The sequence below is a fragment of the Euleptes europaea genome, chromosome 7 (genome assembly GCF_029931775.1).
Source record: "Euleptes europaea isolate rEulEur1 chromosome 7, rEulEur1.hap1, whole genome shotgun sequence".
NCBI lineage: Eukaryota > Metazoa > Chordata > Lepidosauria > Squamata > Sphaerodactylidae > Euleptes > Euleptes europaea.
Window position 1 is genome coordinate 55,999,492 of NC_079318.1, and position 288,358 is coordinate 56,287,849.

A 288,358-nucleotide genomic window follows, 5' to 3' on the forward strand; every position below is an offset into this window, starting at 1 on the left:
TTCTATAAAAACTCTTGTAAAATACAATGTATGCAGTTACAATGTATGCAGTAAAAGCAAGCAAGTCTTACATACTATTCAGTTTCAAAATCCAACTTCTAAAATATAACAATCATATTATTCTGATTCAGTTCAAAGTATCTAATTCACAAAGTCTAGAGTAAAGTATTTAAACCATACATACCATTCAGCTTTTTCTGAGAGCCTTTTGGAAGGTTCTAAATCTCTGGGCTAACTGTAGCTGTATTTATACTGTTTCTAGACTCATTAAGAGTGAAGAGAAATCTTTTATCCCCACTTTCTTATCCATCAAGAGGGATACCTTTTATTCCCTCTGTCAGATATCAGGAGCAGTGCAGAAATGGCTTAGTAGCAGCTGCTCATGTCCTTATGTCCATATATGGACTTCCTTTCCTTTCAGTCCACTTAGCTTAAAGTATAAACACTCATTTCTGAGTTACATGATCACATTATATACATAATTTTTATACCATCCTCTTCGTTAGGACAATATGCATTAAATGAGACTACTTAGAAATCTGTAGCACAATGTTTAACTATATAACTCATAAAACACAATTATAGCTTACATTGTCACCTGCAAAGTGACATTGTTTACTTTGGTCAGTTACATAGCCTTGAGCGAGATTACAGAAGAGCAAGAAAGCATATTACTCATATCTTTGAGAGAACTTTAATGCCTTTAAGCTATAAAAAGCACAGTTTAAGCTATTAATGCACTCTTAGTACATTAAGATATCTTGAGACCTTGAGAAGGGCAAAAGTGTTCTGCTTTTGAGATTCTGACATCTGGCAGCTGAGTCAGAAAGGTGATTTTGGTCACATCTTATTGATAGATAAGGAAAGGTGCACCACGCTGGCCTCTCACTTCTCCTTTTCCCTAGGCTACTGTTGGCCTTCAGATGTCCCTTGGCAACTGGGGCCATAAGAATACTAACTACAAAATAGGTACGGCAGCTCTTTTCCCTCCTGCACTGTTAATAGAACAGCTTGTGTGTGGATATACGACCATTCCCTAACTAATTAAAAAATATAACCGCTAGACACAATTAAAATGAAAAACCAGTTGCACTCTCTGTGGAGCATGTTGTACATTAGCATAAGTTGGGTTCTGGTAATATAAAATATAAATATAAATAATTGCTGCTAGCATAAGAGGATTTCCTACATAATTATCCATCTGCATTTCTCCATCATTGCAAAGGCTTGTTATAAGCCAGTGGGGGATATGGTTTTCCTCTAATTTATTTTACTTGTGCAAATGGTGGGATGTAGACACCAGTGAGAAGCATAAACTGTGTGCAGGAAGACCTGCTAATTGTGTGAAAACTGGAGGGGGGAAAACACTCTTCACAAACAACTAACTGCTAAGTCTAGAGTTATGATAAAGGGTTTGAGATCAAGCACTGGCAAATGGTGGGCTGAAGTCCATAGCAACTAATTTGCATTGCCCATATCACTCCATCGGAAGATACAAAGTAAGAAAAATTAAATCTTGCAAAAGGCTGGCGCAGTTTGATGTTTGATACGGGTGGCCAAACTGCAAGACAGACATCAGAGCTGGCACCAGCTTGGGCATTCAAGGTAGTCCTGGATTGAAGTATCAGGGCTGATAGGCCTGGTGGTGGCATAGGGTTGCCAGGACCCTCTTGGCAACTGGTGGGAGGTTTTTGGGGAGGGAGCTTGAGGAGGGTGGGGTTTGGGGAGGGGAGGGACTTCAATGCCATAGAGTCCAATTGCCAAAGCAGCCATTTTCTCCAGGTGAACTGATCTCTGTCGGCTGGAGATCATTTGTAATAGCAGGAGCTCTCCAGCTACTACCTGGTGGTTGGCAACCTTATGGTAGCATAACATCTGACACACATTTCTTCTTGTTCCCTTAGTGCTACACTACTGCTTTCATTCTAGCTCAGTAGACTTGAGGCAAAACCACCCCGAGGCATGGTGTTTGTAGCCCTTTTCAGCCATTATGGCTTTGGCACTCCTGCCTCACGCACTAGAACAGTGCCATATGTGTGATACTGTTAGTATGACTCATCATCTTCTGTGAACATGGCAACAAGTATATTTTCTTTTTTCCAGTATGCCTGAACTTGTACCCTCAAGAATTGAGTTTCCAGCCCTGAGTACTGATAAGGGCATGACCCTAGTCACACAAAACAACAAACTTGTAGAACAAGTCAATCACATATAAGGCTTTCTCCTGGTCCATGATGTAGGAGTGCCAAAATCATAATGGCTGAAAATGGCTTGCATGCATGTATGTACATACTACGGTGTGCAGTCCAGTGGCACTGATATTTTCTTTACTTTGGATGTAACCCACTTGCCCCAAAGATCAACCAATCTTTATTGTTACAGTCAAAACCCCACAGTATATATACTAATTACAGCCCCAAAGATCAACCACTTCTGGTATACAAGAATATAACGTTTCAGGCTCCATAAAGCAGAAAATTGGATTAATAATGTTTTCCTCATGTCTATTCCATAATGTTTGAACAATCTGTTCAGCTGCTTTTAGTACCATGTACTACTGAAATGAATGGGTGGTTGCTACTGAATTGCGAAGTGCAACTCCTTATCAGTTAGGGCCAGCATCCAAACAGCATAATAAGGAACTATGCATGCAGTCAGAGGGTGAAAACTCATGGTCGCTTTATCCTCCTTTAATCCCTGTTTTAGCCAGGATCAAATGCACATTAGGTGAAACGCATGCATTCGATCCTGGCTGAATCCTGGCTGAAACAGGGATTAAAGGAGGATAAAGCGACCATGTGTTTTCGCCCAGAGTTTGTTTTGCTTCCAGTGCTAAAGAGTTAAGCTACCAGTCAATTTAAGTGTCTTGTCTTGTCAAAGAACTACTGCAGTAAAAACAGCAAACAAAACAGAGATGGTACGAGCAGTTTCCTTCCAAAGACACATATCATTTTGTAACAATCATACCTTTACAAATCTATGTTTACCTCTCCTTCTTTAATGTCGATATCTTTGTGTTTTCCATTTTCTATTATCTTCAGGCACATATCTCCTTCCAGCTGGTAAAACAACTATGGTGTAGAACAAAACAGATAACAGATCAATATGCCTCATACACCATGACTTGGGTTCAAATCTTTATCCCCATACAATCCCCGAGCGGAACACATAGCACCTCCAGAAATTTTGTTGAGGATGCAGCAAATTCTCAGTCAGCCATCCCCTGCAGATCTGGAGGTATTTAGGGAGGATAAATGTGTATCTATTTATTTGTTTGTAAAATTGATCTCCTGCTCTTCTAGATAAAAAGTACTGGAGACTGGGGGATGCAGCCTGGGGAAGGGAGGGACCTCAGAGGGTTACAATGCCATACAGTTCACCTTCCAATGCATCCATTTTCTCCAGGGGAACTGATCTGTGCAGTGTGGAGATGAGCTGTAATTCTGGGAGATCCCCAGGTCCCACCTGGAGGCTGGCATCCCTACACTGAGCAGTTTAAACCTTAAATGCAGATGTGGCCCTCATTTCTAAAGATGACAGTAGAAGTTTTAAAGAGCTCAGTACATTTCCAAATTGAAAACTGAGCTAGCATATACAGTGTTTTCATGTCAAAATATCATACATATGTTCATCTGCAGAGCAAATCCATTTGGGATGAAAAAGCAGCACCTGGGAGCAATCCAAGTTTTCCTGATATTCATGAGACAGTGTTTTCTCTTAGTTTTTATTAAGGAGCACCTAATCATACATTTAAGAGCCCCATGGCGCAGAGTGGTAAGCTGCAGTACTGCAGTCCAAGCTCTGCTCACAACCTGAATTCGATCCCAGGGGAAGTTGGTTTCAGGTAGCCGGCTCAAGGTTGAATCAGCCTTCCATCCTTCCGAGGTTGGTAAAATGAGTACCCAGCTTGCTGGAGGTAAAGGGAAGATGACTGGGAAAGCCACTGGCAAACCACCCCGTAAAAAAAGTCTGCCTAGTAAATGTCAGGATGTGTCAGGAATGACCCGGTGCTTGCACAGGGGACCTTTACCTTTACTTAATCATACATTTAATATAACAAAGATATATTTTGCTGATTGGACAGTTGCATTACAAGTTGCAATACTGGCAAAGGATAACCAAATAATTATCTAATGCCTCTGTATTTTAGCCAACTTTTCATGAACCCATGAATCTGCCTTATATTGAATCAGACCCTAAGTCCATCAAGGTCAGCACTGTCCCCTCAGACTGGCAGAAGAAGACTCACATGGCTCCCCTACAGCAGCATAAGTGCCCCTGTGTTACCCAAAATGCTCTTTGAATGGAGAACTAGCTGAGCAGATCGGTAACCTTAATATTTATATAGCGAGATTCAGCCAACTATACCAGAACTGTGACCTTTAGAATAAAGACAGACAAGGGATTCCAAATTAAGAGAGTTTATGTTTTTCTTTCATTCAATGGTGCAACACAAACATACAGAGAATTCTAAGAACTAAAAGGTAGTAGAGTAAGGATGGATGCCAACGTGGCAGGAGGTCGTTGGTTGGGAAATACTGCACCTTTTCCAGATGAGGAGTTGTCCAAGTTCCAGTAGACTGAGATAGTAGAAAATAAGAGCAGAGGCAGAGGCAAGGGGTTCCCGTAGACTCGGCCAGCGAGGCGGGAGGGAGTGTGGTCAAGCTGCGCAAAACCAGACCAACAGAGTAACGGCGAGTATGCCAGGAAAGACCTAAGGTAATATTATGGGCTATGGGCACCCCAGATATGCTGTTTTTCTGGGGGCGGAGTAATTGGATTACCCCTCCTAGGTTCCCAGGTGAAAAAAGGTGAAAAAAGACTTAATATTCAGCTGCCGGGGTGGGTGAGTGAGAATTTAGAAATCTATTCTAATTCCAGTTGCTTATGCAACCCGGGAGGAACCGGGAGATCCTTGCTGAAGTGCTTAACGTTCTTAAACAATAGGCACGATCTCTGCTAACGTCTGGGGATCGCTGCTGCATAGATGAGGAACGACTCATTGCTGATATCAGGATCGCTGCTGATTGCCCATTACGCTGCTGATGTTGCAATGGGAGGGGGGGTATTGGCACTGACTACATGGCTGTCTGCTTTCCATGAAATGGCGACGGCTGGAACAGGGATGAACAGGAACATGGAGTCTCTCAGGTTCACTGGAGGTTGCCCTGGCCTCTGCTTCCTAGCTGCCGGCTGTTCAGTACACACAGGAGTGGCTGTGTCAGTTTCAACGGTGCGGGCTGCGGCCATCCCAGTAGCGTTTGGGGCGGGCGTGTGGCTGGAACAGTAGTCGTGTGCCTACATATCGAGGTTGCCATGACCAGTCTGGGAGTTAGGCGGCCTGTATGCTTACACCTGTGCCAGCATCCATGCCATTTTGGATGGCGCAAGTGGCACTTATGTTGCCAAATGGGTGACACCACCTCCTCACTCGTTTCAGCCCCCCCTTCAGGATTACACCATCAGTAGAAGGCAACTTCATGTGTTTGTGTCTCCTGTAGTGAGGTAATATGAGGCAGCGGCCTGAAGCAATATATTTTGAGGGTCTTCAGCCTACACACTTGCCGCCACCACTGCCTCCCCCCACTCCCCATAGTTGGAGAGGATAATTTTCCTCCCCTCCTCAATTCTCCAGGCATCTTTAAGCACAGTATGGCAAAATATGTTATATTTTAGCAAAAGTACACCATTGAGGAAGACAGTGTGGTCAAAAAACATGATTGGCAAGTAAACTAACCCTATAGCTAACAATGACTGATTTTATCTTTGTCAGTATTGTCAATATCTGTCTGTGTCAATATCTTTGGTAATATGTTATTGCCTACACCTTAATTTGAATAATAATTTGGACATATTTTATATACCTTTTTCTACATGTATGTATATTTCACGATTGCATTTTTTAAATACAAGGAAATACATTGACATCTACTGGACACCTGGTAAAATTACAGTCTATTCACATATTAGAAATCTCAGATGCCTGTAATGTTTGTTGTTTAAAAACAGCTTTATGTCTGGCTAACAGGATAACATATGAAACTGAGGTATTTGCATGAGAACTGTGCCAATCTTAATGGATCAAAACACATACACATACAGATGGTCAACATTGCAAGTTATATTGATAGCAATATATATTTACTTTATATATATTTACTTACCCACCCCCTCTTTCCTTTTTTTCTTTAATGTATTATTACTACTTTATTCGTTTATTTGAAAAAAAACTTTCATATATTCATTTTTCTTTTTATTATTTTAGCAGAATATATTGCTTTTGATGAAAATGGTGCACTGAATACAGTAGACAATTTATCCTGTTTCATCTGGATCCTTGTTAAAAAGGTAAAGGTCACCTGTGCAAGCATTGGGTCATTCCTGACCCATGGGGTGACATCACATCCCGATGTTTACTAGGCAGACTTTGTTTACGGGGTGGTTTGCCAGTGCCTTCCCCAGTCATCTTCCCTTTACCCCCAGCAAGCTGGGTATTCATTTTACCGACCTCGGAAGGATGGAAGGCTGAGTCAACCTTGAGCCGGCTACCTGAAACCAACTTCCGTCGGGATCGAACTCAGGTTGTGAGCAGAGCTTTTGACTATAATGATGTTATTCTTGTTATATTTTTGAAAACAAACACATTTTTTTTAAAAAAGACTATATTCTATTAAGAAGTTCTGCTTTGTGTTTGTCCATGCATTTGTAACTTTCAAAAAAAATGTTTGATACTTCTTTGGCCTGATTGCCAAAAGTGCTAAGTGTATAAAATCATGGCAATTTTGTTTAGAATGTTTTACCCTTTGCATGTTCATGGTATGTACAAGGATATACCCAATTGCCTGAGATGCAAATCAGTGTCTTCATCCTCTTCAAAAGGAACCCTAAGTTCATGGAAATTCTTTTCCACTTATTGATCACTTTTTATCCCTTCCCCTCCTCTTGCTGTCTCCTCCATTTTTGGACCTCCCAACAAAGTTAGGTATAAAAGCAATGCTGTTGTAGTGGTTTCAGTAGACCATAATCTCAACAAACCTTGTACGTAGGGTTGCCAGATCCCTCTTTGTCACCAGTGGGAGGTTTTTGGGGTGGAACCTGAGGAGGGTGGGGTTTGGGGGGGATTTCAATGCCATAGAGTCCAATTGCCGAAGTGGCCATTTTCTCCAGGTGAACTGATCTCTATTGGCTGGAGATCAGTTGTAATAGCAGGAGATCTCCAGCTAGTACCTGGAGATCCTACTTGTACGTAGAGCTCAAATTTCAGGGTTGCCAGCTCTGGGTTGGGAAACACCTGGAGACCGGGGGGGAGGACCTGGGGAAGGTGGGGTTTAGGGAAGGGAGGGACATCAGCATGGTATAACGCCATACAGTCTTCCCTCCAAAGCTGCAGTTTTCTCCAAGGGAACTGATCTCTGTCATCTAGAGATCAGTTGTAATTCTGGGAGATGTCCAGGCCCCACCTAGAGGCTGGCAACCCTAGCAACTCATCAGGGTAAAAACCTGTCTTTTTGCTGATATGTTGTACAATTCTATATGCATTAATGGGACTATAAATAATCATTTGTTTACTGAATGGTAAATTGGGCATGTTCAGCTAGTCAGAAGACTGGTATAACCAGGCCATCCACAAACAAGATAAGGATATCTGCACACTGGGGTTTCCTCAGACATGGAGAAAAGTGTGACTTTGTAAATTAACCAAAAGAAATAAAGGAGGGGGATGTGTCCTAATGATTACTGAGCATTCTCTAGAAGGCAGGGAATATTTAGAGCCCCTGCATTTCTGTTAAAGAGGCTGGAGACTGAGTGAGATAGGAAAACTGGTCTGCACAAGCCATTGAAAATTTATAGAATACTGGAGTGAAAGACTTGGGTACTTGCAGGGAAATTTCTAAATTATTTCTACTCTTCAGGTACCATCTACAGTTTTGCAAGCCAGGAGCTTATTCTCTTCAACTGTAAATGCCATTTATTATTGGGTCATTTGTGTTGGAATAGGCAATGTCTGGTGTACAAAGATGAAGAGAAGAAGACTCTTCAGGCGGCAGCAAGAGGACAATTAGATAGGACAGTAAGGTCAGAACCTTCTCTCCTGTTAAGTGTCATTCCTTGTCAGTCTCCAGATTGCTACTCTTAGGGCAATACCCTGCTGCTTCTTGGAAGTTACACTTGTCACTCTCACTGTCACTGATGTAGCTAGGAAACCTCTCTCTGTCTTTTCTCTTTACTATTAAGTATGTCAGTTTCTGAATAAAGCATAGATCAATTTGTGCCACTCTGTAATTTCTCTGCCAACAATTTGCCTGTCACAGAAGTGGCCAAACCAGAGAGAAAAAGACGGGGTTTCTGCATATTTGGGAACTCCCTTGATATGCACGAAAACATCATATATTTAAAAAGAAGACTACCCCCAACATGGCCTGATGAAGACGGAAAAAGCTCGCTGGCCTTGGAATGTTGACAGCAGGAACAAATCAGTTAAGGATGAAAACCTGAAGGGGGGGAAGCTCCATTCAATCTGTGATAAAAGGCATTTATGCCATCACGAGTGGCATCCAAGGTGGCCCTGGGATGCCACGCCTCTGCATGGGGCTCAGGCGCCAGCATTCTCCAAGCATAGTTTCCTGCATCGGCTTCCTGGGAGGCATTCCCGGGGCATTCGGTGGGGCAGAGCAGCCTTTAGGCAGCTTCCTAACCCCTTTTGGGCCAGGAATGCCCCCTTTGCCCTAACTGCAAGTTACACCACCTTTTTAGGTGGCGTAGCTCCGTGGAATGCTAAGAAGTGGTTCCATGGGGGTCACAAGTAAGGGCAGCTTTTTGGATTCAACAGAGGGGTGTGTGGCTGGATCTTGCTTAGGATCTTGCTTTGGATCTGGCCACTGCCTAACCACCACTATCCCTTAGGAATGGGCTGTCCATTGGGCATCTGATGAAGATGGCCTCCTCAACTTCCTCAACTCATGAAGGGGGAATTCAGGTCAGAAGGAAAACTTCCCCAGTTATTTATTCCCCTCCTCCCCCCCATGATTCCTTCCATGTTCCCAGGTCTAATTGTAATAATAAGAGTCCTGAGGAAGAGCAGCAGCAGCAGCAGCAACCTTAAGTATTTTTCTTTTAAGATAAAATAACTTCATTGGACAAAGAACTTCCCCATGTGTTACCTCCTCTCCTTCTTCAATATGATAATCTTTCCTTTGGTTTGGTCCACCAACAAACATTACATTCAGTTGACATCTGTGCCTATAGAAGAAAAAAAATGTTATAACATTTTATGCTGCTTTTTTGTTCCGCAAATACACAAAATGGTATACAATAGCTCAGTTGTAAAAAAGTTAACAATGTAATGACTGAAATGCATAACAGCAACCAACAGCATATTCTTATTCTTTTGCTGATAATTTTACCTGGTCTCTCACCACTTTCCCAATATGAGTGGTGCAAACAAGTTAAAGCATATTCTGCTTTCACGGATACTATATCAGTTAGTTTATATTTAATCTTTTGCAGTTCCCGATAAAGATCTGGTGTGGGAGATATAGCAAACTGGCTTGAAAGATATTTCAGTCTATCTTCCCAAGTCATTTCTTTAATTTCTCTAAGCTTCTTCTTAAGAGAATAAAAGTTTTACAATCCTCAGAAGTCAGGAATGGGCTGTATCAATCAATCACTCATCACCTTTATTGGCATAAAAAGGAATAATCAGAACAGTCTAAATACATCCAGCATCAAGTTTAAAATTTTCACAGTTAAGATACAAGCTCCCTTATGCTTATGGCATGTTGTAAGAATTCTGCTACTCGATTGGTTAAGTCTGGGTTCTGGTTATTCAATAAAAACAATAATTTATATTTATCAGATGACGCCTTCTTTTTACTTAGCAAGGGTAATAAGAACTTGACCCGGATTTCTGCATACAAAGGGCAGTATAACCAAGCACGAGTAACAGTTTCAACATGAGCATACTCACAAGGGCAGAGACTGTTCATATATGGAACTTTACGATATCTCCCCTCTCTCATCGCTGAGGGCAAAACGTTAAACCTGGCCAGCATAAAAGCTCTTCGTTGATGCGGATTAGTTAAATGATAAAAATATGAAGCAACTTTGTTCAAGCAAAAGGGAATTTCCATACTCAGCGGGGAGCAGGTTCTCCTAGCCACACTCATAAGTTCTTGTCTTTCCATAAAATGGGCTGCAAGTGACTGGGGAATTCTTAAAGTGACCTTTGAAGGCTTTGTTGGAGTCATACATCTGCATATGAAATAGTGGTTGTTGTTTTTTTAATTTATTTTTAGCTTGGGTTTCTTTATTTATATACTTCTGGATCCTGTTTGCTTAACCCCTTTGGTTACCTAATGTGCTTCTTTGGGTTGGGTTTTGTGGTTATCCCCCACCCCTTTTTGTTTTTGAACTAAACATGGAGGAGGCACATATCTCTGCAGCACCCCGAAGCTATGAGCATTCTCCTTCAAGAGGAATGCAACCCCCTCCAGTCCATGACCAATTTTGACCCATTGTTTCAACATGAACATTTATGCAATGGAGATAAGATTAAAGATTTCAACCAGTTTGGGCTTAAGGGCTGACTCTAAGGAAGATAGGAACCCAGCCAAGAAAAATAAATAGTGACTGAAGAGTAGCTATTTTGCTGATGGTTGGTTGCTCTTCTTGAAGTATTTTCTTCTGACTCTCACCTTTGACCAAAAAGTCATTAGACTCTCAGGATAAATTTGGACTTAGGGAGTGAAGGCACATTCACACAATAAGAAATAATGGCTGAGTAGGGTAGAAAACGGGAAACTGCAAAAACTTTAAGTCATTCACAATGGATCTGATTTTTGAGCTTGACTCACATTTACGGATTGATCCATTTTGATTTGGAAAAGTCTCCAAACGCATTAATCTACCAAGAAATAATTGTTAGGTATAATCACAATTAGTGTGCAGCCTACCCCCCATAACTTGTCAATGTATGTGTAAAGTTCCGTCAAGTTTCATCTAACTTATGGCGCCACCAGGAAGGAGTTTTCAAGGCAAGTGAGAAGCAGAGGTGGTAGTTTGCCATTTCCTTCCTCTGCAGAGCCTTCCGTGGTGGTTTCCTTTCCAAGTACTGACCTTCCTTGGCCTCTGAGATCTGATGAGATAGGGCTATTTCATCCTTCCTTCTCTCCCTAGCTTTTCAATAGTTCTACTGAAATTAACAGGGCAACTCAAAAGTAGACGAGTAATTCTGTGGTTTATCAATATATTTCTGTCTTTACATTCCAACATTGTACTTATTTATCCAACTATAGTCCACCTTTCTCAATGACATTCAGGTCCAAAATAAATAAGACAGCATCCTCATGGTAACCATGAAGATGCCGCCACCATTTTAAAGACATTTCACCATGCCGCGGCACTTGAAAGAGCTCAGGAGGAGAAACAAAAGATTGCACTGCAGGTCTTGCAGTATTTTAAAGTGTCTTTGAAATGGCAGCAGCATCCTTGTGGCTGCCATGTGATGCCATCACATTTAGTTTGGCTCTCAACGGCAACTAAAAACAAGGCATTAAGAACAGTAAAGACACTCACAAAATTGAGAAATGCCACACTATAATACGGATTTTTTTGGCGGTCAAGTCACAGCTGATTTATGGCAACCCTGCAGGGTTTTCTAGACAAGAGACTTTCAGAGGTGGTTTGCCATTGCCCACCTCTGTGTCACACCCATATTCCTTGGAGGTCTTCCATCCAAATACTCGCCAGAGTAGAGGTTGAGTGTGTATGACTGGCCCAAGGTCACCCAGCAAGTTTCCATGGAACCTGGGTTTCCCAGATCCTAGTCTGACACTTTAACCAATATACCACACAGAATTATGAGTTTGGAGGACAATGCAGTGAAACTTTATAATACATACCAAGAACAATGTAATAAAAATGGATTACAAATCTATCTAATCTTGCAAGTGTTACCAAAACAAACTTTCCCACAGTTGTTTCTGAGAATAAGATAATCCCTTAAAGAATGGGACTAATTGGTTTTTTGTTATAGTGAAAGCTGGTTGCACAAGAGGGGAAAGCCATCAGGGTTCAAGGAGATAGGCACTGCTGTGTTCTTGCTAGGTAACATTATTGACAGTTATCTGCATTCCTAAAATGAAAAGATTTGGAAGACATGGCAGCTGATAAACACAAATTCTCCAACAAAGTACAGTAATTAATTTCCAGGTACCCTTATTGCTGGTTGGATTTCCATTTCTCTGACATCTATGGCTCAAGAGATTGCATCCCCTTCCTTACAAATGCCTGCCAAGAAACTAGATGGATGAGAATAACCTTAATTACGAGAATCTTAGCAATCCTCGTTCAAATTGCATTTCCCAGTTTTTTATCCCATAGATTCTGTGAGGTGCTGAGATTTTTCCTTTCTATTACGAGATTTGATTTCTACCACTTTATGACCAGAAAAATTGCTGGACTGTTATGACCTGCTGGTTGTAAACTTGGAGACAGTGGAGCAAGAAATAATGAGTATTCATGGCCTGAAGCTGCTATTCATTAGATACCTGCCCTTGGGATCAACTTATACTTATGGCTTCGATCTTCAATAGTAAAAAATCACAATGCTATCAGGAATTTTCATTAAGGTCTAGAATGACCACATGACCAACTTTGCTTCAAACAGTTCTGTGGTATTGTTAAAGATCTCCATGGATCTTTGAGACACACATATTCCACACAGAATCACTTGCACACAAAAGTTCATTTTAATAATAGGGTTTAATTACTTACATAAGCTTATTGCACACAGGAGGCAAGAAAGCAGCTCTGTTTTCTTCAATCCATTTTTTTACATTCACAAGCATTTCTACCATGACACTTTTAACCAAAGAGTATTGAAGGGGGGAAAATGAGCTTGTAAAATGCGAACAAAGTATTCTGAAGAAGTGAATGAGTTTACACAACACTAGTGCAGCCTGTAGAAGGTTGTTACTCCTTCCATGCAATGTGATTGGCTGGTAGAATGCCAAAAGATCCTGCTGTGTTGGACCTTCCAAAGGTTGCTTTGTTCAGGTTAGTCCATTAACATAGTGACTGATTTACTAGTTTAAAAGTATATACACCTATGCGTCCTCCTGCAGAAGCCTGCATCATTCAGTAAAGGGCACATGGTAGCCCAATGCACTCATTAATACTGCCTTTTGTCCACCCTCAGGACCTCCCTTTTTCCTCCATATAGAATACCCCATAATAAGCCTCTGCCTTATGAACAACATACAAATGCCATAATATATTTGCTACTTTTCAGAGTGCCATGGTACACTCACCACAAAAAGGGAAGGAGGGCAGACGTAGAGTTTTCAGCGGAAAGGTAATTTTTTTAAAAAAATTGTCATTCACTGAAAGAGAAGAAAATGAAAGGAATGCAGATGTTTTTTTTTAATGCTTGTGGCTGGCACTACTCTCTTCCCCCTCCAACAGGAATCAGTGGAAGGAAGTGCTAAGAGGCACTTAATTGTGGGGGGGGGGAGGGGATCTGTAAAACCGAATCCCTTTGTTCAAACTGCTTGAAACTTGGGGGCGGGGATCTTTACATCAGAGGGAGGACTGTGTTCTGTGCAAGTTTGGTGCCATTATCTTTAAAAAGAGCGGCCCCAAACCATCAAAATGTTTTCCCATTGAAAAAAATGGTCCCCAAACAAACAAAATCCCATATGGATTTGAATCCCAAACCAGTAATGTCCTACCCAGAAATCAGAAATCATGGTAAACCTCCCGAATCCCATTTCTGAAATTAGAATGAAATGAATTACAATGAAATTAAATTCCAAGTTTTTTTCTCCCAAAATATGAGCCTCTTCTGTTTCTGCATAGTGCTCACTTTCTGGAAAGGAGAATGTTTCTAAACTTCAAATACTTAAAAACTTCTTTTACTATAATATTAATGGCTTCTTCCCCCCACAGAAAGTGATGGGGGAAGTAAGGAAGCCACTTTTACTTTGGGAAAGGAAATAAACAGGCCACACCAAGGAAGGATGGCAAATACAGAGTTTTCAGTGAAAAGGTAAAAAAAAAAGTTTAATGTCAGTCGGTAAGTGTAAGTGGGGGAAAAAATGCAGACAGTGTTTTTAAATGCTGTGACTAGCCAGAATTTCCTACTAGGCTACTTTGAGCCCATTCCTGAAGGGGTGGGGCAAAACTCCTTAGGAGCTTGTGTGACCCCGCACTGGCGTAAGTGCTACCTTATCATGGAATAAAGTGGCACCTAAAGTGGCACAGGGACAAATATGCTGGCATTTGGGAGCCGCTGGTCCAAGCCGCTAGCGCAGCCATGGTGGCAGGGCTTTTCCAGAAGGGAAAGCCCTGCCCAGTGGGGGGGGGGGCATTTCCGGGGCATTCCCAGGGGTGGAGCTGCTTTTAGGCAGCTTCCAGAGCCCTTTCGCCCCAGGAACGCCCTTACGAGCACTCTCGCTGTTTGCTATGGGGCATTTCCCCCTTTAAAAATTTTGAATCTGTCATTAAAGGCTTTTTTTGCCTCCATGGTGGCTGGGAAGCCTCAAAGTAGGTGGCGCAGCTGCTACGCTCCTGGCTGCCACAGATCCACCCCCTTTTAGGAATGGTCTGTTTGACTTCCATTTTAGGAATTAGTGGAGACAGTTGAGTCTCTGTTGAGAGGCACCTAATTTAGGGGTCTATAAATGTATTTATTTGTTTGTTTATTTTATTTAATTTATCCCCTGCCCTTTCCCAGATGGGTTGGGCTCAGGGTAGCTTATCACAAAGTTAATAATAATATGCATATATAAAGTTTAAAAAACATAAATTTTAAAACCATCCTTCCTGATCTAATAGCACAAGATGGTGCCTTAGCCTGTGTATCCACCTCATATAGGTAGAGCTGCCATTTCATTTATAGGGTGAAGCTGGTCCAGAAGATGGTACAGGAAACCAGCAACCACCATTGAAGGTAAGTCTGAAAACAATGGCTGTAGTCCAAGAGACTCCAAGAGCTGGTGCCTTTACCAACTGGTAAAGAGATGACCACAAGTCAGAGGGCCAGTCCATAAGTCAACAGGTCTCAGTACCATTCTGCTTCCTTGCCAGTGGCCGCTGCTTCAGCAGTGGGTATGTCTTTCCCCACACTTTGCCATGAATCAGCAGGCATGTTAAACCTGACTGCAAACAATCCAAGGTTTGTCCTGGTTACACCAGAAATTCTGGGATCCAAGAGGATGAAAGCCATGTGAGGTGGGGACTATAGGTAGGAGGGGAATCAGAAGAGATGGACTGGGAAAGCTAGTAGGATCCAACCTGCTGGCTTTCTGAAGAGGCATCGAGCATTTGCTAAACTGGCTGTTCCGTTTCTTTTGAGGGGTCAAGTGGAAGAGCCAAGGGAGAGAAGTGAGGTAGTTGAGTGGACTGGCTGGGTTCCTAGACACCCAGAGAAACCTAGGCCCGGGGAATTTTGTACCCCAATCCCACCCTCAATGGCCCACCCAAGAGGTTCCACTGTAGTTTGACTGTTTGAGAGCCAGTGTGGTGTAGTGGTTAAGAGCAGTGGTTTGGAGTGTTGGACTCTGATCTGGAGAACCAGGTTTGATTCCCCACTTCTCCACATGACACTAATCTGGTGAACTGGATTTGTTTCCTCACTCCTACACATGAAGCCAGCTGGGTGACCTTGGGCCAGTCACACTCTCTCAGCCCCATCTACCTCACAGGGTGTCAGTTGTGGGGAGGGGAAGGGAAGGTGATTGTAAGGCAGTTTGATTCTTCCTTAAGTGGTAGAGAAAGTCGGCATATAAAAACCAACTCTTCTTCTTTCCAGTTTCCAACCATTCCCACCCGGATAGGTCTGCCCCCTATAAAGTTTCTGTGCATCGCTGTAGTGTTGTTCTTCAATTAATGCCCAGAGCTCCCTCAAAGCTGCCTTTTCTGGTCTGGAAACACATCCAATTCACTTGAAACTTGGAGATAGGGGCCTTTAGATTAGAGGGAGGAGTAGGTTTTGTGAAAATTTGGTGGCATTATCTTTATAAAAAGCTGCTTTAGAGCCTCATATACATTTCCCATTGAAAAGAATGGTCCTGAACTCCGAAACCACATGGATTTGAATCCTAAGCTGGTAATGACTTGCCCGAAAGTAAGTAGTCACAATACACATCCCTCCCCTCTCGAAGCCTGGATCTGAAGTTATAATAAAAAAATTCTCAGTGCACACCACTATGTGTAGGGTTGTCAGGTCCCTCTTCACCACCAATGGGAGGTTTTGGGGGCGGAGCCTGAGGAGGGCAGGGTTTGGGGAGGGACTTCAATGCCAAAAAGTCCAATTGTCAAAGCAGCCATTTTCTCCAGGTGAACTGATCTCTGTCAGCTGGAGAGCAGTTGTAATAGTGGGAGATCTCCTGCTCCTACCTGGTTGGCAATCCTAACTATGTGTAATAACTACCTCAAGCAACTATGTGTCCTCAGTACTGATGCATAGCTGCTTGTTTGGGTTCCATAAGCAGCATAACTTTGTGATCCTTTGCTGTGAGACACACGTTGCAGGATCACACAGGGACAGGTTTTGAAATTGGTGGTTCCTTGGAATCACTTGCCTTCCGAAGTTCGGGCAACAGATGGCACTGTGGCCGCATGGATCTGTGGGAAGCTCACCCAGCAACACAAGGAGAGAGATGTTCCAGACTTTCTAAAAATAACAGAGGCTTCTTGCCAAGCACTCACAATGTTTGTTCCTCAGTGCTGGAAACAATAGGCCTACATTCCAGTGGTCAGCAAGAAGACCAGGGTAATAAATGCAGGGGCAGTGTGGGTTTTGTGTGTGTGATATCTTCTGAGACCAAGCTTTTAAAAGGGAACTGATCATTTGGTACGATGCGAAGTGACAGAGACAGATGGAATCTATGTAATTGTGTATTCATTTCTATGGGAATGTAGTGTTTTTTGGCTGGCACGCATGGAAACGGAATCCTTTTCTCCACAGTTCAGGCTTCAAACAGCTGGATGTATATTGAAACTTTCCTGCATTTTATAATCAAAAAGACCTGCTGATGTTGCCTGTATTCTTTGGCTTCAGTAAAAAAAAAAAAGGTTTCAAGAGAAGATGGTGTAATTTTCAAAGCCATGAGCAACAAGGAAAAGAAAGTGTGCCTTTTACCTTATAAACAGTTTGACTACTCAGTCTGGGCTCATATCCAGTATGGCTTCTTATCCATCAATCATGCTTTCCTTTTACACTTTATACAGGAAATATCATCCACATGTAAAAACGGTGTCCCTCACATGCTAGCTGATTTATTGGAAAATACTGGGGTGTGGGAAGAGACTACTAGCACTCTCCTAAGCAGAATTATACCTTCTGGGTCCATTGGAGGGATGTGGAATGGTATGGTATAGCCCAATCTCGTCATATCTTGGAACTTAATCAGGGTCAGTACTTGAATGAGAGACCACCAAGGAAGACTGTGCAGGGGAAGGCTATGGCAAACCCCCTCTGCTTCTCACGTGCTTTGAAAGCCCCTTGCAGGGTTGCCATGAATGGCACTTACATACATACATAAGTCCACTGGAAGTCAATAGGCTTAGAGATAGGGATGCCAACCTCCAGGTACTAGCTGGAGATCTCTTGCTATTACAACTAATCTCCAGCCAATAGAGGTCAGTTCACCTGGAGAAAATGGCAGCTTTGGCAATTGGACTCTATGGCATTGAAGTCCCTCCCCTCCCTAAACCCGGCCCTCATCAGGCTCTGCCCCAAAAATCTCCAGGTATTTTCCAACCCAGAGTGCGCAGCCCTACTTAGAGGGGTGTAACTCTGCTAAGGATGACACTACATTTGGCATCACAATGAACACATGCATAATCACATGCATTAATTTGTGCTTATACACCATGCATTGTACTACTGTACTGATACAGTCTTATGTTGCTCCTTCTGTTCTTAGGATAAAAGCATTAGTGTATAGCTATCTACCTATATATCTAGCTATTTAAACTATTTATGTCCTAGCCTTTTTCCTCCAAAAGAGAGCAGTTTTCAACATGTATGTACCAACATAAAACATGAAATTATTTTAAATAGTTACAGCTATAATAAGAATTGAACACTGTGATCCACAATTGCTTTCCGTCAAAAACTACCAGAAATAAATCAGTAACATGTTACATAACGCAAACAGAAAGTTCTTTGGAATGAGACTTTCTTACAACCCCTTGTAAAAGCCACCAAAGTAGCCACCTTTACTTTTTCTGGAACACCATTCCAGAAGGTCAAAACTACAACAGAACTTTTTCTCCTGGCTGGAACCATGACTGGGCCGCTCTCACAATTCTATGTGACCGAGGAGCAAATGAGCTGCTGGGAGGAATGAATTTAGTGCGCAGATATGTAGGTCATTTTGGGATATACCACTGTGGGATATACAGGATCCATTGCTGCTCATGGATGCCCAGGTGGTAATAGTGACCAGGAGTATCTTTTACCAGCTTCAGCTATATGTTTGCTGCATCCTTTCCTAGATTAAAGAGACTCTGTCACAATTACTCATGTCTTAGTAACATCCAAAATAAGACTTCAGTCTTTGAAGGGCTGCCTTTGAATAATGTTTAGAAAACACAACTGGTGACAAATGTCCCTGTCAAGATCTGGGCTGGTTCAGGTCTACGAAACTAATTTTGGTAGGTCCCAGGCTAAGACCTTTAGGACCCTGAATGGTTTAGATTGAGATTATCTAAAGGCCCACCTTCTCCCATTTATGACATATTGAGGTCATCATCAGATGTCTACCTCCTGAAGTATGGTGGATAGGTACAAAAGAGAGGACCTTTTCAATACTGATCCTAAGGGTCCCTTGTAACAGAAGTCTACTTTGCACCATTTTTAACCAATGTTTTGTTAATGATTCAAATGATTCTGTTTAGGCATTTGGAGTTTAGATTTCTGGTTCTAACGTATTCAGTGCTGGCTCTCATTTTATTTGATATATCTGTTTTCTATGCCACTGATCTGTGTCATTGTTGCTTTGAATATCATGATGTATTCTTTATAAATATGATTGCAATCCAACCTTACAGGATGGAAGGGTGGGGTAGAAATGTTTTCATAAAGGAAAGAGAAACAAAACATAAAGAACGGAAAGGGTAAAAAATAAGATACTGTGTGAGGTCTTCTGGATTCATCTTTCTCTTTGAAGAATGCTCCTTCTTTGTAAGGAGTTAATCACTAAAAAGAGTTGGGGATTGAGCCTGTTGTAAAGAACCACACCCAGTGGATAAAACTTAAATTGAACCTAGATTAAGTGTAGCTCAGCACCCCAATGCCCCACAATCTCTTTTTAATACTAAGGTTCAGTTGTACACAATGCAAAGCAATCATGAAGAGTGGCGTTTCTGAACTTGTGCAGAGTGCTCTCCCCTCACCAAGAACAACCATGATCATCAGCAAGTGGTTCTCAAATGGTTCTTTAGCACTGGCCACAGGAACAGTGGTCTAGAAGCAGTGAAAGTTGCCCAAAGGTGGTCTCTGTAAGTCATCCACCTTTATGCTGAATACAGTTTCATGTGAGCACTTGATGGTAGTGTCATATTCTGACATGCTGAGTGTTTGAGACATCTTTTCATATCAGATAAAAGCATGAAGGAAAAAGCCTGCCGGATCAAACCTCTAAACTAGCACCCTGTTTCAAACAGCTGCCAATCAGATGCCTCTGAGAAGCCTAGAAACAGGCAATGAAGGCAAGAGCCTTGTTTTGCTGTCCCATTCCCAGAATGCAGCTGGTATTCAGAGGAGCACTTTCATCTAGCCATTATGACTAATAATTAGGGTTGCCAGCTCCAGGTTGGGAAATTCCTGGAGATTTTGGGGCGGAGCCTGAGGAGGGCGGGGTTTGGGAAGGGGAGGGACCTCAATGCCCTAGAGTCCAATTGCCAAAGTAGCCATTTTCTCCAGGTGAACTGGCAACCCTACTAACAATCATAGTCCTTCATAATAACAGCACATTATATAACTATGGAACTTCAGTGACCAAAGCACTTTACATATATTTCCTCCAGAAATCTTACAGCCACCCTATAGCGTAGGCTACTGTTATTCACACATTGCATTGTGTGTCCATGGGGGGGGGGTGAGTGGACAAAAGAATGGTGACTTACGTCAGGTCATCTGCAGTGCAATCCTTTGCAGATTTGTGCCAGTCTAACCCTGGGCACTAGACTGGAGTCCTCTGCATCAGATTGCACTCTGACAGAGTTTGAGACAGCAATGAGATTTCAACTGAGGACTTCTTTCTCTAAGCCCAACCTATCTACTCCTCCCCCAGCCCTTGAACTGGTGCTTTTGCTTGGCTCAGGGCCACTGGATAGCTTTTCCTTCCTTGTAGGTAAACACGAAAGAGCAACCTGCATGATCTTGGGCAGTTCCTTGTATCATCCCCACCCCTGAAACTCTTCCCAGTTCTGATGAGGCATTCACGCCGCCTTGTTGATCTTGGAACAGGTCTTTTTCTTTCGCTGTTATATATATTTTTAAAAAACACTGATTTTTTTCTGCTTTCCAGAAGATAGATAAATACAGAACACTGATTGCAGGTCATATTGTCAGCTTTGTCCCTGACTAAGGGAAATAAAAAACTCCTTTGGCTCTAAAACCAGTCAATCCCCCCTCCCCCAGCTCCCAAACTCTGCCTTTTGTCTTTGCATCCAAGTGAGTTATATTCTCACTTACCTTTTCAAGTAGTAGTCATTGATTCCCATATTAACTGCAGCAGTAAAGTACATCTTTTTTGTAAGATCCTCCCTTCCCCTTCCCATGTTGAAATGTAACATGTAACCCTGATCCTATGCATGTGTACTCTGAAGTACACCTCACTGTAAGGATGCCACCTTCCAGGTGGGACCTGGGGATCCCCCGGGATTACAGCTCATCTCCAGACTACAGAGATCTGTTCCTTTGGAGAACATGGATGCATTGGAGGGTAGACTCTGTGGCATTCAATGCCATAGAGTCCAATTGCCAAAGCAGCCATTTTCTCCAAGTGAATTGATCTCTATCGGCTGGAGATTAGTTGTAATAGCAGGAGATCTCCAGCTAGTACCTGGAGGTTGGCAACCCTAATGCCTCTTCAGGGGTACTAGGCCTTGGCATTTCTCTCATGGCTGCCTGCCCACAGTCCTTAAACCTTTATCCTTTGCCCTTGCCCCTCAGGACCTCCTTGGCTTCCTCCTCAAGCATAACGGCTCAGCTGTCTTTTTAGACTGTCCTGAGTTTTGGCCACTCACACAAGTCCCAGTGTCCATCCACAGCTGGTGGCTGTTCCTGATTTGTACAAGAACAGAGGATGATATTGTGTAGAAAGAGAACAATAAGGTTAATGGCTAGAGCTGCCGAGATGGAGAAAAATCTCTCTGTGGAATTGGCCTGAGTGAGAAGCAGGGTGAGAAACACAGTACAACCATGTTTACATCCAGTCATGGTGCCCTGAAGCATGAAGAAAAAGAAGACGACGAAGAAGACGATGAAGAAGAAGAATTGGTTTTACATGCCGACTTTCTCTACCACTTAAGCCGGCATCAAACCGGCTTACGATCACCTTCCCTCCCCACAACAGACACCCTGTGAGGTAGGTGAGGCTGAGAGAGCTCTAAGAGAGCTGTGACTAGCCCAAGGTCACCCAGCTGGCTTTGTGTGGAGGAGTGGGGAAACAAATCCAGTTCACCAGATTATCGTGCACCGCTCATGTGGAGGAGTGGGGACTCGAACCCGGTTCTCCAGATCAGAGTGCACAACTCCAAACCACCACTCTTAACCATATTCCAAGCTGGCTCTCCTCCATAAAGTCCATAAAGTCATAGACATCATCTCTACCTGAATACCGGGCAGTTATACGGAGAAAGCTGCATGGGTTTAAAGTGTAGTTCACATGGGATTTCCAGGAGGTCACTCATCCAGTTGCTGACTAGACCCAGACCTGTGCAGCTTCACACAGGGAACAATGCAAAGAGCAGGTCTACTCAGAAACAAGTCCTGTGTTATTCAGTGGGGCGTATTCCCAGGAGAGGGTCCCTAGGATTGCAGCCAAAGATTTCTACACCTTGTGCCTTCCAAACAAACCCTGAGCTCACTTGACCATATGGGGAAGGGGGAATCACAGAATACCTCTGAATCAATCACCACCACCTCTCTGCTCAGAGTGCTTTGGAGCACAAACTGGGCAGAAACGCATTGTCCAGCCATCAAGTGAAGCAATAAAGAGCGTTTTTTGACCTAGAAACCGTGAAACAAACAACTCCCTCGAAAAGGGAGGGGGAAAAAAAGCTCTGCCCAAGAGCATTTAAACAGCCTAATCCAGAAATCTTTAATAGTTTATTTTCCACGTTTGGCAGCCCTGACCTCTGCAAGAGGCCAAATGCAGTACCAAAGCTGGGCTGGAATGTGCACAAGCCAAACTTAAAGCTCATTCAGTATAGATGATCTAACGGTGCTGTACCTCCAGCATTTACGATTTCCGAAAATGCAGGCGGCCGGGAATACGCATAAAAAGAGTTCTGCGTTACCGATGGCAAAATGCTCGGCTAGGGCCAAAGAGAGAGTTATGAATCCTTGCCTCTATTTTTTCAAAGGCATGAGAAACAACAGTGAACCCCACTGGCTATGAACCTCACCTTCACAGCATTGTGGGTTTTGAAACTGGTGAGACATGGATTGGAATTTGTAAATTAAAACCTAAGTAGTAAAGTCACTATGGATCAGTGTCAGGAGCCACTGTGGGCTGCCCAGAGGTGCTGCCTTCGGATTAGCCTGGCTGGGATAGTTGCCTGGCCAGCCTGGAAGCAAAGTTTCATACCTGCTACCCAGTGAAGCCCATCTTCAAATTGTCTGTGAAATGGCTGTGAAATGTCTTGAACATTCAAGGACAGTGTAGTGTCAATGGTAATGATTAGGGTTGCCAACCTCCAGGTAATAGTTGGAGATTTCCTGCTATTACAACTGATCTCTAGGCAATAGAGACCAGGTCCTCTGGAGAAAATGGCTGCTTTGGCAATTGGGCTGTATGGCATTGAAGTCCCTCCCCTCCCCAAATCCCGTCCTCCTCAGGCCCTGCCCTAAAAACCTCCCGCTGGTGGCGAAGAGGGACCTGGCAACCCTAGTAATGATGGATCACATCTTGCAGCAGAGCATGTTTTCTCCCACTGTCCTTCCCAAACCGAGCCTTCAGACATGTTTAGCTAATACTGCTTCCACTGTTGTTTGCAGAATAGCCAATGGGTAAGCTTGCCACTTTTGGGGGGTGGAGGTGAGGCAACATGATCGCTTCACTTCCGGTTTACACCCAGATGTGCTGCATCACAAGGGGCCTTTACCACTCAAACTGGGAGTTTGAGTGGTAAAAGGCCCGTAGCGATTCAGCACTTGCGGGTGTAAACGCATCACAAGGGGCCATTACAAAGCTGAATTTGGTCCACCCTCGACCTCTCTCAGCCAAAGGGCCAAACTGCACGGTACCTCTGCCCATGAGTTGGCACTGAATATTGCACATGCAGCCCTGCGACAGGGCAAAACCCCTCCCACCTGGGTCGCTTTGGCTTGGGAAAATGGCAGCTGTAGGGAAGAGATTTGGTTCATCATGGCAACATGCATTGCGTAGTTTGGCCATAATCTACACCACAGGAGTGTTGTGAAGAGGGAGACCATGTGAAGAAGAAAAAGAAGAATTGGTTTTTATAAGCCAACTTTCTCTACCACTTAAGGAAGACTCAAACCGGCTTACAATCACCTTCCCTTCCCCTCTCCACAACAGACACCCTGTGAGGTAGGTGGGGCCGAGAGAACTCTAAGAGAGCTGTGAGTAGCCCAAGGTCACCCAGTTGGCTTCATGTGTAGGAGTGCGGAAACCAACCCGGTTCACTAGATTAGCGTCCACTGCTCATATGGAGGAGTGGGGAATCAAACCCAGTTCTCCAAATTAGAGTCCACTAGGCTCCAAACCACTGCTCTTAACCACTACACCACGCCGGCTCTTACAAGCAGGATGAGATAAAAATCAGATACATAAGTATTTTCTCCCACTAAAATCGAATCACAAAACAACTGATCTAAGAGGGTCACTCAGTGTTGGCAACTGTTAGCCATTATTTTCCTAGTAACATCGAGTAAAACAAAAAAGAAGTATGCCGTGGTATGCTTGTGGTCATTGCATTTGCGAGCAATAGTGTATTGGCTACCGCCTAAAGAGGATTGTGTCATATGCCCCCAACCAAGACATTACCAGGGAGATGAGTGCGGGCTCTTTGGATCAGCATCAGGCACATTTCCCATAGCGTCTAATTAGGCCAAATCGACACATGCCAAATAAAGCTCTTTTCAGCCTTTCTCCTGCTGTCAGTGTACACGTCTGAAAAACAGAGAAGCAGTTTTAAATGTACTAGGTTTCTGATGCGGGAAGGCTGATTTGCAACTGCGTTTCAACCTTCTTGCGCTTCAAAAGGCATGTGTGATTTAGGTCTTCGATCCGAACCTAAAGGAAACAGAAAACAAAATCTGGAAATTCAATTGTGACTAGAAAAAAGGCAGCAGCGGACCAGATGATGGCAGTATTGCACTCTGTATTCTCTGAGGTGTCTCCCTCTTCCTTTTTCCACTCTTTCGTTCGCTTGCCAATTGCAACAGGCAGTCAAAAAATAACAATCAAAACACTCTTGGAAAACGTTCTCTAAAACAGATTTTTCGCAAATTATGCTAATTATGTCTCTTTGGGGAGTCGTGGCATCCATGTTGGAGATTCACAGTTTGGAGCATTAAAAATGTCTGCCAGTCGACACCATGCAACTAAATTGAAAACAAAATTGTGTGCATGAGATTTCGGGGCGGGGGGGGTGGGAATGCTCTGAGCACAGGAAACAATAGTAGATAGCTGATTTAGATAGAGGCCTCTCATCTGCAAAGTGTTAAATTACTCCCCCACACACACACACACATACACACTTAAAGATGTGACGATGCAAAATCAAAATCACATGTGAAACACTGCAAGTCACTTCCTGCATTTGGCTTTACTGGGGTTCTCAGTGAGAATCAGAGACGTTTCAATCCTCTATTTATTCACTCTAAAGTATCCTGCTAAACTTAGTTGAAATAAGGATGGCCATGGCAACTCAAAGGTGCTTAGACCTGTTGCCTCTAACGTATATAAATAAAGACAATATTACAGACAGTGAAAGTAAGTATTCAGACTTTTCTTTTTTATATATATATATAGTTTTATTATTTTTCAATAATTGCTATACATCTCATTTGACAATACATCCGATATACCAATCTTTGACTCGATAAAAAATTAAAGAATTATTAGGTGTATGTCTTCAGTATTAAATATAATTAATTATAATTGACTTCCCCACCGACTTCCTCCCTCCCTACAAATATCTGGTGTCTCCTTTGTATTAATATTTTCTAATCCTTATAAGTCATTATTTTAATGTTATACTTTCCCCTTATTTAATATATTTTGATAAGCAATAATATAATATTAATAATAAAGAGAGGAAAAAAAGGAAAAATCATTTAAAAAATAAAAACAGAGACATAACAAAACACATTAACATAATTTTCTCCAGTCAAGTATTCAGACTTTTCTGACAGGTTGTACTGTCTCGGACTGTAGGGGCTGCATATTTGAGTGTTTCTCCCATTGAAGACATTCCCTGCATATAGAAAGACAGTATGTCAACAAGAAAGCTCAAGCGTTGTCTTCTTCCTGCCATGTTTCTTTCTACATGAAGTTGGGTATGTTTCCTCCCTCACCCATGTTTCCAGTGTATGTGTATGAGGGAGGTACAGTTTTCAAATCTTTGACCTTCCATTTACTGTCCAAAGTGGTATATTCTAGGAGGACGTTTGGCCAACGGATCCTGTTACTTTAAAAATATCTCACTTTTCTCCAAGAAGCCAGGGCAGGACTCCTTTTTATCTTTCCTTCCTCCATTTTATCCTCAAAAGAATCCTGTAAAGTAGGTTAGGCTGAGAAAGTGTACACTATGCAAGATTTACCAGTGAGCAGAGATTTTTAAAAAGCTGCTCTCCTAAGCACTAATCTGACTTTCTAACCACTGCACCGCATTGCCTTTCATTCTGCAGACTTATAAACTGCTTCCACCCACTCACAGACACACTCAGAGTGCCACTGAGGAAGAATCTGGGAAGCATTGCACAGCTCTTCTTTGTATTCCAGATCCCATGCAATTGATTCTACCTCTGGAGCCAAGTTCTGGCCAACATACAGAGAAACTATTGTTTTGAGCACTTTAAATGGGTCTGTATATTTAGCAGGTATGGCAAAGGTGCAAATTTCTCAGCTTTCAAAAATAAGGTGACACTGTGACCTGTTTTGATAAGATTGCTACAGTTTTGAGTAGGGTTGCCAACCTCCAGTTGGGGCCTGGCATTCTCCTGGAATTACCACAGAGCTCCAGACAACAGAGATCAGTTCCCCAAGAGGAAATGGCAGCTTCAGAGGGTGGGGTCCTATATAGGGTTGCTAGGTCCCTCTTCGACACTGGAGGTTGGCAACTCTAGTTCTATAGCACCCAATCCCCACTGAGCTCTCTTCCCCAAACTCTGCTCTACCTAAACACCACTCCCGAGTGTCCAGGAATTTCTTGTGCTGGAGATGGCAACCCTAGTTTTGAGGTATAAAATAACCACAAGTAGGGTTGCCAGCTCCGGGTTGGGATATCCCTGGAGATTTTGGGGGTGGAGTCAGAGGAGGGCAGGGTTTGGAGAGGGGAGGGACTTCAATGCCATAGAGTCCAATTGCCAAAGTGGCCATTTTCTCCAGGGGAACTGATTTATATCGCCTGGAGATCAGTTGTAATAGCGGGAGATCTCCAGCCACCACCTGGAGGTTGGCAACCCTAACCACAAGATACAGACTTTAAAATACAGCTTTTGGGGGAATTAGCTTTCACATATGTTCAAGAGCAGGCTCTTGGGTTGCCAACTGCCCGGTTGTGGCAGGCAATTTCCCGCCAATCAACTGGGTTGCCCGCTGGCGGCGGGAGGAACAGAAAGGGGGGGAATGATCCCCTGCGCGCTCCCAAGAAGGCTCCAGCCTCCTGTTCCACGCTGCAAGCCCGTTCAGGCTTGTAACGTTGAGAGGGAGGCTGCAGCCTTCCTCCCCGTCCCAGCCCCGCTGTGCGCGTGCTTCAAGTGCTCGCACAGCGGGCTTGGAAGGCTCCAGCCTCCCCCCAGACCCCGCCCTTCTCAGGCCCCGCCCCTCAGGGCCCGCTCCCAAAACCTCCCGCCGGTGGCGAAGAGGGACCTGGCAACCCTACTTTGCATCTTAATGGGAATCCCCCCCAAGTTCCTTAATGCCCCCTCCCTCCTGAAATCTTTGTGGTTAGCTACCCTGAGCCCATTGCAAGGAGAAGAAATAGTTTAAATCAGGTGCTGGGGGGGGGGGGCACACAGGAAGCTGGCTACACTGGAAAGCAGTTTCCCCCATGTTAATTTGCAGTACTGCAGCAGTTTGGTAAACCTGCTGGAAAGCACACTGCTGGATAGTGTTGCCAGGTACCTTTTCACCACCAGCGGAAGGTTTTTGGGGCAGAGCTTGAAGAGGGCGGGGCTTGGGGAGGGGAGAGGAACTTCAATGCCATAGAGTCCAATTGCTGAAGTGGCCATTTACTCTAGGTAAACTGATCTCAGGCTGGAGATCAGTTCCCAGGGTGGAGATCGGTTGTAATAGCAGGAGATCTCCAGCTAGTACCAGGAGGCTGGCAACCCTATTGCTGGAAAATGCAGCAAGTCACAAAGGAATTAAAGGAAGGTTCAGTTTAGGGTTGCCTCCTCGCCTGGAGAAAAATTGTCCTGTCCCTTTATTAGTGTCTACATGGGATGTTATTTCCCAGGCGATGTTATTTTCCTCTGGCCCATGAAAAGTTTCAAATGCCCATTTTCACACAGTAAGCCTCTATTAAAGGGGCAGGGCATTTTTCTCCAGGCCAGTTAGCAACCCTACTTCACTTAAGAAAGGCAGCATATCCATGTTTTAAAACTTAAATGGCCACCCAGATAAATATGGCTCTGAAGATGCTGGAGAGGCACCGTCTGCTCTGCGTAATGATGCCATCTGTGTATCTTGGGTTCTTTCCGCAAGTGAGGCTCAACGGCCACTCTCCCCCACCCCTGTTACAGAATTTCCTTCCAGTACAAATGTTGGATAACAGAGCAGGGCAATTCATTAAAATAAATTTGTCCAAGATCACCCCAGGCAGCTCTGAAAAGCATGTGCAGGCTTCCAGCCACAGCCACCAAAACAATTTTGAAAAAAGCACCCTGCAATGAAGCCTACTTTCCCACTCTTTTTGCAGACTTCCCTCTTCCTCTGCATTTACTTCTTAAAGGGCCAGTGACATCATCCCAATCCTCACTCCCCTCCCCCCACACACCAATTCTTAACTGGTGTCAACAGGCTCACCAAAGTCTACGCCTTTGCAAAGCATTAAGACATGCCTCTTTGGCCCTCTTAGCTAAGTCATGGATAAGTGAGAGCGTTTCACTGAAAGAGATGAATTTAATTCTCTTTTGCTGATGTTTTGTTTCTTTTGACCACCCAAGACCTTCAGGATGGACATATAAATACCTAAGTAAATAAATACAGCTAGCAAGCCAGCAAGAGGGACAGATGTTGAGGATATGGCAAGGAAGGAAGAAGGGCAGGCAGGAGGGTGAAGGGCAGAGCACAGCTGCTAAAAGCTGTGCTGTGGCCGAGAGCCAGGCCATTGTTGCTGCAAGGCCGATGGCTGGATCTCATGCGAATTACACAGAGCTGGTACTCAAAAGCTTCAGGAGATGACAGTGAAGCAGGAAGAGACAGGTGAGGCTTGCAGGAGCAATGATGGTTTGGAATCCCCAGGCCATTCAGGGCAAAGATGCCAAGCTGGCTGCAAGAGATGAGCAGTGATTCCGCCACAAGGGGCATCCAGTGGCTCTCCAAAGTCTGTTTAGCAGTCAGCCATTCCACCAAAGGCTGGTGTGGTATTCGGGTTACCAACATGGTGTGGTGGTTAAGAGCAGTGGTTTGGAGTGAAGGGCTCTAATCTGGTGAACTGGGTTGGTTTCCCCACTCCTCCTCATGAAGCCAGCTGGATGACCTTAGGCTAGTCACAGTTCTCTGAGAGCTCTCTCAGCCCCACCTACCTCACAGGGTGTCTGTTGTGGGGAGGGGAAGGGCAGGTGATTGTAAGCCTGTTTGAGTCTTCCTTAAGTGGTAGAGAAAGTCGGCATATAAAAACCAACTCTTCTTCTTCTCCTCCTCCTCCAGGTGGGGCATGGAGTTCTTCCTGAATTTCAACTGATCTCCAGAGACAATTCCCTTGGAGGGAATGGCAGCTTCAAGTTCAGAGGGTGGGCTCTATGGCATTCCATCCCTATTAAGCGTTCTTCCCTCTCCATACTTTGCGCTCTCTGAGCACCAGTCTTAAATCTCCAAGAATTTCCTGAGTAGGGTTGCCAACTTCCAGTTGGTGGCTTGAGATCTCCTGGATTACGGCTCATCTCCAGGCAACAGAGATCCGTTCCCCTGGAGAAAACAGCTGCTTTGGAGGGTGGGCTCTATGGCATTATATCTTGCTGAAGTCTCTCCCCTCTCCAAACCCCACCCTCCCTGGATTCCACCCCCAACCCAGAACTGGCAACCCTATTCCTAAACCAAAGTTGGAACCCTATGCAGTAGTGTTTTCAATCCTGAGTTGTGTTTGTCCATTTTGTAATTTTTTTTAAAAAAGTAGAAAACTGGTAATTAAATGTATAAAATAAATAGATGTAAAAGCATCATATGTAAACAGTCACAATCATAGAAATTAGGGTAAATACCTTTCCTACAGTGCAATGTCTGGTTTGTAGTTGCAGGTTGGTAGGTTTACCAACAGCCTGGAGGAAAAAAAAAACCCTGCTCCTTTAATAGAGGTGTAATTGTCAAAATGAGCATTTGAAGCCTTTAATACCATGGAGATGAAATAATATCACCTGGCAAAAAACATCCCATCAAGCTTCTGTTAAGGGGACAGGACATGTTTTTCCCAGGTTGTTGGCAGCCCTACAAGTTGGGGGTCAGACTGCTTCTAAGTCCTCCTGAGGCAGTGAAGGCTAAGATGTGCCAGTCATGGAGAGAATCTAGTAGAACATTGCTGATGTAAGGGGAAAACTTGGGAGAACTAAGGATGTTGTGGGAGATGAGCAGAAGTTTAATGGAATCCTGGGGTTGTGTCTGGTGCTCTATGTGTTATTTGTGTTGAAATACTGGCATCAGGATCACTTGATAAGGCTGATCATCGGGCCAGAGGAGATATCTGCTATTAAAGGTGCTATGCTTCTGGGAGCATGCTTCCTCAATCACTGCATATGTGCATTGGGTAGGGTGATGGTATCATGGTGGCTCTCACTCTCACCGTGGATTGGATTGGAATCTTCCATGTATTACTACTGTGGATGGGTCATTACTCCACAAGGTTTGAAATGAAAACAACCAATATTATAATGCCTTTATATGAAGCTGAGAGCTAGCATGATGTAGTGGTTAAGGTGTCAGACTAGGACCTGGGAAGCCAAGGTTCAAGGTCCCACTCACGCCATGGAAGCTTGCTGGGTGACATTGGACCAGTCACACAATGTCAGCCCTGATCCTGGCTTGTAGTTGGATGAGAGACCGGGTTGTGATGCCCCGGCAGGCAATGGCAAACCACCTCCCAATGTCTCTTGCCTTGAAAACTCTACGGGGGAAACATAAGCTAGCTGTGACTTGATGACAAACAATAAAAATAAAGCTATGGTGCAGCCTCATTTGGAATACTATGTACAGTTCTGGTCACTACATCTCAAAAAGGATATTACACAGCTGGAAAAAGTGCAGAATAGAAAAACCAAGATGATCAAGGGATTTGGAGTACCTTTCCTATAAGGAAAGGGTGGAGAGTTTGGGACTTTTCCATCTAGAAAAAAGATGGCTAAGAGGAAACATAACAGAGGTATATAAAATTATGCATGGGGTGGAGAAAGTGGATAGAGGGAACTTTTTCTCCCTAACCCCTAATATTAGAACTCAGGGGAACCCAATGAAGTTGCTGGGAAATAGTTTCAGAACAGACAAACAGAAATACTACTTTATTCACTGAGTAATTAAACTGTGGAATTATCTGACAGGGGAGATAGTGATGGCCATGAGCATAGGTAGCTTAGACAGATTCGTGGAGGAGAGGTCCATTACTAGCCATGATTACAGAAAGAACCTCCATCATGAATAGAGGCAGAAAACCTCTGAATACCAGTGCTGGGAAGCAACACTGGGAGAGGAGCTCAGCCTCTATGCCCTGTTGGTTTGGCCCTCCAGGGCTACTGGTTGGCCACTGTGTGAACAGTATGCTGGGCTTAGGGTTGCCAACTCCAGCTTTAGAAATTTCTGGAAATTTGGGGATGGACCCTAAGCAGGGCAGGGTTTGGGAAGGGGAGGGACCTCAGCAGAGTATGATGCCATAAAGTCCACTCTCCAAAGCAGCAATTTTCTCCAGGGGAACTAAAGATCAGTTGTAAGTCCAGGAGACCTGCAGGCCCCATCTGGATTCTGGCAGTCCTAGCTGGACTAGCTGGACCTTTGGTCTGATCCAGCAGGCTCTCTACTTATGATCTACTTATATGATTGGTGTGTAGTGGCAAACTTTTCAGAGACACTGTGGAATGTTCAGCAGTGTCGTTACCGATTCCTCCCATCCCAATAAATATTATGCCGCTGAGCATGAACATTTGACTGTTATATGGGTGTTAGTCCTGATGTAGCAGTCACCATCATAGGACACCCATCGGATTGTCCTGTTATGCCCAGAATACCAGGTTAAACTCTAACGCTGCTTCCAGAAAAAGCTCATGCTTCAGAGAGAAAGCAAGAAAAGGAATTCCACTTCAGCTTAGTGCGACTGAAGCCAATGGGCCCTCTCCAGTATACGCTATTTGAGGACTTCAGTGTCAATGTTGGCTTCAATTCAAGGAATGTTAAGTACCTAAATGGGATTTAGGTGTGCTTAACTTTTCTGAATTATACCTGGTCACAATTTTTTAAAAATAAGCACAATATTAAATATACAAATGCTAAGCTGCATGAGATGGAACACCTATGCAAAAGTGCATAAAATGTTGGAAAAGCTACTTTAGTGACCCAAGGAGGATGCTAAAGAGAGGGGGGGGGATTATATTGGGTAATTCACAGGCAGCCCAGATGGACATGAACTGAATTGTCATCAAACATCCAAACATGGTCTCTTTTGTAAACCCTTTTAAGGCAAGAGTGGTAAACCTCTAAAAAAGAGGCACGATTTTCTAGTGTTTTTTAAATATATTTTCCATAAAAAGTAACCCCCTTATGAATCGCCAGCTCCCTAATAAAACTGGTATTACCTTGCAGCAAATACTTCACATATAGATACTTATAGAATTAAGTATATGTTTCTGGGCAAGACATTACATCATTACATCAAAGAGATGGTGCTAATACTGATAATCAATATTAAAGTGCAATACTTTTGAAATCATGTTACTTTTTCTTTTGCTGCAGGCAAATTTTTATTAACCTAGTTTAGTACTCAACTCTTAGACAAGCCATAGTTTCTTATGGTTATAATTCATGTCGCACTTTTCACTTATGGAAATATGGTTAGATGTTCCCACTACAGGTAAGGGGTGCAAGTATAATCTGGCAGGAAGTGACTGATCTACTCTGATGTCACAGTGGGGGTTGACAGGAAGGATTAACATGAGCTCTGTGGATATCATTAACTGATTTGCTCAGAGCTTCGGTAACCTTATACTAAGTAGATGCATATTAAAAGAGAGGGCGTGCGCCCTGACCTTCAAATTCCATAATCAACTAATATATTAAATTATAAGTAATCTATATTATCTGCTTTAGAATGACTGATTAGTGGTGAAAATTGACTAAGTAGTCACAGGAACCCATTTCAGATGTTATGATAACAAACACCAGAAGTCTGCCAACTACAGGATGGGACAGGGACATGGTGGGGTGGCCATCAGAGTTTCTGGTGATTCCTAGAAAGGCAGAAGTCATGTCATGTCACACCATCACCAATGGCCACTTTTTAAATTGTTTTCTTTCTCCTGCCAGCTGCTGGAGTGACCCCAGTGGGCACACGGCAGCCCAATTATACATAAGGTTGTCATGTTATTTAGAAGGGGGAATTGTGGATTTTCAGTTTTGATACACATGAATCAGAACCTTGGAAAATCAGGGTCTTCTGTAACGTTCAAAGTTTGTACATACATGCAAAATCCACACACTGCCCCTTTCAGGCAACAGGGCAACCATGTGCACTGGTTGGATCACAGGTAGTGGAAGTAAACACTCCCAATACAGGTTGAGTATCCATTATCCGAAATGCTTAGGACCAGAAGTGTTTCAGATTTTGGATTATTTCAGATTTTGGAATATTTGCATATGCATAATGAGATATCTTAGGGACCCAAGTATAAACACAAGATTCATTTATGTTTTATATATACTTTATACACATAGTCTGAAGGTAATTTTGCACAATATTTTATACAATATTTTAAATAATTTTGTGCATGAAACAAAGTTTGTGTACATTGAACTACCAGAAAGCAAAGGTGTCACCATCTCACCATAAGTTTTGGATTTTGGAGCATATCGGATTTTCTGATAAGGGATACTCAACCTGTACGTGCAGTTGGCAGGCTCACAGTAGGCACAACAGTAATGTCTGAAAAGGGCTAGAATCTTCTAATGAAAACTTTTAGACTCACCTGTGTGTATGATTATTTATTTTAAAATACTTTCTGTTAACATCTTACTGTATGTGTTCCCTAAAAATGAATATAGTAGTATTTACTACTATTTAGTCAGTAGTACTTTAATAAACACAGCTTGTATATTCCATATGGGTAGCTATGTTAGTCTGTTGCAGCAGAATGAATCAGGTATCCAATGGCACCTTAAGGACAACAACATTTATTCCATCATAAGCTTTTGTGAGTCTGTGTAGTGTAATGTGAGAGCCAGCATGGTGTAGTGGTTAGGAGCGGTGGTTTGGAGCGGTGGACTCTGATCGCGGAGAAGCGGGCCTGATTTCCTACTCCTCCAAATGAGCAGTGGAGGCTAATCTGGTGAACTGGATTGGTTTCCCCACTCCTACACATGAAGCCAGCTGGGTGACCTTGGGCTAGTCACACTCTCTCAGCCCCAACCACATCACAGGGTGTCTGTTGTGGGGAGGGGAAGGGGAAGGGGATTGTAAGCCGGTTTGATTCACCCTTAAGTGGTAGAGAAAGTCGGCATATAAAAACCAACTTTTCTTCTTCTTCTTCATCATCATCATCACCATCATCACCATCTTCATCATCATCATCATCATCATCAGATGAATTAGAGGATGAATCCATCCATTATCAAAACAATAAAAAGGGTGGGGTTACAAACAGAGGCCAGTTCAAGACAAGACCCAGTCAATCCCCGGCATCTCCAGCTCAAGGGATTAGGCAAGTAGCTTATGTGAAAGACCTCAGCCTGAGACCCTGGAGAGCCGCTGCCAGCCTGAGTAGACAATACTGACTTTGATGGACCAGGGGTCTGATTCAGTATAAGGCAGCTTCATGTGTTCATGTGAGTATGAGTCTGCATATCGGGAGGGCATAGCCATTTTATATGCCGTAGAACACTGTGGCTGTTAACGCATGGGTGCTTTCTCACTCTTTTCTCCTGGGAATGCAGCGAATTGGCAAGGTCCCCACGCACGTGTTTTCCACAAGCGCGCGTTGACCCCTCTGCCTTTCGCTACATTCCCAGGAGAACCAATTCCTCTGTTATTGTGACTTAAATGAAAGTCACGTAACAGAGGAAGGAGCTCGCCCGTGTGTGCCGGGCGCCCGGATCGACTCCCTACCGGGAGACTTCTGGGCCCTGGCAGCAGCGGTGGCGGCTCCTTTCCCTGCCGGGAGGAAGACACTACCCGGCCCCGGCGGGGAGAGCAGCAGCGGCGGCACCTGTTCCTCCCCTAACCCCCCACTCCCGCCTCTCTCTCCCCCTCTCCCCGCACCGCCCCCCCCACTGGTGTTTTAAGCTCACCTCCGAGCAGCCTGCCCGGTGAAGGTTTGTGGCGGTGGGAAGTGCGCAGACCTGATGTTTATTTTCACATGCAGGAGAATAATGGGGGCAGAATGTAGTGGTAGGAGAATGGACTGTACCACTCCAGACTATGGATGGATTTTGGAATGTTCCCAATATGGTAAAAATCCCTGCAAATAGAAAATAGGACAACAGGCAAAGGGGGAGGATTCTGAACTTTACTCCTGTTGTGTTACTTTCATATCTGAATGGAACTTTTTTTCTGCAAAGGTGCATCTGAAGTTGAAATTCACCACCTGTAGTCTGAAGTGGCATAGCCTACAATACCACCCCATCATTTTACCACTTCATTCTTCTTATGGTAGCCAGGTTCCTCTTCACCACTGGTGGGATGTTTTTGGGGTGGAGCCTGAGGAAGGTGGGGTTTGGGGAGGGACTTCAATGCCATAGAGTCCAGTTGCCAAAGCAGCCATTTTCTCCAGGTGAACTGAACTCTATTGGCTGGAGATCAGTTGTAATAGCAGGAGATCTCCAGCTAGTACCTGGAGGTTGGCAACCCTAATTCTTCTGCATATGTGAACCAGGCCTAAGTGGCTATGTATGTGGTCATACATAGTCTTGTATGCTTTGGAATAGTTTGTCTTGTAGTAAAAAAGCAGGATTGTTTTTTTTAATTCCATGTCATGAAGATGTGGGAAGATTCCTCTGTGCGTGTTTGAAGACAGTCAAGCTGAGGCCATTTTAATGAAGAATACTAGCAACATCCTGCCCAAGCATGTGGAATTTCAAATACATTCTTAGCTGGGATTAAAAAATTTCATCTGAAATTTCTCAAAAGAGTTGCATTTACATCAATGTATGACTCATGGGATATAGCAGGCATTTGTGAATGTCTTTGTCCTCTGATACCCTGTTTTGTGGTTTCTGACTCCTCCAAGCCAGGGTTGCCAGTAGGGTTGCCAGGTCCCTCTTCGCCACTGGGGGGAGGTTTTTGGGATGCAGCCTGAGGAGGGTGAGGTTTGGGGAGGGGAGCGGCCATTTTCTCCAGGTGAATTCTCTATCGTCTGGAGATCAGTTGTAATAGCAGGAGATCTTTAGCTGGTACCTGGGGGTTGACAACCTTAAAAGTCTCTCCTTCACAGGCACCACCCCAAATCTCCAGGAATTTCACTGGCAGAGTCACCAGCCCGGGGGCGGGGAGGATAAATAATCATATCTCTAAATATGATTAACTGAACTGTAAAAGAGCAACCATTGAAGGAGATGAAATTGACCAGAGCTCTGGTGCTGGGAAGGTAGGGTTGCCAGATACCTCTTCACCACTGGTGGGAGATTTTTGGGGTGGAGCCTAAGGAGGGCGGGGTTTGGGGAGGGGAGAGACTTCAATGCCATAGAGTTCAGTTGCCAAAGCAGCCATTTTTCTCCAGGTGGTCTGATCTCTATCAGCTGGAGATCAGTTGAATTAGCAGGACATCCCTGCTATTACCTGGCAGTTGGCAACCCTATGGGAAGGAGATGTGCTCTTTTTAGCTGGAAATGTTTCCCTTCCCTCAAAACATGAGTTTATGTGGGCACTGAATCCAGGAACTTGGTTCAAAGCAAGGACCATGTCCATAGCCAAACACATTCGCCTCTGATATATTTATATCAATACTAATATAGTTCTCTCAAATCAAATTTATTAATACGGTCAACTGACCAATCACAGTCCAACATGTCAAATTTTCCAGACTAAATAGTTTTCCACTGCAGAATCACAAACTACCCATACAAATAAAGGTGTAAGATCAGTAAAAACAACCTATGGTTAAAATTATCATCTTAAAATTGATAAAATTGTAAAATATTCTAACAATCATAAATAAAGTTCTGCGTATTTCAATAGCAACAGCGCAGAACTTGGCAGTTTGGAGCAATATAGTTCTATCAATAAATAAAAAACAGAAACAAAATGGCCCAGGAACCATTATCTGAGTGTTCCCTTCGGGACTGCTAATCTCCCACTCTGCCCTATCACATTCTGACTGGTGTGATCATGAGAGTGTTGAAAAGCCCAGTGCAAATCAGCTCCAGTTGTAGCTGGGAGAAAGTCTGAAATGCTCTCTGGTGGCATTTTGGAACTTTTCTGCCGTGATTTAGGAGAAAAAAAATGTTCCAGTGGTTAAAAACTTGCAAAATAACAGGAAATCTTTTAAATCGTACTTTCCATTCCTTTAGGGGAAAAAAAAAAAAAAAGCATTCCAAACCCTGGCTAAGGCAAAGAACTAAGTGATCATAAAGGGCCATATTTAGCTTTGATGAAACAGCATTCTGAAATTGGCAATGTTTGGAACTTTCTTTGAACATTGGCTTCCAAAGCTGAAAAATGGGCATTATTTTAATGAAGACAAATGTAATGTTCCCTTTTGTCCAGCATTAAAATGGAGTAGCCTTCCATAATTTTTGCTATTGTTCATGTTTTAGAAGCTTCAGGTTCTGTCTATATCATTACAGCCATTCAGAATATGAAGATTCTTTTTTCCTCTAAGCTTTTCTGTAGTATATTTAAATTATTATTTTATTGCTGTTTAAAGTACTTCCATCCTGCCATATAACAAATGTTCTTGAGGTTGCTTGCAATCTTTTTTTTTAAAAGAAAGCAATACAATTGATACAAGAATTAAAATAAGAATCTAAAAAGGTAAAGGTAAAGGTCCCCTGTGCAAGCACCGTGTCATTCCTGACCCATGGGGTGACATCACATCCTGACGTTTACTAGGCAGACTTTGTTTACAGGGTGGTTTGCCAGTGCCTTCCCCAGTCATCTTCCCTTTACCCCTAGCAAACTGGGTACTCATTTTACCAACCTCGGAAGGATGGAAGGCTGAGTCAACCTTGAGATGGCTACCTGAAACTCAGGTAGTGAGCAGAGCTTGGATTGCAGTACTGCAGCTTACCACTCTGCGCCACGGGGCTCCTAAAATAAGAATCTACAGCACTAAAATTTCAGCATCCGATATTAACCATAGAGCATCAGTTGTAGCATCAGTAATTAAAAAAAGGTGACAGTATAAGCAAAGTAATTAACAGTCATCAAAAGCTTTGGAAGAGAAAAAAACTTCACTGAGTGTTGAAACTCAAAATGAGTAGGTACCAATCAGACAGATGTAGGGAGGAAATCCCACAAGTGAGGCCCCATGGCAGGAAAAAGCCCTTTTGTTTTTAGCCACCTATCTCTCCTCCCAAAAATGGAGGGGCAGAGAACACGGTTTCTAATTAAATATGTTTCCTAAGTGGACACTCATGCTAGATGATGCTTACTTGACAGTCCATGATGGCAGATAGCTGTTAGTTATTGGACAGATCTATTGTGTCTTACTGCATTTCTGCAATTGCTTTATGGCAGTTTGGCAAAAAAAAATGCAACACTAGGTGCCATTGTTTAATTTTTGTAGCACTTTGAGACAGGATAGACTGTGTTCAGGATGTTTATTCCCTTTTATTTAATTCAATTTTTTGGTTTTCATGAAATAAAGCAAACATGGGTTCCCTGTTGTATCTCAGGAATCAACAAATATAAAGCAGACAGATCAACAACTGGGGAATAGACCGTAATACGCCTTGAGTCTCAGTGAGAAAGGTCAACTACAAAAATATAATTAAAAAATAAATAAAATAAAGACGTACTCAATGATTTGAGGGGGGGGGAACAATGTCCTGGAGTTCTAGACACATTGATTTGGGACTGCTTTCAGTTTCAACTAGTTTGCAACAATCCCAGGCTGTACACAGAAGTGTGCCAGACCCCAATGCAAGCTGGACAAGTATTCGCTTGTTGTTACGCATTCTAAACTTTGTTTGGATCATCTAGATATTTTCTTTGGTTAGTAAAGATTTTATCATTAAGCAAAGAAATGGCCACTGTGATGCTGCTCTTGCAACTTTACTTTAATGATACTGCTCATGTAGCCAATTCAGCCTTGAACAGTGTCACACTGAGATGGAAACTAAAGAAAAAGGAACTATTGTGAGGGTTCCCAACCTCCCTGTGCAGTTTCCATAAAATCACTTGCTCAGACGGTCGTGCAGAAACAAGGTACTTTATTGAAAGCTTCAGGTTAGACTAGGCCCTACAGTTCCAAAGTTGCAAGTGCTAGCAATTGTACAAAGTCAGAATTATAACCCCTACAGGAAAGCAGATGTCAAGAACATGTTATGGGAACTACAAGATAATTGTGCATGGTACAGGAACATCAAAGATCTCAGGAAGCTCGTTACTGCTATCTACACGCCAAGGCCATAGCTGGTGGGAGGGAGTCAGGGAGAGCAAGGGAGGAGGATGGCGGGTAGAGACATTCCAACCTGGGGCCTGCTGGAAGCAGCGCCTGAACCAAAGAAAGTCAAAAGGCCTGGACTGCTTTTACGAGCCCAGGCGAGAGCACACAGAGCAAAGGTCCTCACAACTATATATTTTATATTTGCATATAAATAGATATCTAGATAACCAATAAAAGAATTTTTTTAAAATTTTAATTGACTGGGAAAGAAACTTAGCAACTGCCACTGTAGTATTAAAATCCACCCCTGCTGCAAGGACCCTCAAACTATCCATTTTTCACACAGGGTCCCGGATAAAAGGTTTTATGTTTTATCCATGTGTTTCTAGCCTCATTGAACAGGCACAACTAAACAAAGAATGCTGAAGAGTATCTATTTGGCCAGAACCGCACTGACATACTCATTCAGAGTATGGAACCCTATTTAAATGACCCATTAGCTCCCCTGATAGATTGGCATTTAACCTAGCCAACATGAATAGTCATCTGTATAGTGGGACTGTCAGGAAGTCTAAATATGTTGGAAGAGACTGCGGCAGATTTAGATCTAGGTAAAAAGGGAAACAACTGCTCTTGCAACATGATCCCCATCTTCTTGGGGTGAGAGCAAGAGAAACACTTTGGGACACTTTCAAATTTACTTAGCAATTCATTGGGAGGGGGCAGGGAAAGGTCAAAGGATGTGTCAAAAGAAATGATCAGTTGCCGGGTCTTGCCTTTAGATTTTAAAAAATGCCTGTTTGAAGAGAAAGGCTTCTGGAGGTGGCAAAGAGCAACAATAAACACAAGGGGTCTTCCCACTTGTGCTAGGGGGCCTCATATGAGCCCATCTTCTCTATCTGCAAGAAGAAGAAGAAGAAGAAGAAGAAGAAGAAGAAGAAGAAGAAGAAGAAGACGACGAAGAAGAAGAAAAGTTGGTTTTTATACACCGACCTTCTCTACCACTCAAGGAAGAATCAAACTGTCTTACAATCACCTTCCCTTCCCCTCCCCACAACAGACACCTTATGAGGCAAGTGAGGCGGAGAAAGCTCTACGAGAGCTGTGACTAGCCCAAGGTCACCCAGCTGACTTCATGTGTAGGAGTGGGGAAACCAACCCAGTTCACCAGATTAGCATCCGCCGCTCATGTGGAGGAGTGGGGAATCAAACCTGGTTTTCCAGATTAGAGTCTAACGTTCCAGACCACCGCTCTTAATCAGTACACCAGCTGGCTCTCAAAGTGTAATGCTGAATTTCTGTACTGATGTTTGAAATTCTGGGTTTTTTTCTTTAGTTCTTTGGGGAGGATAACCATAAATACAGGAATATTTGTATATAAAAATGTTCAATGGTGCAATTCTATAAACACAAGCTACCTTTGCTAGTCACACTGACTAGGGGACCCCAAATCATAGTTGCATGAGATATGCGAGGGATTCTCTACACTCTCCATACCAGGAACTCCAAAACGCAACATAGAGGAGGTTTAAAGGGTGACTTGTAATGATGAAATTGGGATTTAACTTCTAAAGATCAACATTTCATCTAACTTGGAGACTTGTACAAGCAAGAATGCTTCATCGTCATGTCGAGAGAACAATAAATGGGTCCCCTTCTCAGCCTGTCTCTTATGTGATCCTAGTAAGGCTTCAATGGAACATCAAAGCACCTGGTATTAAGGCTGAACTTTTGTCTTCACCAGAAGCTCAAGAGTTATGGATTCCAGAGTGTACGAATTTTCTTTCAAAACAGCCATGGCTCTTGACCTCTCAGGGTTCGCATGTGCGAATGAGTTGATGTTTGTTATTACCATCCTTATGGAATGCTGCTAATCCCTTGGCCTCTAAGGGAGGCTTAGAGAGAGCAAGAGCTTAATAGAAACATGCTGGCCTGACAGGACCAAATCAGTTTTTTCTTGGTGAGGACTATCCTTCTCCTTAGGCTGATTTCTTGCTCTCTTTCCATTTTGTCTTATAAGGGAGCCAGAATGGTGTCGAAAAGGGGCTGAAGGAAAGCGAGAAGAGGCTTTCAATCAGGATATCCTAGGGTCAGTTCTTTCCAGTTCTGGTGAAGGGGATCTGAAGGGTTCAAGATTTTTTTCCAGCTTCAGCTGGTTCAGTCAGATCTAGCCACAGTGATCCACTGGACTAGTTAAGGGTGGACTACTGAATGTGCTCTACTTGGGGCTACGCTAAGGTTGCCAGGTCCCTCTTTGCCACCAGCAGAAGGTTTATGGAGGAGGGAGGGGTTTGGGGAGGAGAGGGACTTCAATGCCATAGAGTAGAATTGCCAAACCAGCCATTTTCTCCAGGCGAACTGATCTCTATCGGCTGGAGATCAGTTGTAATAACAGGAGATCTCCAGCTAGTACCTGGAAGTTGGCAACCCTAGGCTACGCTTGAAGAACGCTTGCAGCTGGTGCAGAATTTTGCAACTAGACTGCTGGTTGGGGCCCGTTACTGGGACCATGTGACCCCAACATTACACTGGTTACCAATCCGATTTCAAGCCCGATTCAAGGTGCTAGTTTTATCCTTTAAAGCCCTACATGGCTTGGGACCAGGGTATCTGAAGGACTGTCTTCTCCCATACGTTCCTGATTGGGAATTAAGATTATAGGGAATGACTCTCTTAACCATCCCATTGACCAAACAAGCTTTCTGGAAGGCACATGAGAGAGGGCCTTTTTGATGGCAGCCCCACAATTATGGCACCACCTACCTTGGAAGATGTACTTGGCCCCCTCACTCTAAGTCTTTAGGAAGCCGTTGAAGATGGTTTTATTCAGGATGGCATTGATTAGTTTAGTTTTTTCATTTAGGATTCTAATGTTTTTTTGTTCTGTTTACATTGGAAGACACCTTGAAATAAGGGAGAAAGATGGCTAATAAATCCTTTAAATAAATATATATTTTGAAAGGGTTATGCCTTGTGAAGCTGCTGCCCATAGTAGCAGACTGTACTAAGCTTGACAGTCTGACTCTACAAGCATGAGTAGCAAGAAAAGTGTTGCAACACCACAGAGTACCTGGCAAGTGTTATCAGGCACTGTGTTATCAAATGCATAAAGCTAATCATTGCAAGATGACTTTTCCTTCTAATGCTCCCTTGCTGAAGCTTTCTTAGGAATAGAACTCCAAAGGGTCAAGAAGGTCCAGTTCAAATAATCCTGCAGCTACTACCAATAATCAGTTCCGTGCAATCAGGGCTCCCACATGGTTGTGGGAATATTTGAAATGGCTTCTCACAGAAGTTGGCTGAACTGCCTAGGAGTACCCTGCCTTTACAAATTCCTCCAGCCAGTTTGCACAATGCATCATTTAGAAACCATATAAAGACCATGTTAAAAAGTACAATATTAATTGCCAGAAAAAGATTGCCCCCAAACCCACGCTTCCCAGCAAGCTTATAAATATATAAAGCATTTGGATCACCGCTCCTGCTGCTGATCTGCACTTTGTCCCCAACACTGTTCTTTAGTCCCACTAACCCAGGAAGGGTGGCGTGATTTTAGGTAGCCACAGCAGAATGCTTTGGGAGGAGGGACATAGGGTTGCCAGGTCCCTCTTCACCATCGGCAGGAGGTTTTGGGGGCAGAGCCTGAGAAGGGCAGGGTTTCAGGAGAAGAGGGACTTCAATGCCATAGAGTCCAATTGCAAAAGTGGCCATTTTCTCCAGGTGAACTGATCTCTATCGGCTGGAGATCAGTTGTAATAGCAGGAGATCTTTTGCTATTACCTGGAGGTTGGAAACCCTAGAGGGACATCAGAGAGTTTCCTTCTACAACGGCTGCTCTACTTGCACTAAATACCATCCAAATCCTAACATTTGACATTTGTATGATGGCTTTGGCGCTAATTTTGTGCAAGCATAACTCTTGTAGAAATAAATACATGAACAAAATCTGGAACCTGTCTTTCAAGAACAAACCAAGACATCATCCTAGGAACAGCCCTGTGGGGACAGTGTGGGGACTGAGAGCTAACCTCAAAGAAAACAGGCATGGATGTGTCAAAACAGCTATCACTTCCTTTTGTTGTACTCAGAAAGCAAATCTATATTTTTATTATGACAAATTTCAGGGAAAGTAGGGACTAGGGGTGTGCATTCGAATATGCCAAACCAAAAAAAGAGGCACCATTTTAATGGAGCCAAAAAGGCAAAGCCAAATTATTTGGGGGGGGGGGCTTTTTCAGGTCTATTATCTTTGCGGGGCTCTGTGTTGTTGTTTTGTAGGTAAAGCCACCAAATTTAACTCTCCTGACAAGAACCCCCAAGTTTTGTGAAGATTGGGTCGGGGGGTCCAATTTTATGGGCCCCATTCATCCTCAACTCCATTCATCCTCTATCTGTCTTCCATTGGAAACAATGGAGGAAAATGTGGGGCTCCCAAAAAATGGAACCCCCCCCCCCCAAGCCCTGCAACTTTTAAAGGAAACGGCTCCATGTTACTCTTTGGAAGTCTCCTTTTGAAGTCTTTTTGTTGAACTGTGATAAAAATTTGAGCAGTAAATATCCTGGGAGAGTTAAATGGCCTCCTACTCATTTCTGAATATTGCTATTATTGATGTTGGATTTGCGTCCATTTATTCTGTCTTATTTAGAGACCAACTTGTTTTTCTGACATGCTGTTTCTTCTCTGCTTAATAATGGCTAGACAGGAGCTTTTATTTGGTATCATAAATGTTCTGGGGGAATGTGCCTGCAGGACTTCCAGTAATGGATGACTTCATTGCATGGATTTAGAAGGGGATTGAACTTCATGTCTTTTATTTTAACTTTACATTGTTTAAACTGATCTCCTACTGCCACTTTAAAATGAATTGTTTGGTTAGCTCCCTCATTCTGCCATTCCCAAGTCAGCCATTTCTATAAAAACTACACCTTCTTTAGTCTCTACTATTGTTTATGAAAGCCAAGGTTATATGACACTGTGTAAAGACGGGCATTAGGAGAGGCAGATGTTGAATCAGTTTCCCTAGATGCGTTCTTGTTTGCCAAAATAGCACCTTTAAACTGCATATAGTATTTATATATTTAGGCATTTATATTCCACTTTTCTTCCCAATGGGGACTCAAACCAGCTTACAGAAAATTCCAAAAAAAATTCATTTAGACAAAGAAAGCAGGAGCCCTCCAGGACTTGCAAGAAGTAACTCATTTCTTCCTCTCTCACTATTTCTCTTTCCCTTTCTTGAAAGCCCCCATAACGTCCCCTTTTCCTGCTTCCTTCTTTTCTTCCCACCCAACAGCTAACCTACATTTGTCTGTCTTCAGCTTTTCCCCTCCCTCCTTCAGCAGCCTCTACCTAGGAAAACTATGGCCCAGTTGTGTAGTAGTGGGCACTGGGCCAGGTCCACTTGCATGACCTCAAGAACTTATTCGCCAACCTACCTTTTATCAGCCTCCCATCTTCAGCTATATTTATTGTCTATTTACTTCATTTATACCCCACCTTTCTCCACAGTGGGGACCAAAGCAGCTTACATTATTCTATTCTCAACCTTTTTATCCTCACAACAACCAGGTGAGGTAGGTTATTGTGAAAGGATGTGTCTGGCCCAATATCATCCAGTGAGCTTCAACATCCAGATGAGGATTTGAACCTGGGTCCCCCAAACATTACTCGGACATTCTAACCACTGCACCACACTGGCTTTCATAGGCTGCCTGTTGTTGAACAGTACCAAGCAGCTAGGCCTAGTTGAGTCTTGCAAATTGACAGTTATCATGTCACCTGGTGGTTACTGCCAGGCCTGGGTTCTCCAGCCTCCAGGTGGGACCTGGAGATCTCCCAGAATTACAACTGATCTCCAGATGACAAAGATAAGTTCCTCTAGCTAAAAAAGCTGCTTTGGAATTAATGGCATTATATCTGTCTGAGGCACCTCACCTCCCTAAATTCTGTCCTCCCTAGACTCCACCCCCAAATCTCCAGGAATTTCCCAACCTGGAACTGGCAAGCCTAGCCCCAGGCAGGCTCCAATGAGTCCTCCCTCAAATGCCAAAACAGTCCTAGAAAGGGTCTTGCCCCTCCCCCTGCCTTTTACTCACAGAAACCAAGCCTTGGAATGATGTGGTTGCCTAGCAACAGCAGCTGAGGGAATCTGTTGCTTGAAGCTATAGGTGCTCCTTTTATCATTTTGGTTTAAAAAAAAAACAAGATTTTTTTTTATTATTTTATTTTTAGATTTCAGAATTTTCTGCAAACTTTGAGCATTGTTCAGGTATGTAGAAAGATCTATCTTGCCCATTCACAGCTCCAGTCACCAACTTTAAATATCTTCAGATTTGGACAACTTTACTATTAGTTTATAGACAAATGGGGTCCTGCAAGAAACTTGCAGGAGTGGCCATGCCATCCCCCCACCTTTGACTCCGCCCTTGAATTTACTAAGGAAGAATTCAAAAATGTATACCAACAGTGCAGTAACATCCCCAAATCCACCCTTACCCTTATCCTGAGCACCCTCTACAACCAGTAGTCATTAATTCTGCATAAATGTTATGTTGATGGAATGTTAAGAAAGACAAGTCAAGAAACTGACAGGTATTTGGCACATTTTGTAGAGAACTTAGATTCACTCTGAACAGCTTTATGAGGCTGGCATTATGAAAGTGCTGAAAAGATAAAACAAAAGACAAACCTACATAAAAAATTAACATAAAAAATTAACAGACTTGCATGGCTGCTGATCATTTTGACTATTGTCTCCTTTTACTCAAGGAAAGAGATTTAACTTCATTATAAAGGCAAACTGAGTAGAGATTTGGACAAGTGTGATCTCTCTCAGAAATTTGCACCCAGAGAGTTGAAATATGGCTGTAGCTTCTAGATTGATTTTTAAAGAATTTCTAAGGAACACTGCAGCAGCTGAATCTTCTTTGACTTATCCCAGCACTCAGTCCACATATGGCTGGATATCCCACTGTTGTAATCATCCACTTCTTGAATTTTTCATCTGGAAAGGAAAATCAAGGAGGACAATTATTACAATAGTAAAAGCCAATGTTGTGTGGATTCTACCCAGGTTTCTACTTGCTGTTAAGCAGAGAGAGCGAGAGAAAGAGCCTTATGCAGCCATCCAGATTTCTCCTGTGATGCCACAGGCTTCCTATTAATGGCAGATGAATGTACTTTGGACCATCATTTTGTGCATGCATTCAAACAACAGCACCTTCTGATGTGGTATATAGACACCTGAAGCCTTCATCCTACATTCATTTATATCTGTGCAAATAGTTTTGGTTCTCAGCTTAGAACATAAGAAAGGCCCTGCTGGATCAGACCAAGGCCCATCAAGTCTGTTCACACAGTGGCCAACCAGGTGCCTCTAGGAAGCCACAAACAAGACAACTGCAGCAGCACCATCCTGCCTGTGCTCCACCGCACCCAAAATAATAGGCATGCTCCTCTGATACTAGAGAGAATAGGTATGCAGCATGACTAGTATCCATTCTAACTAATAGCCATGAATACCCCTCTCCTCCATGAATATGTCCACTCCCCTCTTAAAGCCCTCCAAGATGGCAGCCATCACCACATCCTGGGGCAGGGAGTTCCACAATTTAACTATGCGTTATGTGAAAAAATACTTTCTTTCTAAGGAGCTTCTCAATGTTGTTTCTGTAGATTTGTTTATACAGTTTATGTATGTTGTATGGTTTTTAGTATGGAATGTATAAACGTTTGGATCCCTTCTACTCGCAGGGCTCTGTTACTTTCAACAAATTCTGCCCTCGCTCTGCAGACCCTATGATGTTCCTGAGGTCCATTGACCCAAGCGGCAACAATTTCAGGGAGAACAGAAGATCACATGGGAGCAGGGAGGCAGGATCCAAGCCACAGTGATTATAAGCACAGTCTGTATATAATGATTAATGCTGATTTATTGAAGCAGGGACAATGTTGAACAATGAATGTATTTTATGAAACTAAAGAATCACATGTTCCATTTGCACAAGGAAGATGAGAAATTGAAACAGCCATTTCAGGGTGAGCTGATGGAAAGCTGGTGGAAAGATGCTTATACCCTAAAGTTAGATAAATGCAAAAACAACCTCTCTGGTTACAACATTGCTTTCTGAGTTTCCTATTTTGGAAACCGTCCCTTATAATTTTATGAATGAGCTACAAAATGGCAAAACACACGCATACATCCTCAAAAAAACAAAAACAAAAACAAAAAAACTACTGAAACATCACACACCCTAAATAAATTTGTCATCAGTGTTCTTTTAGTAATGTCAGTGGTGAGTCTTGAGAATGGTGTTTCCACCTCAGCATATTAGTGCTCTGAATTTAGGGATGTCTTCTTTCATTGATGCATGGGAAAGGATGCTTTTCGCCTAACCTCTGTTAACACTAGGGGGTGTCACATGGGAACTGGGACCTCCCTGGCACAAAGATGCATTTTATCTGGTTTCCCTCCATTTGGATTTTTTTTTCTCTATGGTTGGTAGACATTTAAAGAGCTGTTTCTAAGCGCCAAACCCAGAGGTTTGCTGTCACAGAAATAGCCTTCCCAGTGGTGTTTTGAGGTAGAAAGTTTGTGAAACTCCGAACACATTTGGAAGCCATTTAGACAGCCATGGGAACATTCCACTATCTTCCTTGCATCATCTTTCCATTTAGTCAAATAACAGGGGAACAGAGCTGCATAGAGACAGCCACAAACCCAGAATGACACAACTCGGGCCCATCCCATAACATTCCCATTTATAGGGATAACAACTACACACCTATGTTTGTAACAAATCTGCCAGTGTGGATTTGTTGGTCTGCTCTCCACCAGGATGTGGGACGGGATCTTAGTGGAAAATGTCTCTTGCTGCAGATAGTTCTCTAGAAGTTGCCAAAATAGCTCTTCTAATAACTTCAGAAAATATGCCTTAAAAATGGGAACCAAGGAAGTGAAAATCAATAGAAGTTTGAGTAACAACACCTGTTTATACAAGACTCACAGATGGGGTTGCCAACCTCCAGATACTAGCTGGAGATCTCCTGCTATTACAGCTGATCTCCAGCCGATAGAGATTAGTTCACCTGGAGAAAATGGCCGCCTTTGGCATTGGACTCTATGGTATTGAAGTCCCTCTCCTCCCCAAACCCTGCCTTCCTCAGGCTCCACCCCAAAAACCTCCCACTGGTGGCGAAGAAGGACCTAGCAACCCTACTCACAGAGGGTGCGAGACTACAAGCCTGCAAACTGTCTCTGGCCTTGATTTACTTCTATGGATTTGACATCAATATATCTAATTGTCATCATGGCAAAATCTGGGGATACTTAAATCCAGAGGCTGAAGTTATGAACAGACAAGACAGATATTTCATACAACGACACCTGCAGCTTTAAGAAATAAATGTCTTCAGTGGCTGTGGCAAGGCAACCACAACAGTATTGGCAGCCTTCAAGCCTTGATTTCTGCCAGTAAAAAGCAGGAAGAGGGGGCAGGGATCATTCAGGGATGTTTTTGGCCTTTGAAGGAGGACTCATCGGGCTGGGCCAGGAAACAATTACCAGGCAACTTGGTACCATGTGACCTGCACGATTCACCCAGGGTCAGCTGCTTGCTATTGTTCATGATAGCCAATGGTGTGTAGTGGTTATAGCTTCAGAGCAGGATCTTGGTGACCCTGGTTTGAATCCCCCCTCTGCCATGAAAGCTCATTGGCTGATTTTGGGCCAGTCACACACCCTCAGGCTAACTTACCATACAGGGCTGTTGTGAGGATAAAATGGAGGAGAGGAGAATTATGTTAGCTGATTTTGGTCTCCATTGCGGAGAAAGGCAGGTTATAAATGAGGAAAATAAAAAATAAATGTAGTTGAAGATAAAAGGGGGGTCAGATAAAAAGTAAGTTGGTGGGTGGGTAGCAGAGAAGGAAGCCGGAAAAGTTGGGAATGTGGGGGCTACCAAGAGGAGGGAAACAGGAACTAGTGTAAGGGGGAATGAAGTGGAAAGTGAGGTGCCCCCTGCAAGTCCTTGCAGGTTTGCCACCATGCAACTGGGCCCAACCTGGCTGTCATCACACAACAGGACACAGCCTGCTGACTGGCATTTTGCAACTTGCCAGTGCACAGTGCTGCCAGATCCAGGTTGGAAAACTCCTGGAGATTTGGGGATGGAGCCTGTGGAAGACAGAGACCTCAATGGGGTACAATGCCATAGAGTCCACCTTTCAAAACATGCATTTTCTCCAGGGGGACTGATCTTTGTAGTCTAGAAACGAGGTGTAATTCCGGGGGATCCCCAGGTCCCACCTGGAGGCTGGCACCCCTAAGTGGGTGGGAAGGAGGGAAGGAAGGAAGCATGAAAAGGGAAAATGTTATGAGGGCTTTCAGGGAAGGGAAAGAGAAAGCAATTTTCCTCCAGGCTAGATTGGCCAGAGATCCTGGAAGGTTTTGTTGTTGTTGTTTTTGGCCATCTTCTGGGCATGGAGTAGAAGAAGAAGAGGAGGAGGAGGTGGTTTTTATATGCCAACTTTCTCTACCACTTAAGGAAGAATCAAGCTGGCATACAATCACCTTTCCTTCCCCTCCTCACAACAGACACTCTGTGAGGTAGGTGGGGATAAGAGAGCCCTAAGAGCTGTGATTAGCCCAAGTCACCCAGCTGGCTTCACGTGTAGGAGTGGGGGACACACATCCAGTTCACCAGATTAGCATCCGCTGCTCATGTGGAGGAGTGGGGAATCAATCCCAGTTCTCCAGATCAGAATCCACTGTTCCAAACTACCACTCTTAACCACTATACCATGCTGGCTCCCCAGCATGGTGTAGGAGTCACTGGGGTGTGGGGGGAGGTAGTTGTGAATTTCCTGTATTGTGCAGGGGGTTGGACTAGATTACCCTGGTGTTCCCTTCCAACTCTATGATTCTATGAAATCGCAAGAGAGGGGAAAATGAGATTTCCCTTGTAAATCTTTGCACTTCCCAAGCTTGTGATACCTAAATTGGACACACATGGATTCTGTCCCATGCATGCATGCCCAGTCTGCATGGTCTTTTCTTCTGTCCCAGTCTAGAGATATTAGGCATATGTGGTGAGGTATATATATATGAATGTAGGCTCCATTTTGTTGCTACATCAAATACTAGGAGACAGTGGCAAAGGACAGGTTGGCAATGATTCCACAGCTCTTTAGCTCACTTGGCATGCCAAGGGCTGAAGAGATTGCAGTTTGTCTACAGATAGGTTTGCCAACCTCCGGCTGGTGGCTAGAGATCTCCCACTGTTACAACTGATCTCCTGATCTCCAGGTGACAGACATCAGTTCCCCTGGAGAAAATGGCTGATAACACAGCAAACCAAAACTGATAACAATGGCAACACATGGCATTCAGTGGACATTGTTCTAAGTGATGTATTTTTTTTTTAATTGTGCTCACAGTTTGAAGGCAGTAGGAAAAGAGGAAGACCCAACATGAGATGGATTGACTCAATCAAGGAAGCAACGGCCCTCGGTTTGCAAACCTGAGCAAGGCTTTTAACGATAGGACATTTTGGAGGTAATTCATTTATAGGGTCACATGACACACACACAACACACATACACACACATACTTTTGAGTTATCTATAAGAATTTGCTTTACCCCTTTTGGAAGTTGTGATTTCTGTTGTTGTTGTTTTAAATCTGCCAGTGCTTTTGAATTCTGCATCAAAATGTGCTCTATCAACAAAATGTTCTTCTTTTCTTTAGTGGAATCACAGGCTGGTTATGCAGAAAATAATTCTTGCCACTGTTTTGCATTGATGTGAGGGTAATACTGAACATTGAAAACAGTGGGCCAAAATGGACATGAGGATTTTGTGCAAGGTATATTTAACAAAAGGAAAATGTTTTTTTTTTAAAAGCTTAACTAAAACTTCTTGAAATCCTTATGCAGTAAATTACACATGTACCACATTTCTTCATACATAGTAAACCCAAAGTGGTTTTAAAGTTAAAATGAAACACAGGCTGTGAGTGGTTTCAGGTCAGTCCTCCTCCTGTTTAAAACAAATTTGCTGTCCCTGAAATCCAGATTTTCCTTGTACTTCACATTCTCAGTTGCTAGTCTGCTTTGAGTTGTGTGTTTAAGACTAGGAAAAAATATATATAATAAGAGTTGGGGAAGTGGTCATATAATGCAACATTTTAATGTTCTGGTGGATTTCACGTAAAGCAATGTTAGCAGTTGTAAAACTATTACTATTAGAAACTGCAGGAACAGCACTAACAGTAATAATACACATACAGACACACAAACCCCCTTGAATGGCTTTTGTTCAGATTTGTAGGCAGATCTGTTTGCTTAGCTGTGGATGTACTTTTGCAATAACCCAAATTGTAGGGTTTTTGCTGTTGCTTCCTTTTGCTATTTCCATAAAACCTAAGCTTGCATGAAATCAATTTGCATTCCTTCTGGATGAAGTCATAAGTCTCTTAGCAAGGTTAGTTTCAAAATAAGTTCTAAGGTGACTCAAAGAACTGCTGGATGCTTTCCCTAAACTGAAGGAGGAGGACATTCTGGGGTATTCTTCTGTTTGGGTTATTGGGGGTTGTTTTACATACCGAGAGTGAGAGGCTGAGAAAGTTGTAAGACCCGTTTTCTTTCAGTGTGCAATGGATAAACCTGTGCTCAATTCTTCCATTAAATATTAACAAAACTTCAAAGTTTTTAACTTTGGCTTCATGGTGTCCTTATTTCTCAGCAAAGACATAGATTTTTGGTAAGAAGATGTATACATGTATGTATACAATAGCTCAGTTTGTGTATTTTCATATGCTTTTCCAGTGCAGAACTTTTCCCTGACTAGATCAGATGCTGGGACATGTTGAAGTTGACAATTTCAGTGTCACAGAGTATACAGACTAGGTCTGTGGTCCTCACCCTGTGTAACAGTCAGAGGCGAATGGTGGGTTTTCCTCAGTTCCCATATGCACTGGGCCCAATTTGGACAAGGACAATGGGTGACATGGATAAGAAGCTTCCACCTGCCCCATGCTATACCTGAATTTCTGGGGAAGTGCTATTTTGTCCATTGGTAGAGTTGCAAGCTCTGGGCTGGGAAATACCTGGAGATTTTTGGGGCAGAGCTTGAGGAGGGCGGGGTTTGGGAAAGGGGGGACTTCAATGCCATAGAGTCCAATTGCAAAAGTGGCCATTTTCTCCAGGTGAACTCATCTCTATTGGCTGGAGATCAGTTGTCATAGTGGGAGATCTCCAGCTACTACCTAGAGGTTTATTTTTCACAGTATGTGGCAACACAACCACCCTTAACAATTCTATATACTACAATAAGAGATGTACAATTTTACATAATGAAATGTCAAAGCAAGTAACACATTAATTCCTCCAGCAGGTAAGTAATGAAGTACAGTTTGCAAGAAATGTTCTTATAGGATGCTCTATCCTTATAGCAGCAAGATGTGCATTGAAGGAGAGACACGAAGTATTCTCTTAAGATGCTCTTTGTTCACACAACAGCAAGTTATGCATAGAAGGAGAAAACGATCGTTTCAGGGCATAAAGCCCATTTCTTCATCAGTTCTTCCTATGTAATACAATAAATAAATAAAAAATACTTTTCAATTGTCTCCAATTCTTCTGAATTACTGGTCTCATTTATCAATAAGTTACTAAAATTCTATCACAGTTAGTCATTTAAATATGTACAAAAATACTTACAAAAATATAATGCTTGCAGTTATATTTCATCATCCACAATATCTGGTTTCAAACGAATAACCATTTCATAAATAGAATACATTATGCTTCCCCATAGGAGTAAGGTGCTGAGTTCCTTCCACTCTAGGTAAGGACTCAAGTGGCGTTATTCACGTAATCATCTGAGTAACTTAAATAACCATAAATGACCATCCGGTGTGTGCTTCGTGCCCCGGCTGATGCACTTCTGTCAGAAAGCAAATCTTAAAGTGACAGTACCTATTTACAAGAAGCAAGACAAGTCATTCTCTAAATTCAAACCATGAGGTGCCATGGTGTTCAGGATATGTATAAAGTAAGCCTCCTTACGTCTAAGGATTCTTTCATTGTCGCTCTTATTAAATCTATTAGGTTGTAAGCGCCGAATGACAAAAAAATCTCAGATCATTTTCATTATGTTTATACTGCAGAAAATGATCAACAACCGGGGCTGTAGTTATGCCCGCCCTAATCCTGGATCTGTGCTCCAGAATGCGTGCTTTGATGGGTCGTATGCTAGATCCAACGTAAATTCGTTGGCAGGGACAGATTAAACAATAAATACAATATTTGGTATTACAGTTAGAGAAGGAATGTATTTTGAAAGTGAAGTCAGAGTCCGTTCTTTTAAATTCTTTCACTTCCAAGGCATAATTACACGCCAAACATTGATGACATTTGAAGTGTCCCACGGTAGGATGTCTCTTAGTCTCTTTATATATGTCTGAATGTACCAGCCTATCTTTTAATGGATTAGTCCTTTTATACCCTATTTTGGGGACTGCTGCACATCCTGGTATATCAGACAACAAGTGCCAATCTGTATATCTCTGGGGGTTTTATATAATAAGGTGTTCCGATCTATGCTATCAGCTCTCCATCTAGCCTTTTGAACAACTTTTGAGGGATAACCCCTAAAGCCCAGTGAGTTCTCTAATGCTGCTGCATGTAATTGATAGTCAGGCAAACGGGTGTTGTTCCGTTTGATTCTCAAGAATTGCCCATATGGCAAATTCTCCCTCATATGCCTTGGATGAAAAGATTGAAAATGCAACAAAGCATTCTTATCTGTGTTCTTTTTATACAGAGATATACAGATTGAACGACCCCTAACATTTGCCTTACAGCACAGCCACTTATCGGCACATATTTCCAGGATTATAAAACAACATTGGCACTTGTTGTCTGATATACCAGGATGTGCAGCAGTCCCCAAAATAGGGTATAAAAGGACTAATTCATTAAAAGATAGGCTGGTACATTCAGACATATATAAAGAGACTAAGAGACATCTTACCGTGGGACACTTCAAATGTCATCAATGTTTGGCGTGTAATTATGCCTTGGAAGTGAAAGAATTTAAAAGAACGGACTCTGACTTCACTTTCAAAATACATTCCTTCTCTAACTGTAATACCAAATATTGTATTTATTGTTTAATCTGTCCCTGCCAACGAATTTACGTTGGATCTAGCATACGACCCATCAAAGCACGCATTCTGGAGCACAGATCCAGGATTAGGGCGGGCATAACTACAGCCCCGGTTGTTGATCATTTTCTGCAGTATAAACATAATGAAAATGATCTGAGATTTTTTGTCATTTGGCGCTTACAACCTAATAGATTTAATAAGAGCGACAATGAAAGAATCCTTAGACGTAAGGAGGCTTACTTTATACATATCCTGAATACCATGGCACCTCATGGTTTGAATTTAGAGAATGACTTGTCTTGCTTCTTGTAAATAGGTACTGTCACTTTAAGATTTGCTTTCTGACAGAAGTGCATCAGCCGGGGCACGAAGCACACACCGGATGGTCATTTATGGTTATTTAAGTTACTCAGATGATTACGTGAATAACGCCACTTGAGTCCTTACCTAGAGTGGAAGGAACTCAGCACCTTACTCCTATGGGGAAGCATAATGTATTCTATTTATGAAATGGTTATTCGTTTGAAACCAGATATTGTGGATGATGAAATATAACTGCAAGCATTATATTTTTGTAAGTATTTTTGTACATATTTAAATGACTAACTGTGATAGAATTTTAGTAACTAATTGATAAATGAGACCAGTAATTCAGAAGAATTGGAGACAATTGAAAAGTATTTTTTATTTATTTATTGTATTACATAGGAAGAACTGATGAAGAAATGGGCTTTATGCCCTGAAACGATCGTTTTCTCCTTCTATGCATAACTTGCTGTTGTGTGAACAAAGAGCATCTTAAGAGAATACTTCGTGTCTCTCCTTCAATGCACATCTTGCTGCTATAAGGATAGAGCATCCTATAAGAACATTTCTTGCAAACTGTACTTCATTACTTACCTGCTGGAGGAATTAATGTGTTACTTGCTTTGACATTTCATTATGTAAAATTGTACATCTCTTATTGTAGTATATAGAATTGTTAAGGGTGGTTGTGTTGCCACATACTGTGAAAAATACAGCTACAATATATTTGGCTTTGGTAACAGCTATATTCCTGTACTAATTTCCTCATCTTTCTGATACGTGTGCAGAGGTGTCTTTATTTTCCTTCACTACCTACAGGTTGGCAACCCTACCTATTGGGGAAGTTCACATATTCATAGGGGGCTGAAACCTTTTTCCACGCACACACACCATGGTTCTGATCCAAATCGGGAAACTCAAGTCTGACTGGTTCTTGTAGGTTATCCGGGCTGTGTAACCGTGGTCTTGGAATTTTCTTTCCTGACATTTCGCCAGCAGTTGTGGCAGGCATCTTCAGAGGAGTAACACTGAAGGACAGTGAAAGACACTGTCCTTCAGTGTTACTACTCTGAAGATGCCTGCCACAGCTGCTGGCGAAACGTCAGGAAAGAAAATTCCAAGACCACGGTTACACAGCCCGAATAACCTACAAGAACCAATGAACTCTGACCGTGAAAGCCTTCGACAATATTTTCAAGTCTGATTGTTATACAGGATGTGGATCCCAGACCCAATCTGTGTATTCCATGACATGCGAATTAATGAATCTCCTCAACATTTTAATGCCTGCAGCCTACGCATTTCTCTAACAGGAGAAGTATAGCATCGGAAATTACTGGGACAGGGACTTAAAATAAAACAACCACTTTCACAATGCCTTTTCTATGGTTGCAGCCCCACATGAAATTGCTGTGAACACTTTTGGTCACCCAGATTAAAAAATAAATAATAATAATAAAAATCTTAATTTAGAAAGGAACTATAAATGATCCAAAGACTGAAACACCTCACCAATGACAAAAGGCTAAAATCTGGAGGACTTTTTTCGTTTTGAAAAAAGACAATGGGGGACTTGATAGCAGTTTATTTTTTTTTTAATGAATGTATAGAGATTTCTTTCTCCTTCTCTAACAGTTAGATCTTGTAATCACCCTCTTCATCTGGTAGGTTTGATAGAGACAAAAGGATATTTCATACAACAGGTACATAAGGAATGCATTGACACAGGTTGAGGCTACGAGCACAGATGGCTTTAAAACGAATTAGTCACTTATACGTGAGATGGCTGTATCAATTGCTATTAGTCATGGCACCTCTACATGGCATGAGCTGTGAAGGGCTATTACCTCAATACCATGCTCATAGATTCCCCACAAGAATCTATGATTCAGGCCCTTGGCCTGAACAGCAGGACTTTGCTCTGTTCTTACACATGAAGGAAAACAAATACACCTGTTTGCTATACTTGTAGTTTCTAACACATACAAAGTCCATCAGATGGTTGGTAACTGCAGTCAGACCATGGGCTATAGCACTGATCATCTAGGAAAGCAAAGGACCGATTTCTGTTCTTCAACTCGTTCCCCCTCCTTGAAGCATGATTGCCACCAGTGCTGGTAGTCTGGGTCACCTTCAGTAAGTGGCAGCATAGGCCATAAACGTCTGCCAAAAGACCTCTGGATCTTGTAGCCCTCAACGATCACGGACACAAAAGTGTGTGATATGGAATGCGTGCCATGTTGTTTTCCTTAGTTTGTGCAAGGTTTAAATGAAGCAAAGATCATAAAGAGCAAGAAAATAGTGTTTTTGGAACTAGAAAAGAGAAGAGATACAATCTTATAAGATCATTACTTAACATTTTATAATGGAGCTATTGACATACAATTATGGTGCAATGTTTAAACAAAGCAATAATCTTAAAGGACAAAGAAAACAGTGCACTTGGAAAGAGAAAGAGCAAAACAAAAATCTTACAAGGCCATTAGTAAAATTCTTCTAAATGAGCTATGAACATAAATAACTGTAAAACTTCCACATGCTGGCAATTTAACAAAGTAGAATTCTCACAGAATTGGAAGGTAACTTGAGGGTCATCTCATCCAATCTTTACTGTGGAAAAATTCTCAAGACTTGACAGTCCCCAGAATATTTACCGCCCACTTCTTTCTTGTTAAAAAACATCCTTCAGGAAAGGGAGTTATACAACTTTTCTTTTGCCTTTTAATATATGAACAGTCAACAAAGTATAATTGTTAGGAAGACTAGAGCTGCTGAGCTTCCTGATTATGTACCAGTGTGGTGTAGTGGTTAAGAGTGGTGGACTTTAATCTGGAGAACCGGATTTGATTCCCCACTCCTCTACATGAAGCCAGCTGGGTGCCCTTGGGCTAGTCATGATTCTCTTAGAGCTCTCTCAGCCTGACCTACCTCACAAGGTGTCTATTGTGGGGAGAGGAAGGGAAGGAGATTGTAAGCCGGTTTGATTAGCCTTAAGAGGTAGAGAAAATCAGCATATAAAAACCAAGTATTCTTCTTTTACTACTACTACTACCACCACCACCACCACTACCTGGGGTAAGCATGCTGAGAATTTTGGCATGAACAGAATCACTAGATGAATTTACCTTGCTGAAATTTATTTATTTATTGGATTTATATCCCGCCCTCATTCCTGGCAAGCTGGGCTCAGAGCGGGTCACAACACAATGGTAAAACAGCAATTAACACAAACATTAAAACATACCCTAAAATTCCATACTTCACATTTATAATAAAACAAGATGGCACTCTCTTCTAAATGTAGCCGCTAGGCAGTTCAATCTGCAATGGGCCCCCAGATAAAATTGGGGGAAGGATGGGGAGGCCAGCAAATGATGATAGTAAAAAGACTTGCAGCTGCCCTCAGGTGTAGGCCAGGTGGAACAGTTCCATTTTGAAGGCTATGCAGAACTCCTTTAGGTCCTGCAGGGCCCTGATGTTACTTGGTAGGCTGTTCCAACAGGCTGGGGCCAGGGCCGGGGACCACCAATAAATTGTTGTTTATTGAGCATAATAAAGCTCTCTGAGGGGTATACCGGGAGAGGCGGTCCCGTAGGTATGATGGTTCCAGGCCATGTAAGGCTTTAAAGGTCAAAACCTGCATTTGATTACTATAAGATGAGTTCCTGATCAAACAGTCTCAATATTCCTTGGGGAAGTTCATCTTGAGCTGGGCTGAGAAGTCTGGCACCTGCACAGTAGCCAGTGGTGCGCAGGGCTAGGCCCAATCTGGGAATGAAAGTACCTCATTTACTGGAGAAGAAATAGTATCCCTGGGGACATGGTTAAGTCATAAAATTGGCCACCTTGTATAGTATAGGAGAAGAAGAAGAAGAATTGGTTGTTATATGCCAACTTTCTCTACCACTTAAGGGAGACTCAAACCAGCTTACAATCCCCTTCCCTTCCCCTCCCCACAACAGACACCCTGTGAGGTAGATGGGGCTGAGAGAGCTCTAAGAGCTGTGCCTTGCCCAAGGTCACCCATCTGGCTTCGTGTGTAGGAGTGGGCAAACCAACCCAGATTCGCCTCCACTGCTCATGTGAACATAAGAACAGCCCTGCTGGATCAGACCAAGGCCCATCAAGTCCAGCAGTCTGTTCACACAGTGGCCAACCAGGTACCTCTAGGAAGCCACAAACAAGACGAGTGCAGCAGCACCATCCTGCCTGTGTTCCACCGCCCCCAAAATAATAGACATGCTCCTCTGATACTAAAGAGAATAGGTATGCAGCATGACTAGTATCCATCCTAACTAATAGCCATGAATGCCCCTCTCCTGCATGAATATGTCCACTCCCCTCTTAAAGCCGTCAAGCTGGCAGGACTGGGGAATCAAACCCGGTTCTCCAGATCAGACTCCACTGCTCCAAACCACTACACCATGCAGGAGTTTGAGCCTGCACTCTACCAAACACAGCAGGACTTATTTCTGAGTAAACATTCCTGGTGTTGGGCTGCACATTTTAGGGGTATGGAACAACAACAAGATGTTCTGTCATACATTGTTCTTTTTTTTAAAGTGAGTCAGAATCTTTAATTTCCAAGAGAATGCCAATTGCTGACTCAGCGCCAAGTGGGGGAGAGAGCGGCAGGAGCTGAAGGGTAACACCCCCCCCCCCCACACACACACACACATGCAAAAACCAGGACTCAGTGCTGGGATGAAAACAGCCACAACTTCTATTAGTTACAGCTGACAGGGCCTTGGCATAGCTTAGGGGCTGGATCCACGACATCAGCCAATCCACCTGATGACCAATCACCACGTCCAACTCCCAGCCTGCCTGCTGGAGGGTAGCATGGGATGGCTGTATATCGGACGGCACTTGAGCTTCAGCCACTCCATGATTCCCCTACCACTTGGAGGGAGGCTGTCCCAACAGCCCTGAGCTGGACCTGACCCTTGCAAGTCCACTCTCTCAAAATCCCTTAATGGGATCCCCATTAAGGCCAGCTTCCCCCACCCCTCAAACTGGATCCGGCTTCATGCCAACACTGCCAACAAGTTGTTACAAAGAACATAATACCAAAACACATGAACAGACCTAACAAAATAACAGAATACAGGGACGGAGGGTGGGGCAAAGCCAAGAGGCCAACTGAGTAATCCGGTGAGGCAACGGACTTAAATTTTCAGCTGGCAGACCAGAATGAGAACTGTGAAGCTGCTGTCTGCTGTCTAGGCCCCGCCTCCTGGCCTCTTCAGGCAATACCTGATTGGTTGGTTCAAATGAGCAGCAAGCCAGGTGGGAAGGAAGCAGCAAAGGCAGGAATAGGCCACTATGAAGCCCACGCAGCTGCACGAGACTCCCAGCAGCCCACCTGGAACCAGTCTCGCAGCCGCAACACCCTGGAGCCTCCTCTTAGCACGATCCCCCATGCAGGCTAGCAAACTAGGCCTGGGGTAAGTCCTGAGCCCACCCTTGTATCATGAGAATGGAGAAAACCATTTCTGTGTGTAGCTCTTCCCTTTTAATTTAGTGGGGAGGCAATTGTCACAGGCTCCGAGCTGGATGATCCAGGCTAGTCCAGTCTCATCAGGTCTTGGAAGCGAAGCAGGATCACCCCTTGTTAGTACTTGGATGGGAGACCACCAAGGAAGTCCAAGGTTGCTATGCAGACACTTCTATTCGCCCCTTGCCTTGAAAACCCTATGGGGTTGCCATAGGGTTGCCAAGTGCCCAGTGTTGGCGGGTAAAATCCCGCCGATCCACCAGGCTGCCTGCCAGCCAGCTGATGGCCAGTGGGCACTGTGTTCACGCGCGCACCACTTTCGGGTAAACCGAAAGTGTTGTGGACACTCTGGCAATCTCGGATAAAACACTATGGAAACCATAGAGTTTGGGCTGAGAAGCTAGAGTGTCCGTGTCGCTTCCGGGTAAACCCATGTGTGTGTGCGCATTGCGCCAGGTGCGCACATCGTGCACCACAGCCACAGTCCTGGAAAGCTCCTGCCGGTGGAGCTATGGGGCCTGGCAAGCCTAGGTTGCCATAAGTAGGGAGTGATGTGTGATGGCACTGTATACACACACTTTTCAGGGACTGTGTCTCTCATCCAAGGGATCCTTCTCCCCAACTTTCAAGCAGAAAGTATCCTTGCTTTGTAGGTAATTAGAGTCCTTACTTGTAGAGCAACAAGCAGCTATGGGGCATGAGGAATGTGCTTCCTCCTCCTTCCCTGGGATCCTCAAGCAGGGATTTCTTTTGTGTTTTTTTAAATAAAAAATGAAGCATGTGGTTAAGAGAACATAAGCCCTTCACTTTGCTTCAGTGCATTCCACTCCATTTTTTCCCCTCAGCCTGGCTGACTTCCCATATCATAGCCTTGCCAAAGGAAAATTGCTACCAGCACCAAAAGACAGGCCTGATTTAAATGGGTTGCTGATGAGGCAAAAGAACTACACACCTCTGGTGTTGTTGTGAGCATGTGCAGCTTCTTTGAAAGGGTAGCAGCTCAATTTAAATGAAGACCTGTCCTGTGTGGGTGCATAGTCCCACAGCTATGTGTTTAAACCAGGCCCATGTGTGATGGAGCAGGGTTTAACTACCCTAATCCATGTGTTCTGGTTTTGTTTAAAAATAGATTCACCAACCACAGTTTCTTTACACATGAACTGTGGGTTGTCTACTAAGGCTAATACCAGCTGAAGAGGATTTGCACTGAAGAAAAGGTGCAGCTGCTTTTACATGAAATTGAAGATGTCGCAAGATTTCAGAGGCTGAATCAGCAGTTCTTCTCACATAATGAGGCGATCTGATCCTTCCTTATCACTGATCGCGTGCATCTAGTCTGGTTTGATGTATGTATGTTTGTTTCCCCTGTTACTCTTGGGTGTGTCTGCGTGAGAGGCCTCTGCTCGTATCTGCCTTCGACCACCCCAGAAGCTGGAGATCTCCTGCTCTTACAACTGATCTCCAGCCGATAGAAATCAGTTCACCTGGAGAACATGGCAGCTTTGGCAATTGGATTCTATGGCATTGAAGTCCCTCCCCTCCCCAAACCTCACCCTTTTCAGGCTCTGCCCCCAAAACCTCCCGCCAGTGGCGAAGAGGGACCTGGCAACCCTATCTCCTATATTCACTGCCTGCCTCCCATCACAATCAATCAAAGCCTTTTCCCTTACTTACAGAGCATGCATGCAGCTCTCCAGACAATGGAGAAGCTCCGGCAAAAAGGTCACATTATTGTATAGCCCCAAAAAGCCCTCCAAAAGCCAATGGGATGGCGCAGCAACTGACAGAAAGGCACCATAAAAGCACCAATCAGTTATAACCTGTTCAGAGACATGCTGTAGATAATGAACTGCTCTTTGCCCTTACTGCCCCAGCCCCTCCTGTCTCCCGCTACCTTGGAATTCAAAGCAGACAACAAGGTACCCAAATAACCATCCTATCATAATGTTTCTGACTGATCCTGAATGTCAGGAAAAAATTCTGTTCAGGTTCAGAACATTTCCATTATTTACAAATGGTTAGGGTTGCCAGGGCCCTCTTTGCCACCGGCGGGAGGTTTTCGAGACGGAGCCTGAGGAGGCGGGGTTTGGGAAAGGGAGGGACTTCAATGCCATAGAGTCCAATTGCCAAAGCGGCCATTTTCTCCAGGTGAATGGATCTCTGTCAGCTGGAGATCAGTTGTAATAGCAGGAGATCTGTAGCTAGTACCTGGAGGTTGGCAGCTCTACAAATGGTGGTTGTTTGGGCTGGATCTTGATTAGTCAGTTTCTGACTGCACTTCCATAGTCAGTATATTTAAGTTAATAGAACATTATTATTGTTGTTATTATTGTTGTTGTTGTTAATTACATTTATACCCAGCTCTCTCCGGCCAACGCCTGGCTCAGGGCAGCTCCCAACAATAAACACAACTCTAAATACATCCGTTAAAAACATGTCATGATAAAGTTATAGACCTAGACTCCATTTAAAACATAAAAGGTGCCCTAATTCAGTAACTCCTATAGGAATATACATGTAGGAGGTTGTTAAAATGGAACTTAGTGAGGCCAAATTCCTCCACGGGGCCCACCGATTTAGAGCCAGGAGGGCAAAAAGTAACAGGCATGGAGAAGGCATAGTGAGGAGAGGGTCAGGAAGGGTAGGATAAGGGATATGGGATATAAAGTTACACATTCTTTCCTTTCCTCTTGCGAAATCCCTACTTTTTTTCCCCCTGACAGTTATCTCCTTTTCCTCTGGTTGATGGTGCTATTGCTACATACAAAGGCCAGAATTAGATGGCACAAGAGCCTCAAAATGTCATGGAAAGCTGCAGCTTCACAAAACTCTTTTCCTCATTCCCCTTCACCATTTATAGGGTTGCCAGCTCTGGGTTGGGAAAAGCCTGGAGATTTTAAGGGTGGAGCCTGAGGAGGGAAGGGTTTGGGGAGGGGAGGGACGTCAATGGGGTATAATGCCATAGAGTCCACTTTCCAAAGCCGCCATTTTCCCCAGGTGAACTGATCCCTATCACCTGGAGATCAGTTGTAATAGTGGGAGATCTCCAACCACCACCCTAACCCCTTAGCATTACAAAATGAGTGTGACATAACAATGCTGCTTTCCTGCACCCTTACTCCCCATCATTTTGTGACACTTGAGGGAATGGAGAACCTCACAGGGATGTCACACCACATGCGTTTAGAGAGCAAGAGAAGGAGCAGGTGGCTTTGATGGCCGCTGAGCAGCTCCCATAAAGTAGAGCTGCACAGACAGACTTCTGTCAAAATCAGTTTTTCTTTCCATTTGAGGGCATGTTTCTCTTTTGCTTCAAGGGAATCTAAGTCTTTCTCCCATTTCTCTGAGGATGATCATTTCAGATGACTTTCATCACTTGTGTTATACTTCAATATCTTTTCTCACGTGCCGGGAAGACATTGCAGGCTAATGCATGGAAACAATTCCAGGGCATGATTTGTGATTAACATACCAAACTAGTTTCCCACCAAGTCTAATAATTAAAGCACAAAATATTGCTGCAACACCCATGCTCCCAGGATGAAATATTACAGCTATGAATCCCTTGAAGCCATATGTTTATGCATGCTCATGGATTTATAATTTCAAACAAAGCTATGCCTTGATAGTATGCCAGCCTGGGTTGTTGCTGTGCTCCATATTTCCCATGCACATGATTAACATTCATTATGAAAAACCGTGTCATAGGTTTGATGGCTTTGTTTGTGGCTTTCTTTTTATAACAGCTCAATTTTCTTGTGATTCCATAGTTATATGCATAATTACAAACAAAACTTGCAGCTATGTTGCTCTATGAGAAAACAAATCGAAAAGTAACAGTCATGTCATACACTGATAGGGTTGCCAGGTCCATCCTCGCAACTGGTGGGAATGTTAGGGAGGCAGGGTTGGGGGTGGCCATTGGCGTTCATCCCTTGAAGTCCCTCCCCAAACCCCGCCCTTGTCAGGCTCACCCCAAAATCTCCAGGTATTTCCCAACCCAACCCAAAGCTGGCAACCCTAGGTGTCACTGATAGAATCTTGTGTAGAAATCAGAGGCCTGTCAAATGGCACATTTTTCCTATGGTGATATAAGTTTGGGATATTTATTGTAGTGAGGAAGACCAAGACAATTTGAGATAATTGAATTGTCAAGTGGGGCAGGAAAGACAGCATAGCTACTCATACTGCTGCAAGACAAGTCTCTCCTTGCGTCCTAAAGTGGCCGCATAAATTCAAGAAGGGGTGTGTGTGTGTCTCAAGGCACATAACAGCTTTTGAAAAAGCCACTCAACAAAGTGAATTAAACCAAATGTCCAGTAAAATATAAAATGTGAATGCAAATCAAACTAATAATACTCCAACACTGCCATGAAGTAAGCCATCAAAGTCTACAGCAAACAGGAAGGACTGACAGCAGAACATTGTTTGGTGGGAAATAAGATGGCAGAGAGTCTGAACCCAGCCTCTTTTCTCAAAGATATGATCTGTGCGATTCCAGGTTTGGTTAGTGGACTGTATGACGTACAGGCCCGAACTGTTGCTTGGATTGTGGTTGGTAACAGTATACACAGCTCCTGTTTATGTGTTATTCCCTATGCTGGTAAAGATCCTATGTGGACGCTTTCTTCCCTTCCCTGGATCTGTTTTTATTCCTACATCTGTTTCCCCCCCCCCCCCCAATTTTGTTACGTTTGGGGTATTTTGTTTTATATGTATTATGCTTTCTGCTGTGCCCTCTGGCTGATGCATTTGTTAAATTAATTATATCTAAACACAGTCTTGTATTTTGTTATTATTTTATCAAATTTCTGCATATATTGGGGGAGGGGAGGTTTAAAGTCAGGTTTAATTTTTCATTAAAAACCCTGTTTTCCCAAGCTAGCTTTCCCCTCAGGATGGTTTCAGCTTGAAGTGTTATAAAGTAGGATTTTACAACTTTTTAACTAGGAAATTATATCTCTTTCCAGTGAACCCTGACTCACAATTTAAGTGTTGCTAAGTCCCCATAAAAGTTGTTTAATACTGGCATATGTTAGTTCTGCTAAAGTATTTTACATTGCCTGTGAGATTCCGAGAATCTCTTCTGAGAGAAGAAAGATTGGCTCATATAACAGTTATACCCAAAGTATTTGGAGTTTTTAATCTCTTCTTCATATATAACGTCATATCTTTGACTCCATATTAATTAAACTAGAGCACATGAAGACCCATGAAACTGCCTTATACTGAGTCAGACCATTGGCCTATCAAGGTCAGCATTATCTACTCAGGCTGGCAGTGGCTCTCCATGGTCTTAGGTAGTGGTCTTTCGCATCATCAATTACCTCTTATAGAAGTGAATATACTGGGGATTGAAGCTGGAACTTTCTACCCAAAAACAAGTGCTGTACTGCTAAGCCACCACCTCACCCACAATTAACCACTGTTTGGATTTGCTTGAAGACCACTCATGTTACTTTTACCTATAAAAAATGTACTCAAGGAGTAGAGCAGTCCATTTATCACTCATATAAACATGGCTGAGTTTCACAGTACTCTTCCCAGACTCTGCTTCATGTCCCTTTCTGATATGAAGTAAAGATTGGGCCTTTTCCATTGGGTAATCTCATTTGTGAAGCATTCTTTCCCAGCTCTTCACTGCATACTGTGCCTAATTTTTCCTCACTAGACCAACACAGTTTAAATATTCTGTCATTTAAAATATGATTTTTGCCCTGTTTTTAAACTTTACTTCTGTCTTGCTGCCATCACTCTTTTTTATGATGTAGCATAGTATGACTGTTTCAGCCTGTCAGCCTGCCTTTTTCTGAACTACGTAATGTTGGATTCCATTGCTTTTTATTTGTATTGACTTTCATTGTTGTTGTTCTTTACAATTTTTATTATGTTTACATTGGCAACCACCCTGGGTAACTTGTTCAGTGAGTACAGCATATAAACCTGTAAAATAAAAAGAAAATAAACCTGGATTATGATGAGATAGTTAAATTATGTCGAAGGAAAACTAATAAATTATATAAATATTTGCATAAAGTCTTTCTGATTTCCTAAAGAAGATAGTTTCGGATGGTAGCTGTGTTGGTCTGCAGTAGAACAGCCAGATTCAAGTCCAGCAGCACCTTAGAGACCACCAAGATTTTGGGGTACGAACTTTCAAGAGTCAAAACTCCCTTCATCAGGTAAGGGAACTTTGATGCTTGAAAGCATATACTATGAAAATCTTGGTGGTCTCTAAGGTGCTGTTGGAATTGAATATAGCTGTTCTACTGAAGACCAACACAGCTACCATCCGAAATTATCTTCAACTTACAACCTGCCTACAAGTGATCTGCACTGTTGAACATTCAGCAAACTTTTTGCTTCTGTTCAAACACTTTGTGCATATTTATTGTGCAAATTCCAGTTACACATAGGGTTGCCAGGTCCCTCTTCCCCACCTGTGGTAGGCTTTTGGGGTGGAGTCTGAGGAGGGTGGGGTTCAGAGAGGGGAGGGGCTTCAATTGCCATTGAGTCCAATTGCCAAAGCAGCTATTTTCTCCAGGTGAACTGATCTCTATTGGCGGGAGATCAGTTGTAATAGCAGGAGGTCTCCAGCTAGTACCCGGAGGTTGGCAATCCTTACACATGCACATTGTCATACTCTTTTTCTACAACTTCCCTGCATCTGCTGCCATCTCCCACCTCAGTCTGCTGCTCATCACATCTTTTTTACTGATGGATGGCAGTTCACAGATTGTGTAGATACAAGGCCAACCAAAAAATTATATCCAAATCAAACTTCCCACTAAACATCAAGATGTGGGGTCCAATTATCATATGGTTTCCAGCATGGTGCATTCTAATGTCAGTCATCTTTTTTGCAAATTTTGCCAGCATCCCTCCATATTATTTGCATCTCTGGGTCTATGTAAGAACATGTTTCAAAACTGGGACTTGTACAATCTTTTTTATTGTCTGTAACCATTCACAACCACACAAGAATGATCATAAAGTATATGGCAGGAATGCAAGGGATCTGCAATTCATCAAGAATACCCTTCCTAGAGTAAGGTTGTAGGGCACATTTCCCATATTCAAGTACGACTTGCATCAAATCAGCTATGATGTGACACAAACATGGAGTAGGAGAGAAGCAAAGAAGAAGAAGAAGAGTTGGTTTTTATATGCCGACTTTCTCTACCACTTAAGGGAGACTCAAACAAGCTTACAATCACCTTCCTCTCCCCTCAACTGACACCTTGTGAGTAGGGTTGCCAGGTGCCTGCTGGTGGCAGGCAAACCCCCGGCAATTGCCCCGTCTGGCAAACATGCACGCGCGCGTGCATACCGTCAGCTGCACTTCCGGTTTAAAACCGGATGTTCTGCCTCGCAAGGGGCTTTTACCTCTTAGTTTGAGTGGTAAAGAGCCACTTTACCACTCAAACTAAGAGGTAAAGACCCTTTGCGAGGCGGCACTTCCGTTTCTAAACTGGAAGTGCCGTGCATGCGTCGGCACGTGTGCACACGCTTAAACACGAAAGCCTCCTGTTGGAGGAAAAGGGGGACCTGGCAACCCTACTTGTGAGGTAGGTGAGAGAGTTCAGAAAGAACTGTGACTAGCCCAACGTCAGCCAGCAGGCTTCATGTGTAGGAGTGGGGAAACAAATCCAGTTCTCCAGATTAGAGTCTGCTGCTCATATGGAGGAGTGGGGAAACAAATCTGGTTCACCAGATTAGAGTCTGCTGCTCTTAACCACTACACCACATGGTTCAAAAAGCAAAGAATACATTGCACCAAGTCACACTTTTTAAAAACATGTAAAAAGATCATAATTCCTGAGATAACTGACATTTGAGAGTAGACCCTATTGCCAGTGAGGAGTGATAACAGGGAAAGTGACTATAACGTTTTAAAAAAGGTAATCCTATATTTGTGTGTGTGTGATCTAAAACACTGAGAATGGAATAAGCTTTCCATGTGGACATACCTTTATTTTGTGGATTCTGCTTAACAAAGCATAGCAGCTATCCACGCAAGAGACCACCCATTTGGCTCCTCTTTGTTAAGGGTTCTACTGGTACTCAAGCTGCTGGTGTCTGGACACTCACATGCAGTTCTCCAAGAGTTCTGTCACCAATCTGATTTTTTGTAAGAATGTGCCGCATAAAACATCAGCAGCAGTGCAGGAACTTGATTTTGAACCACTGTGAAGTGTTAGGTGAACGATTATAGATTAATTAACAATTAAAGGCATTCTTAGCTGCTGAGGGTGACTGCATTTTGCTTCCTTCCTTTGAGATTCCACCAAAACAGCAATGGCTTTCCCATAAGAGGATACTTTGAAGAAGAGAACATTGGTCCTGGGGTTTGTTTCATTGTTCCTATCAACAAACCACTCTTATAATACATATACAACAATCTGCCACCTGCCTGGAGGTAATGAAACTGAAATGCTCCCAAACATGTTGCAGAAGTAATGAGATGTTCTGTGATATGACTGAAGATCCCCTCATTTACAAGCCTAGTGGTTATGCAGAGGCAAATTCCCTTGGCAAACAAGCATGAAATTCTTGAGTGTTTGAATGGACTGTTGTTGTTTTTTTGGGTTTTTTTAATTTCTGGAAGCAGACACTATCAACATCTGTGCCCTAAATCCAGGAAGAGTTCTCTCCCCACACACATTGCCAAGAGGGTCTGCTCTTGAATATTAACTTTCACGGGAATTATCTTTATACAGAGATTCTTTGTAAATGGGTTGGTTAAGACACAATGACACTTTTAATTGATGAGGTACATATTTTTGCTCTATGATTTATAGCTTACCTTCATGCAAAGATTCAGAGAAGGTGCCTGAATTATGCAAATTTACAAAGCATGATTTCACGTCCTGAAAAACTGTACTTCAAAAAAGATGCAGGACAAAAAATAGATATATAGAATGATAGACAGATGTGTAGAACATACAGAACAGACTTCTCTTCTATTGAGAGGAATCTGTGGATTTAGAATACTCAATTGGTATAATCCTCCTAGGATTCTGTCACTTCAGAATGAAGACAGGGGACAGCATACCCCCTACTTGTCAATGGGAACCTGCCATTTAGGGAGAAGGGTTCATACCTCATCTTTTCCTTAACACGTTTGATTTCCATAAGCAAAGAATTGTCTTTATGTAAAGAAATATTAAAACCTTCAGGTCATCACCTGCAGAAACGATTAAGTCCTAGGAGGTTTGGATCATATGATTTTTCTAAACGTGTACGTTTACATATCTAACCTAGCAAAGTATCTTATCTAACCTAGCAAAGTATCCTGTAGATCCATCCCCCCCGCAATAATGAATTTAAGAAGCTCAACATGCAAGCCACACATCCTGCATTGGTTCCTGTCAGCCATATGAATTTGCAGGGACCCTTGAGGGCAGAAACCACCAACACATGTGGACCGCTGGGATCAAGAGTGAATAAACAGCATTTCTTTTTCTTGAAATAGGAGCCATCCGGATGAACCTTCACCCAGCATTTTCCCGCCTCTTTAAACATGGAAGTCTCACCATCTGCTTAACATCCAGGATTGCACAAACTCAAAGGTGAGAGACTGTTTTCTTTCCAGACTTTCCAGACTCCAAAACTATATGTTTTAATGAATATCACATGTATGTGTGTTTATAAAGGAATCTGCTTTATCATTGTATCTTGATGCACACTGTCTCTGCTACGACTGGCATTCGCTGTCCAAGCTCTCAGCCAAAGGAAGGTCTTTCATCTGCTACCTAAGATCCTTTAACTGAAGATGCTAATGGTTGAATCCAGGAACTTTGACCTGCAAAATAGGTGCTTTCCCACACATTAGGTGCTTTCCCGCAGATTAACTTCAATCTATTCTTTTAAACAAAACAAAACCTGAATTAAAAAAAAAAAGATAATTTCTTCCTATCCCTCCCCTAAGAGCTAAATATCAGCATTGCATCCAGCTGGCTGTAAGTTTTTTTAATCAGTCAGGGGAGGTTTTTCTACTGCTCTGCCTCTGGCAAATCACACTCTGTGTGAAAGAAAGACTTAGTTTGATAAGTGTGTGCTGTTCAAGAACAGTGGCAGGTGAGAAGTAATAGTGACGACTAAGCTCCACATGACTGCAGTAGTACACTCCTCTTTCCCTACACACGGACTAATGGAGCTTTCCATTATGCTTATACTGCCCAGGTCCGGGCCCCAACCCCAGCTTGACTCCCCTCCCACCCAGAGAGCCACAGTAAGGAGGGAGCACTGAGGGAACTTACCAGGAGCACCTAGGCAGGGGAACAGCAGCAGCAGCCATGGGAAGAGCAGCGAGGGCGCCAAGCAGTAGACAGAAAACAGAGGTCCAACTTGTGTTATGGTAAGAGTTCTGAATATGAAACACGACTAGTCTGAAGCTGCTTTAAAAGGAACCACCGGGAGATCCAATAGACAGAGAATGAACCTGAAGAAGCCGTTTGTACCCGGGGGATTACATGAACTTAAAAGAGTTCATAGAATTCATGCAAGCCTTAAGAGTTGTTAGGTTAGCCCAGGCTGGTCCTTCATCAGCTTCTACAGCAGATGGGGTTGGAAAGGAGAGCACAACAGACGGCTTTATTTGCCTGATCCCAGGGAGCATATGCACCATATATCACATCTTCCTTCATTTTTAGTTAACTTGCTTGATGCGTCTGGGACCTAGAAAAGCTTCTATGCATATTGTCCACAGAAAATCACCCCCACTAATTGTGGGTCAATGGGGGGGGGGAAGCATATGGCTACTTACTGGGGAAGAGGAGAGAGATTTAAGTAGCCTAGAAGAGGAAGGGTTGGTTTTTTATACTTCGATTTTCTCTGCCTTTAAGGAGACTCAAACCGGCTTACAATTGCCTTCCCTTCCTCTCCCCACAACAGACACCTTGTGAGGTAGGTGGGGCTGGGAGAGTTCTGAGAGAGCTGTGACTAGCCCAAAGTCAGCCAGCAGGCTTCATGTGTAGGAGTGGGGAAACCAACCCGGTTCACCAGATTAGAGTTCATTGCTCATGTGGAGGAGTGGGGAATCAAACCCAGTTCACTAAATTAGAGTCCAGTGCTTTTAACCACTACACCAAGCTGTAGCAGTTGCATTTTGACAATGGCCACATACATTCAGAGGATCACAAATCTAGGCATAAGGTATAGTTATGACCTGAGACATGCCTGAGCCAAGGGAAGCACTTTACTTTAAAGGTCAATGACACATTACGCTATGGATCAATAACCAGATTTTCCAGAGGGATTTTCAGTACTGAAAAACAGCTTCTGGGGGCTCAATTCAGATTGTGGCTATGGAGCTAGACAAGGGGATTGTATCCAGAATATTTTGATTTGACCCTTCCTCCACAGGGCTCCTCAGGATAGTGTCCATCATTTTCCCTTCCTAATTTTACCCTCACAATTCTGTGAGGTAGATTAGGCTGAGAGAGAGAGAGAGAGAGAGAGAGAGAGAGAGAGAGAGAGAGAGAGAGAGAGAGAGAGAGAGAGAGAGAGAGAGAGAGATTGGCCTAAAGTCACTCAGTGAGCTTCGTGGTAGTGTGGAGATTTTAAACTTGGTTTTGGATTTCAGAGTCCAATACTCTGACCATTACAGTGCACTGTCACTAGGATCATTAGCCCTGGGAAGACTAGTTTTTATAGAGAAAATAGTGTACAGTGCTAAGGCCCTGATTCTTATCAGGGCTTCCCCACAGCTACTTTCCAAGAATTAATAAACACACAATGAGATCTGATTGAGCATATCTCACGCAATGTGAAATTTGGCCCTAAAATAGTACAAATGCAGGCATCAATTTAAAATAATTTGTGTTGGCTATTAGAGTGAAGAATATATCCTAAGTATTGCAGACTTTAAAAAGTTATTTTTGAATGTGAAGAAGGAATCCTTTTCTGCACCTCAGCCACCAACCCCAACCCTTCAAAGGAATGAGTTATTTGACTTAGGGCAATCATTCATACCAGCAATGAATGATAACTTGTCTTTTCGAAATGAGAAAAGACAGGTGAGTCCCCAGAGAAGTGAGTAGCCAGTGGTGGAAAAAAATCTGCAGGCCTTTCATATGAACTTCCTCTGCATTTTTTTTGTAGCTTCCAAGCATATGGTACCGTTTGTTAGTATGTATGCATATAGAAAATGATGGAGGAGGAGGAGGAGGAAGAGAACAATAATATTCACCCTTCAGTGATATTTTTCTGGATAAATATTTATAAAGTTGACACAGTGGCTGATGCTATGCACAGCTGAGGACTGGCAGCTCAGAGCTGGTTGGCATGTTAGCTTCAGAGAGAACAAAGAAAACACTCAAGAGTCTTGAGATAGTTTCCCACGTTGGTCCAAACAAGGCTGATTTGCTGAGTCCCTTATCTGAACCCCTTATCTGAATGAAATGATGCCTTCTGCTAGACAAAGGATGTTCTCTGGGTTCTGAAGTTAGCAACGACATCCAGAAAATTGCTTCCAATTCGTGTCACTGTAATTTATAAAGAACATCTTTATGCTACCTCTCTAGGAACCTGCCCAAGGTGGCTTACAAAATAAAAATAATAAAGCTAAACGTGAAAAGATATTAATTGAAATCCAGTATTTAAAAAGCCCCAGCCCAGCATGGAAACACAAATAATAAACAAGAGACCACGGAATAGCTTGAAGTATCAGTTTCTAGGCTAAAAGGCAGCCCATGTAAAGCAAGAGTCCAGTAGCACCTTAAAGACTAACAAAAATATTTTCTCTAGGTGCTACTGGACTCTTGCCCTTTTCTACTACTGCAGACAGACTAACACGGCTACCCACTGTGAATTATCTTCATGTAAAGCAAATTACAGTAATCTAACGATGTAATCACAGAATGGATCACTGTGTCCAGATCATGCTTTTCAATGTATGGCTCTAGCTGGCGTATCGGCTGAAGCTGATAAAAGGCACTACATGCCACAGTAAAGATATAGGCCTCCAACTGGGAAGCCAGGGTCCAGCAGTACATCTATGAACCTAGGAAAATACCTGGAGATTTTGGGTGTGGAGCCTGAGGAGGGTGGGGTTTGGGGAGGGGAGGGACTTCAATGCCTTAGAGTTCAATTGCCAAAGCTGCCATTTTCTCCAGGTGAACAGATCTCTATTGGCTGGAGATCAATTGTAATAGCAGGAGATCTCCAGCCCCCACCTGGAGGTTGGCAACCCTATATGAAGCTGTTCTTATATGAACCCTATGTGAAGCTGTTTCTTCAAGCGGAGTGCAACCCCCTCCAGGACAGGATGAATCCTCAGTCCTGGAACAACTTTTTCATTATCAGCTTCACAAAATGTTGAATGTTCAAATCATTGATCCTGTTACTAAAATGGTGTGCAACGTTTGTTTCCTACAAATATCCTGTTCTTAGTGAAATGAAATGACGCAAAGTCCTCACTCACTCATGCTTTTATGAACTTCACATGTCTTGTAGTAACCGATTAGATTTTCTGGGTGAGATCCCTGGAGAGGAAGCACATGAAAAATTATACTTTCTTGTTTTTAAACTTCTACAAACTGACTTTGTGCTTCTTATTACACAAGCATCTGTCCTCATACCTGAAGACTGAAGTCATTCTCATTTAATTTCTTCTCTTTCAGATGATGGAAACAAATTATAACACTAACTATATGAAAAACCTCATAATCATGGTGGCAAAGACTCAAAACAGTGATTACAGGTCATCTGCTATTGAAGGAGTCAGTGAGTCATCAAAACCTTATAAAACATTCTGGCTTTATTGGAAACTTTTTTTAAAGGAAGTCTGACATTTTATATTAACGTTTAAACAATTCTGGTGCTTTGTACTGATTATGATTGACATGTGATGCCATCCATTGTGCTTCTGCTAGCTCTTGCAAGCTTCGCTCTGTTGGGAGCCATTTATGCTTTTTAAAAAGTAGTTTTTGTAAAAAAAAAAAAAACCCCACACACAAAAAACCAAAAAAACTACCAGTTGCTACCTTACTGCTCTCAAGGACAGCCAAATTCTAGGAACCGTATTTCAAACACTACATTAATAAATGTGTTTCATTTTCATTCCTTTTATTCTTCTAATAAAGCAAGGCTTCAAAAGCGAGCATCCACCCCAAAGCAGAACTCAAGGGTCTCATTTGAACTGAGATAGGTCTCTGGGGTTAGGTTGAATATGACTTCATGGTGATGTGTAAAGTCCGATCTGGGGGAAGCAGCTGTTGAGCTTTTCTTACATGCATCATTCCACCCTAAACTCAGTTCTTCACAACCTCCTTTTTTCAAGTTGGTAATTCATTGTCTTTGAAACTGCCCAACAGATTCATCCCATGTAACTGAACCAAGCTGAAAAGGCCAGCATAGCAAACTGCTACAATTATCATTTGTCTCATGGATATCAGACAGACTAGGAGTCTATGTCCCTTTTCTCTTAGCTTCGAGTCTACTTGGTTCATAGAAATGCAGCCATGGAACTGCAAAGAATGGAAAGAAATTCTAAAGAACTCTACAGTTCTCACACCCTGATTAATACATGTTGGCCTAAAGTTCTTCTTTCACCTCTACAGTGTTTATCTCTGCAGTAATCATATTGCTTTTTGGACCATATTCTTGCGAATAGGAACAAGCCTTATTTGGAAGTACCGTACATTTCCCCCAGCTAATATGCATCATCTCTCTTTCCAAGTTCAAAATTAGAACTAAAGGTTGCAGTCAGAAAGCAGACTTCTAGTTTTGATTTTAAACTCAAAAAGTATTTTTTTTCCCAATGAACCATCTCAAATGTCTCTGCATTGTCATCCCTGACCCTATTATTTAGCTTTGCTTTTGGCTCATCCCCTGTGAACATCTAGCTACCAATCCTTTTCAGTCAAATTTCCATATGCTTGTATCTATGATTTCTTCACAGTTTTAAAGAAGCAATATTCGGAGTAATTTGAGGTCTGACAGCCTTCAGTATGGGAGATGGCAGCAGGGGACCTACCATTATCACATTCTCATGATTGACTGAGTTGTTGGAGTCAGGTATGCCAATGTCATAGATTCATCATGGGTATGTCACACATACCCATTTACATCATATGGATATTTCTGCTACAACAGAGCTATATGGCTAATTATCTGGAACTGAACAAGAGCAATTTCTTTTATTTTTAACGCTGATTATAAACAATGCTCATTACTCTCAGTGTTAATCAATGCAGCAAAATAGGGTTGATGTTTTATCAATTAATTGAAAATTGAACACAAATCTGCAGGTAACCTGCTTGTGACTCACTGATTTCAGTGGGATTTATGTACATTTAGTTTCTTTTGGATTTTGTCCACTGTTCCCATTGTGTGTACGCTGCATATGTGTGTTTGTGCATGCTTTGCAGCAAAGAGGAATCCATCATCAAAGACATGCTGTTGGTAAGATGTGATGTCAGGATACCAAAGAAAGCTGACCCCAAGGAAAGTTTTATATTTATGAGAGTAATTTTAGAATAGCCCATAGCCAAGAGACAAAAATAAAATTCTTTAGGGACTTTCAGGAACATAATCCAACAACCATGAACGTGTATTCACCGCACAATGAAACATTTGATGACGAAACAGAAATGAAGTAATTTCATTAAGGAACCAAGCCCAACAGGGTCTCACAATAGATGAGTTAGTCCAGGAAGTTCTCACTTGAATCAAAAGAAAACCCTTGAGACCTGAGCAAAGTAAAACAATAAGCAGCAGCGAATCATTTCAAAAGAAGTTTTACTCATTTGAGTTTGTTTTTAATTAGTATTTTAAAGAGTTCTGGGTTGCATTTGGATGGTTTCCTGAGTGGATACAATCTCCCATTCCGTTGATAAATTTTATTGATTTGTTCAGTTTTCTCTTGCCCATTCAAAAGGTTGAAGGAGCAATGGATCAATAGTATATTATATGGGGAAAAGCCACATATAAGAGATCACAGGTGTTGTTCCTGATGCTCAAGGGATCTCAAGTTGTACAAGTTGTTCTCTGCTGGAGGCCCAGCAAACTACATTTCTGTTTCTCTGCATGGCCTCAGCGACCCCAGGACTGATTTTTCCAGGATTCAGAAAGGGCTGCAGAAAAGAAGAGGAAGATGGGAAAACGTCCATGCAAAGACGACTGGCTGGATATACACCAACATGTCCTCTTAGGCTCATATTAACCAAAAGTAGTATCTCAGATTTTTATGCATAGGTGTTTATGAAAATCTTCTTAAGACCCATCCTACTTCCCTCTCTTCTCCTTCTTGGGGCAGTTTCATCAATTACATATTTGATGATGTGGCTACCACCTAGGATTTTTTTATGTACAAGTCTAAAAATGTAATGTGCTCTAATAAACTGAGTCCTGGAGTGTGACTGAAACGGATGGTGGAGAGGAACTGCTTGGAGGCTGGATTGTTAAGGCAAGAGGGAAGGCAGAGGTCTACTGAACGGTGTATTGACTGAATTTATACACTGTCTCCTCAGTAAAGACCCAAAGTGGCTAACATCATTCTCCTCTCTCCATTTTATCCTCACAACAACCCTGTGAGATAGTTTAGACCAAGAGTGTGTGATTAGCCCAAGGTCACCCACCAACCTTCCATGGAGATTCAAATCAGGGCTCCCAGCTCCGACCTAGCCCAATACCCTAATTACTGCACCACACTGAAGAAGAAGAGTTGGTTTTTATATGCCGGCTTTCTCTACCACTTAAGGAAGAATCAAACCCAGTTCTTCAGGTCAGAGTCCACTGCTCCAAACCACCGCTCTTAACCACTACACCACGCTGAGGCAGCTAAGATGAAGGCATGGGGGTAGGGACTGGGGAAACGTGAATGAAGGGTAGTTGGGTCTCAGAGTAAGAATTAGGGTTGCCAGCTCCAAGTTGGGAAATACCTGGAGATTTTTTGGGGGTGGACCCTGAGGAGGGTGGGGTTTGGGAAGTGGAGACACTTCAATGCCATAAAGTTCAATTGCCAAAGCGGCCATCTTCTCCAGGTGAACTGATCTCTATCGGCTGGAGATCAGTTGTAATAGCAGGAGATCTCCAGCTACCACCTGGAGGTTGGCAACCCTTGTAGGGATAGATTTAGTGTTTGAGATATCCTGTTGCTGGATGATTCCTCCAAGAACTGGACCGTAAATGATGCTGCATCAACTACTAGACTTAACTGGGTGTGTATTTGCTCTTCTGCTTTGTTGTGAAGAAAATCTGTTAAGCTATTAGCCCCTGTCTGTATTCTTTTGGGTTCACCTTCTAAGCATCTGAACACCCTCCCTGAAGGAAAGAGTTCACAACAAGGTCAGTACAGTGTGAATGAGCAACCCATGTGTGGAAATGTGTCTCAAACAGGTCCACCCACAACAGAGCCAAAATGGACTGCAGCTCGCTGTAAAAAGCACGCTCTGTAGCATACCATGTACTGAGTGGAATGCTCTTAGCCTCTGAACACCTCTTGACCCCCAAATCTTTGACTCCCACCCTTTATTGTCCAGGATGTGACAAAAAGGGGCAGGCCCGGCAGGGATCAAAAGTCAGTTAACGTGTGTCTGTTGTGTGATACAATTGATGTAAGGCATACAAGGGCTCTTCCTTTCAAAGAAATACACATTGCTTGTAGACTGCAATAGTAATATCCCCCCATGTCTGCAATGAGATGGAAAGGCTCTGCAAATATCATATGGCTGGAAAATATCATAAAGCATCCAAGCATGTTGACTTGCTGGTGACAGGGTCAAAGCATTTAAAAATAGGATTGGGTCACTGATATACTTAGGTTCTGGCAGGTCACCTTGTTTTAAACATCTACTTTCTTCAATCTTAAAAGCAACAGCATTAAGTTGCAAACTATATTTCAGAGGCATGGCTTCCTGTGCACCACCATTTTTATTTTTATTTGAAGAAATAACAACAGAGGGTCTCTGCGTAGATACATATTTCAGTTAAATGATTAGTTAGAAGTGATTCCATTGAATGAAACTCTTACAAGTGTGACATAATAACTAACTTGGTCCTTACCTTTTGGCTGAGCTGTAGGTATAATGACAGCCTGAAGTGCAGCATCCCAAACAATACTTTTTCATGGATAATGGAATGAAGAGAACATTATAAAATGTTCCTGCTATGGCACAGCAGTGGCAGTTCTAGGCAACTCTAGAGGGTGCAGCTTCTACCATCTTGTTGCTCCAAACTATAACCCCACACAAAAACCAGCTTTATGGAAAATGCAAAGAAAAGTAAAATGATAACTCCAGAGAAAACCGGCTATGAGGAGAAATTAAATAGGTTCTCTGGGAAACCAAATAGATTTGACTTGGGGATGAAGCAATAAATGAAATCCTCTCATCAAATTATCTGTTCTGCTCCATAATGTTTTGTCACCCCATTTTACGTCATCCATTTAATACCATTGGCTGCCACTAATAGTGGATGGGAAACTCAGAATGGGATAATATCATAAGTGGTAAATAATCTTAAAATGTAATAGGAAGAAGCAGGAAACTTGACACTGGAATGAAGTTTTCAACAGCATCCTCATGGCACATGGAATGCATTCTTCAAGTCCTACACAGGAAGCGCAGTGCTGTTGGAACACGTCAACAGTTGGTACAGTGCAGATATCACAAGGAGTAGGAAAGTAGGTACCACACCTGTTACAGTGCCTGTGACCAGGTGGTTACTGGGGACAGGACTTTTTTGTTATTGTGATATTGCATCATTGGAACATTGTTCCCCACAACTAACTGGAAGAATAGCAGGACAACAAAAATCAATGAATAAATATTAAAAATGCACAACTGGAGTGTATGCTACTGCATGTTTGCAATAATAGATAAAATAGGTCTGCTCTTTCTGCTTACATTTCAGCTCCAAGGATTCCATAAAGCCTACCCAAATGCTTGATCTTTGTTGAATGGGAGCCTAGAAGATGCCTTGTGAGTTTGGCCTTGTGAGGTTGGAAATTACCCCTGCAATCTGCCTTCATCACAGGAAAGTGGCTCCCCTGTAGCTCTGGATTTCTAGTGATTCCATCATACTCCTAGCCAATCCACTCTAGTTCTCCAGTATCATTACTGTTACAAGTTATACCAACATTGGATAATACCAACATTGGATAATTGGCTAGACAAGCTAGCAGAATATGCAGTAATGGCCAAGCTGACTAATTATGTGAATGGAAAATCCTTGGATGAATTTCAAAAGAAATAGAAACTATATTATGATCATGTGTCCCGAGAAATAGAATGTGTTCTAAGAGATAATACTACTAACTGAAAGACAAAAACTTCAGAAGTATAAAGTGTAGTTACTACTATAATATAGATATAAAATAGCTTTAACCATCTAAAAGGGATAGCCTACTTACTGTGAAACTAAATGAACTGTAACAGCAGCTTCTTTGTGGATGCATTCACAAAAGTTCACAAAAGTTCCTTAATATTTACTACTTATTTTTATGATATAAATTATATAAATTGTTAGAGAGAAAATTTTTACACGTTACTATTCATTATATAAGGTGATAGATCTAATAGTTTTGAAAGATTAGAGCAAAAAGAACATGGATGAAGGCCTCTTTACTGTTTGTAAAGTGTTTATTTTTCCACTACTTGAAAATGATAACTCAAATAAGGTAGAAGGTTTAAAATAATTTAGCTTTGCCCAGAGAAATGTTAAAGGCAGAAGATGTAGGCATGTTGTGTGCATTGTGAGTATTGTAATGTGTATTGAGTATTAGGTACATATGTAGCGTATGATTAATGTTTTTTTGTGTGTGTAACTTTAAAAATGAAAACTTAATAAAAAACAGAATTTGATATTAAGGAACTTTTGTGAATGCATCCACAAAGAAGCTGCTGTTACAGTTCATCTAGTTTCACAGCAATCACAAAAGTTTCACTGAAAAGAATTTGATTTCGAATACTTGGTCTGCTGACCACTGATGGCATATGCACAGAATTCATTTAATATTCCAGGCTGGAGAAAGACCTCTGGGGAATCACTGCTCAATTTGTAAAACATTATAAACTAACCAGACTCATGTACCAGATTCATATACTGAATAACTATGAATGTCAGTGGCATCACTAGAAGCAAAAGGAATTCCTGTGAGATGCCCATACCTTGGAAATCAGGATTGATGATATCTAGGAGCTCCCTGTTCTGAAAGTCTTCTTACCCCTCATAGCCACCAGAGATTCTACCGATTGGCTATCTGGATTCCCAATTTAGCTCCATTTTGGGTCTACGGTGAACCGTGTCCCTTTTGGTCAAGTGCTCCTCAGCCTAAAGGCAATGACCAGTTTCCTCAGGGCCAAAGCAGGGGATGAAAGCAATTTTTGCTGTCGCCTCTGCAGAGATCTGTATGTGATTGGGTTTGCCACAGTAGAACAGGTGCTAGTGCACGAAGCGGGGATAAAATCTGGATAAAGCTGTGCCTCTAATCTTAGAGGAATGGAATTTTCCATAGCTGTCAAGTTCGGGCACAGGGCTAGATCTAACCAACCCATACATTTTTTCAGATGTTTACTTTTTACAGACTGCCTCTGCAATGGTTTGTAATTTACAGTTAGGCAATAAGCTCATTTGCCTTATTGTTTCGCTTTGAAAACAGAGCTGTTTCTTTCCTCTTTCAGTGTTTGTGATATGGATCACAGCAGTGCCTCTAACATGTCTGTGCCTGGAAGGTCAAGGCAGGGAGTGTTTTGCCTGAACACAATACCTGCAACTGTGCTAGCAGCAGTTATTGAGCTCACTGGCTTGATAACATCAATGGGAATGTTTAACCGGGTGGATTATTAGAAAAAGGGGGTGGGGGAGGGGACTTGAAGTTCCACGTAGGCCAGTAAACTACCATAGACATAATTACTAAACTGCAAGAAAGAAAGAAAAAGAAGAAAGTTCGGGGCTTAACAGAATGAATGGTTCTTTATGCTGGGCTTGTCAGATGTTGCTGGATCTGGAAAAGTGCTGAGTTGTGTTGATTGCCCTAGGCCGTGCACCAGGATACACTGCTTCACACTCAGGTGCTGGCTATCTATTGAGTAGTCAGCTCCAGTGAATAGTACAGATTGCATTCTGCACTCATAGGTACATTCATGACTCATGCTAGAATTTTGCCTGCCTTTGAATCTAAGGATTATTAAAGGATTTTTCTCCATTTTGTCACAGTTGTGTCGTGCTCGTTTTCAGATTTAGAAGAAGAGTTGGTTTTCATATGCCAATTTTCTCTACCTTTCAAGGAGAATCAAACTGGCTTACAATCGCTTTCCCTTCCTCTCCCCACAACAGACTCCTTGTGAGGTAGGTGAGGCTGAGAGAGCTCGAAGAGAACTGTAACTAGCCCAAGGTCACACAGCAGGCTTCATGTGTATGAGTGGGGAAACCAACCTGCTTCACCAGATTAGACTCTGCCACTCATGTGGAGGAGTGGGGAATCAAACCTGGTTCTTCAGATAAGAATCTGCTGCTCATGTGGAGGAGTGGGGAATCAAATCTGGTTCTCCAAATTTATGCTCTGGACTGATGCTGTGCATCCATTATCTCTAAATTCAAAAGTAGTTTGGAAGGGTTTATGGCTCCATGGCAGAACACCTGCTTTTGCATGCAGAAGGTCTGAGGTTCTGTCGCCCTCATTTCCAGTTCAAAACATCTGGTGATGTGAAACACCTCTGCCTGACAGCCATTACCAATCAAAGTAGACAATGCTGACCTGGATAGACCAGTGGTCTTGTTCAATTTAAGGCAGCTTCCTGTGTTCATGTGAGTTTAAATGAATGAAGGGGAAACTTTCACATCTCCCATGGGAAAAAAATAAGGTTGTGCTGGATTTGTTGAAAAATAGAATACACTATAGTTTAGGACCTGTTTTGATGTACAGACCTACTTAAATGCAAACGTGTGCCAATTAGCTACAGCCCTCTGGCTTATTCTGTATTCTTTGGGGGTAAGGAAAGGCAAGGCTGTTGCATGCAAATCTGTCTTGCAAGGGCAAATGGGTTATTAACAGAGAGAGCTTACCTAGCACCTTGTAGTTCCATTTAAACCAAAGTTTTTAAATGGAAATTGTTCCAGTATTCAGCACACAGTCTGCAGTAATCAAATAAAGAAGAAATGAATCAATGTATATTTATGTGTGAACAAAGCAGTTAGAAGAAAGAGAGTGGGTCAGTTCAGCCATAACGTTTTCACTGTGATTCGTTTGTTAAACCAGCCTTTGGTTTGCTATCATTCTTTCCTGGTTTACCTCGACCAATGCTGCTTTCATTACCTTTGCTCTTTCTCCAACTTTCCACACAGAGATCCAGCTAGATCCCAAACTGCATTGCATCGCAGAAGAAGGGAGCTTTGACTCTCGAAAGCCATACCCTGAAAATCTTGTTGGTCTCTAAGGTGCTGCTGGATTCAAATCTAACTGCACTGCCATGGAGGCAATGCCAGAAAACAAGCCAGGGCTAAGTCAGGATGTCTACTTTTGTATATTGTGTGAAACCATAGTTAGGACTAACTGTAGTTAATGAACCAACTTCAAACCATGGTTTCAGATTCTGGTTTGGCAAATTCTATCTAGATACAAGTACCGAAGTGTCTCACATTCTAGACAGTCGTACTAGCCAAAGTTAGTTGCTTGAAACCATAACTTTATGTGATGCCTGAACCAAGACAGAGAGATCTTGTATAGAACATTTATTGTATTTGTGGTAAGTATAACCAACTATATGCCATACATTGTTTAAAATAAACCATGGAAAATGGTCCTCCCTGCTTCCAGACTAAATAGAAATGGGCAGGCTGAACGCTGAGATTCCGGAAGGAGAGCAGACATTGAGCAGGTGGCACCTTTTCTCATTCTCTGTAGTGACGCCTTCCTTGGAAATCTCTTTGCATGCTCCAACTAATGTTGGTCCTCAGCAACTGAATGCATTCACTTTATCATGTGTTCCTACATCCATACAATGTTTTCCCCAGAACTATTGCATTCTCATTCCCCACCCCAATGGAATCCTGGCTTTTTAACAGGCTTGTTTGATAGAATTTTTGCAGCTTCTGTTCTAATTATAGTGCAGTCAGGTGTAAATGCTATTGGCTTGTATCTGTAACTTGCCCATTTTCCCCTCCCAGTGCAGGGGTCCTACTACAGTTTTTTAGCAAACTAATGTGAAACTGACAAAAAGTTGATTTAAACATAGGGTCGTCAGGTCCCTCTTCGCCACTGGTGAGAGGTTTTTGGAGGCCTGAGGAGGGCAGGGTTTGGGGAGGGGAGGGACTTCAATGCCATAGAGTCCAATTGCCAAAGTGGCCATTTTCTCCAGGTGATCTGACCTCTGTCGGCTGGAGATCAGTTGTAATAGTAGATCTCCAGCTAGTACCTGGAGGTTGGCAACCCTATCTAAACATCACCTAATGTTTGTCTTAAAACTGTGGTCTCTTAAGCATGGCCGTTTCACTTGCCGTCACCCTTCTGACAACGTTGGGTCTTTGTTTAGATTATGCATGCTGTTTCCAACCATCAGAGGTTGCCTCGCTCTCCCCCTGAGTTTCCCCACGTTTTGCCCACATTTTCAAATTTGAGATAAACCAGATCCCTGAAAACCTGGGCAAAACCCAGGGAAATGCAGGGGGAGAGCAAGGTATCCTCTGACAGTGGGAAACGGCATGCCCAATCAAAACAGAGACTGGAAGTCATTGGAGGGGTGACCATGAGGGAAACAGCCACACATAAAAGACCATTATTGCAATTACACAGGTGAAGAAGGAAATCTTGTCAATTTTTCTTCTTACAATTGAAATATATACAGTCTGTGCAGTCTTGCTCCAGATCTGGTATACACCACCAATGTAGATTGCAGGGGGAGGAGGAAAAATTGACAGGGATTACCAACCCTCACTTCTCTAGGAAATCTAGCTTCTTAAGAGATTATATTGGTAAATAACAGAGAACCTACAAATGAAACTACAGCTTTAAAATCGAGCCAAAGTTGGCCTGGCATTCAGAAACATCCCTATGTCCGATCTTGTTATATGGGACGCTAGCAAAGCTTTTGTAAGAGGGAAAATGATCGCCCTGAATTCCAAAAAAAAAAAAAAGAGAGACAGAAGAAATTCAAAGAATTACAAGATCAATTAAGAAAATTGGAAAAGAAAATCCAGATTAAGCCAGACAAAACCATTTTACATGATATCAAGATGACCAAGCACCAAATAGAGTTGATAGAAACAGAAGAAATTAGAACAAAATTTAAATATGCCAAGCAGAGGTTTTTTGAAAGAGCAAATAAGCCAGGTCGTTTCTTAGCCAATCAACTTCGACAACAAGAGAAGAAACGGAAGATAATTGGTACCAAAGCTGATGGGAAAATTCATAACAAACAAGAAGAAATCGAAAAAATATTTTTGGAATACTACAAGCAACTTTATTTGAAGGATGATTTGCGAGAACAAGGACTTTCAACTTATTTAGCTGACGCACAACTATCTAAACTCTCACCAGATGAACAAGAGACACTCAATCAGAAGATAACAACCCAAGAAATTGTAGATGCTATCAATAATTTAAAATCAGACAAGGCACCTGGACCAGATGGTTTAACACCTCAATACTATAAATTGTTAGAACATCAATTAACTCCAGTTTTGCTTTCTCTTTACAACGAAGTAATAGAACACGGTAAGATTCCTCCATCATGGCAAGAAGCTCACATTTCACTAATCCCAAAAGAAGCTGCAGACCAATACCTTCCCCAAGCTTACAGACCAATATCATTATTGAATATTGATTACAAAATTTTTGTTTCTATAATTACTAAAAGATTTCAAAAATACATCGGAAATTTGGTACATCCAGATCAAACAGGTTTCATTCCTAAAAGACTCATGAAAGACAATGTGAGACTGGTTCTCAGTGCAATAAAATATGCAAAGTCAAAATCATTAAAAACAGCAATGATATTTTTAGATGCTGAAAAAGCTTTTGACAATGTTTCTTGGCATTTTATTAGTCAAACACTACAACAAATGGACTGTGGAGAAACTTTACTTAAAGTCTTTAATACGATATATTCGGTGCAAAGAGCTCGCCTCTTGATTAACGGTCAGCTGTCTACAGAATTGAACATTACAAAAGGTACTAGACAAGGATGTCCTTTTTCTCCATTTTTATTCGACTTATCAATGGAGGTCTTTTCAAATTACATAAGAAATGATCCAAAAATCAAGGGTTTAACAATAGGAAATGAAGAACACAAAATTAAGTTATGCAGATGACGTTGTCTTAATTTGTCAAAATCCTGAGCAAACACTCCCATACGTTTACAATCATCTTACCGAATATGCAAAATACTCTGGGTATAAACTTAACAAAACAAAGACGAAAATACTGACTTTTAATTTAACAGCAGAAGAAGACAAGCTTATAGAAGACATTACAGGATGTCGAATTACCAAAGAATCAGTGAAATATTTGGGAGTCAACATATCCTCACAAAACAACACTCTCTTAAGGTCAAACTACTTGAAAATCTGGGGAGAAATAGAAAAAGATCTGAGTTTATGGTCAAAGATGAACATTTCATGGTTAGGAAGGATATCGACGATAAAGATGAACGTTCTTCCTAGACTAAATTTTTTATTTCAATTTTTGCCGATTGACATCTCCGAAAAGACATTAGATAACTGGCAAAAACAAATCAATCGATTTGTCTGGAATGGGAAAAAACCGAGAGTAAGATTTAAAGTCCTTCAAGATGAAAAGAAAAGAGGAGGGCTGGCAATGCCCAACATCAAACTATACTACCATGCAGCCTGCCTATCTTGGATAACCGAATGGATAAAACAACCAAAAAGTCGACATGTTATTTTAGAACGGGCAGATCTGGGACAGGGTTTTCACAAAGTTTTGTGGGACCCTAAATCAAAAATCCAAAAAGATAAAGTACAAGAAGATTGCGATGTCAAAATAGTGTTACTAAAAGTTTGGAAAAGATATAAAAAGAGAATAAGTCCTTCTCCACCATCTATAATGTCACCAACTGAAGCTTATCATGATAATATTAAACTAAAACCGGGTGTTCATTTTACCTACAATGATATGATAGAGTCCACGGGTGAAATCAAGGATATGATCAAACTTCAAGAAAAATTTCAAAAGCTGAACTGGTTAACTTTTTTACAATTGAGATCCAATTTGCAAAAAGACTGCTCATATCCACAACCATTCCGTGAACTAACTGAATTTGAGCAGTTAATATCTAAAAATGATTCACACATATTAGGAAAAATATATAAACTTCTTCTGAAATACGATACAGAAGAAGAACAAGTGAAAACAAACATGATAAAGTGGATGCAAAATCTTGGAGAAATGATCAATATGGACTTATGGGAAAAACTTTGCTCTTCCGAATTGAAATACACTGTTTCCCAAGAAGTGAAAGAAAATTGGTACAAGACCTTCTATAGATGGTACCTGACTCCCAATATGCTTTCTCAAATGACAACTCCAGGGAAAAAAGGCGCATGTTGGAAATGTCAAGAATGAGATGGTTCTTATTTTCATGTCTGGTGGACGTGTCCAAAGCTACAATTATACTGGAAAAGAGTTCATCATGAACTACAATTGATGTTAGATACGAAGTTTTTATTCGACCCAAAATTTTACCTACTTAGTATAGTACCGTTAAATTTACCTCAAAAATTGCATGACGTTTTTAAGTATGCCACAACAGCCGCCAGAATAACCCTAGCAAGAACATGGAAACAGACCCACATACCTGAAATTGATGATTGGAAAGAAAAACTTTTGGAATATGCAGCAATGGCTAAAATGACTGATGAACTAAATCCTAAACTCAGTGAATCTATCGAGCAATTTCAGGAAAAGTGGGCTTCTTTTTATACATATATGAAATGCAACTAACATGAACAATCTATGTTAAAATATCATAAGACTCTGTTGTATACTTTTTACCTTAAATAACTGTTAAACAAGAATAAGAATTTTTTAAAATATAAGAGATATTATGAAGCAAGAATTTCAAACTAAAGTCATTCTGTAACTTTATTTTATTCAGAAATCATCTTACAATACTGTATTGTTTTTATAATGTTAACAAATATCCCTTTCCCTTTTTCCTTTTCTGTACCCCTTAAAGATGCAAGAAAAAAAAAAAAGAAAAAGAAACATCCCTATGTTGTAATACCCCTATGCATCAGCACTGGTAGCAGAGCTCTTTCAGGAAAAGGAATGGAAAGCAAAGTTCCTTTAGCTAAGGAAAGGATGAATTTCCCTATCCTAGATCAGCAACATCTATGGTAACAGTAGGCTTTCCACATAAGGGAATCAAACCTGGTTCTCCAGATTGGAGTCCACCGCTCCTAACCACTACACCACACTGGCCAGTCACACACTGATGAATGACCTTGGGCCAGTCACACACTCTCAGCCTAATCTACCTCTCAGAGTTGTTGGAAGGATAAAATGGAGAAGGGGAGAGTGTTGTAAACCACTTTGGGCACCCATTGGGGAGAAAACTGGGTATTGGGTAATCCCAATGGAGTTGATGGGCAAATGATTCAGAAAAGACAAAAGGAAATGCTACTTTACTAAACAAGTAACTAAATTGTAGGAATCACTACCAGTGCATGTAGTGATAGCCACAAGAATGGATGGCTTTAAAAGGGGGTTAGAATGATTGACAGAGGAGAGGTCCATCAATGGCTATTAGCCATGGTGGCTAAGACAACCTCTGAATACCAGTGCAAGGAAGGAATACCAGAGGAAGACCTCAGCCACTATGGTCTGTTGGTTGATCCTCCAGGGCAACTGGCTGGTTGCTGTGAGAAACAGGTTTCTGGACTAGATGGATCCAGCAGGATCTTCTTATGTTCTCATGTTCTAGTTACTTTGATAATTTTTCTGAAAGAAGCACAATTTTCATTGATTATTGAAAGAGCATGTGGGGTGCAAACATACAGCACAAGACATAATCGTGTCTGTTTGTATTTGCAGGACTTTGTCGTGGGGTCAGTGTGTACAGTGACACATACTGACTTCTGTTGTCAAATGCGATTACATTTCATTGGGTGTAAACACCACAGAATCAATTGCAATAACCAATTACCCCCAAACAATGAATGTATCCATATCAATGACAACCTTAATCAAGATAAGCTAATTTTGCAACTGCCTCCAAGCAGATAAACATGGATTTGAAGCAACACAGAGAAACAATGAAGGGAAGAGCGATGCAAACACTATGGGAGGGAAATGTACCATATTGGATAGTGCAGTATGTTTTAATTCTTTTCAGCATTGAAGAATTGCAAGCAGGATGAGTCACATATACAGTCTGTCATCATCTCTCGATCCATCATAGCGAGTAAGGGATGATTAGCCTGTTAAAAATTATAAACTCATTGTTCTTCACTTTGGTGGCTTGCTGTCTTGTGGGTTCATTTCACTTTATCCTTACTGGGGGGAAAAACAGCTTTTGAAAAGCTTGTGCTGACATATTGAACTGTTTAAGGCCCTAAAGTGTGATATGTCTTCTTGTCTGAGGTACATTTGTACTTGGTAGGAGGCTATTTTATAAATATTTATTGTATTGAGATGGGGTAATGTTTACCAGAAGAAGTGTGAAAAATAGGCACATCTCAGCAGTGTTTACAAATGTCTGGCTGAAAACGGCTTTTTTAGATAGCCTGTGGAGAGAGCTTTGGCAGACTCTGAGTCATTCATTGCACCACCTCTCAAAGCTGCTGGCAATGTCGATTGCACAGGTCAACAGCACATTCCTTAGAAGGTACATTACACCACCTCTCACCTCTCACACCTTTCAAGCAACCATTCTAAAAAAAACACCCAAAGAATTATAATGGAGAGAGATGACAGTATGCCTCTCGTTCTCTCTTTTTCCATTTTAATCTCTCTCTCTCTCTCTCTCTCTCTCTCTCTCTCTCTCTCTCTCTCTCTCTCTCTCTCTCTGTCTCTGTCTCTGTCTCTGTCTCCTTGGTGCCCAGAAGGAACAGCACAAGCTGAGCAGGCAGAACTCATGCACACAAAACCCCTTTCAATCTGGATTCGGGCCTGGGTTTGGGCAGAAATGACCTTAGTTGTCCTGAATGATGACCTCTGCTTTGAGATTAACCAGGGGATTGAGTCCCTGTTGATTCTCCTGGACCTCTCAGTGGGCTTTTGGTATCCTTCTGGAGGGATTGTATGGGTTGGGAGTTGGGGCACCATGCTTTGGTGGTTCTGCCCTTATTTGGCCAACCAATTCCAGAAGGTGGTGCACAACCCCATGATGTGTATGCAACCTGGAGAGCCAGCGTAGTGGTGTAGTGGTTAAGAGCAGCAGATTCTAATCTGGAAAACCAGGTTTGATTCCCCACTCCTCCACATGAGTGGTGGACTTTAATCTGGTGAACCAGGTTGTTTTCCCCACTCCTACATATGAAGCCAGCTGGGTGACCTTGGGCTAGTCACAGTTCTCTTTGAGCTCTCTCAGCCTCACCTACCTCACAAGGTGTCTGTTGTGGGGAGAAAAAGGGAAAGAGATTGTAAACCAGTTTGATTCTTCTTAAAGGTTGAGAAAGTCAGCATATAAAAACCAACTCTTCTTCATTGGGGTCCAGCGGGGTTCTATCTTTTCCATCCCCATGTTATTTAACATCCACATGAAACCACTGGGAAAAGTCATCCAGGATTTTAAAGTGAGGTTTCACCAGTAGGTAGCTGATACCCAACTGTGGTTCTCTTAAGCTGGATGGGTCTGTGGAAGTTTCATATAGGTTCCTGGAGAAGGTAATAGGATGGAGGGGGGGTGATAAACTGAAGCTCAGTCCAGACAAGACAGATGTGCTGTTGCTCAATGGAAAAGCTGTTCAGGGACTGTGGACTCAGCCTGTCCTGGATTGGGGGGGGGTTGCCCTCCACCTTAAAGAACAGGTTCACAGCTTGGGAGTGCTACTGGATCCTGACCTGTGGTTTGGAGATGACTCTGTGGCATTTAACACAGAGGGTGGGTGGGTGGGCACGACATAGCCAATGTAGTTGATGTCTATATATCAATTCCAGGTACAACTTGGAGGTGACAAAGGGTAGCTCTAGGAATTTCTGGAAACTCAATGGTTTTGCAATAGAATTTCCACCGATTCCTAAGGCTACCTGTTGTTACTTACATATTGTACCCAGAAGTGATGGACAGATGTCAGTGATATTGCTGGGTTTTTTTTTTCTCCCACTGCTGTTCCAAGAGTCAGTGAGCAGTGGAGCTTACCAGCAGAAGCCCTCCCGCTATAGTGGAAGTCCTGACCAAACCCCACATGAGCCTTGGGGACCTAGGAAACAGTATTAATTTCTCAGCCTTGCTTTGGCCCTGCCTGACCATGCCTCATTGTTCAGGCTGCCTTGACAACACTTTGAGTATTTCTAGATCATTAAAAACATTGATCTGTAAAGAGCTGTCTGAAAGCTGCTTTGTGGTAATGTTGCATTGTCTACAGCTGAACTAGAGCACAGAACAGCTCTGAGACAGGTGCTTGGTAACACTGGAGACTCCTCTTCTTGAATAGGTACAGTTGAGTGAGTCAGGCTGATGCAAAAAATATGCTTCTGAAGCAAAAAATTTCCAACGCAGGGACATATTTTTAATTTCTGTAAGGGCTGCAATATAGAAATATGGGAGGATGGATTTCAAGCACCACACTGTATTTGCTATTTCTTTAGGGCTCACTTTGGGATTTCCATGTTGCTTTCCATTCTGTGGTTCAAGACACTGAAATACTATATCCTGACATTTTAAAAAGCATCTGTTTCGGCATGTTAAGGTAGTTCTGTCTGGCTCCACCTTTGTTTGGTCAGGTGTCAGCTCACGGAATTGAATTAAAGCCTCTATTCATTGTGCCACCTCTGCTTGACATGGGTAGCACCACAGCTAGATTTTTTCACTGAGCCTCCGATAATCCCACTGAAAACATTTTATTTTCACTTAATAAACCCTTTGTACTTTATGGTACTCTGTCTCCTAGAAAGCCTTCCCTCAGCAAGAACTGACATTGCCGACATGCTGAGCAGCCAGCCATACAATTGGGTTGGTTATTGAGGGGGATGAAGCACGTCTTCTTTTCCCTCCTTGTCAGGTTGTATTGAAAGACATATTTTCTTAGACACAAGGCTGCAGAGAGGTTGAACTTCCGGTCGAGACGAAAACGGTCGGTATGTGTGCCTCGGCTCTGAGGTGAAATAGAGCTTTCTGTATGTTGTGAGAACTTGAATGAAAGTTACAACATCAGAATTTCCCTCTGTTATCTTCACTTTTTTGCTTCTTCTTCTTACTCCCATTATCTGCTAACAACTAATGAGCAGAGAGCTGAAAGCTTTGTTGCCTTGCTGCTGACTTAAGTGATTTATGGGTTCAGTCAGCCTGCTGTGCTGCTACTTTTACTGTCCTGTATATTTGGATTTCTATTCAAAGAAAGTCATATCTGTTCTTCAGCCCACCAAACTCCAGCTTAAGACACAAGGCTGCATCCCAAAGTTCCCTTCCACGTGTGGAAGGTGTCTTCTACTCAAAGAGGGGTGGTTTTATACTGCACACTAGGGCATTGCTGGGGGAAAAAATGGCCCCTCACTAGCCCAAGAGTTCAGGTTACACAGCTCTTCTGCAAGCTGAAACATGAGACTGGTTAAAGGGGATCAAAGCACCAGATGGACTCTGGTGCAAGCTCTTGTGCAAATATTAGCAGAACAGTGTGGCAGGGTGTGCTTTTTTCTACTTAAGTTTCTCTGGATCTAGTCCATAGAAAGGTGCATACACTGAGCAACTATTTTAAGGAATCCCAACCCTCTGCTAATGGAAGAGAATGAGTGCAGCCATGGAAGAATTATGAATAAGGCCTTCTTGTGGGAACCTAATTGTCTGAGGTGAGTAGGTTCCCAACCTCTAGGTACTAGTTGGAGATCTCCTGCTGTTACAACTGACCTCCAGCTGATAGAGATCAGTTCCCCTGGAGAAAATGGCTGCTTTTGCAATTGGACTCTATGGCATTGAAGTCCCTCCCCTCCCCAAAACCCGCGCTCCTCAGTCTCCATCCCAAAAACCTCCCACCGGTGGCCAAGAGGGACCTGGCAACCCTAAAGATGAGACTGATGGGAACCCAAGGAAAGGCCTTTTCTGGCCACTGCTCCATGATTATGGAACTCTGCTCCTCAAGAAGTCACTGAAACCACTTTCGAGAACTTCTGGAGAAAACTGAAACCATTTCTTACTAAGCAATAGTATTTTTCATCTGGCACTAGTTTCTATGCCTTGTGACACTGCTGTGTTAGGGTGTTTTTATGCTTTCATTAGTGTTGCCAGGTGCTTTTTTGCCACTGGCAGGAGGTTTTTACGCGGAGCCTCAGGAGGGTGGGGTTTGGGGAGGGGAGGGACTTCAATGCCATAGAGTCTAATTGCCAAAGTGGCCATTTTCTCCAGGTGAACTGATCTCTATCGGCTAGAGATCAGTGGTAATAGCAGGAGATCTCCAGCTAGTACCTGGAGGTTGGCAACCCTGGCTTTCATGATGTGTTTTTATTATTGGGTAGCTTTGTCTGGTTTTTATATTGTCTTCTGGGCACCTCGATATCCAAGCCTCCTCAAACTGGATAACCTTGTTAGCTTCCTATGCTGAAGGTAAAAAAAACACAGTAGTTTCCAGCATTTCCCATCACAAGCCAAAACATGTGGCCCAATATATTGTTAATTATTGTTGCTGCTGCTGCTTGCTGTTAGTCTATTTGTTGTTCTCTTTCTAGGAGAATAAAACGCAAAGGAGGACAGCACCCTTCTACCTTTAATGGTTGATTAGAATAAAGAATGTTGGCAGGTGAGGCTTTTGATAGATTGGTAGGTAGAAAACATGCTCTGGCAGGTAAGTTCAGGAGTAAAAAAAAATCCAGTTCAACACGAGGCCTACAAGTAGGACGCTCCTGTTGCTAGCAAATGCTCCTGCTACTAGTTATACTAGTTATGCTCCTGCTACTAGTTATCCTTCCTAAAAACTTTCTTGGAAAGTGAGGAGTTGGGGCACTGTTCCGGCTTTTTTATATTTCCCCCCTGTTCACTTTCAAAAGCAGCAAAAGCCAGGATTTTTTCTCTCTCTTGAGAATTTTCAGGGAACCCTCCCAAAACAAAACCAATTCAGAGGCAAGTTGAAGGAAGCTTGGCCATCATGTGTTCTTAGTTTTCCCAGTGCCATGATAAGAACCATTAGGTCTGGCTGACATAGCCCCAAATCCTCTTCAATATTTAGGAGCATCTCGGCAAGTAAATCTATCTGGGAAGAAAGGGATGTTATTTGAACATTGCAAATAAATCCATTTGGGAAGAATGCCATTTGAACAATATTCGAAGACTTTTCTTTGGAGCTTGCTCGGCCCTGTTTGGTTCCGAGTTGATCGTGCCCTCCTTACAATTTTAAGGATACACACACAGGAAACTGCTTTATACTGACCATTAGCCTATCAAGGTCATTTAGGGTTTCCATCTCTGGATGGGGAAATTCTTGGAGCTTTGCGGTGGAGCCTAGAGGAGACAGGGTTTGGGGAGGAAAGTGCCCTTGGGGATAAAATCCTGTAGAGTTAACCCTCCAAATAAGTTCTCCAGAGGAAATGTAGTCTGGAGGTCAGTTTTAATCCTGGAAGATCTCCAGGCCTCACCTGGAGGCTGGCAGCCCTAAGTGTCTTACTCTGCTTGGCAGCAGATCTGCAGGTTCTTAGCGGTCTTTTGCATCGCCCACTACCCAGTACTAGGGCTTTGCATATTGAGTTTCACCAACCCGAAAATAACCGCCAAAAAAGACATTTCAGTTTTTTCTGAGTTTATTTGGGGCAGAATATTGAAATAGAAAATAAAGCCTAAGCCAGATAGCCAATCGCCGAATCAGCCAAATAGGTATTCAGCTTATTTAGCCTTTGGATTTCCCAAGACTTTTATCTATGGGAATATTTTAAGGAGCTCTAGGAGGTAATTTTTAGAAGTAGAGTCACCAGAGTTTCAGGGCAGCTGCAAAGGACTCTGGGTGGGGAAATCTTCAGAATCTTTAGTGTGATCTTTGCAATGTATCTTTGCAAAGTTCGTGCAGAGCCTCCATAGAGATACAATGTAGATACACTATTGTGATCACAGTAAAGATTCTGAACACAGCCACTTTGGGGTATTGTGATCACATTAAAGATTCTGAACACAGCCACTTTGCCAATGCATTTCAATGGAGGAGGATGGGGTGACCCCTTCCAGACCCCATAACTCCAGACCCCCTGACCCAATCTTCACAAAACATGGGGGTTCTTGCAAGGAGAGTCCCTTCCTGCTACCCTGAAAATTTGGGACCTCTACCTGCAAAAATGCTTCCCCAGGAGCTTTGCAAAAAAAATTATCATTGCTTATTACTGGTGAGAAAGAACTCATTAGCATTTCTTCCTTCTCTTCACTCCTAGTCTGAGATCTGGGTCACTGCAATTAAGCTGACACCTTTTTTTCCTCGCCTCCATTAAAACCAATACAAACAGTTTTGAATGCATTCCTAAGGAGAAAGGGGGTGACCCCTTCCAGTCCCCATAACTTCGGACCTCCTGGCCCAATCTTCACCAAACTTGGGGATTATTGCAAGGAGAGTCCCATCCAGCTACCTTGAAACTTTGGGATCTCTACCTGCAAAAATACCCCCTAAGGAGCCACGGAAAGCTGTGAAATGGGTTTAATGGATTTAAATAGCTGAATTTTTCGGGAATCCCGAATTTAAAGCCGAATTTACACCTTTACCGGCATAGGGGAATTTGGCATTCAGGTTTTCCTGGGAAAAAAGGCCAATTAAACCCGAACCCGAATTTTCCTGAATTTCTTCCCCCAACAGCCCTAGTGTAAAATCCCACATGTGTCGGGTGATATTTCCAAGGAGGTGTTTTAGATTGCCTATGCAAGGCTTGAACAAGGGACCTCATGCATGCTAAGCCTTTGCTGTTCCATAGCAATAGCTTTTTTCTTCTGCCTTTCCTATCTTGGTATATAAAGCTGGATTAGACACAGGACCAAAGGAAGATTACAAATGCCCCATGGTATGTCTTTCTTCTGTGGCATGTCTTTCTTCTGTGGGTTAAGTTGGTGTGTGTTTAGAGAAATTGTGGGGAAGATGTGAGGTATAGGTTCTAATTGTGTCTTGTCTGTGTTTTATTGCTGGCCAGAAGGTGATTTTTTGTCTTCGCCCCATGATGGGATTTGACCCTGCATTCCTGGTTCGCACAGGGGTGTTCTACCCCAGTGAGCAATTAGAAGAGGGATGTGAAGTTTCTGTGAATGTTCTGCTCTGTATTCTCTTGCATATAAATGCTCCTTTGGGGTTATACCCTTCCCCCCCCCAAACACGCACACATCAGGATCTGAACCCTTGCATTGGAGAGGCCTGGGGTATTCTTTTGCCAACTAAACTGTGGGGTTCTAGGTGGTATGACTGGAGTGTGTGCCTGCTTTTAAAAAGGGAACATGTTTGCTGAAGGAGATTTAAGTTTCTGTCTGCAGAATTCCCAAAAATGTGGCAACTATAGGGCTCCTAATGGGCACGGTATAGTCCTCCAGTCAATAGAGGTTGCTGTGTTTCCTCTCCCTTTCCCTTGTTTAGTGTGATGTCAGAGAGGCATGGCAGCAGCAGTCTGTATAGATTGGCTTCTTCTGTGTATCGCTGGCATGGTGATGTTGTCAGCATCCTGATCTGTGATTGGTGGACATGAGTAGTGTTTAGGTCAGTCTTTGCCACCGGCAGGAGGTTTTGGGGGTGGAGCCTGAGGAGGGTGGGGTTTGGGTAGGGGAAGGACTTCAATGCCATAGAGTCCAATCGCCAAAGCAGCCATTTTCTTCAGGGGAACTGATCTCTATCGGCTGGAAATCAGTTGTAATAGCAGGAGATCTCCAGCTAGTACCTGGAGGTTAAGCAACCAAAATAAACACCTCTGCACCAGTACCAAAGGTAAGAAAGTTAGTGCAGGAGAGCCTGGCAAAAAACAACTGACAGAACTAGTGATATAACAAGGTGTATTAAGTGCACTACAAAACAACAATAAGGACTAACAAAGCTATGTACAAAACATATACAAATACTTTTCAATAGTCCACAAAGGTACAAATATCCAAAGGATGCTGTTTTGGTGATGCAGTAAGAACTTTCAATACATGCACAAAAGCAATACTTGCTTTACCCTGCTTGGGAACAGTCAACCTAGAAGAATATGTCTGTGCAACTATGTATCTGATATGATGTATTCCTGTATTGGAAATAGATTACTTGGAGTTTACATAGTTGTTTTCTCATCCCTATGCGAGAAAGGAATCGAACTTGGATGTGCTTTTGTGCATGTATTGAAAATTCTAATTGAACGGAACTGAAGAACAAAAAGAAACGATTGTCTTCCTATTCACCATATGATGAAAGTTCTTACTGCATCACCAACACAGCATCCTTTGGATATTTGTACCTTTGTGGACTATTGAAAAGAATTCGTATATGTTTTGTACATAGCTTTGTTAGTCCTTATTGTTGTTTTGTAGTGCACTTAATACATCAGTACCTGGAGGTTGGCAACCCTAATAGTGTTACTATGGACCAGCACAGTTGCTATGCTCTCTGCTGTGTCCTTTAAAAAATAGCTTTTCTCTGTTGAGAGGTCATAGGATGTCAACTAGATGTACCCACCTGTGGATGTACCAACCTCCTAGATTTATGATTGAGCTGCCTGTCTCCTGCTTGGGTAACCAGACTAGCAACACCAGTCCTTCTTAGTGCCAAGGGTAGCTTCTCACACATACCAAATATTTGACTGAAGTTAATAATTAAATCCGTAGTGACTTTGATCATTCATAGGCCCTCTGTTCTGCTTCTCAGATTCATAAATATTTACAGGAGTCACAAGGCCTCTTTATTTGGCTATTGTCCTAGTCAATGCTTATTGTTGCTAAGCACTGGCTTGAAGGGAGTTTATTTCTAATTTATCTATTTGGGAAAGGAAGTCATTGGGCTCATAAAAGGATTATTGCTCTTAAACTCGAAGTGACTACTCCATTCTGCTTTTCTTTTTTAAAAAAAGTTTATTACGTTGTTGGAAGTGGTACCAAATATAATCAGAAAGCATTGCTGCAGACATCACTACACTAGTGTAAGAGCATAATTCTAAATGTGGAAGATGGTTCAAGATCAGGCCTGTGGCCACTGCTCCTGAATGCATCCCCCCCTTGAAAATGCTTGCTCAGATAACGATGTATTTCATCTAGATGATGACTATAAGGGGAAGGATCAGGCCCTGCTTAGTGATGGCACTAAGTGGAAATCACACCAGAAGGATATTCATATACCTACCTTTCCATCTAGCTTCTGTCAGCAATTTTAGGAAGGTTGTTTCCCCCTGTGCCTAAAGGCTGTTGTAACATTTTTGAGAGAAAGGTAGCAATTGCAGATTTTATTTATAGTATCATTTCACACATGAACACATGAAGCTGTCCTATACTGAATCAGACCCTTGGTCCATCAAAATCAGTATTGTCTACTCAGATGGGCGGTGGCTTTCCAGGGTTTCAGGCAAAGGTCTTTCACATCACCTACTTATCATTAACTGGCGATGCCGGGGATTGAACCTGGGACTTAGAATAATAGAATCATAGAGTTGGAAGGGGCCATACAAGACATCTAGTCCAGCCCTTCTTCAATGCAAGATCAGACTAAAGCATCCCTGAAAAGTGTTCATCCAGCCACTGCTTGACAACTGACAGTGGGGGGGGGGGGAAGCTCACCACCTCCCTAAGCAGCTGATTCTACTGCTGAACTACTCTTCCTGCATGCCAAGCAGATACTCTACCATTGAATCAACATGATTTCAGATTACTATTGTTTTGAAATGATATTATATTATGATGTTTTTATTTTATTATTGTTATGTTTGGGGGAAGTATTTCAGGATCCTCCTGATGCCATTCTTTTGTGGATTTTAGAGTTCTGAATTAGCTGGTCTTGTTTCCAAAATAGAAGTGATTCATTAGGAATTTGTACTTTGATGAAACACTGCTAAAAAGCAAACTTGATGTGATCATAACATGCATATAATTCCATCAAGGTTTCTTTTTAATGTTTTCTTTACTTTTGAGTATACAATATACACATATAGTGCCACAAAACATCCATATTTTCAGTTGTATCTTGATTCTTTTTTGTGTGGTGTTTTACCAATGCACAGGAGCCACTTCCCATTGGTTTCTCTTAAAATTAGGTGTTCAAAGGTTTACTGCACAACCAAGGAGACTCCATTTAGCTGTCCTGATTAATATTTTATCCATATATGTTTTATTCTGGTTATTTATGCATAAACTCTCAGTTGGCAAAGAGGTTTGGGTGCTGATGGCCATCATTAGAAGACACGGCTGAATAACAGAAGTTTAGAAGGTGCTGGATTTTCTGGCATATATCCAATCACACAGTTCCTCCCATGGAATTTCTGCCATTTCCTTCCACCTACTGCCAGCCCCCATTTGGCTCCTTATGCTATTCCTCAGAACAAAATTCAGGGGGCTAGGGATTAGTGGGCTATAGCAGGAGGGAGAAGTTTCACTCTGCGGATGGTTACAGATACATCTCTGGGAATACAAGGGTCTACATATTTCACACAAGTACATATTTTTGCCTTTCTCTCATTTTGAACAGCCATTGTTCAGTAGTGGTTAGAGTGTTGGACTAGGATTTGGAAGACCTAGGTTTAAATTCCTTGGAAACTTGCTGGGTGATCTTGGGCCAGTCACACACTTTCAGCCTAACCAACCTCACAGAGTTGTTGTGAGGAGAGGAGGACATGGACAATGTAATCCACTTGGATACTCATTGGGGAGAAAGGAAGAGTATAACAGCCCATTCCTGAGCTGGCGGCGTACAGGGACGGTGGGAAAGAGGCATGGTGGTGCCTCTTCCTAAGCCGATTCCCATACGCCGTTAAACAAACAAACAAAAAAAGCCATTTTGTGGCTTTTTCTTGTTTAACTGGGGCCTTTTGCCCCATAGGGAACAGCGAGGCCATTCCCGGTGCCAGCGTACCGGGCTGAATGGGGATAGGAAGCCACCTCCCCCGGCCTGCCCCCAGAACGCCCCCTGTGCCGGCGCGGCCTCTCTACGCCATGGCCTGCACCATGGAGAGGCCGCGGCAGTGGAGGGGCGAGGCACAGTCCTGCGGCGCTCAGCCACCGGCGGGACTGGCCTCCCTGCCAGAGTAAGTGCGTGTAATTACAGTTTTACACGCACTTACGCTGGCGGGAGGGGGGGCGTCACGCCGCCTCCTAAGAGGTTTTGCCCAGAATCGTCAGGAATGGGCTGTTAATGAAGCAGATCAATAAATAAAGTTTGTCAGACTTCCAGGAGCATCTCATTATTTTTCAGATTTCTTGCTCAGACAGATTGCCTCAAATAAGTATTTTTTTTCCTTAGTGATCAATATTTGCATGTTGCTGCTGGAGCCTGTGTACTGTATTTGATGGGCTTTCCTATTATGTGAGACAAAGCTAACAGAGACTGCAAAGGCAGGAAGCTAGGAATATATGAGCAGTGAGGGAAGAGAAAAGGAGACACAGGTTTATGAGAAGCATGGTGATGTTAAAGGGAGTGTAGCGTTTCCAGATGAGAAAAGTCTTGAGGCAGTTTACATAGCTTGAAATCAAGTGGTGAAGGGTTGTATTGGGAGTAATATAAATGTAGTCTGCTATGCTAATTTAGTGAGTTGAAGGCTTCCTTTAATGGCTTGAATTATTTGCGGCTCCCCCAAAGGAGATGCATGGGAGGTAGAAGTAAAGCTTTAATCCTTGGGAAAAGATAAAATTAAACATCTCATTTCAATTTCATTAGTGTCAACAAATTCACACTGAAATTTAAGATTTTTTTTCTGAAGTGGGGGAGAGGAGGTGGTGAAGTGAGAGATGGTTGATCGCAAATGTCAGCATCAGAATAAGAGTGGTAGAGTTGAAAGGGAACTGGAGGAAATTGTCCGCAGTTGGGAGCCCTGCACTTACTGGCTTTGAGGGAGTCCCTCAGTCAAAAAATGCTGGCCCCTCCAATGGCCAGGAAAGCTCTGACAACCTCAGGACCCAAGCCAGACAAGCAGTGGGTGTGGGGGGAGAGCCAAAGGGAGGGCTGGGCAAGCAGTAATGTGGGGGGAGGCCAGGCTGCTCCCAGAGTCAGCTGTGCCCACCACTTGACTTAGTGGGGAAGCGGAGCTCTGTTGCCAAGCCGCACCTGCTGACAACCCCATTGCTGGGGCTGGTGGCTTTCCCAGCGCGCTTAGGCCCACACTAGCCTCAGGAACAGCCTTTTGAGGCATTGAGGGAGGGAAGAGCATGAGGGAAAGAGTCCTACACTGAAATGGCAATCCCACCTCTTTCCTAGGGTTGCCAGGTCCCTCTTCGCTACTGGTGGGAGGTTTTTGTGGTGGAGCCTGAGGTGGGTAGAGTTTGGGGAGGGATTTCAATGCCATAGAGTCCAATTGCCAAACTGGCCATTTTCTCCAGGTGAACTGATCTCTATTGGCTGGAGATCAGTTGTAATAGCAGGAGATCTCCAGCTAATACCTGGAAGTTAGCACGGGTAAAAGGTACACAAATGCACAGAGCCAAGTAGCAAAAATGCAAATGTTAATAAGTGCAAAACATCAAAGACAGAAGTGTGAGACAAATAGACCTAACAGTAGTGACTATACAATGTACACTAACAGCAGTGACTACACAATGTACAATATATACATGGATTATAGAATAACCAGATAAAAAAGGCCTCTTCTTAAGTCTATCAAAGTTGGTTGGTTCTAGCTTACTAGTATCCCACTTGGGAACCTGTGGACATTGCTGTGGCTTAATAGTGTACCTTTGTGGACTTTGTTATATTCTGGAATTACCATTACATGGATGAGATAATATGGGGCTGAAGAAACCAAGGTGAAACGGCCGTCCCCCATCTTTGGATTTATATTCACTGGATTCACACCAGATGAACATATTATACAATTGGAACCAACCAACTTTGATAGACTTAAGAAGAGGACTTTTTTGCCTGGTTATTCTATAATCCATGTATATATTGTACATTGTGTAGTCACTGCTGTTAGTGTACATTGTATAGTCACTACTGTTAGGTCTATTTGTCTCACACTGCTGTCTTTGATGTTTTGCACTTATTAACATTTGCATTTTTGCTACTTGGCTCTGTGCATTTGTGTACCTTTTACCCGTGCTAATTTCCAAACCATATGGTATAGGCACGGGAGTGCTTTTGTTTTGTTTATATTGAATACCTGGAAGTTGGCAACCCTACCCTTTTCTCATCCCTTTGCCCAAGCCTGGCCCCATCACAGGGGGCATTGGGTGAGTCTGGGGCTGCCCCACTCTTCATGTCACCTTTAAAAGGCAGGCCCTAGGTAAACTGATGAGGACAGGACAGACCTCTCCCACATGGTCATAGAAGAGGTATGTGGCAGGATTGAGAAGAATGTGGGTGAGGCCAATCCCTCCTTTTCTCCATCAATTGAGGCGTCCCCAACGTCTTGCCTCAAAAGGATGCTGATGGGTGCAGCAGCCCTAGACTCCAACCTGAAGGAATTGGATCTTGACAGTGATCCTTTTCTGTGAAGATGAAATGAAGGAGAGGAGAATGATGTAAGCCACTTTGGGTCCCCATTGGGGAGAAAGACAGGGTAGAAGTGGAGTAGGTATAAATATGTATAAACAAACAAGCGGATGGATGGATGGATGGATGCATGATACAGTTTGCTCTATTGTGAAGAAATATGCACTTGTGAATTCTCCAGAAAATAATTGGAAATGACTCTAAAGTCTTAGCAGACCTATTGAAGACCCATGAGTATTACTAATAGCCTTAAAGATGTTCTATCCACACACGGACTGCAGATCCAGATATACAGATAAATATAGGTGGGTATGTACAGACATTGTTTAAAGCCATGTGTACTCCTACGTATCTGTTCCTATAGCCCATGCAACGGGAAATGAATTGTATGCATTTCTTATTTCCTGAGGGATTCCAAGGGGAAATGAAGGTCATAGATGTTCTCTTGGAAACCTTTGTAAAGGATTTAGTAGAGTGTGAAAAGAGGAAAAGGAAGAAAGAGGTTAACGATTTGTTGGCCTTGACTATGGTTGCTATTTTCATGGTGATGTAACTGACTTCCTGGATTGTCCTCTGGGGTTTTGTGTACATTTTAAGCACAAATCAGGCTTTTGATAATTTATAATTGGTCAAGGGTGAATTTTGCTTCATCCTCTCTTGCGAGCTCTTTCTCTTCACAAGTTCAAGCTTGATCATTTACCTCTGAGATCTTTTACGATTCATCTCACAAGGGGTGTGTTGCTGGGATCAATCAAGCCAAGGTGATAATCATATGTAAACAAATGAAACCTCACTGTTTATATTTTTATCGGGACACTTTATGGTTTAGCTGTATAGCTGTGTCAGCAGTTGCCATGCAAGCTCTGTTGTGTTTGAAGAGGTCTTAGCAAAATTTTGAAAGGGTGTGGAGAACTGGCTTTAAAATATCATCACACCCTCCTCAAACCTTGAGGCAGTATGAACCCTAGCCCAGTTTCTAGTTGTTAGTCAACTTGTAGGATTATTCTAATTGCTGTGAATTACCTTGCTTTTGTGAGAACTTTTCCTGCGCTCTTTTTACTCTGTGCTTTTAGGTGGAATAGGACAGGCTTTGACAGAGAAACAGGCTTGTATGTCAGTGCATTGGAAGCTTGGAAGTCCCGCTCTACAAGAAAAGCTGGGAGTTTGAGCAAGGCTCAGATGGCTGGTGGACTGTGCTTGGTTTGCTTGGTGGGTCAGTTACGGTCAAGCAGGACTGAAAGAGGACAAGTTGGACAACAGTTGCAGTGCTCAACTGCTCCAGTGTTTCCTTACAAACAGAAATCTGATTAATTTGGAATCGAAACCACCTGATTGGTACAAATTGCCTCACAATGCAAGCAAGGTGGTGTTTCACAGCAGAAATATATGAAAATCTGGGAGGAAATATTGGGGGATGGGTTTGTTGTTGTTTTAAGGACTTGTTTTTTCAATTTTTCCTATGGGGAAAAATGGGAACATTTGGCAAAAACTTGGGGGGACACCCTACTATGAAATATTGTCTCTTTTGGATGAGTGAGATGCTTCTTAAGACAAAGTTTTACTCACTCAAAATGTGCACCATGAAATTTTTATGTAAGACAATCTACAGTAAATTGAAGGCCTCCTTCTGAGAGACAGAAGCCGTCCATGAGTGAAGAAGGAGACTATACTTCTTCCAATTCATTTCCCCCCCCCCTTCCCTTGCTACTCTGTGATGGCAACATAATGGTCAAGGACAGGCATCAGGAAGTCAACATGATTAGGATTATGGTGGCCAAAACTGAACACTGTATTGTGAGGCAATTTGTACCAATCAGATGGTTTCGATTCCAAATTAATCAGATTACTGTTTGTAGGGAAACACTGGAGCAGTTGAGCACTGCAACTGTTGTCCAACTTGTCCTCTTTCATTCCTGCTTGACCTGAGAGCCAACATGGTGTAGTGGTTAAGAGCAGTGATTTGGAGTGGTGGACTCTAATCTGGAGAACCAGGTTTGATTCCCCAGACCTCCATATGAGTGGCGGATGCTAATCTGGTGAACAGGGTTGGTTTCCCCACTCCTATACCTAAAGCCAGCTGGGTCACCTTGGGCTAGTCACAGCTCTCTCAGCCCCACCTACTTCAAAGGGTGACTGTTGTGTGGAGGGGCAGGGAAGTTGATTGCAAGCTTGTTTGATTCTCCCCTAAGTGGTAGAGAAAGTTGGCATATAAAAACCAATCCTTCTTCTTCTTCTTCTTGGAATCTGCCAAGGCCCAAGACTGGCAGACAGCTCATTGCTGACCAGAGCTCTTTGGTCCATCTTCCAATATGAGAAGTGCCCAGTGGTAAAGGAAAAGCAAAGTTCCAGAAAACTGCACTGTACTGTCTCATTAATGCAACATTGCAGGAACGTTGGGGCTTATCATGCCTTTCCAAGTTGGAAGGGTACCATAGTGGGAGAATGGAGCATAGTTTTCTCGTGAAAGAGAGTTGCACTATCATTCGTCCAAATGCCTCTCCTATTGTGTGTGTGCAAGTCTGAGTATATGTGCATGCACATACCTGGAGGATCATGCTGTTGCAGTGCACTTAGTGTTTGGAGCACTGGGGGGCATCATGCTCATGGCACCCAAAACCTGGAGGTGGCCCTATTAGCACACTTCGTTCTTCCTCTTGGTACACCAGAGACCCAGTTTTCCTGTGTAGGTTTCACACATCAGGAGAGGTTCTATGCATGGTCCTGTGTTGATGGATATTCCAATGGAAAGAGTAGAAGGATTTAACAGCACTGAGCCACTATTAGAAAGTGGCAAGTTTCTTTTCTAGGTCAGTATCAAGCAAAAAATGTCTAGTTGTACATACCCAAAGACATATGGTTCAGATATGGTGGATCTCAGAATACAGTTCAGCATCCTTATTTCCTATTTACCGCATGAGATGCTCAATGTACCAAAGGCAAATTCACTAATTGCTTTGAGAAGTCCATTAATTTATGGAGTTGAAATACACTCAAAGAACAGATCATACTATTAGTTATTTACCTATGTTGTTTTTCCACAGAGTACCTAAAAGGCTAGATTCATACAGCAAATAACTACACATTATTTTCACAAATGGTTTGTTTTTGCTTAATGATGGTATTAAAAACATTCTGTGTCCTTTGGAAATGAATCATTTGAGCTGTACTGTAAGGGTTCAGCCTGAATGATTCCTAAATTCAATAGCATAATGAAAGAAACATTCTTGCAAAGCAGATTATATGAAGCATGTTTGCTCTTATTCCATATGTTGTAACATGGGACCATCAACTCATCTCTCAGGTGCAATTTGCTGGTCCATCAAGCACAGCATTTGGCCCTCTGAAAGGCCAGAAAAGTTGATCAGCGATGACGAGCAAGCTAAGTTACAACAAGATCCAAGCTTTTTGGAAAAACAAGCAACTGAACAGGTCCTTTGGGGCTAAAAATTCTGGGTCCAAGACACAGTTGGAGTTCGTGAAATATGGCACAAGGGATGTCTGCAGCGGAATTGAGCTGAACAAGTTCAGCACTGGTTCACATAGTAATCTCTAATGGCAACCCCATATATTTGTGCTACAAGGAACATTTGAAATGCTTCAGCAATGCAATACACATTCCTGGAAGCAAGCCCCACTGAACTGTTAATCAACTAGCTTTACTTGCCATTAAATACCAGCACCAACTTCTCTGTTAATAAATCAGGCGGACACTTGCAGAGGTACACCAGCTCCCTTGGTATGCTGAATGTAAATATGTCTTTCTTTTCTAATTGTATCTCAACATTAGAAGACAATAACTTTTCAGGATGAAGTGAGGGCTGATGTGCATTTTTGCTTAAATTAAAAATCCAGCGGTGTTTTTGATTTTTAATACAATTCAGCTTTGTTTGACCACTGGGAAATGGTTTTACTTACGGGTGTGCATTCTGCTAAAGCCAAACCAACCAACCCCCCAAATACCTTACTGGTATTGGGGGGGGGGGATTATACCCAAAAAAATGCTGGCAATTTAAGGGAACTGAAAAACAGAACCCGAATAATGCCATTTTTTCCAGCGTTATTTGGGGCCACTTTGGGCCACCACCATTAAAAAAAAACTAGGGAGGAATCCCCTCTCCCTCTCTCTCCCCCTCACTTACCAGTTGGCTGGGTCTGTACTGCCATCAGCTCCGAAGTCCACGTGGACTTAAAGTTGGAGCAGAACTGAACATTGGGCTCAGCTGAACCCAACATTCAGCTTTGCGCTGCTGGAATTTTTCAGGTTTAATAAATCCCCCCAAATTTTGACTATCCCAGAAAAGATGATATTGCAATTTGATTTTTTCCAGATTTTTCAAAAATTTCCTGGTCTATTAAACCCGAAACTGAAAAATACACATTAAAAGAAAATGATGCACAACCCTAGTTTTACTGATCTTTTTGATGAAATTCCACTTTTTTGTTGCTGAACTAGACTTTATAATATGCACATGCCTTGAAGTGGGTCAGTGCCTTTCAAGTGAGTATGATCTTAGAATTGACCCCTTCCTGAGAAGTGGTATGTTATCTTATTCAGATAGTCACCTACTAAGCAGGACTCAACTACTTTACTCACTTAAAAAGTAAGTCTTTTTATTGATGTACTCCAATGTAATTGTATATATATATGTGTGTATGCAAGTATTACAAAGTCTTAATATTCAGTAACAATGTATACAGTAAAGCAAGCAAGTTCTACATACTATTCAGTTTTAAAATCCAACACAAAATGTAACAGTTAAAGAAGTCTGATTTAGTTCAAAGTATCTAATTCACACTCTAGAATAATATATTTGTAAAGCCATACATACCAACACCATCTTCTGAGACCCTCTGAGAGAGGTCTGAAGTACTAGCCTTTCTGTGCCTGTATTTATACTGTTTCAGGCACCTTTAATTCTCAACTAATTCTCAACTAATTGAGAAACTAATTCTCAAGCAGTCAGCATTTTTACTGCACATGCTCAGTGGCCTCTCGTTGCATTACCAAATAAGGACTTCCTTCCTTACCAGGCTATTTTGCTAAACTATAAACAATCAGTTTTGAGCTTTGTGATCACTCTATATATTCAATTTTAGTATCATTCTCATCCTCAGAAAAATACGTTTAGATTGAACCCATTCATTAATTTCTAGAATCAAGTTTACATGTTTAAATAATAAAATACAATATATTGTTTAAATTACATCATTATAGCACAGTCAGCATATGTATACTTGAAGTCATTTATGAGAATAAGAATTAAGCACTCAGTTCTGCATTTCAATGGTTATATAAGAAGTTGCAAACCATTTCTCATTATTTTAAGAAATGGTTTCTCATTATCAAAACTGCTGAAAAAGGTCTTTGGAATTAAGCAGAATATTCTTATGGTAAATCTGCAATGTCATTGTAACCTTTGACAGAGTATTATGAGCAGAAGCCTCTATGGCAAAGACTATTTTCCTTCCTTTTAAAAGGAAATTAAACCTCTGCTATATATCTTTTGCAGTCTGTATGTGTAGTTGTGATATATTCTGAATAATTCTGCATATGTACAACACCAATTCCATGTTTATGTGCTCCAATATGTCAAAGCCTGTGACAGCCTATCACCAAAAATGGCAGTTAAGTGCCTATCTCCACCCTCCTCCTCCTTACCAGTCAGTATTACTGAACTTCATCCTGATTTCGTAATGTCCTCAGTTTTTAGAATTAGTTCAAGATTCTGAAATGTTTTCAATGGCAATAATGCATAGAATGCATTACAAAAGTTATGTCTAGTTACTGAGGACATGTGCTATGGAATCGTGGAGGGCCCTAAGTTGTCCTACATGCTGTTCAACATTACATGAAATCTTTGGGGGAGACCATACTAAGGGCATTTTCCAGATCTCTAGATTATCCCTTTCAGAGATATCATAAAGTAATTTTGCTTCTTCTTTGCAGAAGAACCAGGCTAGATAGTGGACTGAAAGACTGGGAAATATACATTTTAATAATAATAATAATAATAATAATAATAATAATAATAATAATAATAATAGATGATGATAATGATGATGTAAATGACTAGACATACAGTTGCTGTTTGGTGTTAAAACAGAGGCTTGGACCCACTAGAACATTTTGTCAGCTAAGGAGATTTCTGTCAGCCAAGAGTGAATCTTTACCTTCCCTCCAAATGCTCCTTAGAAATGCTGCTCCTGAAGGACAGGGGACTCCCAGAACCAGTATAAGAGGCAAGTCAGAGGTTTACAACAGGTGAGGGGAATCAACATAACCATCTGCAGAAGTTCTTCACTGGATCCAACCCAATAATATTAAGGATCCATTTGTCAAGTTGTTCTTTTTACACTTTTAGAATGTTCTTTTATTCTTTTATGCTTTTAGAATGTTAGCGAAAAGACAGCAAAACAAGGAAAATAGCAGTTTAAATTTCAGCAAATAAATTAGAATTAATGTTGAGAATCTTCTTCCTCTCCCAATTTTTTACACCTCTAGATTAAACCACTTCATCCTCGTTTGGACCATCTTTTCTCCACTTCAGGATAGAGGTCTTTCTTGAACTCTTTCTCCTCAAATTAGGTGGTTGTTCCATGTGATAAACAAGAATGAACAGCAGGTTTTTTTAAAAACTGCTTGTACTAAACTAGCTCAAATTATAGATGCTTAGAAAAGTTTCTGAAATCATCGGAAATAATAATAGGGAGAAATAAGTAAGGTTTGATGGTGATGCTTAGCATTTATATAGCACATATTAAGTTAGAAGAAGAAGAAGAAGAGGAGGAGGAGGAGGAGGAGGAGGAGTTGGTTTTTGTATACTGACTTTCTCCACCACTTAAGGAAGAATCAAACCAGCTTACAATCATTTTTCCTTCCCCTCCACACAACAGTCACCCTGTGAGGTAGGTGGGGCTGAGAGAGCTCTAAGAGAACTGTGACTAGCCCAAGGTCACCCAGCTGGCTTCATGTGTAGTAGTGGAGAAACCGACCCGATTCACCAGACTAGTGTCCGCCACTCATATGGAGGAGTGGGGAATCAAACCCGGTTCTCCAGATTAGAGTCCACTGCTCCAAACCACCGCTCTTAACCACTACACCACACTGGCTCTCCAAGGTAATTCATATTAACTACTCCAGTTACCTTAACAACAATCCTGTAAAGTAGAGCAATCTCATTTCCCTCGTATTACAGAGAGAAGCAGAAGCCTATGGCCAACTGGTGTGTTTATGGCTGATGTGAGAATGAAGAAGAGATGTTCTGCCTCCTAGTAAAGCATTCTCTTCACTTATTCACTGGCTCTAAATCAATTCATCTCAGGGTATTCCATGATCAGATCTCCCAACATACTTTTATTACAATAAAATACCTGTCAAATAGTTTTGATTTGGATTTGGCCCATAGATGTTAATCCTCCCATCCCACCCCCATTCTATTTTCCTGAGAGATATCCTGCCTTAAGTTACAATGCTGTTAGCCCTGGTCAGGGAAAATGACAGGCATGTGTACATTTCTATTTGTACAGTATTAGATTGGGAGTGATTTTTATTGGGAAAAGATCAAAAAGGGAAAGAGTTAATGCCCCCATCACTACACCATGGCTTCAGTCCAAATACCTGTCTCCCAGCTGCTGTTTTTTAACATTAAAAAATGTCAGGATATCTTGGACCAGAACTTCCATAAGCCATCTCTCAGTTTTAAGAGTTACATAGCAGAAATTTAAGATTATTTAGGAAAGTAGTACAAATTATGAGAATACCCACTTAAAATGGCTAATTTCTACTCCTTCATCTGGAGAGGTCAAGCGAAGACTGAGATTTTTATTGAATATTACCTAGCCTTGTTTCAGTAAAGAGAGTGCCATCTAGTGGATGGTGAAAGTGATGGCACAATAAGCTTTATTCAGAGGCAATTTCCCTCAAACACTGGACTGGACTGAAAACCTTATGTTACTTATGGTACTGAAAAAGCAACCTGTAATAATTCTAACAATTCGTATTGCATTGTGTGTTTCTTTTTCAGTTTGGGTTGGGGTTAAATTGGAGATGCTTTAAAGAGGCTATGGGCATTGTGGAGAAATGTGTTTTATTCAAAAGGATTGGGCTTGATAAAACCTTGTGGAGTTAAAAAAAAAATCTCCTAACTGAAGACAGGCAGGAAGGGGGAAGTCAGTTGCCCCACAGCCTTGCTAAGTACCAACTGTCAAAGCTTTGGAAAGGCTAACAGCCATCCTGGCTGGAGACAAATGGTTAGCTCAACCCTTAACTGGGAACCTGACACCTAGAAGAGACACAGAGACTTGGGGGTGGGAGGGACTAGACTGTACCTTTCTGCAGATTTTAGGAAAGGGTTCTTTGACCCACAATGGGTGGGCAAGGAGAGATAAAATCTCTTGGCATGAAGGAAGGAGGGTCCATTTTGGTGGCTATTTTGCAAGATCCTTTGTGGAGGAAGGAGCTCTCACACCTGGGCTCCATCGGATGGCTGCCATTGCTGCGTGGAACAGAGGAAGGGCTGGCTGCTGTGACAAAGACTCCAGTGGGGAGCTTTTAGAACTCTGTAACTCCTAAATTAAAGGGCCTGCCTAGAGCATGTACAGAGAGAGGGGGAGAAGAATGGCAAGCTTATACTTTCCTTTGTATTCCTTTCTCAATTTGTTGCTGTGCTGAGAGTATGCATGTGGATGTTTTACTTTTAATAAATTCTTTACTATTTTGAATGCTAGTAGTTGCCAACACCACATAGGCCTCCACCATTCAAACACACTATTCAAAACAGGTGCCCAGGGAAGGGAGGCAGTCAGTTGGTAAATTGGTAAAATGCCCCAGGAGTATACAAGTGCGGTCAGGCATCCCCATGGGAACCAGTTGCTGGGGAGCAGGAGACACGGGCATGAGGTGGGAGATTAGAATGCCAGCATGGGAAGGGAAGCTGGGCGCACTGGTCCTATTAGGAGGTAAATCCTAAAATGGCCAGTTGGTAGCAGTGGCCACAAAGGGAGAGTTGGGTGGGCCGGGACAGAGGTGCATCATCAGGCGTAGACTCAGGCAGTTCCTAGGTGCCTCAAACAGCTGAATGGAGAGGCATTCATGGGTCAGTGGGGCTGTTTCACCATATCTTGGTTGCAGGTGTGAAATAAGAATGAATGGAGAATTTGATGGGCCAGGCAATTTAAATTTGGCATGCACAGTCATAGAGAGAGTAAACTGACTCCCCCACCCCCAGGTCAACCATAGGGGCAGATCAGGTTAGCCTGATCTAAGATGTTATCTAGGATGGAGTTAGCCAAGCAAGTGAGAGTATTGAAATTGATTAGGACTGTGCATTAATTTTTTTCCAGGTAATTTTCGGGTTTGGGTTAAATAGACCCGATTTTTTCAGGAAAACCAAAATAAGCCAAATACCCATACTGTAAATGGGTATTTCAGCTTTTTAAAAGGCTTTTCCAAAAAAATTGGGTCCATTATAGCCAATGGGATTCTTTGATGCTCCTGTGGGGGCATTTTTTGAGATAGAGTTACCAAAACTTCAGGGTAGCTTCAAGGGACTCTTCTTGCAAGAACCCCGAAGTTTGGTAAAGTTTGGACAGGAGATCCAATTTTATCGGCCTCGAAGGAGTCGCCCCCTCCTCCATAGGAAAGCATTTACAATCCCCATGCCAGAGAGATGAGATACAGCTCGGAGAAGTGCTGCTAGAAGAACAGCAGCTGTGTGTGCAATAACAGAAGGAAGAGAGAGAAGCCCATAGGTAAGAGCTCAAGAAAGAGGAGAGTCTACAAGAGAGAAAGGAGAAAATTCAGGAGGAACAAAGGAAGCATGGCTGCAAGAAGATGTGCCTACAGGCCAAGCAAAGGAGAAAAAATAAAAGTTACACTGAGAGATTTTGTTCCCTAGCAAGAGGGGGAGGACCCCTCAGTATATCTTGCAATGTTTAAGAAAGAGGTACAGTGTTAAAAACTGTATGTGTGTGCATTAAATGTCTAGTTAATAGGATGAGCGCCCCCCCCCCCAATATTTCTTTATTGTTCTGGAATTTTTGTCAATCCTTTTTTTCAACTGTCTAATTGCACTTCAACTAGGGATTTTCAAAAATTCGTGGAGAGCCAATGTGGTGTGGCGATTTAGAGTACTGGACTAGTACCTGGGAGACCCTGATTCGAATCCTCACTCATGCCATGGGAACTTGCTGGGTGACCTTGGGGCAGTCACACTCTCTTTGCGTAACCTACCTTACAGGGTTGTGATGAGGATAAAATGGAAGAGAGGAGAATGATGTAAGCCACTGTGAGTCCCCATTGGGAAGAAAGGGAGGGTAAAATGAATTAAATAAACAAAATATATACATACATTAAAAAATTCTGAAATTGGACCAGTACAGTTTGCTGTAGCTTACAGTTCTGTCAGTCCATTTGCATTCTCTTTCCCTACTGAAGTAATCAATGAGCATCAGCATATTGATACAACACTTAAAAAGCAACCTTACTGTCGTCATATATATGATAGCATTAAGATTTTTTTTGTTCAATGTTTTGCTGATACGCACATGTACTCCTGCAGTGTTTTCTCTGCGCATGAGCACATTGGTAAGGTGAGTGGGGAGGGACGATGCAGATGAACTGAAGAAGATAAAAAGCTGCAGCAAATTTCATGTGCTCAGAGCTGTGTGCAAACTCAGGCAGTAAAATGGAACAATGGAAACTTCCTAATGGATTTTCAGAAACAAGCTCAGGTAGTTCAGAACACCAAATTCCAGAGAGAAATTAAAAGAATTTTGGAAGCATCTCTACAGATTTTTCCTTCTGGAAAAGCCCTGCCGGTGTGGCAGGCTGCTGGCACATTTGCCCCAGCACCGGCAAAGGTGCCACCGTATTCCCTGATGTGGCATCTGCGCCAGCGCGGGGTCCTAAGGAGCTTCGCCCCCCTTCAGGAATGGGCTCAAAATGTTACAGTCTTAATTAATATTAAAAGGCAAATTCCAGAACAAGGAGTATTTGATCGCTCCCTATGCTTTTAAGTTTTCATAATGCTGCTTCAGGGAAGCAGCAGTGAGGCATCCAGTACCTTGTAGTTCAGACATACGGTTCTACCCACATAGATTTGGGTTTACCACAATAGGCAGTCTAGTTCTGGTCACTGAACCCTATATTTTCCTTAGTATTGGTGCTGTAGCAGCTCACAACATAACAGTGTCTGCACAGAAATATATGTCCATAAGACTGACCAATCAAGAGGTCCTGCTGAGTTTCCTTAGCACATTATTTCAATCAGTGAAATCTGGGACTTCAGCAGTTGTCGCAATATACCATTTGAACATTCGATCACACTAACAATTTACCAATTTTAAAAAAGCCCCCAAAGCCTTCCAGTGGTACAGCGGGGAAAATGGAGTCTGAGGCTGCAAGAAAAGGCAATTGTGTTGTAGCAAACTGTTAGGAGAGAACAGAGTAAAGCTCTCTGTCGAACAGCCCTTCACTAGTCAATGAACAATTGAACTGATCACCGAAAAACTGGCTCCTTGTTCATGACTGGCAAGCAGGATGTAAGCCAAGCCAATGGGTGATCTGGCATCCCTACCATGTTTTTGACCTCACAGATGGAAACATTAGTGTATCCATATCTTTCCCCTAGAATGGCACAAAGCAGCTCTTGGTCTGATTTTCAGTAGAGTAAACACCCTTCCTCTGCAACAATGTTCTCTACATTTTAGCCTCAGCAGCCTAAGGGTTGTTTCCCCCATTTTTTTTATTTAATGGGTTTTTAAAAAGCATAAATGTGTCCTTCCATCTTAAGCCTTTTTAGGAAGTACAGATATTATGATTCATATTGCTTAAAGATTGAGGACTATGTATTCACCTCTAATGTAAATTTTAAAAGCTTCATTATATTCCTAGTTAAATTAAGCTGCAATGAATGAACCATTTACTCTGAGGAAGATGTCTGGAATAATGCCATAGACTGATTAATGGGATCTCTCTGTGAGAGTTCTTTGGAACAAATGGGTTAAAGGTTACAGTGAAAGGTCTAGATGAGAGAATATTATGAAGAAAGGTATATAATTAACAAACATGGGCATTACAGGAAACCATGTTCTCACTATTAATTATAAAAGCAGTGGCATTGCAAGGCTGAGCAGAAATGATAATTACATGTAAACTAGATTCAGCCATTTCCTAGCATAGTGACTAAGTAAAAAACCACATCCACAACTACCAAGGAAACAATAAATAATGCCTCAATTTATGAATATGCATTACACAATAAATAGAGGTTCTATAACAATATCTTCCTAATCAGGTGCTGGTGTGATTCATATCCAGTGACTGGATTCATAGACAGGAAATATTGAGATTATGTTTAAGTGTATCCCAGTTATCTTCTTCCCAGAAACTCTGGGCAGGGTACAAAAGATTAGCCTGTTCAACCCAAGGAGGCCTAGTTCACACATGCAAGGGAATCAGGTGGCAATGAAATGGTAGTGATCTGAAATGGTAGAATGCACAGAATTATGGAGAATCACATTTTTGAATACTCTCCTACAGTAAACAATACTCCCTGCTAATTGCAAGAGCAAGCAAAGAGAGAGGCCAGAAACTTTCCTGCTGCTGAGAGCCAACATTCAAAACCTGCAGAAGAACTAGGGAAAAAAACCTCTAGATGGGCACCCCTTTTCTGTAGAAGACATTGGCTTCTGCAGGTTGTTCCAGGATCCCTATCCCTGGTACATGATCCCTGCTCACACCATGCTGAACAGGAATGTGTTGCCCCCATTGTATAAGGGTTGCCAGGGACTATGTGAAGGCACAGTTGTCCCACACTCATGGGAGAAATGTGCACTTCACATCCAACATCTGGACCTGCTTTCAGGCACATCATCCGTACTTCTCACTAATGATGTACTGATGGTACCCAACAGTGTTCTGGGTGGGGGTGAAGAAACCAGCATTAGGCAGAGTGAGGGTCACTGGTCCAGCTACCGCCAAGCTCTGCTTCATGCCAAAGTTCTTGACAAGGATCACATGGCTGATAACATCTCTGTCGTCATCAAGAAACAGTTAGTGGGGTGGGTAGGCAGGGATGTCTCCATGGGCTTCATGGTAACCAATGGCAGCGCAAAAATTAGGGCAATGGCACAGGCATTGGGCCTTAGGTGCATATACTGCACAGCCCACCTTCTACACTTCATGATTAAGGATGCCTTGGGCCTGGGTTCTGCAGAGAATCCTAGGCTGGATGCTGATACTCATGATTTCCACCATCTCCTCCAGAAATGCCAGCATCTCACAGGACACTTCTTGCATAGTGAGAAGGATATCCATCAGCTGTGTGAGAAGTAGATGCTGACAGGCATGCCAGATCACCACCTGATCAGCAATGTCAGCACTCACTGGAATTCCACCTATGCCATGCTTGAGCATTTGGTGGAGCAGAAAAGAGCCCTGACCTCCTTGATCTCAGAGATCAAGGTAGTGCTGGAGGAGAGCCAGCTCAACCAGGACAAGTGGTTGGCTTTCTTTCTTGCTGTGGAGGTCCTTATGCTCTTTATCCGGATACATTGTATCTCTATGGAGGTCCAGGGTGAACTTTCCCACCATTTAAAGCCCGGCTTCTCCATTGAGATACATTGCAAAGATCACACACAGCCACTTTGCCAATGCATTTCAATGGAAGAGGATGGGGCAACCCCTTCCAGACACCATAACTTCGGACCAATCTTTACCAGACATGGCAATTCTTACAAGGAGAGTCCTTTCTAGGTACCCTGAAAATTTAGGACCTCTACCTGCAAAAATGCCCCCCCAGGAGACACAGAAATCCGCAAAAAGCCCCCATAGGGTTTAAATGGCCGATTTTTTCAGGAAACCCAAATTTAAAACCGAATGCTACCTTTACTGGTATAGGAAATTAGTGCTCGGAAAAAAATTGGCCAATAAACCCGAACCTGAATGTTACCGATTTCCGCCCCCCCTCAACATCCCTAGTGAAGTGAGCACGTGCTTATGCCTGGATCCTCTCAGTCTGTGTTGGAAAGTTGGGGTGAAACTCTCTTCCCCAAATTAAAATTTCACTAGAAAGAAGCTGCAAGGCAGTTACCCAATTTGATTGGCAGAATTACTCCCCCCCTCCATCCCTGATGTCAATCTGAATCCACCTGCACCCAAAAGCCTCAACTGAACTCAAGTAGCTGTCTGGCACATGGGGATGTTGGAGATGGTACTCATTCAGTCATCAGCCAGCCATCAAAATTGCATGCTGAAAATAATACAGCTGCACCAAAACTGTTCTTCATCTTGTTGGATATGAAAGGGTTAGTGTAGGCTAGAGACCTGTGTGTCTAACAGAAATGAGCAGAATCCACAAGAACACCATAAATAATGAAGCTGATCTGCATGTGTGTAACATTCTTCTTTGCAGGGGTGGGAGATGGAAAAAGGAGAGCCAGTGATGAAGGGCAGCTGCAGCACCTAAGGCTCCTCCTCTGATGCAGTGATGGTGTGCAGACTTCTGAGAGAGGGGGATCAGGGTGCACACAAAAACCCCTCTCTCTCACTTTCTGAGGCCTTCCTTGGGGAAGTGATGGTAGGTCTCCGTAGACAGCTGGACTGGGGCAGGTCAAGGCAGCTGCTGTTGTTAGATCTCTCAGCAGAGTTTGACATGGTCAACCATGATCTGTTGACCCACTGCCTCGCTGATATCAGATTATGTGGGTCTTGCAATGGCTGATCTTGTTTCTCCAGTGTTAGGGACAGACGGTGGCTCTGGGGGAGAGGGTCTCAACACAACACCCTTTGGTGTGTGGGGTTCCTCAAGGGGAAATCCCTGATGCTTTTTTAACAGGAGTTTCAGGCTGGCTGCCATCAATATGCGATGACACCCAGCTGTATCTGTTGATGGCCAGATACATTCCCAAGAGCTCTGGCCAGGTGTCCCAAAGCAGTAGTGGGATGGCTGAAGCCTGAAACCGAACCCATCAAAGATGGAGGTCCTGTGTCTGACCTGGGGTGGTCCAGGTCAGGGGTTTCAGCTCCCCATTCTTTTTGGGGTATAGCTGGTATAGTTTGAGATTGTTGTGTTAGGCATCTGTGGGTTGCCCTCAGTTCTTTTTTTTTTAAAAAAAAGAAAAACTGCTGGGATCCTCTGGTTTGAAATTGGTTCTGTTGGGCTTGCACCGCCACATTGGACCGGGGATATACTGGGCTTCTCTGTTACACAATGGTTCTGTTGGCCTTGCAAAAGTGCCCCACCCCCACTTGATTTTGTTCTGTTGGGATTCTCTGGTCTGACATTGGTTCTGTTGGACTTGCCACATTGACTTGTGGATTTGTTGGGATTTCTGGGCTCTGCTTTGGTTCTGTTGGGTTTGTGACAGTTTTTGGCATGGGAGTGGCTGCTGCAGGCATGCCTCTTTGCTTTTGCTCTGGAGAAAAAAAGGCTGTTTCCCCCCATTGGAAACAATTGGGGATGGATGGGGGAACCTTCTTTGGGAACCCATACAATTGGAACCCTGACCCAATCTTCTTGAAACATAAGAGTTCTTCTGTGAATGGGCATCTGCTGGAAATTTGGTGGCTCTAGGTTAAAAGACAGTTCCCCAGACCCCAGATTACTTCCCCATAGGCTATAATGGAGCTGAAGAAATTCAGATTCCCAAATAAAACCTGAATCCAAATACCATACTGGTATTAGAATTTGCCCCTGACCTGGAAAGCAGAGAAGATAAAATCCCTTGGCATTGGAGAGAGGTCCATTTTGGACTGTTATGGCTGAATACATCTGGGGGAAGGAGCTCTCATACCTGAGCTCCATTACCACATGGAGCAGACAAGGATCTGGCTGCCTAGAAAAAGATTCCAAGGTAATGGGAAGCTTTTATAACTGTAATTTCTAAGTAAAAATGTCTGACGTAGAACAAGGTCAGCTAGGGCATATACACAATGAGGGACAGGGGAATTGCGTATTTATATCTTTCTTTTTTATTCCTTGCTCAACCCATTATTGTTTTGAGAGTATGCATGCAGACTTTTTACTCTTAATAAATGTATTGCTATTTTACATGCTGATAACTGTACTCCTAAGCCGGCTCAAGGTTGACTCAGCCTTCCATCCTTCCGAGGTCGGTGAAATGAGTACCCAGCTTGCTGGAGGTAAAGGGAAGATGACTGGGGAAGGCACTGGCAAGCCACCCCATAAACAAAGTCTGCCTAGTAAACGTCGGGATGTGACGTCGCCCCTTGGGTCAGGAATGACCCGGTTCTTGCACAGGGGACCTTTACCTTTACCTTTAGTTGTACTCCATAGTTGTTCAAATGTGCTATTTAAAATGGGCACCGGGGAAAGGAGGATGTCAGTTGCTAAATTGCTATTTCCCTAGGAGAGCTCAAGTGTGGTTAGCCATTTCATGGTCATCAGTTGCTGGGTAGTGGGAGACATAGGTAGAAGGCAGAGCTATATAAAAGCAATGCGGGAGGGGAACTGGAAGTACTGGACCTCTTGGAGGGCAATTTCTAAAACAACCAGTTGGTGGCACTGTACCAAAGGAGAAACGAGAGAGGAAACCCCTCCAAGGGCTGGGTGAACCAGGCGAGTGGCATGCCCTCAGGCAGAGACCTTGGACACTCACTGTGTGCCTAAATGCCTCAGAGGGCTAAGTCAAGTGGCACTGGTGAGTCAGAGGGGCTGTTTCGCCACAGCCACTATTCACTTACATAGGAGGAAGTGAAGGGGTTGCACTCCAAAACAACATGAGTGTGTGCTGTCAACCAGATGAGCCCAGCCAGTGAGAATAACTCCCATACCTCCACTCTTTCACCTACACGGTCTTATTATAGTTTCTGTTTTTTGCTCATGCCATCATGTGGCAGCATGGTGGTGGTGATGGTGGTGGTAGGTTGAGAGTAACTTATATTTCTTAAAGGTAAAGGTCCCCTTTGCAAGCACCAGGTCATTCCTGACCCATGGGGTGACATCACATCCCGACATTTCCAAGGCAGACTTGTTTGCAGGGTGGTTTGCCAGTGCCTTCCCCAATCATCTTCCCTTTACCTCCAGCAAGCTGGGTACTCATTTCACCGACCTTGGAAGGATGGAAGGCTGAGTCAACCTTGAGCCGACTACCTAAAACCGACTTCCGTGGGGATCGAACTCAGGTCGTGAGCAGAGCTTTTGACTTCAGTACTGCAGCTTAACACTCTGCGCCATGGGGCTCCTTTATATTTCTTACCACTACTGTTTTTCAGTTGGAGGGGGGGATTGAGGCTGAAGATGGGAGGTACTACTCCAGCCACTTTCTTACCATTACTTCATACTGGCAGTCTTTCACCTCTGGAGAGAATGTTCTGAACTGGCATAGATGGGTAGATAGATGCTAGTAGGAAAGAACATAGAACTAGTGTGGTGTAGTGGTTAGTGATGATTAGAAGACTTGGGTTCAAATCCCCATTCCGTCATGAAGCTCTCTGGGTAACCTTGGCTGATTACTCTCTCTTCATTTAATTTTACTCACAGGATTGCTATGAGGCTAAAAAGAGAAAAGAAGAACTATGCATGCTGCTTTGAACTCCTTGGAGGAAGGGTGGGATAAAATGTGCTGTCTAAACAGACAGAAGTAATGCAGCATAGTTCAAGGTAGCAAATTGTGAGAAATGTAAAAATGAAAGAGACCATTTTTTCCCCTTGTTCAATCCTATTTGTAGATATTGGCAAGTCCAAACATGAAAGTGAAGCCAAACATCTTGCTGTAGATTAGGCAGAGGCAGTTTCTTGTTCAAGTGATGCTGTTGTTCTAGCATGATGTTTGCAGTAATATTCTTAGCTGACTGCCAGCTTCTCCATTAGGCACCATCTCTGCTCCACCCCTGCGCTCCTGGGGTTTATAACTTGGCTGTAACTTTCAGTTTCCTCTTGGTTGAAACTTGTCATGTGAAATCTCAGCCCAAGGGATATTTTTTTTCTTTTTTCTTTGCCTCCAAAAGCATTTTACATTTGTGAATATATTTATAAAACTGGAAAGAGTTTTCCAGCTTAGAGGAGTCAAGCATATGGTTCGCAGCCTGGATCTGGCTTTTATCAGCTATTTATGTGTCCTGAATACATATTCTGAAAAATGCAGTATCTTACCCTTAAGGACATTTCTCCTCCCCTCATGCTTGCAAAGTAAACCATTGTGAACGGATGCTGTGATATCGTCTCACATCTGCAGACAATCCAGAGTTTGGGCTTCAAATTATTAAACTTGCTGGGTTCATGTTGTGCAGTATAATGGGTGCCTCACATATTTAAATGGGAGCCAAGGTTGAAGCAAATGAGACTACCCCATAGTTTAAACTGCACAAGGAAGGTGACATACAGAGACACTGATCAGGAAACGGTTGTATCCGTCCTTAGTCCTCCAGAAGGTAACAGGATGAAATTCTCCTACCTTCTGACCATCCAGAATATACTCAGATCAGTCAGAGTCATAACAGCTTGGTCTGGTTTTCGTTCACATGATATATTCAAAAATACTGAACGCTTGAAGGAAGGGATGGGATCCCCATCTGCTGGCCCCATTCACAATCTCTGTGTATTCAGCCAAAGGTTTCAAAGCCTAAACTCATGCAACTATATACACATCAGCTTTATGCTCAGAACTGAAGACTCTGCCTTCATCTGAGTTCCAAATCACACAAATAGAGACTCTACATGTACAGCTTTGGATGCATATCAGATCTACAGACTTCTGAATGAATAGACAAAATTCAGGCATGAGGAAGCGGGGCACAATGCAATTCTTTTAAAAAATGAACATTAATTGGCTGTTTTGAAAGAAGCAGTCATGAGACTCCTCCTGAAGAACGTGTCCAGGACTTCAATAGCCTAAATAATTACCCCGCAAATGCCAGCATTCCACTCTTGAGCAAAGTGCTGAAGTGTGGTGGTTGCTACACAAGTCCATACAGTCCTGAAGGAGATGTATTATCTAGACCGATTGCACTTCAGATTGAGATCTGAGTTTGGGATGGAAATGGCCTTGGTCTCCCTGACTGATGACCTTTGCTAGGAGAGTGACAGGGAAGTCCCTTCTCCTAGACATTTTAGTAGCCTTCAATACTACTGGCCATGGTCTCCTCCTGGAGAGGCTGGCTGGGTTGAAAGTGAGGAACTCTGTACAAGCTGGATGGTTTCAGAAGATGAAACAGGGGCACTGCTGTTGGATCCATGTCATTTATGATATGGAGTCCTGCAGTGATCAGTTTTGTGGTCATGCTCTCTAACATCTAAGTGAAAACACTGGAAGAGATTTCCTGGGGATCTGGAACAAGGTGCCACCAATTTGTAGGTGACACTCAGCTCTGCTTCTTCCTAAGAGCAGAATCTGGTGGGTCTGTGGAAGTCCTGAACATATGTCTGGAGAAGGTGATGGAATGGATAAGGGCTAATAAGCTGAAGCTCAGTCTAGACAAGATTGAGGTACTGGTAGTAAAGTTGTTCGAGGTTGCACTCCCTTGAAAGAGCTGGTTCGTAGTCTGCAGGTGTGGTTGGAAATTAAGTCTACTATGGTTGGAGCACCTTTTCTCAATTTCAGCTGATACATCAGTTACAAGTTGTTGAAAAAAATGAAGCATGGTTCGGGATCTGCTTTTCAGCTCTCTTTAAATTGCTGCCATTTTTTTCGGGAGAAAAACCTCCTGAAAAATACCAGTAAGGCATTTTTTGGTGTTTTTTCATTTTGGCTTTGCCAAATGCCCTAGTGATCAGTGGCATGGCTTTTTCAGTTGTGATGCCTTGCCTTTTAGAATGCCCTCTCAAGGTTTGTCTGGACCTCACCTTGTTGTATTCTAGGCACCATACCAAAACATATGTCATACTCAGCCTTTTGACTAAAGAGTTTCAAATTTGGTTAAAAAAAATGCCCTGCTTCAAACCTTGGGACTATTTTATGACTTTTGCTTTAGGCTGCTGAATGCATTTTGTGTCCCCTAAAGGGTTCATGTTTTATTGATGGTTTTAATATTGATTATTTTATTGTTGCATTTTTAAAAGCTTGGTTAGTCACCTCAAGCAGGTCTCTGGAGGTGCTGCACATACATTCCCTAAATAAGCAGAAGGTATTTGGTTTCTACCCAGTGATTTTCAGGTGGGGGAGTCTTCCTATAGAGTATTCCTTTTGGCTGCCAAGCTTGCTTCTTAATCAAAGCTTCTTGCATGTCATACATTCTATCATTTACTGTAGAAGTCCACACATGCTTTAAAATCCATAAATCATACTTATATTCATTGCCATATAACATGGCTGCTATGAATTTGAACAAAACCAAGTTTTGTAAGTCTAGATATATGTGCAATTTTTTTGGGGGGGGGGGTAATGCCTTCAAAATGAATACCTGTGCTGGGGTTGAGCATGAATGTGAATGGATATTTGTGGTAAGAGGAACACAGATTTGCTTGTCTGGCTTGGTTTGACCTACAGGGACATTTAATACAGCATCTATATCCACTTCAAATGTAGTCTGAAAAAAAATATTTGTAGGGCAAAATGGGTGATGCGCTTTGGCCAGAACGTGGTGCATGGATGCAATTTCTGCAAACAATTACTTTGCATACGTGAACATACTAATTGCTTTAGAGAACGCCTAAGAAATGGTGCTGGCACTTTTTGAGGAGGAAACCAGTAGATACTAGGATTGTTGCTTGGTTAGTTCTCACACCATTTTTCCTAGGTGGCAGCTAGACTTTTCAAAAGCCCTATACTGATCAAAGGAGTTGTATGGATAGATCCCCCCCACAGAAGCTCTTGTTCCTTTGGTAACAATAAACAGACAATATTATTCAAGCTGTTTATTCTTGTGGGTGAAAATATTTAAAATCTTAAGTTCTGGGTTGTCATGTACCTTCCTGACTTTTACGCATTACAAAATTGGACAAAGAAGTTTTGAGCTGGGCTGAACTGAGACTAATGGGCCGATTCCTCATGGATTAAGAAGTGACTTGGCTCAGAGCTCTTAAAGGAGAATCACAGAAGGCTCCCAGCAGGTTAGGTATCCACATTCTGAATCCATAAGAACATAAGAAGAGCTCTGCTGGATCAGACCAGTGATCCATCTAGTCCAGCATCCTATCTCACACTGTGGCCAGCCAGTTACTCCGGAGGGCCAAAAACAGAACCTAGAGACCGAGGCCTCTGAATATGGATGTTCCCAAGCTACAAGTTCTATAGCTTGTACTACACACTAGAAAATAGAACCCAGGACCAGCAATTTGCTTCCCATAGCAGTTTCTTGTTCGTTATTTAAAATATTTATATCCTGCCGTATTTCCTTGTACTCAAGTTGGCTAACAGTCTAACTTCAAGTTGCAAGGACACACAACACAGAACTCTATGAACAGATAAAATAATGCAGAGTTAGAAAACACAAAGATTTTGAAGTACAGAGAGATTTTCAAAACCCAGTGAAAATCTGATGAGACAGTTCACCCCTTACCAGTCCTTTCTCTCTTGCAGGAGACTGGCTACCTTTTAAAACTTTTTTTCAGTAGTTGAACTGATACCTCTAGGTACTCGATTTTGAGTTTGCAATAGGGTTGCCAACCTCGAGGTAGTAGCTGGAAATCTCCCACTATTACAACTGATCTCCACCCGATAGAGATCAGTTCACCTGGAGAAAATGACTGCTTTGGCAATTGGACTCTATGGCATTGAAGTCCTTCCCCTCTCCAAACCCTGCCCTCCTCAGGCTCCGCCCCCAAAACCTCCCATTGGTGGTAAAGAGGTACCTGGCAACCATAGTTTACAAAGACATACACATTAAAATCAAAACTGCTCTAAGGACAGGGTGTGTTGATGATGCTTGGGCACCCACCCCTGTTGGCTTTTCCAAGTTTGTTCTGATCCATGTAAAAGCACAAGAACTATTGTTTTCTGAGTTAGGCTCAGGACAGACAAAGGCGTATATGTATTCTGAGGCCACTGATGGCACTATCAAACCATTTTTGACATATTTAAATGGTTGCCTCTAGTAGATGTAACAGTCTTTGTGTGCTTTTTACACAAAATGCATTGCAAGGCAACACCTGTGCACCACTTTTGCAAGGGGAATGTTTCTTGTACATATACCTCTGAAACATAAAAATAGCCATGTCCTGGAGAGCTTTCACATGGCAAGGTTTGGTGAAGTTGTGTTCAATCTTATATCTGGTGGCGGTGGGGCGGGGGGCACATTTTGCAATATTCACCATGAGAAAAAGAGGGACAAAAAACACATCAATCATGTCACCATAATGAAAAATGAACATGTGAAGATCCAGATTCATATTGAGGCAAAATGGGATCCAGAGCCTGGCATTCCAGAATTTCACTGTACATGTGCCTTTCTCAAAATTTTGGTCGGTTATGCATGAGTACTTTCATTCACGTTCGCCCCTGGTCCGTCTCGGTTGTTTCTTAGAGATTACCTCACTGCCAGCCCTCACAAATCCCAGGACATCCCGTCCCTCTATTAACCCAATTCTTCCCTCTGCCCTGAGCTCAGCCCGCTTGAAATCCCCATGCATGAGGCAAAGCATGTGACAAGGAAGCTTGGGGGAGGGACATTTCTCTTACAGAAAGAACTACAGCCAATTACAAAGTGTGTCAAGAGGCGGGGATTAAAATGCTTCCTGCTTCCTTCTTCCTAGGAGTTCTTTCTGAGCAGAAGAGAGGCATTTTGAAATGAGGCTTGGGTCTCTCTCTCCCCCCCAACTCCTTTTAGGGAGCTCTGTTTTGTTTTTAAAATGCTTTTTGACCTGGCACTTGGGTTTCCAGAGGGGGAGGAACTTCTAAGCACTACAGCCAATTACAAAGTGGCATTTCAAGGGGCGGGACTCACAAGCTTCTTGTTTTGAGCTTGGAGACTGCTGGTGCATAGCTTCGCAAGAAGAAAGTGTGGGTCCAGCAAGCAAAGAACCTCAGGTAAAACTCCCATGCATAAGTGACCTATGTCTCTTTTTCAGAAATGGGGATAATTTGTATGAGAAAATTCTATGTTGCAATATGAGAGGGCAGAATTTCCGTAAGGGAAATCATGTGAAAAACATATAGGTACCATACAGGTACCTGCCTATCACCCCCACCCAGGAAAAAGAGAAGTCCCTAGAAATTAGATCATGAAAATGACACGGGGGGGGGGGGGGGGAGGGTTGAATCCCCTCTTGCCCTGCCTCATACTATGGCATCCTGTGGCTGATATTTATTTTTTCACCAAATGTATTTCCCTGCTAATGCTCTTAGTGGTAAGGAAGGGCAGTATTAGCTAAATATTTGTTGCTGAGGTCTCTGATAGGGGACTACTCTTATCTGGGGAGGAGACATCAAAATGTATAGGGGAATTTGAACCATGATGAAGACACCTCATTGTTCACCTCTTTTTGCAAGTAATTTTTATGAGCTAAGTTAGCTAATGCTCAGGCAAGTTTTGGAACTGCACAGACATCACCAGTCACATGAACAAGAACCTATTCCACCAGAAATGGAAAACTAGATTAGCTGTCATAACAAATAACTTCCTGATTTAACTAACTGGTTGCTGAAGTAGATATGAACATCAGTTATTTAAGCTACAGGGAGATTTTTTCATAGCTAAGCTTGATTAAAATGGGCACAGCTGTTTGTACATAGATGAAAGCATCTCATGTTCAGATTCATTGGTGTCATCAAAACCTCCATATGCCCCAGTATTCTTTCTGGATCCCTGTAGGAGGTAAATGTTTTGTGCCACTAATGTACTCTAGATATACGTTATTACTGTGGTTCTCCAAGGTTTTACTTAGATTCACAGAGGTGAGAGATTGGACTTCAAGTTAATTTCAGAATTTTTTCTTTTCTTTTCTCATGAATTCATCTATGAATGGGTCCCCATTTCCATAATTGTCTTTTTCCCCATGGTGAGACCAGCTGAATCCGATCATGTCAGTGGTTTTAGGAATTTTGAATAATCTTGTAAATTGTTCCATGTCCTAATTCAATCTGTTATTTGAACATTGTTTTTCAGGAACTGTTGGGTTTGATTATCCCCCACATTATTCACAGTCCAACACTTAAAAAACCAAATACCTGGGGGGAGTAGGGTTGCCAACAGCCTGAAGAAAATGTCTCCTCTCTCTCTAATAGAAGCTTAGTTGGAGGAGATATTAGTTACCTCTATACTATGAACAACTCCAGCTGCTCATTTCCACACATTAAAAGTCTCTACAAAAGCAGAAGGATACTTTTTCTTTTCTCCAGGCAGCTGCCAAGCCTAGGGGAAATTTCTTCTGATTTTCCTGGGAAAATATGGTTTTGTGTCATGTTTTTCACTGTTACAGAAAAAGTAGACTTGTTTCCAGTGGAGGCTGATATTTTCCAAGGGCTTAGGATCTACTGGTAGCCAAGCCTGGAGAAACACCACACCCTTCCTTCATTTCTCGTGACAGGTACCACCACATCATGTTAAGGGAGAAGAGAAAGGGGCAGGTACATCCTGGGAGTTGGATTTTGTAAGAGCCAAGGAGAGAGGCCGAGGAAGACCAGGTCTAGTGCCCTACAAATTAATAGGAGGGAACACTGGGCAGAAAGGAGGAAGACCTGGGAGGACTTATTCCCTTTTCTTCTGTGGGCTGAGGCCTGTTGAGGGCCTCCCTGAGGACCAGCTCTGCAGGGTGTCTCGGCCCCTGCCAACCCTGCCAAAATTGCAGACACTCAGAATCAGAATCAGTCCTGTGATATTTATGATCATTAAGGTTGCCAACCTCCAGGTAGTGGCTGGAGATCTCCTGCTATTCCAACTGATCTCCAGGCAGCAGAGATCAGTTCACCTGGAGAAAGTGGTTGCTTTGTAAGATGGACTCTATGGCATTCTACCCCACTGAAGTCCGTCCCCTCCCCAAACCCTGCCCCCTCAGGCTCCACCTCCAAAATCTTGAGGTATTCCCCAACCCAAAGCTGGCAATCCTAATGGTCAATATGGCAGATTAGAGGATGCACGGCAAATCTTTGCATGCAGCTAAAGAATTTCTTCCAACACAAATATTAACTTTGAAAAAAAAGGACCCCACCTCAGATTTCTAATATTTGAGAACCATAATACAAACAAAAAAGTAGGGTTTTTCTAACTTTATTATATTCATCACATTACAAATGCTGGTAGGCTTAAGGAAATGAGAAAAATGCAACTTTTATTAACTGTGCACTCTCATCTCCCCAAAGCTGTGTTTGGGAAATTATATTGAGTTACAATGAAAATATTTGCTTCCTTCCCTTCCCCAATAATGCCTGTGTGTCTGCGTCTACTCTGTATTGTTACTAATGCCAGTCACTGAGAGCAAAATGCAAAGTAGTACTTGCACCTGCATGTCAAAGTATGCTTTGGACAGCAGTAAATGTAGGTTCCGTGTAGGTTCAGCATATAAGATAAAAGAGCCTCTTGTACAAATAAGTAAAACCTTGGCATATAAACTGCAAATTTGAACTGTAATTTATCCAACGGCATACACTCATTCCAGAGGAATTTTGAAGGCCCACTGCCTTTGTTTAAACAATGAAAGGGCAGGCGCTTTCATAGGATCATTTTGCTCCAATCTGGTTTTGTCACTACGATTTTTATTCTTATCTTGGTTGTCATTTTCAATTTGCTGAAAATATGACCAGGCTAAACATGAATATGGGAATGCTATAGGATACACAGTTGGCAACTAGTGTTTGTTTAGTTGGGGCATGAGCAGACTAGATTTCCACCCAACAAAGCTGACCAGCAGTAAGTTCAAAACCAAAAGAAGTTCTTCCACCGATCTCCAATTAACTTCTGGAATTCACCACCATTAGAAGTGATGGCCATTCATGTTTAGCAGGTTTTTAAAAACTATTGGACCAATTCATACAGGATTCATCCTATTAGTGTAAATGGGCTCTCCAAGAGAATACTTTTGAATATCAGAGGCTTAGTTGACCAAGAGGGTAATTGTCATGCACTGCTTGTAAACCATCTGGCTAGACATTTCTGGCAACAGCATGCTGACTTCATGAACCTTGGCTTGATCCAGGAACATAATTTGGATGGTCTTATTTTCCTCCATCATAAAAAATAGCCTAGATTATGTCTGTTCCAGAGTCTTGAAAACAATCTCAGTAGTTGCCAAAAGCTACGTCAACTGAGCAATCAACATCTTATAGAGCATTGTGCTTAGCCTATTGCATCTTTTTTAACGCACTAGCATAAGAACATAAGAAGAGCCCTGCTGGATCAAACCAGTGGTCCATCTAGTCCAACATTCTGTCTCACACAGTGGCCAACCAGTTCCTCTGGAGAGCCAACAACAGGGCATAGAGGTGGAGGCCTTCCCCTGATGTTGCCTCCTGTCTCTGGGATTCAGAGGTTGACTGCCTCTCAATGTGGAGGTTCCCTTTAGTTACCATGGCTAGTAGCCACTGGGAGACGTACCTTCCGTGAATCTATCTAATCCCTTTTAAAGCTGCCAATGCCTGTAGATGTCACCACATCCACTGCCAGCAAATTCCACATTTTAATCACTCTCTGCGTAAAGAAGCATTTCCTTTTCTCTGTCTTGAATCTTCTACCTATTTCCTGCTCATCTACTGCACATCTACTGCATATGTTTCCTCTCTTCCAGAACAACTAACATCAGTTTGAACTTCCATTCCAAATACACTTTTAGAAAGCAAGAATCAGGAATGGGGTTGCCATCCTCCAGGTACTGCAACCGAAACTAGGACTAGTGCCCCAAAAGTGGCTATTGGAATTCTCAGGCACTTATGGCAAAGAGTACACACACAAAAATATGCTGCTACCAATATATTGTACAAAGAGCACAACACATGAAATAAACAATATACAATTGATGCACTGGCATGCTAATACATGTGTAAACGTCATCTGAAGATGCATCAACCGTCCGTTTGACTTTAAGTCCTTAAAGCTGAATGGTGAGAGCCAAACTTAAAGTCCTTGAACCTCCCACAGCTTCTCTAACCCAAATGTAAGATGGCCTCTAGCAGCTTGTTTAATTTTAAAAGAGATTGCCCCAGTTAGTTTGCATCCTAGGGGTGCAGCCAGGCACAATGACATAATCATAAAATTATAATGCTCTACCATGTGTGGATTTCTTAACAGAGGGACTGAAATCTATTAGCATTTTGTATCCAAAAGCAGAAATGTTCCATGGGGTCTCCTGCACCTACTAGCAAGGATTTCCTATAATAGAAGATGCATTTCCCATTCTACCATATCATAGTTAATTCTAATCATTTGTCATTGCTAAGGTACTGAAGAAGCTGTGCCATAAGAAGTGGTCTGTTTTCTTTAATATTTTTACAATAATCCATAAGGGACAGATCTGTTAAAATGGCTCAGACAGTACGCCCGGCCAGCCTTTGGGGCAAATTGACTTGTCACATGTGCAGTCCAAAGAATGTGATAATGCCTCATGCCCCTTTAATGCTTGCTACTCTGCAGTAGCAGAAGGAGTGGGGGAAGGAGCACCCGGGACAGGGGGAGGGAGGGAGGGGGTGTGCCACGTGCTCACATGGGAGCCAGGCACTGGTGGCCCCAGGGGCGGTCACTGCGATGACGCCACATGCTCACCTCCCCCCTGAACTTGTTGGTTTCCTTCCAGATGGAAGCAATAGGTGGGCACAGGTGATGAGGAAGGACGGGGGGGTACGTACTGGGCGGTGGTTCGCACACCAGCTGGGCCATTTTCTCCAGGTGAACTGATCTCTATTGGCTGGAGATCAGTTGTAATAGCAGGAGATCTCCAGCTAGTACCTGGAGGTTAACAAGACGAGCAGCACCGTCTGCTCATCTTGTTAACCAGTGTTTACTCAGCACACATATCAATTGATTCAAGTACCTGGAGGTTGGCAACCCTAGCTTCCACGTTCCCATGGGCTAGAAGATGTCAAGAAGTTTGAACAAATAAGAGACCAAGTTAGACAAAGAGACTGATTTAAATGGGAGAACAAAGCATGTTCTCAGCTCTGTCCTATGGAAATCAATGGCACTTAAAAATGCTTAACATTTGTTGAATAGTGCCCAAGAATTCTGCATATGTGGGATAGAGTTGCAAGGCAACAGGGCCAGAAAGAGGCTATCACCTTCAATCTCGACCTGACTGCTAAACTTTACCTTTCTCCAAAGCCTCCCCCCTGCATGCTATTGTAGGTGTTGCCATTAAAGGCACAAGAGCGAGGCCAGTAAAAAAAAGATAGCAGGCTTAGTTGGGGTCTGCCACCCCATAAAAATTAATGAGCACCATGCCTTCTGCATTGCAGTTGAGTTGAAGCACTGTTATGGTATGTTTTCCCCCCCCTTCTTTCTTGAGCTCTGCCTTTGAGCTTTCCAGCTCTGTCAAGCTGGCAAGGGCTTTTGTTTCCCTTCTGAGCAGCCAGAGGGGAGAAGGTGGCTTGTTTTCACCTGAAGGATTGGGATAGGAATGCTCCTTTCTTTGCCAAACCACGGGGGGATTGCAGAAAAAGCCACCGGGTCCAGTCCATGATCCATGCTTTTCCCTTCATGGGTGGGAAGCCCCAGAGCAAGCCAAGCAGATTTCACGTCCTAATGTAAATTTGGAGAAACAGCTGAATTTTCTTACCAAGCGTAAGCTTCAGAAATTTCTCATTGCTGCTGAGATGAGACCCTAATCGGAGGGGATTTTCTACCACCTGTTAATACTACAGGCTTAAATGGAAAAGCTTCCCCCTCCCTTAGCAGGCACATGCAGCAGCCATGTGAGTTAAGGTTGCTCTCTTTTGGGTTTTTTTTTTACCGGCAGACCTTCTCTACCCTGACGGCAGCAATTTCAACAGGTGAAGCTTTCCCCACCACCAGGATGCAGTCTTGGGTTGCAAATCCCTCTCTTGAATAGCTGCTGGTTGTAAAAATCTCGGGAGTGAAAAAGGAGGAGGAGAATGTATTTGTGAGTGGAATACGAATCCAGCTTTCAGACATGCGCTTTCTTAACACTGCATTTTTATATTAAAAAATAACTTTTCATGATCAAGATGCAGTTTTGTGAATAGCCATACTCACCTCATGACTATGACTTATTTGGGGTTGAATACTATGAACTATAGCTGGAGATCTCCTGCTATTGCAACTGATCTCCAACCGATAGAGATCAGTTCACCTGGAGAAAATGGCCGCTTTGGCAATTGGACTTTATGGACGTCCCTCCCCTTCCCAGACTCCGCCCCAAAAATCCCCAGGTATTTCCCAACATGGAACTGGCAAGCCTATCCCCAGATCACTTTGCCCTGTGACGTCTGAAAAGCGGTTCTTGAGGGTTGTGGGGCCCTAGGAGAAAAGTGGGAAGCAGCCCAGGAGTCTATGAGCTTTCCCAAGGCAAGCAACCACTTGCACAAGAGGTGACCGGGGTGGAGGTGTCTGTTTTTGCTACAGCCACTCCATGCCGCACCCCTATGTTCTTGTGGGCCCCCTGGACCAGGAGGTGGAGGAAACTGCAGGGGAAAGGGGAGGGAGACCAGTTAATGTGAGCTGTTCCTGTTCATGGTTTGGTTTGTAGGAGCCAACTCAATGTTTAAAAGAGACAAAGGAATGCAGCATTAGCTGTATTACAGCCCGGAAGATTTTAGTGGTGCTGTTTTTCTCACTCTTATTCGACAAGCAGCTCCTGCCAAAATTTCTTGAACAACTATTAAACATACAGAAGTTTCATATTCCTCTGCTTCTGGTCGCCAGAGTGGTTTAAAATATATTGATTAAAATATAAAATAAACAAATGCCATCATTTTTTACAAACTGTCTTTGAAACTTACTTTTTCTGAGCCCAGGAAATTATACTTGGCATTATTTTTCCAGACTAAAAGCGTGTTCTCTTCCCCTTGCTTGATTACTAATTAGGACCATTAGTTCAACTGCTAAACACTCCAGTTTCTGTGTTCTAACTTATAAAGGAGACATTTCTAGCTAGCTGTACCTTTTAGCTTGGGGTCACTGGTTCTAGGAGTTCTCATTAACAGGCCACTAAGATTCACTGTTCGGTCACTTGTTGGAGGTTTTGTCTTGCAGCCTATTTCATTTTCTGTGTGACTTATTAAAAGTAATGAGCGTGAGGTTAGTGCAACCCACAGGCCTTTAATGGGCCATCCTCCACCCCCACCTCCCATCAGAACACCTGTTGAACCAAAGAAGCAAGAATATGTACAGCATCACTATATTCAATGGTATGATGGTGGCCTGGTGGTTGTTTTTATAAGGAGCTCAGCTAGTGCATCGGAGCTCGCTAATAAAAAGTACCCTGAGCCACAAATCCCATCTCTAGCTTCCAAAAGCAGTGAAATGTCCAGGAGCATCCTCACACTGTCAATTGCCATGCACAATAGGGTTGCCAACCTCCAGCTACTAGCTGGAGTTCTCCTTCTATTACAACTGATCTCCAGCCGATAGAGATCAGTTCACCTGGAGAAAATGGCCGCTTTGGCAATTAGAGTCTATGGCATTGAAGTCCCTCCCCTCCCCAAACCCCACCCTCCTCAGGCTCAACCCCAAAAACCTCCCGCCAGTTGCCAAAAGGGACCTGGCAACCCTAATGCACAATTGGTAAATACACCCCAGTCAGAGACGTAGCCTTCTCACACATTGCAGTATATGCATCTTGTGTGTAAACATGCGTACATCAGTTTGTAAGGAAGAATCAATGCACATTCACTTTACAATTGAAACTGGGGACCAGTAGCTGGATAAACGCATTAAATGAAGCTTGTGAATTATTCAACACACATATAAAGAAAAATCTAGTGTACGCTGTACACGGATTCTAGTGTGTTCACTGTAACTTGCGAACAAGGCTCCTGTTTTTTGCAGTGCACATGGAGATGTGTCATAAAATACTTTCAGGTATAAAAAAGTTATAAGCCATTCATTAAAAAACTCATTCATAAAAAAATGGAACTTAGTCTGTAAGTAACACCTATAAATTTCAGTGCTGATCTGCTAATGCAATGCATACTTGTTTTCTGCTATTTTCCAGTTTTTGTGTAATTATGTAAAACAGACATGCTTGCACACATACCGATAGAGAGATTTACTGTATAAATAAATCAGGGGAAGACATAAACTTCCTTTATTTAAAACATTCATTGTGCAGCTAGAAGGAAATGTTATCACCGCAAGTGCTTCAACAAGTTTCAGGATGTAAACTTCGTTCTTAGGAGGATTACTTCTATGGCACTTGTTAACTTATCAAAGCGTTTGAGGATTATCTTGCAAATAACTACATGTCTGAACTTCAACAATATATGCCAGTTTGTTCCAAAGCAGGTTAATATTACCTTTCTAAGGGTCAAGCTAGATAAGACATTGAAAGGTCATTGATCAGATGAGCTGTAAAGCTCTGTGATCAGTTTTCCAGGTGGCTCAACTCAGAATGGGGGCAGTGTGTGTGTTTGTGGGGGGGGGGGGATAATTATTTCTCTACATACTGGTTTCTAGATCTCAAAGACACCACCCCAGAGCTCCTATTTGCCTAGGGTTGCCAACCTCCAGGTACTAGCAGAAGATCTCCTGCTACTACAACTGATTTCCAGCCGATAGAGATCAGTTCCCCTGGAGAAAATGGCCACTTTGGCAATTGGACTCTGTGGCATTGAAGTCCCTCTCCTCCCCAAATCCCTCCCTCCTAAGGCTCCACCCTAAAAACCTCCCACCTGTGGCGAAGAGGGACCTGACAACCCTATATTCACCCCAAAAGAGAACAACCTGTATGATTTCCCCAATAGCCGCTTGGGAGGCAATTGAGACCAGGAATATAGTACAGGGGGATTTAATTCCCCCCTGGGCCATGACCCAATTCAAATGAAGCTCCTTAGAACTACTATTTAGAAATAAATATCAACGATCTGTCAGAGCCCCATGCAGTTTGACCCATTTTTACAATGGTATTCCGAAATCCTGTGGGGTGAAATGCCAGAGGCAAAACTACTGACATTCTAAAAGTTTTCAGACATAAAACTCAAAACAACCACACTTGTTGAAAGAAGCACCATGTTAACTTTTCTTCTTTGGCTGAGAAAGCCTTGAGACTGAATCACAGCAACAGTGAAAGAGTGGTGGTGATACAATTTCTGGTGTCAACTGTGGAAGCAAGTCTGCTGTTGAGGAGGGAAGTTGGGTGCTTCACACTGCAATCCTAATCAGAGTTAATATTTAATGCAGGGGTGTCGAACTCAATTGTTATGAGGGCCGGATATGACATAAATTTCACTTGGTTGGGCCGGGCCATGCCTCGCCAGCCCAGATCGAGAGTGGGGTGGTGGTGGCTGCCTTAAACCCATTTAAGTCAATGGATTTAGAAGAGTATAACTCTGTTTAAGATTACAGTCTACTGTCATATGTGTCTTCTGTCACAAGGTTTCTCTCTTCTTTCTGGGAATACAAGTGTCTCTTGAGTTTCTAATGGTGAGAAGATTTTCCCCATTCCAGTCCTCTGTGGTCTCTGTGCCACATTCTTCTTCACCTTCATTTGGATTTAACTATGAGAATTTTAAAACAGTTCTAGAATTAGAGCCTATGCAACTGAACATTCAGTTCTGGTCATTTACTTTTCTCCCTCAATTTACCATTGCACATGTGTGAACTGATTTCTTTAAAAAATATTCTTGATGTGATTTCAAGTATGATTGCCATCAAAATTCTTTTTGTGTGGTGTTTTATTGAGACACACATGCTCCTGCATGTTGGCAAAATGTTATGCAAAAAGAATATTAATGCAGTAATACATGCAATGACTTCCAAATTGCTTTTGTTTCATTAATGTACATTTACACCACCGTAACATAATGGGGCACTCAAATAAATTGTGGCATAGCACTTTACAGACAATCTAAAAATAAAAAAATGGATCAATAGAAAACTCCTATTGTGTTGGTTCTGCTTTGGAAACAAGATTAGATAGATTGGGATTCTAACACCTGGAAGAAATAAGATAAGAAGAATTTTGTAAGCATCAACTCATTAGTGCCCAAGAACTCAAAACAACCAAGCAGCCAGAATAAGCCTTTTACTGAAGATAAGCTACAAATAGGAATTAGAACTCAAGTATGGGGAAGAAGGGAACAATATATCATACCCAATTACAACATGCACATTAGTCTATCTAGAGAGACTTCATGTTTCAAAGAATAACTCTTGATTCTTTGGAATGCCACCAGTCTTTCTCAACATATACACTCACTTTAATATTTAATGCAGGGGTGTCGAACTCAATTGTTATGAGGGCGGGATATGACATAAATTTCACTTGGTTGGGCCGGGCCATGCCTCGCCAGCCCAGATCAAGAGTGGGGTGGTGGTGGCTGCCTTGGCTGGCTCGAGGGTCGGATAAGAGCTCTCAAGGGGCCAGATGTGGCCCTTGGCCCTTATGTTTAACACCCCTGATTTAATACATGTAATGCTGATGTTGCTTGATAAGTGTAGGTATTTTGGCTTTGACTCAAATATTAGGTTTAGAAATCTCAGAAGATGCACTCATTTAGGCAAGCCATCATGTTCCTTCCAGTTGCTAGGTAAGAATGCTTCACACACTTTTTGACAGTTTAAAATTCTTTAGACTAGCTGTGTGCATTTTGAACATTTTTTTTTAATTATATGTAGCATCCCACATTTGGCAAAACATTAGTTGCTACTCCCTGATTACAACTCTGTTTATTCGTGGACTCTGGTGTTGCAAAATATTCATAAATATATTAGTTTCTGCAACGAGGAATGTTGATAATCAGTTCAAATGTGAGGGGACTAAAAAGTTGGGCTGGCTGGAGGAACATCTCCCACAAGATCTGTAGACAGTGCAGTATATTCTTGGTGGGAAGAACTGCAGAGAGATGCAGAATGGGAAACATACCGATTCAATAGCACCAACCAAATCGCTGTATCAGGACAGAAACAGAGATGCCCTAAAAAAATTTCAGCTGCAAAATTTCTCCATCAAATTAACTTTGTCTATTGTCATGGCACATGAAGCAGACACAACTGTGCTTTTTCACTCCTCTTATTCCCCAGCCTATGATATAATTATTTAAAATGGTTTGTTTGTGTATTACTTATGTAGCTCTTGACTTGACATGATGCCAGAACACACAGAAGCAGTCAGGTTGGCCACCTGGGGAGCAGCAGCTGATCTCTGAAGGAAATGTTTCATGCCCCCCTCTTCCTCCAACCCCAACAGGTCCCTCCCACACATACAACCTGGGAGAACAACGGGTGGCCACAGGGTTCACTCAGTCAAACAAATATGAAATGTCATGTTGAAATGCAAAGTAAAATATGTATTTAGATACACATTTTGGGGTGAAACATGAAAAAAAATCTAAAGAGAAGAACAGTCAGATGAAAGGAATGCCTACACGTAAATAATAAGGAAAAAATGATTATGAAACAAAGCCAGGGGGATTTGCTTGTCCTAGGTAGATGTTCCCAATTTAATGTTTACTACATTTGGTACTAAATGGTGAAAAATGATTATAATGATAACTTAGCATTAAAGAATAAAACTTTAGTTAAACTATTGTTTACACAAAAACTTGCTGAATAAAATTTCAAGGCATATCTGTGAGCCTGTATTTATCTTGCCCCATTGTGTTTTGGGGAACATGTTTCCAAACCAAAATGCCATAGGCAAATTTGCTGACATCTTAATATGTCTGAAAGTCAGTTAAATTGCTTCTGATATGTTTTAGGGGAAACAGACTGTGGAGTTTTCTCAAATTCTGAAATTAGCCCAACTACAAAGGACTTCAGAAACATTAGATGCAAAATCCCCTTTAGGGCTGTTTACCAATACATAGTTTGTGCAATTTTATCAGATTGATAAATTTAATTTGTGATGTGATTTGCTCTTTTTATATAGTAGAATATTGTCATTTTTTGTACACAAACATGGTAGGAAACCCATTATGGGTCTTTTTCTTTATTGAGATGAATGCAAAGGGAAGGGGAAAAGAAAATGTAGAGCTGACAGCAATTACAGGATTGAGGGTGGTTATACTGACTTCAAAATCCAGTGACAAAATCAGGATTTATGGCAAAAATGTTCAAACCTGCAAAACGGTAGAGCCAGACATAATTAGCTGTTAGCATTGAATACAACTGGCATTATTTCAAAGGTTAACTTTAGTAAGAAAATCTTGTTTTATGTATTGGATTTTAGACTAAGAAGTTATCTCTCTTCTCTCCTTCCATTACATCCTTGTGTTCCAATTCACCATAATGCCCAATGAGATACAATTGGTTAGTGTTTCCTAGACAGAAGGACAGATGTTGTTTTCCCTAGGCTTAGACCATGCCCCATGACTTTAGAAAGTCTAGGATGATATATTCTTGCCCCTTCAGTTCTATTACTCTCCTCTTCTACGAGCAAATTCTTCAAAGCAGATAAAAAATATTAACAGTGCCATCCTAAGCATAGTTATACCCTTCTAAGCTCATTGAAATGGGGTAAAAATGGTAAGTGATAAAATACTCCACACTTAGCAATGGAAGCGGAGGGAGGAGTTCCCAGTAAATTAAAAAAAACTACACCAAAAACAAACATTTAAATCTTACCAATTTGATTAAATCTTACCTATTTTGAGGAAGAGTTATCTTCCACTGGAGGAAGGCTACTTGAAGGATGGTTGGATCCACTACAATATATGGAAAAGGTTCCAGATTCACAGGTTTCTCATTTGGGTACAATTTGAAAGGAATCTGGCTCTTATTGCTACTACCTTGTTGCCAGAATCATCACATCATTGTACATTTTTTTTCTTTTGGGTTTGCTATCTAATCTTCCCCCCTTCTGGATGCACACCTTAACGTGGTGAGGGGGTTTGTGTGTGTCAGGGAAGCTGAGAGCAATACCGTAAGGGGTCTAGACTCTATCAAGAGACTAAACTCCTAGCAGAGTCACTCAAGATGGAATGGTCACAGCTGAGACACCAGACAAAGATGCATCCACCCCCTTAAGGGATCAACGGCCACATCCGCAGAAGAGAACAGGCAGTTCCAATGGCGATGGGGGCAGAGGAATCCCTGAAGGTTAGCTACTGGGCAGCAGCAGTAGTGGAAGGTGACACTGGCGGAAGATCTTTCGTAGACAATGGCAGTGCCACTATGGCTAACCCTGGTTAGTACTGCGCAGAAGAAGGCACTGGTAAACCACTTCTGGCCAACCTTTACCTTGAAAACCCTATGATGAGACAATCCAAAATGAAAAAAGATATAGTGCTGAAAGATGGGACCCCCAGGTCGGATGGCACTCAATCTGCTACTGGGGTTGAGCAGAGGACAAGTATGAGTAGCACTGTTGTTAATGATGCGATTGGACTAAAGCCGAAAGGACGTTCAGTGGTTGACATGAATAGATGCAAAAGGAAAGTCCGAAGCTGTTCGACGCATATAATAGGAACATGGAATGTGAGGAGCATGAATCAGGGTAAGCTTGAAATTGTTAAACAAGAAATGGAATGTATGGACATTTCAGTCCTGAGAGTAAGTGAATTAAAGTGGACTGGATTAGGACATTTTCAATCAGAAAATTACAAAGTGTTTTATTCAGGGAATGACAAAAAGAGAAGAAATGGAGTTGTTTTAATAGTGAGGCAAGATGTAGCAAAGGCAGTCAGGAGCTATAATGCAAAGTCTGACCGAATAATATCAATCAGACTTCAGGGAAAGCCTATCAATGTAAGTATCATTCAAGTTTATGCCCCAACTACAAATGCTGATGAGGAAGAAATTGAAAGTTTTATGCTAGTGTTCAGGAAGAAATTGATCAGAAACCTAAACAAGATATGCTGCTAATCATAGGTGATTGGAACGCAAAAGTAGGAAACAAAGCAGAATCAAATGTTGTTGGCAGATTTGGGCTAGGAGCATGGAATGAAGCAGGAGAATGTCTCATAGAATTCTGTGAAGACAACAATCTGTTCATTGCAAACACATGTTTCAGGCAACCAAATAGACGATTGTATACATGGACATCACCAGACAGCCAGCCTAGAAATCAAATAGATTATATAATTGGAAGCAGAAGATGGAGAAGCTCTATTTTCTCGGCCAAAACAAGGCCAGGAGCCGACTGTGGTACAGATCATGAATTGTTAAAATCGAAAATCCAGATAAAGCTTAAGAAAAATACCAAAACATTCATAGCACTGAAATACAATCTAAGCAACATTCCGGAAGAGTTTAAAGACCATGTACAGAACAGATTTGCATTACTGAGTTCAAGTGAATGTAAACCTGAAGAACTATGGGTGGTAACGAGAGATATTATCAAGGAAGAATGTGCAAAGACTATTCCTGTAGCCAAAAGAAAAGAAAAACCTCGATGGATGTCTGAGGAAACTCTTAAATTTGCCAGAGATAGACGGGAAGCAAAAGTAGAAGGTGACAGAAATAGAATCAAAAGTCTAAGTGCAACGTTCCAGCGACTCGCACGTAGAGACAAAGAGACCTATTATAATAACCAGTGTAAAGAAATAGAAGAGAACAACAAAAAAGGAAGAACAAGAGATCTGTTCCACAAGATCCAAGAAATCAAAGGGAAATTTAAAGCAAGGTTAGGCATGCTGAAAGATCAGCATGGAAATACATTAACTGAACAGGACAAAATAAAGAAAAGGTGGGAATAATACACTGAAGAACTATACAGAAAAGATGAAAGGATAAAAGATTCTTTCTAAGAAGAATCTTTTGAAGAAGAACCTACAGTTTTAGAAAGTGAAGTGAAAGCTGCATGGAGAGAAATCGGGAGAAACAAATCACCAGGAGCAGATGGGATATCAATAGAGCTATTCCAAGCCACAGAAACAGAGTCCATCAAAATCTTAACAAGAATATGCCAACAGATATGGAAAAGAAAACAATGGCCCACAGACTGGAAACGATCCATTTACATTCCAATTCCCAAGAAGGAGACATCAAAGATTGCAGCAACTATTGGACCATCACATTAATTTCTCATGCAAGTAAAGTGATGCTCAAAATCTTACAGCAAAGCCTGTTACCATATATGGAACGAGAAATGCCTGATGTTCAAGCTGGTTTCAGAAAAGGAAGAGGCACTAGAGATCATATTTCAAATATACGCAGGTTACTGGAGCATACGAGAGAATTTCAGAGGAAAATCAGCTTGTGTTTCATAGATTACAGCAAAGCTTTTGACTATGTGGATCATGAAAAGCTATGGCTGGTTTTAAAGGAAATGGGTGTGCCACTACATCTGATCGTTTTAATGCGCAACCTGTACTCTGGACAAGAGGCCACAGTTAAAACAAAATATGGAGAAACAGAATGGTTTCCAATTGGCAAAGGTGTCAGACAAGGATGTATGTTTTCTCCCTATCTCTTCAATCTATATGCAGAACATATAATTAGGAAAGCAGGATTAGATTTAGATGAAGGTGAGGTGAAAATTGTATAATAATATTTTTTATTTTCTTAATTAACATGTTAACATATAAAGCAATGTCCAATACTAACAATACTAAAAAAAAAACACTTAACATTTCAAAATTAACCATAAATCGACTTCCCTTTCACCCTCTTCCGTCTAAAATTGAATTGTAAAAACTATTGCTACCGGGATTAATCCTTTTACAATTTTAATTAATGTACTTTTACTCTATCTGACATCCTCAAATTAATGCTCAACATAAAATTAATAAAATGTATAAGAAAGGAATTAAATCAAAAATACTCTCAACATGGTCCTATTGATAACAAATGAGAAACTCAATAGAAAATAAGAGCAAATAAGAACCAATATCACAAAAAAATAAAAAAATAAATTAACTTCCCCTACACCTCCCTCCTTCCATTGAGAATTAATTACTTTATTAAATTTCCATTTCACCCTAGCTTTCATTTCCAACATATTAATTTCTATAAATCATTCATCTAATTTCAAATATTTTATAATTCTAATTCTATACCAATTGTTGTAATAATTCCATTAGCCAGTCCTTTTAACCAGTTCCTTTAATCATATCAGCAAGAAAGACCAAACTCTTTTAAATTAATCTCTTTGCCCAGAATTTCCAGTATCTTCTTTTCTCCAGTAGCAGTAAACGTCGGGGATCATCTTTGGAGGCTGTTAATAAAATCCCTTCTGCAAACAATTGGTCTTCATAGTAAATCCAGATTGTAGTCTGTTCCATCCCAGCTTCGAAAAAGAGAATCCAGTCAATTCCAATCTTCCTACTCCTTAAGTCCTCCAAGCAAACATTGAAGAAGTCATCTTGCAGGTTAAAGGGACTAGAATCAAAGCCCATATTGAAATCTCCTGCAAACAGCTGGATTGTTGCACATTGCTTCTTAAAGGTTCCCAGTTCCTCTACAGAATTCTCCTGTCCTTCATGTATCTTGTCATCCAAAGGCACCCGGTCTGTGAGGTCTTCCTCCTTCATTATTAGGATAGTTGATTGGGTAAAAGTATTCATCATATTCATCATTCGTTCCATCTGTTTTATTATCTGGTCCTGTTGTTGTAACAGCTGTTTGTGTTGTCTTGCAGATATCTCATTTTGCTGAACCAGCAGGTCTTGAATTATTTTTTCCATAATTACTTGCAAGGGTACATCAAGTTGAAAATATTGTGATGTTTTGTAATCCAAAAAGTTCTTGTTGTTCTATTTTTGGCGGTTTTGGCAGGTCTTAAAAATCCAGGTTTCCAAAATGTGGGTAAGATAACAGTTCATAATAAACAAATCCGCTGAAACATTTTTCAGAAATCTTCCATTAAAAAGTAAAAAATGACTTTTAAAATTTGAAAGTACCAACAAGTTATTACAGACACTCTAGGTCAGCATAGAACCGGAAGTAGGAAGTTAGCCAGAAACAGTACAGCCACGGACCGTCCGTCATCCCTGTTTTGTAGTTTTCGATGACAAACTTTTTATTTGGTGCACCAGGGGGCGTCAGATCCAGTCGTGCGTGTTTCAATACTTCCCTCCCCCCTTTGTCGACAAGCTTGCTGCAGTACGATGGTATTCCTGGAGGTCTTCCGGCCCAACAATTTATAAGACGTAGCAGGAGGACCGGAAAGGTGAGGTGACCAAGGGGACGGAGGGTTTTATTCCTCCATTCCCCTCAAACGTCACAAAATCCAATTGGTGCTCGTGCTGTCCATCCAAAGCACAGTTTGTTTAGTCTACCCACAGATCAAATTGATAGAGCCCGTGTCACTTTATCTAATGTTCTATCTTTACAAAAATAATCTTGTATGAAGGGGGGGGGGTCGTGAAGGATTCCCATTTTTTTCCACCAGCCTGGCCGTCTTTCTGTTCCCGGTAAGATCAAAAGTATTTCTTAGTACTCACTTAGATTTCGGCGGGTGAGGTTTTTCTTCTTTAAAATAGTTCATAAGATGGTAATGGGTAATGGAGGTCCAAGCCTAATGCCAAAGAAAACGCTTGCAGTGATGCAATCTCCTCTCGATGCCAGCGGGGACAAACATCCACACCTCTGGGGGACTTTTCCCTCGGAGAGTATGGGAGTCACACTGCTTTCTTCGGGCTGCAGAGGAATTCCTGCATCCCAGTCAACTGTTTAGGGCCGGGTTGGTGTGCTAAAAACACACCAATTCAAAGTGTTCCTTGGATTCCCTAGGGAACTCTCCCTAGGGATGACTGCTTGGAACCAGCTCGTTACCAGATGTTTTTGAGGGTGGGGTGAAAATTGGAGGGAGGAACATTAATAATTTGAGATATGCTGATGACACTACATTATTGGCAGAAAATAGTGAAGATTTGAAACGACTACTGCTAAAAGTTAAAAGAGAAAGTGCCAAAGCAGGACTACAGCTGAACATCAAGAAAACAAAAGTAATGACTACAGGAGAATTACACAACTTTAAGGTTGACAATGAGGAAATTGAAATTGTTCAAGACTTTCTATTCCTTGGCTCCACCATCAACCAAAAAGGAGACTGCAGCCAAGAAATCAGAAGGAGATTGAGACTGGGAAGGGCAGCCATGAAGGAGCTAGAAAAGATTTTGAAGTGTAAGGATGTGTCACTGGCCACCAAGACTAGATTAATTCATGCCATCGTATTCCCTATTACTATGTATGGGTGTGAAAGCAGGACAGTGAAGAAAGCTGATAGGAAGAAAATAGACTCCTTTGAAATGTGGTGTTGGAGGAGAGCGTTATGGATTCCGTGGACTGCCAAAAAAACAAATCAATGGGTTCTAGATCAAATCAAGCCTGAACTGACCCTAGAAGCTAAAATGACTAAACTGAGGCTGTCGTATTTTGGTCACATCATGAGATGACAAGAGTCACTGGAAAAGACAGTCATGCTAGGAAAAGTTGAGGGCAGCAGGAAAAGAGGAAGACCCAACAAGAGATGGATTGACTCAATAAAGGAAGCCACGGCCTTCAATTTGCAGGATCTGACCAGGGCTGTCAAAGATAGGACATTTTGGAGGACTTTCATTCATAGGGTCGCCATGAGTCGGAAGCGACTTGACGGCACTTAACACACACACACACATCTAACCTTCAGTGCACTCCATTGGTGCTACCTGCATACTTTACTGAGCCATTAATTCTAGTGTCTGCCCCGTTTGAGATAAGAGAGGCCTTCTGTTTTCTGGATGTGACCACACTCTGGGGTAATCTCTTCCTTTTTGTTTCAAAGTGACCAGTTCCTGAAGCAAAGGGATCCCATATCTGTTTCTAATCTGTCCATCCTTCTATTGAGAACAAATTCCAATTCCCCTCAGCTATCCAGGTTCTATTATATGTGGAAAATACTTCTGTTTCTATTTAGATGGGCAGGTAATCCAGTGAAGCACTCTTGAGTTGAAATACCCATCTTAAAAAATGTTGCTGATTGGCTCAGACATTAAGTAGAATTAAGTGAAAACCATTGTCCTTGAGGCAAACAAAGAACAGGAACAAGAAATTTCACTGAGTGAAGCTAATTGCAGACCGAGGGTTGTTCCTGTTCACCATTTGGAAATGCCAGTGCATCTAATTGGAGACTGTGGTTAAGCATCACAATAGGCTAGGCACTGAGGTCTCAAAGCCACATGATTTGTGTATGGATGGGAGAGAACAACAAAGGTATACAAGTACACCCAAAATAGTACTTGCTCTAAATAAAAATATTAGATGTATAGCTAACTCAGACAGCGGAGCTAAAACTGTGCTTCAGATGAAGGGCAATCAGGAAAAAATGTGGTATGTCTAACCAACTTTGGCATAAGACTGCAAAAGCAAAGGTCTGTATATAGTTCATCAAATGGGAAAGCATGCAATGACAGAACCCATCTGAAGCTATCAACATTTGTAAACAAAGCAGCAACTGGTGAATGAATTCATTTGTTTCCACAGACAGATGTTTCAGTTCTCTGACTGGCTTCGAAGGTTAACTGAAGATTAAGTAGAAATCACAGTAGTGGGGAGGAGGTTTGCAAAACCTATGAAAGAAGGATGTATTTTTTGAGCAAAATGACCAAAAATCCCATTCAAGACACAAATGCTGTTACTGGAAGAGTTCCACTGGCACATACTTTACTAATCAAAAATTCTGTTGAAAATTCCTTAAGCTGGAAAGTCTTAAACTATGAAACCTGTTTGAAATCCTTGTAATAACTCAACAAGTCAGTCGATCAATCACTGAAATGGTTTTACCAATTATTTTTCTTACGACACATAGGCATGATAGGTGTAGGAGGAAGCCATGCATCCCTCTCGTCTTAAATATCTTTTAATGCATACATAAAACATGAGGAGAATCCTGTACTCTTTGACTTCTTAGAACACCATTTCAAATGATGAAAGTTAATGTTGAAGACCATAAAAATTCTGTGGTAATGCCAAACTGGTGTATGGTTACTATTTGCCATAAATATTGTGATTAAGGACCTCATTTCAGTGTGTCCACTGATCCAGTTCCTGTTTTTTTTTGACCAGACAGTTATACACAATGACAAGCTTCCATGATGTGAGGAGGTTTCCTCTATGGAGGAAGACTTGCTTCCATGAAATAAGAGAAAGACTCTTCACTTAGCAGATGGGAGAAATTGGATCTAATCTGGAGCTTCTCTAGGTGTGGATGGATTGCCTGGTTTCAGTCCATAATTCCTCAGCAAATATGTCCTGTTTGTGCACTTGATCACACCACAATATATGAAGAAAAAGAAGAAGAAGAAGAGTTGGTTTTTTTATACCCCGATTTTCTCTACCTTTAAGCAGTCTCAAACCGGCTTCACCTTCCCTTCCTCTCCCCACAACAGACACATTGAGAGTTAGGTGGGGTTGAGAGAGTTTGGAGAGAATTGTGACTAGCCCAAGGTCAACCAGAAGGCTTCATGTGGAGGAGTGGGGAAACCAACTTGGTTCACCAGATTAGTCTGTCACTCATGTAGAGGAGTGGGAATCAAACCCAGTTCTCCAGATTATAGTCCACCACTGCTCCTAACCACTACACCACACTGTCTTTCTTTATTTTCAGTAGGGCTTACCATTAGATCAGTAGCCTGTGGGTAATGGGTCACTCATCTGGTGCTCAGGCCTAGATGGAGATGCACTTCCCTATATGCATCAAAAAGGGGCACTCAGCCAGTTAAATGAGGTTCAGATGCTCATGATGATACAGGGGTGGAGAGAATTTCAGCACGGAGTGAGGCTAAATACAGGAGGAGTGCAGGGGATGGTATAAATTAAATTAAATAAATCTGAGTTGTAAGCTAACGTTGTCAGTGAGAATTGGGTCCCATGTAAGAAATGATTGTTGTTTGGGGTCAGTGGACAGTGGCAGCTCAGAAACTGAAAAATGGGTCAGTAGAGCTGGATATACCAGAAACTGGGGTGACATTTCTCTACAATAACAATTCCAAACCTTCTTAATGATTAGGAAACCTTCCAAGAAAAATGTGTTTTGCTCAGAAGCTGACTTCACTAATTGCAAAATGCATTCCTCAATTCCTACATTCTCTCCTATAACCACTGTTAAAAGTGTGGCAATCCATCCTCAGGGTTTTAAGACATTTTATCATAAATCAATATAGGGCATTAGGTATCCATCTAGCCCTGTTAGCTTCAGCTATATGAACTGGACCTGGAATTCCACGCACTAAAGATGAGGTCTACTGTGGAGTTATTGTGGTTCCTGACATCCCTGTAGAGGGTTTCCATCAGTTCTCTTTGCTCAAAGGTTCCCATGGTCTTCTAGCCAGCCCGAATGGAATACTTGAGAAGCATTGAACCTCAACATCAATAGGATTAATTTATAGCATTGAAAACTGCAGATTTTTTTTTAAAAGGCACAAACAAAAGCAGACAAGCTAAAGAGTTCAATCTTTGAGCTGAAGGAGTCCAAAAGTGATGGGAAGCTGCTTCAGCAGGGGTAACTGAATTGCAAGACGGGAGCAGGAAAGTTTAATGGGAGCCATAATTCCACGACACTTCCCGTGGAAATTTTAATTTTGGCAAAGATTAAGGGAGATAATTTTCGAGGGGGTACAGACTCCAAAGAGTGCCTTTAAATTTGACTCCTATGCAGCATCTATTTCTGTTTGCTAAAGATCTTTTTGAAAACACTCTCACACACCTTTGGCTACATCTTCGTTTTTCTTGGCATTTGCATAGAAAGAACTGTCCAAGACCATTAGAAAAAAAAGGAACAGCCAGGTGGCAAGTCTATTTGCCACCTAGTCAGCTGTGGAAAATACAGAATGATCGATGAAGTTTCTCAAAATAACATGAATGCTGAGACAGAAAATGTGCCAAAGCGAGCGATTTCTGAGTTTAAGGAAATTCTGTTACCCCCGCCCCCACACACACACACTGAATGGGATTGGAGCGTACACTACATACTAGCCACAGTTATTTCTGTGTCAATGTTCTCTCTCTGTACTCTTTCAGGTAATGTACAATTTAAAACTGTTCTTCCCAAACGGTATGCTGGGCACCCAGTCTGCAAGACAAAGAAGTTGGTTTTTATATGCCGACTTTCTCTACCACTTAAGGAAGAATCAAACTGGCTTACATTCACCTTCCCTTCCCCCTCCCCACAACAGACACCCTGTGAGGTAGGTGGGGCTGAGAGAGCTCTAAGAGAGCTGTGACTAGCCTAAGGTCACCCAGCTGGCTTCATGTGGAGGAATGGGGAAACCAACCCCGTTCTCTAGATCAGAGTCCACCGCTCCAAACCACTGCTCTTAACCACTACACCATGCTGGACAAAGAATTAAAGTGTGTCCAGAAAAATTAAGCCACCATGTTGTTGGGTTCATCTTCTGTCGTGGGACAGAGGCTTGCTCTGGAGATGCTCACGCCATGCTGGAAGGCATAGTGCCAGCATCGATTCCAGAGGGATGCAATCACATTCCTTTCCCCAAAGCATCAACATTACTCAGAAAGCATGGCATCATCCTTGAGCACTGACTGACTGAGATAGGGGAATGGTGGGAAACTAGGAGTCAATGTGAACCCGATTGTTTTATTTTGACCATGGTTAAATATCGGCCTTTTATGCAGGGACATTTCCCCGTGGTTGCCCCCACCGGCTGCTTTGGGACTTCCTTATGATTATGCATGCCTTTTCTACCCATCAGAGGTCGCCTCGCTGCACCCGCATGTTTCGCCTGCATTTTCCAGATTCTGGCTAAAACAGCATCTGGAAAACATGGGCAAAACGTGCAGGGAGAGCAAGGTGACCTCTGGCGGGTGGAAAAGGCATGCATAATCAATAGGGTTCCCAGGTCCCTCTTTGCCATCAACAGGAGGTTTTTGGGATGGAGCCTGAGGAGGGTGGGGTTCAGGGAGGGACTTCAATAGGGCTGTTGATTCGGTTCGGGCCGAACCAAAAAACAGCCAAATTTCCCCCGATTCGGCAGTTTTTTGGTTCGGACGAACCGAACTCAAAAAAGGTGGGAAACGGGGGAGCTGAATTTGCTGACTTCGGGGGTTCGGCGAATAAATTCGGCAGATTCGCCCCCCCCCGCGCCTTCACGGGGCTTCCATGAAGGTGTGGGGAGGGGGCCCTTTAAACAGGTCTGCACCTCCTAGGTGGGAGGCGCAGATCTGTTTAAAGGGCCCCTCGCGCAGAGAGCGCAGAGGGGCTTGACAACCCCCGGCAGGGCTGGGGGGGTCTGGAAACCCTCTGCCCTCTCTGCGCAGAGAGAGCAAAGGGGCTTGACAACCCCCCGCCAGCCTTGCCAGGAGTCCCGGCAGGGTTGGGGGGGGTCTGGAAACCTTCTGCACTGCCTGCGCAGACAGCGCAGAGGGGCTTGTTGGGGGGGGCCTTTAAACAGATCTGGGAGGCGCAGATCTGTTTAAAGGGCCCCCGCGTGCCTTCAGGGAATTCCCCTGAAGGCATGCAGGGGGCTGAATTTTCCCCTGAACTCCGGATCCCCCCCAATTTCGGGGATCCGAAGCGGGGGAGTTTGGACTTCGGCACGGCCTGAATAAAAACGGGCCGAATTTTGCTGAAGCTGAACTATACTGAATTTTTTTTTTCAACAGCCCTAGACTTCAATGCCATAGAGTCCCATTGCCAAAGCAGCCTTTTTCTCCAAGTGAACTGACCTCTATCGGCTGGAGATCTCCAGCTACTACCTGGAGGTTCAAAAAGAAGAACTTGTGCCAACAAGTAGAAGTGACTAAAAAAAGGTGTAAGTTTCTTCCTGTAGATGATGCATTTCGCCATCCACTAGCTATACTTTGTCATATATACTATACACTCCTTTTTCTTGGGTAAGTGTATTTACTTATATTGTAGTAATTATTTTTCTGTTTGTTCTCATGTTTAGTATTTTAATACGTAGTGGTTATATTGTAATATGTGTTGCAGAACATATGTTCTGAGGAATGTAAATCTCACTACAAAAGCTGCCAGAATTTCCAGAGTTTGGACAGTAATTGAAGAAGCATGATGCGAAATGGGGACTAATACTGGAATCCCATATTCCTGGCTTTTGGATCTATGAAGACTTGTCTACATTTATGATAAGACTATTCTTATTCACAGTGTCTCTACTTTTTTGTATGCAATATACATTGTACCATACTGTTTTGACATTGTGTTTTGTTTTACTTTCATTCCTTTTTGGATAGATTGTGCTTTGCTTGTAATATTTACATTGCCTTACATCCTTGCATTGTTCTCATAAATGATTCAGCAACTATTTCATTGGATATTACTTGATGTTGATATATGCAACTAGTGCCTTTTTTTAGTCACTACCTGGAGGTTGGCAACCCTAATAATCAAAAGGAAGTGCCAGAGCAGTCACCGGGGAAAACGCCCTTGCATAAAAGGCCTGTCTCAGAATGGAGAGGAAGATGCCTGCCTATTGTTCGGGGAGCTTCTTGTAATGGAATGAATTGTGCCTCCAGTTTTTACTCCTAAGTACTGTGTCCCAGGTATCATGAGTTTTGGAAACACTGACTTAAAGTGTTTCTCCCCCCTTTTTTTGCCTACAAAGCACCTCTGCTCTCACCACACCCATCTGGTTTAAAAATATGTACCTCCCTTTCTCCTGTATACAATGTATGCCAGCAATTAATCCACATTCCTCAGTCAAGAATTTTAAAGACAAATGGGAGGGGGGTGCTCTCCATCATCTCTCTATTGAAACATAAGCTCTGTAAAGTAGGATATAGGCTAAGTGGTTTTTACCTAGGCTGTTGGCTGGAAGAGTTTAAGAAACAACAACACAGTCCTTTGAAAGGCAGAAATGTTAGATCTCAAATTGAACCTTTAAGTGACATATTGATTGCAAAAGCTCATGAACATGGAAAACCAAAAGAAGGCATGATTAGTTTTATTATTGTAAGTCCTGTTTTATGCTTGTTTTCTCACAACCTGAAAAAGGCCATCTGGTTAAAATATCACCTCTAACCTCGTTTTTTCTGTGTCTGCTGAGCATTTGAGAATTGGAAACCTACTAACCTAGTCTAATAAAGAGAGCTGTGTTTCAGAGATCAGGAGCTGAAAAAATATCCTAGATGAGTCTACTGTGGGATTAAAAAAAAAAAAAAAATTCACACTGAAACCAAGTGGATTTACTATTTGATTTCATTCACACGAGAAGACTTGTTCAGTTACAAGACTGGTTGATAGCTTGAAATGGTGTTTTTAATTTTCAAAAACTAACCGTTCACATGGTCACTGGGACCTGCTCCATGTGTGGCATCTATGAAAAGCATCAGCATTTCTGCTGCTTTATAGCAATTTCAGTAATTCCTGAAAAAAATCCTTTGCTCTCATTTGGAAATGGTAGAGCCTGGGGCTCTCTTGGAATTAGTTGATCTCCAGACTACAGAGATCAGTTTCCCTGAATGAAATGGTAGCATCAGAGAGCGGGATCCATGGGATTACATTTGTGCTGAGCTTCCCTTCCTCAAGCTCTACCCTCCTTAGGCACCAGCCCGACATGTCCACAAAATGTCCAGTTTGAGTGGTAAACGCCCCTTGCGATGCAGCACTTCCGATTGTAAACTGGAAGTGGCGCGATTGCGTTGGTGCAGCCGCGCATGCACAATCTTTCCCTACCTCTGCTTCAAAAACTTCCCGCCGGAGGAGAGGGGGGACCTGGAAACCCTACCTTCCAACCATCCTTAACACTCTCCACCCAACAGCCTATCAATATCACTTTTCTAAACCGCATTTACTGCAGGACCGCTTCTCACAATATACTTCTCAGAGAGCATTACACTCAGTTGGAACTAATCTTTTGGTAATCCCTGGCCCTCAACTATCCAGCTGTCCTCAACCAGAGGAAAAAGCCCTGGCACCAACTGAATGAGACCCAGGCCCTGCAGAATCTAACCCAATTCTGCAGGGCCTGCAAGACAAAGATGTTCCACCAGGCCTATGGTTGAGGGCAGTGACAGTATTACATTGAGCCTGGCCTCCCTGTCCACCTATCCCTTATTAATTCCCCCCTTCCCCTTTGACCCTTCTTTCCTCCCTGGTAGCATTTTCCTATTCCTATGTCTATCCATCTCTTTCCCCATCCCTTCCCCCGATCTTAGTGACATCAGTGGTAGGCACCAATACACATCCACCTTTTATGACATCCTTCCAAGGTGGAGTAGCAAAGGTGCCATCTGTATAGGATTTATTATTAATGTTGCTCTAGCTTGTCTAGATTGTTTTAACTTGTATTTATATGTATATTTACCTGTTGTTACCTGTTGTTGTCCTGAGCCCAGTTTGCCGGGGGAGGGCAGGGTATTATTATTATTATAGATAGGGTGAGATTTTAAATGTAATATAATTTTACTTATATTCTTAGATAACCCAGGACTTCCTTGTCTTCATCCTCCAGTTAGGGGTAGAAAACAACCCATACCAAGAGCATAAGGTTGCCAACCTCCAGGTGCTGGCTGGAGATCTCCTGCTATTACATCTGATCTCCAGCCAAAAGAGATCAGTTTCCCTGGAGAAAATGGCTGCTTTGGCAATTTGACTCTGTGGCATTGAAGTCCCTCCCCTCTCTAAACCCTGCCCTCCTCAGGCTCCACCCCCAACTATCCAGGTATTTCCCAACCTGGAGCTGGCAACCCTACAAGAGTATGAAGCCCAAAGACCTTGGCCTTCTGTCACCCACTCCACAGATATACACAAGAGGCAAACAGCTTGGAACAGCTCAGTTGTCTTTAAGATGGATTTGGTTACTTATGACCTGCTCGCAGTTGGGTAAACAGCTATGCCCAGCACATTCTATCCCTAACTACACATAGGTTTGGATGAACACTGGTTATTCCAAGAGGCTTAGAATGAAAATTCAGTATTAGGAGTGGCTGCAGGTTTTTTTCAGTCGGGAACAGCTGATACAAAATTTTCAAGCAAAGTTTCTTTTTTAACAAAACAAACTGTTATATCTGTTGTAAGCTGACTGGATGAAGTTCAGAAGTGTAAGTTTTTCAAAAAAATCAAGGTAAAGTAAACAGCAGAACTTTGGTTCTATTGTAACCACATAGAGCCCATCTAAGCACAGAGCTCTTAGCCTTACGGCTAAACTGGTGTTAAGCAAATAAAAAATCTCAATGCTATGGAAAGATCAGCTGATAAATGTGCTGAGGAAACCGAGCCCAGGCCCTGTTTGATTTATGCAGTTTGAACTATGTGTGGTTGCAGATGTCTTTCCAGAGTTTTGCACGGTTTGACTGGCCACAAATGGCATAAAAGCAGCTCTCTGGAGGAGGAAAACGAATTCAGAGAAACATATTAGTCAGCGACAGGACTGAACTTTTAAATTTATCTTGTTCGATTTGCATATCCCCATTTAGATTTCATTTCTCTCTTGTGAGATTTGAACCTGCATATCTTTGTTCATATGATCCACACATTGTTGGAAATCACACTACAGTAATCATTTGTATCCTGGATTATACTGTTTGAAGTGAAAAAATCCAGGAAGTGAATGATTCCAATATCAGGAGGTCTCTGGTCTTTATGAGCCTGTGGGCACTTTTGGAATTTTTGAGGACAGGGAGTGGGCATCAATACAAAATGGATTCTGGGGGTTCTGGTGCCAATGACAAAATGTTGGAGGGTAGCAAGCCAAGCAAAGGGGGAAGCAGTTGCTTCAGTGATGCCTTCTGGGCTCTTCTGAAATACCTCCTACTTAGGGTTGCCAGCTCCAGGTTGGGAAATACCTGGAGATTTTTGGGATGGAGCCTGAGGAGGGCAGGATTTGGGGAGGGGAGGGACTTCAATGCCATAGAGTCCAATTGCCAAAGCGGCCATTTTCTCCAGGTGAACAGAAAATGACTGTTTTGGCAATTTGACTTTATGGCATTGAAGTCCCTCCCATCTCCAAACGCCACCCTGCTCAGACTCCACCCCCAAAATCTCCAGGTATTTCCCATCCCAGAGCTGGCAACCCTACTTGTATAGTGCATTCTGGTATACTGTGTTCAGACCATGGATAACCAAGGCCAAAAAATGGTTACGGTTAGATTCAAATAGTTTATTTGCGGCCCTTGGCCAGATAAAACAAGATACATGGACTAAAATGGTCTTACCGACAAAGGTTTACAGTCCGAGTCTTAAGTCACTTAAAAAATAAAAATAATAAAATAAATAACATCCGAGTTACTCTGTGGCAACGAATTGTCATTGCAGCCGTACAAAATTTTGCTACCTGAGAGGTGATTGAGGGATTATCTCCTTGTAGGAGCTTTTCTGTCTTTTCTCTTTCCCTGACGGGTCCCATTCTCAGTATGAGGGGCTCAATAAACTTAGAACGGGGTATGGTGTAATAGTTACAGTTCAGGAGGACATGTTCAGTGGTTTCTAAATCCCCGGATTTGCATGGGCATAGTCTCTCTGCCCTGGGTATCTTCTTGAATTTCCCCTCTAACATAGCAGAGGGTAAGGCTGTGCACCTAGCCAAGGTAAAAGCCCTCTATATTTGTTTATCTCTAAGTAACAGAGATAGGCTGCCGGTGCAAGGATAAATTTCGAGTGGAGTGAGCCATAAATAGGGGCACTCTTGCTAGATCTACTTGTTGCTCAATATCTTTAACTCTTTGGTTTATAGTTGACTTAGCTTGATCCCACCCTAACTGAAGTAGTGCTAGGGGGGTAAAACCCAGGTTATTTAGTTTGTCTTCAATGGCTATTATCCACTTAGACCTAAAGTTATCACAAAGAATCAGTGAAAGAAGACCCTTGGGGTTGAAATTAATTTTCAGCCATAGATAAAGCGAGGACAAGACAACCCTTGCCTCCACCTTCATCATGCCAGTTTCTAAATGGATCATAGCATTTGATACACATCTTGGCAATTGCAGGGCAGCTCTAAGAAACTTGGATTGCACTCATTCCATGGGAATAAGACATGAGGGTGGAGAGTCAAGTTGTGTTCCATATAACATTTGTGCTAAGGTTTTCGCCTGAAAAAGTTTAAGGGCAGCTGGAATATAGTGTGCCCGTTTGGTCCGGAGAAAATTTATTATTGAATGGGCTGATCTTTCCCCTAAATTGGCAACATAGGTATTATGGGCCAGCTTGGAGTCAGATGCCTGGATTGTCATTCCAATATATTTGAATTGGGTTACCTGTTCCAACCTATGGCCATTTATGCTCCACCTCTTGTAATTAGGGCGATTGCCATTACTTTTATTTTGTCATAATTAATAGGCGTTCCTTCTCACAGAACATTCCCACTCTCACTAGCGCCCTCCTTGGGCCAACTGGGGTTCTTGAAAGAAGTACTGTGTCATTGGCATAGAGCAGTATATGAATATGCCTGTCCGCTAGTTTAGGTGGATGTAAATCCGGTGCATTCAAGGAACTTGAATTATTTATATAATAGGCAAATAGCAGGGGGGCGAGTAAACAGCCCTGCCTAACTCCTCTATAGGTGTTTATGGGGACGGTAAGATGTCCTCTTCTATTGCACCTGACTCTCAGTGCTGTCCATTCATGTAGGGCTCGCAGCAGCAGCAGGAGCCTTTTATCTACGTTTGAGGCTTCGAGCTTGTCCCAGAGTAAAGGTCTTGAAATCGAATCAAATGCTGGCCTAAAATCAATGAATGCCGCATATAAAGAGGGTTGTCCCTTATTAGAATATTTCTCTGCTAGATGTTGCAGGACAAGGCAGTGCTCTAATGTTGCCCTCCCTTCCCTAAAGCCTGCCTGCTCTATTGCCAAAATATCCTCTTGATTGAGCCAAAGCGTTAATTTATCTAGCAGGTGCCTTGCATATATTTTGCTGATGACACTTATGAGACTAATTGGCCTATAGTTGGAAGGGTCCTTTCTACTTACTTTTTTATAAAAGGGGACGACTATTGCCATGGTTACGGTTAAAGCCAGTGATATCAATAAAAAAAAAACTGAAGGTATTACAGGTGGATGTTGTTTGGGTGTTTATTCCAACTGTGGTATACACATACCTCGACAGTTGGGCCATACCATTACCCAGGCCCAGGGGTCTGGTTGCCTCGGCAGTTGGGCCATACCATTACCCCAGTCCGGGGGTCTGACTGAAAGGCAAGCCGACAAAAAAATGTGCACACTCCCCCTCCACGGGGATCTCTCTCTCTCTCTCACACACACACACACACATTCTCCCCGGGCTGCGCAGCGGCCGGGCTCATGCACTCACCCACGACTGATTGACCAGAAGAAGACTCAGCTTGGCCACCGATTGGCTGCAGGAGAATGCTCCTTCGGGGGTGCCGAATTTGTAAAAATTTATTCGGCATCCGCCTGAACTCACCGAGTTCGGCTTGTCGTTTTCCCGCCTTTTTTTTACTTCGGTTCTATGGGGAAAAATCGGCTGTTTTTCAGTTCGGGATGAACCGAATCGACAGTCCTACTTGTAAGCCGGGTTGATTCTCCTTGAAAAGTAGAGAAAGTTGGCAAATAAAAACCAACTCTTCTTCTTCCTCCTCCTTCCTTGGTCATCCCACAACAGTGGCTGGCAGCTCTGACTGGGCAACTACCCCACCAGCCACCACAGTGACAAACCCTTGTCCATTTTTACCAGGAAGGTCTGTCTTACAAAGTAGAAGGTCAAGGACTTGTGTGCATAATGGACAAAGTTTGCTGCAAGTGTCATCCACTGATATCCGTGGCATCCTCTTATAAGAGGCGCAGGTGGGAAGAACTGGGCTGGGCTTCTGTTTACCTACACTACCAAATTAATCACTCATCAGCAGTTAAGGCTCCATTAAAAAACAATGACACTGTAGCAAAGATTTGATTGCAGGATATATATTTTGCTATGAAGTAGGTATATTAGCTGGACATGAAGCATCACTTTTGATTTTTTTAAAAATTGTCCTACCTGTGAATTAAAAAATGTGTATTTCTGAGTAGGTAGCCCAAAGCGTTTATGCTGGCACTTTGGTATTTTAAATGTTGATAGATTTGGAAGTACAGAAACATTGAACTTTTGACATTTTGTTCTGTGTTCCAACAGCAAAAGTTTAAAGCTACATTACTAAAGACCGAGATTAAAAAATAATAAGTACTTTCAAGACCAATTGGTTTGACTGAGAGACTCACATGTGCTCAAAGTTAACTTTAAATCAAAATTCAGACTTTCAAACTTAACCACTACACCATGCTGGCTAAAAGGAAACTGTCTGCTGGGTAATCATTTGGATGTGATATTAATAGTTTGACATTTGATTTCTTAACAAAACATAGGCCCTAGGTGTGATCACAAAGAGATGCATGTGTGTGAACCCAGATCCAGCAGCAGTTTGCATGGTAAGCTACAGGAAGAATTCCAGCTGCATTACTGATTGTCACTGAAAGAGGAAAGGGATGTGGTGTCCTTACTGGTGAGAAACACCCAGTCCACAATTATGGCACCATACAGTTATGCAGCTGCTGAAATGATAGCAGGACCTTGCATGGGCACAGGTGGTAACATCACTTAGGGCATCAGATTCTCCTATCCAGTTGGTAGCTGCATTCCCCAGCATCTCCATCCCCACTTCCAGATTCCCTCTGGCAAGGACACCATATCTCTCTTCCGCTATGCTCAGTGGAGAGAACCACAGTACTCCTTGTGACCCTCTACATGAGCCACTGATATCTCAATCTGCCCCAATCACACAGAAGAAGAAGAAGAAGAAGAAGAAGAAGAATTGGTTTTTATATGCCGATTTTCTCTACCTTTTTTAAGGAGAATCAAACCAGCTTACAATCTCCTTCCCTTCTTCTCCCCACAGCAGACACCTTGTGAGGTAGGTGAGGCTGAGAAAGCTCTAAGAGAACTGTGACTAGCCCAAGGTCACCCAGCAGGCTTCATGTGGAGTAGTGGGGAAACAAAACCGGTTCTCCAGATGAGAGTCCTCTAAAAGTAAAATTAATGTGTAGGTACAGAATTGTCCCCCATCCACTGTATACTTCCTCATAACTCTTTTCCAAGCCAAGTTCAATTCTAGTGTCAGAGCTCTTCTGAGGTGAAAAGCACCTGGTAGGAGGGAGGGTAGAAAACCACACATGGGGGATAGTTTAGAATCCATCGCCTATGCAACCCCTTTGGTCTAAAAATGAGACCCCCTCCTTCTTTCTACATAATTGAAGCAGACCCAGGGTTAAACACACATATCTAGCTTGACACATGATTGATGCATGCTGAATATCTGGCTAATAATGTGTGGACGTGTATTTCCTTGTTTATTTTTTTAAATAATGAATTTCTTATATCTGACGGGTAAGCAAAAATCCCCTGGACTGCATACTTCAAGAAATGACAGACATCCTACGGGCACATAATACAACGTTGTGACTTTTATATTTGCAGATATCCTGTTTTATCCTGTTTTCCACCCACTTCACAAAGGCAACTCAGTGCTTGAGGGAACTGCAAACTGGGATGTGCTAGAGTGGCCTAAGATAAATTTAGCAGAAGCCAAGAATGCCCCTGGTTTGGCTCCGAACAGAATGCAAAGCAGCCAAGGACATTGGGCAGGCTGGTTCAATGTCAACATCAAGTACATAGCATATGGTACTTCACAAGGAACACAAGTAATTACATATATCCTATGCAGATTGCATAAAATATTCAAAAGAATTATGCACCAACCCTCATGGAAGTCACCACTATCTATATGTAAGAAAACAGTGACAGAAGGCCATTGTCTACACCCAAGAAGACACTCTTCTATTGTTCCAGAAAGCTTTTGGAGGCTGACATTTTCATTGATTCTCTCAGGGTTTTGCTGAGGTTTATTTTTTCTGTTGTTGAATATTTATTCTCTGCTGCAATTTGAAGGCTGCAGTGCTAGACACACTTATTAAACTAAATCTGTCTAATCTCTGGAGCTTACTTTCAAATAATCATACAAGGGGTTGGGCTACACATTTTATTTAGTAAGAGTTTTATTAGGTTTTGTGACAATATCACTTTTGTTATCTGCTCTTTGAAAAGGGTGGGCAGGATACATATTAGTAGGAACGCATGAATACCTTCCAGTTTGGCTCACAAGAAGAGGAAGAGGAAGAAGAAGAAGAAGAAGAAGAAGACTAACCCAAACCACCTAGAGTTGCCATCTTAACTTCCGACTCATTGGATTGATTCCCCCCCCCCCCACTTTTGCAGCCATTTCAGTAAGTAATCATAGGCTGGTTATTGTGCTATCATTGCACTATAGGAATCATTTGAAACTGATCCGGTACTCCACCTGGAGCCAGTATAGCTGATAAAGCACTGGTTGAATATGTGTTCTTAGCATGGTCCCCATAAAGACCCTTGCTGCTGCATTCTGGACTAGTTAGAACTTCCAGAGCAGTCTCAAGGGTAACACCATATATGCACCTTGAACCTGGTGTGCACAGTCTGGGAAGAAAACAATAATGAATACATTTACAGATCTAATCTTCTGGTTGGAGAGAGCGGGGTAGAAATGTAATAAATAAATAAATATTCTGTATGGCATACTAAATACCATCAATACAGTAAGGGATCCTCAGAAGATCCTGATTAAAGATATTGAGTGTTTCAGAGTGGTCTCTCCCTCATGTTTGATAACTGCAGCCATTGTCATTTCAGAGGGCTTTGTGACAACCAGCTCATGATGCTAGGTAATGAGTCGAGGGGATGGTTTCCTTTGTGTGAAAGCACTGTGTGTGTAAAATGCCATCAAGTTTCAGTCAATTTATGGCAATCCAGTAGGGTTTTCAAGGCAAGAGACCAACAGGGGTAATTTGCCACTGCCTTCCTCTGCAGAATGACCCTGGTACACCTTGGTGGTCTCTCATCCAAGTACTAACCAGGGCCAACCCTGCTTAGCTTCTGAGATCTTATGAGATCAGACTAAGCTGGGCCATCCAGGTCAGGGCAAAAGTGCTGTAGGTTGGTATAAATATGTTATATTATACTTCTAATAGCAAGGAAGCAGTGGGGAATTCCTGGAAATGATGGATGAGACAGCAACAAGCTCTGCCTTATTTCTAAGACATAAAATTGAATTTGAAAAAAAACACGACAGTGCAAGTCGCTGCTTGCTCAAGCAAATCCATGCAGATGGTTAGGCTTATTTTTAAAGAACTTGCAAGAATGTTGAAATGTGCACAGTGTGGAAATTTATGGAGCTCAGCTCTTAAACATTCTCAAAGAATATTGATTGATTAACACACGAGCGACCACCAGTGTCAGAGCTACCATTTTCTTTTTATGTGAATATTTTGAAAGAAGGGAAATAATAGCTGAATGGAAGGCATATGTACACTATTTGAACTGGTTTAATAGTCATTCTGTCTTTCCAGGGGACCTGGGACCTATCTTTCAGGAAAAGATGCAATGGGTGTCTACCTTTCACTAAGACACAATATCCAGGTTTCTTTGTGGGAAGCCATGAGAGTGAAAATGATATTAAACCAATTTAAGTTTGTAGTGTGTGATACACACACAGAAAAAGAGAGATATGGACATTTCAAGTTTAGCTTCCATGGTGCAGAACACAGTTTAGCCCCAGATCTAAAAAGGTTGAAGATGACAAGATAGAAGCAATGCTCAAACCCAACACAAACACAAACCATTAGCAACAATCCTTTCACCTTAATCAATTACTCATTTCCTGCTTGACATCAATATACATTGTGCTCTGCAGACTTAAATAATCCATTCCACGAAGCTCACAATCCAAATTTCAACACTGGAAGAGGCAACCAAGTAGCAAAGGAAAGGAAAAGCAAGAGTAGCATGTGCTGAATTGTGAAATTATGGGTACTTGGGCTTTGTTTCAGTTGATAATGAGGGGTTTAAGTCAAATATTTTAGTCCAAAGACGCATCTGGACATTGATGCAAACATAGAAGTCTAGAGCCTGCAAGGTGCTTCCTTCCCTCACTGAAATTAATGGAGAAGATACAGCACACAGTGAAGCTCCCTATGTTTATCAGAACCCTCATCTGGTGTCAATGAGTGCAAAAACTGAATAGTCCAAAATGGCACATAAGAATGTCACCAGGCCAGTCTGGCTAGGAAGTCATTTCCCTGCTTGCTGATGTAGCAAGGTCTGCTGATGTAACAAGGTCAAAGATTACCCAGTAAGAGAGGAACTAGTCGTTGTAGACCTCATGATAATGCTTCGGGGGGAAAAGAATACACTGAGGAACAACCCCTTCATTTTTTACACAAAAGAAAAACAGGAACTACAAGTTAAGTCCCATACATTTTTGTTCATAAGTTATACTATTATATGACAGAAAAGGGCAAAGGCATAAAGTACATATCCTAAGCAATGATCAAAATATGGAGATTGAAAACATAGTGTTGAAATGCCCTAGTATTATAAGATGCATGCACACAATAGTGCAGGTGGTATAATGTTACATTACATTAGAATTTTTATGGTCTCTTCATTTGGTTGCAACAGCTACAATGAGCAGTTCAGTATACTAACAAAATATGTCAATAAGAACAGTAGGGCTGTTGAAAAATAATAACTTTGGTAAAATTCAGATTCGGCAAAATTCAGGCCATTTTTATTCAGGAAATGCCGAAGTACGAACTCCCCCTATTCGAATCCGTGGATTTCGGCATGAAATTCGGTGTTTGCGAATAAATTCGGCCTTTAAAAGCCATTAAAAACACATTCACGCCTTTCTGCGGCTCCCGGGAGCATTTTTGGAGGTAGAGGTCCCAAACTTTCAGGGTAGCTTGGAGGGACCCTACTTGCAAGAACACCCACGTTTTGTTAAGATTGGGTCAGGGGGTCCCGAGTTATGAGGTCTGGAAGGGGTCCCCCCAATCCGCCCATTGGAATAAAGCCATTTAAAGCACATTTAAAGTACATTGTTTCTGGGTCAGCCAGAGAGAGACTCACCGACCCACACTGACCTCCAGGCGAATGTGGCAACCAGTGAAAACAGCAACAATCACACTCGCAAAGAGGAGTTCAAGCCCCCCCCAGGACAGGTCACCCCCCCTTTGGCTCCCCCCCACATACACAGTAGACACCAGTCTGTGGCTTCTAAGAACTGATGTAACTACGCCAAAATGAAAAAGATAATAAATGTATCCTTTCATTTCAACACAGCCAAAGTGCATCTCATAAGGCTACTAGCGTAAGTGCGACCTATGCAAATTGTGTATCTTCAGTATTGATAGATTTCATGCTGCTGGATTCAAATCTTCCACAGCAACAATCACACTCGCTAAGAGGAGATCAAGGCCCCCCCAGGACAGGTAACCCTGCCAAATCACACTCCACAGAGGCAATCAAGCCCCCCCCCAGCAGAACAGCCCCCCCCCCGAACCAGAAGACACAAATTCCTAAATAAGGAGAAGAACGGGCCAGACAGAGAGAGAATCACTGACATGGGTTGTACTAAAATGAATGACAAGCTAGCCCATTAGAAACAACAGGAGCGGCTGCACAGCCCATTGGAAACAATAGGAGCCAGCCAGAGAGACACTCACTGACCCACAGTTAACTCCAGACGAAGTTGGCAACCGGTGAAAACAGCAGAAAGCACAGTCCCACACAGAGGCAATCAAGCCCACCCCCCAGCAGAACAGGTAAACCCACCCTCCTTTGGCTTCCCCCCTCACACACACACACACAGAATCTCCCCCCCCCATATACACACACACAGGAAAAATGTTATAGAGAAAAGCCCCAAAATGGGTCAAACAGTGGGTGTCTTCTCTTCCATCAGGAGCAGGGACTGGGAGTCAGGACTCAGGAGTAATCCAATACGATTCTAGCAGCAGGTCAGCTCAGCTCAGGATCTCTCATGATTAGCACAGGAGCATCAGCAATGGAAGGAATACAGACTCACACACACAGACTCTCTGGCCCAGTGCCGGATTTACATATAAGCTAAACAAGCTATAGCTTAGGGCCCCACTCTCTTGGGGTCCCCAATTTTTTTTAAAAAAATTTAAAATATATATTTTGTTATGTGCAAATGGCTTTAGATACCTATTAGGTCCATAAATTACCATATAGCATACATTCAACACAAAAAACAGCAACAATTTGTTGTTGACAAAGGACAGCTGGACATATAAAGGGCCCCATTACCTTCAATAGCTTAGAGCCTCATCAAACCTAAATCCGGCCCTGCTCTGGCCATTTATGCATGGGAGGTTTTGCCTTGGATTTGCCGCTCTCTAGATGCACATTAAGGATCGCCTGCTCCCATTCATTCCAATGGGCGGATGGGGGAGGACCCCTTCCAGACGAATTTATCCGGCATCTGCCCAAACTTGCCGAGTTCGGCTTGCCATTTTCCCGCCTTTTTTGAGTTCGGTTCTATCCGAAGTAGAAACCACCGAATTGGGGAAAATCTGGCTGTTTTTCATGTCGGATGGAACCGAATCGACAGTCCTAAAGAACAGTTAGTGTTTGATACAAGAAAGGAACCTCTCCAATCTTGAGTTCTCTCATTTGATATATAAGAAGCCTTCAGAGCTGTGAGGTATAATCAGACCTCACCTGATGGTTCATCATTCCTGTAACCTCTTTACACCTGTAATTTCCTTCTTCAGATTGCCTGTTGATGCCACTGACTATCAGTTCTAATGTCACACTGGCCTGGAAGATAGAGAAGACATGTCATGACTCCTCAGACTGGCTCTAGCTCTGCAGCATGAAAGCTGTTGTGGCATGACTACTTCCTAGCATGCTCTGATAACATAGGAAGGAACCTCAAGACGATATGGGAAAAGACCACAAAGGCAGCTACTTTCCCCATGAGAATTCCCAGAGCATCCTCACTTTAATTCCATTTTCAGAACAGGAGGTGATGTCATGACATTCTAAGAATTTCCAAGCCTCTATGGTTTTTAGGATGCAGATTTTTAAATTACTGGGGCATCATGACAACACTTCCTGTCCTGAAACTGGGGTTGACATCCCAGCATTGATCGACACCATCCTCCCCCCACCAACTACTCCCTTGAGCCAGGGAGCAGTATGGGGAGCATCAGTGTGGGGTTGTCTGCCAGACTGGATAAGTTGCAACCCTAGCAGTGAAGAAAGAGAATCTGGTGCAATTGTGTCTTCCTCTTTCATTAGAAGAACCTCAGAAGCTCCATGAGTGGAAGAGGGGGGCAGTTTTGCCCTATTTTCCCTCCTCACTGCAGCATAAGGGTCCTGAAATCACCAGTGTCATCTTTGCAGTAGTGGAAAAGGGCTTTTGGGGAAAGGGCGACTTAGGTAAGATCCCATTCCACCACTGCTTTGCACTGCTTTGAAGTTGGTAGCAAACAGCTTATTGTCATTTCTAATGCTGTGCCTTTGAGAATAATTATTTTTGTGATTAATGCCACTGTTTAGTTCTTCACATTGCTCTGGGTGTTGGGACTGACTGATAACCCAGTGCAACACCTTTAAAATAAATGAGTTGCAAGACATTCTTTAAAGCAACAAAAGCCCTTATTTGATGAGCCGCAAAGGATTTACGCACAAATCCTGTGGCACTTGTAGAGTCTTGTTCTCATGAAGTGTTTGATTTCTCAGTCCCTTTGCTGTCTTTGAAAGCCAATGCTCAAATTGTTATGCTGAAAAGAAATCTGAGTCGGGAAGCTATTTAGAGACCTTTTGCATGGTTCCCATTGTAAAGAAAACCACTTCCTGACCATACTCTGTCCAAAGAAAAACAATCCACCGGAGTCTCCCTCTTGGGTCAATGGCTGAAAAAAAGACAGACAGGAGGGGAGGTGGGATATCCAGACAGATAAGGAAGAAAGCTATATAGCAGAAAAATAGACAAAACCAAGTGTGTATCAATAGAGTAAAAGACACTTATCTATGCTTCAACTAACCATCCTTTCCAGTTGTTTGATTACACTGCAAAGCCTCCTTTCATTAAACATTCTATGCTCCTCTTATAAAAACAGTGTTCCTTCTGGTCTCAGCCTAAGTTTATGAAAGTCTCTAAAGCTCATAGGATAGAGAAGCATGTACTGCAAGGGTGTCAAACTTAAGGCCCGCGGGCCAGATCCAGCCCCTTGAGGGCTTATCTGGCCTGCAAACCAGCCAAGGCATCCCCCCGCCACTCCCAAGGTGTATCAAAGACTGTTAAAAGAAAATAATGTAAGAGTGTTATTGTTTTAAGCCTGTTTCTATTTTAAATAAAAAAATAAAGTAAAAAATAATATCATTAATTGGCTTTGCCTGCATCTCCTATAAAGTTTGAATTTCTGATACCTGACATTAAATTTTATGGTACACATGCTCCAGCCCAACCAAGCAACATTTATGTCATAACAAATGAGTTCGACATGCCTGATGTACTGCATTTCAGACATGCTTAGTTCTACCCCTATCCCAAATGACACACAACAAGCAGCAAGAAGGAATCACCGGGGTTTGGGGAGGGGAGGGACTTCAATGCCATAAGAGTCCAATGGCCAAAGTGGCTAATTTCTCCAGGTGAACTGATCTCTATCGGCTGGAGATCAGTTGTAATGGCAGGAGATCTCCAGCTAGTACCTGGAGGTTAGCAAGCCTAGCCACCCCCTTTTTATCTTCACAGCGGTTGAATGAAACCAGCTGCGGACTGGATTTCTTGTGAGTATTCACACAACTTTAATATTATATCGTTCATACTTCATCACATGATGATAAAGCCACATAACGATCAATTCATATTTTACCTTCTCAAGAGCCCATTTCATAATGCTTCTCACTTAACAAAAAGGGTAGAAAGTCAGAAATTTCTTTATTTGTATCAAGTGAAGCTTAAAAAAATATAATACTGAGGGTAGTTTGAATCAAGGATTCCCCCCCACACCACACTAAATTATATTTAAATGTCTGCCACACCTGCCCACCCTCCAGGGCAAGAATGCACTATTATACTCGGAAGTACATCTCATTTAGCAAAAGTCCTGCTCTTGCACTTTCCCCCCTTTCATTCTATAGTTTTTAGCCTAATGAATGACTTCCTGTTCTTTCTCTGTTGGCTGCTATTCCTGCATGACTATGAATAAACAGTTATTTATCAGCTCTTCTTTGAGGGTGGTCTTCAACACTGTTTCTTCTATACTCTAACAAGCCAAAAATATCACTCATTTTTAAAATTTTATTATTATGCGGTTGCAAAAAAAACTATTATAAAATTCTAAAGTTAGTTACTTCACTTGCTACAAAATGAAAAATGGCAAAGAACAGGAAATGCATTAAAGGAACAGTCGTCCCCAGAGATTAGGGATGCCAGCTCTGGGTTGGGAAATACCTGAAGATTTCTGGGGTGGAGCCTGAGGAGGGCGGGGTTTGGAGAGGGCAGGGACTTCAATGGGGTATAATACCATAGCATCCACCTTCCAAAGAGGCTATTTTCTCCAGGTGAACTGATCTCTATCGGCTGGAGATCAATTGTAATCCCAGGAGATCTCCAGCTAGTAATTGGAGTTTGACAGCCCTACCAGAGATCCCCCAAGAGTGCTTTGACTGGAGGAACAGCCTAGTGCTGCAACTGTGTTTTATTATTATTTTTTAAATAATCACATACAAATGAATCATGGCCGTTCCAAAGTCAAGAGCTAGCGGGGAACCAACCAGAGAGAAAATCAGCACAGGTTTCCACCACCATATTTTTTTTCTTCTTTTCAAGACACAGCCCATTCCTTCGATAAACAGGAATTTCTGTTGCAGCCTGCTTCATTGCTTTTACCAGTGGTGCAGTATGTTTTATTTTTCCACACAAAAAAATTGTTAGTAAAAAAACACATCCAGAGGACAGAAAGCGAGTACTGAAATGATAAAATATGAAAAGTAAAAGGCCATGTAATCAAAATAGTTCTTGCTAGGGAGATATAAAAAGAGACTACGCAAACATTCCTAGAATAATTTATGCTGAGTTCAAGTTGAAACCATAGACATAATGGCATATTATGTGTTCTCTTGGTGTTCCATTTTTGAATCAACAACATAAGCTCACCTTTTGCCCTCTGCACACAACCCTCATTTCCTTCATGTGGTATAGCTTGGCCTGGGCAGACTCTTAAGAAAGTTTCTTTTCACACAGGAAAACAGCTTTGTGGAAGGAGGTAGGGAAAGGAGAAGTCAATATTCAGAATGAATGAATGTTCTCTTTTCATTTCTTTTTTATATTTGCTTATATTTTTGTCAACACGTTTGGGTCTCCGCTTTTCACTGGTAGTTTGTAGGGTGTTTCCCCCCTATTGTCTATGCATGTTGTACAGCTTTATTAACAATATCATATTTAAATGTACAATTTACCTCAATTATACATATAGTATGTGTACAATTCTGACTTTACAGCAGAAATAACATTGAAAATGTGTATATTTTATGGGGTAAATTGGGGAGTTGAAGGTTTATTTTTGAGTCCTTCATGTGGAGGAATGGGGAATCAAGCCTGGTTCTCCAGATTAGAGTCAGACACTCTTAACCACTGCACCACGCTGGCTGTCTAGCAGGATATGAAAGTGTTTGCCTCCTTGTTATAAAATTGCAGAAAGGCATGGCAACCAGATAGTCTGAGCTACTGCTGTTTATTGTGCTCTGCCTTCCCTGCATGACTAGTGGCTGCAGTGCTGAACTGCGTTAGAAGTAAAATAAATTGTGATGCATTGGCTGAATGCAGCATGATTCTGACTTCAGGGGCTCTCCAGCTGACTTGGGCCCCAGGAATTTTGTCCCTCCCAGTCCCCCCTGGTGGCCATGCTTGCAAATGGATACATGCAATGCTTCTGAGCAAGACCTGTTAGAGCTATCTGCTGCTTTTTATACCATGGAACATAACATATTATTAGATTTTGTGGGGACAGTGGTGATGGGCATTTCAGGAATCCCAGGAATTTTAGGGGTCCCCCCCCAGAACATACATAAATAATTTATATGAGAGAGGCTGAAACACCTGTTTGGGAACTGAGCTGTGATGCCCCTAAAGGCTCCATCCTCTCACCCTTTTTAAGCCCATCTGTTCAATGGTTAAATTGTAAAACACTTTGCAGCTTTACAGCCCTAGAGGCCTATGAGCGGCAGGTTGACGATTTCAGCAGGCAATTGCCCGCCAATCCACTGCACTGCTTGGAGTGACAATTACCCCCAGAAGTTATGTAGTCACATCACATGCAGCTGCGTGTGATTGCCTTTCCAGCCCCACACCCAAAAACCTCCCGCCAGTGGAGAGGGGGGACCTGGTAACCCTAGGTTGCATTCCCCTTGAAGGAACAAGTCCATAGTCTGGGGGTGCTTTTGGACCCAGGCCTACTGCTGAATAAGCAGGTGGCAGCTGTGGGCAGGAGTGCCTTTTACCAGCTTCGACTGGTAAGCCAGCTGCACCCTTTCATGGGAAGAAAAGATCTGGCCACTGAGGTGCATGCCTGGGTTACAGATTAGATTAAGGCCATGTGCTCTACATGAGGCTTCCCTTGAGAAGTTATTGAAAACTTCAGGTGATGCAGAATGCTGCAGGCAGGATATTGATTGGAGTGGATGGTAGGGACCATGTCACTTCAGTCTTGGCCCATCTACACTTTATTACAATTTGTTTCTGGGCACAATTCAAGGTGCTGGTTTTTACCATCAAAGTCCTGTTTGGTTTGGGATCAACACACTTGCAGGATTATAGACTACCAAACTACAGGCCTATTCCTTCTAGGAGAGTGCAACCCATCCAGAATGGGTGATGCTTTCAATCCTAGGTCAGACCTTTTGCCCACCAGTAACACCTCCATATTGTCTTTATGACTTTGTTAGGCATACTTAGACCTGTTTTAAGTATAGAATCAGTGAGTGGGCCAGAGATTAATAACCACAGCAGGTCTGAAATGAGGTGGAGAAGCTACTCTTCCATAATAGCACTACACCAGAAAATCAGGTGACTGGGTATCTTGAACCAAGTGGTTTTCTCTCTCTCTCTCTCTCTCTCTCTCTCTCTCTCTCTCTCTCTCTCTCTCTCTCTCTCTCTCTCTCTCTCTCTCTCTCTCTCTCTCTCTCTCTCTCTCTCTCTCTCTCTCACAGGTATAACATGGTCATTTTAATGTCTATTTGGTTATGTATGCTATTCACATAATTGGTTTAGCTTCATTTTTGTTATTGATGGTAATTATTTTGCTTATTTTATTGCATCTTTATGCCATTTTATGTCATTTATGTGTAATGGATACATATAGTTTTGCAGGAAAAAGTTGGCAGGAGGAAAAAAATAGTTTTAAAATAAAAACGGGTTCTTTTCTAACAAAGGAGGAGTAAAATCAAATTGGCAAATTGGGGATATTTGTATCAAACCAGCAAATTTGCAAAATTTAGTCACATCTCTGTTCTAGAAGAAATGACTGTAACGTTTTGATTGTTGTTGTGCTCTGGAAAGCAATATATTTCTCCCCCATTAGAAAAAATAGCCCATAATCTTGCTGTTTCTTTCTAATCCAGGCAACCTTCATAGGCTGTATGTGATCAGAAGAGGAATGAGATTTAATGAATAGCAGTAAAATGTGCTCTGTGGGGTTTTATAAAAAAGCACATTCCAATATTTTTTCCATGCAAAATCCTAACCTTTGCTAGGAAATGTCTGAACTAAGGTTTTCTTTAATGAAAAGAGCCCATTGTAATCAGAACTGTGGAGAATATACATCCTGTGTATATCGTACACTTGTCAGATGTTTTTCATTATGGACCAGAATCCCCTTTGGATACAAGGTCATCTTCATTCAGTGTAGGCACAATGTAGCTTTTATTTTTTTAAAGATTTCATTCTAAAATCAAGCACATTAACATAATTTATTCCCCTTTGCTATATATACTTAATGGAAAGTATGTTCTCTTGAAATCCTTTTTCCCCAAGTATGTTCTCTTGAAATCTTTTTTCCCCCAATGGACATTTACTTTCAAGTTAGTATTTGCTTGGAAAATTTCTTTTTATAAGGACGACATTAAGAAGAAACCACACAGCAATCCTGTTGATAACAAAACTTTTATTTCTTTTTATCACTACTGACATGTGTACAAAATGTAGTAAATTAAAAATTAGTAACATCCCAGATTGTGTATAAAATTGATCCAGTAATGGTGGAGAATCCTCTTCCCTCCTATGAGTTGAATAAGCAATACACAATTAATTAATTACACATCTCTCTCTCTCTCTCTCTCTCTCTCTCTCTCTCTCTCTCTCTCTCTCTCTCTCTCTCTCTCTCTCAGAATTTACACTCAACCAGAGAACTTAGTTCAGAACAGACTAGCATTTCTTCACGAACTGCATAATTAACCTGCATAAGTTACTATTACAGGAAGTGTTAATGGTTTCTAGCTTGTAAGCCTTTAAACTAAAATATTAGACAAATGTATTAAGGATAGCTCTATCAATCATCTTATATCTAATAGTGAAGTGCGGGCCCATCTGCGGATACTTAAATCTGCAGATTGGGCCCATTTATGCAGTAGGAAGGTTTTTCTACAAACTTGGAGGACTCCCCAGGTTGTCAGAAAAATCTGAAAACCAAGGAAAAAATGGAAGAAGGGATAAATCCCCTCAAACACTGAAGTTCCTTGCAGGTCTTTGCATGCATATTCTAACAGCTAAGTGTGGCCCCAACTGCAGATACTTAAATCTGCAGATCAGGTCCACACTGAAAGAAAACAGATACTTCTGCAAATTTGAGGTTTGCAAAAAATTCTGAAAACATTAAAAAATACATTTGGGGATTCAAATCCCCCCCAAAACAAGTGTGTTGTCTGCACTTGTACAGACAAGGGATTTATCTTCTCCTCTGTTGGGAGTGGAGGACTGGAGATGCAACAGGCCCAGAAGTGGCAAAGGTAGTGGGAAACAGAGAGCCATAGTGGGCCTGGTGGCAGCAATGATAAGGTTCAGAAAGCTGTGGCACAGCCACAACAGGCCCAGAGGTGAAGGTTGGGAGCCATGCCAGGCCTGGTTGGGGGCAACAATAAAATCTGTGGTGGGGTTTTAGACCTTGAGGGATGACACATTGGGGCTAGACACCCCATAAACTACCAAGCAACTTGATACTACATGACCTGTATGCCTTACACAGGTCTAGGTGCTTCCTACTGTTCAACAGCAGACACCTCATGAAAGCCAGTATAGTGTGGTAGTTAGGGGTTCAGACTAGTGTAGTGTGGTAGTTAGGGGTTCAGATCTGGGAGACCTATCTTTGAACCCCACTCAGCTGTGAAAGCTTACTGGGTGAGCTTGGGCCAGTCACATACTCTCAGCCTAACTTACCTCACAGGGTTATTGTGAGGATAAAAGAGAGGAAAGGAGAATGATGTCATTGTGGAGAAAGGCATGATATAAATGAAGTAAATAAATAATAAATATAGCTGAAGATGGGGCAGATAAAAGGTATGTTGGTGGGTGGGTGTGAAGGAGAGAAGGAAGCAGGGAAAGGTAAGGATATGGGGGTTAACAGGAAGAGGGAAAGGAAATATTGTGGTGAAAGAGATACATAGGGAAAAGAGGTGTTCCCTGCAAGTCCTTGCAGGTTCCCCATTGCACAACTGGGCCATGGTTTTCTTGGGTAGAAGCTACCAGGAGAGGGAAGGAGGAAAAAGCTGAACACGGGAAAGCAGATAAAGGTAGGTGAGTGTGGGAAGAAGAGGCAGGAAAAGAGGAGAGGCTGTCAGGTCTTTCAGGGAAGGGAAAGAGGAAATATTGGGGAAGGGGAAAATGAGATACCCCTTGTAACTCCATATGGGTCCCCCATTTGTCAATGTCTGCTAGTAATAGCAGTTAAATGGAGCCTCCACTGTCCAAGTCAGTATACATCTGAATAGCAGGTTCAGGTGCCAACTAAGATTGAGGGTTATTACTTTCATACCCTGATTGTAGGTATATTAGATGCAACTTCTGGTGACTGTTGGAAACATAATCCTGGACTGGACTGAGCTGTAGTGTGATTCAGTTCTTATGCTCTAATTCTCTTTCTACTATTTGGGGCAAAAGCCCTGAATAACACTACAACTGGATCAAATTGTTCTAAATGAAATGCTTTTTAATGCTTAGGAAATAGCTTCTCCTTTCCAAAGATTGGATGAAAGAAAGCAGATTTGGTTTTTGCATTGAAAAAAATAATCATTTTATTTCCAAACACATCTGCATCCTTTTGTCACATGCAAGGTCATACTGCATTTAAGAAAAGTGGCCCATAATCTCGTGGTCAAAAAGACAACCCCAAGACTGTATTCTCATTGACCCCAGATGCCTATCCGTTGCTGCCTTTGTTCTTTTCAAACCAGAAATTTCCTTCAACTTGTTGCTGTTCAGTTTTATCTGGAAGTGACACACACAGAGTAATGAAAAGATAATCTCCCTAGGACCAAAGGAGAGTTGGCTTGATATTTGAAGTAGGTAAACTGATAAAAGCAAAACAACAGCTGCAATAGTGTGTTGTGTCACATGATAGGTCCCTTGAATCATTAACATGCTACCTCACAGATCTTACAGTGCAAAAGAATGTGTGACCTATGGCTGTTCCCACAGAATATTAACAACAACCACAGACTGGCCTGAAACATAACACTTTGCCACTTTGGACTACATTTGGCCTCACCTCGCACCTGTGCAACATGGGTGTCATCAGCTTCTTGAAATCAATTCAGGTGGTACAAGGGGGATATTTGAATTGCCTCACCAGATCTTGCTCCATACTTTCCCTAGGACACCCAGTTTTGATAAGAGAGGTGCTTTTTTTTTTTTTAACAAATTGCATCTTCATTGAAATGTTAGTAAAATTCAGTTTCCCTGGAGAAAATGTCTGCTTTGGCAATTGGACTCTATGGCATTGAAGTCCCTTTCCACTCCAAACCCCGCCCTCCTCAGGCTCGGTCCCAAAAGCTTCCCGCCAGTGGCGAAGAGGGACCTGGCAATCCTACGCCTGCAAACAGGGGCATGGGCAGCAGGAGCAGGAGTGACAGCAAGTGGGGGCAAGGTCAGGTGTATCAGCTGCAATGGTGAGCACGAGGTGAGGCGGCAAGTGATAGGCGAGCACAGGAGGGTGATGAGTGGGGGAGCACAAGCAGTAGTGGCAAGCATATGAGGGGATATGCAAGCAGCGGTAAGTGAGGATCAGGGCCCCAAGGCTCTCTCTGCCTAGGGCTCTATAATTCCTGGAATCAGCCCTATTCATCCCACACAGGAAGACTCTATAACAGAAACTGGGCTTTTGATCAGTATGTTAATAAAATCCACCAAAATTTATTATCCACTTTGATTCAGAAAAGAAGATAGATGAATGGACAGATGCATTTTTGGAAAATGTTCAATTTCAGTGTTTGGTAAAGTTATGGAAGAAAGAAAGACATTCCATAACTGGAAAGAAGGGAAGATATTTCAAACACATTTCTCTACTGTTCAAACATAGAGGACATTACAAACAAACCCTTCTGTAACAGGTAGCTCATCTTCCCCTGTGTCCTATTTACATTACATTGTATATTTTCTAATCCTTCTTCCACATAGCCAACAGATAGGGGCAAAGAAAAATAGCATTGATCCCAGAGAGGTAATGGCACTGAAACACAGGGGAAGGTTTCCTACACACTATGAAGGGAGAGAACTCAAGACTGCTGTTTTTGGCAGAAGCCCTGCGTTTTTTGTAAAGTGCATTTCCATCTTAAGAGGGCACTGTAGGCCAGTTACCAAGTTCACTATGGCTTAGGGATGCTACAAGGAAGAACAAAACCTTCTGAATCTGTAGGGTAAGCTGTTAAGGACTTTACAGGCTCAAATTGTTACTAGACTTCATTTATGTTGCAAATATGCTTTGATGTGCCTGTTTGAGAAGTCCTCCAAGACGGCAAAGCAACAATATCATTTTTACATCTTCCCTTCTTTCATCTTTTTTGTGGTTGCCTTCTCTGGGCCTACATCTTGTTGTTGTTCACATTCCTTTTGTTCGGGCTGCTCTTCCTTTGGGGAAATGGTTTGTGGTCCTTATTTTGCATCAATGCATGAAACTTCAAACACCTGGGAAGATTTTCCATGGTGCAAGCACTCCAGGCACCCCTAGCAGACATCTGAAACTCATTTGGAGCTTCCCAAAGGCCTTTTCAATCACTGAGTGAGATGATTCCCCCCCTCCCTTTATAAGTCACACTGCTCTCCTGGGGCTGATCCCAAGGAGATAAAAGGTGTGCATGTGTATATACGTGTCTTTTTAACTGTTCATATTCAAAATGAACTCAATTTGAAACATATGCGTGCATAGTTTTTGTTTTTTGAATTTCTGTAGGATTTGATTAACATAAGGCCCCATCTAGTTGATGTTTAGCAAAAATACTCAATCAGACGCGAGTGATTGGTGTTGTTATAAATTTAAAATACAATGTTGTGACTACTTAAAAACAATCTAAATAAAAATTAGTTAAACCGAGCGCTACCTAACACATGAACCAGCTGTTAATGCAAAACGTGTAATGAAGCCTTATATGTTGATCAAGACCATTGCCTTTCAAACTGGGTTCTATGGAGTCTAAGAAGATGGTTTCTTAGATGGTGTACAATTTTATTTTGTAAAGATGTTACTGAATTTTGTAACACTAGAATTTAAACTGGAAATTCCCCATTTAGTATTTATCTGTGCCTGTTCAAACTGGGTCTTTTTGATATCACTCTCTGTTCCCCAGCACCATTTTTTTTCCACATTAAATCAATGGAATGTTCATTTTACTTTTGCCTCAATTGCATATCAATGGTGTAAAAAAATGTATAGAAATTGCATGAAAATGCCATAATGCTGTTATTATACCAATAAAGGTTTATGGTATGGTATGGTATGGTATGGTATGGTATGGTATGGTATGGTATGGTATGGTATGGCATGGCATTAAAAAGCCAAAAAATGAACAATAAAGTAAAACACTAGCAACAAAATGGATGAAACAAAAACAATAAGCTTGCTAGCCTCCTGGTGGGGCTAGGGTATTTCCCACCCTAACACATTTCCTGCTGCCTCTCTCTGGAACACTGAGGGGGGATTAAAAAGGCTTGGGCTGATGGAGTGATGTCACTTGTAGGGTATTATCATAAAGTTTCTAGTGATTCCTAGAGAGGTATGACATCATTTCTGGGTTTTTTCTAGAAGTAACATCTTGCTGTTGCCAACATGATGTCCCCCCACCCACCCACTGCCAGTCTCCTGCTGCTTGCCAAGTTGTGCCTGGCAACCCCACACAACAATATATGAAAAAATATGAAAAATGATGTATTTACTACATTTCTATGATAGACTACTTGTCCTCTACTACCAATCTTCCTTAGTAATGCACAGCAACAGTGGAGTATGGGGTGTTCTGCTTCCATCGGTGCACAACTTTGTAAACTAGGGATATGCTTTAACTAATTAAACAGCTAAATGAGAAGTCATTTACATTAATGGTATTATACTGAATAAGAACTGTTAGAAAATAATGACATTTTGAAAAATTTGGAAGTCTTCAGATCTCTCTATTGGTCTGGTGCCTGGTTGTCTTGGTTTAGAGTTCATGGAGGTCAGAGGGCAGAAGGAAAGAGAGAGAGAAAAGAATATGTCTGCTGATAACATCACGGGCAAGGATTTCACTGGCAGCAGAGTTTCACAAATCTTACTTGGATCTATACAACACAGGTGAAACTGTAAATGACAATTTCCCCATTTTCACCACCACCAGGGTTGCCAAACTCAAGGTACTAGCTGAAGATCTCCAGTTATTACAACTGATCTGATGGAGATCAGTTCACCTGGATAAAATGGCCCCTTTGGCAAATGGACAATATGGCATTGAAATCCCTCCCCTCCCCAAACCCCACCCTCTCCAAGCCCCAAAAACCTCCCGCCAGTGGCAAAAGAGGGATCTGGCAACCCTACTTGTGAGGTAGGTGGGGCTGAGAGAGCTCTAAGTGAGCAGTGATTAGCCCAAGGTCACTCAGCTGGCTTCATGTATAAGAGTGGGGAAACCAACCCGGTTCACCAGATTAGCATCTGCCACTCATGTGGAGGAGTTGGGAATCAAACTCGGTTCTCCAGATTAGAGTCCACTGCTCCAAACCACTGCTCTTAACCACTACACCATGCTGGTAGTATTTCATTGTATTTCCTTCCTGTCAGAGCTTTAGGGTGGTTCTAGGCATCAGGCCAGATCCATTTAGGGAGGAGACTGTGCCTGCGTGCCTACCTCCCCCAGCTGAGGCCCCGTTAAGGGGCCTTGAGAGTGAAGCCCTGCAGCATCATGCCCAGCACAGGGGCTGTAACGTGGCTCCACTCACAGGTTCAAGGGAACCACATAGAGGCTTTCTTTCATGTGGGACCACAAGACTTGCCATTACAGGTTTACCCCTAGAAGGTGGGCTGGGGAAGGGTTCCAGTCACTCCACAGGCGGGCCGTCTGATGCCTAGATCCATGCCCTATGCCACACCAACGCTTCAGTGGCTTTAATCAATACAGTTGTGTCCTGTTTTACCACAACTGTGCATCTGTTTCTCCCCTTCTTCCCTCCCCATCTCCTCCCCTGCCCTCAGGACCACAAAAGGACAGCCAGAAATGTGCTTCCAATTGAAATTAATGGGAATGAAAGCAGAAGCAATAATAAAAATGTATTATGCCACAAAAACAGTGTTATGGAACACAAATACAAAATATAAACAATGTTGCATGCACTGTTATAAAACTAGGTTGTCCTTACCTGAGGCACAGTTACAGTTGTTGAGTTGGATCCAGCAGTCTATGGGTACAAGGACTGAAGATACTTCACACTTTCTCTTTCCTCTTTCCAATGCTGGGTTAATTAATTCCTGGGGTTGCAGGACTGGTATCACTAATATTGGAACTCTATTAATGAAAAGGTTAGCAAAGGCTATTTCATTAGCTTCTCTCTTCAGCCTTCAATTGACATGGATCTCACAAGCCCAGGAATGAACTTTCCTTAGGTCAGATGGAACTAGTAGAAGAAGAAGAGTTGGTTTTTATTCCCTACTTTTTTCCTACCTATAAGGAATCTCAAAGTGGCTTACAATCACCTTCCCTTCCCCTCCCCACAACAGACACCGTGTGAGGTAGGTGGGGCTGAGAGAGTTCGGAGAGAACTGTGACTGGTCCAAGGTCATCCAACAGGCTTCATGTGGAGGAGTGGGGAATTGAACCTGGTTCTCCAGATTAGAGTCTGCCACTCTTATCATCAGCACTGTCCAGAATGTTGTGACTATTGACGTTTATGTAGGAATGTTTGACAATCCCAAATATATATTTATGGGTGTTAAGAAGTGTAGATATACACTGATGAATGTTGATAATCACCTAAAAGTATGTCATGAAAATTGGAGAGATCAATAACTATTTTCAGGCATTCACAAAGCTCAAAGGCATAACTAACCCAGTATGCTTAGAGGGTCGGCAATTTGCATATACCAGCCCCTCTGTGGCAGAACCAGGAAGACTAGAAATAGGTTCTGTCCCCTTAAGTAAGGAGAGTCCTCCTACGAGCATGCCTGTGTTTTTTCTTCTTTAGCTTATGGTTAAATCTATCTTTTGTACAAACAAAGGGAGAGGTCCCCCGCTGTTGGGGAGACCTCAGGTTAAAAGGAAGGGGACCTTGAACTCGATCCCCCTCTGGAGCACAGGGCTCCTTTATTTGTGGTGGTTAGTATCATCCAGAATTAGCAGTATCTCATCAGGAAGTGCCCTGACCTGGAGGGCCCAGGCTTGCCTGATCTCATCAGATCTCAGAAGCTAAGCAGGGTCAGCCCTGGTTAGTATTTGGATGGGAGGCCACCAAGGAATACCAGGGTTGCTGTGCAGAGGAAGGCACTGGCAAACCACCTCTGTTAGTCTCTTGCCATGAAAACCCCCAAAGGGGTCACCATAAGTTGGCTGCGACTTGCCGGCACTTTACACACACACACACACACATCAGGAAGTATATAGAACTAGATAATCGTAAATCTAAGATTCCCTGAACTTTAGTCAAGAAACCAGTTCTTCACATTGATTCACTTGCTCATTCCCATTTCAACATTCCTGAGTGAAGGTATAAGACAGGAATCACATTGCAGTTTCATATGCATCTACATGTTGTCAAATTTCTAGAGTCTTGCTAATCTAGCTATTCACCTTGGCACAAGAACTGATTTTATACCCCTAACTGATATTTCATACCTGGAGATTGACAAAGAATATTTTATACCCCTAACTGATATTTCATACCTGGAGATTGACAAAGAATATTGCCATTCTTTCATTAGCCTTTAGTACCACTGATCATGAAGTCATGGTTATGTGACTTGATGGATATTTGTAAGTTGGGATCATCTTGTCCTTTGGCTGACCTGGGCTGAGACAGTTGAATGGCTCCTGAGACCATCAGACTGCTAAACTGCAGCCAAGGTGTGGTTCACCAGAACTATAAAATGGTAGCATGATAGTGCTATTAAAATCTGGCCATATTGGTAAAATCAGGGCAGGTGTCTAGATCATCTGATGCACCCTGAAAGCTTTGCTTTTACAAGTTCTTTACTTTCATAAACCTCTGGTAATGTTACATTCCTGTGTGGCATTTCTGAACTTTGGCTGATCCTATTTCAGGGCCCAATACTTGGCAAATGTTCTACCAAGTGATGACTGCCTCCCTTTTATATGCTAGAGATAACAGATCAGAGAGTAATTTTTCGTTTACCTATTAACTTCTTGTGTGCAATCACTAGAATGTGAAGAATTTTATCAGCTCATAGGGAGAGCCATTTATGATGGGAGTGTTACAATATCAGTATATGAGCCAATTTCATGTCTGAACTACATTTGCAGTCCATCTTGTTGAAGGACAAGATTATAAATACTTTTTACACATCCATCTACCCACACAACTGGTGATTCAGCTGAATGTAATTGTGAACTTGAATTTTTCTCATCAAGGACTGTTTTTGATACCACATTTCCCCCTCTTTATTTTCTACAAATGCATTTAAGTGGAAAAGCTAGAAAATGACAGAAATATGATAACTTTGGAAAATAAGATTTACAGTGCAACCCTAAGTGGAGTTATGCACTTCCAAGTCCATCGAAGATTGCAATGTTGGACCTGTGACTAACACAAAAAACAAGCCAATCAGGACTTCTTCAAAGTTTACTCATCTCTTACACATCAGATCTTTCTAACATTCCAAACACATTTGGTTATCATCAGCTCTATGCATAGTTTCAAAACATATTTAAACCAATATAATTTCTTTGATGGAAGCAGGAAATACGCCCCCCCCCATATTTCCTTATTCTATCCCCAACAGAGCTAGCATGGTGTAGTGGTTAAGAAGAAGAGTTGGTTTTTATATGCCGACTTTCTCTACCACTTAAGGAAGAATCAAATCGGCTTACAATCTCCTTCCCTTCCCCTCCCTACAACAGACACCCTGTGAGGTAGGTGGGGCTGAGAGAGCTCTAACAGAACTGTGACTAGCCCAAGGTCACCCAGCTGGCTTCATGTGGAGGAGTAGGGAGCGATCACAAGTGGGTCTACATCCTATTATACTCAAGGAGACTTATTTACTCTCAAGGAAGTGTTGTTAGGATTGCAGCCTTAGATACCATTTCAGTGCTATTACCATTGATTCGAGAGGGGCATGTGTTATGAGAAAAGGGGAACCGGTACAGAAACAGAGAGTCACAGAATCATTTCATGCATGAATCAAAATGGCAACATTTGAGTAGACCCAGTCACTTTTCAAATGTCACTTATCCCTGAACACACCTAAATGGATAGAATTCCATTTTGCCCATGTAGAGCAGGATATCACATAGAGGCAGCAGGGTTTCCATGCACACAGCAAATCAGCCACACAGAAAATTGGATTTCTTGACTAGGGAAATGGAGCTGGTGAATTTCATACAAAATGTAATTTATTATAACAATCCTAGAATAATAAATATGAATTAAGAGACAGATTTAACATTTTCTGATTGCTATATTACATAGTGCCGTTCTCCTCTCTGATGTAATGCTCTGCATAATGATGTAATGTCCTGCATAATGCACAGCTCATGGCCTAAAATATTATGTGAAATAGTAATAATTACTGGGTTGCATAAAATGACTTTAAAGAACAATGGATACAAATAAATATTGTTTAAAATGCTGTATAATGAAGCCCGCAATCATCTGCAAGCATTCATGTGAATTGCTTCTTGGTTGATTTTCTTAACAGCCAATATTTAACCTTAGGTTAAATTATGGGATCGTCTTCCCAAACGCAACAATTTAGATATGTCACTTGAGTAGCAATGAATAAGTTTCTCTCTCTTTTTTTGTGCAATTCATAACAGAGTACTAAAGAAGGATGTAATGGGTCTTGATTGAAAAATGAAAACAGACTTTCAACTTTTCACTAGTAAGTAGTCATCTCATCTATTTCTAATTTTGTGGACTTCCTGAGCTGATCATTTGGAAGAGAAAGCATATTCTTTTTATATATGGAAACACCCAGCAAAGTTTTTTTTTAACTGTTTCCAGGCTGCATGGCTCTAGTACATCAGTGAAATTAACCAAGTTAAAGCATGATTATAAATGCTTTACCGACCTATTTTCCTATTTTAGAACAAGCTTTGAGCTGGCTGATCTTTGCCAATTGCAAGGTAAGCATTTATTTCAAAAGGAACTGAATGAAGGTTTTAACGACCCAGTTCTTAGGACAGATGTTGCCTGCAGTTTTCAAATCAATTTACAGAACTTCAGCATCCATGCATCGTTTTGGTTTCAATGTTAAGAGTAGCACATAACCCTCTCAGGGCCCATAAACATTCCGAGGTACATGATTTGCATGCTGCTGTAACAGTTCCGTATGATTTCATTCTGCTGTAAGCAAGAATAGTGTATTGAAATTGTTTTTTTTCCAGCAGCAAACTGAGTAGGTGGCCTTAGATAAATCTCTATTCTCTCAACTTTAGCCCCTATACAACATTGCAAACAAAATGCCCTAAAGTTTTATGGTATTGTTCAAACAGCTATGTCAAGGTTTGTGTGGGTTTACGCATGCACAAGACAGCATGTGCACATGGGTATAACATACAACTGCATTGATTGCTTCCAGAATGCAAGCAGAGTGGAACAGAAGTCAAAACAAAATTACAAAATAACAAAGGAACAGAAGAAGGGGAAATCCTCTCATAATGATGGCTAAGTAAGCAGATTGTAGAGTAGATTCTACGTGGATTGCCTGCCTCCCATAGAGACTTTCCATTTAACGACTGGACATTCCTGGAGGAACCCATGGAAACTCTCGATACAAACCACATGGAGCATGCTATAGTTGGAGAAAATCCAAGCTAATCTAGTGTTGATGCACTCCCATGTTTATTTATTTATAAATTTATTACATGTATGCTTTCTCCAAGTACTTTTGAATCCTAGGCAGCTTCCCATTGAGGCAGCTTCCAAGGATAGGCTTCGGCAACAGAACAGCATTGAGGGCCTTCTCACCCATCTTCAGGGCCCTGGCTAATGCAGGTAATTGGACTAGACCCCACCTCCCCCATTACAGCTAAACAAACCTATAATTCTATTATGAAAAGTGGACTTTAGATAACTGCACCCTGTCAACTCCACAGTTGCTGTGATTAAAGGGGCCATTTGGAGATTTTGCTGGCGAGCTAAAGTGCATTCCCCCACCCCGTCTCTTTTTATAAACACCTCCTGGGTGTAAGTACAATGAGCGCATTATGAACCAGAGTTCAGGAATCGTCAACCTTCTTCTAAACAGAGTTGGGTTGTGGAGTTGGAGCAGCTGAGTTCTGCTTATCGGAACAGTTTGGGCAGGATGAGCTTTCCCATATCTAAATATTTATGCCAACAGATGCACATTAAAACCACTTAGAAATAAATATGACTTTCTGAAAATAGAACCCTCCGCAATGACATCAGGAGCTGTTTATCTTCAAGAACTGTGGGAATGGACTCAGATAATCAAATATTTCATTGAAAAAAAAGGAGGGATAGAAAGCTAACCTCAGATGGAGCTCTTTGCGTTTATTTTGACAAAAGCCGTCTGGCTGTCCTGAGTCTGCCGATAGCACTGTTCTCAGAGAGCCAGACAAGGCACTTTTGCGCTAAATACAAAAAGATTATCAGCCTCTAAATCAGGTGTTAGTAACATTCATAGCTATAAATGCATGCAAAAACAAACCAATTCACTGTGTCCAAAAGAGTTTCCTGTTTTTAAATATATATATCTTATACTATGAAGACCAGTGAGACCCTGGAGTTTGAAGGTCTTGAGGGGAATATGCCCTTAACAGATGTGGGGGTGGACCCTGGGGAGCTGTAATTTCAGGAGATCCCCAGGTCCCGCCTGGAGGCTGGCATCCCTATCTCCCATCATATGTTACACCTTCAATGTATTTATACAGTAGAGTCATATTTCCTTCCATCCTCACTTTTCTAAATGTCCTAGGGCAAGCTCTCTAATTGTTCTGTATAATGCAGCTTTCTCGTTTTCTTAAAACATTCTAGTTTTTCTTGTTCCACTTTGAATAATCTGTCTCAAAAAATGAGTGACTCAAATACATCAGTTTTCCATCAGCCTGGTTGTGACAGGGGAGGGTGGGCTAGAAATACAAAAAATAAATAAAATAAATAAATAAACCTAACTAATGGTACTTGTGTAACTATTCCATATCTCTCCGCCAAATACCTTGTCAAAACCAGAAATCCAAAAATGATGGTAATGTTTCCAAATGTTATCCACCTTTTAATCCTCTGATAATAAAATGAAAAATGTGAATTGAACAATTTCAAATTTGGATGGAATTTCATTTCTGCTGTAGCCTACAAGCATATAAAAGGTCATTTTAGCATATATTACACCACATATTTGCATAGGGTTGCCAGGTCCCTCTTCACCATTGGCTGGAGGTTTTTGGGGTGGAGCCTGAGGAGGGTGGGATTTGGGGAGGGGCTTCAATGCCATAGAGTCCAATTGCCAAAGTGACCATTTTCTCCAGGTGAATGGATCTCTATTGACTGGAGATCAATTGTAATAGCAGGGGATCTCCAGCTAGTACCTGGAGGTTGGCAACCCTACATTTGCACCTACTGTTTGGTAATATTCTCCTTATAACAAATATCTCTCTCCTTATAACCCCCTGGATGAGAGAGCTTACTCTGAGAGGGAAATCTGGACATCTCTATGGGTGCTCTATCAAAGAAGGGGCTTGTTCTCCAAGACAGTTGAAATCCATTAGTTGCTGATCATATGTTTTCTTGAAACTTTTCTTTTTCTATTACTTTGTCAATTTAATTTGGCTGAATAACTTTTGTTTGCCCAACTACTATTCTTGGGCCCTAGACCGTTTCCTCTCAAGAGAAATTACTGCAAAAATTCTTAAAATAGAAATTTATTGTTCTTTTGTTTAAAAAAAATAGTTTCCTAATCTGGTTTCAGAGACACTGGGCACAATGCCATAGGATCTTTGGTCCAAAGCCTTTTCACATCCTGTATGATACTGGGTTATTACTCTCAGAGTATTGCAATGGATGAATCTAAAAGAAAGAAAGAAAGAAAGAAAGAAAGAAAGAAAGAAAGAAAGAAAGAAAGAAAGAAAGAAAGAAAGAAAGAAAGAAAGAAAGAAAGAAAGAAAGAAAGAAAGAAAGAAAGAAATTCACCCTTATAAATATTGGTTCATTTAAACTTGGCCTGAACATAATTAAATTACAGTTGATGTTTATGCCGATACACTCTGTGATGGATTAAACTATGATATTTTGGGTTTAGGGTTGTGTGATATTCTGTTATTATTACCATATGCACTAATACTGAGAATTTTCATTGGTGCATGTAACTGCCATAAGTCATCACAAACGATCATATGATTGTTTGGTTCGGATCTCATTTCCCCCCTTTTTTCATTAAAATGCATTGCCAGAACATTTTTATGTGTTTGTGGTCTTATGATATGCCCTACAAACTAATAAAATAAAATCTATAAAGCAGGAAGTGAGGAACAGCACTGTCTTCCCACAAGCCTGGCATACATCTCCCCTGCGCATGAATTCAAGTCACTTAATGTTTTGATCCTAAAGAAGCATGAAGACTTAATATGAAACAAGGACATGGTAAGGCTTTGAATGAAACTGTAGCTTTCATCAATACAGAACTTTTTACTCTGAAGGCATATGCAGCTCTGAAGCACTTTGGTGGGGGAATGGTATTATTAACAATCTTTTGAAATATTAATACATTTTAGTCTGTGTCATCAGGTGATGTAGATGTAAATACAAGTTTAAATGAAGGTACAATGAAAGTTTTTACCAATGATAGAGATACACTGTGTATTTATACTATGTTAAATCTGTAGCATGGTTAAAAGTGAAATAACTGGACAGCTAATACTGTAAGAGCCCCGTGGCGCTGAGTGGTAAGCTCCAGTACTGCAGTCCAAGCTTTGCTCACGACCTGAGTTTGATCCCGACGGAAGTTGGTTTCAGATAGCTGGCTCAAGGTTGACTCAGCCTTCCATCCTTCCGAGGTCGGTCAAATGAGTACCCAGTTTGCTGGGGGTAAAGGGGAGATGACTGGGGAAGGCACTGGCAAAACCACCCCGTAAACAAAGTCTGCCTAGGAAACGTCGGGATGTGACGTCACCCCATGGGTCAAGAATGACCCGGTGCTTGCACAGGGGACCTTTACCTTTACCTAATACTGACTTGGTCTGACTATGGCCTATGCACCTGTCTCATCAGTGCCCCCCAGCACAACAGTGTAGAGGAAAACCTGCGTCAAGGCACCAAGTTGGGTTGCCAGGTCCCCCCTTGGGGGGTTAGGAATGTCAAATCCAGGTTAAGAAATTCCCGGAGGGTAGAACCTGGGGAGCACAGGGGCATCAGGGGGGAACCCTCCAAAGCATGCATTTTCTCCAGGAGAACTGATCTCTGTAGTCTGGAGATGAGCTGTAATTCTGGAGAATTCTCAGGTCCCACCTGGAGGCTGGCATCCCTAGCACCAAGAGCTGCACGAGTCCAGTAATATACAGTAGAAGCCACAAGCTCACAATTGGGGCTAGGTTTTGGCACACTTACCAAAAGAGTTGACCAACCCAATACTCTGGTAGAAGATATATTTGATGTATGTAATATGAATCCACAAAAATGAAAAGTGCAAACAAATATTGCTAAAATGACCAGAGATTCTCTGGATAGTTATATTATCTATTCTATTTGACAATATTATTCAATGAATCTATGCATTGATCATGCTGATGTTAGTATTTATTATTACATTTATTTCATCTTTTCTGGAACCCAAGGTGGGATACATACAGGGTTGCCAGGTCCCTCTTCGCCACCAGTGGGAAGTTTTGGGGGCAGAGACTGAGCAGGGGGGGGGGTTTGGAGAGGGGAGGGACTTAAATGCCATAGAGTCCAATTGCCAAAGCAGCCATTTTCTCCAGGTGAACTGATCTCTATCGGCTGGAGATCACTTGTAATAGCAGGAGGTCTTCTGCCACCACCTGGAGGTTAGCAAACCAACTCGCATAGTATGGCCACTCTATTAAATATTAAACAATCCACCTGGAGGTTGGCAACCCTAGATACTTAGATACCCAAAAGGTCTTACATCAAGGCACAGACCAGACCCAAAACTGCTTAACTTCACCAAGGTATGGAGAATTTCTGAACACAACTACCACAGTACGGAAGAGCTGTTCAGCACCACTTGCAGTGGAAGACTGGATGGTGGGAGGAGTATACCACAGTACCAGATTTCCCCAGACAAGGCCTGTAGGTGCTCAGTTAAAATGTTATGGAATATGACAGCCAAAGCTGATGAAAGGTCCTACAAAATCAACACAGTCCAGCAGAAGATCATCTGTCAGAAAAAATAGTATGACACTGATCCTCAAACCAGGCTGATCGAGAAACTGAGTGGGTGGGTGCCGGGGAGGGTTTATTTCCTTTCCTGCTAGCTGTACTGCAATAATGAGGGTCAGAGCCACAGAAAGCAGGCTTGTTTCCATTGAGAGAAGCCTGGTTTTATTTTTTTTAATGTAAAATGAAGAAGAAAGATTATAGCATTGTAAGCACGGCCACGGTCATAATATGAATTTTCCTACATTCCAGTCATGAGATTTAACCAAAAACAGCTTTGGGGATATCATGATGGGAAAAAGCAAAATGTCGTGATTGCATTGGGAATATATTAGCTGGAACGCTGTCTCAGCAGCTGGCCCACAGGCTTTTGAAAGAAGGGTTATTCCAAGAACTATATAAATAAACAGAGGCCTTGGGAATTTTTATTCGTCCAAAAAACCCTCTTTGCCAAGCCAACCATTACCCAAAGTTTCTCTGTATGTGTGCCTCATATGTAGGGTACTTGACACAGAGGAAATGATGACTGCTTCTACGTGCCAAGTTCTTTATGAAGAGATTTGGCAAGCCCTGTTCTAAGGTAGAACTGATTTTCCAGAGATCTAAATGCTCAGTAATTACTCTGCTAATTATAATTGGGGCTGTTGGTGTACTGCTCCTACTGTCCGTTAAGAGAACATTACTCATGCTGAAGCAACTAGGCCTCTGCTTGTAATACATACCCAGGGGAGCATTGTGTTGGGAAAAGCCCAAACAATCTCACAGTTTGGATTCCCAGCAGACTAAGCTCAGCTGCTTCTGTTGCTTTTTTAACAAATAACAAAGGGGAACGTGGAGTGACAGGGGAAGTAAGGAAATGGAAGAGCAGAACTGTCTTTTTTTTGGGGGGGGGGGAATCTATACAATATTCCAGCCCCCTTTCTGGATATCCACGGGTTTATGAATGCAACTGGATATAGCGATATAACATGAGTCATTGTTGGCTAGAAATCCAATCCATCCCCTGCCTCCTTCCCTGCCTGTTTTAACCATGAGGGCAAGGGATTGAGGCCCCGCCATGATGCTAGAGTTGCCAACTCTGGCTTGGTGTATAACACTTTTAAGCCCTCAGTCACGTACCAGTTATTTTGTTAAGTGGTCTAGCTTCATTCTCAATTTTAGGGACAGTTGGGCCTGTGTTAGGGCTTCCAAACTCCAGGTAGGGCCTGGAAATCTCCCAGAATTACCACTGATCTCCAGACAACAGAGGTCAGTTCCCCTGAAGAAAAGGGCTGCTTTGGTGGGTGGATTCAATATATTATTATTTGGAGGGTGGTTTCAATATATTATTCACTAATGAAATTCCACTCTGGGCACCACTGGCAGGAACAGAGAAACAGGAGGCAACAGCGAAAGGGGGTGTCACAGACTGAAGGTTCTTCGATGCTTTCAGTCAAGACAGTCAGAGCTGATAATTTCAGAAGATGAACGGCTGTCTGCTTTTTGGAAATAAGGTTAAAAGGCCTTTGGTCAACTGGTCAGTCAGTCAATCTCTCTTTGGCAAGGAAGCTTGGACAGACAGGTGACAATGGAAACAAAGGAAACTGAGAGAGTGTCAGCCAGAGTGGCATAATGGCTTGGTGTTGGACTTGGAAGTAGAAGACCCAGATATGAACCTCCATATCTGCTGTGGAAGTTCATTCAATGCCCTTGGGCCATGCAGTTTCTCTCAGCCTAACTAACCTCAGTGTACTGTTGTGAGGATAAAAACCCTCACTGGGTTAATGTTATGTGGAGAAAAGCAGGGTAAAAACAAATAAATTCTTATGATAAATACAACAGTTGTTGGAAGAAATACTGCAGAGTAAGAACAGGAGAGAGGAAGGGCTGAAGTCCTGGGACCAAATCTGATAACATCTTGTCTACTAGGTATACTATATGTGTATTAAATAGTTTGGAACTTTAAAGAGTTGAAGGACAAGCATGTATGTATAGGTGGTCTAGTCAAAATTTATACAATATTAAAACTCTGCATCTTTAGCTGTAAGGTCCTTTGGAACATTGGCCATCATTCAAGAAGGGTCCTTGTCCACACTTCTATGGTTATCATCAAAAACAAAAATAACCACAACAAATTGTCTTAAAATACTTTGGGTTGGGGGTTGGGGTTGCAATCAAAACTTTAAAATATACCAAAGAACTTCAAAACGTCTGACCTTCTCCCTCACCCCATAGCTCCCCTGGCTACTGAAGCCTGAGAACCCCATTTCCTGGACAGCTTTAACCTTCTCTGTTAAAAGCCTATCCAAGCTTACCTGTCAAGGGCCCACTGCCACTCATTTCTGGTAACTGGCTTAAAGATGACATTTGTTAGCACCTTACCAGAAATGTTAGCACCTTACCAGAAATGTTAGCACCTCACCAGTTTTATCTCCATAGTCACCTTAACTTTTGGGTAAGTTTGCTCAGGTCTGGGGAGTCAAATGTTTGAGTCAAACATTTGAGTCAAATGTTTCCCCTCACAGTCCTGCAGGCAGAAAATAGATAGCTGTGATTGCTCATTTAAAAGCTTCTGGCCAGGCTTCTTAAACAGTTAATCTTGGTCAGTTCTATCTGGTTTGCACATGTGTTTCCTGTTTTTCTTCTAAATTCTATACTGCTCAGGGACCTGGGGAATGAGAGTGCAGGATTTTCCTGAAAGGAAGGGCTGCTTTCTTCATTACTGCCTTGGGAATGTGTTAAATTTTAGCATGTGTACTGCAGGCACCAAACTGTATTTCCAAGAGCAGTAATCAGCCTTGCTTGTTAAAAATGTATAGCTTAAAGGAAACCAACAATCAGAATGCTTCTTTTAGGTGTGTTGGCATTATCGACCCAAGATCCTTTTACTGTAGTACCTGCAGACTGCCAAAGGGGAAAAAAAGTAAAAGGATGACTTGAAGAACGTAACCAATTAAGGTTAAGTTGTAAATTCACAGCAGGGATGAAGACTCCGAAGACAATGCTGGAAGAATGAAAGGCCAAGCCATCGTGGGGCATCATGCAGTTTTTTAAAAAGTGATTCCAGTCAATGGATCCAATACTGTATAGTGGATGAGAGATTCAGACGCTAATGCTGCCTGTGGGGTGGGGTGGGGTGGGGGAGTCAGATCCAGCTCTCATGTTCTCATCATGTTTGGGCAAAAGAGAAGCAAGAAACCCACAATTTGTAGTTTGTGAAGAAACAGATTGGTGAAGAATTAGATTCTTTTTTATTGGATGTTGTAATATAAAATATTCTGATAATGTACAGTCATATGTATCGTTTTCTGTGATTATAAAAATGTGTGTGTAGGAGAGACAGACTGACTGACTTTGAATTAGTTATGGTTGCGGCTGTTCTTACTCTTAATTCCAGCCAACCAGATGAGCCAAAGCCTTCTCCCTCGGGACCTCTATGCAAACATCCTCTACCATCTCCAACTCAGATGGTGGAGTAAAGAAAGGATCCCCATTCCCTCCACTGAACACCAGTGAGAGGGAAGTGGATGTTGTGCTCTTACCATAGGGCATCAGGAAGAAGGCTGCAGTACCAGGCAGGCATGTGGCTACTGAAGGAATAGTTGAACCAGTGTGGTTGTGGTTGGTGATATCAGTTGCTGGTGCAATGTTCTACTACCCATTCTGCAGCTGTGCACATGCATGGTGATGCAGCCAAGACTCTGCTTCCCTTCATAGAAAGGCACCACATACCTCTATCCCTTCAGCAGTGCTCAATGATGGGAATGAGGATCTTCCCTGTGTCTCACCACATGAGCCTGCCCTCTATATAGTAAGCAGAGGTCTAACCACCTTCACTATTTTTCAGCAACTCCTCACACATCCAGGAGATGGTGGGCAGAAGGAGCTTCAGGTTAGGTAGTTCTGATCTGAACTTATGAATGGAGCTTGCATAAACACTCCCCCAAAGAAAATAGAATAGATCTGCATGTGCCAATAAGTAGACTGAAGTTGAAGGCTTCTCCCTAATGTGAGTTTTGTTTGCTGTTTGGTCATGGCACCAAAACTGTGGAACTCCCTCTCCAGGGATATTTGTCTGTCTCTTTCTATCACTGTGTTCTGGCAGCAGGTGAAGGCAGTCTCTCTTGGCATTCTGTCAATGCCCCTCCTTCCTACCCTATGTTTTAATTGCTGGGTCTGTGTTTTCGTATGTGTATTTAACTCTTTGTTTTATAATGTCCTGCTTTTGTTGGCCCTTATGGGGCAGAAAAGTAGAATATACATTCTGTAAGTACATAATAAGTAAATAGCAGTAACTCTGAGCCCTGTAAGGAATTCTCCATAGTAAGTGGCACAGCATCTGTTTTTCTTCAGCATATCCTAGGCACTCAGTCCCCACCATCTTTAGGTAATAGCTTCCTAAATACCAGAGTGGATAAACCAATGATAACCCCATCCTGAGCCTGGCTTTGGCCGAGGAGGGCAGGCTAGAAATATCATAAAATTAATAATCTTGTTCAGTATAATGCAGATTCATTTTCTCCATGTGTTCATGTTAATAAAACAATTTTACCTGTACCCAAAGAGGCAAAAACATACACGTCTATCAGGATGTGGGAGTGTGTGTGTGTGTAAAGTGCCGTCAAGTCGCAGCCGACTTATGGCGACCCCTTTTTGGGGTTTCATGGCAAGAGACTAACAGAGGTGGTTTGCCAGTGCCTTCCTCTGCACAGCAACCCTGGACTTCCTTGGTGGTCTCCCATCCAAATACTAACCAGGGCCGACCCTGCTTAGCTTCTGAGATCTGACAAGATCAGGCTAGCCTGGGCCATCCAGGTCAGGACAGGATGTGGGAGACCCAGTTTCAAATCCCCACTATGCCATGAAGCACTAGTCACACTCTCTAAACCTAAACTATGTCTCAGGGTTGTTGTGAGGATAAACTGGAGTGCGCCACCTTGAGATCCTTGGAGGAATGGCAGAGTATCTGGAATTCATGGACACATCCTAAATGCATTTTCATTGGCAATAATTGCTAGCAATGAATGAGGATTTCCATGAGTAATTTTAGATTTACAGACCTTATTGGCGATATTGGCTCTGTAGAGAATCAGTGCTAAGCCTCTAAGATTTAGGGCCAAGTCTCAAGCCAGGCTGTAGACTCAGGCTGCAGGAATAAAAATAAATCAACCAAGTGGATAAATGAAGTAATTCACACAATGTCCAGTAATAATCCATTTTTTAAAAAAGAGATATTATGCTATTACATTAATTAGGCAACTCATTATTTTCTTCTTTGGCTGGTTGTGGAAAATATTACTTACTGCTATAGTTTATTAGGCTTTAAGGAAAGAGCTGTGCAAAATGGAGAGTAAAGACACTTTTCAAATTGTCAAGAAGCTGCTTTGGCAATCCTGGCATGCCAAAAAATATATACCCCGTATAGTTTTTGTTAACATACACAGTTCCTTTCTGTTGAGTAAGACCATTGGTCCAACTCCCTCAGTACTGTCTACTTTGACTAGCAGCCACTCTCCGCCATCTCAGGCAGAGAAAAGTCTTTCTTACAACCTAATATCTGAGATTCTTATTTTGGAAGTGGTGGGATCTGAACCTGGGACATTCTGCTTACAAAGCAGGTGTTCTATCACCTTTTTTGTTGTCATTGTTAATTATGAAAACAAGTAAGAAATAAAAAGTGCTACCGAAAGATACTTTTTCACGATCTTCTTAAAGGCTGCCATGATCCTTACAGCTCTGTTGTACGTAACCACCTTTCACACTTGTATAGGCAGTGGTACTCCCGATAATACCGGAATATGGTAGGTTTAGATTAGTGATGGTCTGAAACCATCAAAGATTTAAAGGTCAAAACCAGCACTTTGGATTGACACCAGAAACTGCCTAAAAGCCGAAGTAGGTGAATTAAGATGGCAGCCATCAGGCAGCCACCAGATGAAGGGTTGGATCCAACCAGCTTTTCCACTGGTGACAAAATGAGGATGGGGTCCTCTCTGGTAAGGAATCACCAGCTGGTTGGGCTTCCAGATTTTTGTTGTGTTACCTCTTACAGCTAAGAGCCAGTCTACATATTAAATTAGGTGGTAGAATTTGAACTGTACCACTTTTGAACAGAGCCCGGTTCCACCGCCTCTCTCTCTGAATGCAGATGTAGGATGTTCTTTGTCCCATTAAAAAAACCCCAGCATGTAATAAACTGTCACATGAGGGATAAAGGTCAAGCCTAGCCATCATGTGAAATACTAATTTTCTTCATACATGAAGTTTTTCAGCATTACAACACACACCCCTTCCATCTGAAATGGTGCACTCTAAAATTCTGCTGTTTCATTGTCTCCTTTTTTGGAACTTCATTTAATACAAAAGTGGTGAGACCAAAACAAAAACAAAAAACACCTGGCATGTCCAACGATGCATGCGGCCAGCTCTTATTTAAACGAGGCTTCTACACATGTGAAGCAGCTATGTATGCTTAGTAAGCATAAGAGGTCAATACCCAAGCAGGCTAGGGATCTCTGGGGTACTTCCTAAACATATGTTTTGTAAAGGTAGCAGCCCCATTAGGGCTGTCGATTCGGTTCATCCGAACTGAACAAACAGCCAAAATTTCCCTGATTTGGGGGTTTTCAGTTCGGATGGAACCAAACTTTAAAAAAGGTGGGAAAACAACGCGCCGAATTCAGTGAGTTCGGGCGATTGCCAGATAAATTCGGCAGGTTCGGCGTTCCCCGAACCTGCCTTTTCCTGCCTTTAAAGACCCCCCCCCCAGTTTCCTGGGAGTCCCTTGAAACCGGGTGGGGGGTCTTTAAATTGCTCCACGCTGCCTGGGCAGGCAGCGCGGAACAGTTTAAACCCCCCGCCCGCTTTCCCGGGAGTCCCGGGAAGGGGGCCGGTTGGTCTTTAAACTGCTCCACGCTGCCTGGGCAGGCAGGGCGGAGCAGTTTAAACCCCCCACCCACCCGCTTTCCCAGGAGTCCCTGGAAGGGGGCGGGGGGGGGCTCTTTGAACCAAATTTGTTCGGGAATGCCGAATTTCCCACCGAATTTGCATTCCTGAATTGGGGGGGGGGGTCAGAATTCAGCTGAACTGGACCCAAGTCGGGCCGGGTTCGGCCGAATCCAAACCGGACCAAAAATTTTTTTTCCAACAGCCCTAAGTCCCATTTAGATTGGTCATCCACAAAAATGGAGAGGAAAATTCGTTTGCCTCTCTGGCATCTTTTTCTCCTGGACCCAGGCTGCTAATGCATAAGCAGGTTGTTACTTGTTGCCAGGAGCCAGTGTGGTGTGGTTAGGAGAAGCGGACTTTAATTTGGTTTGATTCCCCACTCCTCCACATGAGTGGCAGACTCTAATCTGGTGAATCATGTTGGTTTCCCCCCTCCTACTCATGAAGCCTGCTGGGTGACCCTGGGCTAGTCACAGCTCTCTCTGAACTCTCTCAGCCCCACTTACCTCACAAGGTGTCTGCTGTGGGGAGAGGAAGGCAAGGCAATTTTAAGATGGTTTGAGGCTCCTTAAAAGGCAGAGAAAATTGGGGTATAAAAACCAATTCTTCTTCTTTCAATTATCTCGCTCATAAACTGGTCCTTAATCTACATCCTGCTGACCTGGTTACACTGATCCATGCTACCACAACCTCCAGACTGGACTACTGTAACACAATTTATGTGGAGCTTCCTCAGAACACATAACTTCAGTGCTGTGCCAACAACGCTGTCTACCTATTTGCTTTCAGGATGAATTCAAAATATTGAAAAGGTGTTTCCCTTCTCCTGGGGGAGGGGGTTGTCTGTAGCTATCTTGCTAAGTTGATCTCCCTTAACAGTTGGAACTGGGAGGAGGAGCTATTCTAACAAGAGCCCCAAGTGTGTGATCATATATGAGGATATGAATACATACAGATGAGGGGAGATTAAGTGAGCAATCATGTCCCCCTTCAACCTCCTCTTCTCCAGAATAAACATTCCCAAGTCCCTCAGCCTTTCCTTGTGGGGCTTGGTCTCCAGGAGGTAAAAAACCCTATATTAAGTTAAGGACGCTGGATTTTTGATGTCGCTCTACTATGCAATAAGAAGAGTGTGCAGTATGCATGCAGAAGGTTCTGGGTCCAATCCCTCACATCTCAGGTAGCGAGAAACACCTCTGCTTGAGTGATATTGCCAGTCAGAATAGAAAATACTGAGCTAAATGGACCAATGGTTCTGTAGGAGACTGCGACATATGTATACAATATTTTGTAGGCCTTTCTACCCCCCAAAGACAGCACTTTGCCCTATAAACAGGTTTTCAGAGCACAAGAAAAACAGCCTGATTTCCCCTTGGCATGAGGTGGTATCAAGTAGAAAAACATCTGCTGCTCCCCCCTCCAAATGCTTCATGTTCCAAACAGCAGACAGGCGCACAGAGGTACGACAAATTCTCCCATACTTCCTTTAATGGAAATCAGATAAGAAGAACTAAATATCTCAGTTAAAGAAGCAACTAAGTCTGAAAGGTCTGTGCCTGATTATTTGTTGATTATTTAATATGTGGTTCCAGCCATGAGTGTACTATGTCCTAATGACATCCTGCCTGTTTTTTGCTCCCACCAATAGTAGTTAATTCCCATGAAAAATCAGATAGTGGGTGTGTGGATGAAGGCTTTCTACATACTGCACCTGTGAAGTTATGCATATGGCAAAGAGTTTAGCATTTTATAAGTGGCTTATCATTGTTGCCCATCCATGACCCTAATTACAGATATTCTAACATAAGCAAGCATTTGGAAATGATTTTTTTTAAAGAGGCTTGAAACAAAAACAAAAAAAAGGGTAAGTGACTGAAGCTTGCTTTACATGTCCAGAATATTGAGATTGTAGAATCCTGAGGTGGCTCAGCTTCATAAGAACATAAGAAAAGCCATGCTGGATCAGACCAAGGTCCATCAGCTCCAGCAATCTGTCCACACAGCGGCCAACCAGGTGCCTCCAGGAAGCCCACAAACAAGACGACTGCAGCAGCATCATGCTGTGTGTGTTCCACAGCCCCTAATATAATAGGCATGCTCCTCTGATCCTGGAGAGAATAGGTATGCATCATTTCTAGTATTCATGTTGACTAGTAACCATGGATAGCCCTATCCTCCACGAACATGTCCACTCCCCTCTTAAAGCCTTCCAAGTTGGCAGCCATCACCACTTCCTGGGGCAGGGAGTTCCACAATTTAACTATGCATTGTGTGAAGAAATACTTCCTTTTATCTGTTTTGAATCTCCCACCCTCCAGATTCAGCAGATGATCCTACTTCAGATAGCAGGCACCATTTGTGAAAGCTTGCCCACATTAAAAAACCAAAACAAAACGTTATGGAGAAAGATTCTAGCTTACTTCTGACCTTCATATGCCAGTGTTCCATGGAGAAGAAGAACAGTACAAAGTCCCTCCCTTCCTCAAACCCTGCCCTCCTCAGGCTCTGCCCCCCAAACCTCCCACCAATGGCGAAGAGGGACCTGGCAACCCTAGCTCAGTTACTGGATGGCTCATGCCATTTGATTGCATTGTTTTACATTTTGTAATCCACCTTAAGTCTCAGAGAGAAAGGCAGGCAATTAATAAAGCAAATAAATAACGTCAGCATGCCTCTGCTGAGTGGTCTGTTCCTTGAAGAGGTGGTGGGATTCTTCTTAAGCCTCAACATTCGGCTTGGCAACTATGAGTTGGGAAATTCTTGGAGATTTGAAGGTACAGCCTGGGGAGGGCAGAGTGTTAGGAGGGAGCTCAGCAGGGATGTGATGCCATAGAGTCCACCCTCCAAAGCTGCCATTTTCTCCAGGGGAACTGCTCTCTGTAGACTGGAGATCATTTGTAATTCTGGAAAAACTCCAGGGCCCACCTGGAAGTTGCAAATAGAGTTGCCTGGGTTGGGAAATACCTAGAGATTTTGGGGGTGGAGCTCGAGGAAGGTGGGGTTTGGGGGGGAGGGATTTCAATGGAGTATAATGCCATAGGGTCACCCCTCCAATGCAGCAATTTTCTCCAGATCTCTGTTGCCTGGAGATCAGTTGTAATCTCAGCCACCACCTGGAGGCTAGCAATCCTAGCTTCAACCCTTTGGCACATCATTACTCCCCATACCCTACCTATTGCCATACTCTGGTCTGTTCCTAAAAATGTGTTTGGTGTGATTCAGCTATTCAATGCAGGGAAGAAGCTGCAGACTGGGGCAAGCTGTATTTATTTTTCCTGTATGGAAAACATCTTTGTGAAAATGGCCATTCATACCTACTCATGAGGATTCCCAGAATATTGTGCAGCTCTGCCGATTGTGGAGGTCCTTTTTTGCATTTCCCCCTCTCTTTTTTAACACTGGATATTTTAAGAGAAATGCTAGGGAGGGAGTAACTGCTTATATGATGGTTTACAACTAATTTCACTCTAATTATTTTTGACAGATCTCCCATCATTTTAATAGGATTCCAAGAGGGTAAAGAAAAACAGATTTTCATTTTTTTCTTAGATTTTGGCCTTGCTGTCATTATGATAGAAGTCAGAAACAAATTTCTTAATGTTTTATGATGAACCTTCCTAAAAGCTCTCTCTTTGTGTATTTATATGTAGCTACAAATCAAAGAATAAGAAGTTGGAAATGAGAACCAGCATAGTTTGAGGATCTACCTGCACTTGGTCTATGTGGGGGCGGGGAGGGGGGTGGATTAGAAGGCCGAACAGCACCGGTTGTATGTCACTACTCCAAAAAGAAAAGAGAAAGAGTTTTGGCAGCAAGCATATTTAGGCATCTTGCCAGTATCCTGATTCAGTGTTTATGGGAACATCTTGAAATAGCTTCCAAATTAATGACTGTATCTTCCATCTCTCTAGTATGATGTCTGAACATGAGGAGAAAGTAAACAATAGTTAATGATCTGGGATCTGCTGGCAGATGCTATATTAGCTCTGGTTCTGATTTTCAGTTACTAGTCACAAGCTATTCTGATCAGATGTTTATCTTCGGGAAAAACACACATGCATATACACATGCAGTGGAAAGCTGGACCAAAGATTGCTATCCCGTCTACAGCCTCTTCCACTAGGGATGTTTCACACAAAATTAAATTCTTGTGACAACTTGCTCAGCATTTGTGTGACTACTCGCTCAGCATGCCCTTCAGAGTATTTTCGCTTTTTCTGACAAAAATGTTTAAGAAACAAGAGGGGAGAAGAAAACAGTGTTTCCATTTTTAAAATAATGGTATATGCCTTGTATGACTTCTTACTACAGTTTCAAGCCAATAGTTTTCACTCTGTTCATATGAGGCCTAATTTCCATGTTACTTTTGGACTTCTGGTCTAGGTTAATATGATGTAATTCAAGCATGCTGGGTACCCAAGGTTGGGTAGAAAGGAGAAATATATATATATATATATATATATATATATATATATATATATATATATATATATATATATATATATATATATATATAAATTAAAATAGCACAATGGCATTTCCTAGAGTTGATATCTGTAACCACATAATTCAAGCATGCCAATTTTTTACAACATTAGGTGTTTGCCCTAATATGGGAGAACCTTGTATTATGTTAGGAAAAATAAAGCATTGCATACACAAGATTTCATCTATAATGATAGATCCTTTATCTCAATATACCTTAGACTACGGTAGGTTTGCAAACTCCTGGTTGGGAAATCCCTGGAGATTTAGTGGTGGAACCTGGGGAGGGCTGTGTTTGGGGAGGGGAGGGACCTCAGCAGGGGTATAATACCATAGAGTCTGCCCTCTATTTCTCCAGTAACTATTTCTCCAGGGGAATCAATCTCTGTTGTGTGGAGATCAGATATAGTTCTGGGAGATCCCCAGGCCCTGCCTGGAAAATGGCAACCTTATTATAGACCAGGGTACATTTAAGTGAAATATTCCCCTACATACATGATGAATGTACCTCATAATCACATTAATGCACCCATAAAAGGCAATGTGGGAACTAAGCTATGGCTTTCTAAGTGGGGGGAACTAAGTCCTAGTTTCTACAAATAGATAACGAGGTGGCTACACACAGGTCTGGACTGTACCACTTCAGACAGCAGGTGGGGGAATCACATACGTTGAGTACACCACCATATAAAAAAAACCCTCCCTGCACACAGAAAACTTGGTGTCATATACAGAGTTCTAGCTAGCAATGGAAGCAATTGCCAGAGACAGAGGATCAGGAACATGGATTCCAGTTTGGAAAGCTCCAGGTCATTACAAGATGAGCTCTGAATTTTGTCTTGACTTGTAATGGCTCAGTGCCAGCCTTCCTTGCTGCCAGTTTTCCTACTCCTTTTTTTCTCATACTTTCACAAACCTACCAAGGGCAGAAGGAAGGGCAGAAGGAATCCAGCCCCAGAAAAGACTGATGAAGGCTCAGGTCTCACTACAGGAAATTATGTTTTAAAAGCAGATATTTTATGCAAGCTATTTTTTTCAGCCGGACAATCCTTGGCTGGGAACGTCTCTCATACAAAATCTGTAATTCCCTCCACATAAGAAACTATATGCCAGAAGATGCCTTCATGCAGGAACCCCTTCAATGGGGACTGTGCTCCTCAACAAGCCTTTTAGCGAAAAAGCCTAGGGGTATTCTCCAGTTAGGATTGCCAGGTCCTTCTTTGCCACTGGCAGGAAGTTTTTGGGGTGGAACCTGAGGAGGGCGGGGTTTAGGGAGGGGAGGGACTTCAATTGCCAAAGTATTGAGTCCAATTGCCAAAGCGGCCATTTTCTCCAGGTGAACTGATCTCTGTCAGCTGGAGATCAGTTATAATAGCAGGAGATCTCCAGCTAGTACCTGGAGGTTGGCAACCCTATCCCCAATCTATGTATGAGAGAACTCTGAAATCCATATTTGTATAAGATCCATGAGCTGTCTTAGTCACAGAGCATCTGGGGCAACTGCCCCTGGCCCCCCTGCACCTGGGGGTCATGCTGGGAGCCTCCACTGCCCTGCAGGTTGTCCCAACTGCTGCTCTGAAACTCCCACTGCTGTGGAGGGAAGGGCAGTCAAGTGTAGGGCTGTCAGGACGCTCCCCCTAACCTGCTTGCAGCTGATCTCTCACTCTGCCTGACACTCAGACAATGTGGGGCTAACAATCAACTACAGGGCATCAGGGGGCCCACTGCTCTACATGAGGTGACCTCCTCCCCATCGGAGTGGTTCTCTGGCCCCATCCTTAAGTCTTGCCTAGGGGTTCAGAATCACAAACAACATCCCATTAAGCTCCCCAACACTGCTGACTCAGAACCGACCCAGACTACTTTCATATACCTTACTTAAGACCGGCCTAGTCCATGTGACCACCACTAATCCTATTCCCCAGCTAACAGTGCAATCCTATGGAGAGTTACTCCAGTCTAAGCCCATTGAAATGCATGGGTTTAGACTGAAGTAACTCTCCTTAGGATTATACTGTAAACCTTTGTTCTTTTTTCTTTTCTTTTCGGGCCGATAAAGATGCTGCTAATGAACAAGCACTAGAAGATAAGCACAAAATTTTAAGGACACTTTGAAGAAGGATGGCAGGTAAAAACAAAAAAATGAAGGTTTTGCTCTATAAAAAGAATAGAATTAACATTTTTGTGAAGCCTCCTTTTCACATCCAGAACTGGACAGCTCATAGTTAAAACTTCAGATTTACCTATGATCGTTCAAGTCCCATAGTGATATATCTGTATTCTGTGTACTCATCAAATGCTCAATATGTATAAAAATTGTGTTTTGCTTCTAAATGCAATTTATGCATTTTTGGGGGAATGGAAACTAATATTATTTTTCTCTTTATTTTATGTTTAGACTTTACTGCTTATACTTTATATACTTCTAATATGCTTATATTTTAATGACTTGGATGAAGCTAGAGTAAGAATTATGAAAGGCAAGGATTTACATTGAATGGAAATTTAAATACAAATAATACCCACTGGAACTAGCATCATATGTTCCTGACAACCAACCATAAGCAAGGAAATATCACATTGCAGGTTGCCAAGTCAAATAAATTCATCGTTATTGCATGCATTTGGAGCTAATGTGGTATTATACCCTTTTGCCTCACCCAAGCCTCTTGGACACAGTTTATTTGTTTTCTAATTTAACCATTAAAGGTTGAAGCCTATACTGTATTTTTTTTAATTTTCTTTTTAAAATGTTCCTTTCCCTTTTATTCCTTATTTAGTCGTTTTTTGCCATCAATTTAAATGGGAAACACATACAATTAGGCAGCAGCTTCTTTATTTTCCAGCCAATTGGGACGACAGTTTCCAGCATTCTCAAGAAACAGATCTAGGGTTGCCAGCTCTAGATTGAGAAATACCTGGAGATTTTGGGGGTGGAGTCTGAGAAGGGTGGGGTTTGGGGAGGGGAGGAACGTCAATGGGGTATAATGCCACAGAGTCCACCTTCCAAAGCAGCCATTTTCTCTAGGTGAACCGATTTCTGTTGCCTGGAGATCAGTTGTAATCCCAGGAGATCTCCAACCACCCCCTGGAGGTTGGCAATCCTAACCAGATGCAAATTGCAAATGTTCAGTGCATAGGATAAATGTTTTTAGTTTAGATGGAAATTAAACGTATCACTTGCAGAGTGGACAAGAGTTCCCAAAAAGAAGGCCGTGTTACCAAGTGAGTAGGAGGGAGGTACTTGGGACTCCAAGAAAGGCAGGCAGAGTTGCACAGTGGACACACAGACTCATATCTCAAGAAGAGAGCTATGAATGTAATGATGCACATCACCATTTTCTGATCAAAATGCTTGCATGTCTGGGACAGAGTAGCTCACCAAGGGAGAGTATTGCTACAGTGCAAGAAAAGGGATGGAGAGAGTTGACACTGACAGGGAGGCTGAAGAAAGCATTTGGTCCAAGAAGGAGATAGTTTTGTTGCTAATGATGGCAGAAGCTCACCCCCTCCCCCAATTAAATACACAGCAGAAAAAGTGAGCACAAAAAGCTAAATATATGAACCCTGCAAAAATATTGGATCCAGAGTAGATGTTTCCATGGTCACAAGAATTTCCTGGGACAGGATTTTGGGGGATATTTTGGTCTACTGCCTTGGGGGAGGGGCAGGAAAATACCACTCCATGAGCTGAAATCCTTGCACCAGCATAAACTTTAATCTGAGTACAACTCAGTGCAATATTGAAGTGCAATGAGTAATTCACCAATTGCAGTAACTCAGCTCCCTACCTAGGCTCCACCCCCAAATCTCCCAGAATTTACAAACCTGGAGTTGGCAACCCTATGTAGGACCATGTATGAACACACCACGTGGGCACATGCTATTGGGGTGATGGTTGAGAGCAAGGCTGTACCCAATACTTCTGCTAACTCATTCACCAAGCTCATCTTTAGTCACAGTGCCCAGGAATCAATCCTTTTTTCTTTTTCTTTTTTTTGGGTATTATATGTACTGTTTTTTCCCCTGATCCTGCTATTTTGCTATTACCTGGGCCAAATATGTTATTTGAAAGGAGAAATCAAAGAGTGTCAGAGCCACTGCAACAGACACTCTGACTATATATAACGGAGGATTCATTGTGAAATTCAGTTCCACAGTAATTCAGAATAAACAGACAAAACACAGGTTGTCACAAGTCACAAGTTATAGTAGTTGGGTTCCTGAAATGACGTTTTAGGAAGATCAAAGACATTTGCCACATAATTCCTATGATTTGAGTTCATGGATTTTTTTTAAACAGAACTAGGCTGCCTCTGATTTTTACATAGCTGGTTGTTTAGATGTTATTTGTCAGTGACTTGTCTATTTTGTTGAGCTGAAAGCTTGAGAAGCAAAATGATAATGATAAAATAATACTATTTTGAAAAAATAAACTGGGAAGTTTTTTTACAACCGGGCTATAAAATTCCAGGCATGAAAATCCCCAGGAAGTATACAGACTATCAATGCAGTCCTAAACAGAGTTACGTCTTACCAAGTCCATTGATTTCAGTATGTATTTGTTAGTGTGTGTACTCATCAATGTGTGTACAAATACATATTTATTACTTTTATTGATGATTGAAGTGATTGGAATGATAAATCTTTGACCTAAAAATCTAAGGCTTCCATAGATCTTGGTTAAAATTAAACATTCTTCATAAAATTATTTGACTTTATTTGTAATATATTCATGCTTGTTAGTATTCTCAAAGATGAAGCACCACCAATTTTTCGGAATGAATTTTGCAACATAAGCCTGCTCCTCTACTTTAAGCAGTATGCTTTTATAAATTCATAAGCCTGCTCCTCTACTTTAAGCAGTATGCTTTTATAAATTCAAAGAATTCCATCCAACAATAAAATTACAGCCAGAAAAGGACTAACATGTGATAGTCTTATTAGTATGGAGTTCAAGACACTGCATAACATGATAGATGCCCACAGTCAGAATATAATCATGGTGTTTAGATTAGTTATTCTAGAGACAACTGTACTGTACATAAATTGTTTTGCTATGTCAGATACTTATGGCAAGCTCATATTGAAGCATTGATAAAAGATATTTCACATCTCTCTGCAAAAGACAAAGTGGCTTTCTTTTTGGTTGACCGGCACTCTTGTAGTATGGAGAAGGTAGCAAAGTTTCTCCTAGCTGTCATGAGAATTTGAGGAACCATGCACCAGCTACTTGATAGCCACCACTAATGAAATTTTATTTATTTGCTGTATATTTTATTATTGGATATCCTTTTTTACATCTGTTACTTTAACCATTATGCCAATAAAGGGATTGATTGATTGATTGATTGATTGATTGATGTTGGATACATGGATGGTTCTGCTTGAGTAGTAGGATTCTTTTGAGGACTAATATATATGTCATAATTCTCAAATCACTGAGGAGCTGAAAGAGCCACTTTGAAATGCATTGAATCGCTACAGCATTTAGATTGTTGAGCAAACCTTGGGTTTCGTTCTCAAGAGTAATTTCCCATTGAAATGTTACTTTTACTTGGGTAAAGGTTTGCGATGGCTTCCTGGTGTTTTTCGCAGCTCCCACTCACTTTCAATCAGTTTCTAGAGAGATGCTCATTCTTGATACATGCCATTTAGCAAGCTTGGCCACACTGGTCCAGCCTTTCATCCGCAGACTAATAACATGCAAGCAAAGTATGCCGTTCATAAGCAAGTAACCTCTGCTCTCCATTGTTCTAGTAATTAATCATTGTTGATTGGTCTGACTTGTTTCACATTGTTTCAAAGCATGATCAAAGTGAGTCTCCAATTAATCTAGTGAACTAGATGTCAGATTAGTAAATTCTTGTGTGCTGTTATGAAGAGTTTATTTTCGGCCCTCAATAAAAGGATTGTAAAAGAATGGTGGCTTAAATATATATCTGGCCTGTCAGTCTAAAGCCCAGTCTCCAAAACATGCAGATCTTTGGGAAGCAAATTGTGGCGTCTTGTTTAAATCTAAGCAAATCCTTCATTCATTCTGTTCAGTCTCCTTCAACAAAAAATGGACCTTCATTGGTGTCTTGTTTAAATTTAAGTGAATCCTTCATTCATTCTGTTCATTATCATTCCACGATGACAATTATACAATATCATTCCACAAAAATGGACCTTCATTGTAAGCCATTAACAATTAATAAACACATTATACTGATCTATGCATTTCACTATCCTAAAATAAACCTACAGCAAACCAGTAGAAACAACAGCCATGACCCAGCCAACATCGACTGATTTCTGTGGAACACTTAAACATGTTCTGAATTCTTTCCCATTGCCAGTATAATTTAACGGACTGGATTGTGCCCAGTACTACAAGCTACTTATTATGAGAGAATATATGACATCACCTTTTATATAATAGGTTGACGAGTTTTTCATTCTATATATTTTATAACCATACTTTAATACCTAAATAAGTAATAGTGAGTCCTCAAAAATCCATCACACCCAAGTATAATGATGAAACAAAACCCAGGAAGGGCTATGCCAATAAAGAGGAACTGATTCTGGAGTCAGCAGGGATCATTGGGGCATAGAGCAATTTTTTCTCCCACCAAATGGCATGCCACCTAGAGTGCGGCTATAGGCATCTTTCTTTGACTGGCTGCCGTATTTCAAGGTAGGGCTACAAAAAATGTTTTTTTCCTCCATAACCAGCCAATATTTATATATTACTGGGGCCAAGCCCAAGTGTCTACTTGTATTTTAATATCTGTAAATTTATTTATCTATGAACTGTTAGCATTAAAAATAAAGTTATTAAAAATAAGGTTATGTTTCTAATGATGTTCAGGAAATTTCATATACTTATGAAAACTTTTCTTAAATAAATGAAATCCTTACGTCAAAAGGGTAGATTTATGGATGACTGTTTGCAGGTCAAAAGAAAATTGGATATAACAGAAATGGAATTCCAAGTATATTGAATGAAGTAACTTGTATATATATTTGCTTGTAAGAATTAAGGATTTTAATAGCAACACATTGAACAAATACAACAATTCACAGTATAGCTAGGAAATGAAAAAAAAAATAGCTGCAGCTTATTTTCTCAAGTATTAATTTCTAAAGAATGAGCCAGCATGGTGCAGCGGTTGGATGAGGATCAAGAAACCCTCCTTCTGCCACAGAAGCTTTTCGAGTGACCTTGGCTCAGACACTCCTGTTCAGTCGAATACACTGCACAGGGTTGTTGTTGTGAGGATAATATGTATGTGTGTGTGTGTGAAGTGCTGTCAAGTCGCAGCCTGTGAGCTCTTGACCCATCAAACCAGAAATCACCACAGAGACAATCAGATTCCAAGCAGATGGCTTTACTGGTCAAATAGGCAATACAGTGCATTGAAGGCAAGATGACAGCTATGGGTTGTCTTGCCTGTTATTTGGAAATATAAGGCAGAGAAACGGCGGGAGATTGCAAAGCATAAACAGAGCATTATTTCCCAGGAGTGGCGTTCCCAGGCTTTGGTATGTGTAGCCGTCCTTGAAGTCTGGACGGTTCAGCAGAGAAACGAAAGGAAACATCTAAACCGAGATAACAGCCTGACACAGCCGACGTATGGGGTTTTCATGGCAAGAGACTAACAGAGGTGGTTTGCCAGTGCCTTCCTCTGCATAGCAACTCTGGTATTCCTTGGTGGTCTCCCAGAGGATAAAATAGAGGAGGGCAAAACAGTATTTCCTTTTCTTTTTCAAGCTCCCATGACCCAAAGGTCTCTAGCAGTAAATGGGGAGCCTTTATTTCTTTAAAGAAAATATGATGCAGAGATACTTGGCCACCGCCAGTTTTGTTCTTGGATCTCTATCCACCAGCAAAAAGGGGACTATTTTGTTACGATGGCAGGTAATTTAATTAAAATAGGGGTAATCCATTGACCATGATAAGAATTGTATTGGGGACATTCCAACATCATATGAAAACAGTCCTCAGGCTAGAAGTAAAACATCAAAAAATATGGAACTCCTCAGTTAAAAAATCTGGGTCAAAAGGAATATTATGCATTGGTTCCTTTAAAAAAAGTTAGGTGTCAGATGAGCAACATGGAGGAAGGCATTCAACTACAGAAAAAGCCATGTCTCTGATCATTACCCTCCTCACCTCTGCAGGTGAGACGACAGTGCACAGAGAGCTGGGCTTGAGACCAGGATCTTAACTGGTTGCCTGGGCAGTATGAGAAGAATCCTGACCCCAACCACAACTTTGAACTATGCCTGGAAACAGAGAGGCAGCCACTGCAGATCTTTCAGTACAGGGGTGATATGATCCCTGTATCCAGCCCCTGATAATAGCCCGGCCATCACATTTCTGACCAATTGAAGTAGGGCTGTCGATTCGGTTCGGCCCAAACTGAAAAACAGCTGAATTTCCCCTGATTCAGCGGTTTTTAGTTCGGGACGAACCGAACTCAAGTAAGCAGCATAACTGTCAGTAAGCAGCATTCTCCTCCCCCGGCCAATCGGTGGCCAAGCTGAGTGGTCTTCTGGCCAATCAGTCAGGATTGAGTACTGGAGGAATCAGCTGCTGCGCGGCCCGGCCGGGGAGAGAGAGAGAGTGAGAGAAATCCTTGTGGGGGGGTGCTTGTGCACATTCGCTCCTTTCTGTGGCTGCAGGGGGCGCATTTTTTGGGGTAGAGACCCCAAACTTTCAGAGGAGCTTCAGACGATCCTTCTTAAGAGACCCCCCCAATGTAAACATTGGGTCAGGGGGTCCTGAAATATGGGCTTTCCCCTTTTCCCTATTGGGATGAATGGATCACCCTATCTTGTATGCATCTCCAGAGCGGCAAATCCAAGGAAAACCTCCCGTGCTTAAATAGAATCATATTGGATTACCCAGTCCTCCCAGCCCCTCCGGATGGAACAGAAGACAGCCACAGTAAGACCCCTTTGGGGACTTTAATCTATAATTTTTCTCCTGTGTGTGTGGGGGGGGGGAGGGAGGGAGCAGTTCCTGTGGGTGGGGGGGGAAGCCAAAGGGTGCTTTCGACGGTTCTGCCTGGGGTGTGTGTGCCCCCTCGAGTCTCTCTCTCCCTGGTTTGAGTGGGGGCTTCAGTTGTGTGTCCTCAAGTTTTCCCTCATTCATACGACAGTTAGGTCTATTTTGATGCTTGCTCAAAACTGGTTTTCAAATGGTGACTTAAAGAATGCATTTGCCTGGTCCTGAGTCCCATGCAAAAGGGGAAATTCCACCCCCTCCTGCTCATTATGAATAGCTAGCTGCCTCTGTCCCTTTCCATGGTTTGCAAACTCCCAGGTGTCAGGTGTTGCTTTGCATGTTTGCAAAGGTGTTGCTTTGCAGTTGTGTTGCTTTGCAAACTTCTTCGCACCTGCCCCACCCTTTGCATGTTTGCAAAGGTGTTGCTTTGCAGTTGTGTTGCTTTGCAGTGTTGCTTTGCAGTTGTGTTGCTTTGCAAACTTCTTCGCACCTGCCCCGCCCTTGCTCTCATCAGCTGTTTGTCGGGGCTGGGAGATTTGTGCCTGGGCGGCAAGCTCTGCTCAGAGATGCACATTAAGGGTGGGGGGACCCCTTTCGGGGCCCATATCTCAGCCCCCCTGACCCAATCTTTACAAAACTTGGGGGGTCTTGCAAGAAGGGTCCTTTGAAGCTCCGCTGAAAGTTTGGGACCTCTACCCCCAAAAATGCCCCCCCTGGAGTTGCGGAAAGGCGCAGTTGTGTTTTTAATGGCTTTATTCGGCTGAATTTTTTTCCCGAACTTTGAATTCGCATCGAATTGCACAGACTCGAAGCGGGGGAGTTCGGACTTCGGCATATCCCGAATCCAGACTGGCCGAATTCGGCCGAATCCGAACTATACCAAAAAAATTTTTCAACAGCCCTAAATTGAAGTCCCTGGACAGTTTTCAATGGTAGCCCCTCACAGAGCATATTGGAGTAATCAGACTTTGATGTGATCAGACCACAGATCATCATTTCCTGATTCTGCTTTTTGATAAAAGGAACTAGGTTCCATAGACCTTTTAAAACTGTCTGTTGCTCATTAATAAAATAAAATATAATAAACTAATGAAATACAGATTGGGGTTGACCCCACCAAAAAGTAATCATTTTCATATCCAGTTATTTTCACTGAGAGAGTGATCCTAGGGAGATACTTGTTTCCCATTTAATCAATGGTCCATGTTTAAGTGTCTGCATTTCCTAATTTTTCTGTCTTGTATTGTTGGGGGGGGGGACTACCATGATGCTGTATGCATGCTGTCCACGATCACTGGAGACAGTACAGGAGGACAGCATACAGGTACTTGGAGCATGAGCAGTCTCTCCCTCTTCCTAATGCTATTCCTTTCCTCCCCCTAATTAAGAGTGTAGAAAGGGAGAAGCACATTTTCTCTTCAGTTGCAGGCTGGCCATGGTGAGCTCTCTACAACAAGCTGAGAATTATGGTGTCTCATGGCTCTCTCTGTCCAGGAAGAGAAGAAATTGTAGTCTCCCATCCTCCTTCCCAGTGTTATGGGCCTGTGGGGCTTTAGATGTTTTCATCATGAGATGAAATGGTTGTGTAAATGTTGTTTTTCAAGAATTGTTTTTTTATTAATTAAATAAAGAAATAAATGAAAGTAGGCCCAAGGCAATTTTCAAATGTTTGCTTAAATGAATACATAATAACAACCATAAGCAAGTCCTATAACCCACAGGATCCACACATACATAGCATTGTTTATTTGATTGACTTTTAAAATGCCTCTGCTACCTTTCTATCCTAAAAAGGATCCTGAGTTTGGTACACAAAATTCTAATTAATAATTAAAACAATCTTTGAAAAATTATAATTTAAAGAAGCAGCAGAGAGCAAAGAGGAAAAAAACCACAAGTTCAGTAAAAAAAGTACTATCCAGCCATGCTTCTCAAAGCTCTTACAACTAAAAATAACTTACAGTTTTACAACAGAGGCAGCAGAGGAGCTGTTTGAGGTGTGTGTGGGGGATTCCACTGGGAGGGCACCAACAACAAAAAGGTGGTACTCCCAAAAGGAATGGGGTATAATAAACCTAGGGTTGCCAGGTCCCCTCGGCAGCCAGCAGGGGGTGAGGGGGTAGGCTTGCCAGCTTCTGTTTGGAGAACTCCTGGAGATTTGGTGGTGGAGCCTGGGGAGAACAGGGACTTCAGGGAGTACAATTCCATACAGTCCACCCTCCAAAGCATCCATTTTCTCCAGGGGAACTGATCTCTGTAGTCTAGAGATGTGGTATAATTCTGGGGGATCCCCAGGACTAGGGCTGTTGAAAAAAAAATTCGGTAAAATTCGGATTCGGCAAAATTTAGCTTGTTTTTATTCAGGAAATGCCGAAGTCCAAACTCCCCCGCTTCGGGTCCCTGCAATTCGGCATGAGGTCCGGAGTTCGGGGAAAAATTCGGCCAAATAAAGCCAATAAAATCACAACCGCACCTTTCCATGGCTCCGGGGGGGCATTTTTGGGGGTAGAGGTCCCAAACTTTCAGCGTAGCTTCAAAGGACCCTTCTTACAATAACCCCCAAGTTTTGTAAAGATTGGATCAGCGGGGGCTGAGATATGGGCCTCGAAAGAGGTCCCCCCTCCTTAATGTGCATTTGCAATTAGCAGAGCTTGCCGCCCACTTGAAGCTCCCAGCCCTGACAAACAGCTGAGCTGCGGGGAGCAAGGGCGGGGCAGGTGTGAAGAAGTTTGCAAACCCTGCAGCCATGCAAAGCAACACAACCATGCAAACCATCACGTTTGCAACCATGCAAAGCAACACCTGACGCCTGGGAGTTTGCAAACCATGGAAAGGGACAGAAGAAGTTTGCAAACCATGCAAAGCAACACAACCATGCAAAGCAACACATTTGCAACCATGCAAAGCAACACCTGATGCCTGGGAGTTTGCACAACATGGAAAGGGACAGAGGCATGCTAGCTAAGCATAAGGAGCAGGAGCCAGAGGGGGTGGAATTTCCCCTTTTGCATTGGACTTGGGACCAGGCAAATGCATTCTTTAAGTCACAATTTGAAAACAATTTTTGAGCAAGCATCAAAATAGACCTAACAGATCTTATGAATGAGGGAAAACCTGAGGACACACAACTGAACCCCCCCCCTCAAACCAGGGAGAGAGAGACTCGAGGGGGCACCCCCCAGACAGAACAGGCGAAAGCCCCCTTTGGCTTCTCCCCACCCACAGAAACTGCTCCCTCCCCACACACACACAGACTCTGCTTTCCCCCCCCACACACACACATAGGAGAAAAATTATAGATTAAAGCCCCAAAAGGGGTCTTACTGTGGATGTCTTCTGTTCCATCAGGAGGGACTTGGAGGGCTGGGTAATCCAATACGGTTCCATTTAAGCACGGGAGGTTTTGCCTTGGATTTGCCGCTGTCGAGATGCACACAGGATCGGCTGATCCTATTCATCCCAATAGGGAAAAGGGGGGCCCATATCTCAGCCCTCTGATCCAATTTTTACAAAACCTGGGGATTCTTTCAAGAAGGCTCCTCTGAAGCTACGCTGAAAGTTTGGGGGCTGTACCCCCCAAAATGCGCCCCTTGCAGCCATGGAAAGGAGCGAATGTGTGCTGTAAATGGAATAAAAATGCACATTAAGGGGGGAACCCTTTCGGGGCCCATATCTCAGCCCCCGCTGATCCAATCTTTACAAAACTTGAGGATGCTTGCAAGAAGGCTCCTCTGAAGCTACGCTGAAAGTTTGGGGGCTGTACCCCCAAAAATGCGCCCCCTGCAGCCACGGAAAGGAGCGAATGTGCACAAGCACCCCCACACACGGGGATTTCTCTCTCACACAAACAGATACTCTCTCTTTCTCTGCCCGGGCCGCGCAGCAGCTGGGCTCATGCATTCAATCGCGACTGATTGGCCAGAAGAAGACCCAGCTTGGTCACTGATTGGCCGGGGGAGAATGCTGCTTACTAACTGACGGTTATGCTGCTGCGCCGAACCCCGAATTTGCTGAATTTATTCACCGAACACCCCGAACTCGCTGAATTCGGCTCCCCGTTTTCCCACCTTTTTTGAGTTCGGTTCCATCCAAACTAAAAACTGCCGAATCAGGGGAAATTCGACTGTTTTTCGGTTCAGGACGAACCGAATCGACAGCCCTACCCAGGACCTACCTGGACCTGGCATCCCTAGAAAACCTGATATACCTTACAGTAATGTTTAAAGAATAATGCATGTGAAGCATTATGAATACTCTAAACTGCTATCTAAATGCTCAGTATAAAAGCACCAGGCATTTTTTACATCTGTTTGAAAAATGCGGGGGTGGTGGTGGTGGTCTTGACCATTGACAGCAAGGCATGTTTGAACTTTAAAATCAATTCATTCATTATCCAAGTGGTATAGGAAACATTTCTGGTCCCATATTACTCTAATAACATTTGTAGAGAGCAACCATTCAGGTTTGCTAAAACAATGTGATTCCTTCACAAGCTAAAATTTGCTGGGTTTTCCTCAATAAATCTGTTTTTAAACCAATGTATAATCTATATAGACCAAGGCATTACTCACATTCTAAAATTAGTTTTAAAAATATCCAAACCTGATTTCTACTTCTGCAAGCCATCACTCCACAATGTGAACTATTCTAAGGATAGTGGATGTTTTCCTGTAAATGTGCATGCTGAACTGAGGTCAATTTGCACCTGAACTCTTTTTTCATATGTGTCAGCAGATTGCTGCTGCTTTCTTGAAGACAAAAGAAAAAAGCTGAACAGCTGAAAATAATTAATATTGAACCTGACACATCAAAAATGTAATTTGTCACTTGTGATTATGGCCTGTATCTTTAGTTTTATTTTTACATCCATCATGGCTCTCCCTTAGCTATCATTAGATTCCACATGGTTAGAATTAAGCCTGACCTGTGACCCTCCCTTACCAGATCCAAATCGCTCCGTTGCTTCAAAATCAGAGCCCAAACTGATCCAGCAAGAGGGAAAATGAACATATGTAAGCTTAGTTAGCAATAATGACCATCTTGTATTCTGTGGGGTGTCGTCTTTGATGTATGTAACTTGGACTCTATAAGATTAATGTTCTGTGATTGGAGGAACCCCATTCAAACATAAACAAAGAACGCAGGGGAATAAAAACATCCAATAGTGTCCATTGTTTCACAATAAACAAAGCATTTTTTTGCTTGTTTGTTTTGCATCTACTCATTTCTGTTGATGTTACATTCTTTGATTTAAAATAGCTTGAGGCACTTTCTACAGCACAAAATATCCTGTGGACTGTCTGGAAATAGGGAATGGTGCATAAATTGATTCTCACACTGTTGAATAATGAAAACCGCAGTTATAAACTATTGCCTTAAATGTCCTGAAACTTTCCAAAATACTCTGATTCTGACAAAACTGAGGTATGTTGGCATTTTTTTTGAGATAGTGAATTAAGGCAGATTGGGGTACAACAATTTTGTGTTTGTTTTCCAGGTGCCTTCAGCATTTTATTTATTTGTTTGTTGGTCTCTAAGGTGCTACTGGACTCTAATCTAGCTGTTCTTCTGGGGACCAACACAGCTACTCTCTGAAACGAACTCATTTGCTTTATTTATAGCCTGCCTTTCTTGCTGAGACTCAAGGCCATTGAGTGATTAAATCAGACACCCTAAGACAATCAATGAACAATGCAATAGACCTAGGATTAAAAAGGTAAAGGTCCCCTGTGGAAGCACCGGGTCATTCCTGACCCATGGGGTGATGTCACATCCCTACGTTTCCAAGGCAGACTTTGTTTGCAGGGTGGTTTGCCAGTGCCTTCCCCAGTCATCTTTCCTTTACCCCCAGAAAGCTGGGTACTCATTTCACCGACCTCAGAAGGATGGAAGGCTGAATCAACCTTGAGCCAGCTACCTGAAACAGACTTCCATCGGGATTGAACTCAGGTCGTGAGCAGAGCTTTTGACTGCAGTACTGCAGCTTAACACTGCACCACGGAGCTCCTAGACCTAGGATTACAGAATTGGAAAACATAGGATTGCCAGCTCCAATATTGGAATTCCTAGAGACTTGGGGGTGGAGCCTGGGGAGGTCATGGTTTGGGGAGGGAATACAGTGGCGATGCCATTGAGTCTACCCTCCAAAGCAGGCATTTGCTCCAGAGGAACTGATTTTTGTAGTCTGGAGATGAGCTGTAATTCCAGAGATCTCAAGGCCCCATCTGGAAGTTGGCAAACGTAAATATGAATAACAAATTGCTGAAAGTAAGGTATGGTATAAACAATGCAAAAAATAGAAGATAGAAGATACTGCAGTGAAAGCAAGATGATATCTGCAGTACTCATTAAAGTAGACTAGAGCTGTGCACCTTTTTCGGTATTGTTCGGGTCTGGGTTTAATAAACCTCGAATTTTTTGAAAAATCCGAAAAAGCTGAATATAAGGGATTCAGCTTTTTTGAATAATTGGAAAAAAAATGGGGTTTAGTAAACCTGAACTTGAAAAATACACCACACACAGTTAAACCATGGAGTCCAGTTTTCAGTTCTGCACCGCCTGCCCCCTACGAAGTCTGTGTGGACTTCGGAGGTGGCAGGCTGTGGCAGACTGAATGCTGGGCTAGCACAGCATTCAGTTCCCCACAGATCCCCACCTTCTGCCACCTCCGAAGCCCATGTGGACTTTGGAGTCACCAGGAGGCAGAGATCTGACTCAGCCATCAGGTAAGTAAGGGGGAGGGAAGAGGGGAGGGAGAGGAAAAATGACAGTGGGACCAAAGCGGCTCAGAATAATGCTGGGGGAAAACGGGCATTATTTGGGATCTGCTTTTTCAGCCATCTTTCATTGCTGCCATTTTTTTACCAGTAAAAAATCCTAGAAAAATACTGAAAAAGTATTTTTCAGATTTTCCCCCAGTTCGGCTTAGCCGAATGCACACCGCTAGAGTGGACTGCAATCCTATTCCATTAGAAAGGTGACCTCCTGCACTTTACCATTCTACTGCATTTCTAATCCTTTTTATAAAAATGCCCTCCAGAGCATTCTGTTTTGCAGAATGATAGAAAAGAGGGAGCCTTCTTGACCTCCTCAGGCAGGCCATTCCTCAAGCTGGGAACCGCCACGGGGAATCTGCATGACCTTTAGTTAGTGGGGCAAGTTTTAAATTTATTTTATTATTGTATTAATTTGTGATGAGTTGTCTTGGGGACTAGTTTGGCTGATAGGTGATGCAGAAATATAGAAAGCAAACAAGTCTTTTTTTTTACAAGTTAATCAAAAGCGTGTATAATTATTTTGGAAAGAAAACATCGACAATTTTGTCATTGGATGACTTCTAGGGAAACAGTAGTTTCTGAACTGAGCTTACAATAGAATTGTCATCTCTAGCTTGGAAAATCCCTGGAGATTTTAGTGCATTCCCTGGAGAGGGTGGAGTTTGAGGAGGGAAGGGAGTTCAGCTGATATGTGATTTCATAAAGTCTGCCCTCCAAAGCTGCCATGTCCTCCAAGGGAACTGATCTTTGTAGTCTGAAGATCAGTTCAAATTCTGAGAGCAGTGGAGCTTTTTAACCCCAGTTTAAGTCATAGCAGCTGTTAAAATAATGTGTGCCTATCTCCCCCACCTTTTATGTACCTGGGTAGAAATTCAGAAGAGCAATCTGCATTCTGCACCCAGAGATCTTGCCCATGCTGAATCAAAGCAATTATGGTAAAACCATACACAAACAATGATGATAAGCCTGAGCCCTTCCTTCAGATGTATAGTCCAATCAAGAATTATGTTAGTGCATGAATGGAATTCTTTATGTGTAAACTGCCCCTCCCCCCCACTCACACCAGTGCAGAACAGATGGGTCCCTTTCTTTGCTCAGAACAAGTAATTGAGCATTGTGGGGAAGATGACTTTTTGGGAGGCACTGAGAACAGGGGCAGAAAAGGAGTCCACAGAAGCCATTAAGTGTCAGTGACAGCTAAAAGAGCATGATATAATGATGAGTGCATGCAATAAGAGTGCGACATATTTTTAAATAAACAAACAAACAATGAAAAAATCAGCTCCCACGCACTTGTTGAAGCTCTGCCTGAAGCTCTTTGGATCTAGATCCAAGCACACATCCTTTTTTATATATATAATTTTTTTATTATTTTTATAATAAGAAAAACAAAATAAATTATAAAAATCATAAAAAGGAAAACAGAAAAAAACATAAAAGATACAGAGTTTCAAAAAGAGCACTTATACAACCATCAAAAAAAAAGCACACATCCTGAAGAAGTTTTCTTTAAAGGAGGTGGTCATTTCTGCTGATTCTCCTTCCTACTACAGACCCCTGTTGCTCTCCCAATATAGGGGGTGGCAATTTCTGTTGATGATCCCTCCCACTCCAACCCACTGAGCCTGCACCCTGAAATTTTGTCCCTGGTAGACCTTCAGGACCCTGTTCTGGATCCCAATTGGAGAGAAAAGTGGGATATAATTATCTAAATACACAAATATGTACACTATACATAGGGTTGCCAAGTAGGTGGTATTGGCGGGCAATTGCCTGCCAATCCACCCAGTTGCTTTGATGTGGCAGCTGTGAGCTCATGCGGGTGTGCTTACTCAATGATGGTACTTCTGGTTTACTTCTGGAAGTGCCGCAGCACCGCCACTGCTTTAACACCCAAACCTCCAAAATTGGCCATGCGATGCAGCGCTTCCGGAAGTAAAAGCGCAAATGCTGTCATTGCGCACGCGAGCTTGCACGTAACCACAGCCTCCCCAGCCCCGCCCCTAAAACCTCCTGCTGATCGGGAGGGGGGACCTGGCAACCCTAACTATACATATGAATGATATACTGTATACTTTGAATATCATGCGTGTGGTGTACAAATGCATCTACAAAACCAATAGAGAAACGTGGGCAATAAATAGATAACAACAAAAGAATGATGATAAAGGCAGTTAAACAGGGAATATTTGCTCATCCCTGCCCTGTTTTTGCAAAACTCTGCACTGTGGCTCATTCAAGTTTGTATGGAGGTAGTAGCTGAACTCTGTAAACCCGCATTCCATCCATGCAGAAGAAAGAAAGACGTCAATTAAAAATTAAATTAAAAAATGGTACAGGCCCACAAAAGTACAGGCCCACAAACCAATCAAGAAAATGTAAAGATCATTTCAATTGCACAAAAGCTCTTTTTTTCAAGGGCAGTGTTTGCTGGTCTAACGTGTAGTTTAAAATAAGAACAGGGAGAAGGAGCAGCATAGCATTACCATTAAACCTATTTAAGTTACACGCCCTGTAATTTTTATTGCATTCCTGTGCTTCAGGTGTAGTCAGGAGTCAAAACAAACTTAAAAATTTCTGTCTTTAAAATGCCTTTTTTTGGGTACAGGGTACTTCCCCACCCCCCTCTAGAGCAATAATATTTTTTCTTGGCAAAAGTTTATGAAGTCATATTTTCTAAACAATAAAATAGAAGGTGTTTCTCTCCCACCCCAGAACTGTACAAAATTGTTTGAACTCACATCTGGTTGCATTCCATTTGTACAAAGGTGCTTAATAGTTATTAAACTTCAGAGCATGGTTACTGCCTTAAGCCAGTAAAACTGATAATTGCTCACTAGTGATTTTTAAAGTTGAGCATTACTGTTTCGTATGTTATTTTTATATATATACCTTTCCCACTGTTCAGCTACTATTCCAACATAAGAAGCAGTATGTTCTTTGGCAGCTCTTCAATGTCTTATTTGGGTTTCTCAAAAAGAAGATTAGTAATGTCAGATGAGCTTACCCTCCACCCCCAGTATCCTGCTGTACTGTGCAACTGGGCTGGATTCAAGGGTGCACTAATACCCAACAGCCCTGGGTAATGGGTCACATGAACTGACCATGTGCCCTAACATAAATCCCAGATTCCTTTGCAACACAGTGAGCTGTAGTAGCTTATTCAGCAAACAAGTCAAACATGCATCTGGCCAAGTGTGTTCTTCTGGCTTGTAAAAAGCTTATCATAACAGAAAGGGGAAGAAAAATTCAATCCAGAAACAACAGGTAACCACAAAGGTTGACAAAAAACCTAACAACAGACAGACTAACAATGGGTTACATACAAAAAAAGACAAAGCTTTCATACACTGTAAATCATTTTTTTTAAAAATCCTTAAAACCAAGCATGTTTTGGCCAATAGGCCTTCCTTTGTGGTATAGAAGGTTGCAAGACCCCCAACAGGTCCCCCCTAACTGGGAGTTTGAGTGGGAAAGACCTCTTGTGATGCAGCACTTCTGGTTGTAAAATGCATCACAAAGGGTCATTTACCACTCAAACTCCCAGTTATAAACCAGAAGTGATGTACCACTGTGGGCAGGTGTGTGTGCCCGCATTGCCCGCCGACGCTCAGCTGGTCGTCGGGCAGCCAGGTGGATTGGCGGGGGTTTGCCTGCCACCACCTGGCACTTGGCAACCCTATATTTTATGTTTCTATATTTTGAATAATTGCACTTTATAGTGTGTGTATTTAACAATTTACACTACTGAGGAAGGCCTATTGGCCAAAATGTGTTTGGTTTTAAGGATAGTTTTTATGATTTACAATGTATTAAAGCTTTGTCTATTTTTTTTGTATGTAACCTATTGTATTCTGTCTATTATTAGGTTTTTTGTTAAACTTTTTGATTACCTCTTGTGAAAAGCTTATGCCATAGTAAATGTGTTAAAGGTGCCACATGGCTGCTCCTTGTTTTGGCTACAGCAGTATAGCACAGCTACCCTTCTGGAATGTGTCAATATGAGACAATGTCCATGATGCAGAGGAGCAAAGCGGTGTAATTAAGAGTGTGTGTGTGTGTGTGTGTGTGTGTGTGCGCGCGCGCATGTGCGCACAGCTGAAAGACACAGAATATAATTCCCTATTGAGAGCTTCCATGCCAGAACCTCAAACTTCTGTTTAAACTCTCCCAGTTTGAAAATAAACCAAACCTGGAACCTCATGAGGAAGAAAGCAGTTTTTCAGTAGAAAATGGCCTTCTGGGAAAATAAATCCACCCTTACTGCTCTTCTGTTCAAACTATACTCATCTTCCTAAATTCCTTCTGAAACAAAGAATAGTCCCAGGGTCTGTGTTGTTTTAGTTTTCCCCTTAGGTTTAGATGAGGGGTAATGTACTACATCTAGAAAACATTTTTTTGTAATCATCAATAATTTTAATGTTACTGCACAATCCAGAATTGACATCATTCTAGGTGCCCCAGCCCTGCTGCTCAGAGCAGTGGTGGGAGAGAATATTTTAAACAGCATAACATCACTTCTCGGGGGAAACCCAAAAGTGACCTCATGCCTCTCCAGAAATTGCCATAGAGTTTCCAGTGATTCCTAGAGAGCTGTGGCATCACTTCCAAGTTTTTCTCAGAAGTGACATCATGCCGTTGCTGCTGGTGCCTCCCATATCTCCACCCCCTGGTCTCCCTCTGATTACCAGGCTGTGACTGACAACCCTAAATGTTACTCACCCAATTGTTAAAAAGTGGCTACTTGGGCATCCTAGGAGAGGCTGAAAAACTCACTCCACATACCAGTGCTGTGACGTCTTCTCTGTATTTCCTGCACAACTGCTTGGTAGTGTTGCTTGCTTTCTGAGGCTGCCAAATCCATCCCTGTACCTTATGTGAAAATGATAATTTTAATTAATTATATATATATATTTGGTTTGTCTGAAATTTGCAGCTACAAAACATGTTTGGCTTTTGGCAAAAGTTGATGCATAATAACTATGTTGGTGGACTCCCATCAACAAAATGAACATGCATGAAATAATCTCAGTAACATGGATTTAAACGAACACTTAATGTCAGGATTTTTCACACCATGTTTTCGATGCAGCTGAGCTTCTTAATTGCATCGGGTTTTCCCCTTCTGTACAAACAGTTTCATTTTCCTGTGCTGTCCTATGTTTTGGAGAGGAGTTGAATTTATTCTGACCCCAAAAAAGTAGTTTGAAAAACATGGGGAAAACTGGAATAAAAACTAGGGGAGCGACAAAAGACATCCAATATTGTCTGTGAGGGATGGGAAAAGCCAATGCAGTATAGAAGCTTTATAATCATTGGCTGATTGATTGGCTTGCTCACTCTTTTTTTTTTTTATGATTGGCTGCCCAAATGGCCTAATGGTGACAGATGTGGGGGGAGAGGTATTTGCATTGGACAGTGTATGTATGTAATACTGGTGATCACATTGTACTATAGTGTTTGTATACATGGAAAATAACAGGGAACACTGTTTATGAGCAGCCACAATTTAAAAACATCAGATTGCCATTCACAGTGGGTGTTACAATACAAAATAGGCACCTCCGTGCCAGTACCAATGGTTAGAAAATCTGCAACGGAGTCTTCTGTACAAAAGTAGCAAGAAATCTTATTGGTGCTTACACATATGACATCAACAATACAAGAGTGAAAGATACATATAAGAACAGTCAAAGTTATATACAGTATGTACAATCTAAATAGGGTGCAGTCTCAGTGCACCAATTGCCATGTTCTTTCAAGTAAATGTTGTATTTTCTTCAAAAAGTCCAATAGTAGGTACTATCCTTGATTGGCTGAATACTTGCTCCACAATTCGTTTTACAGGAGCTTGTGACATTACAGCAGTATCCTATTTGGATACAATTGTGTATCGCACCACATCTAATACCTTGGCAGTTAAGATTTATAAAAAACCGACTGACCGAAATGCTTTATTGCATTTTAATTCTTACCATCCGAAGCATTTGAGAGAAAATCTTCCCTATGGGCAATATATTAGATTAAAAAGGAATTCTACTCGTGAGCAGGACTATCAGGAAGCAGCTAATGGATTAACTAATGCATTAATAACAAGGGGGTATCCGGAAAGGGTTATTCATAAAGCAAAACTAAGGGCACAATCAATAGATAGACAGACATTATTATACAATAGATCTATACATAATAATACGCAGAGACTTACAGTTGCATTACAATACACACATTTATCTAGTAAAATCAGTAACATTATAAAAAAGCACTGGCACCTCTTAAAAAAAATATACCCGGATGTAACATCTTACCACAATTTGGCTATAGACGTACAATGTCTATAAATGATAAATTGGTTAGGGCAGATATTGGGGGAACACTGGATGATAAGGATAGATGCAGAGGACACTTTAAGTGTCATGGTTGCCTAGCCTGTCAGCTGTGCTTGGAAGTGAGAGAATTTCAAAGGTTTTGGGGTGTAAGAGTGAAGTTTACCTAACTAGTTATCTCTCAGGGGAAAAAAGGTGTTTCTATTGATAGAAGTTTGAATATCATTGTTCTACTGTATCCCCAGGAAGACACTTTTTAACCCAATGCTGTGCATGTAAGAAAAACCTTGTCTATACACCTATCTCATTTAAGCCTATGAGTGCAGCAGTGTGTCATAGTTCTATGGCCTAACTGGGAATGCACTAGTACAATGAACACAAAAAAATACAACCTTACTCTGAGTCAGGCCATTGGTCCATCTTGCCCAGCATCATCTCTTTGGGCAGGCAGTGGTTCTCTAAGTGAGGGCTGTTTCCCTTACAGTGACTTGAGATAGGAAAGATTGAATTTGGGAACATGTGCATAAAAGTATGTGCTGTGTTACTGAACTTTGGCCCTCCCACACCCATCATTTCCAGATTCCTAACTGTATGCATAGCATCCAAGGGCATGGTTTAAAATGAGATACCAGGAGCATGGAATGTGCAGCTATAAACACTTCTTTTGAGATAGATCACTATGGGTAGCCGTGTTCATCTGTCTAGCAGTAGGAAAGAGCAAGAGTCCAGTAGCACCTTAAAGACCAACAAAATTTCTGGCAGTGTATGAGCTTTCGTGAGCCACAGCTCACTTCTTCAGAAACAGACAGAATGTGAGTCCATCTATCCTGAAGTAGAGAAGAGTGAATTCACACACCCAATGGCCATAGAATGTAAATGTCAATACCAGGTAAATAACATTAGTAGGTGGGATTGAATCAGGTGTGATATGCAGAGGGTCGTAGGCCTAGAGAAATCAGCACTGGTAATGAGACAGGAATCCCAGGTCCCTAAATTGGAAGAAGAGAGCTGTGACTCACGAAAGCTCATACCCTGCCAGAAATTCTGTTACTTGTTAAGGTGCTACTGGACCCTTGCTCTTTTCCACTTCTTTTGAGTCATCTGTGGAGAACAGACTTAACTGACTTAAAAAAACAAAACCCAAGATTTTCATTTTTTTAAAAGTCTATATTGCCTGCATGATACATCCCTTTAACTGGCACAGATCCCATATACAACATGAGAGTGTTTTGGACATTTTTATTGCTTCTGTCTTTCATTTCTTGTCTTATTGTTCTTGACTGTGCTATTTCAGGAACAAGGGTCTAGCTAAAGCAACAGCCCTGCAACTTGGACTTTTAAAAGTACTCTTTTTCAAAGCACATGGTTTTCATTGTCTCCCTTTTCTCCTTGATTTTTCCCTTTGTCTTGTTCCTTTGGTTCCTGACAGTCCTGCCTTGTTTTGATTGTAAAATTACAGAACAAAACTTTAATTAAGGTGTTTGGATGGTAAGCAATTAGCAGACTAAATGTTTTGCTCTTGGTAGTTGAATAGTTATGTCTTGTCTGGATCGCTGCATGCATTTGTGTGGGTGGTTAAACCTGAGGTCAGCGGATTGTAACTGCCAAATACATTACATTCTTAGGGCAGGTACTGCACAGTTAACAGAAAACAGACTGTGCTTCGTACTTCCACAGCTGGCTGGACAGACTTCATTTTATTTTATTTTTTAATATGTAAAAGGCCAGATAATTTTTTTAGATGAATGCAATCTACGCCCACCTTAACAATAATAAAAAGCCAATACAAGTTCAAAAAATTCAAAATGTTTCAATAGGGGGAAAAAAAGAGAAGAATCACAATCAAAGATAAGCTGTTCCTGGAGCCAGAAAGTCCCAACATATAGACCTTTTCATGAAGCAGAATAAACATTGACTCGTTGTTATACTGAAAATCAATTATGGGCTTTTAGTTGGTTCGAGCAATAATGTGTGTTGTTTTCACTGAGATTACAGCAATAACTAACTTCTCTCCTCCTCTAGCTTTATCCATTAGGTTCTAAACGGCGGGGGTGGGGGGGATGCTGCCTGGAATGATAAGATGTTTCATAAACTTTTCTCATCTGTATTTTGAAGTTTCAAACGACTTGTTCCCAACATTCTACTGATGCATCAGGAATCCTCCATCATTCTGTTTTTCATTTCCAAACTTTGTACAGAGCATTGGGTGTGTTTAGTTTGCTGTAGTTTTTTGTCCCTTTAGTCCATTTCTTCCCTCTCTCCCCTTCTATATAACCAAAGCATGTGTGTGCATTGGTAAAACACTGCAACTTAAAAAAAAGAAAGAAAATTTGTGTTGTCAGATGCAGCACGACAATAAAAAAGAACTAAATGTATAATAAAAACCAAAAAACAGACCATAATAATAAAATCCTCTAAAAAATTAAAGTCAATAAAACATACCAATATACCACTGCTTAAAGCAATCGAAGGCATAAAAGCACATTAAAATAACAGAGTAGTCTAAAATGATATTAATAAAACAGTCTGCCTGCTAGAAGCAGAACGTAAAAAAGCAAAAAGAAAGAAAGAAAGAAAGAAAGAAAGAAAGAAAGAAAGAAAGAAAGAAAGAAAGAAAGAAAGAAAGAAAGAAAGAAAGAAAGAAAGAAAGATGGAACCCCTTAGGTAAAAGCCTGGCTAAAAAGAAATATTTTAGTCTGGCACCTAAAGAAAAGGAAAGTAGGCACCAGGTAAGCCTCAAGGGGAAGGCATTATAAAGACCAAGTGCCATCACCAAAAAAAACCCCATCACTGGTCCTACCCATCTTAGCTCTGCAAGTGATGGCACATAGAGCAGGGATTGTGAGAAGGATCTCAGCTGGTGGGCTAGACAGTATGGGAGGAAGCTGTCATTCAAGTACCCCAGGCCCATTTTAGTCCCTTAAAAGTAAAAAATGGCACTTTGGGTTGTGTCCAGAACCAGATGGGCAGCCAATCTTGATGTGATCCTATGTATAATTGTGATGCTTTACTATTGTTTTGTTATGTTTTACTAATGTGTTAGATTCACAGAGAAGAATTTCACTGCACTCATTGATATAATGGTAGTATTTTTATTTTTTAATCAGTTTTTTATTTTTCTAACAAACATTACAAAACATACAAACATAAACATACACATCGGATTCTCACATTATAATAGAACGCTATAACTTCTATTATACCTTCTTTTAATATTATATTTGCGTATCCAATGGCACATTTCTTACTTAACTTCTTACATTCCATTATTTTTATCAGTTAATAGCAATATGCTCAAGAAATACTTTCCATTTTTCATAAAAATCAGAGGTTGATTTATTATTAACTAAAGATGTTAACTTAGCCATAGTTGCATATTTTGCTACTTTATTTGTCCATTCAGTTACATCTGGATAATCTTCTGCTTTCTACTCCCTCCCCCCACTTTTTTCAGTGTTTATCAATGTGCACATGTACAGTAATGCAGAGTGGGGGGATTGCAGTTAAGCTGAAGTAACTGAAAACTAAAAAAAGCCACTTCTGGAAATAATTATATAAATTCAGCTTGGATAGAACACAAATGTCCTTCTATTTCAGTAACCTGCTCTCAATTAGGGGATGGCCGAAAAAACAAGTGAAAATGTAATTTATTCAAAACCTGTGCAATTCCTCTATTGAGTTTCAAGATGCTAGGCCGGGTGTTTTGCAGGCACAAGTAGCCGTCTGCAAAATGGGGCATTCCTGGTAGGGTTGCCAACCTCCAGATACTTTAATATATTAAATTAGTACTTTAATATATATTGTGTGAGTGCTGTCTGGATTCTTTCCAACCTCCAGGTACTAGCTGGAGATCTCCTGCTATTGCAACTGACCTCCAGCCAATAGAGATCAGTCCTCCTGGAGAAAATGGCCGCTTTGGCAATTGGACTCTATGGCATTGAAGTCCCTCCCTCCCCAAACCCCGCCTTCCTGAGGCTCCGCTCCAAAAACCTCCAACCGGTGGCAAAGTGGGACTTGGCAATCCTAGTTCCCGGGCCGATAGGGATAGGCTTTAGGGATAGGGCTGGGAAATTCCTGGATATTTTGGAGGTGGAGTCTGAGAAGGGTGGGGTTTGGGGAGGGGAGTGGAGGGACTTCAGTGGGGTATAATACCTTAGAGTTCACCTTTCAAAGAGGCCTTTTCTCAAGGCGACTTGATCTCTGTTGCCTGGAGATCAGTTGTAATAGCAGGAGATCCCCAGCCACCACCTGGAGGTTGGCAACCTTACTTAGGAAGCTGACTAACATCAGCTCCGCACGTGGGAATACCCCACTGGACACCGGTGTGAGCACTTGTGCTAGAAAAATGCTGCTGGGGAGGCAGTGCCAGCACCTGAGGCTCACGCTGCTACGTCGCTCCGTGCCACTTTGATCAGCGCAGGTGGCACAGATGTTGGTGCTGGGGCCACACTGGATCCTAAGCAGTTCTGCCAATCCCCCCCCCCCCACTCAGGATTGCTCAGGAAATCTTGCTGTAGTTTAGTTTTACCACTATGCTAAGGCAGTGATGGAGTTTAGGTCAATCTCTGTTTTATAAAATAAGATTTGAATGACCCCCATCCTACATACCTGCAGCAAGGCATTCTCCCCTTATATTTGTAGGGACAAGACATGGCACTACAGAGACTGGGGAGAGAATAAGTATAGTGTTAAAAATAATTCTTTTTCCAATCAATTTTCTTTTAAAATACAGCCTTCTTTAAGAAGCTGCCCTTTCACAAGGTTTAATGGCTTAGAGAGTGGATGGGTATTTGTTTTTGTATCTTCTCAGTCTATCAAGAGGTACTTTGAAACTGACCAGTAGGAAAAACCACAAGTAATGAATGAAAAATGCTGAAAAAACAGAAATTGAAAGAGTGGTTTTGGCTGACCTTTTACCACAAGAAAGAAAACATACAACCACAGAAGGTGCTGTATCATATTGGGGGGGGGGGCAATCATAGGTTTAAATCTCATGCATCTATACATCTAATGGAACCTCTTAGATCAGGGAAAGATTGCCTGTGCCTCTTGCACTGCAGAGGATCCAACCCTTTATATAGAAATGAACCAGGGAACCAAGGAGAGTAAGTGATGAGGGAAAACAGACTAAATGAAACTAAATTAAGCAAAACTATTTTATAAATAATAACAAATATTAGAGGAGCCCACCAAAGGCAGTGGGAAGTATAATGAAACAAATCTACTTCAATAAGCAGCAAACTTGCCGTTTGGAGTGAGCTCCATCATTTCAGGGGTGGTGGTGGTACATATGCAGCATCCGTAGGGTTGACAGGTCCCTCTTTGCAATTGGTGGTTGATTTTTGGGGCGGAGCCTGAAGAGGGCAGGGTTTGGGGAGGGGGGATTTAATGCCATAGAGTCCAATTGCCAAAGTGGCCATTTTCTCCAGGTGAACTGATCTCTATCGGCTGGAGATAAGTTGTAGTAGTGACAGATCTCCAGCTAGTACCTGGAGGTTGACAACCCTAAGCATCTGTCTGCTGAATCGCTACATCAGGACAACTTTAAACAGAAGATGCTGAGAAGGACAAGTGTATTTCACCTCAATCCTGCCCCCTTGATTCTGTGATGTCATGTATGCAGGGCCAGATTTAGGTTTGATGAGGCCCTAAGCTATTGAAGGTAATGGGGCCTTTTATATGTCCAGCTGTCCTTTGTCAACAACAAATTGTCGCTGTTTTTTGTGTTGAATATATGCTATATGGTAATTTATGGACCTAATAGGTATCTAAAGCCTTTTGCACATAACAACATATGTATTTTATCAAAGTAATTGTTGAACTGAAATACAGGCGGGGCCCATTACTTACATCATAGGAGCCTACACAACACAAAACACTGTTGCTGTATGTAGGTTTTATTTTATTTGTTTTTTATCTTATATTTTGGAAATGTACATCCAGGTGTTTTTTCCTTTAAATTTTTTTGGGGTCCCCAAGAGAGTGGGGCCCTAAGCTATAGCTTGTTTAGCTTATACGTAAATCCGGCACTGCATGTATGTTAGGAAATATTATTAACAGTTGTAGTTCTTTCATCCCCAAAAGATGGCCTGTTCATTTCCACAGATTACCCAGAAAAAAATACACTAAAAGATTTATGACTGGAAATTCACTTTTTGTTTGTTTGTTGGTCAATAACAGCAAGCAGACCCTCATTTGGAATCAGAAATATGGTGAAAAAGAGAAAAATGTTCTTTCTGAACTTCAAATGGCTCCACTCCACTGGGGAAAATATATTGATTGCCTGTATGGTGTCTTATGCTTCCCTCAATGGGGCAAATATCAGTTTTAATGAGCATTTGAGATGAGAAAAATAGTCCGGGTGGGGGAGTTCCCCCCAGTACAGATCTGACTTTGGGCCTGCCATGGCTACTCTTTAAAAAAAAAAAAACTGTTGGAGATCAGTTTACCAATCTTCTAGCACCTCAGTCTATATCTAGCTAGGTGGAATGGAGCACTTTCTGTACCAATTTCATACCTATTCTTTGATTTCACAGTTATGGTGGATTTTAGTGGACACCCCCCCAACAGTCCACTCCCAAATTTATGGAACACGGCACATAATCTACCACCACTAAACATCAGTTTATTTTTTTTAAGTTGACAGAAACCTTTGTTCAACCAATGTGCTTGCAAATGTCATTGGGTGTCCCGATTCAGCTCTTTGGCTTTTTCCTTCACTTTTCAAATGCAAGCCATATTCATTCTGTGGCTAGAACGGTGATGGCTGATTCTGATTTATTTTTGGTTGGATGTCAACACAGCTGATGTTGGCACTGTTTATCATGCATGAATTTCTGCCAGGAAAACAAAACAACAACAAAACCCCATAATCTTTCCTGAAAATTGCATGTACTGGAGGGGATGTGAGAGGGTGGGTTGCTAATGCCTTCCAAAGCTCACATAAGCAAGTGCTAAATATGGTAGAAGATAAAACAAAATTGCAAACCCTTCTCTCTTAAAGGCCAAGAAAAAAAATAGGCTTTATAATATGCCAAGTATTCTAATAAATCAATGTTCTGGTAGATTTGAAAGGAAAGGCAGAGGAGTTGTAAAGCCATGGAGCCTTTCTCCTGTATTGAGCTCAAAGTAAAGTCAATTAAATCTGATTTGTTTGTACTAACCTGCTATGAAATTACCAAGAAATGTGTCATATTTTTGTCTCATTGCCAGACCTTTGCCAGAAGAAAACATGTACGCTGCAATTCATAGTATGGTGCTATACAAGCTCTAGCAAACCTTTCCTTAGCATTTTGGAGTTCTGAATCACATGGTGTAGTGTAGAATTTTCCATTAAAAAATCTGAATCTTGTACACAGTGCTGTCTAAATGCAATCTGCTGTAGCTTAGTTTGTTTCATTAATTCACCCCCCCCAACACACACATTTTGCTGATACACCCATGCATCACTGCATTATCACTATTCCCATGCAATGTTACAGATATATGCATGGTCCCTTATAAAATACAACCCCCCCCCCCAAAAAAAAGAAAATACTGGACCATTTTATAAATTATCCTAGTAAAACCAGGATTCAGGAGGAGTGGAACTTGAGGCAGAGCTAACCTATGAAACAATAAATGTATGGACAAAGAGCCATTTTCCTAGGATAAGAGAAAAGAAAGAATCTTGCTCAGTCTGCCTTGCTCAGTTCTTCCTGCCTATCCCAGAAGGCTAAGAAGGCCTTTGCATTACAATTTGAGGAATACAGAAAGATGGCAGAGAAACTGAATGAATTCTGTGCATCTGTGGAAAATGTGGAGCACATACCCATTCCAGAGTAGTTGTTTTCAGGAAGGGTGTCTTAAAGAATTGAGTCAAATTGACGTGACAAGAGATGAAGTTTTAGGCTGCTAGGCAAACTGAAAACCAATATCTATCCAGGTTTAGATGACATACACCAAAGTGTTATTCAGGGAGCCAAATGTAAAATTATGGATCTACAAACCTGTATGTGTAACTTATCTTTAAAATCAGCCTCCATCCTGGAGGACTGGAAAGTGACTGTCACACCAATTTTTAAAAAGAGGTCCAGAGGGGATTCAGGGAAGGACAGGCCAGTTAGCCTAACTTCTGTTCCAGGTAAATTAGTAGAAACTGTTATTAAGCACATTGAAGAACAAAGGAGACTGAGGAAAAATCAGCATGACTTCTGCAAAAGATGGTTTGGCCTCACCAAACCTTTGGGGTTCTTTGAGCAGATTATAATGTGTTATATTTGTGGACTATTTTTTGTTGGACAGTAAAGCTTTAGATGAATATGTCATGAATCAAGAGCAGGCAGTTTTACACTCTGGGGTTTATTTATTCTTGTGGTATTTATCCCCTTGCTTGTGGCCCAGCAAAACCCATGCTAGCTTCACTATAGTACACTTCTATTTGATCATTTTTCATTGGGCTGCATAAACCAATGCCTCTGGAGGAGGAAAGTGAAACGGTAAGTAGCCTTCTTGCTTGAACCTTTGCCCTTGTTAGAAAGAACAGCAACAGGTTAAAAATTACTGTGCTAGACCAATACTATTGGGAATACAGGACTCTTCTACCATCTGGATGACCCTTAAGATACCCTGGTTTGGGTCACAGATAAGCCCACTTTCTTCTCCATCTAGCAGATTTTTCCAGTCCCAGGGGTTCATTCCTGGGGTTGATTTCTGGGATTGTAGGACTGATGTGGAATTATAGCCACACAGGTTAAAGGGCTGCAGTGAGGAGAGAGAAGGAGGCAAAAATATCCTCCCTGCCTCTTCCAGCAAGATGAAGAAGCAGATGCAGAAGAAGAAGAAGCTGAAGCTGGGTTTTATACCCCACCTTTCTCTACCATTAAGGAGTCTCAAAGTGGCTTACAATCACCTTCCCCTCCCCACAACAGACACCTTGTGAGGAAGTTGGGGCTGAGAGAGTTCGGAGAGAACTGTGACCAGCAGGCTTCATGTATAGGAGTGGGGAAACAAACCCAGTTCACCAGATTAGAGTCTGACGCTCATGTGGAAGAGTGGGGAATCAAACCCTGTTCTCCATATTAGAGTCCACCGCTCTTAACCACTACACCACACTGGCTCTCAAGATGGCTCAAAAGATGGAAGAGGGAAGATGGAAGAGGCAGCTTATTTATATGGCTGTTATAAAACATGGGTACTGTGACCCTGGGAATCCACTTTCCTAGAATCAGAAGTTTTTTTGGAGTGGAGGAGATGCAAGCCAGAAAGCTCCCTAAGCCTTGTGCATACATCCGTGATCCTTGCACAGATATCACTGATCATGTGACAGCAGAGCAGATTGCTGGATTTGTCTCCTTTTCCTCTTTTAAAGGTGATGCTAAACTGTCGTGGGAGCTTGCACCTGGGTTACACAAGTATTCATAAGCAAAGTAGTGGGGCAAAGCGCTGGCAACATTGGCTGAAAATTGCAGGCAACTCTTTGCCTTATGGTGACCACTAGTAATCTTGCTGTGAGACCTATGCAAGGTTGTAGGGAGTTATTTTTTAGTACTGGCAATGAGAGGTGATTTTTATTATGGATCCATAAGCACTCCTGACTGAGAACTTGAATGGTGTAGATGTTTAAAATGAACAAATAAACCAATCAGAAACATGGCATCTATTTTGCAAACTGGACAGTTGAAGGCATTCTTAAGTAAAAAGAAAATGTAACCTTTTAATGCCAAGCCATTAATACTCGGAGAGTACAATGTAGATTAAGCAAAAACAGGCTAAAGTGAAGGAAAGTTTCTCAGAAAAAGGTTCTATCAAATGTAAATGGCACTGAAATACCCATGTAAATAGGGTGGCCAACCTCCAGGTACTAGCTGGAGATCTCCTGCTATTACAGCTGATCTCCAGCCGACATAGATCAGTTCACCTGGAGAAAATGACCACATTGGCAATCGGACTCTGTGGCATTGAAGTCCCTCCCCTCCCCAAACCCCACCCTCCTCAGGCTTCACCCCAAAAATGTCCAGGTATTTCCCAGCCCCGAGCTGGCAACCCTACATGTAAAAGACATAAAAGCAGCTTTTACTGAGAATGCCTCACAGCTTGAACCACAAACCAGCTAATCTACAGCACTTGGACTTCAGATGAATGATTTCATTGTGGGAGTAACAACCTAGCACTTAAGAATTGCTGGAACAAGATATCTATGTATGCTGATGCTTCCAGGGGAAGAAGGGAATTGCTTTTATGTGTGTTGCTTGGCCCCTCTGGGGATTGTGTTCATGTAAACACCATCAGAATAGTTGGATCACTCTCTGTATGATTCAGCAAGCACTTATTTTTAGATTCAAGGCTGGTTCACATGTGCTCTTTTAAACAAGGGGACCACATGTACTGCAGTCCTTAATGCCTGTCGTGGACAATGATCCTGATATCCACTACATGTAACCCTGACTCAATACTCCTTCCAATCCATCCCCTTGCTGTGCTCTCTGAAGGAAGGAGGGAGTTGCCACCCCACCCACTTAGTCTCATACCAAACAGAAAAATATCGAGCAGATGCAGAGGAGGGTGACGAGGATGATCAGGGGCCTGGAGTTCAAACCCTTTGAGGAAAGGCTGAGGGAGTTGGAAATGTTTAGTCTGGAGAAGAAGAGGTTGAGGGGGGACTTGATTGCTCTCTTTAAGTATTTGAAGGTCTGTCACTTAGAGGAAGGCAGGGAGATGTACCTGTTGGCAGCAGAGGATAAGACTCGCAATAACAGGTTTAAATTACGGGTGGAAAGGTACTGTCTGGATATTAGGGAAAAAATTTTTACAGTAAGAGTTGTTTGACAGTGGAATCAGCTACCTAGGGAGGTGGTAAGCTCACCCTCACTGGCAGTCTTTAAGCAGAGGCTGGACAAGCACTTGTCAAGGATGCTCTAGGCTGATCCTGCATTAAGCAGGGGGTTGGACTAGATTGCCTGTATGGCCCCTTCCAACTCTATGACACTATGATTCTAGGATCTGCATGGGTGTTTTTTCATCCTTGTTTTTTGAGAAGGAGGCTGCTGTTTTCACCTCCCATCTGAAAGCAAGAGAAGCTGGTGTAACCTATGTGCCCGTTCCTCTGCCTTCCCTGTCAAATGATGAAGATGCACTGATTTTAGTCATTTTGCTACAGATGGCAGCATGGAGCATTTTCCAAAATGGCTTCAGATTGCCACATTCTACAGCATTGAAAAAATGTATCAATTTTAATGCTGCAATAATGTAAAACACATTTGGTAGGATTATCTATGATGAATGTTAGTAAATCCAAATCCTGATCTCAGACAGAGCCGTTTGACCTCATGCTGGAGGCAACATCAACAAAAATAACTTAACCCATGCCCTCAACTCATCTTGGCTCTTTGGCCTCACCCAAAGCCTCAATTCCAGCTTGGAAGGGATCACAATAAAATGTAAGGGAATCTGATGAACCAGACTACAGAGAAATCAATCAGTGGAACCAGCAAAAAGAGGGGGAGGGGGAGACAAAGCACACTTTCCAGCACTGGAGACATTTTCAGATAAGTCCTTGGGTTGAAAGAGGGCATCCTGAGTTTTTAAATGCATGTGATAGATCTGATAGAATGCGGACAGAGCTCCCTCCAACGTCCATGTTAAATGAATATGAATTTTGTTCTGCTTGTTCTTTCCATTTATCCATTTGGCTCACTTCCACTGACTGCTGACTGTGGGGTGGGATGATAAAATCATTCCTCTCCAATGGCCATGACACTTATTGAAGTGTTGGCTTCACACAGTTGACTAGGGCTGTCAATTCGGTTCGGCCCGAACTGAAAATCAGCCGAATTTCCCTTGATTCGGCGGTTTTTAGTTCGGACGGATCCGAACTCAAAACTGGCGGGCAACCGGGGGGGCCGAATTCAGCGAGTTCGGGAGTTCGGCGAATAAATTCGGCCAATTCGGCCGTCAGTAAGCAGCATAACCGTCAGTAAGCAGCATTCTCCTCCCCCGGCCAATCGGTGGCCAAGCTGGGTCTTCTTCTGGCCAATCAGTCAGGATTGAGTGCTGGAGGAATCAGCTGATGTGCGGCCGGCCGGGGAAAGAGAGAGAGAGAGGGAAATCCTCATGTGTGTGTGAGGGGGTGCTTGTGCACATTCGCTCCTTTCCGTGGCTGCAGGGGGCGCATTTTTTGGGGTACCGACCCCAAACTTTCAGGGGATATTCAGACAGGTTTTCTTAAGAGACCACCCAAGTTTTGTAAACATTGGGTCAGGGGGTCCCGAGATATGGGCTCCCCCCCTTTTTTCTTTCCATGGCAGCAGAGGGCGCATTTTTGGGTGTGCCGACCCCAAACTTTCAGCGGAGCATCAGACTAGGCTTCTTAAGATACCCCCCAAGTTTTGTAAACATTGGGTCAGGGCCCCCCGAGATATGGGCTCCACCCCTTTTTCCTCTCCCCCCTTTTCCATTTTCATGGCTGCAGGGGGTGCTTTTGGGGGTTCAGCCCCCAAACTTTTGTCATAGCTTCAGAGAATCCCTCTTAAGAGACCACCCAAGTTTTGTAAAGATGGGTTCAGTGGGGGCTGAAATATTGGCTCCCCCCCTTTTCTCTTTCCATGGCTGCAGGGGGCGCATTTTTGGGTGTGCCGATCCCAGACTTTCGGCGGAGCTTCAGTCAAGGCTTTTTAAGAGACCACCCAAGTTTTGTAAACATTGGGTCAGGGCCCCCCGAGATATGGGCTTTCCCCTTTCCCCTATTGGGATGAATGGATCACCCTCGAGAGATGCATACATATGGATCTTATATTGGATACAAATGGAATCATATTGGATTACCCAGCCTCCCAGCCCCTCCTGCTGGAACAGAAGACAGCCACAGTAAGACCCCTTTGGGGGCTTTAATCTATATTTTTTCTTTTCTGTGTGTGTGTGGGGGGGAAAGCAGAGTCTGTGTGTGTGTGTGGGGAGGGAGCAGTTTCTGTGGGTGGGGGGGGAAGCCAAAGGGGGCTTTTGCCGGTTCTGCCTGGGGTGTGTGTTCCCCCTCCAGTCTCTCTCTCCCTGGTTTGAGGGGGGGCTTCATTTTTATTCTTCAGGTTTTTCCTCATTCATAAGATCAGTTAGGTTATTGATGCTTGCTCAAAACTGGTTTTCAAATGGTGACTTAAAGAATGCATCTGCCTGGTCCCAAGTCCAATGCAAAAGGAGACATTCCACCCCCTCCTGCTCATTATGCATAGCTAGCTGCCTCTGTCCCTTTCCATGGTATGCAAACTCCCAGGTGTCAGGTGTTGCTATGCACTGTTGCAAAGGTTTTGCATTGCGTGCTTGTGTTGCTTTGCAGTTGTATTGTTTTGCAAAATTCTTCACACCTGCCCCGCCCTTTGCATATTTGCAAAGGGGTTGCTCTGCAGTTGTGTTGCTTTGCAAAGTTCTTAGCACCTGCCCCGCCCTTGCTCTCATCAGCTGTTTGTCGGGCCGGGAGCTTTGTGCGTGGGCGGCAAGCTCTGCGGAGAGATCCACATTAAGGGTGGGGGGGACCCCTTTCAGGGCCCATATCTCAGCCCCCCCTGACCCAATCTTTACAAAACTTGGGGAGTCTTTCAATATACGTCCTTTGAAGCTCTGCTGAAAGTTTGGGACCTCTAAGCCCAAAAATGCCCCCCCCAGAGCCGCGGAAAGGCGCGGTTGTGTTTTTAATGGCTTTATTCGGCCGAATTTTTTTCCCGAACTTTGAATTCCCGCCGAATTGAACGGATCCGAAGTGGGGGAGTTCAGACTTCGGCACGTACCGAACCCACAAGGGCCAAATTCGGCCGAATCCGAACTGTACCGAATTTTTTTTTTTGACAGCCCTACAGTTGACCACTGTGTGAACAGACTGCTGGACTTGATGGGCCTTGGTCTGATCCAGCAGGGCCTTTCTTATGTTCTTATGTACTTAGAGGAAATTAGAAATTCTCATTGCTGATGCTCCTGTGCATCCGTCAGTGGAACAATGGGCAGTGAGGTTGTGTAAACCAATAGGGATCTCAAATCAGGAACTTGGGCAATCAGATGCAGGCACCTTTCAATGCCACTATGGTAACTTCATTTCGGATCCCTTGCTAAGGATGGTAAATACTAGCTCAACACAGCAGGGTCCCTTTGGGAATCCTTTATATCTTTTGATTCTTAACTGGCTTCTTTGAGCAACATTTCACTCAGGCTTCCTTCATGCCACCTGAACTTATTGACTTTTGCTCAGCTTACTTCCAGAGTATCAGCCCTGGCAGGCAGTTTTATATTGTGTGGGAAAGGAATGGTGTAGCAGATGGATTTCTCTAGCTCCTGTGCAACTGAGGAACCAATCACATGTACAATCACACCCATCTGCTGTCTGGTTGTCGTCAACTATAGAACCTCCTCCAGCCTATAATATGCAGACACTGAGCAGAGAAACTTCAGTTGCTACAGAATGCTGCAGCCAGGATGTTGACTGGAGGGGGTCATAGGCCGGGGAGGGTGGAATATAAATAAAATAAATAAATAAACCATGTCACTCCGGTCTTGGCCCATCAAAGTGCTGGTGTTGGCCTTTAAATCCATATATGGCATTGGACCAAAATACCTGAAGGACCACTTACTCCCTTATGAACCTGCCAATCTCTGTGGTCATCTTCTGAGGCCCTACTTCAGGTGCCTCCACCTTCTGAGATTAGGCGAGTGGCAGCCTGGGAGAGGGCCTTCTTCGTTGTGGCACCAATATTCTGGACTTCTCTCCCCAGGGAGTCTTCTGTTTCCATCTTGCACCAGTAGTTGAAGACTTTTTTTGTTTCATTTGGTGTTTTAATTATTAATTTGGTGTTTTAGTTACTTCGTAATTATGTTTTAATTATTCTTTTTATGTGTTATGTGTATTTTTACACTGTTTTAGTTGTTTTAATGATGTCTTTTTGTTGGTTTTAATGCGACTTTGTTATGTATGTTTTTAATCTGTTAGCAATCATGGTGGCCCTGGTGAGGACTGAAAGGCTTGATATCAATTATGTTGATTAATTAATTGATCAATTAATTCAGAGGATCCCAAGTTTAATTCTTGGCATCTCCTCTGAAATGGATGTTGGGGGCAAACCTGGGAAAGACCTCTGTCTGGGGTCTTACAGAGCTGTAGCTAGTCAGAATAGGAAAAATAGCACTTGGTGGGCCAATGATCTGATTTGTTATAAACCTTCAAAGTTTTTATTTTTCTTAAATGGCTTTCATTGTAACAACACCAACAATTCAATATATACTACTTGCAGTCATGAGCAAAAGAGTTTCTGTCAATGCCACCTACAACACTATAGCAAGAATAGAAGCTTTCCATTTGACTAGTTTACTTAAAGCAGCTGAGTGTTGAGCTTAGGATGAATTTGTTTAATAAATGGATAATAATGAAATGGCTAGACATAAATCAGGCGTCTGATTAGTTGATATTCACTTAACTCTATTCTTTGATGATTCTCAGCAAGCACAGGATCCTTTCTAAATGAAATTTGCCTTGCTGATTTTCAGACTGTCTGTACCTAGTACTCCTCAAAATGATATCTAATGGCTTGTAATAACCACTCATTCTGTTTTGCCTTCCTCACTATATGTCTAAAAAGAGACTGAACCAGTCATCTGCTGCATTTAATTGATTTGTGGACTTTTGTTGGGCTATGAGTAGTTTCAGGTTTTGTGAATTTAGAAAAAGAATTATTGTAGACTCTGTAGAACAAAATGGCTAAAGGAAATAGTCAAGGTATGGCAACATGGGATTCCACTGAGAATCTGGTCATGTCTACAGAGTCTTCTTTATATGCTAGCTTTTCATATTAAGGAAAGAAAACTATATGTTTCATCTCAAAGATGCAAAAATATGATTGCAAATATAGTAGAACAAGCAAGGGATCTGCATTTTTCTTCCCCACTGTTTGCTCTTTGCCTTTTATGGCACCTCATTTTTCCTGCTTCCTTATCTCCTTCCCACTCATCAGCCAATGTACATTTATCTGCCAACCTTGGCAGCCTCTGCCCAGGAAAACTCTGGCCAAGTTGAATGGTGCCAGCTGAGCTGAGCCCAGTTGCACAGTGGAGAACTTGCAAGAACTTGGGGGGATACTTCACTTTCCCCTGTGTCCCCTCCCCACACTACTGGAAAACCTGGTTGGCTCCAACCCCATATGTGTGTATGCCTCAAGTCAAAGGTTCAATCCCTGGCATCTTGTCTTAATGGAATTTCAGATAGTAGAGTGGGGAAAGATCTTTGTCAGACACATTGGAGAGCAGGTGCTAGCTGGAATTAGACCATCCTTGGTAAAGGACATGCTTAGCAGACTGGTTCTATGTAATTTGTGAATTCCTTTGAGGATAAGTATCTGGGAACAAGGAGGAAGCCAGGAAAAAGTCAAGCACAACTGAGGAGCTTATACAGGAGGGCAAGAAGCAGAGAAAAGCATGGGCTTAGAAGCAATCAGGATAGGAACATAGGATAGGAAACACAGAGCAGATGCTTGAGCATAATGCCTAGTAGTCTTTCAAAGGGTTTTGGGGAAGTTGAACAAGGAAGACAGGCAAGGGCAAACATCTAGTCAAGACTTAGGCTTTTTAAAAGACCAAGTAAAGAAATTGAAGGAAGCTGATTGAAATGTTACGATCTCAGCACCAGTGAAAGGAATCACTTCTTCGTCTTACCATATCATAGGGAATTAGACACTCCCCTTATGCCATGGTCACAAAGATTGATGTTACTGGTTCCAATAGGTGTGCTGGTGGTAAAAAAGGGATTTTTGAGGAAAGCAGAGTTTTCCACACACCCTAGCAGCCATGGGTGCAGTTCCCAGGATATCCAGAGCTGTGGGAATATAAGTGTGCCACACCTCAGGTCCCAAACGTGAAATAGTACATATGCAGGTTCTTGTAGGTTATCCGGGCTGTGTAACCGTGGTCTTGGAATTTTCTTTCCTGACGTTTCGCCAGCAACTGTGGCAGGCATCTTCAGAGTAGTAACACTGAAGAGACACTGTCCTTCAGTGTTACTACTCTGAAGATGCCTGCCACAGTTGCTGGCGAAACGTCAGGAAAGAAAATTCCAAGACCACGGTTACACAGCCCGGATAACCTACAAGAACCAATGAACTCTGACCGTGAAAGCCTTCGACAATATTTAGTACATATGCAGCTTCCAGTGCCTTTGTGCAACTTTACCTCTGTTATTCAGATCTTTATTAATCTGTTTATTTATAAATGCTTTAACACCCACATTTATAAATGCTTTAACATTGGGAGGGGCTTTGGCTCAGTGGTAGAGCATCTGCTTGGCATGCAGAAGGTCCCAAATTCAATCCCCGGCATCTCCAGTTAAAAAGGACTAGGTAGTAGGTAATGTGAAAGACCTCTTCTTGAGACCCTGGAGAGCCGCTGCCAGTCTGAGTAGACATTACTGACTTTGATGGACCAAGGGTCTGATTCAGTATAAGGCAACTTCATGTGTTCATGTGTTCTCTCATGAAATGGGACTCACTACAAAACTTGCATTAACTGGAGGAGGCAACCGGTAAAAATCTCTCGCATAGCATGTCTCAGGTGGGGCAGGTTACAGGCACTTCTCCCCAACAGAAGTTTTTTCAGTGCCTCAAGCATGGGAAAGGACTAAGCTGAGCAACTGGGGATGAGGCAGCACAATATCAACAGTGAGACAGGAGAGCAAGCTGTAAGTGGACAATGTGTTCCAGGATGCAGCAATTGAACAATAGTTTAGTGCCAGTGAGTCAGCAAAAAGTAGGTCACTCTTAATGCCATACATGGTCCCTGTCCATAACATTCCTGCAAGTGTTCATGGCTTTAGTGGAAGTCAGCTCTGGTCTCTCAGATCCAAGTCCAGAGGTCTAGTGACTGGACCACAGTGGAATGTCTGTATAAGTTTGAGATTTCGGTGCAGTACTCTTTAGCATATTTGCTCGAGTCCTCTTTCGTAGAGTGCACACACAGGGCATTGATGATAAACTACTGCTTGTTCCATGGCCGCCTCTATTCCCAAGTAAATATTTGTCCTGGCATTTGCCCCATTTGTTTACCAGCCATTCATGGACTGGAGAGCTTTAGGGAAATTAATTGGGTTACATAAAGATGCTCTTTATTATTTGACAGTTTTCTTCGGCCTGGCCCTTGTAGATGGCTGCTCTGAAAACATTTCTCAGATGAAAAAAATACATGATATTTCAGTGGAAAACTTTGAGAATAGATGCATGTGGAGTACACAGAAGTCCCTGTGTACATCTGCGAGCTGCCCTGGCCAGTAGCATTTCTTCAATAAAGTATGCAAAAACAATAGAGTATATATATTTATATCCTCTTGGGATTTACATTGTATTTAGGCTGAGATTCAGGTTAAAATTCAGACTACAAAATGTCACATTATATTTCTGTGCATTCTTGCTTGCTTCTGCTAATCATTACTTCCTTCATTCCTTCATTTATTCATTCATTGTTTTCAATACACATGAAAATTTAGAGGCTCATTATTTTTATCCTAAATTTTAAAGGGAATATTTTAAAAACTTCAAAGATTGGATAAAGTTATAATTTAATCAAGATAATATTATATACTCATAGATTTATCTTTAAACATAAATTGAAACCACTATATCAAAATATGCTGCTTAAACTACACATCACCTCAATTGATTCCATAGGATAAGTACTATTTCTATATAGAATAATGGTCGTCCAACATTGACAGAACATTTCTTGTAACTGTAATCTTTCTTCTCCCGCTAGGCTAGAAGTGGAGAATGAAAAAGGTAAAATATGGAACCCCTAACTTAAAAGCCTGAATAAAAACAAATGTTTTGGCCTGGTGCCTAAGGGGCAGTAAAGTAGGCATCGGGCAAGAAGAGGACATTCAAAAGGCAAGGCGCTACCAGTGAAAAACATCCTGTCTCTGATCACTACTTTCCTTGCCTTTTCTCCTGCACAGAAAGCAGGGTTTGAGAACAGGATCTTGATTGGTGACCCTTCAATTACCCTGGCCCCAGGTCGGGTTGCCAGGTCCATCTTCACCACTGGCAGGAGGTTTTTGGGGCGGAGTCTGAGGAGGGCGGGGTTTGGGGAGGGGAGGGACTTCAATGCCATAGAGTCCATCAGCTGGAGATCAGTTGTAATAGCAGGAGATCTCCAGCTAGTACCTGGTGGTTGGCAACCCTAGCCCCAGGTCATTTAGACCTTAAAGGTAAGAATGGCCACTTTGAATTGTGCCTGAAACCAGATGGGTAGCAGTACAGATCTTTCAGCACAAGCGTGATACAATCCCTGTTTGCAGCACCCTGCTTTGGTAAATTGTCATTGCCCCTGCTTTTGCCTGGCCTTATTTTTCATTGATGTTGCTGATTCATTTGTAGCTTAGGTTTCCTTTTCACCATTTAGAGGTAAGCGTTGTACAGATAGCATTGAAAAAGCATTATAATGGGAACCAAGGGTTTATTTCTCATGAGAGAGAAAGCAACTTGAAATCGAGTCATTGAATCAAACCAAGCAGCCGTTGAGAGTCAGTCTCACCCCTTGTTTTCACCAACTTATAATATTACCATATGTATTTTCAATTAAATTATCCTCTGGGGCATAACTTGTCTTAATCAGATTTTCAGAAATCCCCCTTGGGTGGCGAGTTATAGATAGGAATCTGATAAAGGCTTATTTGAATGGGTATAAATTCCATAAGCAGACATCACACACAGGCTCCATCCTACACACAGTGCTTCATACATGTATGGGTTACCCTGTTCTTTCGCATTGCAAATTAATGTGGAAAATCTGGCCTGAGTAAGAGAGAACAGCAACTGAAATTACAATCTTACACAGCCACCTAAGGAAACGATTCCTTCTGGGTACGTGTGGCAACATGGCATTGAAACGGGCAAAGAGGAACTTGCACGAGGGGGGGGGAGGAAGGAGCGATCGCGGCAGAGGGGGAGGGAGATCGGGTCCGGCCGGCCAACATGTGCGTTTGCGCGCGCACGGAGGCTCGTGCCGGACCCGATTTGCCCGGATACAGCCTTCTCATTGGCTGGGGCAAGGAAGGGCTCCAGCCAATGGGGGCGGAAGGCGGGAGCTGGGTGGGGGCGTGGCTAGCCTCGCCCCCTCAGTATATAACAGGGGAACGGGCCCGCCCACAGCTCACTCCGTTTTTTTCGTGAAACGGAACGGTTGGCTTTGGAGCACAGTGCGGTGGTGTTACTGAGCGGACAAGCCGAGAGAGATCTACTTGCCAAAAGTGGAGGCGAGTTAGCGCGGGAGCGGACAAGCACAGAGAGACCTTTACATCGAGCGGACAAGCCCAGATAGATATTGAGAGACGGGAGGACAGCGAAGGGAGGCAGGGTCAAGGGGGGGCTGGCTGGAGCTTCCTGGGCCGCTGGCCCAGCGCGCCTGAGGCAACAACAGGCGGGATTTTTCACAGCTTATTGTGCTTTTCTTACTGTAAGCACTACTATCCCCCCCCTTTTTTAAGTAGTTGGAGTGGCTGCCTGGCAATCTTTCAATTAGCCACACATCTGTCCTCGCACATTTATTTACCCCCCCTGTTGATTATTTGGGGGTAAGTTTTAATTATCTGCTCCTCCTATTGGAGGCAGTTGAGGGTCACCGCTCCTCCTATTGGAGGCGGATTCAGGCTATACTATCATACTTGCTACATTGCAGCCTTGCCATTCAAGCATATACAGCTGCATTTATATTCTGTTTACTATCTCAGTGTTCTGTAATTATCATACCTGCTGCATTGCAGCCTTTGGCATTCAAGCATATACAGCATATACAGCTGCATTTACATTCTGTTTGCTATCTCAGTGATCTGTAATTATCATACCTGCTGCATTGCAGTCTTGGCATTCAAGCACATACTGCTGCATTTACATCCTACTTGCTATCTTAGCGATCTGTAATTAACCTGCTGACAGTTGTGGTTTCTTGTCACACATTATCTCCTATAACTTCTGAATCAAAGGGGTTGTATACAGCTGCAATTTAATATGGCTCCAAAACGCAAGGCTACTGGTGTACAACGCGGCTCTATCCCAATGACTAGGGGGAGGTCTGGGGCGACTAGACGCTCTTGGGCCGCTTTAGCTTCTACTAGACGCCGTACTGGTCCTGCTACAACAAATGAGATGCCGTCTCACACTCAAACCAGATGCATAAGCACTAGGGCCACGGGTACAAGCACAACCAGAGCTGGCACAGTCCAATCTCCTCGTACGGGGAGCACTACTCGAAAGGCCAAAGCCACAAGCCAAATGGCTAGGTCGAAAGCACAAGCTCAATCAAACTCCACTGGCTTACGGGACCTTTCTTATGCAGTTCAACAGCTTTCTACTAAGTTAAATGAGTGGAATGCATGTCAAATGGAGGACGATGCTGTGCCTGGCCCCAGTGGCCTCAACACTTATAAGGGTCGCCCAGACAAGCGCACTAGGGGTGGCGGGGACTCTCCTTCTTCCGATCATTCTAGTTCATCCTCGAGTAGTCCTGAACAGAGACGTCCCAAGAGAGGCGGCAAAGCTGTTAGCAAACGGTGCAGGCGGAGGACAGAGAAACGGAGGCGAACGGTAGACTCGTCTTCTTCCTCTTCCGACGGTGAGTCTTCTACTTCTACCGACTCACTCGATGGGGCAGATGATTATTGGCTTTCAGCTGCGTCTGTGCCTGGTTTACCTCCTTGGGCATTAAGACGTATGAAGAAGCAACCAAAACTGCCTAGTCAAGGGGAGGCCAGGGAGACGTGGGACCCTATGCCACTAAACAGGGGTTTCATCCTCCCTCCTGCATTTAAGGATGACGAGGATCCTCCTGGTATTCACCTTCCCAGGAGATTGAGGGAGGATATTCTCAATGGCTATTATATTAATGTCTTCTCCCTCATAAAGCCAGAGGAGGAAGAGGGCCGAAAGTCCCGGCCATCTTCAAAAGATAAGCGAAAAGACAAGGCAGGTTTTGGGGACAGGTCATTTGATAGGTGGCTGGCTGCTTTTACCATTTTTGCAAGTGTCATTGCTTCTTCTTACCCTGAAAGGGCATGGCACCTCTTAAATTATCAGAGTAATGTGCTCAAGGCTAGGTCTTTGGCAGGTGATTCTGCTGCCTTAGAGTACGACGAAGCCTTCCGTAAACGGGTGTCTAAGAATCAGAGGACTCGCTGGGACCTCATTAATAGCAATTTATGGCTACTCAAAGTGGGTCCATGCATTACGAGGCCCAGAGTCGAGGTCAACAGAGCAGCATGGCCTACCAAAACTCGTAGGGATCCCGATAGACGTATCTGCTGGGATTATGGGATGGGAAAATGTCAACGAAAAGCATGCAGATATGACCACTCCTGTGAGGTGTGCTTCGGCCCCCATCCCCGTTCCACCTGCCCACGGGGCGGCACTTCTGGTCATCAGCCCTTTCGGGGTGGCAGGTCAGCCCCTTCAGGTAGCAAGAAAGATAGCAGTTCCACCAATACCAACACCTCTGCTACCAAGTAGACGCGGGCGTCTACAGGGTCTGGCCTGCACACCAATTAAACTGGATAAGTTAAGAGCTTTGTTGGCTCATTATCCAAATAGGGCAAGAGCTTTATATCTGTTAAAGGGCTTCTCCGTGGGTTTCCGCATCCCTTTCTTTAACGCTAGACCACCCATGTCATCGGGCAACTTAAAATCGGTCATAGATATGCCTGATGTAGTCGCTCAAAAAATCAACAAAGAGTTAGACTTGGGCAGAATTGCAGGCCCCCTTTGCGTCCCCACCTATCCCCAACTTGAGAGTATCTCCTCTGGGAGTAGTGCCCAAAAAGACACCTGGGGAGTTTAGGCTGATACATCACCTGTCTTACCCAAAAGGGCTATCTGTTAACGATGGGATTCCACCCGAGCTGTCAACAGTAAAATATTCCTCATTCGATCATGCGCTGGGTTTGGTAAGATCTTGTGGGCATTCAGCTTTGTTAGCAAAATGTGACATTCAATCAGTCTTTAGGTTGCTTCCAGTACACCCGGAAGACTTTTGTTTACTTGGTTTTAAATTTGGGGGGTCCTTCTACGTAGATAAGGCCATGCCAATGGGCTGCTCTGTAGCATGTGCTGCATTCGAAGCTTTCAGTTCCTTTTTGGAATGGGCAATACAGTGGCGCACAGGGTCGTCCACAGTAACTCATTATTTAGATGATTTTTTATTTATCGGACCTCATAACGACCCCCTATGTGGCATCCTTCTGACAGCATTTGCCACTCTGGCTGAGGAATTAGGAGTGCCACTAGCAGCAGAAAAGACGGAGGGCCCCTCACCAGTCCTTACATTTCTGGGCATTCAGATCGATACCATCAATGGGACTTCCAGCTTGCCGGAAGAAAAACTCCTGGCTTTAAGGGCTTTGCTATCTTTAGTTGCTAATAAAACAAAGTGTACCTTGAAAGAGTTACAGTCTCTTATCGGCCATCTAAATTTTGCTTGCCGGGTTATCTCCCCGGGCAGGGCTTTCTGTGCTCGCTTTAACCAAGCCACAAGGGGCGTAAGAGCCCCACACCATCGTATCAGGGTTTCCAAGGGCATGAAAGAAGATATACAAACGTGGCTTCAGTTTCTTGAGCAATACAACGGCATATCCCTCTGGCAACACAGCCTTGTTTTAGGATGGGATTTGCAGGTCCAATCTGATGCTGCAGGCAGCATTGGTTTCGGGGTTTATTTTAATGGACAGTGGTGTGCACAGCGTTGGCCTGTGGGTTGGCAGGGGTTAGGCGTATGCCGGGATTTGACGTTCTTAGAATTATTGCCCATCGTGGTTGCCGTTTATATCTGGGCTAACCATTTTAAGAATGCAAGAGTTCGCTTCTGGTGCGACAACCAGGCTGTGGTTAGGGTGGTTAACAGGCAAACATCCAGATCAGTCAGGGTCATGCGCCTTGTGCGTTTTCTTGTGTTAACATCTTTGGCCAATAACATTTCTATGACAGCCCAACATGTCCCAGGTCTAGACAATTGCTTAGCGGATGCTCTGTCTCGTTTTCAGATGGACAGATTCCGTCTCCTAGCACCAGAAGCGGACCGGCTCCCACAACCTTTTCCAGCAGAGCTATGGGCTCTTGGGGAAACGTCATTATGACCGGCATTCGGAGCTCATTGGCCCCTGCCACCATTCGGGCATATGATAGAGCCGTGCACCACTTTGAGAGTTTTTTGTCCATTATGGGTCGGGATGGTCTGTGGCCTGTCACAGAAACTTTGGCTTAACGTTACTTAGCCCATTTAAAAGACATTGGTTACGCTGCTAGGACTATCGGAGTTCACATGGTGGCTATCTCTTTCTTTTCAAAAGCACATGGTTTCAATGATCCTTGTGCATCCTTTCGAGCCAGAAAGGCTGTCAAGGGCTGGCAACGCGAGGCACCGTCCATCTGGGACGTCAGGAGGCCAGTCACTTTGGATATGCTAAAAAGGATTGTACGGCTACTGCCATCCTTGTGCACTTCTCGCTATGAGGCCACCTTATTTGAGGCAGCATTTTCTTTAGCCTTCTTTGGGGCGTTCTGACTTAGTGAACTCGTGGCTCAGTCCCGTTATGATTTGACCAGCAGGGCTTTACTGTTGGGGGACATATGCCTTCACAACTCAGCACTGATGATCGTTGTTCGTCGGTCCAAGACTGACCAGGTTGGAAAAGGGATGAGTGTCCGGCTGCACAAGGCCACCACTGTCCGGCCTTGCCCTGTCAGAGCTTTAAAAAGGTTTCTAGCCATACGGCCACACATAAAGGGATGCTTATTGATACATGCTGATTGCTCACCGCTGACCCGCTATCAATTTATCAGTGTTTTTAAGGCTTCGGTCAGCTCCATGGGCTTCCCCACGTCTGATTTTAGTGGCCATTCCTTTCGTATAGGAGCAGCCACACAGGCAGCTGGAGAGGGCATGGCTGTCAGCCAGATATAAGCCATCGGCCGATGGCGTTCTGCATTGTATAAGTCTTATGTCAGGCCTGACCGCATTTTCTTTTAATTGTGCTCCGAGTTTTAGGACCGTGGCGGACTGTGTGGGTCGTGGGCCACAGCATCGTTTTCTGGAATGGACGTTATGCGGCTGCATCTGGATGGGGACAGCATTTGGGACTGGAGCAAGCAGTCCGGGTGCAATGGTTCGGCCAACGAGGCATGCGTTGGCGTTCGCTGATGCCGGTCCTTCATCACTTGCTTGAAAGGTTTGGAGCTCCTCATGCACTGGTCCTCCAACTGGGTGAGAACGACTTAGTACATACTCGAGGCAAAGACCTTGCTGCTGAGATTTGTCGTGATCTCTCGACACTTGCATCATTATGCCCAGCAACGGTGATTTGCTGGTCGGATCTCCTAGAAAGGAGGTGCTGGAGAGGTGCCCACAATGTGCAAAGGGTAGACGTGGCTAGGAGGAAAGTCACCAACGCTGTTGGGAGGGAAGTGATCAGACTAGGCGGAGTGATCATACGACAATGGGACATTTCTTTCCGCATAGCGTCACTTTATCGCCGGGATGGCGTGCACCTCACCAGCTGGGGCATGGACCTATGGCTGCACAATGTTCGGGGAGGCTTAAGGAATTGGCTTCAGCTGCGAAGTGTGGCGGAAGCTGCAAGGGTCCGAGAGTTGAGTTCGGGTCCGAGAGTTGAGTTCGGTTTCCCTGCGGCTGCAGGGGCCCGTGAGTGAGTTCGGTCTCCTTGCAGCTTGTTGCGGTTTAGCATGTGGATGTGTCATTTGGGGGGGGGAAAGCTCCATAGGAATTGGTCGTTTCCCTGGTTTTGGGAACCCTATCCCAAGGGTTTTGGGAGAGGCTTCAGGGACATGCCCTGGCGGCAGGGCAGGTGTCCGCCTCTTCCCAAGTGGTGGGGGATAACACCCAGTGGCGTTCGTCCTGGTGTCATCCTGGTACTGCCATCCCAGTTGCCCACAGCGGGAGCCCTGTGGGCGGAGGTTACTTCATGGCCGTGGTGGACACGGCCTGGGCACTTGACACATCACGCATGCTGCGCCACAAGGGTCACAGCTGTTTGCCAATTCCAAGCTGTGGCCAATTTATTCCATAATCAATCTAATTCCTACAATTAAATGTTTATAATGTTGTTGTTTAATAAAGTTGTGTTTTAATAAAATGTTAACTTTTTAAAAAATGTTTGAATTTATTGAATAGCGACGTTCCTTTTAATTAACCCTGGGTCAGCAAGATAGGGTTCCCGCCTTCTCGGGAGCCATGTTTGCTGCCCCGGGGGGAGGAAGGAGCGATCGCGGCAGAGGGGGAGGGAGATCGGGTCCGGCCGGCCAACATGTGCATTTGCGCGCGAACGGAGGCTCGTGCCGGACTCGATTTGCCCGGATACAGCCTTCTCATTGGCTGGGGCAAGGAAGGGCTCCAGCCAATGGGGGCGGAAGGCGGGAGCTGGGTGGGGGCGTGGCTAGCCTCGCCCCCTCAGTATATAACAGGGGAACGGGCCCGCCCACAGCTCACTCCATTTTCTTCGTGAACCCATCCACCCTCCCTAAGGTTTATTGGCTTATAGTCTCAGCTTGGTGCGGTTTAGCATGTGGATGTGTCATTTTGGGGGGGGGGAAGCTCCATAGGAATTGGTCGCTTCCCTGGTTTTGGGAACCCTATCCCAAGGGTTTTGGGAGAGGCTTCAGGGACATGCCCTGGCGGCAGGGCAGGTGTCCGCCTCTTCCCAAGTGGTGGGGGATAACACCCAGTGGCGTTCGTCCTGGTGTCATCCTGGTACTGCCATCCCAGTTGCCCACAGCGGGAGCCCTGTGGGCGGAGGTTACTTCATGGCCGTGGTGGACACGGCCTGGGCACTTGACACATCACGCATGCTGCGCCACAAGGGTCGCAGCTGTTTGCCAATTCCAAGCTGTGGCCAATTTATTCCATGATCAATCTAATTCCTACAATTAAATGTTTATAATGTTGTTGTTTAATAAAGTTGTGTTTTAATAAAATGTTAACTTTTTAAAAAATGTTTGAATTTATTGAATAGCGACGTTCCTTTTAATTAACCCTGGGTCAGCAAGTGTATGTTTGGCTCCTATGCAATAATAAGAAATGGAACCTCTTATATAACCCATGTAGTTATTTTTAAGAGATGAGATGTCACTGTTGGAGAATCCTGAATTTGCTGGGATCTCGAAAGGTGCTGAAAGATCAAGCAAGATCAGCAGTGCCAACCTGCCTCGATTCAGTTGTCAGCAGAAATCATCTGTGAGGGCAACCAGGGTGGTTTCAGTTCCAAGTTTTGGTTCTAAGGCAAGTGAGCAGCAGAGGTGGTTTGACATTGTCTTCTTCTGCAGTCTTCCTTTGTGGTCTCCCTTCCAAATACTGACCCTGCTTAGCTTCTGAGATCAGGCTAGATCATGCTGCTTTCCCTCCCAATCCACACTAATAAATAATTAATAAAACAATAATTAATAAATGGCAGTTCAGCTGTAAATAATAATAAACCTTAGCTTAACCTGAATGGTTGTCTGACATCTTTATTTATCATAGTAGCAAGAGGCTCTCTTAGATTATGCCCAGCTTTCCACTTGAAGGATTTGATCACAGAGGATCTTCAGTGTTTTCTAATTGTTATCCAAACAACTTTTTAAAAAAACTTTGTGATGTGGTAAAAGAAACAATTTGATTTCACTTTTAAAAACCAGCTTCTGGGTAATTAGCTGTTCTTGCCCAAGCAGTTTGTTCTATAGTATATCAAGGTAGAACTGAACAAAACTGTCAGTCTCTCTCTCCCCCCGCCCCACACATACATTCTACTTCTCACTTTGCCAATGCCCTCCTCATATCCTCCTCTTCAAGCTGTGTTTTCCCATCCTTCCATTAGCTTCTGCCTCATCTCTTACTTAAGTAACTTTCTAAAAACCAACACCACTGTGTCTCTCCAGACATTCACAAGTAGGGGGTTTGGGCAGTCAAGAAAAATCAAAGCTGCCACTTGAGATGCCATTGTGCTCTCCTTCCCCCAAAGGTGTTGCCAAATTGGGGAAAATGTCACCACAGCAGCTCGGCACTTTGATGCTCTTACGTGCTTTTGTTGTTGCGCAAGTGGATCCTCATTAGTTTGTTTCTGCATGCTGAATCCCCAACGGCTGCTTTGAAGGCATGTTAATTATAGTAATAATTTCCAACTCATTTACTAGTCATTGCCGATTTTCTTGCAGGAGAGTTGCAGGAAGGTAGGGCTTGTCCAAACCACTCCATCTGGAACCAAACTACCTTAAGTTCTGGGTATTTTTATTTTCTTGTAATTTATTTATTTGCTCTAGTGAAGTTTGCTAGAAGCTCCCCCCGCCCTTCCAGGGCCTTTATAAGAAACTGCTTGATCTAAACTATACCATTCAGCATTCTTAAAAAAAAAAAAAAAAACTTTGGTACCGGTAATAAGGGAAATTAACCATCAGCAAGAGTGTGAGAAAGCTGCAGCTTCTATTAAATGGAACACATTCGTTTACTGAAAGCTAAATACACCATGATTATATGCATGCTCACAGTTCTTAGATTTTACCTTTAAGCTAAGGAACACACATAAGATGGTACTCTGTGGTCAGCAGAACAAGAGCAGCTTGTCTTAAAGCCTGACTTACTGAAGTATACAGAACTTTCTGGGTGGCAGTCAGTTCCCACCATGCTTGCGGAGCCAATTCTTGGTGAATCAATCAGTTGGCCAAGGGTCTTCAAAAGCGGGGGGGGGGGGGAGGGAAATCTAGTTTTTTTTTTCTTGACAATTTGTATCAGAGATGTAAGGGCACTTTCAACAACTCTGTGAGAGGACTGGGAATAGTTCTGTCTCCAAAATATATCAAAAGCTGAATTCATGTTGGATTCAGACAATCCACCAATTCTAAGTTCTGTCCTCTTGCTGAACCTGCGGTGAATCTTTCATATGTTCTTTCATTAAGAAAATGTGTCTGGTTTCATGTATTATAGCACACTGCATTGTTGCAGTTTTGACCCCTTCCCACAAAAGCATTTCCTGTTAAAATCACTGGTTTGGATCCTGTGGTAAATCTCTACTGATAGAAGGGATTTCTGTCAGTGGAGTGGGACTTTCTCATCTCCCCTTCCTGCTGCAGCCACAAATGTCCCATGAATGCTGCTCTTGGGAGACAGGGGACACTAGGGTTGCCACTGGTGGGAGGTTTTTGAGGCAGATTCTGAGGTAGGATTGCCAACCTCCAGGTACTAGCTGGAGATCTCCTGCTATTACAACTGATCTCCAGCTGACAGAGATCAGTTCATCTGGAGAAACACTAGGGGACACTCAGGATCATCATGAGGAGAGAGCTGGAAGTCAGAGGAATCGGTGGAAATTTATGCCCCCACTTTCATTAGTGGAAATATTCAAGATTCTAGGCCTCATGAGGATTATTGGAGGAAACTTAAGCATTAAAAATAAATCTGTGCAGCCATGGTATGTTAAACATACTTGTAAAAAACAAACACAGATAATAATGAATACTTGGACATTCCAGAGAAAGTTTGTTCCGTTGTTATAGAAAAGTAGAATTTACAACAGATTTTTCTGGCGACATTAATGTACCCCCAATCCCCAAAGTATGTTGCTTCAGTTTATTCAGTCTGTTTTAGTCCCTGCTAGGATAATTATGTGCCTGTAATTAATATAGGTTGTTCTGGAGAAAATAGAGCATGTTTTTTTTTTCACATTACAATTTATGTCATAAACAAGTATGAGATTAGGGATTTGCAAATGTTCCCTATTTCATTGCTTGTAACAGGTGGCATTCATCCACGTTTTGCTGTCTTCTGTAGATGCATTTGTACTGCCTACAAATGGTGTCTGACACTCAAGATGACTTGCATGAAAGTTTTAAAAAACATAAAGTAATGGACAGAAGCAAAACCCTAAAGATTAACAACAGTAAAGAACAGAAGCAGCAAAACAATCTGTCATAAAGACAGCAATAAAAAGCAGTGAGAAAGAACAATATGCTAATAGGCAAGGGTGTCTGTGGGGTGTTTGTCCCCCCTGGAATCCTACTGTTGGTATTTCTTTGTTTGCATTGTGTCCATTGAGAGTCCATAGATAAATTTATCCCAAAGATAAATTTGTAAGAGAAGTTATTAACCATTTTGGCCAAGATCCTTGAAGACTCCAGTATTCGTTCAAAGAATAATCTCCTTTTTATTGTATTTTCTTTTATATTGTGGCAAGACTTCAACAAAGAATTCAGATTATCTTCAGATATGCCTTGCTTCCAACAGCAAAGGCAGATTCTATGTAAAACTATGAAATGTTAGGAGCATTGCTTTAACTTGGTTTAGAATCCCATAGTCTTGCCATTTATTAGACAAATGAAAGCTATGTGTGCCTTACCCTGTTATTGTTACGTGGAAAAATAAAAGCACTTTGTAACCGGTTAGTTCTAAAATATGTAATCTTATACAGTGTAGTAAATCTCCTATTTACTACACGAGAGCTTGCTATTATTCTTATTTCTTCTCTTCAGCACCACATTATGGCATCTGATGTGTGGGTTGTGTTGGCAATAGTGTAAAGACTATGGTCACTCAGGTCAATAACCCATAGGCATCATTAAAAGACTTGTCCCCCACACACCCAAATTAATTTCTGCAGACATCGATGCTAATAGAGGCAACAATGTCAGCAATCAGCAAGAAATCTCTTTAAGAGCCAGATGGAGAAACAGTCAGTCAGCACATTGTAAGAAGATTGTTTCAGTTTCCTACCATCAAATATGTCCAGAATAAAATAGTTTCAGCAGATTTCTAGAAGGCCAAAACAAAAGGGGTAAGATGGTTTCCTAGGGCAGGAATGATCCAGTCGGACAGAAACAGCTGAAAAAGCCCTGTCATACATACAGAAACATATAAAAACATAACGAAAGTAAACACGACATGTTTGTGTACCCATACCCCATTCCCTGAATATCAATCAATTCTTTGGGTTGGATCCTACAGATGATCTCTACAGACAGAATGGGTTTCCATCCATGGAGCATGACTCCTCCTCCTTTTCCTTCTCTGCTGCAGCCTAAAATACCACTTGGAATGCTGCTCCTAGAGGACCTTAGACTCCCAGAAATATCCTGAGAGGGGAGCCTGAGGACTGCAGTGGGAGGGGTGAAAATTCTCTCCCCCACCCATCTGTAGAATTACTCCATGGGATTCAAGCCATAGACTGGTCTTACAAATGAAGTGAGGGGCTCCAAAAGTACCTGGAGACTGAGCAGATGCAGAGAACAAGCAAATGGCAGACTGAAGAATGCCAAGAAGCAGAGTGAGAAGTGTGGGATCCGGTAACCTTTCTGCTTAATCACAGGAGTCTCACAATGAGTGCAATACATCCACAACTCTGTTTTCAGTTGTATTCATGGAGTATAGAACTAGTGCTCAAAATATGTATCTAGAGAAAAGACGAGAGATAGATCATCAGATGTTTGTTTCAAATTGACATCTATCTAACTGATTCTTTGACATCTAACATTAATTACTTTGATTAATGAGAGCCAGCATGTAGCGGCTAAGAGCAGCAAACTCTGAAAAACTGGATTTGATTCTCTACTCCTCCACATGAAGCCTGCTGGGTGACCCTGAGCTAGCTGCAGTTCTCTCAGAACTCTCAGCCCTACCTACCTCACAAAGTGCCTGTTGGGAGGGGTGGAAGGAAGGTGATTGTAAGCCGCTTTGAGACTCCTTACAGTGGAGAAAAGTGGGGTATAAAACCACCTCCTCTCTTCTTTTTAATTAATTTCACAAATATAATTAACCTCAAATTAATTAATCACTTTGATTATGCTTTTTATGTTCTTATTTATATGTAATAATCTGAGACTGGAACAATCATGTCAAGCATGTGATGCTTTATTTTAAAACCTTTAAGGCAGGATGAACTCAGAATTATATTTCTGTTTACTCAAGTTCCTTGCAATTTCAAATGAGATGATCCAGGGTAGTTTTAGGATAGGCAGGACCTGGTTTCCACCAGCTGAGACATTTCATTGGGTCAAATAAACAATAACACTAGGGACATTAATCCAATAGAATAAGACAGAGCTTGAAAACTTCCCATGGGAAAAAGTCATATTATATTGAGACATAACTGTGATATTACACAGAACTTGCAATTAATAAAGTGGTTTGGGTTGATTTACTACCTGAGCTAAAGACTTAAACTCACACCACCATACATGGGCTTTCCTAATTTGTGACCCAAATTATGACATCATACTAGCATTGCTGGGATGTTGCATGCCTGTAATGGGATATAAACCCTCTCATGTTTGTATATGAATGAAACCAATATGTGATACAAACCTTCCTTAACTGCAAGAGAAGTTCTGGCTGTTTCCTTGTGACTGGCTAAGTGACAGGCCTAGCTGGTAACCTGACAATTAAATAAAATTGTTCATGTCTTGGATTCAAAGTTCTGCAGGGTATTACTAAGTACAGGGTCAACATGTGCAAAGAGCACTGACCTCACATTTAACTCTTGTGGGCACAACATCTACACATGTGCAAACTGTACATAGGTAGTGTCTGTCTCATAATTGGGAATGTTAAGAAGAACAGTGATCCCAATCACGGTTTACATGTTTACCATTTGGAGTGCGTAGGCACTGTGCTGAGTTTGAAGGGAACATATGTAAATGGGAATGGAACCAGCATGCTTGATTGAGGGCATGGATGAGATTACTGAATCTTGCTGACTCCACACGTATGTATATGCTGTATATCCATATGTCACTTGTACAGGGCTACTAAGGGAGATGCTTACTCATGAAATCTTCCAATGCTGCTTTGGTAAACGAGGGACTAAAGGAATTAATTGCATGAGTAGTTCCTTCACAGGTGGTGATAGTTCTCCTTTCTGGCCAGGCAATCATGCCATAAGAAGAACCACACGCTTGGCTGCAGGTGGAGTTTGGTCAGATATCCTTAGAAGCAAGAGCATGGCTTTATGTCTTTAAATTGAGATAAAAATTCTTTTTGCTGGGAACAGTTTACTAGCTGCCTTAGAATCATAGAGTTGGAAGGGGCCGACGGGCCAAATGGGACTCCTTCAAATTGAATTAGATGAAAGCCTTGGATGAGAAACTGTTACTAGTTGGCATGGCAACTAATCTCATTTCCGACATGACTAAATTAAAAGCCTTCTTCTTGATTAAAAAGTGTGTTTTAGAAATTGGTCATGGCAATCTGATACTCAGAGCTCCTCATACCTGTTCACCCTTGTCCTTTGGCTTTGTTGTTGGTTTTTTTGCAAAATCTTTACCCATTTATATATACTATTTCACTACTCCCCGCTAGGGCTGTCAATTCGGTTTGGCCCAAACTGAAAATCAGCCAAATTTCCCTTGATTCAGCGGTTTTTAGTTCGGGAGGAACCGAACTCAAAACTGGAGGGCAACCGGGGGGGCCGAATTCAGTGAGTTCGGGAGTTCGCGAATAAATTCGGCCAATTCGGGGCGTCAGTAAGCAGCATAACCTTCAGTAAACAGCATTCTCCTCCCCCGGCCAATCGGTGGCCAAGCTGGGTCTTCTTCTGGCCAATCAGTCAGGATTGAGTACTGGAGGAATCAGCTGATGTGCGGCCGGCCGGGGAAAGAGATAGAGAGAGGGAAATCCTCATGTGTGTGTGAGGGGGTGCTTGTGCACATTCGCTCCTTTCCGTGGCTGCAGGGGGCGCATTTTTTTGGGTACAGACCCCAAACTTTCAGGGGATATTCAGACAAGTTTTCTTAAGAGACCACCCAAGTTTTGTAAACATTGGGTCAGGGGGTCCCGAGATATGGGCTCCCCCCTTTTTCTTTCCATGGCTGCAGAGGGCGCATTTTTGGGTGTGCCGACCCCAAACTTTCAGCAGAGCATCAGACAAGGCTTCTTAAGATACCCCCCAAGTTTTGTAAACATTGGGTCAGGGGGTCCCGAGATATGGGCTCCAGCCCTTTTTCTTCTCCCCCTTTTCCATTTTCGTGGCTGCAGGGGGCGCTTTTTTTGGGGGTGCAGCCCCCAAACTTTTATCATAGCTTCAGACAATCCCTCTTAAGAGACCACCCAAGTTTTGTGAAGATGGGTTCAGTGGGGGCTGAAATATCGGCTCCCCCCTTTTCTCTTTCCGTGGCTGCAGGGGGCGCATTTTTGGATGTGCCGACCCCAAACTTTCAGCGGAGCTTCAGACAAGGCTTTTTAAGAGACCACCCAAGTTTTGTAAACATTGGGTCAGGGCCCCCCGAGATATGGGCTTTCCCCTTTTCCCTATTGGGATGAATGGATCACCCTCGAGAGATGCATACATATGGATCTTATATTGGATACAAATGGAATCATATTGGATTACCCAGCCTCCCAGCCCCTCCTGATGGAACAGAAGACAGCCACAGTAAGACCCCTTTGGGGGCTTTAATCTATAATTTTTCTTTTCTGTGTGTGTGTGTGGGGGGGAAGCAGAGTCTGTGTGTGTGTGGGGGGAGGGAGCAGTTTCTGTGGGTGGGTAGGTGGGGGAAGCCAAAGGGGGCTTTTGCCGGTTCTGCCTGGGGTGTGTGTTCCCCCTCCAGGCTCTCTCTCCCTGGTTTGAGGGGGGGCTTCATTTTTATTCTTCAGGTTTTCCCTCATTCATAAGATCAGTTAGGTTATTTTGATGCTTACTCAAAACTGGTTTTCAAATGGTGACTTAAAGAATGCATCTGCCTGGTCCCAAGTCCAATGCAAAAGGAGAAATTTCACCCCCTCCTGCTCATTATGCATAGCTAGCTGCCTCTGTCCCTTTCCATGGTATGCAAACTCCCAGGTGTCAGGTGTTGCTTTGCACTGTTGCAAAGGTGTTGCATTGCGTGCTTGTGTTGCTTTGCAGTTGTATTGTTTTGCAAAATTCTTCACACCTGCCCCGCCCTTTGCATGTTTGCAAAGGTGTTGCTTTTCAGTTGCGTTGCTTTGCAAAGTTCTTAGCACCTGCCCCGCCCTTGCTCTCATCAGCTGTTTGTCGGGGCTGGGAGCTTTGTGCGTGGGCGGCAAGCTCTGCTGAGAGATTCACATTAAGGGTGGGGGGACCCTTTCAGGGCCCATATCTCAGCCCCCCCTGACCCAATCTTTACAAAACTTGGGGAGTCTTTCAATATACGTCCTTTGATGCTCTGCTGAAAGTTTGGGACCTCTAAGCCCAAAAATGCCCCCCCAGAGCCGCGGAAAGGCTCAATTGTGTTTTTAATGGCTTTATTCGGCCGAATTTTTTTTCCGAACTTTGAATTCCCGCCGAATTGAACGGATCCGAAGTGGGGGAGTTTGGACTTCGGCACGTACCGAACCCACAAGGGCCAAATTCGGCCGAATCCGAACTGTACCGAATTTTTTTTTTGACAGCCCTACTCCCCGCTATTGCCGAGCTTTTCTGTTTGTGAGACTGAATATTATACCATCCATGGTTTTACATGGAAGATTTTTGAATAAGACTTATGCTGATGGAATTTGTCCCTGTGACCTTAACAAGATGGCTACACCTTTCTGTGTCCTGCTTGAATGCCATTTTTTGAGAATATTAGGGAATATTATATCAAGCCACTCATTACTGGCCAGTTACACACACACCCAAACCTTGGAAACTTTGTTTTATTTGCTTAAAGATAATGGTTCTAAGATTTCTTTGCCAGTAGCAAAATTTGATTCAGTCATTTATCCCTTGCATCAAAAAATGATGAATAACAATTTTCTGCTTCTCAAGATTTGTAAATTGATGAGCTTCTAAGGGAATAAAAAGAAGGGAAAGGAAAGAGGGCACATGACCCAGACCATTCTGAAATCTAGTAGGATCTAATATGCCTCACCAATATGGTATTGCACAATACTATCTCCTGGAATTACAACAGATATCAGTTCCCCTGGAGAAAATGGCTGCTTTGGAAGGTGGACTCTATGGCTTTATATATCACTGAGGTCCCTCCTCTCCCCAAATCCCACCCTCCACAGGCACTACCCCAATAATCTCCAGGAATTTCCCAACCCAGAGCTGGCAACCTTACCTATGTGGTTGGTTTTAGGAAAACAAAAAGTGCCCAAGATTTAATCATCCACATGAACACACAATTATCCAATATGTTTATGGAAATCTGTAAAAGAGCACAGTATTTGTATAGATTACTGATACATCTGCAGCTTCCAATATTTTTAGTGAAGTGTGACCAGGATAGGCTAGCTATGTACATACTAATTTTATTGCCCATAAATACCTATGGGTCAGAAATTGTTTTCTAACAAAATGTGGTGAATCTAATTTTGCATAGTTCCTTAAATGGGCCATGTGATTAGCTGTTTATGAATTTGCACAAACCTGTTCTCCTTAGCAGAGCAATGCTAATGCAATTCAGCTGTGGGGCCTTTTTTGCTTAATACATGAAAATTATTGCATTGTGTTCACAATGTAATGAATTCTGGAGCTCTGAAAATAAAGTTGAATCTTCTGTTATGTACTTGGCATTGTTCCATAGCTGTTCAGTTATCTTTTTGGTAGATTATTCTTCCTTTGTCATTTTAATATCCTTTTGTCAACAAGAGCCAGCAAACTCTTGCTTTAATAGTGAGAAGCAGTACACCAATTTAAATGGGCTAATGGGCTACAAACTAATCCATCTACTTCATACCCATTCAGTTCAGCACATAAACTATTCCTTCAGTGATGCTGGGGCCAACATTATGTGCCATTGCATGGAGAATAGTGGAACACTATCACAGAAATATATAGGTAGAACCCCCAAAGAGCATTTTAATGCTGTCATTTTTTAAATAGGTCAATTTCTTATTATAATACATATGACTTTTAAAATGCTTACTTTCAGAGGGTAGTCCTGTTGATCTGCAGTAGAAGAGCTAGACTTGAGTCCTGTAGCACCTTAGAGACCATCAAGATTTTAAGGGGATAAGCATTTGAGAGTCAAAACTCCCAAAAATCTTGTTGATCTAGAAGGTGCTACTGGACTTGAAGCTAGCTCTTGAAATGCTTAGATATCCAGAATTTCATACACACACCCCCAGCATAGCTGTAAGCAGTAGGAGTCTGTAAAACTACAACTTGATTATACATAGGTTTGCAACCTCCAGGTGATGGCTGGCCGCTGGAGATTTCCCGCTATTACAACTGATCTCCAGGCAATAGAAATCAGTCCCCTGGGGAAAAAAAATGGCTGCTTTGACAATCAAGTTCTATGGCACTGAAGTCCGTCCCCTCTCCAAAACACGCCCTCCTCAGACTCCACCCCCAAAACCTCCAGGTATTTTCCAACCCGGAGCTGGTAACCTTACAAATGTTTACTGTCTTTTTTAATTGCATTCTGTGTACAAATTTCCATCTGCCTTTACTTGCCATTTTGCCTTGCTGTAGACATCTGGCCTGTCTTTTTTTTTCCTTCAAGGTGAGAGCGTTTCACCTGAAAATATGTGCCTTAATGTATATTTAAATATACATTTTACTTCACTTTTTTGAGCGCTAAAGTCATAAATGATTCCCTGAAGTTATATGAATGGGTGGATGGCTTTCTTGGGGTGAGGGAAATGAGAGATATAAAAACACTGGCCTCTGAGATCACCAGCTGCTATCCAGCCTGGACATCTGTGCATTCTGGCATCACATCTATTGAATGTGATAAAGCCTGTTATGCCACTAAATATGTATTTAATAATAATTCAGAGGAACAAAAGAAAAAAATCTATCTTGCGGGTTAATTTTTCATTGCATCATGCCGGTGACTAGCAGATCAAATGTTTGTGGTAAGGAATTGTGCGAATATCCCTGATTATGTTTATGCCTGTTCAGGGAAGATTCTAGAATAATTTCTGAAACAATAATGCTATGCTAGCTGGTGAAACAAAGAGTACTATTTAATTGGAAGATCAAATACTATTCAGAGCAGGCAGTTTATAGAGGCCTCATTCAGGGGGAAACCTCCTATATACATTTAAATGCTATGTGTGGGAAATGTCATTATTAAAAAAACTCAAAAAAAACAAACAAACAATTCCATGGCTATTCATAGGAGCCAGAACATATTACAGTGGTTTTGAAAAATTAAAGCATAAAGGTCTTTAATGAACATAAGGATATGAACATCAATATCATCTAGCTAATCCATTAGCAACACTCAATGAACTTTTAACATACATATGGGAAAAATTACCCCAATCCAAAAAGCGAAATTCTTGCATGGAGTATATTGCTAGATGATATCTGTTTGCACACGGAAGGATCACACTATACAAAGCCCCTATATCTGGCAATGTGCTTGTGTATCCTCTAACAAGTATATATCCTCTAACAAAACGTTTCTGTGGTCAGCTTTGATATACTGGTCACATGCTTAAGAGTTGGCAGAATGAATCAAATCATTTCCTTCTGGATACTACTTTTTTCAAGGTGACTAGCAATATAAAATCTGATAGGGGATGGTAGCAGACTTGGCATATAACTAACCTTCATGCTCCTAGGAATAGTTTAGTGTCTGTCTTAAGTCTTGGAGCAGGATAACTGACATGCCACTTTCTCTACACAGAGCATTGGGAGACCCTGCTGTGAATGTATACTTCTCAGCACTGTATTGGCAAATGCCAGGAAATTTGGGGGGGGTAGAGCATGAGGAGGATATAGGGTTGCCAGACCCCTGCCAGTGGTGGGAGATCCTCCATTTGGGCCCCCTGCCCCCGGCACCATCCAGCTGGCCAGTGGGGTCTTAAGGTAAAGGTCCCCTGTGCAAGCACCGGGTCATTCCTGATCCACGGGGTGACGTCACATCCCGACGTTTCCTAGGCAGACTTTGTTTACGGGGTGGTTTGCCAGTGCTTAAAATGAGGCCTAGGCCTCGACGTCACCAGTGGGAAGTGATGTCATTATGCCAGTGACGTCAAGGGAGACACTGTGGTATTTGGGCAAAACTCTATGGTAAAACAGCTTCTACCATAGAATTTTTGCCCAAATGCCAGAGCGTTTTCCTTGACGTCACAGACAAATGGCCAAACCAGCCATTTTCTCCAGGTGAATGGATCTCTATCGGCTGGAGATCAATTGTAATAGCAGGAGATCTCCAGCTAGTACCTGGAGGTTGGCAACCCTAGATCTGATTATCCACAAGATCTTCTGAATCTCCTTTGAAATAATTCAGTCTTAAATAAAGGCCATTCAAATGGTGTAAAACACTCATCCATCTTACCAAAGTTGAAAATGGGTGGTGGGGAAAACATTCACAATACCAACATACAAAAGCAGGTATGAAAAAGGATATATTTGCCATTCCTATTAGGAACAGCAATAATAAAATGCTCTCTTAATGACCAGAAAAGGACTGTAGTGTTGTGGTATGAGCATTCAGTAAACCAGCATTCAGTAAACCTCTGCATTGTCCTATATCTGCATGGTAGAAAATGCCAGGCTTATGGTTTTCATAAACATGCACATTTCTACTGGTTAGAAAATATAAAAAGGCAAAAAAGATGGCAACAAAACAGTGCCAAACGCAGAGGAACCCAGTTCCCAAGAAAGAAAGAAGAGGAGAATCCAAGCTGAGAACAGAAGTTGGGGCAGCGATTCACCCACCACCTCAGAGACAGTCTATGTCTTAGGACACCTTTTAGTACACATTGCTACCATTTAGTGAGGGCTCCAGATTGGGGAGATATCAAAGGAGACCTGCAAGAAAAAAATGTGGCACTCCTGGAGGGAAATGTGTTATGGATATGAAAGGTGGGGCAAAGTCGCCAAGAGTTAAATCTACTGTCAACACCCACCTACTTAGACAGGTATGGACACATTTCCATTCGCCTTCATACTATTTACTGGACAACTTGGTATACCAGTAATAAATCAAAAAGTCTATCAATTTATCTAATCCTTTAAAACACTCATAACTCTCCCCCCAGAAAAGATAAGATTGTGACACAAGGATTTTAAAATCTAAAGCTTAACAGTGGACATAAAACAGAAAAAGGTGAGTGATACTAGACATCTGAACACATTTCAATTATTTTAACAGATGAAATGTCAAATATTAACATTCTCTTGTTCTCCAGAAATATATTTTAGACTCCCAGTCCAATTGGGTACAATATTTGAGGGCATAAAGTCTTCAATATAAATACTAATAACCTAGTTTTTAAAGTGTGGTTTGTTCTTAAACAGTGTAGCTGCACCTGAATTTATTCAGGCGCAAGTCTCAAAAGTATGCCCGTAAAGTACAATTGGTTTCAATGTGCATTGTTGCCTGTATAGTTATCCAGACAGAGGGGGAGAGAGCAAGGGTAAGTTAGTATTTGGCAGATTACAGACACAGCTGAAGACAGGCTAAAAATAAATTCCCTTTGTTTCTCTTCTTAATGGCCAGTCATTAAGGCAACTGTGCAAATGTAACGTATTGTGAAGGTTCCCTTAAGAGCAGCTTTCATCCATCTTTATTATTTATTGGTTCAAGCCAGATGACACATCTGAGCTACTTTATAGTTGGAGGTGCGGCTGATGGGCCGCTTGCCCTATTTGACCTTGGAAAGGGCAACTGTAGTTTAAAGATGTTTATAAATGGTAAATTTCATGGCAAAGAATGATGTGAAAATAAATCGAGCGCACTCCTGCAATGATTAAAAGGAGGACGTTGTATAAACAGGATACTGCAGCGGGTAAAGCTTCTGAAAAGTACGAGACTAAGCTGGGAGCCAAAGTCGGCTGTGAATCAACGTGTTCTACAAGTTGATCATTATAAAGGATTTCTGTCATTGCTCTTGGTGGAAACAGCATTCATTTCGAGGGTAATGGCCACAGCATGTAACAATGGATTACCTGTGGTCTGTTGACGCTTAACATTACAGAGAAATATGAGGTGAACTGTAATGCCTTTAGTAATTGAACAATGGGACAATTCATCACCATTCTAAACAACCTCAGCCCTACCTTGCTAAGATATTGTTTCTTTCTGTTGATGCCACGATCGATGAAGTGGTGCATAGGCTTGTGCTGACAACACTTAATGTTTTGAAGTCATTGCCATGAGTGTGGCAACCTGCTTCCTGTTTGTGCTGAATTTCAGCAAGCACTTCTCTGCACTACTTTAGTTCTTCTCCTCAGCTTCATTTGCCCTCGCTGCCATGTTATCCAGTTGATGGCATTTTGTCAGTGGCGTCAATGAATTATGAGTAAGTCATGGATGTCACTGTGCCATGTATGACATTAATTTGGACCACTATGATAGCCCTCCTCTCTCCAGCTTACTTCTGCTGGTGATGGGCCTACAAGAAAGATAGCAGAAAGCCACTAGAAACTCCTCCATTGAAGCTTCAACACCTTATATAAGCACGAGGTTCTAAAAGTATGGCTTGTTTGTTTTCCATGATGGAACTCAAGCAATTTGCATAAGATTCTCAGGAGTGCTCCTGTGCAGGCACTGATGAAACCAACTTAACTTCCACAAGGTTGCTGTACCATGCATCTTCCATGCCCTGGGACCTTATTAGGGTTGCCAAGTCCCTCTTTGCCACCGGTGGGAGGTTTTTTGGGCAGAGCCTGAGGAGGGCAGGGTTTGGGGAGGGGAGGGACTTCAATGCCATAGAGTCCAGTTGCCAAAGGGGCCATTTTCTCCAGGTGAACTGATCTATATCGGCGGAACATCAGTTGTAATAGCAGGAGATCTCCAGCTAGTACCTGGAGGTTGGCAACCCTAGACCTTATAGGTACTCAAGAATCATGGATGGTGTATTCAGAAAACATATGGCAACTGTTAATGCCTTTCCCATTATTGAAAGATGATCTCAAATGCATCATCCACATTTTCCCCTAATCCAGCTCTACATCACACATAGCTGGGGGGAAGAGGAAGAAGAAGAATTGGTGTTTATACCCCAATTTTCTCTACCTTTAAGAAGTCTCAAACCAGCTTACAATCACTTTCCCTTCCTCTTCCCACAACAGATGCCTTGTGAGGTAGGTGAGGCTGACAGAGTTCGAAGAGAACAGTGACTAGCCCAAGGTCACCCAGCAGGCTTCATGTGTTCACCAGATTAGAGTCTGCCACTCATGTGTAGGAGCGGGCAATCAAACCTGGCTCTCCAGATTAGAGTCCACTGCTCCTAATCACTTCTCTGTAGTCTTTACGCTGTCAGTTTCTGTACTTTTGATCAGGCAATCTATGGCTATAAATTTTAAAAGATGAAGAAGCTGGATTCAGACTTCTCAGAACTTGGATCTTTCTTTCTAGTCGAGACTGGTTCCAGTTATTTATTTACATATATTTCCCCATGTGCCTATTAATGATATTCTTCACAACCTAATGTTCCTGATATTTCCTTAATGTCCAGAGTGCAACTAACAAAAAGCATATTAATAAAATTGCAGTGAACGTAATGGAAAGTTTTTACTGGGATATCTCCAGAGAATGGGGTTGTGTCCACACCCTCCTCAATGAACATAAAGAGCTTATCTCACAGAGGAGAGCCAAATTATATTTAGATCATTACAGAGATCTTTAACAGAGCAGGGAGGAAAAGAATCCACACAGTATATTTCTGCCATGATGTTAGTGAACCTTATCTGGACTGTTTTCAGAAAAAGAACATGTATCACTGCATGGCTCTCTATATCATAGTAAGTGGAAACTTTCAGACTAAAAACAGAGGAAAGATGGTCTTAGAGATCTCAGTATAGAACCAGATGTTCAGAATTTGGAGCCTATCACTATATTTGCAGCATTGCCAGCAGGAATGTCTGGGCCTGAAATGCTCTGTATTCAGACCCCTCTTTCTTTTTGAGATGAATGTGCGCATGGAGATCAATTGTAATAGCAGGAGATATCCAGCTAGTACCTGGAGGTTGGCAACCCGACAGGCAGCAGAGGACTGGACTAGAGTTAGCAGTGAGGAAGCCAAGCTCTAGATGAGATCAAATTAGAATGTAAAATATAAGGAACCACAGGATCTCACAAAATGTAATAAATGGGCAACAGTAATGAGAATAAATGCAATTAAAGTTATGTACAGTGGACTGAAAGAAAATCCTAACTTTGCATATATATATAATGAGGTCTGAATTATTTGTGGCTAATACTTCCTAGGAAAGCAGTCTTGGGGTTTTAGGCAACCTTTGGAATTATCAGGAGAGGAACTAGGGGAGTCAACTGTGTAGTGATTAGGAGTGGCGGACTCTAATCTGGAGAGCAGGGTTTGATTCCCTACTCCTCCACATGAAGCCAGCTGGGTAACCTTGGGCAAGTCACAGTTCTCCTCAAGTTCTCTCAGCCTCACCTAACTCACAAGGTGTCTGTTGTGGAGAGAGGAAGGGAAGGAGATTGTAAGCCGGTTTGATTCTCCTTAAAAGGTAGAGAAAATCACCATATAAAAACCAACTCTTCTTCATTTAAATCAAACTGCTGGTGTGGCTACACCAGGAATACTATGTACAGTTCTGGTTGTCCCATTTCAAAAAGGATGTAATTGAGCTTTGAGAGGTACAAAAAAGGAAAACCAAAATGATCCAAGGATAGGAGGATCTTCCCTACAAGGAAAGGCTATAGCATTTGTGGCTTTTTAGTTTAGAAATAAAGTAACTAAGGGACAATTTACATGTGAGCTGGCAGAGACATAAGAAGGATTTCCTGTGGCCTTTAAAAGGTAAAAGCAGCTATGAGAAAAGAAGATCTGGACCGGAACTGAGGCATGGGAAAAGAGTTTTTAGGAATGTAACTGTTCTCTGTATGTTTCACCTGGAGAAACATACAGTTATCTATGCGGTACATGCACTGATCTCTTTTGCGGAACTGGGGCACATTCTTCTAGTTCATCTGGTCGCCCTAAGCTTAGCAATTAATGAGCCTTGGGAATTCTCAGCAGTCAAGCTGGCAAGAACTAAAGTTGTGAGCTCAGAGGCACCTGGCTGGATACTTTTCACAGTAAGAAAGATCCAAAAATAAAACCAGTGAGGACAAAAGCATATTAGAAATGGTGCCCTTGTTGTTTAGGCCACTCCAAAAAACATGTGTGTGAGTTTTTTTAGCAAGCACACAATCCAAAGAACCACCCACTCAGACTCTGATCAGCCTAGATAAAGTTGTATTAAGCAGTAATTTCTTTTCCTTTAGTAATTGTTTTTATGGTCAGTTGGGTTGCCAGTTTATTAAAGAATAGTTCTTTTATTCCCCTTTTGGAATGACCAGAGACTTTTATAAAAGATCGTATGAATGACTGCTCCTGTTTTACTGCTTCATTTTGTTAAAGTCATAAGAGTGAATGGCTTGCTTTTTGCAATATGTGAGATGCACATTTCCCCCCTCAAGAATAGAAGCATCTATAGGCAGAACCTGGAAGTATCTACATTTAAACTCTGAACCTGAGAAATGTAAGGATTTTGGCCCAGATAATCTTACCATAGTCTGCTGAGTCTGACAGAAGAGATGGGACTTAGATACAGTTTTGGGTGTCATCTCACTGGGTCCTTCCAATATGGCTGAGATTTAATTTACAAGGGCAGAAGACAATCCTTGACAATTTCAAGTTGGCAATGTTTTCCCCAAACACTCAAGAGTTTTAGGCTTTTCTCTAAATTTCCAGGTTGACTGGGAAGGAAACAGTTGAAACTCCAGGTAGGTGACAAATGTATTTACTTGCTGCACAAAACTGTCCTCTACAAAGACTTAGAGGTGGATCCTTTGTAGGGGGAACATAGGGTTGCCAGGTCCCTCTTTGCCACCTGCGGCAGGTTTTTTGGGTGGAGCCTGAGGAGGGCGGGGTTTGGGGACGAGAGGGACTTCAATGCCATAGAGTCCAATTGTCAAAGCGGCCAGGAGATCTCCAGCTAGTACCTGGAGATTGGCAATCCTAGGGGAACATGATGGCTCTCTAAGTATTCGAAAGGCTGTCACTTAGAGGAGGGCAGGGAGCTGTTCCTGTTGGCAGCAGAGGATAGGACTTGCAATAATGGGTATAAATTACAGGTGGAAAGGTACTGGCTGGATATCTGGGGGAATGCATGTACAGTAGGGCTGTTGAAAAAGAAATTCAGTAGAATTCGGATTCGGCAAAATTCGGCCTGTTTTTATTCGGGCCATGCCGAAGTCCTAACTCCCCCACTTCGGATCCCTGAAATTCGGGAGGGATCCGGAGTTCGAAGGAAAATTCGGCCCCCCGCACGCCTTCAGGGGGATTCCCTGAAGGCGCACGGGGGGCCCTTTAAACAGATCTGCGCCTCCCAGCTGGGAGGCGCAGATCTGTTTAAAGGGCCCCCCAACAAGCCCCTCTGCGCTGTCTGCGCAGGCAGCGCAGAGGGGTTTAAAGACCCCCCCCCAGCCTTGCTGGGACTCCCGGGAAGGCTGGCGGGGGGTTGTCAAGCGCCTCTGTGCCGTCTGCGCAGAGAGCGCAGAGGGGTTTAAAGACCCCCCCCAGGCTTGCCGGGACTCCCGGGAAGGCTGGCGGGGGGTTGTCAAGCCCCTCTGTGCTCTCTGAGCAGGCAGCGCAGAGGAGTTTAAAGACCCCGCCCAGCCTTGCCGGGACTCCCGGGAAGGCTGGCGGGGGGTTGTCAAGCGCCTCTGTGCCGTCTGCGCAGAGAGCGCAGAGGGGTTTAAAGACCCCCCCCCCAGGCTTGCCGGGACTCCCGGGAAGGCTGGCGGGGGGTTGTCAAGCCCCTCTGTGCTCTCTGAGCAGGCAGCGCAGAGGGGTTTAAAGACCCCCCCCAGCCTTGCTGGGACTCCCGGGAAGGCTGGCGGGGGGCTGTCAAACCCCTCTGCGCTCTCTGCGCAGAGAGCGCAGAGGGGTCTAAAGACCCCCCCAGCCTTGCCAGGACTCCCGGGAAGGCTGGCGGGGGGTTGTCAAGCACCTCTGCCCTCTCTGCGCAGAGAGCGCAGAGGGGTCTAAAGACCCCCCCAGCCTTGCCGGGACTCCCGGGAAGGCTGGCGGGGGGCTGTCAAACCCCTCTGCGCTCTCTGCGCAGAGAGCACAGAGGGGTCTAAAGACCCCCCCAGCCTTGCCAGGACTCCCGGGAAGGCTGGCAGGGGGTTGTCAAGCACCTCTGCCCTCTCTGCGCAGAGAGCGCAGAGGGGTCTAAAGACCCCACCCCAGCCTTGCCGGGACTCCCGGGAAGGCTGGCGGGGGGGCTGTAAAGCCCCTCTGCGCTCTCTACGTAGAGAGCGCAGAGGGGTCTAAAGACCCTCCCCAGCCTTGCCGGGACTCCCGGGAAGGCTGGCAGGGGGCTGTCAAGCAAGGGGCCCTTTAAACAGATCTGCGCCTCCCAGTTGGGAGGCGCAGATCTGTTTAAAGGGCCCCCTCTCCGTGCCTTCATGGAAGCCCCGTGAAGGCGCGGGGCCCCCCCTGAATCTGCTGAATTTATTCACCGAACTCCCGAAGTCGGCAAATTCGGCTCCCCCATTTCCCGCCTTTTTTGAGTTCGGTTTGTCCGAATCGAAAAACAGCCGAATCGGGGGAAATTCAGCTGTTTTTCGGTTTGGCCTGAACCGAATCAACAGCCCTAATTTACAGTAACAGTTCAGCAGTGGAATTGGATGCCTAGGTAGGTGGTGAGCTCCCCTCACTGGCAGTATTCAATCAGCAGTTGGACGAACACTTCTCAGGGATGCTCTAGGCTGATCCTGCATTGAGCAGGGGATTGAACAAGATGGCCTGTATGACCCCTTCCAACTTTATGATTCTATGATGGTAGTTGTTGTTTTCTCATATTATAGGCTGCTTTGGATCCATACTGAATGGAGAAAAGCAAGATAAAAGTACCCAAATTAAAAAAAATGTGTCCCCTCACATATTCATGACCTCCATAGTTTTGTGCACATAATCGGGATCATTAATGTAATTACTCTTTAAGACCTTTGAATCACCGTGTGATATTGACAATCAAAATAGCTGTCTGAGTATACTCAAAATGGGGTTTGTTTGTTTGTTTGCCGTCAAGTCACAGCTGACTTGGGGCCACCCCTGGTGGGATTTTCAAGGCAGTAGACTTTCAGAGGTGTTTTGCCATTGCCTACCTCTGCGTCATAACCATGGTATTCCTTGAAGGTCTCTCATCCAAATACTTGCTAGGGTTGTCCCTACTTAGGTTATGAGATCAGACAAAATTAGGACAGCTTGGACTATCCAGGTCAGGGTAAAAATGGCTAGAAAAGGTCAGTTTTTCTCTCTTTTCTACTGGATGTTTATTATGTTGTATGAGCAGCAAAGGAGACATCTCTAGGAATAACTGGAAACAATTTGGGTGCTCTCTTATTTTTTGCAGGTCTGTCTGAAAAGTGTACCTGACAAGGTGAACTTCATCCCTTAGATGATGAAACAGTGCAGAAAGTAGCATCTTCCTATATAGCAACATATTTACACATAGCACTGCATAACTCTTGGAAACTCTTGTAACTAGAAAAGAGGTAGCCTGCCATAAAGCAATGTCACTGGAAAATTCATTAAGACACAAAAAGCCACAAATTTATGAAGCTCAGAGCTTGTTCCTATTTCAGGATCTCTGTCAATAATGATACAGAAAAATATACCATATTTTTGTGAAGGCAGAATTCTGTGTCTAAGCACATTTAATGCTTCTTGAGTTTCAAGAGTACATTAAATAGCAAAGACTTCTGAAAGCTGCAGTAGGTAAGGCTAAGAATGGTTTAAAGGAAACTAATAAGAGTATTGTCGAAGGCTTTCACAGTCAGAGTTCATTGGTTCTTGTAGGTTATTCGCGTTGCGTGATCGTAGTCTTGGTATTTTCTTTCCTGACGTTTCACCAGCAGCTCTGGCAGGCATCTTCAGAGGAGTAACACTGAAGGAGAGTGTCTCTCAGTGTCAAGTGTGTAGGAAGAGTAATATATAGTCAGAAAGGGGGTTGGGTTTGAGCTGAGTCATTGTCCTGCAACTCTCTTCTTTTCTGTTAAGGTTGTGCTGATGGTTTATGAATTTCAATGGCTTCTCTGTGCGATCTGAAGAAAAGAGAGTTTAAGAATGAATAAGGCTTGGCTTCCTGTCCTGAAAACCTCCAGACTAACAAAGACTACAGTCCACAATAGCCATGCGGATTAGCTTTGGATTGCACATGTTAACAGATCACTTCAGGATACAATGGTTCCATATTAACATACCACACCCTCATTAGCACATTATCATGATACTTACAGGACAATGATTAGCACATTATCTTTGATACTTTTTGCAGGACAATGACTCAGCTCAAACCCAACCCCCTTTCTGACTATATATTACTCTTCCTACACACTTGACACTGAGAGACACTGTCCTTCAGTGTTATTCCTCTGAAGATGTCTGCCACAGCTGCTGGCGAAACGTCAGGAAAGAAAATACCAAGACCACGGTCACACAACCCAGATAACCTACAAGAACTAATAAGAGTAAGTTGTCTGGTGAAATATAATGCATGTTTTTGTTATTTAGCTGAAAAATGAAATTGCTGCATTGGCAATAAGAATACACTAGCCATTAAGAATATGATGTCTGTTTTCCAATTTCCAATTTCAGAATAAAGATAATTAAATAACTGAAATTATGGCCAACTAGTTTCACCTCACTTATGTGATAAAAGGCAGCATAAGCCTTAATTTAGGAGCCCCATGGCACAGAGTGTTAAGCTGCAGTACTGCAGTCAAAAGCTCTGCTCACGACCTGAGTTCGATCCCGACGGAAGTCAGTTTCAGGTAGCCGGCTCAAGGTTGACTCAGCCTTCCATCCTTCCGAGTACCGAGCTTGCTGGGGGTAAAGGGAAGATGACTGGGGAAGGCACTGGCAAACCACCTCGCAAACAATGTCTGCCTTGGAAATGTCGGGATGTGACGTCACCCCATGGGTCAGGAATGACCCGGTGCTTACACAGGGGACCTTTACCTTTTTAAGCGTTAATTTGCCCAGTTAACAAAGGAGAGGTGAAATAGCCTTCATTTTTATTTCAGACATTTGAATTATGGAGTCTTTAGCTATCTGGTTCTCAAGGTAAATAGTAAAAATACACAAAATATGTTAAAAACGCACATTCGGTTACTAGAACATTCAGAATCTTTAAAACTTCTAGTCAACAAATACTAGAAGCATACTCTATGTAAATAACATAGATGACATCAAAATATCCTAAAAGCAAGAGCATAACAATCCTAATGTGCAAAAGTAACTACTACAAAAACAATCAGAAAAAGAGCATAAACATCATTGCAGGAGGTGTCAAGGCAAGGGGAAGATAAAGTAGTTTAATTGATAAAGTAGTTTAATCTGCGTTAGGCAGCACTAGGGTTGCTAACCTCCAAATGGTACAAAAAAGTAGAATAGTGCTGTAACAATAGCAATTGGGCAAGGAGAAAACAGCACAAGCTCTAAGTTTAAGGGAAAAAATGCTATTTATAGAAACTATATACCACTAAGTGCAACAAAACAGATCAACAACAATGCCATGGAAATACTAAGCAATATCCAATTGAGACGGATTACAATGAAAACTCTAGAAATTCCCAAAGTTGGCAAGCAGGACTTGAGATGGAACGGCTTGAATGACATGAAAAGGTAGGTCATGCGCAGTAGCAAAGTTGAAGGCAAGCACTATCTTAGACAAGCACAGTGGAAAGAATAGTTCACAGCAGAAGGGCTGTAAGGGCAAATAGAAGGTAAGTTCTGTCAGAGTAGTTATAGGACATGCACAATATGAAAACAGACATCAGACATGAAGCCTGGCAGTGGTGGTCATGCGCAGTACTGAAAAAGCATCCCAAGCCGTTCGTAGCAATCTCAAAGGAAAGATGAATGCACGAAATAATAGTACATCACCACGATAAATACCAAAGTCCATGGCATAGATAAAGAGATTTGTGGCGTGGAACGTGGTCTCTAGATTACATTCACGTTTGCTAGGGGGCTTCATCAGCCATTAAATATATTCTCATATAGTCAATGCAGCATAACTAGGACCCACAGGTTCAAACAATGAAGGAAGAGTCTCTCAGGGGTGGCTGGAGATCTCCTGCCATTACAACTCATCTCCAGGTGCTAGAAATCAGTTCCCCTGGAGAAAATGGCTGCTTTGGCAATTGGACTCTATGGCTTTGAAGTCCCTCCCCTCTTCAAACACCACCCACCTCAGACTCCATCCCCAAAATCTCCAGGAATTTCCCAACCCATAGCTGGCAAACCTAGGCAGTGCATACACTGAACCAGGAACAGTATTCTTGAGCCAGTGTGGTACAGTGGTTAGAGTGTTGGAATAGGATCTGAGGAAGCCCAGGTTCGAATCCTTGGGTGAGTCTGGGCCAGTCACATACACACACAGCCTAACTTTCGTCACAGGGTTGTGTGAATAAAATGGAGAAAAAGAGATAAGCTGCTTTGCATCCCCATTGGGGAGAAAGACAGGATATAGATGAAATAAATGAATGGGGTAGACCGGAGCAAAAAGATGTGAGATTCCTCTTCAGTTCCCAGCTAACAACAGCAGAAGAAGAAGAAGAAGGAAGGAAGGGATTTTACTTGGTTTTCCATTGATTCTGCATCACCTGTCCAAATGGCACAACCTGGAGTTGCATTTGCTTTTCACATTTAAAAATCACCACAAATTAAGTCCGGGGGGAGGGGGGGAGACAGCAGAACATCATAGAAAATACTGAAATGCCATGGGCCAAATACAATGTAGTCTGGATGCCCCGCAAAAATGGGATGAAAAACAATCATGACAATTGTGGGCTAAATGGCTGGTGTGGAACTAACCTCTGTTTCTACCAGAGATGATGAGTGTCTGGCTTTGTATTACTTTCCTTCTTCCCTGAAGGCAAAAGAAAATTTGGCCCATCCTCCTATATATCTGCAGAGAAGCCTTGAGATGAAAACATGACAGGGAGTTCTCAGAACATAAGGTATAGATCTGAGTTTCCTTTCCATGCCCCACTGCAACTTTTGGAGGGAAACGAAGCTGCTCAGAGTGTTACCATTATCCCTGGCAAGATTTAGGGGAAAATGTGGACTGCCACTTCAGAAGTTCCCTGCTTTCATTTTTCCTTTTCTCAGAAACTGTATTAATCCCCTGGCACCATGTGGGCAGAGATCTCCCTCAAATTTCCTTGTGTCATAAATCAAACATCCTAAACATAGTCTAGGATAATAATGAAAGTCCTTTGAAGTTAGTCTAATTTCTAATAACACTAAATGCAGCCAAGCTCAGGGCATTACCCTGATTAACCAGAAACACACAGTGTTCTCCAATATTGCTGCAACTCAGAACTTCTCAGAGGTGCCTAAAGAAGTTGGATAGGTTGATCCATAAACCCAGCAGATCAAGTTTGGGCTTGGTCTCTACATTCAAATCAGTGCAAAATTTTCTATTGATTTCAGTTAGAAGGAACTTCAAAGGAATTACAAAGGGCGAAAACGCACGGTCGCTTTAGCCTCCTTTATTCCCTGTTTCAGCCAGGATTCAGCCAGGATCGAACGCACGTTCGGCGAATCGCATGCGTTCGATCCTGGCTGAACTCCAAACTCTTTCTGTGTAGCTCTATGGATCCTGTTCAGTGTCATGCGAAAAAAAAGGGTATATTGCATTTACTTCATATCACATCCAGTCTATTCATTGCTACAAACTCCCCTTCAAACAATCACAAACTTGTTCTCCCACAGATATCCCCCCATACCTCCCCCTAGATCTGTCCTTGGCTGTTTTTTTTCCCCCTAGGAGTAGCCTTCACAGTGGTAAAGTGTGAAAAATGAGCTTCTGGGTGTGTATAGAACTTTAGAAAGGCCTCATTTGGAATGCCTGTAGGGTTGCCAGCTCCGGGTTGGGAATGCCTGGAGATTTTGGGGGTGGAGCCTGAGGGAGGTGGAGTTTGGAGAGGGGAGGGACTTCAATGCCTTAGAGTCCAATTGCCAAAGTGGCCATTTTTGCCACAGGAACTGATCTCTGTCACCTGAAGATCAGTTGTAATAGTGGGAGATCTCCAGCCACCACCTGGGGGCTGGCAACCTTAAATGCCTGGCTTGCCCATGGTGATACATGCCCAGCAATGCAGTGACAGCTTGATGTGGGAGGAGTCCATCAAAGGATAGGAGAGCTCTACTGACTCCTGTTGTGCACTTCTTCCTGCTGGCATATGTGAGGGATGGAAGATGGATAGGGTTGCCAGGTCCCTCTTTGCCATCAGCGGGATGTTTTGGGGCAGGGCCTGAGGAGGGCAGGGTTTGGAGAGAGGAGGGACTTCAATGCCATATAGTCCAGTTGCCAAAGTGGCCATTTCTCCAGATGAACTGATCTCTATCAGCTGGAGATCAGTTGTAATAGCAGTAGATCTCCAGCTAGTACCAGGAGGTTGTCAACCCTAAGGCCAATGGACAGAGTAGTTTTAAAAATTACTTTGGAAGATGCTCTTTTTTTGTTGTCTAAATACACAAATATGTTGGTTCTCGTAGGTTATCCGGGCTGTGTAACCGTGGTCTTGGTATTTTCTTTCCTGACGTTTTCTTGGTATTTTCTTTCCTGACGTTTCGCCAGCAGCTGTGGCTGGCATCTTCAGAGGAGTAACACTGAAGGACAGTGTCTCTCACTTCAGTGAGAGGAGTAACTTCAGTGTTACTCCTCTGAAGATGCCGGACACAGCTGCTGGCGAAATGTCAGGAAAGAAAATACCAAGACCACGGTTACACAGCCCGGATAACCTACAAGAACCAATGAGCTCTGACCGTGAAAGCCTTCGACAATATTTTGAACGCAAATATGTGTTATTTGGATGTAAATAAAGGTGCAAAAACGCTAAAAGGTTATTTAGTTTAACACTAAAAAAGCTGTTAAAAGAAGCAATCTTGCAGGGGACTACCCATGCAAAATGAAATATGCTTCAATCAATCAACAAAAAGGAAACCAGATGTCAGGATAATAATGCAAAAAGTGGGGGAAAAACCCCAACCAAAACCCAAATACGGAAAATTACATTTACTTTTGATCATTGCTCATGAAGTGGTCATCCTTGCCCTACATGAAAAATAATCCGACTTGGGAATCTCATAGCCTGCCTTTTTTAAGCATTTCCAACTTTTTTTCACAATTATGACTGAATTTGACAAAGAATAATGGAAAACGCTTAATTGAGATGGGAGGGAAACAGAAGGAGTTCAATCAGAAATCATATTTTCATGAAACAAACTCCCCATATAATTCTTCTAGGAATATATATATATATAAAATTAATAAAAAATGTACTGACTAAACAACAGCTCACAATTTGGCACCCAAAAAAAAAAAATGGATTGAGACAAAAAATGCCATAAAACAAATTTGGGGTATGCTTCATTTAAGGACATGTAAATAATCTGGATTTTAAAGAATGTACTTTTCTCTTACACTGAAATCCACTGGGCTTTGGGCCATGTTTTCACTGTGCTCCCAGCCATTTGTTTCATTTTCTTGCTGTTGAATATGTCTTGCTACCATTTGCAGACCTCACCAAATCAGAATCGCAAACTGTTTCAGTTCGATACAGAACGCCCTGCAGGTATGGAAGTGTCTTACTTCTACTGCTTCTGGTTGAAGCAGCACCTTCAACCTGTTAAGTGCTGCACAAACAAACTTAATTGTCTTTGAATTGTGACCCCATCTGTGCTCTTATCTAAAGTGTTTGAAATTAATGTCAAACTGAGTCAAGCATTTTATCACCCATATACGGAATCTGGCAACCCCCTAATATATCAGCAAGTTACATGAGGGTTCATTTATTTAATCTGAAGAAAATCTTCAGGACCGTCATGCTCTAATGAAATGTGTGGGATATAAGACAGATAAAAGAGTATTTATTTATTTACAAAATTCATATTCCACCTTTCTGCCTAATCAAGCCTCAGAGTAGCTAACAATTAAAACAGAGTGTTACAAAAACAGGTCATAAAACCAATTAAATCAAAATCTAAAATACATACATATATATATAAAAAGAAAGGACTAAAAATATGTGGCAGGAAAGAGGGGGTTACTGAAGGAATGCCAAAAAAAAAAAAAAAAGTCTGCTGGCAGAAATCAATGATAGAAGGGGACAGATCTCCAAGTTGGCAGTTCCATAATCTTGGTTCTATGACCAAGAAGATTTTCACATGTGCCACTACCCATCTAACATCAGAAGGCAGGGACACCTGAAGCAGAGCTTCCAAAGATGACAGGAGAGGCTGGGTGAGTTCATATGGGAATAGATGTTCTGGCAGGGCAATCCTGAAGGGGGGGTATTTTTGGGGTGCCTGGGGACACACCGCCTCCTGAGAGGCTTGCCACCCCGAAAAAGAAATAAATAAAGCTATTTGTTCAGAAGCTCCATTAAACTGCCCCATTCAGTCCCATGGGGCTGTGCCTCCTGGGGCGATAGGGCTTAGGGACCTGACTAAAGTCAGCTCCGCCCCTGGGAACACCCCCATTGATGCTGGCGTGAAGCCTTGCACCAGAGGAACGCTGCTGGGGAGGCTGCACCTGAGCCTTGTGCTGACAAGCTGCTCCTGGAGCCAGCATAAGTAGCCCTGTGCTGGTATTGGTGCCCACTTAGCAGGCGCAAGTGACACTAATGCTGGCGTAGGGGGTCATGCCAGCTCCAAAAACACTCCCCCCCTCTTCAAGATTGCTCTGTTGGGCAGTCAGGTAGGAAGAAGCAGAAGCAGAAGAAGCGGAAGCAGAAGAAGAAGAGTTGGTTTTTATTTGCTGACTTTCTCTACCACTTAAGGAAGAATCAAACCGGCTTACAATCACCTTTCCTTCCCCTCCTCACAACACACACCCTGTGAGGTAGGTGGGGCTGAGAGAGTGTGACTAGCCCAAGGTCACCCAGCTGGCTTCCTGTGTAGGAGTGGGGAAACAAATCCAGTTCACCAGATTAGCGTCCACCACTCATGTGGAGAAGTGGGGAATCAAATCCGATTCTCCAGATCAGAGTCCACCGCTCCAAACCACTGCTCTTAACCACTACACCACGCTGGCTCAAATCACAATTAAAAAGGGGAAGAAGGATAAAAACTCTTCACAAAAATCACAGAAACAGCCATGGTGGGCATAAAAGTTATGATGCAGATGCATTTATTTACTTAAAATATTTATGTCATGCCTTTCTCCCACACCAGAGAGAACATATCCTGCCAGTTACTTGAAAATCTGAAGGGGGAGATTCAGAGTTGTTTCTGATGATCTGTTGACAGCTGGCTTTTGCGAAAACACACACACCGAGCACAACAAACCTGCTCTGCAACTTATCAGTCATCGGTGCAAGAAACTTCAAAAAGATCACCCATGAGTGATCACAAGTGACCATTTTCCCATTTGTGAAAGAAGCGCTGAAATCTCTTGAGATTTCTCAGCACTAACATTAGACCGACCATATGAATAAGACACTGGAATAAGCAGGGTTTGTTGCTTAATCTGACCATATTGTCAGATCCAAATGTTGGGTTTTTTTCCTTTGCTGGATTGCCTGATACCAAGAGCCCAACATTCTTATTCAGCATGCCAGTCCAATCTCCAAGCATTAGGAATGCTAACAAAGTTCATAACTTCTAATGCATTGGCTATTGATCCTAATTCATTGGTTATTGACTTTCCATTTTGTTGATTGTACTGACTCACTATGCGTAATCCACCTTGAGCCCTGTGAGAAAAGTGGACTATAAATAAGGTAAACAGATATTTTCATACCTTTTCTGTCTGGGACTGAATCTTTCCCATTACATTTTTGTTTTTGTTTTGTGACCATCGAAGTCAATGGACTTAGAAAGGTGTGATTTGGTTTAGGACTCCTCTATGAAACCCTCCTGATCCAGAGATGCAGTAGAATTACCTGTATTCAGAGGAAGCATGCATTGCACTTACACAGATAGCGTTTCCTTCACTGACACAGGAATGCAGGGGATGGGCTCCTCCGAGGGCAGGTAGTTATGATCCTCATATACTCTAAAGAAAGGAATGAATTGTGTCTACAGAAAATGTGTGTCAGAAATGTGGGAAACACAAGCTAAGGTCTCACAAAGGCTACTTGACAGAACCCAACCTCAGCTTTACAAGGAAGAATCTAAATTAATTTGTCTAGATGATCGTTCAGGTTTTGCAGGATGCCTTTTGATCATTCTTGCAGAAGAAGTCTGTTTCCTGTGAACCAAAAAGCTCAGCTCCTGACACGCCTACCATAATTGCCAATCACATTGCACTGAAACAATATTGCATGAGAATTTTCGTATGGATAGGAGAATTAAGGTAGGAGCCCCGTGGTGCAGAGTGGTAAGCTGCAGTACTGCAGTCCAAGCTCTGCTCATGACCTGTGTTAGATCCCAATGGAAGTTGGTTTCAGGTAGCCAGCTCAAGGTTGACTCAGCCTTCCATCCTTCCGAGGTGGGTAAAATGAGTACCCAGCTTGCTGGGGGTAAAGGGAAGATGACTGGGGAAGGCACTGGCAAACCACCCCGCAAACAAAGTCTGCCTAGTAAACTTCAGGATGTGGCATCACCCCATGGGTCAGGAATGACCCGGTGCTTGCACAAGGGACCTTTACCTTTTAAAAAAAAAGGAGAATTAAGAGCCTCTGTGCATGATCTTTGTAGATTCAAACACACATAAGAATACCTTAGGAAGTCTCAGAATGGTGCTAACTTGGGCACCACAGAAGTTCAATCAATCAATCAATCAATCAATTAATGAATACCCTGCCTTTCTTCCCTATGCAGACCCAAAGTGGCTTTCATCTTTCTCCTCTTCTCTGTTTTATCCTCACAACAACCCTGTGAAGTAGGCTAGGCTGAGAGTGTGACTAGCCCAAGGTCACCCAGCAAGCTTCCAGGGCATGAGTGGTGATTCAGGTCTGGGTCTCCCAGATACTAGTCTGACCCTCTTAACCACTACACCGCTCTGAATCTCAAGTGTTGTCACTGTATGAAGTAGGGTTCAGGTGGGCCAGGATTTCTTCTGGAATTACAACTGATGTCTAGATTACAGAAATCAGTTACCTTGGTGAAAATGGCACCTATGGAGGGAAGACTCTATGGCATCACTCCCCTCTCCAAAGTCCACCCCCAAAATCTAAGAAATTTCCCAATTGGCAACCCATGTATCAACTCTGTAGTAAGACCATGAATGGAAGAAGGTTCTAATGGCTAGTAAGTATGCCTCTACCTAGTAGTAGCAGTGCCTACAGAAGCAGACTTAAGAAGGGGATTCCTTTCCTCTCCCTTCCTTTTCAGTTATCAGTCCCCCCCTCCCCATTCTCAGACAGTCCCTCTAAATCAGTGATGTGGTCTTAGACTAGGATCTGGGAAACCCAGGTTCAAAACCCTGCCATAGAAGCTTGCTGGGTGACCTTGGGCCAGTTTCACACTCTCAGATTAACCTACCTCACAGGGTTATTGTGAGGATAAATCAAAGGAGAGGATAACAATGTAAGTGGCTTTAGGTTCCCCTTGGGGAGAATGGTGGGATATAAATAAATAAATAAAGTAAATACATAAATTTTAGCAGGACAATATTTAGAACAGAAAAGAGGATAAACTTGCACTCTTTTACACTAGTTTAAAAGTTAACTTTGGACTTTGGGGAGGGGAGTGTTGCCATAGAGTCTTCCCTTCCTATGTGCCTAGAGCTGTTGCTGCCTGAGGTAGAAAGGGGAAATTATTGAGGAAAGGGGAAGCAATGCTTCTAAACCGTTCCAGAGGCAAACTGCTCTTTAATTTCACTGTGAAACAAAGAAGAGGGGTACTGGAGGAGACTTAGGGCTGCCCGGCCTGGTCTGGCAGGGAGAACTGGGACAGGGAGGGCAGTTGTCAGTGGCAAGATGATAACACTTCCAGGAAAATTAGACTCCCTAAGAATGCCTCCCTAGGAATTGCCAGGAACTCTGGTAAAACCACAGTATGTTTGGCAATTCCTAGAGAGGACTAACTTTACTGGAAAGTGATATCAGTCCTCTCTAGGAATCACTGAAAACTCAATTTTTTCCACCATAGAGTTTCTGGTGATCGCTACAATGTTGTGACATCACTTCCAGGTTTTTGCTACAAGTGGCGTCACATCATCTCTGACGGCATTTTAAAAACAATTTCCCAACAGGTGCTGGAGTGCCAGCGGGCAAGGTCTACTGGAAGCAGGATATCTCCTGCCCTTTCAGGCATATGGCACCCCTAAGGATGCTGCAGTTTTGTTTTTCTCTTTTCATTCCTCTTTGTAAGAGTTAGGAACAAAGTGTGAGAAAGCTTTACCAGTTTTCTGCCAGGGGCAGGGGAGTGGCAGCAGGAGAAAAAATAATGTAAACAATTGCCATCCGATGATGTAAGTCCACTCTAAACATTGCTATAAACTCCATGGTTTTACCATAGCATTTCCAGCAATTGCTAGAGAGGTGTGATGTCCCTTCTGAGTTTTCCCTGGAAGTGACATCGCTCAACAGTTTCCCCCATGTCCCCACCCCTCCTGGACTCCCATTGGTTGTCACTGGCTGGCAACCCTAGCTGACACCTTGAGGGTAAGGGGATGAAGGTTCCACTTTGATAATCCAGCTGCACTGCAAAAAGCAGAGCAAAGTTTGTGGTTGAATATGACTTTTTAAATATATTTGCCTTAACACGGATGTCTCCCACTCAAAAAAGTAGGAACAGATAGGTCAGCATAATGTAATTAAGTCAGTTGGAGGCTCTTTCTCACTGGCTCTCATTACAAGTCCTTCAGCATACTTACTAGGTCATAAATGCCTGACACCTGATAAGAATTAAGTGCCACTGAGTTCAGATAGGTCAGCTCCCAGGTAGGCTTGCCAACTGGCCAGAAAGCAGCTGGCTTGGTCTGCTCTTTAAAAGCATTAGGCAGAAATCTGCAAGTAACGCTTCCAGTCTTTGCTATTTTGAATGGTCTCTGCACTTCATTTGAATTTACATAATTACATCTCACCCAGTGCTTCCTGTATTGCACGACCCTTTGAACTTTACCCCCCAGCCCAAATATGTAAATACCTAAGCCATTACACTGAATCTGAAGAAGCAGGCTATTGTCCATGAAAGCTTATGCTGGAAAGAAATCTTGTTAATTTTCAAGGTGCCACTGGATCTCTGTTTATTTTTGCTGCAACAGAGTGACTTGGCTACCCCTCTGGAATGACCATTCCAAGAAGATAAACAGTATCACTTGCCCATCCCCTTACTATTAAAGACACAGCTTGAATAGCCAATGGAAACATCAGCAAGGTTGCTCCAGGCAAAAGTATTGCTCCCCAAACGTATACATTTGGGATCAGGGTTTGGCATTCAAAAACATAATTGCATGTCTCTAAAAAAAAATGTTGCCTTTAGTTAAAGCCGAGTGTACGAACTCTTTTGACCAGTACATAGAGGTCTGCAGGGCAGAGATTCCTCCCAAAGAGTCTGGCTCTGACAAATCAGAAATCGTGCACTCGGCTTTTGCTGATTAGGATTCTGAAATGGGTTTGTGCTTCCCTGCTCCCCCCCCCCCACAACTCCCACCACTGTTGTGTAGGTGTTTGTATGCTTTGCTAGTTGTAACTGGTTTGTTTTTTGTCAGGTCACTGCTTGAGTCAGGTCAGGGCTTGGCTTGGCTTGACAACAATGTCCTCTTTCAAGCTGGCCTCATAAGAGATAGTGCTAACGTTCAGCTTGTCAATTAACGAGCCAAAAAGTGGGTCACGTCTCCACTGGAAAGCCTAGGACGGTCACGTTTCCATTTTAAAATGGAAACAAACGTGAAGGCCAGCATTTGGAATACATTTTCATCCATCACATAAAAACCTCTAAATTCCCTTGTGAAATAATGGGTCCATATTATAAGCTTCTTCCAGCAAGTTTGAACAACAGATATAGTACATGCTGCAATTTTCCACTCCCCCTACAACACAGTAGAGCCTTACAAGGTCTTGAAAATACAAAGACCCTGCTGGAAACATTGCGTTTTCAGAGATATCGGTGCTATCTTGAATCCCAAACATAACCACTCATTGAGGGAGCCTACTTCTTAGTAAGTATGCTTTGGTACAAGAAAAATTGTTTTAAAGACATTTAGACATTTCCTAACTTAAAAAGAGTATGGGACTAGTCATTTGAAAGCAGCAAACTTCACATCTTAGGGTAGTGTTGCCAGCTCCGAGCTGGGAAATCCCTAGAGATTTGGGGATAGGACCTAGTGAGGGTTGTCGGAGGGACCTTGGAAGGGTATAGTGCCCTAGAGTCCACCCTCCAAAGCAGCCATTTTCTCCAGGGCAACCGATTTCTGTCATCTGGAGATAAGTTGTAATTCTGGGACATCCTCACCACCTACCTGGAGATTGGAGACCTTATCTTAGGGATATTTATTTTTTAAAATGTTTGTATACTACTTTTCTCACTTCTAACAGTTGTACACCAAAAACTAGAACTTCTACAAGCAGGGACTCACAAGAAACTGGCAGGGAGGGGGCATCCCATCCCCCCTGCCTTTGTCCCCCCCCCCCGGGTGCTCCCACTCTGCAGAAATGGTGGTGGAAAAAGACCTGGGCCAAGATGGCTTAAAGGAGGCAAAGTTCTAGATTGGCTGCACATAGGGTTGCCAAGCTCCAGGTACTAGGTGGAGATCTCCCGCTATTACAAAGACCCTGCTGATCTCCAGCTGACAGAGATTAGTTCACATGGGGAAAATGGCTGCTTTGGCAATTGGACTCTATGGCATTGAAGTCCCTCCCCTCCCCAAACCATGCCCTCCTCAGGCTCCGTCCAAAAAATCTCCAGGTATTTCCCAACCCATAGCAGGTAACCTTAGTTACACACAACCCCCAACCTCAGAGCCAGGCTGTGAGACAGATCATTCTCTGCAAGATCCTGGCCAAGGCACAGCAGAGCCACAGAAGTGTAACATCTGCCAGCAGGGCAGCTGAGCCTGATTACTTCCCAGCCAATTTAGTCTGAGGCTTGGGAAGGCTGCCTTGCTGGATCAGTTGGTCCACTACATGCAAGCCTGTGCTCCAGCTTTGATGTACGTTCTCAAGTTGCATGGTCCAAGCCTAAGAGCACTACTCCAGAGGAGACCTGACCAGGCCTGCCTGCAGAATGCAAGATACTCCCTTTCTCTCACCACCTCTTCTTTGTCACTCTTCCCCTCTCCTTCTGCCCCACCCTTTTGTCACTCTTTCCCTCTTTCTCCTTCCCCATGAGACTTGTGGTGGTGCTGGCTCACTCGCCCACCTACTTCCGGTGCCTGCCTGGCCTTCCCCCTCTGCTGGTCTGGCTGCCCACCACATGCCCCCTGCCACAGCTCTACTCACCCACCAGTGGCCCAGCATTCTGCCTACTCATGGTGGCAGCAAAGGGAGGACACTGAGGGGAGCAGAGGCAGAGGGGGATTTGACTCATGTGGATGGCCATCCCCTTTTCCAATGTTCTGGCTGCCCAAGTTCTGATGGTGGCAGCAGCTGCCACAGCAACAGATCAGTAGTGGAGAGAGATGTGGGGGGGGGGGATGACAGAGGCTCCTGTCCTTCTCACCCATGCCCCTAAGATAGTGGTGATGGTAGGTGGGTCAGTAGTGGGTTTAGAATTTGGGGAGGGGGTGGCAGAGGAGGCTCCTGGTTTTCTTTCCCTGCAGGCCAACAGCGTTAGTTCCCAGGCAGCTGTTTGCACAAGCTCACAGAACTGCCTTCTTTTATTTGGGTTTCTCCCCTTCCCCATATTATGGTTTGGAATTTTTCTGCAAACTCTGGTTTGGAGAAAAATTTCCCTTCTCTCAGTGTGGCTCTGATCCACTGATTTAAGTATCCACAGATGGGGCCATGCTGACTACTAGCTACCGTATATACTCGCGTATAAGCCGAGTTTTTCAGCCCCAAAAAAGGGCTGAAAAAGCCGAACTCGGCTTATACGCGGGTCAATACGGTAGGGTAGGGGAGGGGGAGGAGGGAGGAGGGAGGAGGGAGGAGGGAGGAGGGAACTTACTGCCGCCGCCGCCGGGCCCACGCCGCTTCCTTCTGCCAAGAGCGGCCTGGGGCGGCCACCTGCAGCTGCAGGGAGGCTGCCCCGGCCCTCGCCCGGCCGTGTTGCCGCTCCTTGCGGCCGAGAGCGGCCTGGGGCGGCTGCCCCAGCCCTCGCTCGGCCGCCCCGGCCCTCGCCCGGCCGCGCCGCCGTTCCTCACGGCCGAGAGCGGCCTGGGGCAACCTGGGGCGGCTGCCCCGGCCCTCGCCCAGCCGCCCCGGCCCTCGCCCGGCCGCGTCGACGCTCCTCGCGGCCGAGAGCGGCCTGGGGCGACTGCGGCTGAGGGCGGCCTGGGGCGGCCTTCTGCAGCTGCAGAAGGCTGCCCTGGCCCTCGCCCGGTTGTGACGCCGCCGCCACCAGGCCCGCGCTGCTTGCTGCCGGGAGCCCAGGTAAGCATGTGGGGGGGGGAGCGGTTATAAGCCGACCCTCGGCTTATACATGGGTGCCTAATTTTTCCCCATTTTTGGGGAGAAATTAGGCACCTCGGCTTATACGCGGGTCGGCTTATATACGGGTATATACGGTATATTGATCAAATTTTCCCCATAGTGATATTTCAGCATTGATTTAGAAGTTCCTGCTGAAGTTCTATGAAATTTTGCAGGATTTTTTTTTTTATAGTATTCAGGCAGAAGTCTGTTCCTCTATATCTCCCCCCCCCCGCAATTAATAGTCATTTCATTAGCTAACTTGTGCATCATGTGTCCTATGACTCTCACCATCACTGGTTTTTTATTGAGAGTCCCGAAGAAATAACTGTGTTGCGGCATAGTGTCATGCTGAGTTTTTAGGGTCTTCAGTTTCCATTTGCAGAAACTATTATTTTAATGGTACAAAAAGTTCTGCACAAAAACTGTGTTGTAATTCATTTTCCATGGCTGCTCACAGTGGTTATTTACCACGGAAGTTGGTGTCTCTTTCCCCTTTTTTACATGAAAATATGTTGCCTACCCAGGCTAGCTCAGTCTTGTCAGATCTTGGAAGCTGAGCAGGGTTGGCCCTGGCTAGTATTTGAACGGGAGACCACCAGTGAAGTCCTGGGTTGTGATGCAGATGCAGGCAATGGCAAACCACTTCTGAACATCTCTTGCTTTGAAAACCCTACAGGGTCTCCCTAAGTCGGCTGTGACTTGACGGCACTTTCCAACATCAGCACACTGTATTTCAGCCTGGTTGTTTTAAACTGATGCAAATGCTGAATGTACCTAAAGCAAAATTTTGTGGCAAATTTGAGCTTCCTGCTTGGAAGAAACATCCAAGAAATTTTATGGGCAGCAAACCAAAAACCCACTTTGACCAACAGCACTTCACAAAGGAGGGGGCTCATGCCCTAATTAAAATGTGTGCTGTTAGTGAGCTACAGCCCTTGCCCACCTCTCTTATACATCCATGGAGCTCTTTGGACTGTAGCTGCGTTGGTCTACACAGTATAACAGGGAAATCCGTAGTAGAACAGGTACATTCGCATCCAGTAGCAGCTTAGAGACCAACAAGATTTTGGGGGTATAAGCTTTTGCCAATCAAAAATCCTTTTGTCAGATATGTTTATGGTAGGATTGCCAGTTCCCCCAGCCATTGGTGGGGGAGGGGGATGGGTGAAGGGAATCTTACTTGGCTTAAAATGAGGCCTAGGCCTCTATTTCTCCTGCATGATGACATCACTTCTGGATGTTTTTAGGGTCTGGGAGTGATGCTATCACATTGACAATGATGAAGGAGATGCGCTAGTATTTGGGCAAAAACTCTATGGTAGTGTTGGAGGAGAGTGTTACGGATTCCGTGGACTGCCAAAGAAACAAATCAGTGGGTTCTAGATCAAATCAAGCCTGAACTGACCCTAGAAGCTAAAATGATTAAACTGAGGCTGTCGTATTTTGGTCATGTCATGAGACGACAAGAGTCACTGGAAAAGACAGTCATGCTAGGAAAAGTTGAGGGCAGCAGGAAAAGAGGAAAACCCAACAAGAGATGGATTGACTCAATAAAGGAAGCCACAGCCTTCAATTTGCAGGATCTGAGCAAGGCTGTCAAAGATAGGACATTTTGGAGGACTTTCATAGGGTCGCCATGAGTCGGAAGCGACTTGACGGCACTTAACACACACACACAGATGCTGTTTTTACCATAGACTTTTGCCCAAATACTAAAGCATCTCCCCTGTCATTGACAATGTGATGACGTCACTTCTGGAAATTTCCCTGGAGAAAATGGCAGTTTCAGAGATGGACTCTATGGTGCTTTATCCTGCTGAGGCCCAACCCCTTCCCAAAATCCACTCTCCTCTGTCTCCATCCCCCCAATATCTAGGAATTTCCCAACAGAGTTGGCAACCCTAGTATAAGGGGAACGCTAATGCCCCTTCTCCATCCATGCTGTGGTAGCATCCACATGCCTGGTGCCAATGAATGTTTTTTGTTTTGTTTTTTGCTATTTTGCCTTATGGCAAGGAGCTCACAAGAGTTTGTATGCTTTTGCAGAAACCTCACTATATCTCTTAAAGCTCTTTTTCTCCCCTTTCTCAATTACTAAGTAAGAAGAAATCTTAGAGTTAAAAAGTTAAAGGTCAAGCTCCACCTGTTCTAACAACCTCTCATTTTCTGAGAGATGGCAAACAATGGATGGAGATAAGGAAGAGATTATGGCAATTCTGTCCTCCAATGAAGGTAATGAAAGACCAGCTAGGCTTGTACCATTGATACAAAGAGAAGGAAAACAAGGCTAAAAGTGTTTAGATTGTAAGGTTGTGTACATAAAAGGTGTGCACAAAGACAAGGGGAATGGCTGAGTAACTAGTTACAATGCACTGATGTCATATATTGGTTCCCAAAGAGCAAAGTAGATTAGAATTGTTTTGTAAAAACCTTTTAGTAGACTAGGGTCTTATTTAAAAAACATGGACTGACCTTTATATTAAACAGAAAGGGAACACAAAAGGAACAAGGGCTGAAAGCATAGTCTGGTGGGCCAGCTAAGATGGGTATCACAGCACCTCCCCCCCCCCCCCCCCCGTAGGTACTCTGGCAAGCAAGCTAATTAGTAAACTAGACTTAGCTATCAGTAAGGCACAAATGTTGCTTTTGGACCACTTGGATCTGTTCCTTTAATAGTGGCACCTTCCCGCAGTGCAAGGAACCTTCCTCTGATGCCAGAAACAATAAGTAGGAGGAGGTGGATATACATGTAGAACTCATTGTTACTGCTGCCGTAAAGCAGTCCCTATCAGCAAGCCATATGTTACAAATGGGGAATGAAGGTAAATAGAAAAAGTGAAAGGTATCATGCATGTATCATCAGCTTTTCTCCTGTACAATGGTATAGTGTTAGTGAACATTCCATGTACGACTAATTTAATGAGCTTTAACTGACCTGGATAGCCCCATGCTAGCCTGATCTCATCAGATCTCAGAAGCAAAGCAGAGTCGGCTCTGGCTAATATTTGGATAAGAGATAGGATTGCCAGGTCCCCCCTCGCCACCAGCGGGAGCTTCATGGGGGTGGTGGTGGGAGTCCTCCATAGAGTTTGGAAGAATGCTATGGAAACCATAGAGTTTGGGAGGGAGAATGCTAGAGTGTCTCTGTCATGTTGCCAGCGCTTCTGGGGTAACTTGGAAGTGACACAATCACGTTTTGTAAAACTGAAGAAGAAGAAGAGTTGGTTTTTATATGCCGACTTTCTCTACCACTTAACGGAGAATCAAACTTGCTTACAATCTCCTTCCTTTCCCCTCCCCACAACAGACACCTAGTGAGGTAGGTGGGGCTGAGAGAGCTCTTAATAGAACTGTGACTCTCCCAAGGTCACCCAGCTGGCTTCGTGTGTAGGAGTGGGGAAACAAATCCAGTTCACCAGAGTGGCTTCCACCGCTCATGTGTAGGAGTGGGGAATCAAACCCGGTTCTCCAGATCAGACTCCACTGCTCCAAACCACCGCTCTTAACCACTATACCACACTGCTATTGTACCATTATGCTGTTTCAAGCAGTAGGCAGTAATCTTTGTGGCATGGTGTAATAGCAAGATGCATACTTCACTGATGTGCATGAACAAAGGGAGAAGACTATTTGGGCCCTAGTTACTATGCCTTTATGCAGCAGCTACCCTTCCCCCACCACTAACTGCCTCCAATTTTAAAAACCACTTTATTAAAAGTAAATCATTCCACTTGAATTGAGACTTGCTGTTTAGATGTCATTGAATGCTTCTGGCATCTGCTCATTAAAATCATGAAATCTGTTTTCCTCTGTTTACTGATGCTGACAGAAATACACCTCTATAACTTTGCAGTTTGAGCTTTAAAGCATGCCCCCATGAGTACTGTTCAATGGCAGAGATTGTGTGATTGTGTAATAGTGGCCATTTCAAAATACTTAAAAAAAAATAACAACAGCACCAGACGTGCAAGAACTGAAGCTGTAATGACCTGGCCCTGTAGAAAAAGCTACTGTACAGGCTCATAGCTGCTCAATACGAACTTTGACCATGACCATTGAAGCAATGAAAGAAGGAGCTCAACTCACTTCTGTTCAAGGGAAAGAAGCAAGGTAAGTTCATCTGGCAATTGCGTTTGTTTAAAGGTGGCCATTTTGGCATCTACACACTGGATGAGATTGATTCCTCCATCCTGGTTGATTCCTCCACCCCTCCCCAGGATCAGGAATTGTTGTGTCAGGTAATCAAATTACATTGGGAAGGGAAGCAGGAAACCCAAAAGGTTGTGCAAAAATGTTTGTGTGCAAAGTAATGTCAACAACATGGACTTAGACAAACACCAAACAGTAAGACTGTTTTAAAAAATACAGAATTACAAATAATGGACAAATTACAAATAAGAATTACAAACAATGGTTTGCTCACTCTTTATTTAAGCAGTTGGCTGCACAGCAGCAGACAACAGGTCTACCGGAGGAGAAACTAGGACTCTCATTCAAGAGTGCTTGGCCCTGTGAACCAGCTCTGAAAAAACATGGGCTTGGATCCAGACTAGCATGTCTGCAGCTACAAGGCATTCTGCCCAGAAAGCTTCATTTCCCCCCATCCCCACTCCCCCAAGTGGCCCCAAATGTTTCCCAAATCCTGTGTCTGGGGGGATCCCGAGGGACAAGATTTCAGGGGACATGCCAGGTTCTGTGGGAAGGGGGAGGCGAGGACATTGAATTGCATGGGTAGAAATCCTTGAGCCCACAAACATGCTAGTCTGGATCCAAGTCAGCATGACAACACTGAAAAGAAACAGGTTGTAAGCAATGCGGTAAGGATTCCGTGGAATAAAAGAAGTGCACCAATAAAAGCTGTCACAATGAAAGAGACTAGTCTGAACTGTCCTGTCCTGTGATTGGGGCTTTAAAATGTGGCACTTTGTGGATTACAACAATGGATGTCACTATTGCTTCATTCTCTAATGTTGTGTGAATTATGATAACGATAAAAAGTACAGCCAGAAATCACTGGTTAGCATTAGAGCAAAAGCAATATTTTCTGTAGCATTCTTGACTTCTAGTCATAACAAACAGCAAGTCTTGAAATAAGAGATAGTGCTAAATAAAGACGCTTGTCAAGGATTTTTAAAAATATATATATATGTGAGCTTGTTAAAATTTCAGATCCATTTTGTGTGAGTGAAAGGATCTTTTTCTTTCATTTAGAGTGAGCATGTTTTGGTAGGTCGCTGCTTCAGAATGCAGAAAGACATGTCGCAATTAAAAACAAAAGCACTCGGATTAACTTCAGAGGAGGATGGAAATTTTTCTTTGGGTTTGCTTGCATCTTATCATTACAATAACATTTCTGCCCTGAGGTGTAACATGGGTATTTTGACAGAAAGAAACCGCACGTTGACAACTTTAACTGGGGATCTTTCCCTCTGGTTATTGAGTACCTCCTAACACGTTATAGCACAAGCCATTATGTTAATAACGTATGCATTTTTAACCGTTCCCCTTGACAATATAGGGTAACAGGATCTTCAGCATTCTAGAAACAGGGTAACATCTTGACACTTGCCTTCTTCTGGCAGGCTATTATGTCCTCATCTTATAGCAATGAGTTGGATCCTACCAGCTTTTCCACTCAGTCCTGCCCGATTTCCCTCTGCCTCATGGCCCCCCTACCAGAGTTTTTTGCCCATGGGTCACACAATCCCTGATAATGCAATACCTCCCTCCTCACTTTGCAAAGGGAAATAAAGGGGATGAAGAGAGAAAGAGAAGGGGAAATAAAAATAATGAAATCTTAAAAGGAAAATGGATCCACACACTGACTAAGGAAAGCCTGAGTCTTTACCAATCTTCCTGATCTTCCAGTGGCTGCAGCTGTTATGGCAGCGGAAAACCCTTTCCTGTGACTGAGGGCAGCTAATAGCAAGCCCTGCCTTACAATGGCCCCACCCACTTTCTAACAAACTCAATGGATACAAGGGAAGTTACTGGTGGTTGCCATGGTGCTAGGGTTGCCAGCTCCAGGTTGGGAAATACCTGGAGATTTTTGGGGAGGAGCCTGAGGAGGGTGGGGTTTGGGTATGGGGAGGGCTTCAATGCCATAGAGTCCAATAGCCAAAGCAGCCATTTTCTGCAGGTGAACTGATCTCTATCGGCTGGAGGTCAGTTGTAATAGCAGGCGATCTCCAGCTAGTACCTGGAGGTTGGCAACCCTATATGTGTGTCATGGCAGCTCTATCAAAACCAAGGTATGCATAGGTACAGGAAAAATTTCCATGACCCACCAACTGTTTTCTCTGGCAAATAGTTCCGGGGGGGGGGGGGAGTGGGAGTTGTGACCACCCTGATCACCAACTAGTCAAACTAGTTGTGGCCTGATTCAAATAGCTCCTGCTGCAGACCATTTAAAAGCATAAAGGTTTGCCTCCCCTTGAAAAGCAAGCTAATTCTGAGAGGACTAATGCTTCGGCTACACAATGGAAAAAAATAATATTTCTCTTTGAATAGCCTTCATGTGGGTCTGATCTGAATTGGTTTTCATACAGGTTTTTACATACTTTCTGATGAAATCTCCAGCTGTGTCATACTCCTTTGTGGTCTGCATTACCTGTCAAAATTTTGCCTTTTAAGAATTGTCAACCCTATCCAGGTTCTGGGTTGAAGCAAGTAGCCTAATTATCAGGCTGGGGAAAGGCAGCTGGAGGTGGTTAAGATCATACTGGGTAAGGCCAAGCCCCATACCCTAGCTCCAGAAGGGAGCTGTCTCCTCTTCCTCCATCCCCAGATGCTCCTTATTTAAATATAATGTGAATTGCTAAAGACCCCATTCCTCCAGAGCCTGTAAACCCTCTCTAAATTCTATTTCTGGTACACCTGCATATAAATGTATGAAGTGCACACACTAAGGCATCATGTAGTCTTAGGGTTGCCAACCTCCAGGTGGTAAGCTAAGCAAAAATCAAGCACAGATACCTTTAGATAAGCTGGATAAAGATAATGGTATCAAGCTCAAAATGGTATGCAAAAGTGATATATTATTTACAAGTGCAGATGTTATACAGAAATACAAAGAATATGTAGCATAAAGCTACTCAAAGAAGGCAAATAATTTTCAAAGGTAAGTACAATGACTTGTAAAATACTTTCAAAGGTAAGTACAATGACTTAATTTTTCTCTTTACAGAATGAAATAATGGAGCTTGAGAACGACGTAGGCACGCCTCTGCTGGAGCGTTTTCCAGATGCTTTAAACACTTTCGCCATCCAAACACTTTCGCCATCCATCATCAGCCGGTGGCCTTAAAATGTTGCTCCTTCACAGAAGTCTTATCATTAACAATATTCGTATATTCAAAGTCTTATTCTTCCATGCACCAGGATGGCTGCCAGAATAAAGCTTTGCCTTCTTTGAGTAGATTAAAAACATAGTCAAACACATGAATTAAAACAAATCAAGTAACTTACGGTGTTATTGCATTGTGGTATTGTGTTATTGCAAGTAACTTATTGTGTTATCTGCAATGTATAATAGTGGCTGTGAGAAGGCTGAGGCAATGAGCCCTAGTAGGAGAATAGAGGATGTTACACATCCCTATTTTTATTTGTACAATGTTGAAGGGTTGGAAGTTACAGAAATCTGTGATGACCCAAGAATCCAAGACACTTCGAGCATATCTATACCATAGACCTAAATTGGCTTGACAGACATTCCCTTCCACCAGGGAACTATAGTTCTGGGGAGGGAAATATAGGATAGATCTCCTGCAGAGAATGT

At 42.7% G+C, this 288,358-nt stretch overlaps 1 protein-coding gene across 1 annotated transcript in view; it reads right to left on the reverse strand.

The window, feature by feature from the left end:
• Positions 1–12,872, reverse strand: part of HAAO (3-hydroxyanthranilate 3,4-dioxygenase) — a 24,838-nt gene extending 11,966 nt beyond the window's left edge. Inside the window, exons 1-3 of the mRNA XM_056853262.1 lie at positions 12,775–12,872; positions 9,162–9,240; positions 2,988–3,071 (exon numbers count right to left, since the gene is read on the reverse strand). Of these exons, the coding sequence (XP_056709240.1) occupies positions 2,988–3,071; positions 9,162–9,240; positions 12,775–12,857 (246 nt within the window). The 5' untranslated portion in view covers positions 12,858–12,872. The remainder of the gene's footprint in view (positions 1–2,987; positions 3,072–9,161; positions 9,241–12,774) is intronic.
• Between the last annotated feature and the right edge of the window lie 275,486 nt (positions 12,873–288,358).